At 44.6% G+C, this 288,358-nt stretch overlaps 13 protein-coding genes, 1 pseudogene and 1 gene segment (V, D, J or C); 9 read left to right on the top strand and 6 right to left on the bottom strand.

Moving 5' to 3' along the window:
* Nucleotides 1–64,461: 64,461 nt before the first annotated feature.
* Nucleotides 64,462–83,915, top strand: LOC144697591 (Ig heavy chain C region, membrane-bound form-like). The segment is given in 8 exon segments: nt 64,462–64,687; nt 65,804–65,894; nt 77,301–77,600; nt 77,815–78,129; nt 78,749–79,060; nt 79,776–80,105; nt 83,169–83,296; nt 83,435–83,915. Coding segments are annotated over 7 exon segments (1,437 nt in total).
* Nucleotides 83,916–91,113: 7,198 nt separating this feature from the next.
* On the bottom strand, nt 91,114–179,348 carry LOC144697739 (uncharacterized). Its single transcript, XM_078569746.1, has 8 exons — nt 179,129–179,348; nt 177,901–178,752; nt 172,914–173,653; nt 172,466–172,745; nt 161,344–161,496; nt 138,798–139,369; nt 115,653–115,659; nt 91,114–91,871 (listed from the first exon to the last, which is right to left on the bottom strand). Exons 2-8 carry the CDS (start codon nt 178,459–178,461, stop codon nt 91,356–91,358), a joined length of 2,829 nt encoding a protein of 942 aa, XP_078425872.1. The 5' UTR covers nt 178,462–178,752; nt 179,129–179,348; the 3' UTR covers nt 91,114–91,355.
* On the top strand, nt 94,718–96,837 carry LOC144698189 (uncharacterized). Its single transcript, XM_078570147.1, has 2 exons — nt 94,718–94,811; nt 95,738–96,837. Exon 2 carries the CDS (start codon nt 95,847–95,849, stop codon nt 96,711–96,713), a length of 867 nt encoding a protein of 288 aa, XP_078426273.1. The 5' UTR covers nt 94,718–94,811; nt 95,738–95,846; the 3' UTR covers nt 96,714–96,837.
* LOC144697590 (uncharacterized) lies at nt 103,629–108,799 on the top strand. Of its 2 annotated transcripts, none has more exons than XM_078569633.1 (2): nt 103,629–103,811; nt 107,799–108,799. In XM_078569633.1, the coding sequence occupies exon 2, from the start codon at nt 108,140–108,142 to the stop codon at nt 108,533–108,535; it is 396 nt and encodes a 131-aa protein (XP_078425759.1). In that variant the 5' UTR covers nt 103,629–103,811; nt 107,799–108,139; the 3' UTR covers nt 108,536–108,799. The 2 variants fall into 2 exon arrangements, with proteins under 2 accessions (XP_078425759.1, XP_078425760.1); XM_078569634.1 differs by lacking the exon at nt 103,629–103,811 and adding an exon at nt 106,448–106,581.
* LOC144698366 (uncharacterized) lies at nt 121,348–122,568 on the top strand (the record flags this gene model as incomplete). Its single annotated transcript, XM_078570322.1, has 2 exons — nt 121,348–122,003; nt 122,070–122,568. Coding segments are annotated over 2 exons (1,155 nt in total), but the record flags the coding sequence as incomplete, so codon positions are not given.
* LOC144698200 (uncharacterized) lies at nt 128,929–130,233 on the top strand. Its single transcript, XM_078570167.1, has one exon. It carries the CDS (start codon nt 129,139–129,141, stop codon nt 129,883–129,885), a length of 747 nt encoding a protein of 248 aa, XP_078426293.1. The 5' UTR covers nt 128,929–129,138; the 3' UTR covers nt 129,886–130,233.
* LOC144698208 (uncharacterized) lies at nt 143,843–144,966 on the top strand. The gene has a single exon (XM_078570175.1). It carries the CDS (start codon nt 144,087–144,089, stop codon nt 144,759–144,761), a length of 675 nt encoding a protein of 224 aa, XP_078426301.1. The 5' UTR covers nt 143,843–144,086; the 3' UTR covers nt 144,762–144,966.
* Nucleotides 152,905–157,142, top strand: LOC144698176 (uncharacterized). The gene is made up of 2 exons (XM_078570123.1): nt 152,905–152,953; nt 155,356–157,142. Exon 2 carries the CDS (start codon nt 155,459–155,461, stop codon nt 156,494–156,496), a length of 1,038 nt encoding a protein of 345 aa, XP_078426249.1. The 5' UTR covers nt 152,905–152,953; nt 155,356–155,458; the 3' UTR covers nt 156,497–157,142.
* A 3,766-nt stretch (nt 179,349–183,114) lies between the features above and the next one.
* Nucleotides 183,115–196,261, bottom strand: LOC144697738 (uncharacterized). The gene is made up of 3 exons (XM_078569745.1): nt 196,199–196,261; nt 185,499–185,630; nt 183,115–184,453 (listed from the first exon to the last, which is right to left on the bottom strand). Exons 1-3 carry the CDS (start codon nt 196,259–196,261, stop codon nt 184,019–184,021), a joined length of 630 nt encoding a protein of 209 aa, XP_078425871.1. The 3' UTR covers nt 183,115–184,018.
* On the bottom strand, nt 186,763–186,913 carry LOC144698582 (U1 spliceosomal RNA; annotated as a pseudogene).
* A 5,288-nt stretch (nt 196,262–201,549) lies between the features above and the next one.
* Nucleotides 201,550–204,770, top strand: LOC144697736 (uncharacterized). The gene is made up of 3 exons (XM_078569744.1): nt 201,550–201,765; nt 201,856–202,257; nt 204,723–204,770. The coding sequence occupies exons 1-3, from the start codon at nt 201,550–201,552 to the stop codon at nt 204,768–204,770; spliced, it is 666 nt and encodes a 221-aa protein (XP_078425870.1).
* Nucleotides 204,771–207,227: 2,457 nt separating this feature from the next.
* LOC144696879 (uncharacterized) lies at nt 207,228–262,800 on the bottom strand. The gene is made up of 5 exons (XM_078568590.1): nt 262,745–262,800; nt 261,876–261,981; nt 260,039–261,013; nt 252,684–252,687; nt 207,228–207,817 (listed from the first exon to the last, which is right to left on the bottom strand). Exons 3-5 carry the CDS (start codon nt 260,902–260,904, stop codon nt 207,230–207,232), a joined length of 1,458 nt encoding a protein of 485 aa, XP_078424716.1. The 5' UTR covers nt 260,905–261,013; nt 261,876–261,981; nt 262,745–262,800; the 3' UTR covers nt 207,228–207,229.
* An 808-nt stretch (nt 262,801–263,608) lies between these two features.
* On the bottom strand, nt 263,609–264,505 carry LOC144696872 (large ribosomal subunit protein eL37-like). The gene has a single exon (XM_078568584.1). The coding sequence runs from the start codon at nt 264,011–264,013 to the stop codon at nt 263,657–263,659; it is 357 nt and encodes a 118-aa protein (XP_078424710.1). The 5' UTR covers nt 264,014–264,505; the 3' UTR covers nt 263,609–263,656.
* Nucleotides 264,506–265,212: 707 nt separating this feature from the next.
* On the bottom strand, nt 265,213–271,394 carry LOC144696873 (uncharacterized). Its single transcript, XM_078568585.1, has 2 exons — nt 271,375–271,394; nt 265,213–265,738 (listed from the first exon to the last, which is right to left on the bottom strand). The coding sequence occupies exon 2, from the start codon at nt 265,667–265,669 to the stop codon at nt 265,367–265,369; it is 303 nt and encodes a 100-aa protein (XP_078424711.1). The 5' UTR covers nt 265,670–265,738; nt 271,375–271,394; the 3' UTR covers nt 265,213–265,366.
* An 11,640-nt stretch (nt 271,395–283,034) lies between these two features.
* Nucleotides 283,035–286,983, top strand: LOC144697589 (uncharacterized). The gene is made up of 2 exons (XM_078569632.1): nt 283,035–283,142; nt 285,537–286,983. The coding sequence occupies exon 2, from the start codon at nt 285,646–285,648 to the stop codon at nt 286,573–286,575; it is 930 nt and encodes a 309-aa protein (XP_078425758.1). The 5' UTR covers nt 283,035–283,142; nt 285,537–285,645; the 3' UTR covers nt 286,576–286,983.
* The last annotated feature ends 1,375 nt before the right edge of the window (nt 286,984–288,358 follow it).

The following is a 288,358-nucleotide window of genomic DNA, read 5'->3' as shown; positions in this document are numbered from 1 at the left end:
AAACTTGCATTTTAGACAAGTGAAGGAGTGGTTCGGATTTCAAAGGAATGGTCGGATGTTTACAACTGGCAAGATAACCAAGGCATGCAGTGTGATTATTTTTCCCAAAAGGAAAGAGGTCATTTTGGCAACATGAAATATTTTACATTAAGGGGAAAATAAATTTGCAAATGGATATGGAACAATAGAATTTACAGATCAAAGAGAGAGAGAAACATAAAGGGAAATGAAAGGCTCTGTTGGGGGACAGGGTGTATGTATGATCTAACAGGAGTGTGTGAAACAGCCTTGGGGAAGCCTCCAATCATGTTAGCAAAAGTATGCTGTGTACAGTAACTAAAGTTGGGTAAACGCCTTTGGAATTCTACTGGCGAGCGGGTGCTGTGGTAACCTTGCTGGCTTGTTTTCTATAAATTTAAAATCTATTTTGGACTGCTGCTCTAAAGGGGGCGTATAGTTGGAAGGCAAATTAATTAGGAAGTTTGACATTTGCTATCGTATTGAGCGACTCTGATCATATGCATGTGCTTGAAATGTTTTCTTTTGTAAATACATGCTTAAATATAGTTTTTTAAATCTCTAAAGGTGCTACTGGACTCATTACTTCAGAATTCAGTGCACAAAACGTCTTGTAATAAAAACAAATTGCAAAATCATTGTGGTAGCGTGGCCAAGTTTCCCTTGTGCATTTGGCCCGCCTGGCACACATCACCTGCCTCGTCATAACAAACACCTTTGGGACGCTTCTGTTGTATGCTACCTTACATAAAGCTGCAAGAACGGTCCGTTTAACCATTGACTAAGCGAAGTTGTCTGACAACGCTGTGTATAGCTATGTTCTAGGAAACACAACGTAACCTGACCACGAGAGGCCCGGACAATAAGCTCTCCCATCTTTCTAATGTGACAACCTGACTCCACACAACAGGCAATTGTTTGGAACCCCCAACCACCATCGCCCCCGCCCCTCCGCAAATGATGAACATTCTGTTACAGACACTCACTAGTTATCTATATCTGTTTCAGAATCTCGCCAATTAGTCTTCCTCCACCTCTCCAGGTTCTTTCTGCTCATTTCGTTCTGCATGCCTGTCTGTCATTCTCTCTCTCTCTCTCTCTCTCTGCAATAACAATTTAACGAGCCTCGCGACCCAGAAACTCCCCAATAATCGTGGAATTTGATTTCCTTCAGCTGCTCATGTAATTCGCTTTTGAAAGGCATGTTTAAATCTGCCTTTTCCACCCCCTTGTCTGATTGTGGCCTCAACGCCACGTTCCTGCCTGCCTCCTATAACCTTTGACCCCCTTGTAGATCAAAAACATTTCCAACTCAGCCTTGAATATGTGCAATAACACAGCCTCTACTCCTCGCTGCGTAGGAAATTATCAAAAAAACGCCTCTGAGAGAGGAGATTTCTGCTCAAATCTGTTAAATTGGAGACTTCTAATTTTGACGTTGTGCCCCCGGTTCTCGCTTCCCCGATCTCAACATTTATTCTCTGAATCCCGTTGAGAACCGCATATGCTTTCAAAATATCACCTCTCACTCTTCTAAACTCCAATGTGTATAGGCTCAACCAGGTCAACTTTTCGTCAGAAGTCAACCCTTTGATCCCAGGAACCACCCTATTGAATCTTACCTGAACAGCCTCCATGCACGTATAATCTTCCTTGAATAATGACACCAAAATGTACAATGTACCTTGAATGTGGTCTCATCAACTGCTTTGTACAGTTGCAACATTCTACAACAGCCTCTCCCTTGCTCACATTTTGTAACTCGTGTACGAGAACACCCAGATACCTCTGTACTCTGTCAGTCTGTAGTTTCTCGCCAGACATTCCGATTTTCTATTCATACCACCAATGTGGACAACCTCACTTTTACACATATTTGGCTAACGGTTAAGGTAGACAGTGGTGTTTTCCAACGTTCAGTACTAAGGCCACGGTCTTGTCATACGGAAATTCCATTGTATTGCATTACTGAGTAAAATTTCAAAATTGGCCGGTGCTAACAAATTTTGAAATGTGTCACAATTGAGAATGATACAATAGGTTAGGGTAGCAAGGGTTGACAGACAAGTGAGAGGTGGAATTAAATGTGAAGCATCTTAGCAGAAGGGTTGGGGAGAGGCAATATATACTAAATCGAAGAGTTCACAGGAACAGCGGATCCTCTGGGTTCATATGGATAGATATTTGAATGTGGCAGGACATATCCAGAGAGCAGTTAGAAAGGCACAGTCGATCTTGGGCTTCCTTAATAAAGGTATTGAATGCAAAAGTCAGAAAATATGCCGAACCTTTAAATAGATTTGCTTGGGCCACAACTAGAGCATTGCGCCCAGTTCAGTTCATCACACTTTAGGAAGAATGTGAGGCTCCTGGAGATAGTGCAGGGAAGAATTATCAGAATGGTTCCAGATTATGATTTCAAGCTCCACCATTCCTCTGATTTTAAAAGGAAATGTAATGGGGGACTGAGAAAAATAAACATACAGAGCTAATGGGATAGAGCAGGTATATGGTAATGATGGATTGAGGGATAGGCCAGGACATGAGGTTGCAGATTGCGCTGGAATACAACCCTGCTGCTCTTGAGGGCCCAAAGGGGCTTAAGGAGACCCGGTTGTTTTTGTACGAGGGGTTGAAGACGTCTTAATGAAACAAACCATCTTCCTCCCCAGGGCCAGGTTTCAGCAATGTCAGGGTTATATTTGAGGAATGATCAATGTTTACAAATCATGTTTGTTTAATTCGATGAGCAGAAATTCACAGTATCTAAAACCCCTTAGTATGTCTAAAAGAGGTGGCATGAAATAAATTGCGTGTCTTATTGCGTTTTCTGGCAAGATTTTAAGTCAAGGTTTACAGTCGTCAGTGTCGGTGAGACAGTGTCAAATCTTAATCAGGCGTTTCGGGAAACATGGCGAGAGCTTGGAATAGTCAGGCACTGTGCCAGTGGTGAAGTTCCTTCTTGAAGGCTTAACATTGGTGTGTAAATGATTCCTCACAGCTGTTAGCACATTCGTTTGAAATACTTTATTGACCCGTGTAAATATAAATCACCAAGTAAGGTACTGCACTTTTAAGAGTTCATTTGTGAACTTTACTGACCTGCAAATCTACTAGATTACTTTACACTATCCTTCGGTATCTGGAGGAAGGAACTGGGCCAGAGCTGCCTTGTACCAGGGAGGCAGGGTGAAGATTGAGTGGAATGGGCCTCTAGTCCCAGAGTTTCGGAGCATGAGAAGCGATCTCATTGAAATGTTTCAATTTCTTTGGGAAATTGACAAGCAGACATCGAGAAGCTGTTTCTCCATCCAGATAGTGTGAAACTAAGGGTCATAGTTTCACGATAAGGAATGCAGGACTTGGATGATGAGAAAGTTATGCATTCAAAGAGTTGCCAATTTTTGGAATTCTCTATGCTAGCGGACTGTGGGAATTCAGTTACTGAGCATATTCAGGGTTGAGGTTGATGGATTTTGGGGCGCTAATGGAATCAGTGGATGAAAGGACGGAGCAGAATCCTGTCTTTGATATAGAAGTTTGGTCACGATCGTATTAAATGAAGTGCAGGCTGGAGGAATTGCATGTCCCTCCCTACTCCTATTTCTTATGTTCTTAAGGAGAAATCTCTAAAGGAGGGCGGGACAGGATTGGAGGAACTGGTCACACAAGTCTGGCGATGACAAACCGGCTGTCGATTTTACATCTGCTACGATTTTCTTCACTTCACACATCAGTGAAACAGGATACAAACTGGTGACAGGTTGTAGAGCGCGTTATACACCGCTGTCCCAGGCCATTTTCACCCCACATGTCAGGGAGAAAAATGAAGAGATAAAAATATACATTTTGACTAGAAATCGAAGCTAAAACCTGTGACTTTCCGACTTTACTAACTTCACAATTAGGTTCCTAAGATATTTTGCTGCATTCTTCAGCTCCTCTCTGAATTTTCCCTGGGTCACTGAATAAATACACGTGTTGGTGCAGCAGCTCAGGAGCTGAAGCATGTTTCCACTTTCTTGGCGAATTAATTTGGAATCATTGAAATTGGAACCTGCGAAATAAGGTTCGTTTGTAATCTTCACGTGTAGGAAATTTACAACGTACGTCATCCACAACAGGATGAAGCTTCCCGAGATGGTAAAGAGTAAAACGATTGACTTTCTCCGGTTCTCCATCTCTGGATCACTCTGCTTCTCTCCGCTGCTGTGAGCCCGGATCTCCTGCGGGCTCGACTGGCCGCGAGGATGTGCCTGACGGTCAGAGCATTGAACAACAGAATCAGGAGGAATGGCAGACCCGGAATTAAAATACCTGCAAACAAATCATAGGCCGTCCATGCGAGTGAAGCTTGATTTTATCTTACAAAACCACGGCACATTGTTCATTATATAGAGTGGTTCATACATAAAGTAACAAGGAACACTTTTTAAACAGCTTAACGGGCAGACCGTTCCTATAATCACAGCCGTCACTCTCTCAGTGAAATCATTTGTTTTCAGCTTTTGGAAGCAAATGGCTATGTATCGATCAAAGGTGAAAGCGATGGTTAACCAGACAGAGTTCTCCGTGGCTGCGTAGATTAGCACGGTACTGCGAGTACAGGCTGGAGTCATGGACGTAAAGCTAACGGGAAAATAAATGCCAATGATCCGATTGAATATCACAGCGCTGACAACAACTAGGAGATCCGTCATTGCCATAGACACCAGGTACCGAGTGATACCTTTGGAGAGACCACACCTTCCTCGGGATAGGATTACAATCGCCACTACGTTAACTGAGAGAAACAACAAAATTAACATTGTAAATTTCAAGCAGGGACGTGAACTTTACAGGCTTTTGATATTTCATCCTCTTTTTTCGAAGACAACCAAATCAATGATTAATAGCTTTTCAATGTCACCTCTGTTTCAACATAAACGACACGGATAGGCTGCATTTATGTAGCGCCTTTAACGTAAAAAAGTGGCCCAAACGCGTCACAGGAGAGTGATACAGCAAAATGTGTTGTTTAAAATAATTAAACTGCGTTAGTCTGCGCCACTAGATGTAACCAGCATCATGTCCGTAGTTCTTCTCCCACTCTTCACCCCCATTGGCCAAAAGGCAATTCAATACCCCAAGGGAGTCAAACCAAATATTGGCGCTGAATTTCTTCTTTGGGACAGTGCGCAATGATTAAACTAAAAATCTGGCATGGTTTGAATTTTGCTTGGAATCTCTCTCACTGTGAGCTACAGGAAATAAACAGTTTCATCCCTGACATTTGTCTTCACTCCCAGGTGAATTCTGACGTTTGACCGACTGAAGTATGGAGCGTGCCGATTTGTGGCCTGTAACCGCAATGAATAGAAGATTACTGTAGTGGCTATTCTACTAAACTATTAATTCAGTGGCCTTGGGCGGATGTTTCAGGGACATACAAACAAACGAATCAGGAGCATAAGCAGGCCATTCGGCCCCTCTAGTCTTTTTCGCCATTCAATAAGATCATGGCTGATCTGATTGTGGCCTCAATTCCACATTCCCACCTGCCGCTGATATCCTTTGACTCCCATGGTGCAGAACCCGTTTTTGGGCTGGATCGAATGGCAGATCTCCAGGGCATCAAACGGATATCCCAATGCAGCTCCCCGATTTTATACCTCCCCAACATCGGGAATGTTTGGTTCTATGTGAATTTCCCATTCATCACGTGTTACCTCGCATTGACCAGAATGCAAATTTTGCAGCCTGTTGGTACACATCTAAACCTTTCCTATCACTAAAACCTTATCATGCTCATTTAGAGCTACAAGTAATGACAGAAATATGGAATTTGCCCATTGTTCATTTACAGGCAGGTAGCTGCTCGTGTGCTCAGCTGTATGTTTGTCCAATTGGTAGACGGCTCGGCACAATGCCTGACTCTCAAGTTAACAGCGGTTTCAACTTACCTTCCAGATTTCCGGATGTAGGGTTGGCACTCCAGTCCCTCCTACGCCAAGGTCCTTTTTATTTATTCATTCAAAGGGTTTAGGCGACATTGGAGCACCAGCAGTTATTGTCCATCACTAATTGCCTTTCAGAGGGGGTAGCGAGCTGTCACTTACCGGTTGAGTGGGTTTCTGGCTCATTTAAGAAGGCGATTAATGTTCAACCACATTGTTGTGGATCTGGATTCAGATCTGGGCCGGAGTAGATTTCCTTCCCTGAAGGACGTTAGTGAACCGGGTAGAGTTTATTGCGATGATCTGGTAGTTACCTGATCTCTATTTCTGGTACTACAACTTTATTCCAGAGTTATTTATTATCTCCATTGAAATTAATTAGTAGAATTAGAATTGGAACTCATGTCACTGGTTCAGGCCTCTGGATCATTAATCCAGTGACGTAAGCATGAGCTTCCGTTCGCGGAACGTCACAGGATTCCCATGAAAAGTCTATGTTAAATTGTCAATTCCTTTGCTCAGCCTCAACGATTTTTCTGCAAACACATCTGATCTCGGTTATCTAGCGGGGTTTTTGTCATGTATGAAACAAAACAACAGCATTTCCTTTCTCGCTCAACCAGCTCTGGCCAGAAAAAAATGTTTCAGAACACAGAGTAGCCAAACCATTAGAACAAAGCAGTGACACCTCAGCAAGAGACGCTTCAAGAAGTAAATATTCACCTGGTTTTCTCATGAAAGTGACAAAGGACTGAAATATAACTACTTATGTTAACTTACTCGGTAAGTATAATGATTAACTTTGTAATTTAAAAAATTGACACAAGCGATTCTTTTGATCAAATCTCCACATTGATTTTTAGACTGCATTTAGTTCACAACTTCACAGAACCATAGAACCATAGGGAAGTTACAGCACAGAATGAGGCCATTCGGCACATCTTGTCCATGCCAGCCCGAGGACACCTAGGTACCCTTTCTAATCCCACCTTCCTGCACCGGGCCCATAGCCCTGCAGTTTACTGCACTTAAGCTGTAGATCCAGGTACTTATTAAAAGAGTTTAAAGTTTCTGCCTCTACCACCAACTTGGGCAGCGAATTCCAGAGAGCCACTAGCCTCTGCGTAAAAAAGTTCTTCCTCATGCACCCCCTAAACCTTCTGCCACTTATCTTGAATCTATGTCCCCTGGTTCTTGAATTCTCCACCAAGGGAAACAATTTTATCCTGTCCACTCTATCTATTCCCCTCATAATTTTGTACACCTCAATCAAGTCACCTCTCAGCCTTCTTTATACTAAGGAAAATAACCCCAATATATCCAATCTCTCCTCGTAGCTACTCTTTCTAACCCTGGCAACATTCTTGTAAACCTCCTCTGCAATCTTTCCAGAGCTATTACGTCCTTCCTGTAATTTGGTGATCAGAACTGCACACAATACTCCAGTTCTGGCCTCGCCAGTGTTTTATACAATTACAACATTATATCCTTACTTTTATATTCTATTCCTCTGCCAGTGAAGGAGAGCGTTCCAAATGCCTTCTTTACAACCTTGTCTACTTGAACTGCTGCCTTCAGGGACCTGTGTACTTGTACGCCAAGATCTCTCGTTTCATCTACCCCTCTTACTATATTCCCATTTATGTTGTAATCTCTGTAACTGTTTGACCTCCCTAAATGTATGACCTCACACTTCTCTATGTTAAAATCCATCTGTTACTTTACCGCCCACTCCACCAACCCATCTATATCATTTTGGAGATTATGGCTATCCTCCACACTATCCACTACTCGGCCAATCTTTGTGTAATCTGCAAATTTCCCAATCGTGTGCCCCACGTTCACGTCCAAATCGTTAATATATAACACAAACAGCAAGGGTCCCAACACCGAACCCTGTGGAACACCACTTAAGACAACTTTCCATTCGCAAGGGCATCCATCGACTATTACCCTTTGCTTCCTGTTACAAAGCCAACCTTTTATCCAGTTTGCCACATTACCCTGAATCCCATGGGCTTTTACTTTCCTGACCAATCTGCCATGTGGGACCTTGTCAAATGCCTTGCTAAAATCCATGTACACAACTTCCACTGCACTACCTTCATCAACCCTTCTTGTCACTTCCTCAAAAAATTCATTCAAATGTGTGAGTCAAGACCTTCCGTTAACAAATCCATGCTGACCATCCCTGATTAGTCCATGCCTTTCCACATGGCAGTGAATCCTATCTCTCAGAATTGATTCAACTAATTTGCTCATCACTAAGACTAACTGGCCTATAATTGTTTGGCATTTCCTTTGATCCCCTTTTAAACAATGGAACTACATTTGCATTTCTCCAGTCCTCCGGTACCTCCCCTGTATCCACTGAAGATTGGAAAATCATCCTCAGAATATCTGCTATCTCCTCTCTGACATCCTTCAGCAGCCTCGGAAACAATCCATCTGGCCCTGGTTACTTATCAACTTTCAAGGATTTCAACCATGGCTTTCGTTATAACAGCAAAAACATAATGAGACAAATTAAATGGAAATTTTTAGCGCAGAATGGGGAATAGTGATTGATTGGCGTAATGTAAAGGAGCCCAAACTCAAAGGGAAGATTATTATAGTGGCGATGCCACTAAACTATTAATTCAGTAGCCTTGGATGAATGTTTCAAGGACATACAAACATACGAATTAGGAGCAGAGACAGGCCATTCGGCCCCTCTAGCGTGCTTCGTCATTCAATAAGATCACGACTAACCTGATCATGGCCACAACTCCACATTCCCACCTGCACCTGATATCCTTTTACTTCCATGGGGCAGGAACCGTTTTTAGGCTGGATCGAATGAGCTAACAGGTTTCCACTTGGTCCGATTTCTACTCCTCCTATGTCAATGGGACAGAGGACTGCATCGAGTGTAAAACTGGTAGCCAGCTTGCTTAACAGCTCAAGGCCAATTTCACCCCTCAACCATTTCAGGCAGGTGAATCTTAACTTCAGGCAGAAATGTGAAATGGCTGTTAATGAGCCTGCAGCTCATTCCACATCCCTCCAGAATTGTAATTCACCTGAAAACAATGGAACCATAATTCAAGGCAGATATAACATCGGCTATTGCTTTTTTAGACTAACACAAAATCAAAATCTACCCAAAGTTGGTATCGTTGGAAAGGTATTCTCAAGATCTTCACTTGTAGAAGAATAGCCGTAACTTTAGGTTTCGAAAAGGTTACCAGAATGTTACTTTTTAGAAATCAATCTAGCGACCTGAGCAGCCTCGGCATTGTGTAAAGGAATGGACACAAATATTTGGGTGTTTCAGAGACTTAATTATTAATGCTTGAGTTTAAAACAAAGAAATATTAAAACGATGGAAAGTTTGTATACCCCTGATCAAATGAGTTTAAAGAAATGCCTGAAGATGACTATATCACAATTTTTAATTGTCATTGACAGAACCAGCTTCATAAAACAGTGCTTTGTCCAATTGATGGTTCAGCCCAAAGACTTACCCGGAACTCCAATAGCAGCAAGAATTGGATAGTAAATGGCCTAAACTACATCAGATATTCGGCCGTGCATTTTCTATGAGAAGAGGTGTTCTCTGCCGGTGACAGTTGATGACAGAGATTCTCTGTGATAAGCTCAAACAGACCCTTATTTACACTGTTGGAATTCTACAGAGAGACAATTAGCTTCCATAATTATTTACAGTTACTTGAACAAATAGATTCAGCAATTATTGTCCATGTTATTTTTGGGAGGTTTTGGAACGTTGGGAGACACTTGGGAGACGATTATCGAGTCTTGGTACCTCATGCAGCCCATTGTAGTTTTGAATGTAACTTGTTAGTTCTTGCACAGATCTAAAGTACGCTTTGTCATGTGGAACGTTCATTTACGGGAGACACTGAAAGAAACATTGTTAGCCATCAGGCCGAAGCCAGCGTAGCTCAGTGACATGAGACCAGGTAAGAATCAGAATGACAGTGAGAGTCAAATGCTGCCGAATGTACTGATATGATAGAAGTTAGACTCACACACAACACATAAGGTCCCCAGAAATTGCAAGTTATACCCACACAATGCAAGTTATATCCACACAATGCAAGTTATGCCAGTAGTAGCCAACGAGTATCCACACAACAAAAAGCGTAATCTCACAACAACAACGTGCATTTACACACGTTTAACATGTATTATATCATTTTAAAACATTTAAAATGTTACAAAGAGTCTCACACGGGGACAATTATACAAAATTGGGATTAAGTCACATAAGGAAATATTAGGATATTTTTGTACCAGTCCTAGGCTCCTTGATGATAATGCTAGACTTTTTCTCTGTGAATGTTTTAATGGGTCCCCATTATTTTCCACTTCCTCTTTAGTATTACACTAGGCTCTGTCTCTGTTAGCATTCACCAGGCCCTAATTATTGTTGTATTCCCAAGTCCATATGCTATGCTTTAAGAGGCTTCAGCGATAAGCAAGATCCAGATTGTGTTTATTACAACAACATTGCTTTGAATTGATGGCATGTACTCCTCGAAAACTATTGTTTCTACGTTACGTGTTGACTGTATGAAATCGTTTTTAGTTATTAAAAATAAGCAATTGAAATTCAGCCACCTGACTGAATCAATGCATTAAAAAATGTCACTTTCTTCCGATCCATATTTCAATCCCTCCTAAATACTAAAACTTAGCCAAACAGCTCGAGCGGTGCAGAACCCCTTTAAGAACTGCGGTTTTACCCCTCTTCCAAGTTCCGGGTCAAAAGCTACACGATTTACAAGCTGGGTGTTTTAATGCTGGGCGGAGCCTGAAAATGAGCTCCTGACCCCGCATCAAAGGGAGAAAGAGCCAATCACCGTGCTGTTATCCTGCTGACAATATTTTGCCCTGAGCCATTGAAAACCGGAGGCCAGGTTTCTGTGACACACAGTCGGCCCTGTGTGTGTGTGTGTGTGTGTGTGATATAGCAGGCTGTACATATCTGACGTGTATGCGGGTAAAAAGGCTCGATTTATACGAAAAGTGACTTGAATATAAACATTCAGTCTTAGTGGACAAAAGCGATGGTTTGAACAGCCGCGAATTTGAGGACAATTCTCGCAGAGTGCCGCCCGCACTCCCTGTACCACAGATAGGGGCCCTTCCCAGCCGCAGTGAATTGCCGGAGCCGCTTCCTTCCACGGCCCATTCACCAAGGAAGAGAATCGAAAACCAACCTCTTGCTCTTCTTCTCTACTCTCCCACCTATAGAAACAGTTTATTTTGATCTAGAGCCCAAGGCCACATGGTTTTGAGGACCTCTATCAGATCTATCCTGAACCTTCCATTCTCCATGGAGAACAAGCCCAGTTTCCCCAATCTTTTCAATTAACTGAAGTTCTGCATCCCTGGGATGATTCTGGTAAACTTATCTGCGCCCTTTCTAAACCATTCACATCCCTCCTAAAGTGCGATGCCCGGAAGTGGACACAATGTTCCAGTTGAGGGGGAACCAGTGCTTTCCAGGGGAACAGTAGTATTCCCTTGCTTTTAGACTCTATGCCGCTGTTATGATGCCGATAATCCCGGATGTTTTAGCACCACTTTCTCAGGCTGTCAGGCCACCTTCAACCATATATGCCCAAAAAGTGCATATCGCTTGTTGAAGAATGGATAATTGAATGAATTATTTTGGCGGGAGTATTGTAGGCGGCTCGAAGCAAAACAATATTAAAGGCTCTGCGGAGCCAGAAAGAACGTGCGAACTTGATGTGTTTAAGGGTTTTATCCTGTGACACAAAATTGTAAGGTCAATTGAAAATACATTCGTAGAGTGATTCCCTCCCCTCCTCCCCCCCCCCCCCCCCACCCCCGCCCCCTCTCTGTGTGTGTGTATATATGTGTGTGTGTGTGTGTGTGTATGGTCCTTTCAACTTAAACCCGAAAATGGACAATTATTTGAACTCTTTCTGTGCCTTGTATCACTGTGTGTCTGTAATCCCACCATGTCCAGGTTTTTGTACAACTCTCTCCGTGCTCTGTATCACTGTTTGTCTGCGATCCCAGCATGTTAAGATTTTGTACAGCGCCCTCCGGTTTCTGTATCACTGTGCACCATGTTGAGGTTTTTGTACAGCTCTCTCCGTGCTCTATATCACTGTGCTGTGCGCCGACTCAGTGCACAGTAATAAACAGCGGAGTCGCTGAGTTGTAGTTTGGAGATCTTTAACCGGCTGATTTTCTCGGTAGAATCGATAGAAGCAGAAATTCTCCCCCCGGCAGCGTTTTCTTTATGCTCCTCTCCTGAAGTGTGTCTCTGAAGCAGATATTCCGGAGCCTGTCCTGGGGGCTGACGGTACCAGTGTACTGTGCAGAACCCTGAATATTCACAGTTTAAAGTAACCGTGTCACCGACAGCAGATGTTTGTAGAGGCGAAATCCGGGAAGTTATGGAACTGGAATCTGTAGGATAAGAAAATGAACACTATATTTTTGTTCAGCCACTGTTTGTCCAGGAGAATCTGTCAATCGCGTGAATAGCTCTGCTTTTTGCAGTAATTTTATTTGCTGGAAGCCTATTTGAACCGTGTTCACTGTTATGAAAATATGAACAAATGGGGAATGAGGTGATGATTTATTTTACATCGCGAGTTCTTCCGATCAGGACTGCACTGTCTGAATTGGTGTTGGTGATAGATTCAATAGTGACTTTCAAACGGGTAATGGGTCTGTGCTGGAAATGTAAATACAAATATAGAGCTATGGAGAAAATTCATGGGCAGTGGGAACATTTATATTGCACTTTTAAAGCGTCAGCGCCAACACGATTGGCCGAATGTCATCCTACCGTGCTGGATAATTCTATGAATTATATTACATTCCGGTTTCTATTTTCCTTGGTGAGAAACAAGCACGAGGGAGCGTTTTATGTTCAGCGAGGCAACCAGTTTCCAAAAAAACCAAATTTGTTGGAGAGGAGCACAGTTGTGTGGCATTACTGCGCACAGCAAGATCCAATACAAACTGATGGGGTTCATCAGCACCGATTGGGCCAAACCAAGAGTGAGCATCTCTCGTGGTAGAAGGTCAATCATTTACCGCGGTTTAAAACTGCTCGGAAATTTCTCTCTGCCTTTTGCTCTATTTCTTTATGTTCTATAAATAGGGTCCTATTTTCTCCAGTTCAGCTTAATTGCAAATAGGTGCAATTAATTTCATTTTATTTCTTTAATTTCACATACCCTTTATTTCACATTTATTTTGTGCTGTTTGCTCTTTTTGCAACCGTGGGAACTTGTCCCAATCTCTCTCAGTTGTCGGTTGGGTTTAGTCTGTTCAGTTTCCGCAGTGGTTTTACTGTTACTCACTGGGAACTGCCTCTTCCGGCTCTCTGACAATTTCAATTCTTTCCGCACGTTAACTGATTCTCTCCCGGGTTCTCTGGGCGGAGTTTTCTCTCAATTTTACATTATCGAGGAAGAAGAATGCGGAAGAGGAATGGGCCATTCAGACTGTGTATATAATCAATTCCAGCCGCACCCCACCAGAAATCTAATTGACCATTTACATCCAGCTCCCTGTGTTGGTCTGTTCCGTTCTCCCTCCTGTATTTTCAACTGTTCCAATAAATATATCAATACTCTCTCCAACCTCTTCCTGTGGCAGCAAGTTCCACATTCTGACCTGCCTTTGTTTAATTTCATTTGTCTTAAATGTTTTATTTGTTCTGTTATTTAGTTTCATATGTTGACGGCTATTGCTTTAGACTCAACTTGTCCAGATTAAACCCGTTCAATATTGAAAGATTTCTATGGATTCTCCTTGTGGTTCTGTTTTCCAGAAAAAAGAGACCCAGCCTGTTCCATCTTTCCAGAGAGATGTGGATTGTTGCTGATTGTTTCCTCCCTCAAGAGTGTAAGAAATCAAAGCAGAGAATCCAATCAATAGAAGCAGGAGCCGCCATATCACCTTTCAAACCTGCTCAGCCATTCAGCAATATTTAGCTGATTTACAACCTCAACGTCACATTCCCGCACTCTCCCCATATCCCTAATCCCTTTAGTGTCCGACAACCTATCGAATATTGTCTTGAATGCATACAGATTATAAACATCCACCGCTCTCTGAGTTACAGAATGCCACAGATTAACAACAGTGGTTCTATTGAAGATTTATTTTCCTTCTCAGTTCTAATGGATGACTCTTTATTCCGAAGCTGTGACCCCGAGCTATATACTCCTCAGTCTGGGGAGACACCGACCCAGAATCTGCCCTGTCAAGTCCCTTCGGAATATTATATGTTTTCATGAAAGCACCTCTCATTCTTCTAAACTCTAGGAAATAAAGGCCGAGACGACTAAATCTCTTCCCATGAGAAAATCCCTTCATCCCAGGAATCAGTCTGATGAACCTTTGTTGCACTCCTTTCAATGCAGATTGATCTCCCTTCTGTAAGGGGACCAAAACTTTACACAGCATTCCGGACTGGAGTCTATTTCAGTCCTTCTCTCCATAAACCTCACCCACCACCGAGTCGGATTTTACTTTGAAAATCGCCCAGAAATCATCCAATCCTTATCTCCTTTTCGATTAATTTTGTCTTGCTGGTTCTGAATGAGCCTTCTCCTAGTGTATAATTGTTTCCTTATGTTTCTGTTCCCCTTGATAAGATTAATGCATCATCCTCACTCTCTGAGGTGTCAGATGTGGCTCAGTTCATAGCACCCTCGCCTTTGAATCAGAGGGTTGTGGGTTCATGTCCCACTCCCGGAAACCAAGAACTGTGATTGTACTCAAAAGAATTGCAATCTGTGACTGTTGATAACTCGAAAGAGTATCCTCACTCTCTCACTGCACTGTGTTCTTTTAATTCACAGTAATCAGTGATACAGATAAATTACAGCAATCCCATCTCTCAAATATTTACATTCAATGTAGAGAAGTGTCTGCAGTTCCAAACTTTCACATTTCGGTCTGAGGACGGGAAAGGAGAAGAGTGATTGGTTCTACGAAGACAAAAGAAATGGCGGGGACAATGTCACTAATTCCAGTCACAGATTGTCCAATAATAAAATTCTACCTGGACCCATATCAGGGTCTCTTATATCTGAAGTCCCCTGTGTCACTTGCCCGTTTCTTTCCCGGGTCAGGTATTGAACGAGACGCTACAGGTATCCGAACTGGCCGCAGTTGTGTTGAGTTTATTCACCCGGTACCTCATTCACATTGCGCGGCTCGGACTGCAATCTGCTGCCCAGGAGAGAGCTCTGTGACCCCGCTCCCGGGCTCTAAGGGACAGACAGAGCTCCGTCGGCCACAGTTAACACCGGGAGTGGAGTCCGGATTGTCGACAATCTGCGCTCATTAAAAGCGATTCAGAGTGTGAGAGTCCGTGATGTTGATGTTGTCCCCGATGTGCCCGTTAAACCAATAATGGTCCAGATTCCGTCAACTCCCACATCCCCCAAACTCCACTGATACCAATAATAAACTGATGGTGAACATTACCCGGGACAGGCTGTAACCCGGCGGGGTTTGGAGTTACTTACCGGCTGTGACAGTCACCACTGTCCCGGATCCATCCACATATTTAGTAAACCACCACAGTGACTCCGCTCTCAGTCTCCCCGGTACAACAACCGCCGACACATCAACCTGCCGGGAAATCATCATCAGACAATAGAAACTGCCCAATTATTCAGCGGATTTAAATAAATAAACAATATTCAGTGTTTCAAAGTCTCTGTCCGTTCAAACTGTTCTTTGTGAGGCCCTGAGCTCTGAGTAAATGGTCCCGGGAACGAGAAATTCGCTTCATATAAACCGAGCAAAATAATAAAGAAAGATAACTGAATGGTGGAAATTACAATGAAATGTAACAAGATTCCACCGATAATAATATCAACCCAACAATTCACTATCCGGGCCAGGAGAATTCATATTGTGATTGGACAGAGGTATTTGTTAAGGTCTCTCCCACTGTGACTTCCCCATCCACACAGTGTTACAAGTCAGTACAAAATCCCCCGGGTACTTGCTGAGATTTGGCGACATCAGTTAAACAGCGGGGGCAGCGGTTCCTGGTTCCAGCTGTTAGACCAGGATCACATCTGGTGTTAGGGGTTTGTAACTGGGATCAGTCATTCCCAATTCCCATTCACTGACACTAATCCCGGGAAAGACATCACCGTCCGCGCACACTCGGCATTTATAAAACTCAAGATGTTAACGGCAATAATCTAATCTCATTATAAACTAGACTGTGGGGCAGACGGTGTGAGGCGGAACTGTGGGGGTTTAACTGCAGATTCACACGCATTTTCATTTGTTTCTGTGATAATCTGCAGTGAGAGTTTTTGTATCGCGGGAAGCCGAGGCCCATCACTGTGTGTAGTCCTGGTACTGAGCTTTACAGTAATAGGTGGCGGTGTCTTCAACTCTCACATCCCGAATTTCCAGCGAAAATGTCTTTTGTGCTTTATTCACCGACACAACAAATCTCCCCCCGCTGGAGATCCGCTCCCACTCTGTGCCGCTCTGGGTTTGTTTGAAGAAATGTCCCGTTTGGAAATCATGCCACGAAGCACCGGAGAAAACACAGATGATGGTGAGAGACTGACACTCCTTCCTGGTCATCGCTGCCGGGGTCTGTGTCACTGACTGACTGAAAGAGCCTGGAAAATAAACAGAGAGAGTTTAATGGACCATCAGAGCCGAAGCACATAACGGCTAAAACCCCGGACAGTGTCTGTAATTGGGATGGACTCGGGCAGCTTTATATTAAATCCACACAATGTCGGTTTGTTTGATCGGCACTCACGGGGTAAACAGACACACAGGGTGAATACAAGGAGGATTCCCATCGTTCTGCTGCCTGGAGCTGAGGGTTTATATGAAGGGGAGCTGGAGACTGCAGCCCTGGACTGCACTGGGAGACCGGACCTCAGAGCTGGACTGAAATACTTTCGCGGGGCTGAGTTGATTTGCACAGGGCAGTGTTTTTGAGATTATTGAAGGGCCGCACGGTTCCCGGGTTGCTGCCTAAGTGTTGTGTGAATAAGAGACAGGTTTATAAAAGGAGGCTGCAATTTTCTGACTCTACATTTGGATTGTGATCCGGATGTGAAAGCCCCTCCCACAATACTCTGGTGTACAGGGGTGGGGGAGGGGAGCTTTTCTTTCTGCCAGTTGTGCTGCCGCCTTCCTTTCCCCACAGCAATGAACTGGGAGGTTGGTGCATGTGTTTGTATTGGGTGGTGTTTGTTAAAGGTGGAATGTGGGCCCAGGACACCAGGAGAAACCCCCCTCCCCCCACCCCACCCCCCGCTCTTATTCTAATATTCCGGAGATTGTTTAACATCGCCCTGAACGGACTGGCGGGACCTCAATTAGACTTCTGATCTGAAGGTCAGCGCCTCAGACCCGGCATCTTTCCTGGCCGGCAACTGGGGGCCAGGTTACAATATGAGGAGTCCAGTGACATTACCAATATCCTGGCAGATGTACACAACATACACAAAGACTAAGTAGCAGCTCGTTACCTTACTTGGCTATGTGGCTAGTGTCTGCTTCGGAATAATGCCAATAGTGCGGGATCTGGAAGCATAGGAACATTCGAACAGGAGAAGGCCATTCAGCCCGTCGAGCCTGTTCCGCCATTCAATACAATCATGGCTGATCGAACACTTCAAAGCCTTTTTAAGCAGTAGTAATTCATGCATGCTCCAGCGTAATGCAAGCAGAGGCATGTGTAATGCCGCAATAAATGAGATTGGGTCTCATGTACCGTCAACAGAGACACAGGCTTTTGTAATATAAAGAGTGACATTATCTTGTGTAATACTGGGACAGGATGTTGCTTAACACTAATGGAGATGACCTCTTGCAATAAGAACTGAGATATGACCGAGAATCACATTGACAAAGATGCAATCTATTGCAAATAACTGAAAAAAGGAACGAATGCAATATAAAGTGAGATGTGGTCTCGTGTAGTTCGATTAGGGCAGTGTCTAGTGTAATATAAACATAAGTATTAAAATGTTGTAGTCAGTAATAACAAAAATAGGGTCTCGTCTAACATAAGTGGAGGCATATCTAATGCAGTAATAGCTGAGACATCATCTAGTGTAACAGTGCAGTGCAGTAATAAATGAGGTGACCTCTGGTTTAATATAAACAGAGGGATTGTACCGTGCACTAATAAATGAGTATTGCTTCATCCTTGAGTAACTGTGTACAACCAGGCACTGAGCTCATGCACTGAGGTGGCCGTCACTCAAGTCACAATAAAGGTGCTCAGATTCCTATACCACAAGTTTGTTTTATTTTAACTTGCTGTTTTTTTCTGTTAGCTGTGTGCTAATGTTTGCCTTTGTTTCCCATTGTTTCCTTTAGCGTCATCCCCATTTTCCTGATTAAAATCTCCAGGATTCTCCAATTTTCATGCTTTCTGGTGTCACTGAGGAGTCTACAGACTGTGTGTGCGTCCCAGAACTTCAGTCAGTGTTAGTCTCTCTTGTCCATTTGTATTATACAGGGCAGTGATGATCCCTTTCCCGCAGTTCACTGCACCAAATGTCATATCGGAGAATAGCCATTATCAACTGTTTACTTTCTGTACATTTATATTTATACATACATTTCTGCATCAATACCCTTCTGCTATTCTGTCCTCACCTCAGCATTATACATCTCTCTCTGTTAATATGTCTCTCTATCACTCAATGTAATCAATCTCACCTTCATTTATGCCCCTCTGTTAGTGTTTCTCTGCATTATCACCATACTGAGTCTCATTTTTATCAAACTCCCTATGCATCGCCCATCGTTCTTCGTCTCATCTTTATATTCGGCATTGTGTAGGTGTCTGAAAGCACACAGACAGACACAGGGCTAATCCGTAGACGAGGGACACATTCGCCTGTCACTGCTCAATCTTTCAAATCTTAAACTAGTGAGAGCAGACGGCACTGAAATAATTCACCATGGGGACCTCATTCGCTGATCTTCACAGGTAAATCTCTCAGGCCTTTAACCATTGAGGCCAGAGAGGCACTGAGCCGATATACGACGGTGATGGTGGAGGCGGCGGCGGAAGGAGGTGGTTTCACTCACTGACACCGGAATATTGTTCAGGTTTTAAACACTCGGTATCAAGTGTGGGACTGACCCAATGTGGAGCAGGCGGCACTCGCGTGCACAGGGACAATGTTCAGATCTTCCTTTCAATCACTGCCATCGCACGATTCAATAATTTTAACCCGCTCTGTCCTTTTCTACTTCCTGCTTGGATTTGTTAACTCGATTTATTTATATCATTTCTGGTTTTATTTATGCTCCTTTCTCTCCGTCTCCCTCTTCCGTTTACAATCCACAGGATCCCCCGCTGCCAGGCGGTGAGAAATTCTCCGTCTATTTACTGAATTCGCTGGACTTTCTTTATATAAGGAGCTGGGTTTGGGCGGCTGAGAGTAGTCGTGAGGTGCGGGGAGTCCCCTGGGGGTTCGGGGTGTCCCGTGGGGGGAGTTGGAATCTGAGAGGTGGGGGGACTCCCTGGGAGTTCGGGGGTGTGGAAGGAGACTCGTGGGAGTCAGTGTGGCTCTGTACAAAGTTACCCAGAAGCTAGAAGTGGTTTTAATTCTAACTTTTCCTGGGCAAGACTTGGTATAGGACAATCGGAACCATTCAAGGTTTGCAATGTAAATTGTATTTTCTGTTTGTTCCCAGTACAGAGCAATTGCCCATGGGAAGTTTCCACATCCCGGACAATTGCCGTGCAAACCTTGCCTGGGAACTCCGGGCGGGGTGTTCCCCGGCGCATCTTTGGTGTATCTTCCACTTACACGGCCTTGGAGCTCGGAGGTCATGGCCCAACAGAATGTTGCGGTTTCTTGCTCCTTTAAGGAAGCTCCGCCTGAATCTGACACTAAGGCTGAATATTTGCCCTTGTTTCCCGGTGTTCGAGCGCCCTCTGCTGAGCATTAACTGAGCCGCTCGTTCTGGCATTTTGACAGGGATCCGCCGTATCTCTGCCGTGGGGCTTGTGCACAGAAATGCTCGGCTGCGTCGCAGATCAGAGCCTTAGCTCCGTTATCTTGGTATATCTGTTAAATGTAGAAGAGAATTGACCAACAATGTCTGTCTTCTTGTTTTCATTCTCACCGATCAGATTATTCGGGAGCTGTGGATGTTGCCCGGGCTGCTGACTATACCAGAACAAATGGTTATGGAGCAAAAATAAAAATAGCTGGAAAAATTCAGTAGGTCTGACAGCATCTGCGGAGAGGAATACAGTTAACGTTTCGAGTGCGTATGACTCTTTGTATGGTTATGGAGATTTGTTTTGAAGATGCAGAACACGTGGTGTTACTGCCGTCTTCGGCATCATTTCAGCTTCGGCATCATTTCAGCAACCGACCCGATCACTGTGTCTGGATGGCTCCATCCTAACGTAAAGTAGTTGGGTAGATATCATCAATATCAGGATCATCATCACCATCATTTGAAGTAGCTTCATCATCAGCAGCATCACCTTACAATTAATAACATGTGGGTTACAACAGTCAGGGGGATAACGGATTTTTTCTGGGAAGGATGTACTTACTAAGAAGTGATAAAATGACGAGGACCGGGTGTGATGTAATTCCCCATGATGCTCCCTGAGTCTGTAACTTGACAGTCCGCCAAATTCTCTGTCAGGGCAGAAGTGCCGATCCCCGGCGCACTGTACTGTTGATCCAACCAACGTCAAACCAGGAACAGTGGAAAACAACTTTCCAAATCACAGGAAAGGCAAGGAAGGTCAGAGCGAGAGAAACAAACAGTACTATGGGGGAGGCGGCCGCGGGCACTGTTGTCACTCGTAAAATCTATCTATAGTGAGCTGAATTCAAGACTAATGCGCTCAACAGAAATTATATAATTCTGCCGGTCTGTAAGAACTGTGTTACGTTCATGCTCATTTCAAATCTGGGGAAAACAGTCTGGCGACAAGAATTAGGGAATTGTTGTATTCTGTAATTACAGATACCTTCATAGTTGAAATCAGTTTAAACAAGGGGCTGAATCTGTCGTGGGGAACAGAACAACTGGGCATCCCATCCCAATGTACTGGAGCTGGGCTGTTGAGTAACATTGAAATAAAGTTCCCAATTATGGGTCTCTAAGTAAACCTCATACTAATGGGCATAAATACGAGATCAAACGCAATTTCTCCTCAAGTATTTTTAAGAAAATATCTGTCAGGAGGTGGGAATCCACGGCCTGATGCGCCACCTGGTGGCCGAATTTAATGAATCTTATTTTCACTGATCTCACAAAACACGGGAACGGTGCGAGTTGTCCCGAGGCCTTTCTCACTGAGGGTCTCAGCACACAGTAATACACGGGGTTGTCAGCGACCTGAATCACAAACAAGGTGAAAGCAGCTATATTCTTGGGTATTTTTCGAATGACTGAAAAGCGACCTTTAATGTTCTTTCCACAAGAATGTGCCCGAATTACGAAAGCTGGAGCCGGATTCTGGTTTTGACGATGAAGCTGCAAAAAATAATTCACATCGGAAGTTGAATAGACGTAATTTATGCTCATCGAGATTCCTTCCAATTATTGGGCTTCTGTTGACCACTGTCCGGCTGAACCTCCAGAACTCACTCCTGCAGAAATGATTTCATGGTTAACCATGGAAACGTAATGAACAACAGATGACGAATAGATGAATTAATATATAGACGGACGGACGGACGGACGGACTGGTGCTTTCAGTCCTTCCCGATTTTCTGGATCATTCCAATTCCTTGGCTGTTGACAGCTGACGAACTGAATGTCACCAAGTGCAACCTGGAGATATCCCTGCGGCACTGATGATCCTTTTCTGGTGGTGCTGAATCTTCATCTCAAAGTTAGAAAGCGGTTTCATGACTGTGATGAGAATCGGGGATTATAACATGTGCAACATGCGGCCTTTTCATGTACAACACTCAGCATATCCTCAAACAAATTACTTCAATCGCAGCAGAAACATAGCAGATGGTTGAATACATACATTTTTTCACATTTCCCTGGTAATTTCTTGCTGCTCTGTGATTCTGGTGCAGTCACAACATTCTGAACACCACGTGAAAAACGTGCATGAACTATGACTTTCTTTACGGCAAAATATTGATTGAAAACCGACTGTCACAATGAAATATATCCGATGGTTATTACAGATTGTTGTCGCAAATTCAAAAGCCCTTAACCCCTTTAACCACACTCCCTAGAAGCTTTCCATTCAGTACATTCGTGCAGAGAATCAATTCTTCACGAGTTGGATGGGTGAGGTCATTACTCCGTTGAGATGTGCTCAGGATCGCCGCGATGGAGATTCTGGTTAGATCGGACATGGTGCATGAACTGGACAGAACTGAGTTGGTGAAGTGGCTGAAGTGATTTCAATCACAGTTTTGAACATGAATACAGGGTCAGTGCTCTCTGGGACAATATGAATCCAAGCTCATGTTTTTCATACGGTTGCAGTTGTATTGTGAGACGTTTTAGGATCGGAGGGAAATGGTGTTGTGATATGAAACCTCCAATGAGGAATCAATGTGGGAATGTTCAGTAATTACCTTTCCACACAAATTTCTGCTCTGAATTTATACCTTGAAACCCTGTGCGAATGTTCAAAACTGCGGCAAAATTAATTATTAATATTGTTATTAATAGTCATTAATATTGTATTGGGAAATGTTTTTGGGTAAACAGCACAGAGTTCCTTAATACACAATTGATCCTCCCGCATTGCAGAAGATTATCTCTACCTTTAACGAGGATAACTACCTGCTCTGTGCACATTGTCATTCATGTTCAATGTCCCACTATCAGGAGTAACTGTCGTTGTGCCAACTAACAGAAACAGTGACACTCGAATGGAGAGATAGTTCCAGATCCATGTGTTATGGCGTAGCAGATGATATGTGGCCAGGCCAACCAAATCCACAAAGGAAACGTGGTCACGCCATCACAAAGGTTTTCAATTTGTAATTATTATGAGAAGATGAGTGAACTGGCTTCAGATGTGAAGAGTCCACTAAGGCTTTTAGAGATTTTAAAAATTAAATTAAAATACATATATAATACTGCTATTACACAATACTGTAGCAAATCCTAAAATTCTGAATTTACCTGACTCTCAGTTACACACCCCCTTTAAGGCAGCAGTCCAAAATCATAGAATCACAGAATCACACAGTGCAGAAGAGGCCCTTCGGCCCATCGAGTCTGCACCCACAAGTGAGAAACACCTGACCTACCTACCTAATCCCATTTACCAGCACTTGGCCCATAGCCTTGAATGTTATGACGTGCCAAGTGCTCATCCAGGTACTTTTTAAAGGATGTGAGGTAACCCGCCTCCACCACCCACCCGGGCAGGGTGATTTTAGATTTCAAAGAAAACCAGCAAGTTAACCCAGTACTCACTTGGCAGTGGAATTGCAAATGGTTTGCTCCAGCTTCAGTTACTGGACATAGCTGGCTTATGCACAAAAAGTTGGAGGCTTCTCGAAGGCTGTTTCACACACTCCTGTTAGATCTTACATGGTCCTCGCCTCACATAGCCTTTCATTCTCCTTTATGTAATTTTATCTGTCTTTAATATGTAAATTCTATTGTTCCATATGACTTTGGAGCGGTACCTTTCCCATAATAAAGAAAAATTCATGTTCCAATATTATCAGTAACCTTTGGGAAAAATAAACACACTCCTTAGCCTTGCTTAGCTGGCTACTTGTGAACTTAAAATCCATACAATCCTTTCATTTATCTAAAAAGGCAAACTCCCTTCCCACCTTGCATGCTAAGCCAGCGCCCATATTTATTCATTCGCATTTCAAACATATTTCTACACCTAGCTTCTTTTGATAATTCCAAGCTTGCAGTCGATCTGACTCCAAATGCATTTAAATTACACAGGCAGAACCAACTATACTCACTCCCATAAACCTACTTTACGATAAACCAGAAAAATATTATTAAATTATTCTACTTTCGTAACAATAGGTGTTCCCAGGCTGTCATATTGCAAACCAATTTATATTTCTTGTTATTTTTGCCATTGATCGTGTTTAATAAACATCAGATGTGCCTCAATCTATGAATGGTTTGATCTATTGATAGTTCCAAACCTTCAACTTTCCCATGCAATCGATGGCTTGCAACTGAATGATGTTTCTCACTGTATCAATAATCCTCAACCCTTTCACCACTCCTTATCGATTGGTGTTTCACAATCTATTAATGGTCTCCAATTCTTAACGATTCAAGACCCAATGAATATTCTTTTGTTTAAGGAAATGAGCTAGTTGGTCGACAAATAATTTGAATTACTGTGAAGTTCCGGCTAACCTACAAACTGGTTGGATCTTAGAGCACAACTCACACAGTGAAGGAGCTATTCTGTTGTCAGGTTCAAGATCACACCTACAGTCAGTGCCTGTCCTACCAGTGGAACTCTATGATAGGGTTTATGGTACCATTGGGGCCAGTTTCAGTCTGATTTAACTATGTACCTATGTATATAGTTGAGCCATTGGATGGCTGGATTTATATTTATTTATGTCATATTCATTCACAAGGAACTTTGGTTTTCAGCTGTGGCTCAGTTGGCAGCACTTTCCCCTCTGACATTAAACTGGGGGCTATCTGCCCTCTCAGGTCGATGTGAAAGAGCCATGGTACTATTCCATCTGGAAGTGCAGGGAGTTATACCCGGTGCCTTAGCATTTATCAGTTAATAAACATTTTAAAATACGCAAAGGGGTAGATTACTTGGTCATTATCATATTTCGGTTTCTGGGAGCTTGCTGTGCTCAAACAGGCTGCGGTGTTTCCTACATTACAAATGTGAATACACATCAAAAGTGCATTTTTGGTTGTAAAACACTCGGAGACTTCCGGTGATCGTGAAAAGCGCTGTAATATATATATATATATATATATATATATTCTTTTTTTTTTTCCTTATCCTTTTTATGAAGTATAGCTGCAAAATGAAAAGTGTTGGATTGAGCCAATAAGTCATAGACTTCCAGAATGAACCCGTGTTCCCGGCTGGGAAGGAGGTCATTCAGTCCCTCAGGATTGTACCAGCATTTAAAAAAAACTATCGAATTTATCTCATGCACTCGCACCAGCCCCACCACACATCCCGCAGCACCCCCCACCCCGCCCTCGGAGGCTCTGTAGCACCTGAAGAATCGGAGAAAATCACCGCCACCACATTTCAGGTGGTTCCATGAAGAAAAAAATCTCTCCCCACTTCACACTGGTTGAGTTGGTCATTAAAGTTCCCATCCTTCCCACAATGTGCCCCTTGGTCAGCTGTGGCTCAGTTCATAGCACCCTCGCTTTTGAATCAGAGGGTTGTGGGTTCATGTCCCACTCCCGGAAACCAAGAACTGTGATTGTACTCGAAAGAGTTGCAATCTGTGACTGTTGATAACTCGAAAGAATTTATTCGGTTGAAACAAGATCGTCAAGAATTAATCAATATGAATTGAGACACTTTGCTCTTCTCGTGACCTTAAAGTGCGCTAATCTGCCACAGTTGCACCATAAGTATTAGGAGTTCTCACAGGAGGTCATGAGCCGATACATCAGTAGAAGTGGTTTCTTGATACATTAAGCCAGCGTGGATCTGTTAAGGGAAAATCATACTTAACTAACTTGTTTGAGTTTTTTGATGACAGAACAGCGATGGTTGATGAGGGTAATTTTTTTGACGTGGTTTACATGGTCTCCGAAAGACATTTGATGAAATGTCGCATAACAGACTTGTGAGCAAAGTTGGAGCTCACTGGAATAAAATGGACGGTAACATCATGGATTGGGAACTGGCTGAGTGCCAGGAAACAAAGAGTAGTTTTGAACGTTTGAGTTTCGGACCCGGGGAAGGGTTATAATGAAGTTCCCCAAGGGTCAGTGCTACAACGCCTACTTTTCATAATATTTATTCATAAACTGGGCCTTGGTGGACAGGGCACAATGTCAAAATATACGGACGATGCGAAATGTGGAAGCATTGCGGGCCATGAGGAGCATAGTTTAGAACTTCAAACAGACATCGAGAGGTTGGTGGAAAGGGCGGACAAATCACAGATGAAATTTAACGCAGAGAAGGCGAGAAGTGGTTCAGTTTGGTCGGAAGAACGCAGAGAGACAATATAAAAGAAAGGGTACGATTTCAAAGGGGCTGCAGGAGCCGAGTGACATGGATGTTTATGTGTATAAATTATTGAAGGTGTTGGGACAAGTCGAAGGAGCGCGGTTAATAAAGCATGCAACATCCTGAGCTTTATTAATAGAGGAAAAGCGTATAAAAGCAAAGAGGTTATGTTAAACGTGTGTGACACACTGGTTAGGCCTCAACTGGCGAATTGCATCCAATTGCGGGCACTACACTTTAGGAAGAATTTGAAGGCATGAGAGAGAGGACACAGGAAAGATTCGTGGAAATTCTTCCAGGGATGACGAACTCCAGTTATACATAAAGAGTGGAGCAGTTGGCTTTAATCTCGTTTGAGGAGAGAAAGTTTAGAGGAGATTTGATCGGGATATTAAAAACCATGAAGGGTCTGGGCAGAGTAAATAGGGAGAAATTGTTCTCATTGGTGGAAGGATTGAGAACCAGGCAGCTCATGTTTAAAGTAACCTGGAGAAGAAGCAATGGAGATAAGAGGAAAACTTTACACGAACTGAGTGGTTAGCATCTGGAATGCACTGCCTGACAGTGTGGTGGATTGAGGTACAATTGATGCTTTCAAAACGAAACTAGAACCTTATCTGAAAAGAAAAAAAGTGCTGGACTACGGAGAAAGCAGTGGCACTAGGTCAATTACTCCTTCAGAGGGTTAGCACGGACAGGAATGGCCGAATGGCATCCTCCTGCGCTGTAAGAATTCGATGATTCTATCGTTATAGTCGGAAGCAGCAACAAAAAGCGACATTTTCACAACATCTGCAATAGTAGAGTCTGTCCAGTAGATGGCAGTGAAACAGTGAATACTGACATTAGATGAAACAAGCACTGTCTCAATCATTTCTGCACTGAACCCTTTCCCTGTTCGTATTAAACTTGACCTTTGTCTGTATATATTACACTAAGTGATGTATCTGACCATATTACAACAGGTTGTGTCTCAGTTGTTTCTATAATAGCTGAATCTCAGTCAATGTACTAACAAAGGCCATATTACACTATACATTCAGTTATCACTGAACTAAACCATGTCTTGGCTAATATGATAATAGTCCATGTCTCAGTTGTTACTGCACTAGTGCTTGTCTCTGCTTATACGAAACCAGAATACGTTCCTGTTTACATGACACGACGCTCTCTTATTGCACGACTAGACTTTGTCACGTTTATACTAAACTAGGGGATGCCTTGGCTAATGCTGCACCAGCCTATGTCTCTGTTTATATCACACGATGCCCTGTCACTGTTATTATTGTATAATACCGTGCCTCTATTATTGCTGCACTTGCCCACATCTCTATTTATATTAATCCAGTCCCTGTGTTGGTAATTATTGCACTGGCTCTTTCTCAGGTTATTTTAGACAAGGCCCTGTATCAGGTGAAACTGCAGTAGACCCCGTGTCAGTTTCCTTTCACTAGATTCTGCCTCAGTTATTACTGAACTAGACCATGTCGGTGTTCATATGACACAAGACACTGTCTCAATCATTACTGCACTCGGCACTGCCTCACTTTTTACTCCACGACATCAGGCCCCTGTTTATCTTACACTAGATCACGTTTTTGATTATATTCTGTTAGACCCTATCTCAGTTTATATAAAACTACGCCCTGTCTCAGTTTATATTACATTAGACCCCGTCTCAGGTAATATTACACTGGGGCCCATCTCAGTTTATATTACACTAGAGCACGTCTATGTTTACATTACAATCGACCCTGTTTCAGTTTATATTACACTAGACCCTGCCTCGGTTTATATTAAATTAGACCCCGTCTCAGTTTATATCACACTAGACCCTGTCTCAGTTTATATTCAACGAGACTCTGTCTCAGTTTATATTACTCTGCCTCCGTTTATATTTCATTAGACATTGCCTTTGTTTATATTAAAATAGGTCCTGTCATTGTTATTTCTGTGTAGACCACGTCTCTGTTTATACTACACAAGGCCAAGTCTGTTATTACTGCACTAAATCCTGCTCAATAATTGCTGATACTAGGCACAGCCTTCGTTTGTATTACTGTAGATGCTGTATCAATAATTGGTGCACTCGGCCCTGTCTCAGCATTCCTGCACCAGACCTGACTTTATTTATATTGAAATGGATTATGCCTATGATAATATTACACCAGTTCCTGCCTCAGTTATTTCAGTGCTCGGCCTCTTCTCAGCTGTTCCTGAATTCGGCCGTATCTCTGGTTGTATTACATGCGGAAAAGTCTCAGTTATTACTGCTCTGGACCCAGTATCTGTATATACAACGCTAAATCCTGTCTTGGTTGCTGATGCACGAGTCCATACATCTCCTTCTATTACACTCGCCCTGTCCCTGTCTTTATTCCAATAGATAATGTTTCTGTTTATCTTACATTGTAGGCAATCTGAGTTATTTCTGCACCAGGCCCTGTCCAGGATGTTATTAATCCATGCGCTGGATCAATCATTACTGTTCTAGCCCCGAGAGAGGATTAATATCAATTGACCCAGTGCTTAGTGCGCTAACCCTGCCCCAGTTATTTCTACGCTAGGCCATGTCTCTACGATTACTGCAGTGGTCTATGTCTCCAACTGTCAGTTGGAGAGATACTATTTTCCGCAAAGATGTTGAGGTGGGAATTGTTCCCTGGCGTTGGCCTAAAACGGGCGGTATTGAATGGCCCGTTTTTTGCAGTACCTGATAGTTATTTTCATTTAGCTTTAGTCAAAGAAATTATAGATCAGATATGGCCAGTTGTGTGTGCCGTATGGAAAAAAATCATGCCTCTTGCTTATACCGCCGTTTCTCAAAGATAAATGATGATCTTCACCACAATGTTTCAGTGTTTAATTTACTTTTACTCAACCTGTCACTGCGGACGATGTAACATTGTAAGCATTTATTGTTAACATGTTTCGTTGTGTACTTTTGCTTAGAAAGTGATGTCATACTGACCATTTAGTTACTAAGGCGAGCATGTCTATCACCAAATTCACTGAATATCTCTTCTCTCTCTGTCTGAGGCAGCATCTAACTCACTGAACCTCTTCTCTCTTTCTCTCTCTCTCTCTCTCTCTCACCCTTTCTTCCTCTCTCTTTCTCTCTCTCGCTCTCTCTTCATCCACCATCTAACTCCCGCCCCCCACCGCCCCCGCTCTCTCTCTCTCTCTCTGAAACAGTCCTTTATTCATTTTGAATCTCCCATTGTCTAATAACACTCTTTGGAGAATTTTTTGTTAGTAATTTCCCTTCATTCCTCCCAGTGCTAACTTTCAGTCCTCTCCTGCCTTCAGTGATTGTGTTCAAATCCAAAACTATGCATTTATTTAAATTGTAGATTGTTTAATACTGTAAGTATTTATTGATAACCAGTCTGTTGTGCGCATTTGTTTATAGAGTGTCAGACTGACGATTTCGTTTCTAAGGTGCTTTATCTGTCTCCGGTGATCAGTTGGAAAGCGGAGTAAATCACATCCAGAATAACCTGCAATTTATTAACAAATGATCACCTCAATATCTCACAGAAGCTCCTGATAATCTCGAATGTCTGATGATGTGTGCAAGTGATGGCAAAAATAAAACTTTACCTGCACCTGACATGAGACTAATACACCTGTAATTCCCCGATGTATTATTCCGGTTGATGGGAAGGATTGAAACTCCTGTTGCTCTCCAGAGACTTTCACTATTTCTATTTCCACTTTTTCAACTGTTACCTTCACAAATTCCACCACAACCACTCGAATCATGTTTGGACGGATTGGTTTAACTGCAGGTTGTATAATCAATGTAATCTTAACGAAAATAAACCAGGGCCTAGTCGAGCAAAAACAGAGACCGAACTTGGTGTAACATAAGCAGAGATATGGGTTACTGCATTAATAACAGAGACAGTATCTGGTTTAATATAAAAGGAGATATCGACTAATGAAGTAATAACAGAGACAAAACCTGGTGTTATATAACCAGTGATATGGGCCCGTGCAGTAATATCAGAGACAGGACATGGTGTAATATAAACATAGGTATCAGCTAGTGTAAGTAATAACAGGCACAATACCTAGTATAGTACAGACAGAGGCATGTGCTAGTGCGGTGATAACACAAATTGGCCCAAGGAGTCAAATAAACAGAAATTGGCTAGTTCAGGAATAAGAGAGAGGGAGGACTTGGTATAACATTGAATGAACCGATATTTGTGTGATCATAATAACAAAAACACTTTGTAAAATAACAACTGAAAGAGGTCATGGCGAAACACTAGCAGAAACAGGGTCAACATTAACAATATGAGAATCAGATTATTATTGAAAACTGATCGGCACAAGGTTTTCAGAAATAATGAGAGAGGTTTGCATTAGAATTTTAATGACATGTAGGCTCTTCGTGCAACAATTACAGAGACAGCGTTTTATACAATGAGATTGGATATAGGGAACAGACTAAAAACGGTAAAGCTCTGTGTAATTAGTGCAATGTTTGATGATAAAAGAAGATTGCAGGTTGCAGTGAATCACTGAATACATTACTGGGTCCAGTGTGATAACGACACAGTCAGCACCAGATCCACCCAAATTGAAGTTGGGTCTGATATAATAGTGTGTGTGAGGCAGCGCCAATTGATACAATAGCAAATCTTTTGCCTAATGCCCAATAACAGAGTCAAGCACCACTGCAATATGAATGGGATGGAGTTGGTGCAATAACACTGACACAGTCTAGTGTAATAGCAAATAAAACATAACATTCTGGAATCACTCTGCAGGTCAGGCAGAATCTGTGGCGATAAACAGAGTGAACGTTTCATGGCGATGACCCTTCAGCAGAACCGGGGTCATCGATTAGAAACTTTAACTCTGCTTCTCTCCACAGCCACTGCACTCCCGAGTGGTACAGTTGGTGGTCCTTCTGCTTTTGAGCTGTAAGATCTGTGTTCAAATCCCACTCCCAGCTCCGTTGACCACGGGAAGTGTGTTTGTGTGTCTGAACGCCGGTTTTTAATTAGCCTCCAAAATCCTCCCGCCTCTCCAAACTTTCCCCAAGACTGATATATGACGATCCGGAAAACAAACAGACACGACACCTGCTGTCTGACCTGTTGAAGATTTCCAGCACAATCGGTTTTTATTTTAGATTTCTAGCATCTGTCATATGTTGCCGTTGTACCAATGCAATGGGAACTGGAGATATATCATGTCAGCATTGACGAATTAGCGTCACTTTTACCCCTGGGTCAAACGGTTGTGGGTTGAAGCCTCGATCCAGAGAGTTGACCATTTAATAACGCCCAGTGCTCACAGTGATAGTTTTTATGTCAGCCTTTCTGTTCTTTTATCCATTATTTTCTTACACTCAGGAGGAGGAATTAAAGACAGAGAAACTCTGGACAGTTTCTCCATCCAGCAAAGGGCAGGTTCCTGGGACATTGTTGCTGCTTTGACCTTGCCGCCCTCTCCAAAAATACAAACAACATCTCCCTCCTTGGATTTGCAAAGGGAGTTCTGACTGCCGGGCCAGACTGGGGCCTGTTCCAATAATAATCACAGAGGCCGGCTCCAGTGTGTCAATAACAGAGGCTGCTGGTAATCTTACATAAAGAGAGGCAGGGGTTCTAATAAACATCTGAATGTAATAGGGTGTGAAAGTTTGAGGAAGCAATGATGTTTAGGGCCTTAGCGCAGGCTTCTGTGTTATGGTGAGTGACCCAGGGATTTGTGTGGTAAAAGCGGAGCGGAAACATCATGACAGAGGCCCGTGTGACTGACTCCACCTGACTGAAAGCTGTTATACCCAAGGGGAGGACACTCATGGCGGACTCCAGAGATTTCTGATATCTGCAGGGTCAATGCTGCATCTGTCAGAGGAACAGAAAATAATCTGCTCCCTCTCATTCTTACCGACAGATTTCCATTTACACAGACACGCAAGGGCCGGACCCGGCAGCTTGTCGAAACCAATGTTTAAACCTTCAGCTTGAGGCACATGATGACTGAAAGGATTGAACACCAAAACCTCACCAGAGGAAAAATCAGAGCCGTAAATGTTAAAGATAATCGTGCTTTCTACTAAACGAGCACTATTCAGTGTTATTATTTTGTTCAAAGTAGTGGTTTGTAAACACTAGTGAACTTCTGAATGATCTCTGGCAATCATCGACACACACACACTCAAGCGCTGTCAAAAGACAGGATTAGCAGAAGACGAAAGCTGTGTAATTATTGCATTTTATTTGGGCTCAATGAAGGACAGAGATAGATATAGGAAAGGTGCTGGGACAATGATATAGATGAGCCGTTCAATTGGCCCCATTCCCTGTCATCTTTCAAATTTTAACCCCTTCAAGTATTTATCGAATTCATTTTACAAAGTTACTATGAATCTAATTCCTTCACCCTTTCAAGCTGTGTTTCCAGTTCAGAACAACTCGCCGTGTTAAAAAAATAAACAATTACCCTCCTGTCTTCCTGTTCAATAAAGTATAATTGCTTCCCCTGGTTACCGACCCTCCTACCATTTGAAATAGTCTCTCTTTATTCACACTATCAAAACTTTCATGATTTTGAACGCTTCTATTTAACAGACACACAGAGAGGTGGAGAGGGATACACTAGAGAGATAGACAGAGATACAACGAAGGGAAGGAGACTTAAAATGAAAAGGGGAGATGGAATGTTGCAGAGAAACAGAGGAAACAAATTTGGAGAGAAAGTGTATGTGCAGGGAGTGTGTGTGCGTGGCGGGTGGCGGTGGGGCGGGGGGGCGGGTGGTGTTGGGATGCGGTGTTGGTGGGGTGTGGAGGGGGAGTTAGAGTGGGGGCGGGTGGTGGAGCATGACAACGAAAAATGAAAGGTCGCAAGATCTCATTTCCCCGCTTCAGGGACTCGAGGGAGCTCAGTGGCTGACCATCCAGTTATGTCCTGGAAATGGAAGCTCTAAACGGATCACGCAGGCTCATTTGTAAATGTCACCGCAATGTGATCTGTGTGACTCTGCCCTGGCTCTGTGGCCAGATATAGGCCGCCTTGACACCAGATTGTGGCCCCTGGTTTTATTTTCTGCTCAGAAGTGAGATGTGCGGTTTGGAACCGGCAGCAGAGAAACAGGAAGTTGTGTTACCTGAGAATGAAACAGCAGGCGTCAGTTTCATGTTATCACCGTGAACAGTCTTCCTGCCTGTGAGGGTGAACTCACTCTGACAGCATCAAGTGCAACCACACAGATTGCTGCCGGTCTCAGCATTGCATTCACCTCCATTCCCAATTTAAACAATTAAATAAATGAGGTTATTTTGCTAATAGCATATTAACCGAAGGCGAGATGGACTGAAGTTTATCACTGGGAGAAAAGAGCGGAAATTAAAACAATAATACCGCTCACAGGGGGTTATTCTAAAATGGAAAGTTTTAAGAGGGTTTGGTGCTGCCTGAGAGAAAGAGAGGAGAGAGGTTAAGTGAGTGAGCTGGTGTCTTTATGGCACTGAATTTTCCTCTAATGAGGTTTTGGCGCTTAATCTTTTCAGTGATAATGTGCCTTAAGCAAAATATTTAAACATTGGTTCCTCATAGCTGCCAGATCCGGCCCTTGTGAGTCTTTGTAAGTGAGTTAAGTGAAGTCTGAGAGAGGGAATAGAGGTTAACTGATTTAGGTGTAGTCTGAGACAGAGGAAGAGAGGGAAGAAGTTCAGTGAGTCATTTGAAAGATGTATATTCCTTGACAACGGAATGTCCAGCTTGGCATTACTTTCCAGAGAACTCAAGAAAATGCATTACCGATAAATATTAACGACAGCATAGGCAGCATATAGATACATTCTCAATAAACTATCGTAACGTGCTAAAAATAATTATAATGTCTTTTGCAAGCAATGAAGCATGATATGATCTAGACGTACCCCCATCCACAACCACACATACGGCTGCACACATTCACACACACAGCCACAAACACAGACACACAAACAGTGACACAGGCACACACAGACACATACACAGTGACACACACATATGCACACATACACAAACACACCTTTCACACACAAGAACATTGGTTATTCGGAGCCTGTGGCCGCCCATTCGCCTGAGGTTGCGGCTTCAGACGCTGTCTATCACAATCAGTGGCCACGCCAAAACCAAACAGGAATTCCTATTGGAAAAGTGAAAAATATCTGGAAATTAAAGAAAACTGTGAGCAATTGCCACTGATCAACTCAAGTATGAATTATTCATCTCCAACACAATGCAGTTTGTGACTTAAGTTGTGTAATGTGGTTCACCTTTATTTCTATTCCTCAATCTCATTGATGAAGGGAATGTTACAAGATTCACCCCAACCTTTCAACACAAACATTACACACATCACACTAGAGTAATTAAAAATTGCACACAACGTCTCATAGTTAGTAACAAGACTAAATGTATTCTTCCAAAACCTTTTTAGCTACAGGATATTATAACATTTTAAAAATTAATACCCACCTATCCAACTGGCTCTCTCTCCAGCTCTATCCAGTTAGCTGAGATCTTTTATGGTGTAGTAATAACTGAGACTTGGTCTATTGCATTAATAAATGAGGTAGGAACTTTATAATATAAGTGAGACCATAGAAGAGTACAGTAATGAATGAAGCAGCCTAATACAGTAATATCACAGGATCATAGAATCACAGAACTTTAACGGCACAGAAGGAGGCCATTCGGCCCATCTTGTCCGCATCGACTCTCCAAATGAGCATTCTGACCTAGTGCCATTGCCCTGGCTTTTCTCTGCACCCTTGCACTTTGTTTCTATTCAAATAATCATTTAATGCCCTCTTGAATTCCTCAATTGAACCTGCCTCCTCACACTTCCAGGCAGTGTATTCCAGACCCGAACCACTCGTTGTGTGAAAAAGTTTTTTTCTCACGTCACATTTGCTTCTTTTGCAAATCACTTTAAACCTGTGTCCTCTCGTTCTTTATCCTTTTACGAATGGGAACAGCTTCTTCCTCTCTGCTCTGTCCAGCCCACTCATGATTTTGAAAACTTCAATCAAAACTCCTTTCAGCCTTCTCCCCTCGATGGAGCACAGTCCCAACTTCTCCAATCTATCCTCATAACTGAAATTTCTCATTCCTGGGAATATTATTGTAAACCTCTTCAGCACTCTCTTCAATATCTTCACATCCTTCCTATAATATGGTACCAAGGACGGTACACAATATTCCAGCTGAGGTCTAACGAGGGCCTTATATAAATTCAGCATAACCTCCCTGCTCTTGTACTTTATGCCCCTATTAATAGAGCCCAGGATACTATATGCTTTATTAACTGCTCTCTCCACCTGTCCTGCCACTTTCAATCATCTATGCATATATACACTCTAGTCTTTCTGCTCCTGCGCTCCTTTCAAAACTCCACCCCTTATTTTATATTGTCTGTCCATGTTCCTCCTCCCAAAATGCATCACCTCACACTTCCCCACATTGAACTTCATCTGCCACCTATCTGCCCACGCCACCAACTTGTCTGTGTCCTCTTGAAGTTCCACACCGTTCTCCTGGCAGTTTACAGCACTCCCAACAGTTCGTAACACACCCAAGCTTCGTATCAACCGCAATCTTTCAAATTGTCCCCTGCACACCAAGGTGTAGATCGTTAACATATATCAGGAAAATCAAGTGTCCCAATGCCGACCCCAGGGAAACTCGACTATAAACCTTCCTCCAGCCCGAAAAGCATCCATTGACCATTACTCCCTGCTTCCTTTTTTTCAGCTAATTTTGTGTCCACATTGCTTCTGTCCCTTTTATTCCATGAGCAATAACTTTTCTCACAAGTTGGTTATCAGGTGAATACTAATATAATACGAACAGAGACTTTGTGCAATGCAACAGCAGCTCAGAAATGGTCACTGGCAGTATATATAGGGGCACGGCTATGTGCATTAATAAATGAAGCATCATATAATGTAATAGAGATAGAGACATAGTCTAGTGCAGTAATAACTGAGAAAAGGTCAATTGTAGTGTATAAAGAAGCATGGTCCAGTGCATTAATAAGTTAAACTGCAGATAGCGTTATATACACAGATACAGTGCTGAGAGAAAGATAAAAGGAGAAATAGTAAGTAATTGGGAAAACTAATAGAATGTTATCATTTATTATGAGAGAAATTGAATACAAATGTATGGAAGTTATGTTTCAGTTATACAGGGCACCAGTGAGATTATGTTTGGTGTACTGTGTACAGTATTGGTCGCCTTATTTAAGGAAGGATGTAAATGTGTTGTAAGAGGTTCAGAGAAGGTTTAATAGATGAATACTTGGAATCGGTGGGTTGTCTCATGATGAATGGTTGGACAGATTAGGCTTATATCTTCTCGGGTTTAGAAGTGTAAGAGGCGATTTGACTGAAACATATGAGATCCTGAGGGGTCTTGACAGGGCGGATGTGGAGAGGATGTTTCCTCTTGTGGTAGAATCTAGAACTAGGGGTCACTGTTTAAAATAAGGGGTCGCCCATGTAAAACGGAGATGAGGCGAATTTTTTTTCATTCTCAGGGTCGTGAGTCTTTGGGAATCTCTTCCTAAAAAGGCAGTGGAGGCAGAGCCTTTCAATATTTTTAAGGCAGAGGTGGATAGATTCTTGGTAAGTAAGGAGGTGATAGGTTATCAGGGGTCGGCGGGATGCAGATTTCATGTTACTATCAGATCAGCCATGATATTATTAAATGGCGGAGCAGGCTCGAGGGCCTGAAAGGCCGACTCCTGTTCCTTGTTCGTATGCTCGTATGTTTGTATGGTCCAGTACAGTCATCTCTGAGACAAGGTCAGCAGGTCAAGGGCAGTGATCACTGAAGCATGGTTCAGTGTAATATAACGAAACACAAGGTGCAGTGAAATATAAATTAAAACATGGTTGTACTGCAGTGCAAACAGGAAAAGTGTTAAATGGAGTGTCCACAGAAGCACGGCCTAATGTAGTAATAACTGGTGCAAGACCTAATGATATAAACAGGAGCAGGGTCAGGTGCAGTGATAACTGGGAAAGGACCAATTGCAACACAAGTAGAGATATGGACGGCTGCAGTAATAAACAAGATAGGGCCCATTGTACTATTAACAGTTACGTTTACCTATACAACAATAACTAAAACGAAGTGTAATCTAGAGTTTACAGTTACACATGAGGGCGTGAAATAAATTGAGCAGGGAATGTATAGGAATTATTAAAACAGGGCCTTGATTGACATAAACTGAGGCAGGGTCTAGCGCAGTGATTCCTGATGCAGGGCCTGGATTATTATAGGCTGAGACAGGGCCTAGTGCAGTGATTACTGATACAGGGCTTAGATTGATGTAAACTGAGACAGGATCTAGTGAAGTGATTACTTATACAGGGCCGAGATTAATGTCAATGGAGGCAGGGTCCAATGCAGTAATTACTGATACAGGGTCTAGGCTGATACAAAAACAGAAAATACTGGAAAGACGCCATCCCATCCTCTCAGTTCCCTCTTCTCCTTCACATCTGTTCTGATGATGCCACTATCCAAAACGATGCTTCTGACATGCCTTCCTTTTTCCTTAACCAAGGTTTCCCACCCACTGTGGTTGACAGGGCCCTCAACCGTGTCCGACCCATCTCCCACGTCTCTGCTTTCACGCATTCCTCTCTCTCCCAGAATCATGATAGGGTCCCCCTTCTGATCACATTTCACCCCGCCATCCCCGCATCCAAAGGATCATCCTCCGCCACTTCCACTAACTCCAACATGATGCCACAACAAAACACATCTTCCCTTCAACACTCCATCCCCACCCACCCACCCCTGTCAGCATTCCACAGGGACAGTTCCCTCCGAGACACCCTAGTCCACTCCTCCATCACCCCCAGCACCTCATCCCTTCCCATGGCACCTTCCCAAGCAATCAGATAAGATACCACTCCTGTCCCTTTCCCTCCTCCCTCCTCACCATCCAAGGGCCCAAATACTCCTTTCAGGTGAATTCCCGCTTCATTGCACCTCCTTCAATTTCATCCACTGCATTCGCTGCTCCCAAAGCAATGTCCTCTAGATTGGGAACACCAAACACAGACTGGCAGACGGCTTTGTGGGACATCTTTGGTCTGTCTGCAAGCATGACCTAGGCCTTCCTGTCCCTTACAATTTCAACACACCACCCTGCTCTGATACTCACATGCCCCTCTTTGACCTGTTGCATTGTCCCAGTGTAGCCCAACGCAAACTGGAGGAACAGAAACTCATCTTCCGATTATGCACTTTACAGCCTTATTCATTTACTCATTGTTTTATCCTCTTTTTTATCCCCTTTTTTATTCCTTGTTATACTGTTTTTCCCCAACCACCGCCCCCTCCCCCTACCACACCCCCAAAAGTGCCATCAGTTACTTGTTTCATGTTGTTCTTTCACAGTGTGCTGATTCTGGCTCTGCTGTTAACACATTCTGCTTTATTACCTTTATGACTCTATTAGCACCTACTTTAGCCTTACCACTGCCATTAACACTCCCTTTTTCCTTTTACCTATGATGTGTTTGTCAGTGTCACCTTACCCCCACCTATTGCTTGCCCTCTATCCAGCCTGACCTGCTTCATCCTGCTTAAACAGCAAATGTCATCACATTTTGACTTCTCTTTAGCTCTGAGGAAGGTCATACAATCTCAGAAGGTTAGTTCTGCTTCTCTCACCACAGGTGCTGTCTGACCTGCTGTGATTTTCCAGTATTTTATGCTTTTCTTTCAGATTTCCAGCATCCGCACTATTTTGCTTTTATGCAGATTGATATAAATTGAGACAGTGCCTAGTGCAGTGCTTACTAATGGAGTCTAGATTATCATGAACTGAGACAGGTCCTAGTGTAATGCTTACTGATACAGGGTCTAGATTAATGTAAACTGAGACAGGCTAACGTGCAGTGATGACTGATACAGGATCTAGATTAATATGAACTGAGACATGCTCGAGTGCGGTGATTACAGACACAGGATCTCGATTAATATAAACTGAGACAGGGTCTAGTCCAGTGTTTACTGATACAGGGTGTCGATCAATATAAATTCAGACAATGTCCAGTGCAGTGATTACTCATACGGGGTCTAGGTTGATATACACTGAGGCAGGCCATAGTGCAGTGATTACTCATACAGGGCTGAGATAAAAATAAACTAGGACAGGGGCTAGTGCAATGATTACTGATACAGGGTGTAGATCAATATAAACAAAGACAGTGTCCTTTGCATGGATTATGATATAGGGTCTAGATCAATATAAACTGAGGCAGTGTCCAGTGCAGTAATTACTGATACAGGGTCTAGATTAATAAAACTTGAGATGGGGCCAAGTGCAGTGATTACTGTTGCTGGGTCTAGGTTGATATAAACTGATGCAGGGGCTAGTGCAGTGGTTACTCATCAAGGATCTAAATTAATATAAACTGAGACAGGACCAAGTGCAGTGATTAATGATACATGGTCTAGATCAATATAAACTGAGGCAGTGTCCAGTCGAGTGATTACTGATACAGGGTCTTGATAAATATGAACTGAGACAGGGTATAGTGCTGTGATTACTGATACAGGCTCCAGCTTGATATAAACTGAGACAGGGCATTGTGCAATGATTATTGATACAGGGTCTAGATAAACATAAACAGGGACAGGGGCTAGTGCAATGATTACTGTTACAGTGTCTGGACTCAAATAAACTGAGTCATTCTCTAGTTCTGTCATTACTGATACATGTTCTGGACTAGTATAAATTGAGTTAAGGCCTAGTGCAGTGATTACTGATACAAGATATAGATTGATATAAACAGGCATGGCATAGTGCAGTGATTACTGATACAGGGCCTAGATTAATAGAACTTGAGACAGGCCAAGTACAGTGATTACTGCAATTGGGTTTAGATTGATATAAACTGATGCTGGGTCTAGTGCAGTGATTACTGACACAGGATCTAGATCTATATAAACAGAGACAGTGGCGAGTGCAGTGATTACTTATCCAGGGTCTATATAAATATATACCGGGATGGGGGCCAGTGCAGTGATTACTGATACAGGGTCTGGACTCTTATAAACTGAGGCATTTTCTAGCTCTGTCATTATTCATACAGGGTGTGGATTAATATAAACTGAGACAGGGTCGAGCAAAGTGATTACTGATACAGGATCTGGATTGATATAAGCAGAGGCAGGCCATAGTGCAGTGATTACTGATATGGGGTCTAGATCAATATAAACTGAGGCAGAACATAGTGCAGAGATTACTGATACAGGGTCTAGATTAATGTAGACTGAGACAGAGCCTAGTGCAGTGATTACTGATACAGGGCCGAAGTGAATATAAAGTAGGACAGAGGCTAGTGCAGTGATTAATGATACAGAATCAGGATCAATATAAACTGAGGCAGTGCCCATTGCAGTAATTACTGATTTAGGGATCAGATTAATATGAACTGAGACAGGCCATAGTGCACTGATTACTGATACAGGGTGTAGATCAATATAAACTGAGACAGGGCCTAGTGCAGTGATTACTGATAGACGGTCTAGGTTGATATAAAGTGAGGCAGGGCCTAGTGCAGTGATTACCGACACAGGGACTAGAGTAATATAAACTAGGTCAGGGGCTAGTGCAGTGATTAATGATACAGGATGAGGATCAATATAAACTGAGACAGTGTCCATTGAAGTGATTACGGTTACAGGGTGTACATCATTATAAACTGAGATAAGGTCCAGTGCAGTGATTAATGATGCAGGGTCTGGATTAATATAACATGAGACAGTGTCTTGTGCAGTGATTACTGATCCAATGTCTTGAAACTTATAAAACTGAGATAGTGTCTAGTGCAGTGATTACTGATACATGGTCCAGATTAATATGAACTGAGGCACGGCCTAGTGCAGTGATTACTGATTTAGGGTCTAGATTGATATAAACTAAGACAGGGCATATCAAGTGATTACTGATACAGGGTCTAGGTTAATAGAAACTGAGAGAGGGCAAAGTGCAGTGATTATAGATTCAGGGTGCAGGTTATTATAACCAGAACAGGGACGAGTGCAGTGATTACTGAAAAAGGGCCTTGATTAATATAAACTGAATCAGGCTCTTGTACAGTAATCACTGACACACGGTCTGAACTAACATAAACTGAGACAGGGCCTGGTGCACTATTCACTGACACAGGGCCCAGATAAATATAACTGGGACAGGGGCTCGGGCAGTGATTACTGCTGCAGGGGCTGAATTAATATAAACTTTGATAGGGCCTAGTGCAGTGATTACTGAGGGTCTAGGCTGATTTTAAAAAAACCGAGGCAGGGCATAGTGCAGTGATCACTGATACAGGGTCCAGATTAATATAAACTGAGACAGGGCCTAGATAAATATAAACAAGGAGAAGGGCTAGTGCAATGATTAATGATACAGGATCATGATCAATATAAACTGAGACAGTGTCCTTTGCAGTGATTACTGATACAAGATCTAGATCAATATCAATGGAGATAGGGCCTAGTGCAGTGATTACTGATAGAGGCTCTGGACTAATATAAACTGAGACAGGGCCTAGTGCAGAGATTACTGATACAGGGTCTTGATTGATATAAACTGAGGCACGGTATTGTGCAGTGATGACAAACGCAGGCTCTATGTTAATATAAACTGTAACAGGGACTCGTTCAGTGATTTCTGATACAGGGTCTATTTGATATAAACTGAGGGAAGGCATATTGCAGTGATACAGAGCCTAGATCAATATATATGGAGACAGTGTTCATTGCAGTGATTACTGATGCAGGGTCTTGATTAATAAAAGCGGAGACACTGCCAAGTGCAGTGATTACAGATACAGGGTCTAGGTTGATATAAACTGAGGCAGACCATAATCAGTGATTACTGATATTGGGTCCAGGTAAATATAAACTGAGACAGGCTCTAGTGCAGAAAGAACTGATGCAAAGTCTAGATCAATAGAAACTGATGCAGGGTCTAATGCAGTGATGATTGATACAGGGTGTAGATTAATATAACCTGAGACCGGGCCTATTGCAGTGATTTCAGATACAGGGTCGAGATTGATAAAAACTGAGGCAGGGCATGGTGCAGGGATTATTGATACAGGGTCGAGATTAATCTAAATTGAGACATGGTCTGGTGCAGTGCTTACTGATACAGAATCAGGATCAATATAAACTGAGACAGGGCCCAGTGCAGTGATTACTGTCACAGGGTCTAGCTTAATATAAAATGTGGCAGGGCCGAGTGCAGTGATTACTGACACATGGTCTCAATCAATATTAACTCAGACAATGTCCAGTGCAGCGATTACTGATACAGGGCCTGGATTAATATAAACTGAGACAGGGTCCAGTGCAGTCATTACTGATACAGGATCTAAATTAATATAAACTGAGACAGGGTCTAGTCCAGTGTTTACTGATACAGGGTCTCAATCAATATAAACTCAGACAATGCCAAGTGCACTGATTACTGATACAGGATCTAGATTAATATAAACTGAGGTATGCTCTAGTGCAGTGATTACAGACACAGGACCTAACTTAATATAAACTGAGACAGGTTCTTGTGCAGTAATTACTGATACAGGGTCTCAATCAGTATAAACTCAGACAATGTCCAATGCAGTGATTACTGATACAGGGCCGAGATAAATATAAATTGAGGCAGGGCCTACTGCAGTGATTACTGATACAGGGTCTAGGTTAATAGAAACTGAGAGAGGGTCAAGTGCACTGATTATAGATTCAGGTTGCAGATTATTATAACCAGAACAGGGACGAGTGCAGTAATTACTGAAACAGGGCCTTGATTAATATAAAATGAGACAGGCTCTTGTACAGTAATTACTGATACATGCTCTGAACTAACATAAACTGAGACAGGCCCTGGTGCAGTGTTCATTGATATAGGGCCTAGATAAATATAACTGGGATAGGGGCTCGGGCAGTGATTACTGATACAGGGTCGAGGTTAATATATATTGAGACAGACCTAGTGCAGTGATAACTGAAACAGGGTCTAGATTCATAAAAAAAGCTGAGGCAGGGCATAGTGCAGTGATTACTGATACCGGGCCGAGATTAATATAAACTCAGAGAGGCTCAAGTGCTGTGATCACTGATATAGGGTCCAAATTGATATAAAATGACATAGGGTCTAGTGCAGTGATTACTGATACAGGACTTAGATTGATATAAACTGAGACAAAGCCCAGTGCCGTGATTTGTGTTACAGGGTTGGATGCATATAAAATGGGACAGGGTTTAGTGCAGTGATTACAGATACAGGGTCCAGATTAATATAAACTGAGAAACAGTCCAGTGCAGTGCTTTTAGGTGAAAATTATTATTACCAGAACAGGGTCAAGTGCAGTGATTACTGAAACAGTGTCTTCATTAATATAAACTTAGACAGGCTCTTGTGCAGTAATTACTGATACAGGGTCTGAACCAACATAAAATGTGACAGGCCCTGGTGAAGTGTTCACTGATACAGGGCCTAGATAAATATAACTGGGACAGGAGCTCTTGCAGTGATGACTGCTGCAGGGACTAAATTAATATAAACTGAGATTGGATCTAGTGCAGTGATTACTGATAAAGGGACTAGGCTAATATAAAGTGAGACAGAGTCTAGAGCAGAGATAACAGGTGTGGGACCAAGATCAATATAAACTGAGACAGGGTCTAGATCAATATCGACTGAGACATTTTCTACTGCAGTGAATACTGATACAGGGTCTTGATTAATAAAAACTGAGACAGGGCCTACTGCAGCGATTAATGTTACAGGGGCTAGATTAATATAAACTGAGAGAGCCTCAAGTACAGAGATTACAGATACAGGGTCTAGATTAATATAATCTGAGACTGGTCTAGTGTAGAGATGACTGATACATGGCCTAGCTCAGTATAAACTGAGGCAGTGTCCAGTGCAGTGCTTACTGACACGGGGTCTTGATTGATAGAAAATGCGGCAGAGAACAGTGCAGTGATTACTGATGCAGGCTCTAAATTAATGTAAACTGAGACAAGGTCTAGTATGGTAATTACTGATACAGGGTCTAGATTGATATAAACTGAGGCAGGGCAGAATATAATTCTAAAATTGGCTTTGTTGTAGGAAATAGAGGATGATGACAGAAGGATGCTTTAGTTGCTGGAAGCCAGTGTCCAGCGGCGTAGCACAGGGATCTGTGCTGGGTCCCCTATTATTTGTCATTTATATAAACGACATAGATGACTAGGTTAAGAGAAACTGAGACAGGTTCTAGTGCAGTGTTTACTGATAGATGGTCCTGATCAATATAAACTCAGACAATGTCCAATGCAGTCATTACTAATACAGGGTCTAGATTAATAGAATCTGAGACAGGGTCTAGTGCAGTGAAAACTGATGCAGGGTCAAGATTAATATAAACTCAGACAATGTCCAGTGCAGAGATTATTGATACAGGGCCGAGACAAATATAAACTGAGACTGGGCCTACTGCAGTGATTGCTGATACATGGTCTGGATCAATCTAAACTGAGACAATGTCCAGTGCAGTGATTACCGATACAGGGTCTAGAGTAATATAAACTGAGACAGAGCCTAGTGTGATGATTACTGATACAGGGTCTAGACGATAAAAACAGAGGCAGGGCATAGTGCAGTGATTACTGATACAGGATCTCGATTAATGTAAACTGAGACGGAGCCTAGTGCAGTGATTACTGATGCAGGGTCAAGGTAAATATAAAGCAGGACAGATGCTAGTGCATTGATTAATGATACAGGATCAGGGTCAATATAAACTGAGACAGTGTCCATTGAAGTAATTACTGATACATGGCCTAAATTAATATGAACTGAGGCAGGGCAAAGTGCAGCGATCACTGATTTAGGGCCTAGGTTAACATGAACTGAGGCAGACCATATTGCAGTGATTACTGGACAAGGCTCTAGGGCTAATGTAAACTGATACAGGGCCTAGTGCAGTGATTAATGATACATGGTCTAGATCAATATAAACTGAGGCAGTGTCCAGTAGAATGATTACTGATACAGGGTCTTGATTAATATAAACTGAGATGGGGTCTAGTGCAGTGATTACTGATACAGGCTCTAACTTGACAGACACTGAGGCAGGGCATTGGGCAATGATTACTGATACAGGGTCTAGATAAATATAAACTGGGACAGGGGCTAGTGCAGTGATTACTGTTACAGTGTCTGACTAAAATAAGTGGAGGCATTCTCTAGTTCTGTCATTACTGATACAGGTTCTGGACTCATTTAAACTGAGATAAGGTCTAGTGCAGTGATTATTGCCATAGGGTTTAGATTATATAAACTGATGCTGGGTATAGTGCAGTGATAACTGGCACAGCGTCCAGATCAATATAAACAGAGGCAGGGGCTAGTGTAGTGGTCTGGACTCATATAAATGGAGACAGGGTCCAGCGAAGTTATTACTGATATATGACCTAGATTGATATAAACTGAGGCAGGCCATAGTGCAGTGACTAGTGATGCAGGGCCGAGATAAATACAAGCGAGGACAACGGCTAGTGCAGTGATTAATGATACGGGATCTAGATCAATATAAAGTGAGGGTGTGCACTGATTATTATACAGGGTTTGATTTATATAAAATGAGACAGGCTCTAATGCCAGGATTATTGATACAGGGTCTGGATCAATATAAAATGAGACAGTGTCCAGTGCAGTGATTACTGATACAGGGTCTAGATTAATATAAACTGAGACAGAGCCTAGTGCGATGATTACTAATACAGGGTCTAGATGATAAAAACTGAGACAGACCCTAGTGCAGTGATTACTGATTCAGGGCCAAGGTAAATATAAAGTAGGACAGAGGCTAGTGCATTGATTAATGATACAGGATCAATATCAATATAAACTGAGACAGTGTCCATTGCACTGATTACTGATGCATGGCCTAAATTAATATGAACTGAGTCAGGGCCTAGTGCAGTGGTTACTGATTTAGGGTCTAGATTAATATGAACTGAGGCAGGCCATATTGCAGTGATTACTGATACAAGGACTAGATTAACATAAACTAGGACAGTGGATAGTGCAGTGATTAATGATACAGGACCAGGATCAATATCAACTGAGACAGTGTCCATTGAAGTGATTACAGTTACAGGGTGTACATCAATATAAAATGAGACAGTGTCTAGAGCAGTGATTACTGATCCTAGGTCTTGATTAATATGAACTGAGGCATGGCCTAGTGCAGCGATTACTGATTTAGGGTCTAGATTGATACAAACTAAAGTAGGGAAAATTGCAGTAATTGCTGATGCAGGGTCTAGATTGAAAAAACCTGAGGTAGTACATATTGCAGTGATTACTGATACAGGGTCTAGATTAATAGAAACTGAGAGAGGGCCAAGTGCAGTGATTACTGATACAGGGTCTAGGTTAATAGAACTGAGAGAGGGCCAAGTGCAGTGATTATAGATTCAGGGTGCAGATTATTATAACCAGAACAGGGACGAATGCAGTGATTACTGAAACAGGGCCTTGATTAATAGAAACTGAGACAGACTCTTGTACAGTAATTACTGATACACGGTCTGAACTAACATAACCTGAGACAGGGCCTGGTGCACTGTTCAATGACACAGGGCCCAGATAAATATAACTGGGACAGGGACTCGGGCAGTGATTACTGGGACTAAATTAATGTAAACTGAGATAGGGCCTAGTGCAGTGATTACTGATACAGGGCCTAGATTGATAAACAAAATGATGCCTGGCATATTGCACAGAATCTAGCTTAATATAAACTGTGGCAGGGCCGAGTGCAGTGATTACTGACACATGGTCTCAATCAATATGAACTTAGACAATGTCCAGTGCAGCGATTACTGTTGCAGAGCCTAGATTAATATAAACTGAGGCAGGGCCTCATGCAGTGATAATTGATATAGGGTCTAGATTAATAGAAACAGAGAGAGGGCCAAGTCCAGTGATTACTGATAGAGGGTCTAAATTGATATAAACTGAGGCAGGGCATATTGCAGTAGTTACTGATACAGTGTCCCAATCAATATAAACTGAGATAGGTCCAAGTGCAGCATTTTACTGATACAGGGTCTGGATTAATATAAAGTGAGACAGGGCCTCGTGCAGTCATTACTGGTACAGGATCTAGATTAATATAACCAGAGACGGGGCTTAATGCAATTATTACTGATAGATGGTCTGGACTAATATAAACTGAGGCAGGCCATAGTGCAGTGATGACTGATACAGGATCTAGATTAATATAAACTGAGACAGGGTCTAGCACAGTGTTTATTAATACAGTGTCTCAATCAACATAAACTCAGACAATGTTGAGTGCAGTGATTACTGATACAGGATCTAGATTAATGTAAACTGAGGTATGCTCTAGTGCAGTGATTCCAGGCACAGGATCTAGCTTAATATAAACTGAGACAGGTTCATGTGCAGTAATTACTAATACAGGGTCTCAATCAATATCAACTCAGACAATGTCCAATGCAGTGATTACTGATACAGGGCCGAGATAAATATGAACTGAGGCAGGGCCTACTGCAGTGATTACTGATACAGGGTCTAGGTTAATAGAAACTGAGAGAGGGCCAAGTGCAGTGATTATAGATTCAGGGTGCAGATTATTATAACCAGAACAGGGACGAGTGCAGTGATTACTGAAAAAGGGGCTTGATTAATATAAACTGAGACAGGCTCTTGTACAGTAATTACTGACACACGGTCTGAACTAACATAAACTGAGACAGGGCCTGGTGAAGTGTTCATTGATATAGGGCCTAGATAAATATAACTGGGACGAGGCTCGGGCAGTGATTACTGCTACAGGGTCTAGATTGACAAAAAAAAACCTGAGGCAGGACATAGTGCAGGGATTACTGATACCAGGTCGAGATTAATATAAATGGAGAGAGGCTCAAGTGCAGTGATTACTGATATAGGGTCCAAATTGATATAAAATGACATAGGGTCTAGTGCAGTGATTACTGATACAGGGTCTAGATTGATATAAACTGATAAAAGACCTGTGGCTGTGATTTGTGTTGCAAGGTTGGATGCATATAAAATGAGACAGGGCCTAGTGCAGTGATTACAGGTACAGGCTTTAGATTAATATAAACTGAGAAACAGTCCAGTGCAGTGCTTTTAGGTTCAGGGTGCAAATTATTATTACCAGAACAGGGTCGAATGCAGTGATTACTGAAACAGGGTCTTGATTAATTTAAACTGAGACAGGCTCTTGTGCGGTAATTACTGATACAGGGTCTGAACCAACATAAACTGAGACAGGGCCTGGTGAAATGTTCACTGGTACAGGGCCTAGATAAATACATCTGGGACCGGAGCTCTTGCAGTGATGACTGCTGCAGGGACTAAATTAGTATAAACTGAGACTGGATCTAGTGCAGTGATTACTGATAAAGGGACTAGGCTAATGGAAAGTGAGACAGAGTTTAGTGCAGAGATAACTGATGTGGGGTCAAGATCAATATAAACTGAGACAGGGTCTGTTTCAATGGTTACTGATACAGGGTCTAGATCAAAGTCAACTGAGACAATGTCCATTGCAGTGATTACTGATCCAGGGTCTTGATTGATAAAAACTGAGACAGGGCCTAGTGCAGTAATTGATGTTACAGGGTCTAGATTAATATAAACTGAGAGAGCCTCAAGTACAGGGTTACAGATACAGGGTCTAGATTATTATATTCTGAGACAGATCTAGTGCGGAGACTACTGATACATGGTCTAGCTCAATATAAACTGCGGCAGGGCACAGTGCAGTGATTACGGATGCAGGCTCTAAAGTAATGTAAGAAAGACAAGGTCTAGTACGATGATTACTTATACAGGGTCTAGATTGATAAAAACTGAGACAGGGCAGAATATAACTCTAAAATTGGCTTAGTTGTAGGAGACAGAGGGTGATGACAGAAGGACGCTTTAGTTACTGGAAGCCAGTGTCCAGTGGTGTACCAAAGGGATCTGTGCTGCGTCCCTCATTATTTATTATTTATATAAACGATATAGATGACTACATGTGGGGCAGGATTAGTAAGTTTGCGGATGACACAAAGATTGGCCGGTTGGTTAACAGTGATGTTGAGTGTTTTAGGCTACAGGAAGATATAGATGGAATGGTCAACTGGGCAGATAAGTGGCAGATGGAATTTAGCACTGAAAAGTGCGAGGTGATACACTTTGGAAGGAGTAATTTGACCAGGAAGTATTCAATGAATGGGATGACACGCGGAAGTTCTGAGGAACAAAGGGACCTTGGCGTGTGTGTCCATTGATCTCTGAAGGCGGAGGGGCATGTTAGTGGGGTGGTGAAAAAGGCATATGGGACACTTGCCTTTATCAATCGAGGCATAGATTACAAAAGTAGGGAGGCCATGTTGGACTTGTATAGAACCTTGGTGAGGCCACAGCTGGAGTACCGTGTGCAGTTCTGGTCGCGACATTATAGGAAGGATGTGATGCACTGGAGAGGGTGCAGAGGAGATTCACCAGGATGTTGCCTGGTATGAAACATTTAAGTTATGAAGAGAGGTTGGATAGACTTGGGTTGTTTTCATTGGAGCAGAGAAAACTGAGGGGAGACCTGATTGAGGTGTACAAGATTATGAGTGGCATGGACAGGGTGGATAGGGAGCAGCTGTTCCCTTTAGTTGAAGGGTCAGTCACGAGGGGACATAAGTTCATGGTGAGGGGCAGGAGGTTTAGGGGGCTTTTGAGGAAAAACTTGTTTACCCAGAGGGTGGTGACGGTCTGGAATGCGCTGCCTGGGAGGGTGGTCGAGGCAGGTTGCCTCACATCCTTTAAGAAGTACCTGGATGAGCACTTGGCACGTCATAACATTCAAGGCTATGGGCCTAGTGCTGGTAAATGGGATTAGGAAGGTAGATCAGGTGATTCTCACGTGTCGGTGCAGACTCGATGGGCCGAAGAGCCTCTTCTGCACTGTGTGATTCCGTGATAATATAAACTGATTACTGATACAGGTCTAGATCAATGTCAAGTGAGACAGCATCTAGTGGAGTGATTACTGGCACAGAATTTAGATTAATATAAACTGTGACAGGGCCTAGTGCAGTGATTACTGACACAGGGACTAGATTATTATAAACTAGGACAGGGGCTAGTGCAGTAATTAATGATACAGGATCAGGATCAATATAAACTGAGATAGTGTCCTTTCCAATGATTACTGATAGGGGGTCTGGACTAATATTAACTGAATCAGGGCCTAGAGCAGTCATTACTAATACAGGGTCAAGATTAATAGAAACTGAGACAGGGTTCAGTGAAGTGTTTACTGATACATGGTCCTGATCAATATAAACTCAGACAATGTCCAGTGCAGTCTTTACTAATACAGCGTCTATATTAATAGAAACTGAGATAGGGCCTAGTGCAGTGATTACTGATACAGGGTCTGGATTAATAAAAACTGAGACAGACCCAGTGCAGTGAACACTGATGCAGGGTGTAGATTAATATAAACTCAGACAATGTCCAGTGCAGAGATGACTGACACAGGATCTAGATTAATGTAAACTGAGACAGGGTCTACTGCACTGATTAATGATACAGGGTCTAAATTAATATAAACTGAGACAGTGTCTAGTGCAGTGATTCCTGATATATGGTCTGACTAGAATAAACTGAGACAGGGCCAAGTGCAAGAATTACTTCATCATTGACGCCCATATCCCAAGAGCGAATTAAAACGCTGCAAAATACTGCGGATTCGGTAAATCTAAAGCAGGGCAAAAAATAACCACTCGACAGGTCAGTGATCAATAGAGAGAGAAACAGGTCAAATGTTCAGGCCGATGACAGGTGCAAAATCTCCCGTGGCAGCAATCTATAGAGCAGGACTGTTCTCCCCACTATCCTACACCAATATTCATTCTTCAACTAAAATCACATATTATCTCCTCATTTTTCGCAGCTCCATTCGTGGGAGCTTGCTGTGCACAAATCACCAGATGGATTTCCAATGTTACAGCAGTGACTAAACTTCAACAAATGTACATCAATGAATATCAAGGGCTTTAGGACGTCCTGGCGTCATAAGCAGCGTTCTATAAATACAAATTCTTCCTAAATGTTAACATTTTAAAATGCTAGTTGTGATATGTTGAAAACTCTGAGATTAATATGATTATAGATCGCTCCTCTGGCTGCTGTTTGAAATTGTCCGTTTTAAATCGGTTAAATCTTCCAACAAATTGACATTCAGTGTAATCCCAGCCTGTTCAAATATTCATCATTGATTGTGACAGTAGAACTTTCAGAATTGAATTATTAATTTAAATGTATTTTTAATTATTTGAAATAAATAACATCTGTTCTAATGGATGTTGAAAAAGTTTCTATTAATTTTGGACCAACTGTCAATATTTTTAAAATAAACCCTTGTTTTGAGTTGAAACCAATCAATAAGTGTCTGTGTTTATCTGGTTTTGCTGCCATGAACACTTCATTGAAATCAGTGAGGCGTTTATGTAAATAAACACAGAAATAGAAGTCCCAGATTAGATTCTGGAGACACAAAAACACAACAAATATTTCCCCATCAACACAGCACAGAAATAGAGTCAAACATGCAAATACATCAACCGATTTCAGTAGCAATTGTTTTTTGGGCATTTTTAAAATCAGTTATATGAGAATTATGTCACGATGATATCCATGTTCAGAATTAAGTAAGATTCCCACTTATCATGAAATATAATGTCACGGCAAATGTGTTTGTAGAGATTTCCTGTATCCACTCTCTCTCTGTCTCTTTCTCCTCTCTGGTTCTTTGTCTTGTCTCTCCACCATGGGTCATTGTCTTCACTCCACAACATGAAGTCAATGTCTTGCCAATGTATTCTGTCAGCCCGATTCATACACTTCAAACTAAATGGATCTAATAAAATGGATTGGAATCTGTAGAGGGAACTTTACTCTAAATCAGTTTTGAGCATTCACTGACCTGAGAGTGCTTGATGGGAAAAGATGAAACTTTACTCTCTATCTAACTTGTGTTGCAGCCAGTAGCGAAGATTTGATGTGGCCTTGCCAAAGGATCTCTCCCTGTATCTAACCCGTGCTGTTCCTGCCTTTGGAGTGTCTGAAGGGACAGTGTAGAGGGAGCTTTACCTTGCACCTAACCTGCACTGTGACTGTCCTGGGAGTGTTTGATACGACTGTGTAGAGGAAGTTTTACTCTGTATCTAAACTGTGCTATACCTGACCTAGGAGTAATTGATAGGGCAGTTTAGAGGGAGCTTTATTCTGCATCTAAACCATGCTGTATTTGACATGGCTGTAGACACTGTAGAGGGGGATTTGCCCCGTATCTAAGCCCTGGGAATGCCTGATGTGACGGTGCAGATGCAGCTTTCCTCTTTACCTGCCCCCAGTGTCGAGCTTCCTGGGAAATGCCTGATGAAGAGTGCAGAGGAAACTTTACACTGCATAGAATCCTTATCCTACATGCCTCAACTGTGTTTGAGCAGACAATGTAGAGGAAGTTTTACCCTGTATCTGAACGGTGTTGTACCTGCCCTGGGAATGTTTGATGGCGACAGTGTAGAGGGTGATTCACTCTGAATCTAACCCGTGCTATACCTGCCTTGGGAGATTTTCATGTGGCAATGTAGAGGGAACTTTACATTATTAATGTAGCCCCATGCTACACCTGCCCTGAGGCTGTTTGATGGAGCCATGGGCCTTGTCTATGCATTACACTAGACTGTGTCTAACCGTATCTAACCCGTGCTGTATCTGCCCTGGGAGTGTTTCATGGTGACAGTGTTGAGGGAGTTTCCCTCTCTCTAACCCGTGCTGCATCTTCCCTGGGAGTGTTCAATGTGACAATGTAGAGGTAGCTTTAAATTATGTGCTTAGCCCCATGCTGCACCTGTCCTGGGAGTGTTTAATGGGACAGTAGACCCTGTCTTGATATTGCGTTCGACCGTGACCCTGTCCCTGTTTATATTACACAGACTAGACCCTGTCTCTGTTTATATTACAGTCGACTCTGCCTCTGTTTCTATTACACTAGGCCCTGTCCCTGTTTCTATTGCACTCGACATGTCCCTGTTTATATTGCACTAGATGGTGTCTCTGTATTGCACTAAGACCTGTCCCTGTTTATATGACACTCAACATGTCTCTTTATATTATATTTGACATGCCTCTGTTTATATTACATGAGATACTGTCTCTGTTCATATTGCACTTGGCCCTGCCCCAGTTTATATAACACTAGACTCTGTTTCTGTTTATGTTACACTGATCCCTGTCTTGGTTTACATTACATTAGACCTTGTCTCTGTTTATATTATACTAGGCTCTGCCCCTGTTTGTATTACACTTGATATGTCGCTGTTTATATTACACTCGGCATGTCTCTGTTAATATTATACTCGACGTGTCTCTGTTTATTTTGCACTAGATGCTGTCTCTGTTTATATTACATTAGATCCGGTCTCTGTTTATATTGCACTAGGCCCTGCCCCTGTTTATATTAAACTGGGCCCTGTATGTTTATAATACACTAGACCCTGTCTCTATTTATATTACACTGGACCCTGTTTCTGTTTATATTACTCTAGACCCTGGCTTTGCTTCTATTATACAAGGCCCTGTCTCTGTTTATATTATAATTGACCTGTCTCTGTGTATATTAATCTAGAACTGTCTCTGCATTTCAGTAAATGCTGTCTCAGTTCTGTGCTAGATCATATCTGTATTTAAATTACATTAGACCCTGCCTCAGTTATTACTGCACTGCACAAGTGCAATAATGTGGAAATTGGCTGGGGTGGAAATAGTGAAGATAAGGCAGCAAGATGGTGGGAACAATTATCATGGGTGCCTATTTAGAAGTTATGACTTGTCCTCCCTGCATCCCAGATTTGTGTTCATGATCCGCAGACCTCTCTTATCTTGCAGCTGTTTAAATTAAACCATTTAACTCCTATTTCCAGGGTCTAGTGCAATAAAGTAAGATAATAAACTAATGTAATATAAAAGATGACAATTACATAAATAACTGAGACAGGACCTAATGTTACAGAAACAGAAACATGGACTAGAACAGTCACAATGAGACAGGCCCAGTGTGGTATGAACAGAGGCATGGTGGAGAGCAGCAATAACTGAGACAGGGTCCCGTGTTACAGAAACTGAAACATGGACTAGAGCAGTGACAATGAGCCAAACTGAGTGTAATATGAACAGAGACATGGTGGAGAGCAGCAATAACTGAGACAGGGTCTAGTATTACGGAAACATGGACTAGAGCAGTAACAATGAGACAGGCCCAGTGTAGTATGAACAGAGGCATGGTGGAGAGCAGCAATACTGAGACAGGGTCTAGTATTACAGAAACATGGACTAGAGCAGTAACAATGAGACAGGCCCAGTGTAGTATGAAGAGAGGCATGGTGGAGAGCAGCAATATTGACACCAGATGCCCTGAAGTCCCACAGAACCAGATAAGATATGGGTGGAGATACCTCCTGGTGATTACCACCTATTGCCCTTCCTCAACTGATGAATCTATACTCCTTCATCTTTAGCACTGCGTGGAAGAAACACTGAGGGTAGCAAGGGCAACGGATGTGCTGTGAACTTTCAAAATCAATTACCATTTGACAAGACCACGAATGCTGGAGCTGGATGAGTCCTGAATGACGTATCTGCAAGAATGGACCTGCCACAGATGGTTAGAGAGCCAACACGAGGGAAAACCTTACCTGATCTCCGGCCCACCACACTATCGATATAGGTGAGATTGACCCCTGCACTGTCCTTGTGGAAACCAAGGCCGGTATTCACACTGAGCACATTCTCCATTGTGTTGTGCGGCACTGCTGCTGTACTAAACGGGATACATTCAGAACAGGTCTAGCAGCTCAAAACTTAGCATCAACGAGACACTGTTGGTCATTAACAGCAGGATAGTTGCAGTCAATCACACCCTGTAATCTCATGGACCAGAATATCTCTCACTCAAACCTTAGTGTGCCTATCCACAGATTCTTGAAGGTAGTAGAGCAGGTAGATGAGGTGGTTAAGAAGGCATATGGGTTACTTGCCTTTATTAGCTGAGGCATAAAACACAAGAGCAGGGAGGTTATGCTGGAACTGTGTAAAACGTTGGTTAGGCCACAACTGGAGCACTGCGTGCAGTTCTGGTCACCACATTTCTAGGAAGTATGTGACTGCACTGGAGAGAGTGCAGAGGAGATCTACCAGGATGCTGTCTGGGCTGGAGGGTCTGAGCTATGAGGAAAGATTGGTTATGCTGAGGCTGTTTTCCTTGGAGCAATGATGGTTGAGGGGGTGCTGAGGGGCATAGATAGGTTGGATAGTAAGGCACCTTTTCCATTAGTAGAGGGGTCAAAAACCAGAGAGCAGAGATTTTAGATAATAGGTAGAAGGCTAAGAGGGGAGTTGAGGAGAATCTTTTTCACCCAGAGGGTGGTAGGAATTTGGAACTCACTGCCCAAAAGGGTGGTTGAGTCAGAAACTCTAGTAACATTTAAGGAGGATTTAAATGTTCACTTAAGCTGCCATAGCCTCCAGGGCTATGGGCCAAGCGCGGGAAAATGGGATTAGTGTAGTCAGATCTTTGTGTTCTGGGGCGGAAACAATGGGCCGAATGGCCTCCATCTGTGCTGTAAACGCCTCTGAGTCTATGAGCCTAACATCCAGCCTGGGAACAATGAGGAATGTAGACCAGCAGGTCAGAAGCAAGACCAGGCACTCCTGAAAATGATGAACCATAGCATGAAGCTAGAACACTGTACATAATGGACAACAGATTAGGTCTGTCCCTTTGCAGCTCAATCAGTCTACTCTCAATCATCAGCAAAGTGACTGAAGGTGTCGCCGACCTGCTCACCAAAGCTCAGACTGGATCCACCAGGGTCAGCCAGCATCAAAGCTCATTGTAAACTTGGTCTGAACATGGACAAGAGAGCGAACTTCCAGACATGATGTATGAGGGCTTCAGTACTTGATGTCAAAGTAACTATTAACTGAGTGTGGCATCAGGAAGCCTTGGAAAGTGTCAGGTCAATGGGAAGCAGGGGCAAGTCTCTCCACTGGCTGGAGTCACACCTAGCGAATATGAAGATATTGTGTTGTTGAAGACCAATCACATCAGCTCCAGGACATCGTTCCAGGAGTCTCTCAGAGAAGTGTGCTTGGTCCAACCATCTTCAGCAGCTTAATCAATGACCTTCCCTTCATCACCGGGTCAGGAGTGGGGATGTTCACTCATATTTTCACAGAGTTCAGTTCCATTTATGACCTCTCAGACGATGAAACCATCCTTACTTGTTGCATCTCAAACTGGACAAGTTTGCGCTGATAAATTGCAAGTGATATAAGCGGCACGCAAGTGCCAGGCAATGACCAACTCCAACAATAAAGAAACCAAACATCTCCCCTTGACGTTCAGAGGATTTTACCGTCATTGAAACCCACCATCAACGTTGCGCAGGTGCCATTCAACAGAAACTTAACTGGACCAGCCATAGAAATACTGTGGCTACAAGAGTAGGTCAGAGGCTGGGAGTTCTGTGGCGAATAACTCACCTCCGGATTCCCCGAAGCCTTTCCACCATCTGCAAATCTGCAAGTCAGATGCCTGTTGGAAATTGTTTTCTTTCCTTGACCATTGTAACTGCAGCAACACTCAAGAACCTCCACACCAACCAGGGGAAATCAACCCCTTGATAGGCTCCTCATCCAGGAGTTAAACATTCACTCCCTTGGCCACCGATACACAGTGGCTTCAGTGTGTGTCATCCACAAGATGCACAGCAGCAACTCGCCAAGGCCTCTTCAACAATACCTTCCATACCTGTGACCTCCACCTCCCAGAATAACAAGGGCAACAAGCACATGGGAACACAATGCCCTGCATCCTCCTACACATACCACTCCATAGGTGGGAAATTGGCCTTCGGCGCCGGAAAAGAAGGGATATCTGAAATATAATTCTGCTGACTGCGCTGAAAATGAATATCAAGTGCTGCGTAGCATATACGACCGATCCGAGACCGTCCTTTCAGGCTACTGCCAGATACCGATTTCTAGCCTAACGTCTTTATTTATAATATTATCTCTCCATCTCACAGAAACATGGAGTAATGCAACTCTAATTTAAACAGAGGCATAGATAAAAGCAAAATGCTGCAAATGCTGGAAATCTGAAATAAAGACAGAAAATGCTGAACAAACTCAGCAGGTTGGACAGCATCTGTGGAGAGAGAAACAGAGTTAATGTTTCGAGTCCATATGCCTCTTCTTCAGAAACATAGCCTAGTGCCATAGTTACAATGACCACTGTAATGTAGACATAGTCAAGATTTAAGATAACATAAACAGAGACAGGGCCTAGTGTAATATAAACAGAGAAAGAATCCAGTGCAATACAAACTGAGATGGCTTCCAGTGGAACATTAATGAGTTAGAGTCTATTTTAATACAAACAGAGACCTGATCCAGCACAATAGAAATAATGTAGTTCCCGGGGAATTAATAATGGAACTAGGATCCTGTATAACATGGCAGGACGATCGTGCAGTGGGAACTTCACTGGATCAGTAACCCAGAGATCCAGGCCTTTTCCCTGGGGATAGGGATTTGAATCCCGTTATGGCAGCATGTGGAATCCAAATTCAATTAATAAATCTGGAATTGAAAGCTCATCTCAATAATGGTGACCATGAAACGATATTCGATTATATTAAATATCCATCTGGTTCACCGATGTCCTTTAGGGACGGAAACCTGCCGTCCTTACCCAGTCTGACCTACATTTCTGTTTGTTCGTTCATGAGAATGGGGGCGGCGCTGGCTAGGCCAGCATTTATTGCCCATCCCTAATTGCCCCCTTGAGAACAGTGTGGCTTGTTAGGCTGGGTTTTTACGACAATGGTTTCAAGGTCATCATTAGATTTTTCGATTCAGATTTCACCATCTGCCGCGGTGGGATTCAAACCCAGAACCCCAGCGATTTACTAGCCCAGTGAGAATACCAGCACATCACCACCTCCTATACACATAACTCCAGATCCACAGCTTTGTGGAGCCCCATTCTCCAGTTATTTGTTTACTTGTCTGCCACCATTTACGACTGGATGTGACAGGACTGCAGACGTATATCCGATCCGGTTTGAATTGGGAACTTCCAGACTGTGTGACACAAATATTGGTGTTGACTGGTGCAGTATTAATTGAAACAGTGTACTTTGAAATATAAAGAGAGACAGTGTGTGGTCTAACACAAAAATAGATGGAGTCCAATTTAAAAAGACAGAGACAGGGTCCAGTGCAGTATTAATTGAGACAATGTCTGCTTCATAGAATGTGTCCATCAAGATTTCACATCCATCTGCTGGCCAAACTTTGCAATTGCAGCTAGTGTGAAAATGTCGCTGTCAGGTTAGGTCTTTGACATTATTGTATCAAGAATCCACTTCCCCAGGTGTCACACCACATCGCCTTCTGTGGGAGGTGGTGTCAAAATTTAACAAAATTCAACTAATTGCAGGTGGACGTGCCCGATTAGCGCACGTTAAAGTCAGCACCAGAGTAAAGCGGCCCAATTCCTGGTGATGTAACTTTGTTCATCTTGATCAAAGGGAGGGATGTTGACCAGGGCACTGTACAGAGACCATGGGAGCATTAATACCCACCTCAACAAACATAGTGTTGGGAAGAGTTTATTGGTTCATGATACCACCTGAAAGACAGTTAGGGTCATTTAATTCAATAGTTAAGGGCTATGGAGCCTCCCAGGAAGCCAAGGTGCGATCTTAAGTTGAAGCACAAGATGCCATCTTGGTCTGTGTGTGTGTGTGTGTGAAGGAGATTGGGAGGGAGAGAAAGAGAAGGAGAAGTAAATCACATTGTTTGCAACTGAATTTCATGAAGGTCCTGGACAACCTTCCATCTATGAAAGGTCACAGACACACAATGGAAACAAAGCCATTTCCGATGTGCTGATTGCTAAGGAGGTCAATTATTGTGAGGCAGGTTCTTCCACAAGTGCTGCACGTGAAGCTAGAAAATGTCGTTGTGGCTTCTTTTTTTTCCCGGTGTTAGCCTGGATTACCAAGCCACTGTAGCCACTGGTCAATGTGGTGGTTCACGCCAAACCACAGGAGGTGTCGCCATTTTCCTCAGTCGTCAGTTAGGTACACTCAGTTGTGATAATCGGTATTTAGGGCCTTCACTTCAAGCAGCCTTGAAGCGGAGCTTTGGGCGTCCCACTGGTTGTCTGCCTCCGGCTCCCTCACCTTACAGAAAGTCCTTGTTTATGTGACCATCTTCCATCCTGTGAACGTTCCCAAGACACAAAACCCGCTTCTGTTTGATGAGTTCTGCAGTTTTGGGAGCTCTGCCTTTGACAGTACCACTGCATTCGTGACTTTATCCTGCCAGTACATACCCAAAATGCGCAGCAGGCAGTGAAGATGGAAATTGTGGAGCTTCATTTCTTGATAACTGTAATTCGTCCATGTTTCACAGCCATAGAGAAAGGTGCTGAGAACGCAGGCCTTATAAACCATCAGCTTGGTCCTAAGGGCCAGTTTGATGTTATTCCAGGGGCGTTTCATGAGTCAGTCAAAGGTGGCAGCTGCTTTCTCCATGTGGGTATCAAGTTCTGCAGCAAGGAACAGGCTGCCTGTCACGTTGGAACCCAGGGAGCGGAATTTACTTCCATCGGTTTGTTATTTAGTGTGATCAATGACGGAAATGCAACACCTTATCCCATGACCACGGTTTTCTCCATGCTTATAGTCAGGGAGAACAAGTTACAGGCGTGGGAGAGACAGTCCATCAGTCTTTGTGGATGAGTTTCCATTTTGATGACAGAGTTATCAGCGTGGAGGAATTCTCTGATCAAGATTCAATGTGTTTATGTCTTCGCTTTCAGTCTTATAGATTGTGGAACTTGTGGTCTGATCGAGTGTAAGTCGACTCCTTCCATATTTACAGGGAAGACAAAGATCAGCAGCATGGAGAAGGTGCCCAACAGAGTGGGGATTGGACACAGGCCTGTTTCACTCCATTCTTCACTCCGAATCTGTCGGAAGTGGACTCATCAATCTGTACAGTGCAGTGCATGTTGTCATGGAAGGAGTGATTGAGACTGAGGCGCTTTGGTGAACAGCCAATTTTCCCAAAAATCTTCTAGAGTGGTTCTCTGCTGACGGTGTCCAGCGTTTGGAGCAAATCATGTCCAGAGTATAGCTTCCGATAAAAACATCACATTGTGCTTCAGCCTGCAACCAGATGAAGTCTTTAAAGCATGACCCAGGCAAAGGCCTTCCCCGTAACTCCATGAGTGAGATATCCTTGTAGATGTTGCAGTCTCACCTGTCGGCTTTGTTTTCAGATAGTGTGTGATTTTTGCATCATTCACATCCTGTGGAATGGATCTCATCCTTCAGCAGAGAAGAAGAAGGTCGTAAAGGCTGAGAAAGATAAATAATTATCAACACCAATTATTATCAACTCACGAAGGTAAATAATTATCTTCAAGAATTATCATCAATTCACAAAGATAAATACGTATATTCACCAATTGGCATCAATTCACAAAGATAAATAATGATATTCACCAACTATCATCAATTCACAAAGATAAATAATTATATTCACCAATTATCATCAACCCACAAAGATAAATAATTATATTCACCAATTACCATCAATTCACGAGACAAATAATTATAATCAGCAATTATCATCCATTCACAAAGATTAAGAATTGCATGAGCCAAGCATTTTCATCATTTTCTTCCATACAAAGTGTATTTGCAATTCATTTATTATCATTAACATTGATTGAGATCACATTGACCATTCTGTCAGCAAGGAATCACATCTGTCCCAGAATTCAGTGGGAAATGGAATTAATTCAGACCGAGGATAATGAGCAGCTACCCAGCAGCCTCCGCGCTTTATTGACAAGTAATCACTCATCATCACACAGAAACTCCTGATATATAACTGGAGTGCGTGAGGATTTGTAAAGTGATGGTATAAATAAAACTACCCGGACCTGACTGTAAATTAATGCGGCTCTCCAGTGAGTAATGTCTGTTACCTTCGCTAATTTGGGTGAGGATATGTTGAATGCTTTGTTTTACATGAAAGGACCACATGTTCCAAATATTACAATCCTCCATCCTAAACCAAATTATGTACCCGCTTTCTGTCTGAAAGATGATGATTCCCCATCAGCAGGGAAGAATCATCAGTACCGCAGGGACATCTCCAGCCTTCTCTTGGTGACGTTCAGCTCGATACCCTGGGGATGGAATACATCCAGAAAATCTGGAGGGACTGAAGGTATTGGACTGACACAAATGAAATACTGGACCTGCTTCAAGGTTTGAAATAGTCAAGCACCAAGAAGAGAAGGTAAAACAGCATCATCCAGACGCGCCTATCGATACATCGATCAATTCATTCACTGATCCCTTCATCAAAATGTTCAGGCATCCAACTATCATTCATTCCTGCATCACTGCAGCCATCCCTCCATACTTTGGCAGACGGTGGTGTTGTATTAATGCCACTGGACAAGTAATCCAGAGACCCAAGCTATTCTACTGGGGACACGAATTCAAATCCCGCCATGGCAGCTGGTGGAATTTAAATTCAACAATAAACCTGGGATTGAAAACTGGTCTCAGTGAAGGGAACCGTGAAACTATCATCGATTGTGGAAAAAACTAATCTGGTTCACTAATGTCCTTTAGGAAAGGGAATCTGCCACTGGACCTAGTCTGGCCGACATGTGACTCCAGATCCACAGCAATAAGGTGGACTCTAACTGCCCTCTGAAATGGCCCAGCAAGGCACTCAGTTCAAAGGCAATTAGGGAGAAGCAACAAATGATGGCCTTGCCAGTGACTCCCACATCCCGTGAAAGAGTAAAGGGGCAAAGAAATCACACATGTTTGACTGTAACAAAATGTACCCTCTCTATGAGTCATCTCTGATAATCTGCCTGTAATTATTTCCATATATCCATCCATCACAATATTATGATGTGTTGGAGAGATCCTCCAATGAGCCATTGATGCTGACAGGGTGTCAGAGAAGCTGGATAACTTATCTTTCCTGAGAGCTGGGCACAGTCCACATAAGTTCACAATTTAAAAAATAAAGCTGACTCCAGTGTTGTTGCTGGGTAGATTTGTTATAAATAGGCCTTGTTGACAATGTTAAGGGTTTGAAGTTGGCTGGCAGCCAAGCGGTCAGTACTGAGGAAACAGATCTTTCATTTACTGCACAAACCCGCAGATGCTTCCTGTAAACAACATTGGACATTCGAGCGTCCCTGACTGCAGCCGGCTGGCTTGCTGCCAAATACTGTGTGGGGCAGATTAGCCTGGATATGAATGAAGAAAATGGGATTTAGCCATTCAAACAATAAATGTTTCTGTCGCACACGAAAGGCACATTTTAAATGGCATTTCATCTAAGGAAATACTTTAATGAATGCCGTGTTCGCTGAGGTTAAACACGATCAGGAAATTGGCCGTATACTATTTAATTTATATTATTTCTAAGTAAAGGACATTCCAGTTATTAAAGCCGGTTTATTAAGAACTTCATGAAGTGCGAGAGAGCGATGTTGATGGTACCAATCCCCCTGTCTAATGATTTGAGTAGAATGGCAAAAAAAAGTAAAAGAAATTAAATTAAAAGAAAATCATAGAATTGTCTTGAACCCGCAGGAATTCCTTGAATATTATCCGAGTTGTGCACCTCATTTAATCTGAGGGATCTCTTATACCTGATTAGCACCGTGAACTGTACAGTTTAATTTGTGCTGATTTCGATTATTGAACAGTCCCTCTCATAGCTGCCAATGAGTGGAGAAATGATCAGTTCATGACCCGCTTCAGTGGAAGATAAAACATTTATTCTTGTGATATTGTGTAATATGCCGCAAAGTCCTGATATCCTGTGTTCCCAATGCCAGTGAATGGTAGACAGCCGGTGGCCATTAAAATTAGCTGCAGTGATTTGGATGCTGAAGGATAACTGTGCTGATCTCCGTGTCCGTTCTGATTCATTAACTTCCCTTGTCAAAAGTCGATGTAAATTTTACGTTTCTGTGTAAACTTACTGTTTAATTATCAGGCAGGCGGGCTTCTTTTACCGCTAATTTTCAAAGGGCTGTCAGAGGGTCAGGGGCAGTTCGAGAAATGCAATGAGAGACATTATATAATGTGAAGAGATTTTTCTTATCTCCGGACCCATATTGTACAGCGATAGCCACCCACACTGTAAATAGAATCACTTTGTTCATCCCCCGCATTTAGTTACATAAATCAATAATAATTCCTGTGACTGATGACACTTTATTGTGGTAATGAGATAGAGACCCGGAGTTGCTGCAAAACAGACTGACAGTCCCTTTATTTCCTGATAATATAATTTAATTTTTTTGGTTCAACGCCTTGTGAAGTGGAGTAGAAATAAATGGGCTTAATTTTCAATGGATTTATATTTTTATTAACAGATGCTCAACTGTAATTTCACCATTAGAACCACTGGAGACATTACTATGAATCCATTCAGCCAAATATCCCGATACAGGTAAAATGTCCACTTTTAACAATAACCTATTGTAAATATCTGAGTCCATTCTGTTGGGGATGTGGAAGGTGGGGCGTGGATCCAGTCGCCGCCTCCACCAGGGAATCAACAGGCGGCGCCTGGAAACCCGCCCCCTTCTGCCGGGTATTTAAATGCCGCTCACTGGGACCGGAATCCAACAGTCCGGGAGCTGGTTTGTTCACTGAGTTCTGGACAGAACAGTTTTCCCCAAATGACCAGAAGGATGAGGTCGGCGATTTCTCTCAGTTTGTTGCTGACTTTCTTATCCCGTGAGTAGTTTTTACTGTCCAAGTCTCTCACTGTTACTGTCTCAGTGTTAGTCTCTCTCTGGAATGTTAGAGAGTCAGGAATCATTTCACCAGGATTAATCCTCTGGGTTTTTGATATATTTTTACAGGTGTCCAGTCGGAGGTTGTGTTGACTCAGCCAGAGGCAGAGACCGGGCGTCCCGGAGGCTCCCTGAGACTGACCTGTAAAACCAGCGGCTTCGATCTTGGCAGCTACTGGATGAGCTGGGTCCGACAGGTTCCCGGACAGGGGCTGGAGTGGCTGGTTAGCTACTATAGTTCATCGTACGAATACTACGCCGCAGGAATTAAGGGTCGATTTACTGCGTCCAAAGACACTTCAAGGAGCATCTTCTCCTTGGACATGACGAGCCTGAAGACTGAGGACACCGCCATCTATTACTGTGCAGGAGTCCACAGCGAGAGGAACCAGGGCTGGACCCGAACAAGAAACGATCTACAGGGACTCAACAACTTCCATCATAACCTGACGGTCAGTACTTGTTTTAAATGTAATATTAACTGTAATGATCAGGACCAGACAACAAGGCGCTCCTGACATAAGTAGCACAGCAAATTTAACAGTAAAACTAGCAAACCAGTCGATGTAATGAGCTGAGCTTTTGGTTGTGTTTATATTTACTGTTAACAGTTTCCGCAATTACAGACCTGGATATAATGTTCATTTTAATATATCTGATACTTGGAGGGAGTCTCTTTTCGTTCAATTTTGTAAACTGCTGCATGAATTCCACTTCTAGATCAGAAGTAAACGTCTATTTGAAGTGAATATTGAGAGCCAGCACTGAACAGAGAGTGGGTGCAGTTTTTGTGCGGGTGTATTTCACTGTGATACTACAGCAGTGGGTCACAGTGCTGTGCACAGCGACATCCTCATACAAAAACCTCAGAGAAGGAGTTTGTTCAAATTCGCGATCACTAACACAGCAGGAACGCCAAAGAAAATCAAATTTAAATAAAATAATGGGTAGAGGTAATATTGGTTTGTGAAAAGATATAAATCTTCCGTTTTGTGAGTGTTGACGGACACGCTAAATCTGCAAAGAGGTTTTGAAAGAATTCCATTCACATTGATAAGTATAATGACCAGTACAAGCTGAAATGTCTCACTGATTCACTTTTAGGCGTGTCGGAATCAGGTTTTTGAGAACGCAGTGAAATTAAATTTCTGTATTTACAGAGAACAGTCTGCCGCAGTATTTGACATGGTGTGTCTCACTGTGATAGCTGGGATGGCACAGCAGTTACTGTCAATACAAAAACCCCTCAGCACTAGTTGAGTCTGCCTGGGTCAGTGCTTGCTTTTACAATCCTGCTATATTTACAGTGAAGTATTATTTATGCCCAGAACTGCCCAAAAAAACGTGGTTTAAAATTGAAAAACTGTGATAATTATCCGTTCATCAGTTGGTGATTTCAGTAACATGTTCATGTGTTACTCTGAATTATAAAACATGAGGATCATTGATGAATAGCTAAAGATATCCACAAACGCAAATATAATTTCGTGAAGATTCATCGTGATCTTACTTTGCCTCTTACTTATGAATATTTAAAATAATGGTGGATTTCTGTCTTTTTCGTGCAGGGACAGTTATTGTATGGCACAGCCCAGGGAGTGTAACATTGTGACGCTATGGGCTACTGGGCACAAGGGACCATGGTGACGGTGACTGCAGGTAAGAACCACACATTTATTTAGTGATTGTTTTACTTGAGTCTTTGCTTTATATTCTTGTCTATTTTAATAATTCATTCGTTCATTGAAACGTGGGTTTGGTGAATTCTGTATGCAAATTCTTTTACAATGTTTCATGTGATTCTGCTTAAATTGAGTTATATAATTCCACTGTGTCTTGACAAATGGTGCTGCTGAGGGATTCGGTCCCTGGTTGTTGTGATTTGGTGTTTATCTGCTGAGGATAATGTGTGGCCGGGCGACTTGAAATATCTAACGTTTGTTAAAACAATTTGACGTTTCTGCAATGTTTAATCTCGGTGACATCGAACGCCTGCGGGTTTTACCGTCTGTTGCACAAGGGTTTAAATAGGTTTGAAATCAAACCCAATATTAACAAAATATGCTTAAGTTTCAATATTAATTTATTGAACATGTTCCGCCTACTCACAATGCTGTTGACATTATTCCATATTTCCGTTTAGTTTAATTATTCATTTATTTAGTGACGAGCGTGTTGCCTGGATTCGATATTGAGATTTTCTTGTAATGTTACATTGGATTCTGTTGGAAGTGTTTGTACAATTGAGCTGGTTCTCCATGAAACGGGTTTCAGCCCCTCAGTGATGTGATTTGGTGTTTTTCTCCCGAGAATATTGTGTGTCTGGGTGGCTTTGAATTAGTAGAATTTGTGAAACGGCTTGGCGGTTCTGCTTTGTTTCTGCATTGTTTAAACTCGGTGACATTGAGCGGTTACACGTTTTGTGATTGAATGAAAACAGCCTACGCGTTTGTATCTGCTTGAAGCGCGATTGTAGGCAGAAAACAGACAGGTTTCAGAAATGGGAAAAAAGCGTTTAAAGATGTGGTAGAACATTTTGTCTTTATTTTAAGTGATAATTGCAGATTAAACTAAACCATGGATTATGACGCTCATTCGGAACATAATTCGTTACTGCAATCAGAAACTATATAATTAACAAGTTTTCAAGTTGTAGAGTAAAATTATTACAATTCAAACAATTATAATGTGGTAATATTTCTCCATATTGGCTGAACAGCTTTCATATTATCATAATTGATCATTAATCGCCTTTCATAATTTTGTTGTGCACTGCGCACAATTAACATGATTGGGAAAGTTTTTAGGCTGGAAACATTTTGTGATTATGCATGAAATAATTTCAATAAGAATATACTGATTCTACAGATTTGGTCAATTTCACAAGGGATTTTGAATTATTTTTTATATCCCTGATAACGTTTGCATTGACTTAAAGAGGAGTTTGACATTTCAGCTTGGCAATATGTCTATCCGGTTATTACATTCTTTCTGTGCAGCCGTAATCATATTATTCCTTCAATGTTATTGGGATTTGGATAACGAGACAATTGTCACTAATCTAATCTTAAACAGTTTTCTGGGGGGGGCGTGGGGGGGGGGGGGTGGGGGGGTGGGGGGGTAGAATTCGTTGGCAGTAAATGAATTGTTCTTACATTTTTTTTGAACTGTAGGAAGGTGCAGGCTGCATATGAATAGAGATTGACAAGGAAAAGCTTGAAATTAGAACAGATTAATTTAATTACAAACATTAATGTTAGTTTTGAATTTAATAACAACATCCTGTCTACCATAGCTGTGCTGTACACAGGATAGGATTATAGGAGAAGAACAGATTATATCTGAGATTCATGCTTAATTCTTATTAAATATTAAATTGAAGAACAAAATCTCGATTCAATTTGCTGATTATATTTCAGTATCGCAGATGATCTGAATGAATTGTTCTCATCAAGTTTTATATTGATCAATTTGGATCTTCTTTCAATGAACAATATATGTAACAATTAAAGAATAGGGATTGTTATCTAGGGAACAATTTTATTGATAATAAGTAACTGCCAGGAACATTTTTTTACATATAGTTTGGAGTTAAGACAAGCTTCCTTTAGCAAACAGATGATGTTGCAGCTCATAGACACTTAATGCGATGTGACCCCGGCCAGATTTGAAAGTATTTCAAATATTCTACTGATAAATTCGCCATGTGAATTACTCGATGAGAATAGATGGAATTTATGATTTCTCAATGCGTTCAGAAACACGCATAGCTTACAATATTGTTGGTTAAAACAGTGCAGTAGAAGTAGAAGTAAAATAGTAAATCGTGCTTAGATTTAAGTAAAATTGATACACTTGCCTGAACGTTAACATCTAGCAATTTGAAATTTATTGTTTAACATTGTTTCAGTGTCAGGTTGATTTAAATAAACCCCAATTATTTCACAAAGTACCAGGGAGAAACAGGTTTTCAATTTTTGAAAACCATTTTTAATATTATAGAGTAAAAATCAGCTGACAAGAAAATGAATTGACAATAACAAGATAATTAGCTTACAATATAATATTAGTGATAATTAATTCAACATAAATGTGCTCCAACAATTAAATAGTATACTGGTCATTATGGTGAATGCAAAATCTCAGTGGAGAGAATTTTTAATTGTATCCAAAATTAATTTAGAAAAGAGTACTTTTCTTACTCAGCTGTGCTCAGCTCGATAAGGTGTTTCACCTCGATGTTTTTATTAGTTCTATTCATACCTAAAATCAAATCAAATCAGCGGGTAATCGGTTTTCAATGTGAGTGTTTCCTGATTTGTTTAATTCTTACACTGTCATTGAGTCTCCGTTACGGACACCAAATTATCTTGAACCTGTAATTTTTGCTATGCTCATTTTCAGGGTAACTTAAATCCTATATTATTTGGAGATTTGAGACAGATCAGGGAGAATTAGATGGACTTAAAATGGAATTTTGAAATGAAAATCAGATTAATTTCAAAGAAGTTGTGGAATAATTGTAGTAAATTGACCGTTCATCAATTGGAATCAAACAGCTTGAATGAAATGGACAGATTGAACAGATCTATCTGCGGGGAACTCGATTGTTGCACCATTTGTGTCTGTTCTGTTTCTGTGCGCGTGGTCACTGTGCTGGAACCAGGAATCTTCCTGACTGGTTGTTAACCTTCTGGTTCGCTCTCCTGGATTTCAAGAAGTGCAATTTGATTTATTTCTTCAAAAAACTTGTATTTGTGAGAAATGTGAAAGTTTGACTTTTTGACCAGGCGCCTCAGAAATGAGATACCCAACCCATTGTGACAGTCAGAAAGGACAATTCAGAAACGACAGACAGACTGTCGAAGGAGATTTGGTCGATTTTAAACCAGTGATGTATGTGTCTTGGGAGTGTTCGGTTAGGCAATGCAGAGAGAGTTTTATCCTATTTTAATCCGTGCTGTAGTAGTCCTTGACTTCTTTGGTTGGACAGTGTGGAGTAGGAAATTAGCCTGTATCTTATTTTTAATCCTGTCATAGGATGTTGAGGTCGCTGGCAAGGCCAGCATTTGTTGTCCATCCCTAATTACCCCTTGAGGAAGTGTTGAAATGCCACCTCCTTGAATACTACAGATACACTCACAGTGCTGTTAGGAAAGGATCTCCAGGATTTTGATGTATTCACAGTGAAGGCACGGCGATATCATTCCAAGTCAGGATGGTGGGTGCCTTGGAGGGGAGCGTATAGGTGGAGGTGTTCCCAAGCACCTGTTGCCCTTGTCCTTCTAGTTAGGAGAGGTTGCGGGTTTTGAAGGTGCTGCTGAAGGAGCCTTGGCGAGTTGCTGCAGTGCATCCTGTATATGGTACACATTGCAGTCACTGTGCGTCTGTGGGGGAGGGTGTGAATGTTTCAGGTAGTGGATGGGGTACCAATTCTGTGGGCTGCTTTGTCCCGGATAGTATCGAGTTTCTTGGGGTTTTTTGAAGTTTCACTCACTGAGGTAAGTGAAATCTATTCCATCCCAGTCCTGACTTGTGCCTTGTATATGGTGAGTTGTCTTTGGGCAATAGGAGTTGAATTACTCGCCAGAGAATTCCCAGCCTCTGACCGCCTCTTGCAGCCACAGCATTTATATCAAAACCGGATTGAACTCTCTCCTGGGCATATTTGATAGGACAATGTGGAGGGAGTTTTATTTTATATCAAACCAGTGCTGTACCTGACCCGGTGTGTTTGACAGTTGAGTGGAGAGTTGGCTTTCTGTTGAATCTCACCCTTGCAGCTGATGACAGGAGTGTACTGGGGGAGGAGTGGGGGCTTTAATCCATATCTTAACTTGTCCTGTTACTGACCTGAGAGTCTTCTCCCTGCAGAGGTCAAACAAACTGAATCAGCATCGAACTAACTGGCTGTGAGTTCTTGAGCCAGATCTGTGAAAATAAATTGTTCCATTGCTCGGTTGAAATGACGAACGTTAATTGTTTTTAACAATCTTTCTGGAGAGAACATGTATAAATTTTAATCAATTAATTATGTTTCAGCATTTTGAGTATCAGAAAATCATTGAACGTGAGTGAGCTGAACTTGAGCACAATTTCAGAACAAACAGAATCAGGGAGTGACAGTGAGGCTCCAGAGAGCAGCGCCTGTTCTGATCTGATCAGAGGCTGTGAGTTATTTAAACGATTGAAATGGACAATGACCAGGCTCCCGCTCCAAATAACCAGCCGCGGGGGATTTGGGGAAAAGGAGCCGCCATCAAAAATTGAGTCATTCGATTGCCGTCTGCAGGGCATGAATGACAGAAATGAGAGAATGAGAGGATATCGGCCCTTCGATCCTGCCCTCCATTCAGTAAGATCATGGCTGATCTACCTCGACACACTCAGTCTCTTAACCACACACCCTCACTCGCTCACTCTCTCTGTCATGCACACTCACTTTGTCACACTCACACACACTGTCACATTCTCCCTCTCACACTCAAATTCTCTTTAACATGCACACACTCTGTCTCTCACACATTTCCTCTCTCTTTCACACACACTCTCACACAGACACTCACATTCTCTCATACACATACTCTCTCAACTATACACACTCACACACGTGCACACTATCTCTCACACACACATGCACTCTTTCTTTCTCACACATGCACTCTCTCTCACACACACGCACACTCCTCTTTTACGCACAACCACTCTCTCACATACATGTACCCTCTCTCCCACACACATACACACTCACACACATGCACACACTCTCCATTCTCTCTGTCACGCACACAGAAACACAAACACATTCCCTCTCACACACACACTTGTTCACTCACACATGCACTCTCTCTTATTCTCTCTCTCTCTGACACAAACACTGGCTCTGTCTTTCACACACTCTTTCTCTCCCACACACACACACGTTCGCTCCCTCACGAACTTTCTCTCACACATTTATACTACCAATCACTCACACCCCTATACACTCTCTTTCTCTCTCTCTCTCTCTAACTCTTACACGCACACAGTCGCTCTCTCTCACACACACACACAGCAACTCTCTCTCACACACACATACTCTCTCTCTCACACACATTTCTCTATCTCAGACACTCTCACACTTATACTCCCTATGACACGCACAGAAAAACACACTCTCCCCCTCTCACACACTCTCTCTTTCTCTCTCTCTCTCTCTCCCACACTCACAAGCACACGCAGTCTTTCTCTCCCACACACAATTCTCCATTTCACACACTCTCACAATTAAACTCCCTATCTCACACACACACACACACACACACACACTCCGTCTCTGTCTCTCTCTCTCTCAAAAACACACATACACTTGCATGCACTCTCTCTCTCTCTTTCTCTCACACACACACATTATCACACACAGAAGTGGGCTGAAAATACTAATTGCAGAATGAAAATCCGTGAAGCTGCAGGCATGTTCATTGCTCCATTTCTGAGGACCTGTTGTGTAAAATGAAATTACACAGGTGACATCACTATATATGTGGAGAATTTCCAAGTGTTGAACCAAACATATAGAAACAAAAAAAAGGGAGGGATGTGGCGGATCCCCAATACTGGTGCACACTTGGTGCAAGAAGCCTGCATGGCCCATCCTGGTTTTGCTGTAACCGTCCCCTCCAGCCCCCTCAGTCTGCCTATTCGCACACTGACATGGGTTTCTCAAAGAAAGGCATCGGCATTAAAGCAGCTGGCCAGCGATCTACACTGCTGTCTGACTTTACACAGCCGGTGTTACTGAAAGCTGATCAATATGGAGAATCGGGACAGGATCGATGGAGAGGAAGAGGAGGAGGTGGAGGTGGTGGAGCCGAATGGAGGTGCCCCCAGCTCGGCTGTGGACGACAGGAAATGGAAAGCTGAGCCGGAGCAGAAAATCATCCGGAGAAACATCGCCTTGATGAGCCTCCTGCACCTGGGCCCCCTCACTACCCACAATCACTCACCCTCACTCACTCACTCACCCTCACTCCCTCACACTGACTCACTCACCCTCACTCACCATCGCTCACTCACTCACACTCGCTCACACTCACTCATTCAACCTCACTCACTCACTCACCCTCACTCACTCACCCTCACTCACACACCCTCGCTCCCTCACCATCATTTCTTCACCCTCACTCACTGGCCCTCACTCACTGACCCTCGCTCACCCACAGTCACTCACTCACCCTCACTCCCTCACCCTCACTCCCTCGCCCTTACTCACTCGCACTCCTCACTCACCCACCCTCACACACCCTCATTCATCCACCCTCGCCCACCTTCACACACCCTCATTGACTCACCATCAATTACTCACTCACCCACCATCACTCACCCTCACTGACCCTTATCCACCCAGCTTCATTCACACTCATCCACCCGCCCTCACATACCCACTCACCGTCACTCACACACCCACCCTCACAGACCCACCAACCCTCACTCACCCGCTCATCTACCCTCATTCAAATACCCACCCTCATTCACTTATCCATCCTCACTCACCCACCTTCAGACACCCACCCTCGCTCACTCACCACCCACCCTCATTCACTCCTTCACTCACCCACGCACCCTCATGCAATCAGCCACCCACCCTCACTCTGTCACTCAGCCACCCTCACTGTCAATCATGCACATGCTCACTTACTAGATCACTTTTCCTAAATCGGTGTGTGGGAGGGCGGGACCTGCAGGGAAGAGAGACTTGGAAGCGAGGCCTGAATCCTCACAGTGTCAGAAAGTGGAGCATGGCCGAATGGAGTGATGAGCGTCGGTGGAAAGGTCAGAGAGCCTGGTGAAAGTGCAGGGACCCGTGGAGTAAGTGCAGAGAGCTGGGGGGAAAGGGCAGAGAGGCGGGAGGGGGAAAGGGCAGAGAGGCGGGAGGGGGAAAGGGCAGAGAGGCGGGAGGAGGAAAGGGCAGAGAGGCGGGAGGGGGAAAGGGCAGAGAGGCGGGAGGGGGAAAGGGCAGAGAGGCGGGAGGGGGAAAGGGCAGAGAGGCGGGAGGGGGAAAGGGCAGAGAGGCGGGAGGGGGAAAGGGCAGAGGGGCGGGAGGGGGAAAGGGCAGAGAGGCGGGAGGGGGAAAGGACAGAGGGGCGGGAGGGGGAAAGGGCAGAGAGGCGTGAGGGGGAAAGGGCAGAGAGGCGTGAGGGGGAAAGGGCAGAGAGGCGGGAGGGGGAAAGGGCAGAGAGGCGGGAGGGGGAAAGGGCAGAGAGGCGGGAGGGGGAAAGGGCAGAGAGGCGGGAGGGAGAAAGGGCAGAGAGGCGGGAGGGAGAAAGGGCAGAGAGGCGGGAGGGGGAAAGGGCAGAGAGGCGGGAGGGGGAAAGGGCAGAGAGGCGGGAGGGGGAAAGGGCAGAGAGGCGGGAGGGGGAAAGGGCAGAGAGGCGGGAGGGGGAAGGGAAGGGAGGTAGAAGGGAGAAGGGAAAGGAGGTAGAAGGGAGAAGGGCAGAGAGGCGGGAGGGAGGAGGGCAGAGAGGCGGGAGGGAGGAGGGCAGAGGGGGAAAGGTTAGAGAGGCGGGAGGGGGAAAGGGCAGAGAGGCGGGAGGGGGAAAGGGCAGAGAGGCGGGAGGGGGAAAGGGCAGAGAGGCGGGAGGGGGAAAGAGCAGAGAGGCGGGAGGGGGAAAGGGCAGAGAGGCGGGAGGGGGAAAGGGCAGAGAGGCGGGAGGGGGAAAGGGCAGAGAGGCGGGAGGGGGAAGGGAAGGGAGGTAGAAGGGAGAAGGGAAAGGAGGTAGAAGGGAGAAGGGCAGAGAGGCGGGAGGGAGGAGGGCAGAGAGGCGGGAGGGAGGAGGGCAGAGAGGCGGGAGGGAGGAGGGCAGAGGGGGAAAGGTTAGAGAGGCGGGAGGGGGAAAGGGCAGAGAGGCGGGAGGGGGAAAGGGCAGAGAGGCGGGAGGGGGAAAGGGCAGAGAGACGGGAGGGGGAAAGGGCAGAGATGCGGGAGGGGGAAAGGGCAGAGAGGCGGGAGGGGGAAAGGGCAGAGAGGGTGGAGGGGGAAAGGGCAGAGAGGCGTGAGGGGGAAAGGGCAGAGAGGCGGGAGGGGGAAAGGGCAGAGAGGCGGGAGGGGGAAAGGGCAGAGAGGCGTGAGGGGGAAAGGGCAGAGAGGCGGGAGGGGGAAAGGGCAGAGAGGCGGGAGGGGGAAAGGGCAGAGAGGCGGGAGGGGGAAAGGGCAGAGAGGCGGGAGGGGGAAAGGGCAGAGAGGCGGGAGGGGGAAGGGAAGGGAGGTAGAAGGGAGAAGGGCAGAGAGGCGGGAGGGAGAAGCGGAGAGGGGGAAAGGTTAGAGAGGCGGGAGGGGGAAAGAGCAGAGAGGCGGGTGGGGGAAAGAGCAGAGAGGCGGGAGGGGGAAAGGGCAGAGAGGCGGGAGGGGGGACAGCAGAAGGGGAAAGGGCGAGGGGCAGAAGGGGAAAGGGCTAGGGGCAGAGGGGGAAAGGGCGGGGGGGGAAGGACAGAGAGGCGGGAGGTGGAAAGGGAAGAGAGGCTGAGGGGGGAAAGGCAGAGAGCCGTGGAATAAGTGCGGAGAGCTGGGGGAGAAATGGCAGAGAGGCGAGGGGGAAAGGGCAAAGTTGCGGGGGGGGGAAAGTGCAGAGATGCCGGGGCGGAAAGGGCAGAGAGACCCGAGGGGAAAGGGCAGAGAGCCAGGTGTTTAAGGGTGCAGAGAGGCGGAGGGTGGGGGAAGGGCTGAGAGCCGGGCTATAGCGGGGAGATCCGGGCGATAGCAGTTGCGAGCCGAGGCCCCAGGCGCCCTGGGCCCCACTCTCTCTTTCTCTCCCTCTCTCTCTCTCTCTCTCTCTCATTGTCTCTCCTCCTCCTGAAATCCTTTCCATTCCCGGGGAAAGGCACTCAGTACCTGGCATAAAAGGGAGACAATGTCTCTGTGCGCTTGCCCCTGGCTCCCTGCGCCTTTCTCCAGAGGGTGGTCGCTGCCCCTCCAAACACAACCTGTTTGTCTCCCACTTTTACTGCTGATAGGCTGACTAGCGGGCCTATCAGCAGCTAACGGGATAGAAGGCTCGCCTGTGATTGGAGGAGCAGCTCCTTCCAGAAATCTTGAACTCCACTTACCCGCCTTACCAGCATTTTGAACAACGGCTCCAGGGTCCATATAGAGGGGCTTCGGGGGCCACAATCCAGCCGCGGGACACGGATTGGACAATAAAGTAAAATAAGGAAATGGGCAGAGAAGTTGGCCAAATATCTTGGCCTGAACGAGGTGGTTGCTTAAATAGCAGAGGCATTGGTTTTAATTTTCCAAACTCCCCTAGATTGTGGAAAGGTCTCATCAGATTGGAAAATAGTGAATGAGGCTTTTATATCAAATAAAGGAGGTAAAGGGAAAGCAAGAATCGACAGGCCAGTTAGTTTAACATCTGTCCGAGCGAAAATGCTGGAATTTATTATTAAGGATCCTATCACGGGTCACTAAGAAAATCCAAATGCAATTATGTAGATCCATCATGGTTTTGTGACAAGTGCAGTGCCACAGGGATCAATGCTGCGGCCTCAACTATTTACAATTTATATCAATGACTTGAATGAAAGGACTGAATGAATTTGCGAAATTTGCTGATGACACAAAGATAGAGAGGAAAGTAAGTGGTGAAGAGGGGATAAAGGTCAGCAAAGGGATATAAATAGATTATAGGAGTTGGCAAAAAATGACAGATGCCGTATAATGTGGGAAAATATAAACTTGTCCACTTTGGCAAGAAGAATACAAAAGCAGCATATTATTGAAAAGGAGAGATATTGCAGAACCCTGAGGTACAGAAAGATATGGATCCCTTGGTGCATGAATCACAAAATGTTACAATGCAGGAACAACAAGTGATGAGGAAGGCAAAGGGAGTGTTGTCATTTATTACAAGGGGAATAGAATATAAAAGTAAAGATGTTTTGCTATAGTTTAACAGGGCGTCGATGAGACCTCGTCTGAATTACTGTGTCCAGATTTAGTCTCCTTTTAAGAAAGGATATAAAAGCATTAGAAGCTGTTCAGAGAATATTCATTCAAATGATACTGGGAGGTGTTGTCGGTTAACTTATGAGGAAAGTTTGGGTAGGCTGGGCCTGTATCTATTGGAGTTTAGAAGAATGAGAGCTGATTTTATTGAAACATATAAAATCCTGGGGAAAATTGACAGGGTGGATGCTGAAAGGATGTTTCCACTTGTGGGAGAGACTAACGATAGGGAACACAGTTGAAAAATAAGAGGTCTCCCATTCTGGCAGAAATGAGGAGATTTTATTTTTCTCTCAAAGGGTAGTGAAAGTTTGGAACTCTCTTCACCAGAGTGCGACGGAGGAGAAGTCATTAATATTTCAAGGCAGAGGTAGAGAGATTCTTCATTGACAAGGGAGTCAAAGGTTAGCGGAGAATAGGCGGGAATATGGAGTTAACGCCACAATCAATCAGCTATGATCGGAGTGAATGGTGGAGGAGGCTCGAGAGGCAGAATGGCCTACTCCTGCTACTGATCCGCATGTTCATATGTATATACGATTGGAAAATGTCGTACTTACTGTAACTGGTATTCAGTTTAGAGTTCTATGGTCATTATATAGGTACCATTACAAAGGTACTTTCGAAGGGTCTTTGCTATTCTTTGTTTTGGGGGGACGTGGAGAAGGGAGGGGGCATCAGCCAATTTGAGCAGAGCCAATTTCCAAACTGCAATGATATGAATGACAAGACAATTTCTCTATCACCAAGTGCTGTTGATTGAGAAATAAATGGTGGCGAAATAATGGGGGAAATCCTCTGCTCTTCCATCTTAATCCACTGAAGGGTACGTCATTCAGATGACATCAAAATGTTCTATTTTAGTCATGGGATAGGGGCGGAAAAAGAGGTGTGGGTTTCTAAAGAGGTTTCGACAGATGAGGATCACCAAATGATGGAAATAATAAATGATCAAATGTGGATGTGGGTTTTAGTTGGAATATATTAGGATATGTTTATAGTTATAGTCAAATTTTGAGTTGTTTGGTGACTTAATGATCACAAATCACAGAGTCTAACTTGCTCAATCGGCCATTCTTTCCCAGCGACACCGTCTTCGCCCACTCTCTACAGCCTGGTCTCCTCCTGTCAGCAACACAACACCGACGGCTCCGTCACCTACGGCTGTTTGGCGATGGACTACTCCCCAGAAATCACTAGCCTGACCTGGAAGAAAGATGGGCAGCCGATCACCACTGGATTTAAGACTTACCCGTCAGTGAGAAACCAGAAGGGAACCTTCACCCTGAGCAGCCAGTTAATCATCACCGAGTCAGAGGGGGAATGCAGCAAAATCAAGTGTGAGGTTCAATACAGCGGCTCAGCCAAGAGCATTCGAATGCAATGTAAGTGTTGGGGAACCTGTGAGAAACAGAAAGGCTGTAATTGACCTGTATAGGACCTTGGTTATAATACATTTATAGTACTCTGCACCGTTTTGATCCCTGGAAATTCCAGGTTAGTGTCCATTGACCGCAAAGAGCCTGTTAAAATATAAGAACTCATTGTATCTGTTATCAATTTCTTCTGCAAGAAATGGCTAACCTGTGTTTTTTGAAGGCCCTTCTTCTGGCTTACTTCCAACTGTTCTCCTCACCGTGAGTTCCCGGGAAGAAATCACAACCAACAAATTTGCCACCGCCGTCTGCTCAATCGTCGATTTCCGTCCAAAGTCAATGACCGTGAAGTGGCTGAAGAATGGACAACCCATGGATTCAGGAATTGTCACCTCTCCCGCCTTTGAAGTGAAGGGGACCTTCTCGGCGACCAGTCGGCTGAATGTCTCCGCTGGGGAATGGTTCACCGACGCGGTCTATACCTGTCAGGTCACTCATCAAGGGGTCACCCAAAGTCGAAACGCCACCAAGTGTGAGGGTAAGAAATACAAACCGAGGAAGCAATAGATCATTCTGCTCTCCGATGTTAATCAAATCAGGAATTTATTGGAGTTAGTAGACGGAACAACTTCTAATTTACTATCATGTAGTTATTGTTTAATTCCGATGTAAGGGCTGCATTCGGATTGTTCACCATTCAGGATTTTATCACGTCACGTCTCTGCATTGACGTCATAGAGTGAGTGAGGTGGACTTGACATTAGCTTTACCCTGAGTCAGCTGATCATATTTGGAGAGGCAGAAGGTGTCTGGAACCCTTCACTGGTAACAGCTTCGGGTTAGAGTGTTGGAAAGTGCATCCACCGTATTTATAAAACGGCTTTCAGTACTGCATTCCAGGGCCCAGGAATGGTACATTTGTAATGGGACTGGGGCAACATAGATTCATGAGAATGTTACCGGGGCTGAAGGACTTAAATTATGAGAACGATTTACACAGACCAAGCTGGTTTTCCATTGTGTAAAGAAGATTAAAGACGATAGTTAGAGGTTGATATGTCCAAGGTGATTTATTCTCCTTCAGGGAGTGAAGGCTGAATACTGCTGTCCTGCTTCTGAAGGTGAAACTTTGGTTGATTTTCATTTCTGTCTCACAGGTGATCACGACTGCCGCAATGATCCCACAATTACTCTACTGCCACCGCCAATAGAACAGGTCTTACTGGAGGCGACCGTGACATTAACCTGCATCGTTTCTAATGCTCCTTATGGAGTCCTCGTGTCCTGGACACAAGAGAAGAAGCCTTTGAAATCAGAGATCGCCGTCCAACCGGGAGCGGATCCTGACAGCGTGGTCAGCAACGTAAACATCTCGACACAAGCCTGGCTGAGTGGGGCTGAGTTCTACTGCAAGGTGAGCCATCAGGATCTGCCGACTCCTTTAAGAAATTCCATCCACAAGGAACAAGGTGAGTGGTGAAATTGAAGCAATAAGTTGTTCAATGTGTCTGTTTCCAGTGTCAGTGTAAGGATCAATATTTACTATTCAGTGTATTCATGGTCTACTCTGATTAGCAATTTCGCCAACTAAACGCTCTGGGTCTGTGGAATTTCAGGGGGAAATTGATAAGTAGATGAATGAACAATGAATTGAAGGCTGTGCCATTGGGTTTAGATGAAGCAAGATGGGAGGAGCCTGGTGCGAAGCTGAAACACCAACATAGACCAGTTGGGCAGAATGGCCTGTTTATGTGCTGTAACCTTTGAGAAACTTTCTCGTCCAACCCCATAAGTTCTCAGGGAAAAGGATTGTGTCCACCTCTGCTCCGAGCTGGAAAACCGGACAGATCCCAAAGTATGTTATTTATTAATTAATGGGATGTGTGCGTCGCTGGCTGGGCCAGAGTTTATTGCCAATCTCTAATTGCCCTTGACAAGGTGGTGGTGAGCTGCCTTCTTGAACCGCTGCAGCCCATGTGGTGTAGATACACCCACAGTGCTGTTAGGGAGGGAGTTCCAGGATTTTGATTCAGCTATAGTGAAGGATCGGTGATATATTTCCAAGAAGTGGATAATCAAACCCTTAATATTCATCACAAAACACGTTTCTCTTACATCTAACCAGCGGTTTCATTGTCTACGAAAGTATCCAGTTTATTGACATTTATTGTACATTTTCTGCAGATAAAGACCTGCGGGAACCGTCCGTGTCTGTCCTCCTGCCCTCGGCAGAAGATGTCTCTGCTCAGAGATTCGTCTCCCTCAGCTGCTTAGTGAGAGGTTTCTCACCCCGAGAGATCTTCGTCAAGTGGACCGTTAATGACAAGCCGGTGAATCCCGGGAACTACAAGAACACCGAGGTGGTGGCGGAGAAGGACAATCGCTCCTTCTTCATGTACAGCCTGTTATCCATTGCAGCGGAGGAGTGGGCCAGCGGCGCTTCTTACTCCTGTGTGGTGGGACATGAAGCGATTCCCTTGAAGATCATCAACAGAACGGTTGATAAATCCAGCGGTAAACCGAGTTTTGTGAACATTTCCCTTGCACTGATGGACACCGTTAATTCATGTCAATGAGAATCTCTCGGTTACATTTCAAACTTCAATAAAAAAATAATAAAGTCCTTTTCTCCAATCATGATTTAAATACACAATTGTTTAATCAATGTTGTTTTCCACTTTTGCTAATGTTAGACCTGTTTAGTTAAAATCGGATATTTACAGGGCTCACACCCAAGTCTTGTACACCCAGTGCTCGCAGCTCAGATACACCCTGGGTTAGAGACAGAGTAAAGCTCATTCATTACGGGATTCTGCAAAATAACATCACCAGCTCTCCTCCCGCTAAGGAGAAATCTGACAATTCCCATTTCCGACAAACAAACACAGTGCATTTAGATCTTGGTGTTCCTGCTTCTCTTGTTGCCCATCCCTTTAAAATGGATGTCAGCTTTAAGCTGCTGCACCACACCCACTGGGAACTGAAGTGGAGTCACACAGAAACATGTCCCAACAATCCCCCATCAGGGAGAGGGGGGAGGGAAATTGTTAACCCACTGTACCCCCTCTTCCCCAACAGAGAGAGGGGGAAGGGAAATTGTTAACCCACTGTGCCCCCACTTCCCCAACAGAGGGAGGGGAAGGGAAATTGTTAACCCACTTTACCCCCACTTACCCAACAGAGAGAGGGGAAGGGGACATTGTTAACCCACTGCACCCCCACTTCCACAACAGCGGGTGGGGGGGAATTGTTTAGCCACTGTACCCCATTTTCTCAACAGAGAGTGGGGAAGGGAAATTGTTAACCCGCTGTACCTCCACTTCCCCAACAGAGAAAACTGAAAAGAAAATTTTAAGCCAATTTTACCTCCACTTGCTAAACAAAAAAGACGAGGAAGGACATTGGTTAACCCGGTGTGTCTCCACCTTCTCAGCAGAGAGAACCGAAAGGGAAATTGCCTAGACAACCAGACAGAGCAAAACTATTAGCTCACTGGACCCTCACTCACCGAGCAGTGAATCTGGAAGGGAACGGGTCTCTACTCAGTTACCAACAGTCCAAGTCGGCTTCCAGCTTACTGGCCACAGATTTTAAACTCCCATCATGCTGAGGATGTTGTAAAAACATATATTTATGCAACATAATTTGAAGATGTTTTAACACTCTTGTTCCTGTTAAGATTATGCTAAGATTGATTTCCCATAATCCGAATCTAAACTGGTGATTGAATCCTCCCTGGGTTGTTCAAGGTTGTGTCCCTGAATTTTATGAGACACATGGTTGATTGTTTGCATTCGTTCACCTGATATCACCTTGCATCTCACAGAAAACACGTTTATACACAGAACATTGAAAATATTCACCAAACTTTTCACCATCAAGGTCAGACTCGATCATTTGCACTGGTGAAATTCGGAAAAATAGTAAAAATACACACAGCTGACAAAAATGGACAGACACAAACACGCGTACACACACACATAGGCACAGACACACAGACACAAACACACACAGGTACAGGCAGACACATTTACACCCACACATGCGCAGCCACACAAACACAGGCAGACACACATAGACAAATACAGACACACGTGCACACACATGCACACACGCGCGCACAATCACAAACACTTGGGTGCAGATGCACAAACATACACAGACACACACGTACACGCAATCACACACATAAACAAATACACACGCACACAATCACACACATACAGAAATACACACACAGACACACTCGCTCACACACATATCCACAATCACACACACAAACAGATAAAACCAGACAAGCAGACTCATACAAGGACACAAAGCACAAATGTAACGATTAGCATATGCATTATCACACGTTCACAATGACATAAATACAGACATAAAGATACACACTATCGTACACATTAAAACAAATGCATGGACACACATTAACACATGCACACATATGAGCAGACGACACCCAGGCACAAAAACACAGAGGAACAGACTAACACATTCACAGACACACATGTAGACACAAACATGAATATACTCATACACACTAGAAAACAAAAAACATACGTCAGTACCAATGAAAACATAAACACACATTGATACATAGTTCTAAATATCGATCAACACACAAATGCACATATTAAAAACTCTCTCTCTCTCGCTGTGTCACACACACACACACACACACACACACACATACACACACAGACGCTGTGACGCAGACATTAATATGCTGACATACACGTGGAACACAAAAAGAAACATTAACACTCATATTAGCAGGCACACATTAAACAGGTAAACACAGATAGTAATAAGTAAATATAGAAATCAAAACATAAACACACACAATAACACACTCATACATCCACATTGGCAGAAAAACAAAATATACGTAAAGAAGCAGACACAAAAATACACAAATCAGCACACATTGGCACATGAACACACACATTAACACACATGTACACCTATGGACACTCAAACAAACTAATGCAAAGCGCGACATACTCATGCAGACACACACAAAAGCTAAAGCACAACACAAACGCCAGGCGATTGAAGAAAGTATAATTCAAATGCACTTTTTAACGGGCATATCCTCCGGCAATTGTCTCTATTACCCGATAAACACACTGAAAAAATGCTCTTACTGAGAAACTGATTTAAGTTAATGACGCACCAAACATTCCCATCACAAATAAACAAACAAGATGGGAACTCACATCCGAGCTTTTAAAAAGCAACGTTCACAGTTTCCAAATAAGTAGCTCAGTGAATCTCTCCCGATACCCATCATAATATTCTCCAATAATAGATCGTACGAACTGTTCGAAAATGAATTGATACTGGAGAAAAGTTGCCATATTTTCCGACACGGACTGTACAAAGATTGTAAAGGAAGAACAGCTGTGGAGATAGTTACAGAAATGGGTTACTGAGTGTCACGAACTTAATAGTAGATATACATTGAACATTGAATACACTAATAACTTAGGAAAGAGTAAAGGAAATGTTTAAAAAATGATATCCTAGATTAATAAACAATCTAATAATATCTCCTCGGATATATCCCTGTAGATTCCACAGACCGCATCTGGACTGAAGACTCTGAGGATGATAACGGCAATATCTGGACAACCGCTTCTACATTCATCATCCTGTTCTTCCTGAGCATTTTCTACAGCGCTGCCGTCACTCTGGCGAAGGTGAGAAGATTCAATCCACTCACACTTCAAACTGACAGAAGCGGTTTGAAAAATCTCTCAATGTTTCATTAATTAAAACTCTAACATAATTGTCCTAGATCATAAAGATCTGCTTCATTATTTCATCCTCTTTTACAGATCAAGTGACCCGTTGAATTTTGGACACCGTAGATTTTCCTCAGCTCTTTACTGAGATCTCTGTACTCCGAATTTAAAATATGTCCTCTCGGTGATTCTAAAACTGAAATACCTTCAGCTTATGTTTCCGAATTTGTAACTGAGACAATGATAGACGATATTTCCATTTCTCTGTTTCAAATGTGCGAGATAATTATGATTGCATTGCAATAGCAGCTTATAATTTCCCAGTCGTTTGAATTCCCTGTGTAAATAAGTAACTTTTTTCATTCCTCGTCCACAATTACTCCCTTCCCTTTATATTGAGCTCCTGTTTTCTCTTTCTGGTGTCTGTTACAGTTGTACACACAGGTGGCAGCTCAGAGCAAATGTGCTCTGTTCTCAATGTGACTCTCAGTCATTATATTCACTTCAGTTAACTTTAAAATAAACTTCCCTGTAAAATGTTCTCTGAAATTGTTAATAAATCATGAATGTGAAACGAACTGACTTTGCTGAACTCCTTTCTCTCAGGCCCATCGTCACCGCTCCATTTTCCCTATTATACTGTTTTCCCCCCTTTCCCAGGCAGGTATTTTTAACCAGTCCTGTCTGGGATGTGAAACAAAAACTGCAAATGCTGGAAAAATTCAGCAGGTCTCACAGCATCTGTGGAGTCAAAAAACAGGGTTAACGTTTCCAGTCCTTATGATTCTTCTTCAGAGCCCAAGGTCCTTCAGTGAAAGAGTCACTGCGACACCCAGCGACCCATCGGTGTTACTACACCTTTACTTCTGCCTTTTTTCTGGCAAACCCCAGAGGCAGAATGATTGCACAGCGAGGAGAACCTCGGTGATTTCACTCATACTCAGGCCTGTCACAGTCACATGTCAGGTAATAGTAAACAGCAGGTGTCTGCTTCATCAGAGGCCCATACAGGACAGTATATGGTGGACGAAAGTTTCCTTTACACTGTCCCATTAAACACTCCCAGGGTCGGTGCAGCAGGGGTTAGATAGGGAGTAAAAGTTTTTTTTTATCTCTTTACCCTTTCATGAGGTGTGGGTGTCGCTGGCAAGGCCGCCCAGAACAGCCCGGCTTCCGAGGCCATTTCAGAGGGCAGTTAAGTGTCAGTCAGGTTGCTGTCGACCTGGAATCACATGAAGACCAGGCCGGGTAAGGATGGCAGATTCGCTTCACTAAAGGACATTAGTGCAGCAGATGGATTTTTACGACAATCGGTGATAGTTGTCATGGTCACCATTACTGAGGCTAGTTTTCAATCCCAGGTTTTAATAATTGAATTCACATTCCAGCAGCTGCCATGTTGGGATTTGAACCCATGCGCCCAGAGCATTCGCCTGGACTCTCTCCACCTTGTCCAATTAAACACTCACAAGGCAGAGACGTCACAATCCACCTTCTCAATGCAATTAGGGATGTGCAATAAATGCTGGCCCAGAAAGCCACGCCCACATCGCATAAATGAATAAGAAAAAATACACAAATACCGCAGACTGAACCGTTGACACAAACCATGGGAGATTCCTAGAGACTAGGGCCGATCTGACACAGTCACATTATCGAGCAGTAATCCTGCAAATTATTACCACAGTTTGGGGCTTATTAGGAACACCAGGGAGCAAAAATAGTGGAAATTCCCAGGCTGCCAGGCGCAACAAACAACTGAATTCACGGAACATCACCCCAGGGATCCTCTCTCCCTGCTCCATTCCCTCTCATACCTTTCTTCTGAACTCACTGAACATCACCCCAAGGATACTCTCTCCCTTCTCCATTCATCCTGATACCATTCTCCTGAACTCACTGCAGATCATCCCAGGGATCCTCTCTCTCTGCTCCATTTCCAGGCCTGCTGTTATCCAGTAACCTCCCACACAAATAGTTTTCGAATATTTATTTTTGTAAATGGGATAACTTAGATCAAACATGTGCATAACATCCAGCCCATTAGAAATATTGGGTTCAAAACAACAAATATAAATTGTTTCTATGATTGCACATATAGAACTGGAACACACCATCGCACCGAGTGAATCCACTGTCAGTTTACATGTTGCTCAGTGAAAATTTCAATCATCCTTGACTTTTTGGCATTTGCGCACTGAGCCGGGAAGCAGTCTGGACTCAAAGAACATGTGAACATATGAACTCAGAGCAGGAGTAGGCCACTCGGCCCTTCAAGCCTTCTCCGCCATTCAATAAGATCATGGCTGATCTGATTGAAACCTGCTGCTTACCCCGATCACCTTTCACCCCCTTGTTGATCAAGAATCAATCTAGCTCTGCCTTCAAAATATTCAAAGACTCTGCTTCCACTGCCTTTTGAAGGAGAGAGTTACAAGTACTCACGACCCTCTGAGAAAAAAACTTCTCTCATCTCTGTCTTAAATGAGCGATCCCTTATTTTTAAACAGTGACCCCTAGTTCTAAATTCTCCCACAAGACGAAAGATCCTCACCACATCCACCCTGTCAAGACCCCTCAGGATCTGAAAGATTTCAATCAAGTCGCCTCTTAACCTTCTAAACTCCAGCGGATGTAGGCCTAGCCTGCCACCTTTCCTCATAAGACAAGCCGCCCATTCTTGGTATTAGTTCAGTAAGCCTTCTCTGAACTGCTTCTAACGCATTTACATTTTCCTTAAATAAGGAGGCCAATACTCTACACTGTACTCCTGATATCACTGTCCTGTACAACTGAAGTATAACCTTCTTATTTCAATTCCCCCTCACAGCAAATGATAACATTCTATTAGCTTTCCTAATTACTTGTGCCTAAACAGTTCAGCATTTTTCAATTTCTGTCAGACCTTCTTAATAGCTTTGCACATCTGGAAAGTATTCTCCCATGTTCTATCTTTGTTACCCTGACGTGTCTAAATCTCTTCACAGCCGAGATACTCCTCCCCACAGTTTACATTTCCACCGCTTCCATCAGCTAATCTTTATCCACAGGCACCAGCAGGGATCGAACTCACAGCATCTGGTTTGATAAGTCCACTATTTTAACCACGGGTTACGCCAACCGCGCCAGAAAGGTTAAGGTCCTCTTCCAACTCTTAAACCTACTGGTATTCTCTGTGCCATTTACTATGAAGATGCATAACGAAAGTGAGTAAAGTTTATGATGGTAAAAATGCATTCATCTCCCTCAGGGAACTGAATCATATTGACACACGCAGAGGAACACACACAGACATAGACACCGATAGTGACAGCGGCCTAAGGAGAGACAAACATCCAGAAATCAAGGATGTCACCAAATTGGCTCCGTTTTTGTTCCATTTCCAACTGCAAATTTGGTGAATGCCGACAGATGAACGGAAATGAAAAATACAGGGAAGCGTTTGAAAGGTTTTTTTAGTCCATTTAATGGATAATCATTTACTGTAACTCATTCTTAAAACCAGAACTGTGAGAAATGTAAACTAATAAATGTAGATTGCAGGTTCAAAATGTTGGATTTTCACCTGTACCAGGAAACTCTAAAGGGTTTCAAACCCATTACATAAGCAAGTCAGTTCCGTACATCGTCGCCATGTACCTTTTAATGTTCTGTACATAAAAGGACAGAGTGGTTACAGAAGGGAATGAAGAAATGCAGCCCCATCTATTCCTCGCTGTCCTACAATTTCTGCTGCCTCTCCTCGATCTTTCCGCCAGAATGGAGCACTGCACACGGAGCGCACACAGTGGGGACATGATTGAGGTGCATAAAATTATGAGGGGCATAATAGGGCACACAGGAACGAACTTTTCCCCTTGGTGGACGGATTTTAAGGTAAAGGGTAAGTTTAGAGGGGATGCGAGGAAGAATTTTCTCACCCAGAGGGTGGTGGGAATCTGGAACTCACTGCCTGAAAGGGTGGTAGAGGCAGAAACCCTCATAACATTTAAGAAGTATTTGGATGTGCACTTGCGATGCCATGGTATACAAGGCTATGGGCCTAGTGCTGGAAAATGGGATTAGAATAGTTAGGTATTTGTTTGACCGGCGCAGACTCGATGGGCCGAATGGCCTTTCTCTGTGCTGCAGCCCTCTCCAACTCAATGACTGAAGGGTGTGGCAAAATTGATTCGAAATACGGACAGTCTGAAACTCTGGCAGCGATGGGATTTCAAGCCACGCCTCCATAGAGTCTGAAACTTAAATCCAGCGCCTTAGACCGCTCGGCCACTGCGACGTCTAAAATTGTCATTGCCTTGACTGGAAATTTCAAACGCCATCCACTTTGTAACGCTCAGTAACTGAACGGCCTCCAATGTAAAAACATACGGAAAGAAACAATCTCTTCTTGCATCTTCCCAACCTGCTTTTTCTCCCTGAACCTTTTTATTATGAAGCTACACAACTAATGTGAATGAAGTTTGCGATGGTAAAATGCGTCCACCCCCTCGTGGAACTGAACCGAATTGATATCTTCCAGATCCGAACCATTGGCTGTGCAACATAGAAGCCCCTTTAAAATTGTAACCTTAATTTTCTGTTTCCTCTCCTCTCCGACGAAAATGAATCACTTCACACTTCCAGACATGAAATTTCAGCTGCCACTTGTCCGTCGAAATGGATTTGTTGAAGAACCCGAAAGGAGAACCGACTCAAACTTGACAATCAGACACATAGACACAAGAACAAAGAAGAAAAGTACAGCACAGGAACAGGCCCTTCGGCCCTCCAAGCCTGCGCCAATCATATTGCCTGTCAAACTAAGACATTTTGCACTTCCAGGGTCCATATCCCTCTATTCCCATCCTATTCATGTATTTGTCAAGTTGCCTCTTAAACACCACTATCGTACCTGCTTCCACCACCTCCTCTGGCAGCGAATTCCAGACACTCACTACCCTCTGCGTAAAAAACTTGCCCCGCACATCTCCTCTAAAGTTTTCTCCTCTCACCTTAAATCTATGCCCCTAGTAATTGACTCTTCCACCCTGGGGAAAAAGCTTCTGACTATCTACTCTGTCCATGCCACTCATAATTTTGTAAACTTCTATCAAGTCATCCCTCAATCTCCGTCACTCTAGTGAGAACAATCCGAGTTTCTCCAACCTCTGCTCATAGGTAATAACCTCCAGACCAGGCAGCATCCTGGTAAACCTCCAAGTGTGGCCCAACCAAGGTTCTACACAGCTGCAGCATGACTTCCCAGCTTTTATACCCAATACCCCTGCTGATGAAGGAAAGCATGCCATGTGCCTTCCTAACTACCTTATCCACCTGCGTTGCCACTTTCAGTGACCTGTGGACCTGTACACCAAGATCACTCTGCCCGTCAATGCACTTAAGGGTTCTGCCATTTACTGTATAATTCCTATCTGTATTAGACCTACCAAAATGCATTACCTCGCATTTGTCCGGATTAAACTCCATCTGCCAAGTCTCCAACCGATCTATATCCCATTGTATCCTTTGACAATCCTCTTCACTATCTGCAACTCCTCCAACCTTAGTGTCGTCTGCAAACTTACTAATTAGCCCAGTTACATTTTCCTCCAAATCATTTACGCATGCTACAAACAGCAAAGGTCCCAGCACTGATCACTGCAGAACTCCACTAGTCACAGCTCTCCATTCAGAAAAGCATCCTTCCACTGCTACCCTCGAGTGTGTGCGCGCAAACATTCACACACACCATTTTGTGTTGAGCTGGTTTCAGTTGTGCCTGTTAACCAGAAGATAGATTTTTAATTGGATACCATTAGGATCCTGCAGCAGTCAATTCGACTGAGGAGACAGTTCTAGATTCTGTCTGACACCATCAGTGGGTCAGGTGGAAGCTAAATAGAAAATCCTGCAGGGAAAATAATCCTTAACATTAGAAATCTATCTGAGCAATTGTCTCAGTGCTACACCAGTGTGAATTAGTAAACTTTTAACACAACAGGGTTTGTCACTAAGTAGTGTGCAGTGCAGTACAGTGCACTAATGCTCACCTTTAGTCTTGCCCCTCAATCCCAGTTAATCTGGGAGATTGTTACAAGATTCACCCCATCCTTTCGACACAAATATTACCCACATAACACTGGAGTCATTAGAAATTGATGTGTGCTTCCCACACACTGTCCTTTTAAATATACTTCACTCCTACCAGCCTTTAATGATCAAAAACATAACAGGGTTAATAGCTGCTGATAGCTGTCAATGAGATTAAATTAATGCTTGAAATGATTAAATCTTCACATGCAAAATATATTTTGTTTTATTCTTTGATGGGATGTTGGTGTCACTGGCAAGGCCAACATTTGTTGCCCAACCTTAACTGCCCTTGAACAGAGTGGCTTCCTCAGTAATTTCAGAGGGCAGTTAAGGGTTAATCACATTGCTGTGGGTCTGGCCTCACATGTAGGCCAGACCAGGTGAGGATAGCAGATTTCCCTCCATAAAGGACATTAGTGAAGCAGATGGGTTTTTACAACAATCAATGATAGTTTCATGGACACCATCACTGAGACCAGATTTCAATTGCAGATTTTGAATATCATCATGAGGTTAGAAGCCTGGTCAATATGCTCAGGTTCTGAAGGTGAAATCCACAATCTAGAGATCCTGAAATCAGTGTTGTCACTGTAACCAAGCTGCTACTGAAATGTTTAAGGAGCTAAGGTGACATTTTGCATCTACAGTTTGACCATAACATTGGTTAATACCGTTACTGTTAAACTTCCAGATAAAATCACAAACAGCAACTTCAAGCAGAAGGAGCAGAATAAACGAACTGGAGAGAAACACGAGAGCCCACAGGCGAGTACCACATAGAGCAGGTTCACACACCCGGGGACAGGGTGGGTTGCCGCGTCTGGGGGTGGGGCGGGTTCACACACCCAAGGCTCACCGGGAATGATCAGAATAAGGAAACCGTCCAGAAAACTACCAACAGGAATCTTCAGCTGAACACATCACTCATTCTTAAAGGGACCAAAGGGGTCCTGACACTGTGAAGTTAAAGGGGCAGAAACAGCTTCAGCCTTCTCTCTGTTACCTTTCTGATAGTTAAAGGCTGGTAGGAGTGAGGTATATTTAAAAGGACAGTGTGTGGGAAGCACACATCAATAAAACTGGGAATTCTTGGACATACGCTGCAGGTCGTTCTTTTTCTGGGAATCAACCTGTTGTATTATTGTCCCAGCAGTTAACAGTCTCCTGTGAACTCCTCCAGCTTCTAGTTTAATGCAGATTTTAACCCAATAAATTTCAGCATGTTTCGATTCAGCGACTCGGGACTGACACACAAACACGTTGAACCATTTTAGACTTATTAAGAACCATTTTCCGTCTGGAAACTTAAACCTGCTGTTTCACTTTCAGTCAGGAACAGATCACAATTTTACACCAACCTTTCATTTGGCAGCACGTTTCCAGCATTCACCGTTGTTCTTCCTGACTCTAAACCCAGTTGTAAAAGAGCCTTCTGTTCAGTGTCTAGGAGCTCTGAACCATGGAAGAGAGCAGCTGAGACACATTTCTTACACACCTCAGGATTCACCCACATGGGGATTGTGCAGTCAGTGAAGAAAGATGAGAAAAACCAAAGTGTTGTTTGGGGGTCCCTCACTGTGAACCTAATGGACTGTGTCCAGGCTGAAGTTTTGTTCCTACTGTAAGATCCTCCCCCAGATTGTCCTTTCTGACTCCAGTCAGGCGATGTTAAACACTCAAGTGGGGAAAAACAAAAATCTACAAACAAAGCTGATTTATGTCACATTTATTCAGAATATTGAACCTCATCAACAGGTCAGGACAGTCAGAATGAACATGGTTCAGTCCTGGTATGATTAACAGCATCAACAGGAGTAGAATCCAAACCTTGCAGTCGCTTGTGAACCCACTGGTGTGTTCGCAGGTGTGATGACTGAGTGAATGCCTTTCCGCAGGCATTACAGGCGAACGGCCTCTCCCCACTGTGAACTCGCTGGTGTTACAGCAGATAGGATGAATGAGAAAATCTCTTCCCACACACAGAGCAGGTAAATGGCCTCTCCCCACTGTGAATGCTCTGGTGTGTCAGCAGGTTGGATAACTGAGTGAATCCCTTCCCACACACAGAGCAGGTGAACGGCCTCTCTCCAGTGTGTATTCGTTGGTGATTCAATAGGTTGGATGACCGAGTGAATCCCTTCCCACACACGGAGCAAGTGAATGGTCTCTCCTCAGTGTGAACCTGTTGGTGTGTCAGAAGGTTAGATGAACGGGTGAATCCCTTCCCACAGTCAGAGCAGGTGAACGGTCTATCCCCCGTGTGAAGTTGCTGGTGTATCAGAAGGTTGGATGAATTAATGAATCCCTTCCCACAGTCAGAGCAGGTGAACGGCCTCTCCCCAGTGTGAATTCGCTGGTGATTCAGTAGGGCAGACGGACGGCTGAATCCCTTCCCACAGTTGGTACAGGTGAATGGCCTCTCTCCAGTGTGAGTATATTGATGTGTTAGCAGATCCTTTTTGCTTTTAAAGCTCTTGTCACAGTCAGAACAATTAAAAAATTTGTTATCAGAGTGAACAAGTTGATGTGTTAGAAGGTGGGATGACTGAATGAATCCCTTCCCACACACGGAGCAGGTGAACGGCCTCTCCCCAGTGTGAATACGTTGATGTATCAGCAGATCTTTTCTGCATTTAAAACTCTTCTCACAGTTAGAACATGTAAACGGTCTCTTATCAGTGTGAACAAGTTGGTGTGTCACAATGTGGGATGACCGAGTGAAGTCCTTCCCACACACAGGGCAGGTGAATGGCCTCTCCTCAGTGTGAACTCGCTGGTGTGTCCGAAGGTTGTACAAATGGGTGAATCCCTTCCCACAGATAGAGCAGGTGAACGGTCTCTCCCCAGTATGACTGCGCCGATGAACTTCCAGTTGGGATGGGAAACTGAATCCCTTCCCACAGTCCATACATTTCCATGGTTTCTCCATGGTGTGGGGGTCCTTGTCTCTCTCCAGGTTGGACGCTTAGCTGAAGCCTTGTCCACACACAACATGTGAACAGTTTCTCCCCACTGTGAATGGTGCGATATTTTTGCAGACTGTGTAACTGCTTAAAGTTTTTTCCAAAGTCAATTCACTGGAACACTCTTACTCGGGTGTGTGTGTGTGGAGGCTTTTCCAGTCACACCGATGTTTGAAATCCTTTCCCAAAGACAGAATAGACAAACATTTCTCCTTCCACATTCAAAAGTTGATGATACTCAGGTCCTGATGAATTCAGTGCCTCTGACAGATCTTGATGTGATGTTTGCTTTGCGTTTTCTGTCTGCCAGTCACCTCCGTTTAATACCCTGTAAAACGAGTTTACAAAAGTCATCACTATAAATCCAGGACTGAAATTCAGAACAGAGTTTCTATGGAACATTTATTCCTCTCTTGTTCCCCCAAAGCTGTAAATCTCCGTCCCACACACTCTCCCTCCTCCCTGGGCTGAAATCCAAACCCATCTCACCATCTCCACCATTTCTTTCCTCCACTCCCAGTTTTCTCCCTCCCTCTCCTCTGCCTGGGTTCAGTTCTCCAGCTCCTGTGTCTCTGATTCAGGGTCTCAGGCGGGACCCCAGCTGCCGTCGGGCGGGACACAGGAGGGGGGACCCTCCCGGGTGTGTCTTACCCGGACCCTGAGTCCGTCCCCCCAGTTTCTGAGCCCCCGGGCGGCCCGCGGTCTCCCCGCAGTTTCTGAATCTCCCGCTCCGGAGCCTCTTCCCCTGAAGCCGGCTCTGTCACCGGGAAGAAGCCCCGGAGCTGCAAACACGGGTCATGGAGGCTGTGATCCGGGATTGCGGCCTACACCGGGTGTTTCTGGATCCACCCCACCCCGGCTCCCAGAACCGCTGCTCCCTCCGCCTCAGCGAATCTCACCCGCGTCTCCCGCACTCCCAGGGCTCTGAGCAAACTGACACTGCGCATGCTCCAGGTATCATCAGCATTGCGCCTGCGCGTTGGGCTCCTGCACAGTGACTAGGGCACTTTCACACACGCAGGAGATTGTGGGTATCGGCAGTGCCATTGAAACACAAAATAGAGAACGAAAACAATTTTCTGATACCCAATTGTGAACAAATAAAAAGAAAAATCACACGCAAATCCTAGTAAATGGGTGCTCTGCCATGTTCCATTTCTAGAAGTGATTTAAACATATTTCAAGCCAGCTCAAACGTGTTAAGGGCAAGTCATGTTCAACTAACTTGCTGTAAATTCTTTACAAATGCCCATTCCCTTTCCTTCTGCTGTATAATGGAAGTTCCGTGCATTGGTGTTTCTTTATCATTTGGTTCTGATCTTTATTGATTGGTCTACGGTCAAAGTTTCAATCCCATAACCACAAAGTAATCACAAAAAAAACATTTTCCACTCACAATTACACAGCACCCCAGCAGCTGGGATTCTGCATTGCGACTGGATGAGCTCCTGCTCACAGATTCTGCCTCCGACAAAGGTTGTTCTTGTAGTGGCTGTCCCTGTGATTGATTTTTTGCGGGTTTTTCTGGGATAAAATTGCCCGTTGCCCCCGTACAGTTGGAACCCTGGTTCTGAAATACTGTCCGTATGATTTTAAGGCTTCCTGGAATAATGCACCGATGGAAATCTGCAATAATCCATGGTCCCATCTGAGTTGCAGATTTTAATGTGATTGTCCAATCTACAAAAAATATCATTTCACCCCTTTAAACCTGATTCAGCTGATCCCCTCCACACATACTGCAAAAGATTATCTTTGAGATCAGCTGTTCCTTTATAGTCTGTAAGAAATACAAAAAATTCTGGAAAGATTCAGCAGGTCTGACAGCATCTGTGGAAAGAAACACAGAGTTAATGTTTCGAGTCCGTATGACTCTTCTTCAGAGTCTGTGTTATTCTGAATTATGACATTCTCCTGAACCTGTCCTAACCCTTCTGCCAGTTCACTTATTGGAAACAGGGACTCTCCTTGTTTTAATGTTAACACTCCATGTCTCCCCAGTTATTCATTTAAGTCAGCCCATGAATTGTTTGAGCATTGTTTCATCATGTTCCCACATTTCATTAACAAATGTTGAAACGTATGCTTCACACCCACAGGGTTTCATCTGTTTAAAGCCACAAACAGAAAGGTCCAGTTTTCTCCTGGAGGTTGAGACAAATCAGCTTTCAAAATGATGCAGAGTTTCAGCCAATGAGGGACATCCGGATTCAGCCCCGCCCCTCATTCACTCCGATTGGTTGGAGGATCACACGCTCACGATCGGACCTCCAGCTCCGCCCCCTTTTCCTATTGGACCGGAGTTTCCGTCAATCCACAGGGCACTGTGATCTGGAGCATGCGCAGTGTGTGTAATGGCGGTGAACAGAGGCTTGTTTGTCGGATCCACAGGAGATAAGATAAAGGGCGGAGTGCAGGGAGAAATAAAGCCGGTAGGTGGACGGGGAGGGTTTGTAAGCACTCGATGCGGCTCTGAACCCAAAATAAGAAACTATCTGCAGGGCGAAGGCTGCGGGATCGGGTCTCCAGCAAAAGGCGCGGGTTAACAGCCGCCATCTTGAGCGGGGTTAATGTGCAGCAGGGCGCATGCGCAGTCGTCCCTGTCAGCAGGAGGAGAGAAGGTTGTGAATTTCTATCCTGGACTGACGGGGATGGGTTTTGGAAACTCCTTTTACAGGGGATTGGAAGGGGAGGATTTACACACAGAGCAACTCAAAGCAAAGATCACATTAAGATCTGACTCGAGTCACTCGATTCATCAGGACCTGGATATTATCGGTCTTTGAGTTTAAGCATTGAGTTCCAGGTCATTAACACTCAATGTGTGAAATTTCTTCCTCACATTCCTGCTGTAGATCTTACCCTAAATCTTAAATCTGTGTCTGTGATACTTTTATGATTAGCTAATACCTTATGTTTTTTTCATTCATTCACAGGATGTGGGCTTTGCTGGATGGGCCAGCATTTATTGCCCATCCCTAGTTTCCTTTGAGAAGGTGGTGGTAAGCTGGCCCTTCTAGGTGGTGGAGGTTCAGGGTTTTGAGTTTCTGTCAAAATTCTGGTTGAGTTGTAATCCCTCTTTCTCAAACGTTCCCTCTCCCACCCCAACCCTTCTCTCTCTTCCTGTCTTCTCCCATCTAGGCCTGTGCCTTGTGTAGGCCCAGACTGGGTGGCAGATTCCCTTCCCTGAAGGACATCAGTGAACCAGTTGAGTTTTTATGACAATCCAGCAGTTTTCATGGTCACTTTTCCCTGGTGCCGGCCCCACAAATTACCAGATTCATTCAGCTCAATTTCACAACCTGTTTTTGTGGATTCTCTCTCACTCCCTTTTCTCTGTTTTAAATCAATTTCACAGGGTATTAGAAGGGGAGGATTTGCAGTTGGGAAACTGAAACCAAACATCACATCAGGATCTGACAGAGTTGCCCAGTTTATCGTCACCCAGATATCATCGGAAGTTGAACATGGAAGGAAAAAGCACCGTTCACAGTGGGGAGAAACCGTACACGTGTTCTGTGTGTGGACGAGGCTTCAACCGATCATCTAATCTGTCGAAACATAAATGCAGTCACAACAGGGAGAAACCGTGGAAATGTGGGGACTGTGGGAAGGGATTTAATTACCCATCAGAGCTGGAAAATCATCAACGAATTCACACTGGGGAGAGGCCGTTCACCTGCCCTGAGTGTAGGAAGGGATTTACTTGTTCGTCCAGCCTGCTGAAACATCGGCGAGTTCACACTGGGGAGAGCCCATTCACCTGCTCCAAGTGTGGGAAGGGATTTGCTAACACATCCACCCTGCTGAATCACCAAAGTGTTCACACTGATGAGAGACCTTTCAAATGTCCAGACTGTGGGAAGTGCTTTAAAAGTTCCGGGGACCTGATGATCCATCAACGTGTTCACACCGATGAAAGACCGTTCAGGTGCTCTCACTGTGGGACTGGGTTCAGACAATCATCTCAACTCATTGTACACCAGCGAGTTCACAATGGGGAGAGACCATTCACCTGCTCAGAGTGTGGGATGGGATTCACTCGCTTATCCATCCTGTTGACACACCGCACTCACACTGGGGAGAGGCCATTCACCTGCTCTGAGTGTGGGAGGGGATTCACAACCACATCCTCCCTGCTGAGACACCAGCGAGTTCACACTGGGGAGAGGCCATTCAGCTGCCCCGAGTGTGGGAGGGGATTCACAACCACATCCTCCCTGCTGAGACACCGGCGAGTTCACACTGGGGAGAGGCCATTCACCTGCCCCGAGTGTGGGAGGGGATTCATAACCTCATCCAAACTGCTGAAACATCAGCAAGTTCACAAGTGATTGGGTTTTTCTGTTAATCACATCCAGGACTGAACTGTGTCCATTTGGTCTGTTTCTGCTGATGTTAATAAACTCCAGTCCAATTAATATTCTGGATAAAGTCAAATAAATCAGCTTAAACTTGCACTGTGTTGAGTCTTTTTAATATCTCTAACACAAATTAGTTCCTTTTGAAGTGCTCTCCCTCTCCTCTGTCTCCTTCATCCACACCTCCAACAACAAGTGTGAGGAGCTCATGGATCTTTTGTGTCACTACGATTGAGACAATCCGATCAGCTGCTTTCCTCCTTCCACTGGCCCACTGGGCCAAACTCTTTCTAAAGCTCCCCCTTGCCCCTTGCCCTGAACCTGTGTTTTTCTCCAGTTTCGCCCCTCTCTCCCCTCTTGCCCTCTCAGAGGTCATCTTGTCAATGTCTGATGCCTTGGCACTATTCTCACGAAACTGCTGACCATCCATTTTCTCCATGTTAGCTGATATTGTTAATGGTTCTTTCTCTTATCTGTCCCTCTTGCCTTAAAATCCACCACCATCACCCTCCTGAGAAGAAACAAACCTTTATCCCACCATCTTTACAACCTACCACCCCATCTCCAAACTCCTTTTTCTCTACAAAGTCCTTGAACTTGGTGTCCCCCAAGGATCTATCTTTGGCCCCTCCTATTTCTCATCTACAAGCTGCCACTAGGCAACATCATCCAGAAGCACCGTGTTAGTTTTCACATGTACACTGACAATGCCCAGCTCTACCTCACCACCATCCCTCTCCATTCCTCCACTGTTACTAAATTATCAAACTGCTTATCTGACACCAAGTACTGAATGAGCAGGAATTTTCTCCAATCAAAATTTGGGAAGACCAAAACTATTGTCTTCAGTCACCACTTCGAATTGTCAAGGAACTATCAGATTTTTTTCAGATATTATTGTGGCATATTGTAAAGCAAGCTTATGGTTCAGTGTGTGTGGCTAATTTAATTAACTAAAGACAATTAGACTGCAAGGTTTAAATTATCAAAGGAGTGAGGTGTAAAAGAAGCATTTGAAATGGGGATGAGTGAGCTAGAATGAGGTCTCAGTGGATAAGGTGTGAAGGTAATTTACATGTTTAGATAAAGAAGGAGTTGTTTGATTTTCAAAGGGATTGAGTAATGTCTACAACTGCCAAGATAAGTGAGGCAAAGTGATTGCATTTGTTTTTCCCAAAAGCGCTGGCCACGATAACAACGTGAAAGATTTTTGTATTCTGGGAAAAGTAACTTCGAAAGACAAAGAGAAACAATGGGATTTACAAATCAAAAGGTATAAAATATATTTAAAGAAGGATGGGAGGTTGTGTGGGGTATGGCCATGTGAGATCTTGAAAGGTGCAACGTGTGAAACAGACTTGTGGGGGTGGGGGGTGGTGGGGGGGGGGGGGGGGGGGGTGGTGGGGGGGTGGGGGAAGCCTCTAGCTACCCTCCAGACGTTTGCTGTTCCAGTAACCAAGGTTGTGTTAAAGGCCTTTGGAATTTCACTGTCGAGTGGGTGCTTGTGGTAATAGTATTGAATGTCTTTATAAATTGGGAATCTATTTGGGCTGTTGCCTTAAAGGAAGTGTGTAGTTGGTAGTCTGGTTAAGTATGAATTTTGCGAAATGCTATAAGATTAAGTAACTGTGTAACCATGATTTTGTGTGTGTGTGTTTAAGTTTTTTCTTCTTTTGTTAATAAATACTTTAAATTAATCTTTAAAATCTCTGAAGGTGGCCGTGAACTCATTACTTCTGACTTCAGTGCACAAGCCTCCTTGTAATAAATGCAAATAGAAAAATCATTGTGATAGTTTGGCCAAGTCTCCCTTGTGGATTTGATCAGCCTGGAAATTTCTGTTCCATAACGGCCGTGTGCATTCCTCTCCCTGGGACTGTCTGAGGCTCAACCACACTGTTCACAATCCTGGTGTCAGATTTAACCCCAAGATAAGTTTCTGACCACATATCCACACCATCACTAACACCAGATATTTCAATCTCCATAATGTCGCCTGTCTCCACCCCACCCCAGCTCATATGGGACACTTGCCTTTATTAACCGAGGCATAGAATATAAAAGCAGGGAGATTATGTTGGAGCTGTATAAAATGCGAGTTAGGCCACAGCTGGAGTGCTGTGTGCAATTCTGGTCACCAAACTATAGGAAGGATGTGATTGCACTGGAGAGGGTGCAGAGGAGATTCACCAGGATGTTGCCTGGGCTGGAGCGTTTCAGCTATGAAGAGAGACTGGATAGGCGAGGGTTGTTTTCCTTGGAGCAGCGAAGGCTGAGGGGGGACCTGATAGGGGTGTACAAAATTATGAGGGGCATAGATCGGGTAGATAGGAAGAAACATTTCCCCTTAGAGGTGGTGTCAATAACCATGGGACATAGATTGAAAATAAAGGGCAGGGGATTTGAGGAACCAGCAAGATCCCACAACTAATCTGATAATGAGCAGATAATCTGTATTTGTGATGTTGATTTGAGTGTGGAAGGGGATGTGTAAAGAGCTGGTCATTGTATAGAGATGTGAACCAAGGAAATGGTACCTGTGTGTAATAGTGACACAGCCTTGTGTTCACACTCAGAACAATACACAGATATCCTTGTGGTTATGGTTTGAACAGGGCCAGATGACGAATGTGGTGAACAAGTTAAATATAAATATCTCCAGTGTAGCTGCAGCTTCTTAGATCAGAGCTGGGGGGAAGAGAGCTCCGAATCCACTGCATTATCTTCCCATGGAGAGGTTGTGCAGTCAGTAGTTTAGTGGGAATAGTGTCAATGGAGCAGGAGGTGTGTCTCATGGACAAGATGAGCTCTGAGAGGGCATGAGGGGAGGTGGGAGAGAAACTAGAAGAAGATGTGAGTTCAGATCTCGGTATAAGGGGAACGTTAGGGGAGGTTTGGCCCAGTAGGTTAGGGGAAGGGAGGGAAACAACAGAGGCAGCTGGTTGGATTGTCTCAATTTTAGTGACAAAGAAGACCATGAGCTGCTCCTCCATGAGCACTTGTTGGGGGTGAGGATGGAGGAGACAGAGGAGAGGGAGAGCAATTCAAAAGGAGCTAACGTGTTAGAGATATTAAAATGACTCAACATATTGTGTATTTAAAACAAAGCTGATTTATTTAACTTTTATCCAGAATATTAATCCCTATAACTGGGCTGGAGTTCATTTACATCCGCAGAAATAAACTAGGAACGTAGTTCAGTTCCAAGTGTGATTAACAGCAAAATTCAAGCACTATAAGTTTTTTTACTTATTCGTTCATGGGATGTGGGTGTCGCTGGTGTCACTGGCCAGGCCAGCATTTATTGCCTATCCCTAATTGCCCTTGAGAAGGTGCTGGTGAGCTGCCTTCTTGAATCACTGCAGTCCGTGTGGGATAGGTACACCCACAGTGCTGTTAGGAAAGGGGTTCCTGGATTTTCTTCTAGTGACAGTGAAGGAACGGCGATATAGTTCCAAGTCAGGATGGCGTGGGGCTTGGTGGGAAACATGAAGATGGTGGCGTTCTCATGCATCTTTGTGAACTCGCTGGTGTCTCAGCAGGGTGGATGAGTGAGCAAATCCCTTCTGACATACGGTGCATGTGAATGGCCTCTCCCCAGTGTGAACTCGCTGGTGCTCCAGCTGGTTGGATAATGTAGTGAATCCCTTTCCACACAAGGAGCAGGTGAACGGCCTCTCACCAGTATGAATGCGCTGGTGTGTCAGCAGGTTGGCTAACTGAGTGAATCCCTTCCCACACTCGGAGCAGGTGAATGGCCTCTCTCCAGTGTGAACTCGCTGGTGTACAGTGAGGTCAGATAATTGCCTGAACCCAGTATGGCACCGAGAGCACCTGAATGGCCTCTCATCAGTGTGAATACGTTGATGGCGCATCAGTTCACCAGAACTTTTATAGCACTTCCCACAGTCTGGGCATTTAAAAGGTTTCTCGTCAGAGTGAACTCGCTGGTGAGCCAATAGGTTGCATGACAGAGTGAATCCCTTCCCACACTCGGAACAGGTGAACGGCTTCTCCCCGGTGTGACTGCGCCGATGAGATTCCAGCTGAACTGGAAAATTGAATCCTTTCCCACAGTCCTCACATTTACAGGGTTTCTCCTCAGTGTGACTGCGCTTGTGTCTCGACAGGTCAGATGATCGGTTGAAGCCTCGTCCACACACACAACACGTGTATGGTTTCTCCCAACTGTGAATGGTGTTTTTTCCTTCCATGTTCAAAATCCGACAATATTCAGGTTACGATAAATTCTGCAACTCTGTTAGATCCTGAAGTGATTTTAGGTTTGAATTTCCTGACTGTAAATTCTTCCCCTCCAATACCCTGTGAAATTGACTTAAAACAGAGAAAAGGGAGTGAGCGAGAGAACCCACAAAGACAGATTGTGAAATTGAGCTGAATGAATCTGGTAATTTGTGGGGCCGGCACTAGGGAAAAGTGACCATGAAAACTGCTGGATTGTCGTAAAAACCCAACTGGTTCACTAATGTCCTTCAGGGAAAGGGATCCACCATCTCATCTGGATCTGGACTCTGGCTTCTAAGGGAGAACAGGCAGACTTTGAGATGTGGGAGCATTAGGGGGCAAAAGAGAGGGATTTTATATATCCACAACTCAACCTAAACTTTGACAGAAACTTCCAAACCCTCAACTTCTACCATCTGGAAGAACCAGAGAAGCAGGTGTATATGAAAACCATCACTTCCAAGTTCCCCTCCAAGTTGAAACTGTCCTGACTTGTCTGACTCCTAGTACTGGATGAACAGAAATTTCCTCCAGTTAAATATCGTGAAGACCAAAGACATTGTCTTCAGTCCCCGCTCTAAACTATTCCATAGCCACTGACTTCATTCCTCTCCCTGGAAACTGTCCCAGGCTGGACAAGACTGGGCACAATCTCAGTGTCATGTTTCCCCCCAGCTGATCGCCTGACCACAGAACACCGCCTATTTCCACCTCAGCAATCTCACCTGCTTTTCCCCTGAGTCAGCTAATCTGCTTCTGCAACTCTCATCCATTCCACTCCCTAAATTTGAATATTCTAATTCATCCCACATTCAACCTCTCTGTAAAGCTGAGATCATCCAAAACTCTGCTTCCCTTCACTACTCTACTCACTGAGCTACTTAGGCTTCAGGTTGAGCAGTGCTTCAAATCTTAAAACTTTCATCTGTTTCCAAATCTCTCCAAAGCTTTGCCCACACCTGTTTCTGTCATCTCCTCCAGCCCCACAGCCCTCTGAGATCTCTGTGCTCATCTAATTCCGGTCTCTTAAGCAACCCCATTTTCAGTTCCTTCAGTGTTTGTGGCTGGGCCAAAGGCAAAAACTCACAATATCCCTCATGAAATCTCTCTACCTCTGTAACTTACTTTCCTCATTAAGACACTCCTTCAAACCTACCTCTTTGACCAAACTTTTGACTTTCTTCCCTGATATCGCTGTGTGTCTCGGTGTCAGATGTTGCTTTGTAAAACTCCCATAAAACACCCTGGAATGTTTGATTACATCAAAGGTGCTATATAAATGAAAGTCAATGTTACAGACTTGGACACATATCACCATTATAAATGTAAGTCAATGTTACAGACTAGGACACATATCACTGTTATAAATGTAAGTCAATGTTACAGACTGGGACATACATCACCATTATAAATGTAAGTCAATGTTACAGACTGGGACACACATCACTGTTATAAATGTAAGTCAGTGTAACAGACTTGGACACATATCACCATTGGAAATGTAAGTCAGTGTTACAGACTAGGACACATATCACCGTTGTAAATGTAAGTCAATGTTACAGACTGGGACACACATCACCGTTATAAATGTAAGTCAATGTTACAGACTAGGACACACATCACCGTTATAAATGTAAGTCAGTGTTACAGACTTGGACACACATCACCGTTATAAATGTAAGTCAATGTTACCGACTTGGACACATATCACCGTTATAAATGTAAGTCAGTGTTACAGACTTGGACACACATCACCGTTATAAATGTAAGTCAGTGTTACAGACTGGGACACACATCACCGTTATAAATGTAAGGCAGTGTTACAGACTTGGACACACATCACCGTTATAAATGTAAGTCAATGTTACCGACTTGGACACACATCACCGTTATAAATGTAAGTCAGTGTTACAGACTGGGACACACATCACCGTTATAAATGTAAGTCAATGTTACAGACTGGGACACACGTCACTGTTGCTTCATCACTGGATGAAGATCCTCTCAGTCTTTACCTAACAGTTTTGCGGAAGCCCCTTCACCACACGGGCTGCAGCGGTTCAAGAACAAAACCCACCATCAATTTCTCAACAGGTAACTGGGGATTGGCAATATGAGCTGCCTTGCTACTGACTCCTATAAACCCATCATAAATTAAAAGTATCTGCCTGTGTGAAATGGATTAACAGCTCCTACAGGAATCCTTCTTCCTCCCGCTCCCGGCCGCTCCCATTCAGACTCCAGGAGCCGCGCTCACTCTCTCTGAGGCTGCGCTCAGCCTGGAGCCACACTGCGCATGCTCCGCTCAGACAGGCGGCTTCCGGGGGCGGAGCCGTCCTGCGCCTGCGCGTTACTGCCCTTCTGGTGGAGATAGGGCGTATTCATTCGCGCGGAGCATTCTGGGTCTCCTTATCCGCCATCATTCAAAAAGCGTCCGGAGGGTGAGAAGTCTGTTCCAGTACTTTTGATACAATCCGTTATTTACACCGAGAGGCTCAACACTGTTGATGTTTCTGCTAGTGACAGGTCCGAGTTAGCAGCCGCCATCTTTATAGGGATAATGTGCAGCCTGGCGCATGCGCAGCCGCCGTCTTTATAGCGACAGGGCGCAGGCGCAGGCGCGGCCATCCTCGGACCGGATGCAGGAAGAAAATATGTTGTGAATTTCGATCCTGGATTCACCGTGAAACTTCCCTGGAAACTCCTTTTACAGGAGTTAGAACAGGAGGATTCCCAAGCGGGAACCTCAAACCAAATATCATGTCATGATCTGACAGTTACCTGATTCATCAGGACCTGAATATCATCGCCCTCTGAATGTGGAAGGTGAAATGTCTGTGGGCAAAGATTTCAGATATTAGAGAGACTGGGAAACTTTTAATGATCTTTTCATCTTTTAATGATTACATCGATCTCATTGGGAATGTTGAAGAATTTGTTCTATGCAGGCAAATTACCTCGTGTGCTTATATAAACATACTTGGCAGCTAAAATGGGCAAACCATTGAGCTGTGTTATTAGTGAGAGTTACAGTCCCAGTTTTGGGTAAAGTTTGTTGTCCATGTTGCAATTCATTCAGTCCGCTGTGTCCGTAATGACCAACTAGTAGTCATCCAGCCAGATCCCAATTTCCAGTTCTTGGTCCGTAGCCTTGCAGGTTACATCACTTCAAGTGTACATCCAAATACCTAGAGCCGTAGAGCTATACAGCACAGAAACAGGCCCTTTGGCCTATCATGTCTGGCCCGGTCATCAAGCCCCTATCTGCTCTAATCTAATTTTCCAACACTTGACCTGTAGCCCTGTATGCTATGACATTTCAAATGTTCATCTAAATACTTCTTAAATGTTTTGAGGGTTCCCACCCTTTCAGGCAGTGAGCTCCATATACCCCCCACCCTCTGGATGAAAAGATTTTTCCTCAAATCCCTCTAAAGCTCCTGCCCCTTACCTTAAATCTATGCCCCCTGGTTATTGACCCTCCACTAAGGGGAAAAGTTTCTTCCTATCTACCCTATCTATGGCCCACATAATTTTGTACACCCCAATCAGGTCCCTCCTCAGCCTTCTCTGTTCTAATAAAAATAACCCCAGCCTATCCAGTCTCCCTTCATAGCTGAAACATCCAGCCTAGGCAACATCCTGGTGAATTTCCTCTGCACCCTCTCCAGTGCAATCATATCCTTCCTACAGTGTGGCGACCAGAACTGCATACACTACTCCAGATGTGGCCTAACTAATGCTTCATACAGCTCCATCATAATGTCCCTGCTCTTGTATTCAATGCCTTGACTAATAAAGACAAATATCCAATATGCCTTCTTAACCACGTTATACACCTGTCCTGCTGCCTTCAAAGATCTATGGACATGCACACAAAGGTCCCTCTGATCCTTTCTACTTCCTAAAGTCCTATCATTCTCATGTACTCCCTTGCCTTGTTAGTCCTCCCAAAATGCATCACCTCACATTTTCAGGATTAAATTCCACTTGCCACTGTTCTGCCCATCTGACAGCCCATCTATATTGTCCTGTGGTCTAAAGCTTTCCTCCTTGCTATTTCCCACACCACAGATTTTCATTTCATCTGCGAACTTACTGATCATAGCTCCTAGATTCATGTCTAGATCATTAATGTACACTTTTTAAATGTTATGAGGGTTTCTGCATCTACCATCCTTTCAGGCAGCGGGTTACAGCTCCCCACCACCTTCTGGGTGAAAAAGAATTCCCTCATATCCCCTCTATACCTCCTACTTCTTTCCCTCATCATGGACCCCTCAACCAAAGGGAATAGTGCCTTCCTATCCAATCTATCTAAACCCCTCATAATTTTATACATTTCCTTTAAGTCTCCCCTCAGCCTCCTCTGCTCCAAAGAAAACCACCCCAGCCTATCCAATCTTACCTCAGAGCTAAAATTCTCCATTCCTGGCACATCTTCTTATATCCCCCCTGTACTCTCTCTGGTGCGATCACATCCTTCCTGTACTGTACACAGTACTCTAGCTCTGGCCTAACTAGTGTTTTATGCAGTTCAAGTAGAACCTTACTGCTCTTATATTCTATGCCTTGGCTAATAGGGGTAAATATCCTGTAGGCTTTCTTAATCACCACATCTACCTGTCCTGCTACCTTCAGGGATCCGTGGACATGAACTCCAAGATCTCTCTGTTCCTCTACAATTCTCAGTATCCTTCCATTTATCATGTAATCCTTTGCCTTGTTTTCCCTACAGCTTTCTTCCTCATTATAAAACACACAACCATTTTTGTATCATCAGCAAACTTCCTGTTCATGTCCATTAGATTGGAAAATAGCAAATATAACTCCTTTATTCAAAAAGGGAGGGAGACAGAAAGCAGGAGGCTATAGATCAGTTAGCCTAACATCTGTCATAGGGAAGATATTAGACGCTATTATTAACAATGTTATAGCAGGGCACTTAGAATAATTCAAGGCAATCAGGAAGAGTCAACATGGTTTTGTGGAAAGGAAATCATGTTTAACCAATTTATTGGAGTCCTTTGAAGGACTCACATGTGCTGCAGATAAAGGGGACGCAGTGGATGTACTGTACTTAGATTTCCAGATGGCATTTGGTAAAGTGCTACATTAAAGTTTATTACAGAAAATAAAAGATCTTGGTGTAGGGGGTAACATATTGGCATGGATAGAAGATTGGCTAGCTAACAAGAAGCAGAGAGTTGGCATAAATGGGTCTTTTTCTGGTTGGCAGAATGTAATGAGTGCTGTGCCATAGGGATCAGTGCTGGGGCCACGCCTATTTACAATTTATATAAATGACATGGATGAAGGAACCAAAGCAATGGTTTCTAAATTTGCTGACAACACAAAGATAGGTAGGAAAGTAAATTGTGAAGTGGACATAAGTGAAATAGATAGGTTAAGTGAGTGGGCAAAGATCTGGAAAATGGAGTATAATGTGGGTAAATGTGAAATTGTTCATTTTGACAGGAAGAATAAAAAAGAAGCTTATTATCTAAATGGTGAGAGATTGCAGAACTCTGAGATTCAGAGGGATCTGGGTGTCCAAGTGCATGAACCAGAAAAGGCTGGTGTGCAGGTACAACAGGTAATTAGGAAAGCTAATAGAATGTTAGAATTTATTGTGAGGGGAATTGATTACAAAAGTAGTGAGGTTATGCTTCAGTTGTACAGGGCATTGGTGAGACCACATCTGTAGTATTGTGTACAGTACTGATCTCCTTATTTAAAGAAAGATGTAAAAGAAAGATGGAAGCAGTTCAGTGAAGGTTTACTAGACTAATACCAGGAATGTCTTATGAGGAAATGCTGGACAGGTTAGGCTTGTATCCACTGGAATTTAGAAGAGTAAGAGGTGACTTAATTGAAACGTTTATGATCCTGAGGTGTCTTGACAGGGTGAATGTGGAGAGGATGTTTCTTCTTGTTGGAGAATCTAGTCACCGTTTAAAAATAAGGGGTCGCTCATTTAAGACGGAGATGAGGAGAAATTTTTTCTCTCAGAGGGTTGTGAGTCTTTGGAGCTCTCTTCCTCAAAAGGCAGTGGAAGCACAGTCTTTGAATATTTTTAAGGCAGAGCTCGATAGGTCCTTGATTAACAGGGGTGTGAAAGGTTATCGGGGGTAGGCAGGAATATGGGGTTGAGGTTACAATCAGATCAGCCATGATCTTATTGAATGGCAGAGCAGGCTTGAGGGGCTGAGTGGCTTACTCCTGCTCCTAATTTGTATGTTCGTATTTAGGTCTGACTCAATTATATAAACCACGAATGAAGGAGCCAATACTGAGCCCTGTGAAACCCCACTGGAAACAGCCGTCCATTCACAAAATACCACCCATCGACCATCATAATCACTTCCTGCCATTGAGCCAATTTTGGATTCAACTTGTATTCAACTTGTAACTTTCTCTGGGATCCCATGAGTTTTTATTTTTCTGCCCAGTCTGCCATTTGGGACCTTGTAGATGTGGAGAGAATGTTTCCATTTGTCGGAGAATCCACAACTAGGAGCCAGAAATACAAGATAGTTACTGATAAATCCAAGAGGGAAATAAGGAGAAATATGTTTACTCAGAGTGGTTAGAAAGTGGAACTCACGACCACAGGAAGTGGTTATGGCAAAAAGCTAAGATAATTTCAAAAGGAAACTAGATGAGTACATGAGAGAAAAAGGAATAGAAAGATGAACTGAAAGACTGAGCTGAGTTAGATGGAATGGAAGGGGAAGCGTGTGGAATGTAAACACCAGCACACACTAGTTGGTCCAATGGCCTCTTTCTATTCTATATTTTCTCTTTTTACAGGCTTGGAGTGTCAAAGGGAAACTAAAACCAATTATCAAGATCTGTCAAAGCCACTCAATTCATCAGGACCTGAATATCATCGGCCCTTGAATGTAGAAGCAGAAATGTTTGTCTGTTCTGTCTGAGGAAAAAATTTCAAGCATCAGCGTGACTGGAAAAGACACCCACACACTCGAGTGAAAGTGTTCCAGTGTACTGACTGTGGAAAGAGCTTTGACCAGTTACACAGCCTGAAAAAGCATCATACCATTCACAGTGAGGAGAAATTGTACACGTGTACTGTTTGTGGACAAGGCTTTAATTGATCACCTAACCTGGAGAGACACAAGGATGACCGCACCATGGGGAAACCATGGAAATGTGGGGACTGTGGGAAGGGATTCAAATACTCATCCCGGCTGGAAACTCATCGACACACTCACACTGCGAGGAGACCGTTCCCCTGTTCCATGTGCCCAAAGGGATTCGCTCGGTCATCCGACCTTCTAAGGCACCAAATCACTCACACTGAGGAGAGGCCATTCACCTGCTCCATGTGTTGGAAGGGATTCATTAATTCATCCGACCTTCGGATACACCAGCGAGTTCACACGGGGGAGAGGCCGTTCACCTGCTCTGCCTGTGGGAAGGGATTCAGTCAGCCCACCTGCTGGCCCACCAGAGAGTTCACACTGGGGAGAGACCATTCTCCTGCTACGACTGTGGGAAAGCATTCATCCATTCATCCCATCTGCTGAGACACCAGCGAGTTCACACTGGGGAGAGGTTGTTTACCTGCTCTGAGTGTGGGAAAGGGTTCACTCAGTCATCCCACCTGGTGAGGCACCAGCGAGTACACAAGTGACTGCAGGGGTTGGATTCTGCTGTGATTGCAGCTGTTAATCACATCCAGGACTGGACCATGTTCATTCTGAGAGTTGGTGTTCCTTTCTGCCGATAATAATTGCACTGAAGTTTAATATTCTGGTTATATATCAAATAAATCAGCTGTGTTAAACTCATTGTTGTAGATTTTTGTTTTTCCCACCTGAGTGTTTAACATCACCTGGCTGGAGCTCAGAAAGAACAAACTGGGGGAGGATCATACGGCCGGAACAGAACTTCAACCTGGACACAGTCCAGGAGCACGATGACCATCCACACGTTGTTCCTGTTGGATAAAATCAAACACTGCATTTATTCTCCGTCTAGTTATCTGACTTTCCATTTTATACAGTTTACACTGATCTCCATGGTAACACACATATTGCGTTTCCTTCTCTCGTTACTGAATACTCAATCTAAGACTTGTTTCTCCCAATTTATGTAGAACGCCATATGGACCTTCCCAAGTAGCCCCCCCATTTAACAATATTTTTAACGTCACTTCATCTCCCATTGAACAGTTTATGTAACAGGTGGGGTGTTTCTCCCTGGAGGCGTTGAGATGGGCAGCACCATCTTCTCCATTGCCTGTAGCAGGGAGAATGCTGAGGTTTGTTGGAGGTTCTGGAGAAACTGGTCCTGAGTCTGTTGAGTAGCCATGGGGTGTGGGACCCGGTGGGAAGCACGATCTGGATTGGACAATGAGCTGTGACCGGGGAGTGAACAGGAGTGGAGTGAATGGTCATTAAGACACCAGGTGGGGCAGTGACCCAGTCATTGGGCTTGATCAGATCATCAGCTCCGTTCATGACAGCTTTTTCAGTGTCGTTTCTCCAGAGTGATTAAACATCTTGACCATCCCACTAGAGTCTGGGCGGTAGGGGATGCAGAAATGTTGTTCCACACCCACAAGATGACACAGCTGCTGTATTGCCTCTGCTGTGAAATGAGAACCATTATCACTCTCTATCTTTTTCAGAAAGCTCCATCTGGTAAAGATCTGTTCCCACAAAGTATTAGCTGTAGGTGACTGCATCATTTATACAGACAGGGAAAGCTTCAATCCACCATGTAAACATACCTATAACTACCAGGATATACCGGTCCCCTCCTTTTACTGTGTGTAATAGGCCTGTATAATCAAACTGCAATATTTTCCACGGAACATCATTCAGATGGGATATGTCCATTGGGACCTTTCACTTCACAGGTCTAGATTAATTTGGACACAGATGAGACACAGGTTCAGGTGGTGATGGATGTCCTGGTGCATTGAGAACTCAAGGAAAGAGAAACGTGCCCCAATTTGATCCATAAACAAAATTAATTATTTTCTAAGACATTAAGGTGTGACCCAATTCAAATTAGAGCCATTCTTGTGATAGGAATGTTGAGGCCATGATCAGATCACCAATCATCTTATTGAATGGCCGAGCTGGCTCGAGTGGCCTAACCCTAATTCATATGTTCGTATCATGTATAATGGGGGAGACCTTACTTGCTGTGAGTGATGAGGGAAAGTCTTTCCTATGGTGCCTAGCCTCTTTGGCCATAATCACAATGATTGCATTTTGGGTGGATCGCAAGGAATCCCCTCTGGAGCAGCTTTCCTAGTGAGTCAGTCTGTCTGGTTATTACCATCACCCTCTTCACTAACCCCTGCCGCTAATGCACCTTCACCCTACAAATAGCAACTTGTCCTGGTCACTTACCAGCAATATCTCAAATCATTCGGAGTTTGAAATGGTGGGTGAGAGTTTTCCTTTTTGCTGTGGAGAGGCTGTGTTTTTGTTGCCGGAGAAGTAGGTTTACACTAAGGGAGTTACAAATAAAGGAGCTTTCAGAATAGTTGGTGATTCTCTCAGTAAGAGCTTGAAGGGCTGTGATCATAATAACCTCAGCTTTCTGGGCTAAATATTGTGGTGGGTGTTTAATAGGATACTATGGCAGTCATGGGGAAGTAAAGACACAGCAGGAGTCTGATACGGTCCTTGTATTTTTTTCTTCATTCATGGGATGTGGGCTTCGCTGGCTGGGTCAGCGTTTTTGCCAATCCCTAGTTGCCCTTGAGAAGGTGGTGGTGAGCTGCCTTCTTGAACCGCTGCAGTCCATGTGGTGTAGGTACACTCACAGTGCTGTTAGGAAGTGAGTTCCAGGATTTTGACGCAGCGACAGTGAAGGAATGGTGATATATTTCCAAGTCAGTGACGTGGAGGGGAATTTCTAGGGGGAGGTGTTCCCATCTATCTGTTGCCCTTGTCCTTCTAGATGGTAGTTGTCGTGCGTTTGGAAGGTGCTGTCTAAGGAGCTTTGGTGAATTACCGCAGTGCATCTTGTAGATGGTACACACTGCTGCTACTGTGAGTCGATGGTGGAGGGAGTGAATGTTTGTGGATGGGATGCCAATCAAGCAGGCTGCTTTGTCCTGGATGGTGTAAAGCTTCTTGAGTGTTGTGGGACCTGCACATCCAGGCAAGTGGGGAATATTCCATCACACTCCTGATTTGTGCCTTGTAGATGCTGGACAGGTTTTGGGGAGTCAGGAAGTGAGTTGTTCATCACAGAGTTCCTAGCTGCTGACCTGCTCTTGTAGCCACAGTAGTTATATGGCTAGTCCAGTTCAGTTACTGGCCAATGGTAACCCACAGTATGTTGATAGCGGGAGATTCAGTGATGGTAATGCCATTGAACATCCAGGAGCGATGGTTGGGTTCATCCTTGTTGGAGATGGTCATTGCCTGGCACTTTTATGGTGCGAATGTTATTTGCCACTTGTCAGCCCAAGCCTAGATATTGTCCAGGTCTTGCTGCATTTGGACATGTATTGCTTGAGTATCTGAAGAGTTGCAAATGGTGCTGAACATTGTGCAATCATCAGCAAATATCCTCAATTCTGACCTTATGATGGAAGGAAGGTCATTGATGAAGCAGCTGAAAATAGTTGGGCCGAGGACAGTACCCTTAGGAATTCCCACAGTGAAGTCCTGGAACTGAGTTGATTGACCTCCAACCACCAAAACCATCTTCCTTTGTGCTAGGTATGACTCCAACCATAAGACCATAAGACGTAGGAGAAAAAGTAGGCCGTTCGGCCCATCGAGTCTGCTCCGCCATTCAATGAGATCATGGCTGATCTGACAATCCTCAATTCCACTTTCCTGCCTTTTCCCCATTACCCTTGTTCCCTTACTGCTAAAAATGTGTCTACCACAGCCTTGAATATACTTAGTTATCCAGCCTCTACAGCTCTCTGCGGTAAAGAATTCCATAGATTCATTACCCTCTTATAGAAGATAATTCCTCCTCATCTTTGTCTTAAATAGGTGACCACTTGCTCTGAGATTATGCCCTCTGGTCCTAGCCTCCCCCACAAGGGGAAACAACCTCTCAGTATCTACCCTGTCAAGCCCCCTAAAAATCTTATACGTTCCAATAAGTTCACCTCTCATTCTTCTAAACCCCAATGAATACAGGCCCACCTACTCAACCTCTCCTCATGAGAAAATCGCTCCATACCCGGGATCAACCTTGTGAACCTTCTCTGGACTGCCTCCAATGCCAGTATATATTTCCTGAGATAAGGGGACCAAACTGTTCACAGTATTCTAGGTATGGTCTAACTCGTGCCTTGTATAATTTTAGCAAGCCTTCCCTATTCTTACTCTTCATTCCTTTTGAAATAAAGGCCAACATTCAATTTGCCTTCCCTATTACCTGCTGAACTGATATGTTAGCTTTGTGGGACTCATGCATGAGCACTCCCAAATCCCTGTGTGTGGTAGCTTTCTGCAGTCTTTCTCCATCTAAATAATATTCAGCTCCTCTAATCTTCCTGCCAAAATGCATAATCTCACACTTTCCCACATTATATTCCACGTACCAAGTTTTTTTCCCACTCACTTAACCTGTCTATATCCCACTGTGGACCCTTTGTATCATCCTCACCATTTGCTTTCCCACCTATTTTTCTGTCATTTGCAAAGTTGGCGATAGTACATTCACTTCCCACATCTAAGTCATTAATATATATTGTAAAAAATTGTGACCCCAGCACTGAAAGGAAGTGGCTGCAGAGATAGTGGAGGCATTGGTCGAAATATTCCAGCACTCACTGGATTCTGGGAGGGTCCCAGCGGATTGGAAAACGTCTAACCTGATGCCCCTGTTCAAGAAGGGAGGGACTATAGGCTATAGGCCAGTCAGCCTAACATCTGTAGCTGGGAAAAAGGTAGATTCCATTATTAAGGAAGAAATAGCAGGACATTTAGAAAAGCTGAACGCAATCAAACAGAGTCAACATGGTTTTGTGACAGGGAAATCATGTTTGACAAATTTGCTAGAGTTCTTTGACGATATAATAAGCATAGTTGATAAAGGGTAACTTTAGTGTATTTAGATTTCCAGAAGGCATTCGACAAGGTGTCACATAAAAGATTATTGCTCATGATGGGAGCTCACGATATTTGGGGGTATTGATTGAGGATTGGTTAACACACAAAAGACAGGGAGTCATGATTAATGGGTCTTTTTTCAGGTTGGAAAGACGTAACTAGTGGAGTGCCACAAGGATCAGTCCGAGGACCTCAATTATTTATGATCTATATTAATGACTTGGTGGAGAGGGCAGAGTGTAATGTGTCCAAACTTGCTGAAGATACAAAAATAGGTGGGAGGGCACATTATGATGAGGACATGAGGAATCTTCAAGCGGATATAGATAGGCTGAGTGAGTAGGCAAAAGCTTGGCAGTTAGAGTTTAATGTAGGAAAGTGTGAGGTTATGCACTTTGGTAGCGAGAGTCAAAAGGCAAACTATTATTTAAATGGAGACACTCCAAAAAAGTGCAGCACAGAAGGATTTGGGTGTTCTTGTGCATGAAACACAAAAAGTTAGCATGCAGGTGCAGCAAGCGATTAGGGAGGCAAATTGAATTTTGGCCTGTGTTGCTAGGGTGTTGGAGTTTAAGAATAGGGAAGTCTTGTTTCAACTGTACAGGGTGTTGGTGAGGCTGCACCTGGAGTACTGTGTACAGTTTTGGTCCCTGTATTTAAGAAAGGATATACTGGCATTGGAGGCAGTTCAGAAAGATTCACTCGGCTGATGCCTGACATGAAGGGGTTAACTTATCAAGAACGGCCAAACAGGTTAGACCTTTATTCATTAGAGTTTAGAAGAATGAGGGGTGATCTGATTGAAACATAAAAAATTCTGAGGGGGCTTGACAGGGTAGATGTTGAGAAGATGTTTCCACTAGAGAGGGAATCTTGAACTAGGGGACACAGTTACAGAATAAGGGGTCTTTAAAACCGAGATGTGTAGGAATTTCTTCTCTCAGAGGGTAGTGAATGTCTGGAATTCTGTACCCCAGAAAGTTGTAGAGGGTAGATCACTGAAAGTATTTAAAGATTTTTGAAATACTGGGGAGTTGAGGGCTATGTGGAGCTGGCGTGAAAGAGGAGTTGGGGCCTGGAGCAGATCAGCTATGATCTTATTGAATGGCCTATTCCTGCTCGTATTTCTTATGTTCTTAGGATCCATGTGTCACTCTACTAGTTGCAGGTCGCCATCCTGAAAATGCAGCCCTTATCCCAGCTCTCTGTCTTCTATTAGTTAGCCAATCCTCTATCTATGCTAAAATACTACCCCCAACACCATGGCCTCTTATCTTAATAAGTGGCCTTATGTGTGGTGCCTTATCAAACATCTTTTGGAAATCCAAATATATTACATCCATTGGTTCCCCTTTATCTATCGTGCTTGTTACCTCCTCAAAGAATTGTAATAAATTCGTCAGGCATGATTTCCCCTTCATGAAGCCTTTCTGACTCTGCTTGATTATATTATGCATTTTTAAATGCTCTACTATTACATCCTTTATAATATACTTTAACATTATCCCAGTGAGGGAGGTTAAGCTAACTGGCCTTTTTTTTGTCTCCTCCCTTTGTGAATACAGTGGAGAGTTTTCCCCCGATTCCCATTGACTCCAATGTTACTAGAGCTCCTTGATGCCACACTCGGTCAAATGCGGCCTTGATGTCAAGGGCAGTCACTCTCACCTCATACTGCAACATCACAGGCAACTGGTAGTTGTGAGGCTGCAATCTTTTAATGCCTTTGCTTTGTACTTCAATAATTCATCTACTCCATCCCACTCGGGATACTCCCTTAACTTGGGCTTTATTCATAATGTCACTGTGATATGTGGGGTGTGCAGAATTATTGTAGTAAACTCTACCAGGTACTCTATGGGCTTAACTAACCAGTGAACGCTTGATATTGGCTCAGTACACTGGGCCAGTGACCTTTCCACGGAGGTGAATGTGCCTGAGAAGCACCCAACTGAAAAATCTTTTCCATTCAGCTCCTGCATCACTGCAGCGGATATATATTGTTCTGACAGTGCCAGCAGAGCTGTGGAATTAATTGGATAGATCTTCCGAAGAGCCAGCACAAGCATGATGGGCGAAGTGATTTTCATCTGTTCTTTTGGAACAGTGTATATTCCTCATCCCGTGATCGAGAGAGGAACCAGTGACTATGGGATTGAACGTAGCTAGAATCAGCACCTTCAGGGCAGGAGAGAGGCATGGGAACAAGTGGCAAAAGCTTTAAAATCTCAGTGTATTCCTACAAGAGAGAAGCGGTTTAAGTCACTTTGAGCAATTCGAGTATGGAAGAGCATTTATTCACGAGGATTCATGTGTGTCTTTTTATTAATTGATCTCAATTATTTTCTTTCCCCTCTGGGGGGTTCAATGGTGCTGCTGTTACCCAACATTCCGTTCGGATGTGAATGTGATCTATTAACACTCCAAGAGCCCAGTACGCAGGCGCAGTACTGGACTGTATCTGGAGCATGCGCAGTGTCACTTTGATCAGAGTCCTGCAAGTGCGGGAGAGGATTTTTTCAGCGGGTGAGATTTGATGAGGCGGAGGGAGGAATGGAGCCGGGAGTCGGTGTCGGGAGGGAGTGGCGGCTTCACAAACACCTGAAGTAGGCCGCAAATCCAGAATAAGCCTCTGCAGGTCCCGCGTTTTCAGCTCTGGAACTTTTTCCCGGAAATAGGCCCAATTTAATGGTCGCCATCTTGGTTCAGTGGCCGTCTTGGTGACGGTACAGAGCATGGGCGGGGCTTCATGGCACCGGTGACCAGGAGAGAAAATCATTGGCTCATTGATTTTATTCTCGCGCTGCACACAGGAGATGGTGACTGTCCCGGGTTAATTACCGCCATCGTTTGAAGGGCAATGTGCTGCTGGGCGCACGCGCTGCCATCCTAACAACATAAGAATAAGAACATCAGAACTAGGAGCAGGAGTTGGCCTGTCGGCCCATTGAGCATGATACACCATTCAATGAGATCATGGCTGATCTGATTGTGGTCTTAACTGCACTGCCCGCCCCTTATTTTGATGCTTAAATGAAAAATTTGTCTAACTCGGTCTCAATTAGTCTTTTGGTAGTAAAGAACTTGAGTGTTGCTGAAAAAAGAGACGTGGAAGCTTTTCGTCTTGTACTCATCGGGGCACTTCGCAAGAATACCAATGTAAGGAAAAACAACTCTATATACTGTATGTAAAGAGAATGCTGATTGGTTGGCAAGTGGACTCTGATTGGTAGAGGCGTTGCTATGCAAAATGCACTAGTGATGGTGACTGACAGTTAACTGCAAAGCATTGTTTGAAATTTGAACCAGTTTGACCCTGATTGGTCAAGGCATTGTCCTGAGGAATGAGTCAGCAAATGGCTGTCACTTATTTTGTTTAGCTGAAACAGGCGCAATGTGTGTATATGTTTTTTCTTTCTGCAAAGAACAGAGCCCTATAATATATGTAGCTTCCAGTACATGCAAATGCACCACACTGCAAGCCCAACTAAGAATCTTAAATTGGTTATCAATGTAATTTTTAGCACACTGACGATTATTTAGCAAATGTTGTCCAATCACGGAATCACATCTAATATTGGACACTGTTTTGAGCTTTGCAAACACAGGCTGGTTGGGTATGGTCTGTTTGCAATGCTTGGCAGTTAACTGTCAGTCACTATCACTGGTGCATTCTCCATGGCAATGCCTCTACCAGTCAGAGCCCACTTGCCAACCAATCAGCACTCGCTTTGCATACAGTATATATAGTTGTTTTCCCCTTATATTGGTATTCTTGCCAGCTGTCCTGTTCAGTGCAAGATGAAAAGCTTCAACATGTCCCTTTTTTTTAATAGCAATACTCAACTTTGCATCTATTCAATAACCAGACCTCCAGCCCTTGCTGGGGAAGAGAGTTCCACAGACTAATGGATGCCTGAGAGAAGAAATTTCTCCTCACCTCAGTCTTCCGCATCTCAGTCAAGTTTATTGAAAACCTCTATTTTTAATTTGTGCCTCCTTGTTCCATATTCTCCCACAAGGGGAAAAAGCCCTCTCAGGATCCACCCTGTTAAGTGCCCTCAGAATCTTACAGGTTTCAATAATATCACCTCATTCTTTGAAACTCCAATGAATACAGACCCACCTTGCTCAACCTTTCCTCATGAGGCAAAGCCTCTCATTCCAGGAATCAGCCTAGTGAACCTTTTCTGAACTGCTTCCAATGCAAATATGTCCTTGCTTAAGTTATCTTGGACCAGAAGCAGGAGGAGAGAATATTGTGAATTCTATCCTGGACTGACAGTGATGGATTCTGGAAACCCTTTTACAGGGGTTAGAAGGGGCGGATTTACACACAGCAAACTCAAATCAAGAGAAATGTTTGTCTCTTCTGAATTTATACCTGCATCTGACACTTATGACTTTTGTAATCTTCTTTTACAGAGAGCTAGAAGATTTGAAGCCTGTGAGATTTTTCTCTGACTCCAGTTCTTCTGATATCTTTCCAGCTGCAGGCTCCAGCAGGAGATTTTAAATTTGAAAACAGTGAAATTGTTTCAGGGGTGAGTATTACTGAACATTCATGTACATTTTAGTGCTTTTACTGCTGCGCTCTGGTCCCATGTCTCTGAGGCTGGTGTGGCTCCTTTACTGTGGATCTGAATCCATGTCCATCCATTGCTCTGTTTCACCCCTACCCTTCACAATCACCTTTCTACCATTGTATGGCTCCATCTGCCTCTAATGATGGGTGTATTTTAACCATGTTTGGTATTTTACTGTTATTTTCACCAACTGTGTCTAAATGAGGTTCCACTGCTGCCCATCCCCCCAGCTATTCACTGCTGATTTACCAGCTTTATCTTCCCATGGCCAGGAATTGTTTTTCCTGCACTAGAGATCATTTCTCTCCCACTTCTGAGCTTATATTGACTGTCAAATTCTGCTTCATTTGTATTCCCCATAATTCATTCTGTACACCCTGAAATGTTAACTCTTTCTCTTTCCACAGTTACTGCCTGACCTGCTGAGTATTTCCAGCACTTGCTCTTTTTATTTCAGATTTCCAGTGGCTGCAGTATTTTGTTTTGGTTTTATTGCAGGCATTTCTCACAGAACCGAGTCTGGGAACAGAGATGAACCAATTAAGAATGGATTTGTATTTGGGTGGGTGTTGATTGGAGAGGTTGGTCCCTGGCCTCCAGTGTTAGTCTTTTTCATGCAGCCATAGAATGATTACAATACAGGAGGCCATTTATCCTGTCATTCCTGTGCTGGCTCTGTGCAACTGCAAATCAGTTAGTCCCACTCCCTGCCCTTTCCTCATAGCCCAGCTTTTTCTCTTCAGGTACTTATCCAATTTTATTTTCAAAGCCTTTGCTGTATCAGTTTGAGTTGGAGTGAGATGGAGGAGAAGCTGCTGGGTTTAACCACAAGGACTCAGCAATTTCCAACGTGAAATTGTCAAAGGGAAGTAGGTTCTGGGGAAGATGAGGTTGCTGAGCAGACACTGGACATGAAACGTAAAAGATCATTGTTTTAGGAACAAATATTTCTGTAGATGCTTTTAATCTGTTCTACAAATGCATACTTATAAAATTTATTCTGGGGATTTGGGCATCACTAACAAGACCAGCAGCAGATATTTCCCATCCCCAGTTACCTGTGGAGAAGATGATGTTTGACCTTCTTGAACTGCTGCAGTCCGTGTGGTGAAGGTGCTCCCACAATGATGTTAGATAAGGAGTTACAGGTTATTCACCCGTGATGAAGAAGAAACAATGATATATGTCCAAATCAATAACAACAATCTGTATTTATATTGCAACTTTAATGTAACAAAATGTTCCAAGGCATTTCCCAGAAATATTACAAAGCAACATTTGACACTGAGCCACATAAGGAGATATTAGGGCAGGTGACCAGAAGCTTTGTCAAAGAGGTAGGCTTTAAGGAGTATCTTAAAGGGGGAAATTGAGGTAGAGAGGCAGAGAGGTTTAGGGAGGAAATTCCAGAGCTTACGGCCTAGGCAACTGAAGGCACAGCCACCAAAGGTGGAACAGTTAAAATAGGAATGCTCAGGAGGTTGGAATTAGATGAGCACAGATATCTCAGAGGGTCATGAGACTGATGGAGATTACAGAGACAGGGAGGGGCCATGGAGGAATTTGAAAATAAGGATGAGAAATTAAAAATTTAGATTCTTCTTAACCAAGAACCTTTGTCGGTCAGCGGGCACAGGAGTGATGGGCGAGGAAGACTTGGTGTGAGTAAACACAAGGGCAGCAGAGTTTTGGATAGCCTCAAGATTACAGAGAGGTTGAATGTGGGAGGCTGGCACGGAGTGCCTTAGGATAGTTAAGTCTAGAGGTAACAAAGGAATGGATGAGAGTTTCAGCAACAGGTGAGCTGAGACTAGGGCAGAGTTGGGCGATGTTACTAAGGTGGAAACAGGCTGTCTGGGTGATGACGAGGATGTGTGGTTGTAAGCTTTTTTCATTATTTATTCATGGAATGTGGGGTTGCTGGCTAGGCCAGCATTTATTGCCCATCCCTGATTGCCCTTGTTCAGAGGGCAATTAAGAGCCAGCCACATTGCTGTGGGTCTGGAGTCACACGTAGGCCAGACCAGGTAAGGACAGCAGATTTCCTTCCCTAAAGGACATTAGTGAACCAGATAGGTTTTTTTTGTAGTAAAAACCCATCTGGTTCACTAATGTCCTCTAGGGATGGAAATCTGCCATCCTTGTACTGGTCTGGCCTACATGTGACTCCAGACCCACAGCAATGTGGTTGACTCTTAACTTAGGGATGGGCAATAAATGCTGGTCTAGCTAGCGATGCTCACATCCCATGAACGAATAATTTTTAAAAAGAGCTCATCTTGGGGTGAAGTATTACACTAAAGTTTTGAACAGTCTGGTTCAGCCTCAGACAGTTGCCAGTGAGAGAGATGAAGTCAGTTGTTAGGGAATGGAGTTTGTAGTAGGGACTGAAGACAACGCTTTCAGTCTTCCCAGTATTTATATGAAAGAATTTCCTGTTCATTCAGTACTGGATGTCAGACCAGTCAGGAGAGTGTGTGACTTCAAGGGGAACTTGGAGAGTTGGTGTTCACATACACCGGCTACCCTGGTCCTTCTAGGTGCTGGAGGCTAGTGGTTCAGGAGATTTGTCAAAGTTATGGTCGAGTAGTAGGTATATAAAATCCCTCTTCTTCAGCTGCTGCCTCTCCTACTTCTCTCTCTCTCTCTCCTTTCATAGAGACCAGAGTCTTGCATTGGCCCGGTCTGGGTGGAAGGTTCCATTAATAAGAACTAGGAGCAGGAGTAGGTTATTCAGCCCCTCGAGCCTGCCCCGCCATTCAATACGATCATGGCTGATCTCATTTCGGCCTCAACTCCAATTTCCCGCCCACTCCCCATAACTATTCAACCTGTTACTAATTTAAAATCTGTATGTCCTCCTTAAATTTATTCAGCGCCCCGGCATCCACTGCACTCTGAGGTAGTGAATTCCACAGATTCACGACTTTGAGAAAAGTAATTCCTCCTCATCTCTGATTTAAATCTACCACCCCTTAGCTTAAAACTATGGCCTCTTGTTCTAGAATGCCCCAGAAGAGGAAACATCCGCTCCACGTCTACTTTGTCTCTCCCCTTTAGCATCTTATATACCTCAATTAGATCTCCTCTCCTCCTTCTAAACTCTAGCGAGATAGGCCTAAACTGCTCAATCTCTCCTCATAAGACAAGCCCCGCATCTCTGGAATCAATCTCGTGAACCTCCTCTGAACTGCCTCCAATGCAACTACATCCTTCCTCAAGTAAGGGGACCAAAACTGTGTACAGTGCTCCAGGTGCAGTCTCACCAATGCCTTGTACAGTTGCAGCAATAATTCCCTATTTTTATACTCTATTCCCTTAGCAATAAATGCCAAAGTTCCATTTGCCTTCCTTATTACCTGCTGTACCTGCATACTAGCTTTCAGCAATTCATGCACGAGGACACCCAGACCCCTCTGCACTGAAGCATTCTGAAGTTTCTCTCCATTTAAATAATAATAATAAATAATAATAATTCCCTGAAGGACATTAGTGAGCCAGTTGGGTTTTTACGACAATCCAGCAGTTTTTATGGTCACTTTTCCCTGGTGCCGGCCCCACAAATTACCAGATTCATTCAGCTCCATTTCACAACCTGCCTTTGTGTTTCTGTGGGTTCTCCCTCACTCCCTTTTTTCTGTTTTACATCGATTTCACAGGATATTAGAAGGGGAGGATTTGCAGCCCAATTTATCATAATGTGAATGTCACCGGATTTTGAACACGGAAGGAGAAAGCACTGTTCACAGTGGAGAGAAACCGTACACGTGTTCTGTGTGTGGTCGAGGCTTCAGCCAATTATCTGACCGATCAGAACATAAATGCAGTCACAACAGGGAGAAGCCGTGGAAATGTGGGGACTGTGGGAAAGGATTTAATTACCCATCTGACCTGAAAACTCATCGGCGCAGTCACACTGGGGAGAGGCCATTCACCTGCTCCGAGTGTGGGAAGGGATTCACTCAGTCCTCCCACCTGCTGATACATCAACGTGTTCACACTGATGAGAGGCCATTCAGATGCTCTCACTGTGGGATGCGTTTCAGGCGATCATCTGACCTCACTGTACACCAACGAGTTCACACTGGAGAGAGGCCGTTCATCTGCTCCAAGTGCGGGAAGGGATTCACTCGATCATCCAACTTGCTGATACACCAGCAAATTCACACTGGGGAGAGACCATTCACCTGCTCCGAGTGTGGGAAGGGATTCAATCATTCATCTGACCTGCTGCAACACCAGTGCGTTCACACTGGAGAGAGGCCATTCACCTGCTCTGAATGTGGGAAGGGGTTTACTTGTTCATCAGACCTGCTGACACACCAGCGAGTTCACACTGGGGAGAGACTATTCATATGCTCCAAGTGTGGGACAGGATTTGCTCGCTCATCCACATTACTGAGGCACCAGCGAATTCACACTGACGCGAGACCTTTTAAATGCCCAGTCTGTGGGAAGTGTTATAAAAGCTCCAAGGAACTGTTGTCTCATCAACGTGTTCACATGGATGAAAGACCATTCAGGTGCTCTCTCTGCGGGACTGGATTCAATCAATCATCTGACCTCACTGTACACCAGCGAATTCACACTGGGGAGAGGCCATTCACCTGCACGGAGTGTGGGAAGGGATTCACTCAGTCATCCAATCTGCTCAGACACCAGCAAGTTCACACTGTGGAGCGACCGTTTAAATGCTCAGACTGTGGGAAGCGTTATAAAGGTTCCCAGGAACTGATGTCCCATCAACGTGTTCACGCTGACGAGAGACCATTCAGGTGCTCTCAATGCGGGATTGGATTTAAGCGATCATCTCAACTCACTGTACACCAGCGAATTCACACTGGGGAGAGACCGTTCAGCTGCACAGACTGTGGGAAGGGATTCACTCAGTCTTCCGCTCTTCTGAGACACCAGCGAGTTCACAAGTAATTACCGTGATTGGATTTTACAGCTGGTCACACCAGGACTGGGCCATGTTCTTTGGGGTCTGTTTTTGCTGATGTTCACAGAATCACAGAATTTTAACGGCACAAAAGGAGGCCATTCGGCCTATTGTGTCTGCACCAGCTCTGCAAATGAGCATCATGGCCTAGTGCCATTGCCCTGCCTTTTCCCTGTACCCTTGCACATTGTTTTGATCCAAATAACCATCTAATGCCTTCTTGAATGCCTCAGTTGAACCTGGCTCCACCGCACTTCCAGACAGTGCATTCCAGACCCGAACCACTCGTTGTGTGAAAAAGATTTTTCTCCTGTCCCACTCGCTTCTTTTGTAAATCACTTTAAATCTGTGCCCTCTCGTTCTTGATCCTTTTACGAGTGGGAACAGCTTCTCCCCGTCTACTCTGTCCAGACCCTTCATGATTTTGAACATCTCTATCAAATCTTCTCTTAGCCTTCTTCTCTCCAAGGAGAACAGCCTTAATCTCTCCAATTTATCCCCATTGCTGAAGTTTCTCATCCCTGGGACTATTCTTGTAAACTCCTTCTGCACTCTCTCCAATGTGTTCGCATCCTCCCTATAACATGGTGCCCAGAACTGTACACAATATTCCAGCTGAGGTCTAGTGAGTGTCTTATATAAATCCAGCATAACTTCCCTGCCCTTGTACTCTATGTCCCTATTAATAAAGCCCAGGGCACTATAAGCTTTACTAATTGCTCTCTCCACCTGTCCTGCCACTTTCAATGATCTATGCACATATACACCCAGGTCTTTCTGCTTCTACATCCCCATGTTCTTCCTACCAAAATGCATCACCTCAAACTTCTCTGCATTGAACTTCATCTGCCATCTATCTGCCCACTCTACCAACTTGTCTGTCCTCTTGAAGTTCCACACCGTCCTCCTTGCAGTCCACAACACTCCCAACTTGCATATCGTCTGCAAACTTTGAAATTGTCCCCTGCACACCAAGATCTAGATCGTTAATATATATCAGGAAAAGCAAGGGTCCCAATACCAGCACCTGGGGAACTCCACTACAAACCTTCCTACAGCCTGAAAAATATCCATTGACCATTACTCTCTGCTTCCCAGTTTTCAGCCAATTTTGTATCCACATTGCTGCTGTCCCTTTTATTCCATGAGCAATAACTTTTCTCAGAAGTCTGTTGTGTGACACTGTGTCAAATGCGTTTTGAAGGTCCATATACACTACATCAACTGCATTACCCTCATTCACCTTTTTTGTTACCTCTTCAAAAACCTCCAGCAAGTTAGTTAAACTTTAGTAATCCATGCTGGCTCTCCCTTATCAACACATATTTTTCCATGTGACTACTAATTCTATCCCGAATAATTGTTTCTAGAATCTTGCCCACTACTGAAGTTAAACTGACTGGTCTGTAATTGCTGGGCTTATCCTTGCAACCTTTTTGAACAAGGGCATAATGTTTACAATTTTGCAGTCCTCTAGCACCACCCCTGAGTTTAGGGAAGACTGAAAGACTATGGCCAGTGCCCCTGGAATTTCTACTCTCACTTCTTTCAATATCCTTGGATGCATCTCATTTGGTCCCAGTACCTTGTCAAGTTTTAGTACCGATAGTCTATTCAACACTTCCTCCCTATCAATTTTGAACCCTTCAGAGTCTGTCACCATGGCTTGGGTAGCATCTACCTCCTTAGTAAAGACGGATGCAAAGTGTTCATTTAATACCTCAGCCATGGCCCCTTCGTCCATGTGTAAATTCCCTTTTCGGTCCCCAATCAGCCATACTCCTCTTTTTATCAACTTTTTACTATTTATATGCCTGTAGAAAACTTTGGGATTCCCCTTTATGTTGGCTGCCAGTCTCTTCTCATAATCCCTCTTCGCTTCTCTCATGTGCTTTTTCACCTCCCCTCTGAACCTTTTGTATTCCACTTGGTTCTCAATTGTATTTTCTACCTGACACCTGTCATAAGTGCACTTTTTCTTTTTATCTGAATTTCAATCTCCTTTTTCATCCAGAGAGCTCTGGATTTGTTAGCCCCACCTTTCCCTTTAGATGGAATATAGACTCATGGACGTTTACAGCACAGAAGGAGGCCATTCAGCCCATCGTGTCTGAGCTGGTCAACAAAGATCTAACTACACTAATCCCATTTTCCAGCACTTGACCCATAGCCCTGGAGGCTATGGCAACTCAGGTGAATGTCTAAATACTTGACTGTGCCCGAACCAATTCATTTTTTGAAGGTAGCCCATTGTTCAGCTACAGTTTTTCCTGCCAATCTTTTGTTCCAGTCTATCTGGCCCAGCTCCATTTTTGTTCCATTGAAGTCGGCTCTTGTCCCATTAATTATTCTTACTCTGGATTGCCTATCGTGCTTTTCTCATCATCATCCTAAAACATGCAATACAATAATCACTATCTCCTAAATGTTCCCCCACTGACACTTGATCTACTTGGCCAACCTAATTTCCAAGAACCAGGTCCAACAGTGGATTAGACACATACTTCTGGAGAATATTCTCCTGAACACAATTTAGGAACTTTTGTCCCTCTCCGCCCTTTACACTACCACTGTCCCTATCTATATTCGGGTAATTAAAGTCTCCCATTATAACTACTCTATAATGCCTGCATTTCTCTGTATTTTCCGTGCAGATTTGTTCCTCTACACCCTTCCCGCTAGTTGGCGGTCTATAGGCTACACCAAGCAATGTAATTGCACCCTTTTTGCTCCTTAACCCTAGCCAAATTGATTCTGTCCTTGAACCCTCTGGGACATCCTCTTTCTCCAGCACTGCAATGCTCTCCTTAACCAATACCGCCACCCCTCATCCTTTCCTTCCTTTCCTGTCTCTTCTGAACACCTTGTACTCGGGAATATTGAACACCCAGTTCTGCCCTTCCTTGAGCCAGGTCTGTTATTGCCACAACATCACATTTCCACATGGCAGTCTGCACCTGTAACTCCCCAAACTTATTTACTATACTCTGTGCATTTACATGCATGCACAATAACCCTGATTTGGCTTTTGTTACTTTCTCCCTTGCCCCGACTTTACCTATTAACTTACTCTTCTCTAAACTAGTACTCTCTGTCCCTCCCAGTATTTTGTGCACCCTGGTCTTCCTCTCTAATATTTTCTCTTGGTTCCTGCACTCCTGCTGAGCTAGTTTAAAGCCCTCCCAACAGCACTAGCAAAACGCCCTGCAAGGAGCTCAGTCCCGGCTCTGTTCAGGTGCAATCCATCTGGCTTCTACAGGTGCCATCTCTCCCAGAGCCTGTCCCAGGAATCTAAAGCCCTCCCTCCGGCACCACTTTTCCAGCCATGCATTCATCTGCCTTATCCTCCTACTTCTGTAATCACTAGCACATGGCACTAGGAGTAATCTGGAGGTTACTACTGCTGAGGTCCTGCTTGTTAATTTTCTACTTAGCTCCCTAAATTCTGATTGCAGGGCTAAATCCTTCCTCCCTAAGTCATTGGTACCAATGTGGACCACGACCTCTGGCTGATCACCCTCCCCCAGAAGAATGTCCTTCAGCCGCTCTGTGACATCCTTGACCCTGGCACCAGGGAGGCAACATACCATCCTGGAGTCACTTCTACGGCCACACAAACACCTGCCTGTTCCCCTAACTTGCATCTTTCTCCAGTTTCTCTCCTATCTTCTATCTCACTCAGAGCTCATCTTGCCTTCTGCTTCCTTGACACTATTCTCACTAAACTGCTGACCATCCAACTTCCACATTTTAGACGATATCCTTAACGGTTCTCTCTCTCTTTTGGTACTGTCCCTCTCACGTTTAAATCCACTGTTGTCTCCCATCATTAAAAAAACCTTCGACCCCACCGTCCTCTCCCTCTCTTTTTGCTGACTTTGCACTTGCTGGTAAACTGTTAGATCTTTAATTTTTTTCAAGTTTGGATAAAAGGTTACTGACCTGAAGCATTCACTCTGTTTCCTTCTCCGTAGATATTTGACCTGCTGAGGTTTTCCAATAGTTTGTTTTGAGGTCGTGCGAACATACGAATTAGGAGCAGGAATAGGCCACTCGGCCCCTCGAGCCTGCTCTGCCATTCAATGAGATCATGGCTCATCTGATTGTAACCTCATTCCCGTCTACTCCCGATAACCTTTCGCCCCCCTTGCTTATCAAGAACCTATCCAGCTCTGCCTTAAAAAGATTCAAAGACTCCCCACCGCCTTTTGAGGAAGAGAGTTGCAAAGACTCATGACCTTCTGCGAGAAAAAAAATCCCCTCATCTCTGTCTTAAATGGGCCACCATTATTTTTAAACAGTGACCCCCCCCTAGTTCTAGGTCGGGTTTCCACCTGGAGTATTACAGTATTTTGTTTTTGGGTCAGAGTGGATCCGTTTTCTCTGGAATGAGACAACAGGAACTGTCACCCTGTTCGACATGAAACTAAACTCACTGTTAATTCCTCATCAGTAACAATGTTAAACACAAAGTTTCCAGCCAGGATTGAACCGGGGACTTTCTCATATAAAGTAAAGGTGATAATCACTGCACTGGGGAAATGAGTGTGAATCCCCCCGGACAGAGGGGAACTGACCATCCATCTCTAGCTCTAATTCCCAAACAGAAAATGCTGCCAAGAATCAGCAAGTCAGGCTGAGTCTGTGGCCGCTCACAGCGTTTGAAACTGTCACAGTGCCCGGGTGATTGACGGCAGCTCCGGACCAATAGGGAAAGGGAAGGGGAACTGGAGGAACCTACAGGAGTGGCTGGTCCTCCAACCAATCGAAATGAATGAGGGGCGGGGCCGGGCAGTGACTGGAGCATCCGCAGTGCGGGTAATGGCGATGGGCAGACGGGTCCACAATGGGTAAAGGGGGGGACGGCGGGGCGGAGGGAGCGATGGATCCGGCGGGTGGACGGAGAGGCTCCGGAAACATGTTGTGTAAACCGCAAACCCCGGAAATAAACTGACCGGTTCCCCCCTCCCCGTTTGCACCGAGCGGGGCCGCAGCTCCCAGATCAATGAAGAGCCGGTTTGTATCAGGCTGGACATTGGTTCTTTTATTCATTCACGGGATGTGGGCTTCACTGGCTGGGGCAGCATTTACTGCCCATCCCGAGTTGCCGTTGAGAAGGTGGTGGTGAGCTGCCTTCTTGAACCGCTGCAGTCCATGTGGTGTAGGTACACCCACAGTGCTGTTAGGGAGCGATGTTGACCCAGTGACAGTGAAGGAACGGGATATATTTCCAAGTCAGGAAGGTGAGTGATTTGGAGGGGAACTTCCAGGTGGCGGTGTTCCCATCTATCTGCTGCCCTTGTCTTTCTAGATGGGTAGTAGTCGTGGGTTTGGAAAATGCTATCGAAGGAGCCTAGGTGGATTCCTGCAGTGCATCTTATAGATGGTACACACAGCTGCTACTGTTCGTCGGTGGTGGAGGGAGTGAAGGTTTGTGGATGGGGTGCCAATCAAGAGGGCTGCTTTGTCCTGGATGGTGTCAAGCTTCTTGAGTTTTATTGGAGCTGCACTCATCCAGGCATCCTTTGCTCCCTCGGCTTGACACATTTATTTGTCTGGCTAAAAGGATGGCCTCTTTCCTCATGTTCACAATTAAAGTGGTGGATTCCCCAGGAGATGGCTGACATTTAAGGGGACAGTAAAGTAATGTAGGACAGAGATATGCCTGGTGTTATTATATGGTATATATTAGATATGTTATTTATGATTCTGTAATAAAGTTAATTTATTATTATTTCTAGTCTTGTAACATAGCACTGTGCTATGTCATATATTTTGAGTCAGTCATAATGGCACAGAAGGAGTCCATTCAGTAATTCAAATCCATGCTGATTCTCTGTAGAGCAACCCAGTCAGTCCTATTCTTCTTCTATATCCCCGTTCCCCAGCAAGTTTATTTTCTTCAAGTGCACACCCAGTTTCATTTTCATATCATTGACCATCTCCACTTCCACCACACAGTGAGTTCCATGTCTAGCAGCCTGCCTGAACATTTTCAGGTCTCTGTGTCCTGGACAGGAAGCGATGAGCATGGATTTGTTAGGTCAGCGGATTGAGATTGGATGGAGAATATGTGGGATCGAGATTGACTGTCTTTGGGGAATGAAAGAGGAAAGAAGGTTCCATAGAAAGTAGACTTGTGTGTTCTGAATTTCTATCCTGTACTGACAGTGATGACTTTTGTAAACTAACTCCATTTACAGGATATTAGAAATGGAGGATTTACAGACAGAAATCGCAAACCAAACATTACATCGAGACCTGACTTGATTTATGGGAGCTCAATATCATCAGCCTTTGAACTAGAAAGAGAAATGTTTGTTTTGTCTGCTTCAACAGATTTTAAACGTCACTGTGTCTGGAAAATCACCAAGAAGCTCGCGTACACACATGTGAGAGAGTTCCAATGCACTGACTGTGGAGAAAACTTTAACCAGATACACAGACTGAAGAAACATTGCATCATTCACAGCCGGGAGAGACCGAACACGTGTACTGTTTGTGGATGAGGCTTCAGTTAAACATCTTACCTCAAGGAATGCAAGGACACCTGAACCATGGAGAAACCATGCAAATGTGGGGAATGTGGGAAGGGATTCCGGTCCCCATCTGCACTGGAATCTCATCGCCGCATTCACACTGGGGAGAGGCCGTTCACCTGCTCTGATTGTGGAAAGGGATTCACTCAGTTATCCCACCTGCAGATACACCAGCGACTTCACACCGGGGAGAGGCCATTCACCTGCTCTGATTGTGGGAAGGGATTCACTAACTCTTCCAATCTGCGGACACACCAGCGAGTTCACACGGGGGAGAGACCGTTCACCTGCTCCAAATGTGGGAAAGGTTTCAGTGATTCATCCAGCCTGCTGATACACCAGCGAGTTCATACTGGGGACAAATTATTCAACTGCTCTGTATGTGGGAAGCAATTCAGTCGATTATGCAACCTTCTGCGACACCAGCGAGCTCACACTAGGGAGAGGCCGTTCACCTGCTCTGAGTGTGGGAAGGGATTTGCTGATCCATCCATCTTGCGGAAGCACCGGCGAGTTCACACTGGGGAGAGGCCTTTCAGCTGCTCCATGTGTGGGAAGGGTTTCACTCAGTTAACCAACCTGCTGACACACCAGCGAGTTCACACTGGGGAGAGGCCTTTCATCTGCTGTGAGTGTGGGAAGGGATTCAGTGATTCATCCACCCTTCTGCGACACCAGGGTGTTCACACTGGGGAGAGGCCGTTCACCTGCTCCGTGTGTGGGAAACGATTCACTCGGAAATCTCACCTGCTGAGACACCAGTGAGTTCACCAGTGATTACAGGGGTTGGATTCTGCTGTGATTGCTGCTGTCAATCACATTCTAGACTGAACCATGTTCATTCTGACAGTTGGTGAAGTGGGAAGGTCAAAGGGTTTCTTTCTGCTGTACTGGCCAGTCTTACAACTTTGTTTCCAGTGGTCTGGGAGTGCACATTTCCACTGAAATGTTCCACAGAAGCTGATGAAGGTCATTTATTGCTGCAAAAAGAGACATGCTCTCGAAGTTTTCATATTGCACTGATCAGGACAGACACAAGAACACCAAATTTCAAAGGGAGCAACTATTTATACTGCGTGAGAAAAGGGTGCTCATCAGTTGGCAAGTCAGCTGTGATTGGTCAAGTCGTTGCCATGGAGAATTCACCAGAATCCTCACGTGACCTCAGCATTTAGTTGAATTCAAAAATGTTGCAATGCCTGGACATGTCCATTTTGGCTTCAGAGTATCAGAGCTTTATGATGGTTCAATGTCACTTCCCTGCTTCTTTACTCAATAACCTGGATTTTCAGAGTCAGAAAGACTCACCTACCTTCAAAAATCGTGGGTGGGACCCGGATGCGGAAGTCCCACTCCCATTTTTCACAGATCCAATTTTTGCCAGTAGGGGACAGGGGCAGGGCTTGATTCACACCCAAGTTGAACCTGAACTCAGCAGAGCCATCTGAACTCAGCACTGAGTTCAAACAGGCACCATTTTGCCTTCTGCAAGGGAGTTAATTCATAGTGTGAAAGTCACGACTTTATGGAGTAGACGCAAAGACTCTTGTTGGGTGGATAGGGTCTGTTTAACTGTCATGATCGAAAGTCTTTTTTAAATTCCTTGCTCTCCATGCCAGGGCAAGAATTGGCATGAGCTGGCATGGAGTGTATAAGGGCCTTGGGGTGGGATGGGGGCTTACAATTGGCTTACTTGCATTTAGTGAGGAGCAATTGTGTTGGACTGCTGCCCCTGGTGGGTGGGCAATTATTCCAAATAATCATGTCTATTAATTTATTTTTAAAACATTCTCTTGGCATGTGGGTGCCACTGGCGAAGACCAGAGATTCCAAAAGGTTACAATACAACTGGGATCAAGTCCCAGAGAATGGAGGCGGGCCTTTTAACCAGCACACCTCAGTGCTCGGGCATCCTGTTACCCGCCTAAGCTCCGATTCCGGTGGCACAGCAACCAACTCGATCCATAACCGCCCACCTCAAAGCACCACCCCCTCCCCCCGCCCCCGAGTGAAGATCACAACATTTGGGAACTTTTAAACCGAGGCAGGTCCGGCAATTGGAAAATTTCCAGATCCAAGCTACCCACCTCGGTACCGAAGATCCAACCCAAGCTCTCTATTTCTGAAGCTCAAGATCCCACATGCTTTGCTAATTCCTCTCTCACTGTGTCCTGCCACCTTCAAAGATCTCTGCACATGAACCCCCATGTCCCTCTGTCCCTGCTCACTCTTTGAAACTGTGCCATTACATCTGTGTTGCCTCTACCTGTCCCTTCTGCCAAATTACATCACCTCAACTTTCCCTGTATTAAACTCCATCTGCCACTTCAGAGAATGTGAAGGGGAGATTTAAGTGTTAAACTAAACATACAGAGAAGAGGAGGCACTGATTGCTTTAATATGTCACCCACAATTGAAGATCCTTTAAATGCACATGAGGCTCATAGAGCACAGTAGGAGGCAATTGGAGGCTCTTTGAAAGAGTTTTCCCATTAATCCCATTGCCCTGCAATTTTCTTTTTCTTTCAAGAATCTGTCCAGTTCCCTTTTGAACGATACAGTTGAATTTACTTCCAGTCGGTTTTGAGGCAGTGGATTCCAAATTGTAACAATTCGCTGTGTTTTTAAAACAAATAATTCCTCATCTTGTGTGTGGTGTATTTGGACTTTCAAAAAGCATTCGGAAAGGTGTCAACCAGGAGCTTCATACACAAAATGAGGTCTCAATCCTTATGAATGATCGAGATGAGGGACTGAGTGTAATGCATCCAAATTTGCTGACAATTAAACAAGGATTTGCATTTCTATAGCGCCTTTCACAACCACAGGATGTTTCAAAGCGTTTTACAGCCACTTTTGAAATGTAGTCACTGTTGTAATTTTGGAAACTCGGCAGGCAATTTGCACACGGCAAGATCCCACAAACAGAAATGTGATAATGACCCAAATGATATGTTTGTGGTTATGTTGATTGAAGGATAAATATTGGCCCAAGACACCAGGGATCAAGGCCCGGGAGAGTGGGGTTCAGACAGTGCCAAACAGCAGGCCCTGGGATGTTGTGGGTGGGGGAGGTGAGTAGGTGTGGGCTGGGCTCGTTGTTTCAAACAGTTTTGCATCATCCTCACTGAGCAGCCAGAGCTACAGACCTGACAGACCAGCTTAAAAAAAACAGATCTGTCAGGCTGAGAGTTCTGATATTTTCGAAGCCAGTCTGTCAGTGTCAGGTCAATTTCACGAGTCGCTGCTGCTGCCTCCGACCTTCAGGCAGCTTTGCAATTCCAATTTTTTTGAAAAGCCCGCCAGGAAACCACAAAGCTGCCCAAAGGTGAGAAGCAGCAGCAGCAGAAACTGAGAGTTTTCCTGCTTGAGAAATAGTCAGTCAAATCCCTGTAATTTTACAACCAATTGGATGCAGTTGTGGGTAGGGGGTGGGGGGGAGGTGTGGGGGGGGGAGTTTGGGGGCATGTTTAGAGGCGGTTGGGGGAAGTTTGGAGGGGGTTGGGGGATGTGGGAGGGGGTTTGGGGGATGTGGGGGTAGGTTGGAGGGGTGGTTGGGGGTAGGTTTTGAGAGGGGTTGTGGGGAAGTTAGGGGGTTGGCGAAAGTTTGGAGGGTTGGGGGAACTTTAGATGGGCTGTTGGGGAGAATTTAGCAGGAGGTTGGGGGAATTTGGAGGGGGTTGGGGAAAGCTTGGAGGGGGGTTGAGGGGTAGGTCAAGGTTTTGAGGGAAGTTGGAGGGATTTGGGGAAGTTTGGAAGGGTTTGGGGGAAATTTGGAGGGAGGTCGGGGAAGTTTGGTGGAGTAGGGGGGATGGTTGGAGGGACGTTCAGGGGAGCTAGAGGGGTTTTGGGGGTAGATTAGGTACAGATTTGAATTGTTTTTGTAAATGTAGTGATTCCTTTGTAGCCACTTTGCTAACATCAGTTGATTGCTCGGTGATTAATTATCTTTAAATAATCAGCAATGGGCCTCCACTTTCACCATTGCTACTGTCACTCTTCCCACTGCATGCAGGTATAATGAAAGAAAGACAAAACCTACATTTATACAGCACCTTTCACAATGCCCCAAATCACTTTCCAGCCAATTCAGCACTTTTGAGTTGTAGCCATTGGTGAAATGTAGGGAATGTTATCTAATGGTGGAGCAGGCTCATGGGGGCGAATGACCTATTCCTGCTCCTAATTCATATGTGTGTACGGAGACAGGTGAGATGAACAGGACTCGATGGCCTTTGTCATCTATAATTATCGTGCGAAGAGGGTGGAATCCTGGCTGGAGTTCTGTTTATTTTGTTGCTGGTGAAAGTTTACTGTGAGCAGGATTTGTGCGATGAGATCACCAGGACAGGAGTGCAGATTGAGCTCAGTGTGAATCAGTAACCTGTTTTACTGCACATGATTCATAAGAGTCTTTTCCATATACTTCAATATTGTCCTTTTGTCCAGTTACCTGTTATCCCGCTTCATCTTGCTGTTTTTTGAGGTTAGAAATATCGTGATAAAATTATGTTGCGTTGCAGATATTGAAAATATATTGTGGTGACAAGCAGCAATCAGCAGAGTCTTCAGACTTGCTGATGACCAAACAGATACAACTGTGAGCCATTCAGTCTTCGTTCTCTGGCCCCTTAAAAGTTCTGTTGCACGGAGAAGCCTGGAAACAGGAAAAGCACCGGGGCCCAGGATTTCTCTCCCAGTCCCTGCTGGAGATAACTGTCCTGCTCTTCTTCGAAATAGTGGCTGTGGGTTCTTCTACGCCCACCTGAGAGGGCAGACAGGGCCTTGGTGTATTGCTCGTCTGAAGGACAGCAGCTCTGACAGTGCAGCACTCTCTCAGTGCTGGCACCAGGAATGTCAATTTTGATTGTTGTTCTTGGGCCCCTGGATTGGGACTGGAACCAACAACCTTCTGACTCAGAAGTAAGAGTGAGATCCACTGAGCCACTGCTGACACGATAGACAATACAAACTTAGAAAGGGAAAGTTACCCTTTAAAAGCCCCCACCCTTTGCCTCCAGCACCTAAATCTAATAATAAAAACCCTAGTATAAAAAACACATACAGGACTGACAAATGTTACAGTGTTGGTTTAGAGCCAAAGTTTTGAGTTCCCATTTGAGTTCCTACGCTTTTCTGTCTCTCTATTGTGCATGTGAATGACAGCCAGGCGATGGAGCTGAAGGCTCAATGTAGCTGAGAATAACAGGGCTTGTGGCCCAGTTGGGAAACTGCCACGGACGTCGCACTAATAGAGAGAGACAGGAAGGTGCTGGAGGACTGACTGGGAAATGGGTCTCCAGCCAATCAGGGAGGGAGAGATGGTGATGTGACCTCCCCGGGGTTCAGTGCTCCTGTGTCCAAAGTGGGGAGTCATGAGGACAGGGTACAGAGGAGCCAAAAAGAAACCATTTGGATCCAGAACATTGTGCACATCCTTTTATTCTGGTTGTCTTTGATCCTCAAGTAATTTGCTGTTTTTTTTAAACCGTGTTCTGTTACATTAATAAATTTTATCAGTAAAAATATTTGATTTTGCTGGACTTTTGATTTGATTTATGCACTTTAGGGAAAGTGGGTGAAAGGAATTGGCAGGCTGTTTAACAGAAAGTGAGTCCCTCTAAGATAATTGGCAAAGGATCCAGAGGGTGAGATGATGGTGGGGGAGTCAAGAACCAGAGGTCACAGTCTGAGGATATGGGGTAGACCATTTAGGACTGAGATGAGGAGAAATTTGTTCACCCAAAGAGTGGTAAGCCTGTGGAATTCGTTACCACGGCAAGTAGTTGAGACCAAAGCATTGTATGTTTTCAAGGAGTTAGATACAGCTCTTGGGGCGAAAGGGATCAAAGGGTATGGGGAGAAAGTGGGAGCAGGCTATTGAGTTGGATGATCAGCCATGATCATAATGAATGGTGGAGCAGGCTCGAAGGGCCGAATGGCCTGCTCCTGCTCTTAGTTTCTATGTAAATTTTATTTTTTTCACATAGCGAGTAGTTCTGATCTGCCTGAAAGCAGATTCGATTATTTATTTCCAAGGTGTAAATATTTGAAAGGGAAGAATTTGCAGGGCTGTAGGGAAAGAGGAGAGCAGTTGGATGAATCAGAAATTCCTTTCAAAGAGATGGTACGGGCATGATGGGCCAAATGAACTCCTGCAGCCTGTGAATCTGAGCTTCCTGTCTTTGTGCAGGTTAAAAGGGTCAAATTTCATTTCAGCCTCTTCCTGGCATATATATTTAAAGAGACAAGTTTCTCTTTAGTTCTGAGGGACCGACATAACAATGTCTCTAGTCCTCTGTATATTTAAACATTGAATATTCCATGGCCAATTGTAGTCAACAGCCTTCCTATAGCTCTCTCAGGAGGCAGCAACAAAGCATTTTGACTGCTTAACAATAGCAACCTCCGCTGAACATGATTAAACCACAACAACAAAAACAACCTGCATTTGTATAGCACCTTTAATCATGTGCTTCACAGGTGCCATTACTAAACAAAATTTTACACCGAGCCACATAAAGAGATGACCAGTAGCTTGGTTTTAAGGAGTTTGCGAAAGAAGCACAAGAGATCAAGGGGCAGAGAGGTTTAAGGAGGGAATTCCAGAGCGTGGGACCCAGGCAGCTGAAGACAAAGCCCCCAGTTGTTGTGCAATTGAAATTGGGGATATTGAAGAGGCCAGAATTAGTGGAGCACAGATATCTCAGAGGGTTTTAGGGATGGAGAAGATTACAGAGATGGCAAGAGGGGGACGTGAGACCATGTGGTGATTTGAAAAAAAGGATGCTGGTGAGGGATTTGAAAAAAAAGAGAATTTTAAAATCGAGGTGTTGCTTGAGTGGGAGCCAGTGTTGGTCAGTGAGCACAGCGGGTGATAGGTGAACGGGACTGAGTGTGAGTTGGGAGACGGGCAGCAGAGTTTGTCGACTGAAGAAAACTGGTCCAGTTCTGTACATTTCCCATGACACTACTTATGTCTAAGATTGAGCTGAAATCAAACCTTTCCATTGGGATTGCATAATCTGCTGATGTCATCACATTCTATTGTGATGATGTCATAAGATTACATCAGCATTTTTCTGATTATATAATCAGCTGACACCAGACTATATACTTTATTGGGAGTGTGGGATTAGCTGATGCCTGTACAATCCTTTACCTTTGCGCAGTAAGCAGAAACGATCGTTTGTGTGATTTCATAAATAGAATTTTTAACTACATGTACATAACTTATTTTTGAATCCAGAAATGGTCCAGATCGTGAACATTTACCACTAAAATTAACCAATTTGCTAGCGCAAGCGTATGTGACTTTTCAGCCAATTTGTTGTTCTTGTTTACAATAAATTGTTGGGGAGAAAAAAATGTTATTTCAACCAATCTCCCAATGTTATCAAATCCTTTTAAACATTTGAATATTGCTGAAAAAACAGACATGCTGTCAAAGCTTTTCGTCTTGCACTCATCAGGATAGATGCAAGAATACCAAATGTCAAGGGGAACAACTGAGTTTAAACTGTCTGAGAAACAAGGTGCTAATTGGTTGTCAAGTGGACTCTGACTGGTTGAGGCATTGCCATGGAGAATGCACCAGGGAACAGTTACCCCAAGCTTTTGCTCAAATTCAGAAATGGCAAGTCGATTCTGATTGGTTGAGATGTTGCCATGGGGAATGCATCAGGGAACAATTGTCCCCCAAGTGCCTGTTTAATTAAAAAGGCAAAATGCTTGGACAAATTCCTTTTGTGTGCAGAAAACAGGGCCCAGTATTTGAATATGAAAAATCCAGTGCCTGGATCCAGTCTGCATGTTCACTACATCTAATCATTTCTTCCTATGGCCATAGCCTATTTGTGTGCCACGTTTTGTTCAAATCCATCCATTAGTTTTTAAGATATATTGTTACAGACAGACAAACAAATAGGGATGAAAACATTCTCTGTAAGGACAAAGCTGAAAAAAAAAATGTTTTTATTAAGACCAAGGAAGCCTTAGGATAATCCACAGCCAACAACCTGCTCTGAAAACTCTGCTGATATTTTGACAGCTGTGATAAATTCCACCCCAGCAGCGGAGACAATCCACAACATTCCAGAAAGCAATCGCCATTCGAAATAAAACAAACCACAACAATTGAAAAGAAAAAGTCAATTCTCCTGATCTCCCAATGTGAACGGATCCTTCAAAAAAATTCCAGGATCCGCAACTGCACCGGACATAGGACAGTTCTTGCATGGTCGGTGTACCAAGTTTCGGTAAATCCATCCATTGCTTTGTGAGATCAATTGTTTACAGACAAACATCTTCAATGGCAGAGGTACTCTCAGTACATTGACCAGCCCCAAAATCTATTCTCAGCCAGCATTTCACAGGGGGAAAGGGGTGGATTCTCAGACAAGCAAGATAAGGCAACCCCTTTAAATAGCCAGTTCCCACAATGTATTCAGTGGCCTTTGGACGGAAGCAGATTGGTCCACACTGGGAGTTCTTGCACTGCCTCTCCCCCCCACCCTCAGGTCAGCTGGCTCCTGCTCCTGCTGGACAATCTGCCGGTAAGAATAGGAGCGTGTTGATTTAAAAATAAACTTGCATTTATAAAGCATCTTCCACCACCTCAGGGAGTCTCAAAGTGTTCCACTGCCAATGAAACACTTTCTGAAATGTGGTCACACTGTAGGAAACGTGGCAACCAATTTGTGCATAGCAAGCTGCCACAGACGGCAATGGCCAGAGTGTCTGTTTTCACTGATGTTGACTGAGGGATAAATATCAGGCACCAGGACACCAGGGGAGATCTCCTCCCCCTCCTGCTCTCCTTCCAATTGTGGCCATTGAATCTTTTACATACACCTGAGAGGGCAGACGGGGCTCTCGGGTTAATGTCTCACTGGAAAGACGGTCCCTCCGTCAGGACTGCTCTCCCTCATAACTGGCACCGGAGGTGTCAGCCGTGGATTCTGGGGGCTTGAGTCTCTGGGTTGGGGATTTGAACGCAGCACCTCCTGACTCAGAGGTAAGAGTACTACCCACTGTCATGCTGTGTTGAATAAAATTATCTAGCTGGTGTTCTAGAATGATGGAATGGTTACAACACGGAAGGGAGGCCATTCAGCCCATTGTGTCTGAGCCAGCCCTCTGCAAGAGCAGCGAACATGATGTCATTCCGCTACCTTTTCCACATAACCCTGTCAATTTTTCCCCTTCAGATAATGATCCAATTTTCTGTTCAAAACCATGACTGAATCTTCCTCTAAGCCCCTTCATCCCTGGCACCATTCTAGTACATCTCCAATCCTCCCACTTCACCAACTGTCAGAATGAACATGGTTCAGTCTTGGATATGATTAACAGCAGCAATAACGGCAAAATCCAACCCCTGTAATTACTTGTGAACTCGCTGGTGTCTCAGCAGACTGGATAACTGACTGAAACCCTTCCCACACATAGAGCAGGTGAATGGCCTCTCACCAGTATGAATTCGCTGGTGTCTCAGCAGGGTGGATGAATCTCTGAATCCCTTCCCACATTCAGAGCAGATGGACGGTCTCTCCCTGGTGTGAACTCGCTGATGCATCACCAGGTTGCATAACTGAATGAATCCTTTCCCACATCCAGAGCAAGTGAATGGCCTCTTCCCATTGTGAACACGTTGGTGTGTCTGCAGGTGGGATAATTGAGTGAATCCTTTCCCACACTCGGAACAGATGAAAGGCCTCTCCCCGGTGTGAACTCGCTGGTGTGTCAGCAGGTTGGATGACTGAGGGAATCCCTTCCCACATGTAGAGCAGATGAAAGGCTTCTCCCCGGTGTGAACCCGCTGGTGTGTCAGGAGGGCAGATGAATCGCTGAATCCCTTCCCACACTCAGGGCAGGTGAATGGCCTCTCCCTGGTGTGAACTCGCTGGTGCATCAGCAGGTTGGATGACTGAGTGAATGCCTTCCCACACTCAGAGCAGATAAATGGCCTCTCCCCAGTGTGAACTCGCTTGTGTGTCAGCAGGTGAGATGAATTACTGAATCCCTTCCCACATTCAGAGCAGACGAAAGGCCTCTCCCCGGAGTGAACTCGCTGGTGTTTCAGCAGGGTGGATGACTGAGCGAATGCTTTCCCACACTCAGAGCAGGTGAAAGGCCTCTCCCCAGTGTGAATGCGTTGATGAGTTTCCAGCGCAGATGGGGTGCAGAATCCCTTCCCACAGTCCCCACATTTGTACGGTTTCTCCATGGTGCAGGTGTCCTTGTGTCCCTCCAGGTTAACCGCTCAGTTGAAACCTCGTCTTCACACAGAACATGTGTACAATCTCTCCCCGCTGTGAATGGCGTAATGTTGTTTCGGACTGTGTAACTGTTTAAAGCTCTTTTCACAGTCAGTGCACTGGAGCACTGTCACTCAGTTGTCTGTGTCTCATTGCTTTTCCAGTCACACTGATGCTTGAAATGTTTTCCCACAGACAGAACAGGGGAACATTTCTCCTTCCACATTCAAAGGGCTGATGATATTCAGGTCCTGATGAATCCAATAAATCTTGATGCGATATTTGGTTTGAGTTTCCCAGATACAAGTCCTCTCCTAATATCCTGTAAAAGGAGTTTACAAAAGTCATCATTGTCAGTGCAGGATAAAAATTCACAACACATAATTCTAGTTTCTACGGAACATTCTTTCTCTCATATTCCCCAGAAGCAGTAACTCTCTGTCCCACACACTGTCCCTCCATTCTCACTCTGCTGTACCTCCCAAATCTCCTGAAGGTGCCATTTCATGCTGATCAGCAGATCCATGTGCACTGCTTCCTGTCCAGGGCACAGGGGCCTTTGAAATCATTATGCAGGCTATTTATATATATATATATATATATATATATGGAAACATTACTGGATTTAAAATGTGCATAATATACACTGCATTACTTGATTAAAGGTACAGAGAGGATGCAAGGAAGAGCTTTATTTAGGAGCGAGTGTGCATGACCTGGAACTCACTGCCTACAAGGGTGGAGGAACTCGTGATGATCAGTGATTTCAAAATGAAATTGGTGGACACTTGAAGGAAATAAACTTGTAGGAGAACGGGGTATAGAGGGAGAATGGGATGGATAGCTCTACAGAGGGTTGGCATGGACTTGAGTTGCTGAATGCATTCCTGTGCTGTAATGACTCGATGACTGGAAATATATAACGGTAGCTAGAGTACTATATTACAAACAAAAACAGAATTACCTGGAAAAACTCAGCAGGTCTGGCAGCATCGGTGGAGAAGAAAAGAGTTGACGTTTTGAGTCCACATGACCCTTCAACAGAACTGAAGTATAGTTAGGAGAGGGGTGAAATATAAGCTGGTTTAAGGTGGGGGGCGGGGGGAGAGAAGTTGAGGGTGGGGTGGTTGTGGGGACAAGCAAGCAGTGATAGGAGCAGATAATCAAAAGATGTCACAGACAAAAGGATCAAAGAGGTGTTGAAGGTGGTGATATTATCTAAGAAAAGTGCTAATTAAGAATGGATGGCAGGACACTCAAGGTACAGATCTAGTGGGGGTGGGGTGGAAAGACTGACAAGGTATTAGTTGTAGATTTAAAAATAATGTAAATAGGTGGGAAAAGAAGAATCTATATAAATTATTGAAAAAAAAACAAAAGGGAGGGGGAAGAAACGGGGTGGGGATGGGGGGAGGGGGAGTTTAAGATCTAAAGTTGTTGAATTCAATATTCAGCCCGGAAGGCTGTAAAGTGCCTAGTCGGAAGATGAGGTGCTGTTCCTCCAGTTTGCCCTAACTATACTTCAGTTCTGTTGAAGGGTCATGTTGGACTCGAAATGTCAACTCTTTTCTTCTCCACCGATGCTGCCAGACCTGCTGAGTTTTTCCAGGTAATTCTGTTTTTGTTTTGGATTTCCAGCATCCGCAGTAACTTTTTGTTTTTATCACTATATTACAAGACTAGACATATTTATAAATGAAAGTTATTATCGGTCAACAAAAAATATATCAAATATTTACCATATAAAAACATTGGACATATCTCTGCCCTATATTAGTTTACTGCCACCTTAAATGTCAGGCATCTCCTGGGGAATCCGCCTATTTTATTGGAAATACTAGGAAAGAGGCTATCCTTTTAGCCAGACAAATAAATGTGTCAAGCTGAGGGAGTAAAGGATGTCAATGTCTTTAAGAGAGAGCGAGAGAGAAAGAGAGACCTGGGCCAACCTTTCCAGAGTCTGCACCCTCACTGGATTCACTTACTTTCCCTTCAGTACTTGCAGGTCAACAATTTAAACCCAGAATTAGAAAAGAAATGGAAAGGGGGAGAAAAAGAAAGTGTTTTACTCACAGGTATTTGACACGAGACTGGGGAGAAAGTTTTCGTGTGTGTGAAGCTAAATCCTCATTCAGAGAGAGAAACAGCATCAGCAGCTTTGCTGGGCAGTAATGGACAGGTTTAAAAGCTCATTGTCCAACATCCGCATTCAAACAATGGGGGAAGCTCCGTGTCGGCAATGCGACAGTGCCCGCGCTCTGATTGGTTGGAGGACCATCCACCTTCCGGTCGTCCAGCTCCTCCCATTGGCTAACCTCGGTCCGACCACAATGAGGTAAAGTAACCCGAGCGCGTGTTCGGGGGAGAGACTTTGACCATCAAGTCCATTGCTCTCAATGTGAACTGGGTACGTTCCTCTGAATCATTGTGACGCCTGAGTCAGCCAATAGGTCTGACTGTGCTCCGCGGTGACGTCCTCGGGTTCCAGTTTGCGGACCAGGCGCGCGGACACGGGAGTCCCTCCCCCACCCCCACCCATTGTTCCCCCTCCCCCACCCATTGTTCCCCCTCCCCCACCCATCGTTCCCCCTCCCCCACCCATTGTTCCCCCTCCCCCACCCCCACCCATTGTTCCCCCTCCCCCACCCATTGTTCCCCCTCCCCCACCCATTGTTCCCCCTCTCCCACCCCCACCTCCACCCATTGTTCCCCCACCCCCACCCATTGTTCCCCCACCCATTGTTCCCCCTCCCCCTCCCTCACCCATTGTTCCCCCTCCCCGACCCCCACCCATTGTTCCCCCTCCCCCACCCCCACCCCCACCCATTGTTCCCCCTCCCCCACCCATTGTTCCCCCTCCCCCACCCATTGTTCCCCCTCCCCCACCCATTGTTCCCCCACCCATTGTTCCCCCTCCCCCACCCATTGTACCCCCTCCCCCTCCCCCACCCATTGTTCCCCCTCCCCCTCCCATTGTTCCCCCTCCCCCTCCCATTGTTCCCCCTCCCCCTAACCTCCTCGAGCCAAAGTTTCCAGGCAACCGGCTGACGGCTCCGGCCAGAGCGAGAAGCCGCTCGGCGAATTCCCCCTCCCCCCCTCTGTCTACGGCGACCGGCTGGTCCAAAAAGAGATCGAGAGCGACCGCTGACGGCAGCCGCACTGCGCCTGCTTCGGACAGAAAACGCTTTCTGCGCCTGCGTGCTGGGCTGCCGGCTATGGGGGTGCGGGAGGGGACTGTGTAAAATGTCTTCTCCTCATTTTCTTCCAATGCAATTTGACTTTAAACGGCACAGCATTTGTTTTTAGCTTCATAAACATTAAAACTTCTTCCTCGGTCCAACATCTGTGAGTAAATCACTTTCTTTCCTTCCCCTGGGAAATACAGAGAGTTGCGGGACTCTGTAACTGGAATTAGTGCCAAATATGCTGAGGGGGGAAATGCTGGTGATTTTGTGGACCAGGCTGATGCTCCAGCTGTTTAAAGTCATATTTATCCGGTCTATTGAAATGCTAGTTGTCTGTTAATGCAGGCTTCATTTATGTTGAATTTAGTTTGATTGTTACCGGAATCGTTTTTAAAAAATAAAACCTTGTCCTTCTGTTTATTCCGTTGGGGTTGTCTGGGAATTTGTTTATTTTAAGGTTATTGGTTTCCACAGGGATCGTAACAACAGAGAAATGTCTAGTTATTTATTATTCTGTATTAAAGTTCATTTATTATTATTTCTAGTCCTGTAATAATACTGTAGCTGCATTATATATTTCCAGTCATAAACTCATTACAGCACAGATGGTGTCCAATTGGAAACTCAGATCCATGCTGACATTCTGTAGAGTAATCCAGTCGATCCCATTCTCCATCTGTATCCTCGTTCCCCTGAAAGTTTTTCTTTCAACTCCCTATCCAATTTCATTTTGAAACCATTGATCATCTCCGGTTCTGCCATCCTCATAGGCATCGAATTCCAGGCCATGACTACTTGCTGCCTAAATAAAGTTCTTCCTCATATTCCCTCTGTATCGCTATTCAAGTATTACAATCTTTTTGGCTCCTTCAGGAGAATTGGGAGTGTATAAATGAGATATAACAGAGTGAGAATGAAGGGAGTAAAAACAGAAAATGGTGCAAAAAAACTCAGCAGGTCTGGCAGCATATGTCGAGCGAGAAACAGAGCTAACATTTTGAATCTGTCTGAACATTCCTGAGAGCTCAAAATGCAGGGAGCATGTTGGGGATGGAGATTTACAGCTTTTGGGGAATGAGAGGGGAATGAATGTTCCATAGAAACTAGAATTGTCTGTTCTGAATTTCTATCGCAGACTTTCTGTGATGACTTTTGTAAACTCCTTTTACAGGACATTAGAAGTGGATGATTTGCAGTCAGAAAGCTCAAACCAAAGGTCACGTCAAGATCCACTCGATTCATCGGGATCGGAATATCAGCAGCCTTTGAATCTAGAAGAAATATTTGTCTGTTATGTCTGCTTCAAAATATTTGAAACATCAGTGTGACTGGAAAAGCACCGATTCTCACACACCCGAGTGAGTGTATTCCAATGCACTGGCTTTGGAAAGAGCTATGAACTGTTATACAGTCTGAAGAAACATTTCAGCTTTCACAGCCAGGGAGATCGTACACAGGTTCTGTGTGTGAACGAGGCTTCAACTGATTGTCAAACCTGGAGAGACACAAGGGCACTCGCACCATGGAGAAACGATGGAAATGTAGAGATTGTGGGAAGGGATTCCGATGCCCGTCTGCAATGGAAATTCATCAACGCAGTCACACTGGGGAGAGGCCATTCACCTGCTGTGAGTGTGGGAAGGCATTCAGTGGTTCATGGCAGCTGCACGCACACCAGCGAGTTCATGCAGTGGAGAGGCTATTCACCTGCTCTCAGTGTGGCAAGGGATTCAGTGATTCATCAACCCTGCTGAGACACCAGCGAGTTCACACTGGAGAGAGGCCGTTCACCTGCTCTGAGTGTGGGAAGGGATTCACCCAGTTATCCAACCTGCTAACACACCAGGAAGTTCACACCGGGGAGAGGCCATTCACCTGCTCTCATTGTGGGAAAGGATTCACTCGGTTATTCAACTTGCAGACACATCAGCGAGTCCACACCGGGGAGAGGCCGTTCACCTGCTCTGTGTGTGGGAAGGATTTCACCCAGTCATCCAACCTGCTGCTACACCAGCAACTTCACACTGGGGAGAGGTCATTCCCCTGCTCTCAGTGTGGGAAGGGATTCACGCGATTATCCAGCTTACAGAGGCACCAGCGAGTTCACACCGGGGAGAGGCCATTCATCTGCTCTGTATGTGGGAAGGGATTCACTCAGTCATCCCACCTGCAGACACACCAGCGTGTTCACAAGTGATCACAGAGATTGGATTCTGCTCTTATTGCTGCTGTTAATCACATCCAGGACTGAACCATGTTCATCCTGACGGTGAAGTGGGAGGACCCCTTTCTGCTGGACTGGCCGGTCTCATACCTTTGTTTCCAGTGGGCTGATGCTCTTTGAGGCTTGTTGCGAGTATCCATTGCACATTACATATGGATCATGAAATAAAATGCTGTATGGATGGAAAAAGATATTCATGCATTTCTGTTTGGAATCTCCTAAAGCATGCCATGTTGCCATGGAGATGGGCTGTTGGAGTTAGAAGGTTCTTTTGTTTAATTTATCTGGGTGTTTCCCACAGAAGGCAGTTGCACATCTGGGCTTGTGTAGTTTGCAGCTCACTTGGAGTTGGTGAGGGAAAAGAAGCTGGAAGATTTGCCTGGCTTGAAGCTAGAGGATGAAATCTACAGTGGCCCTCCCAGTGAAAGGCCTTGTGGTAGAAAGCAGTTAATCATATGAATTAGGAGCAGGTGTAGGCCATTCAGGCCTGTGAGCCTGCTCGGCCATGTGATAAGATCATAGCTGATGTAATTGAGGCCCCAACTCTACTTTCCTGTCTACCCCCATAATCTTTGACTCCCTGTCAATCAAGAATTAACTCAACCTCAAAATTATTCAATAGCCTCCACTGCTTTCTGGTGAAGAGAATTCCACAATTGACGACCCTGTGAGAGGACAAATTTCTCATCTCTGTCATAAATGGGAGACCCCTTATTTTTAAACAGCGGCCCCTAGTTGTCGTCTCTCCCATAAGGAGAAACATCCTCAGCCTCTGAAGTGGCCAGGAGCACAGATTTGTTTCAGCGCAAAAGGAGGCCATTCAGCCCATCATGACTGCACCGGCTCTTTGGATGGTCATTTGATTTAGAGCCGTTCTCCCGCCTTCTACCTGCACGTTCTTCCTTTTCCAGTAACTGTCTAATTCCTTCTTGAATGCTTCAATTGAACCTGCCTCCACCACACTCCCAGGCAGTGCATTCCAGACCTTAACTACTTGCTGCGTGAAGAAGGTTTTCCTCGTATCACTTTTGCTTCTTTTACCAACTACTTTAAATCTGTGCCCTCTCGTTTTAGATCCTGTCAGAAGGGGAACTCATCACATTCTCCCCATCAACCCTGCCAGACCCCTCATGATTTTGAATACACTTCCAGCCCACTGAAACACCAGTTCTTCACACTGAGGAGAGGCCATTCACCTGCTCTGAGTGTGGGAAGGGATTCACTCGTCATCCCACCTACTGGCACACCAGGTAGTTCACAAGTAACTATCGTGATTGGATTTTGCTGTTAATCACAAACAGAACTGAACTATGTTCATTGGGGTCTGTTTCTGCTAATGTTAATAAACTCCAGCCCAGTTATAGGGCATAGTATTGTGGATAAAATTCAAATCAGCAGCTTTGTGTTAAATACAGTGTATTGAGTCTTTTTAGTATCTCTGAGACAAGTTAGTTCCTTTTGAAGGGTTCTCCCTCTCCCCTGTCTCCTCCATCCTCATCGCCAACAAGTGTGAGAAGCTCATGGAGTTTCTTTGTCACTAAGATTGAAACAATTTGATCAGCTGCCTCTGCTGCCTCCCTCCCTTCCACTAGATCACCAGTCCAATTAACCTTGAATGTTCCCCCCTCGCCCTGAACGTGCATCTTTCTGTAGTTTCTCTCTCATGTCCCCTCGTTCCTTCTCAGCACTTAGCTTTGCCATGAGATCCATCTCCTGCTACCCCAGCCCTATTTTCACTCATCTGTTGATCTCCAACCTTCCCATGTTCATTAACATTGTTAACAGTTCTCTCTCTTCAGGCACTGCTCCTCTCTCCTTCAAATCTGACATTATCACCCCCTCCTCAATAAAATCAACCATTTATCCCACCATCCTTGCAAACCACTTTAAGCTCCCTTTCCCCTTCTAAGTCCTGAAATGTGTTGACACCTCCCAAATCCTGCCCATCTTTTTGGAATTCCATTTTTGAATCTGAACATATGAAATAGGAGCAGAAGTAGGCCATTTGGCCCCTCGACACATAAGATTTCTGCCTCTGCCACATTATCGAAGTAGCTCTTCTCATTGTCCCAAACTGCATCCAATGTAACCAAGGTAAACTCTCCCTCATTGTCCTTTGTCCTTCTTGGCCCATCTACAGTCTTTGACACCATTGACCAAACCATCCTTAGGGATGGTGAATAAATGCTGGCCTAGCCACATCCCATGAATGAATTAAAACAAAAATTCCTTCAATGCCTCTTCACTGTTGTCCAGCTGGGTGGGACTGATCCCTGATTCCTTTCTTATCAAATTGTAGCAAGAGGATCAGCTGCAGTAGCTGTGATTATTTGAGGTTTTTTTTAACAAACTGACTAACTGGGAAAATGATCATGTGTCACTAGACATTAACATAAAAATGTTCCATTATCGGTCTCACATTGACTGTCTCTTACAGACCAAGTCCTTCTAAATATATCACCGCTCCTGGATTAGATCAACAGGGATAAGTGAAGACGGTATAGTCCACAACCCAATCTAATAGCAGTAAAAATATCTGAAAATTCCCATTAAAATGCAAGGCATTGCATAGCAACTGTGTCTTCTGTGACTTATTGAAACAGTCATTACACAGATTGGCCAAAAGCTCCATTATTGCAGGATGCGGATGGTAGAATATGGAGCTTGTTCTTTCTTATTTTTCAACACCGACATTAGCGGAATCTCACCCCCACTTCCCTAGAATCAAACGAAGATTAAGTGAGTTCGATCTCTAATGGCGGACGCAGTACCCACAATACCATATGGCTCAGAAACCGCTCTATCTGCCGCGGTTTGGCCGGGTGGGTGCGCATGTTCGGACGGTCCTGGTCTCTTTGTTTGAGGTTGTTCCCGGAGAGAAGCCGGAAGCGGCGGATAGTGAGAGTGGAGAATGTTCATTGTTTAATATTCGGCTCTGGGGCCGCACTCGGGATTTGTAAACCCCGCCCCCCTGCCCGGGGTTTATTCACCTGACCGTTCACAATGCCCGGTTGATTGACGGCGGAGCTAGACCAATAGGAAGAGGGGGCGGGGTTGGAGGCATGAGGATCGACGGCTGATCCTCCAACCAATTGGAGTGAATGAGGGGCGGGGCTGAGTCCAGATCAGCTCATTGGCTGAAACTCTGCATCATTTTGAAATGGGCAATGGGAGATGTCACAGAGCTGGAAGCAGGCAGCCTGGAGTATTGTGTGCAGTTTTCGTCTCCTTACCGAAGAAAGGATATACTTGCCACAGAGGAAGTGTCTGCAAAGCTTCACCAGCCTGATTCCTGGGATGGCAGGATTGTTGTATGAGGAGAGTTTTGGGTCGACTAGGGCTGTATTCACTAGAGTTCAGAAGAATGAGAGGGGACGTCATTGAAACGTATAAAATTCGGACAGAAGTGTACAGACTGGATGCAGGGATGATGTTTCCCCTAGCTGGGTTTGGAGGGATGGGTGGTGGGGGGCGTTTGGAACAAGGGGTCAGTCTCAGGATATGGTGCAGGCTATTTAGGACTGAGTTGAGGAGAAATTTCTTTGCTCAGTGCATGGTGAACCTGCGGAATTGTCTACCACAAAAGGCTGTGGAGGCCAAACCGCTGAATAGATTTCTAGACATGAAAGGCATCAAGGGATTTGGGGAAAGAGGGGGAGTATGATGTTGAGGTAGAGGGTCAGCCATGATCATTTGAATGGAAGAGCAGGCTTGAGGGGCCAAATGGCCTACTCCTGCTCCTATTTTCTATGTTTCTATGTGTCTTCAGGTCATGAACTCTCTCCTCCATCCTCACCCCTCTTTTATCCTCCTTTTTAAATTTAATTTTATTTATATATATATATATTTCTTTTCTCACTGATTTCTATTATTATTTTTGAAATTTGTTTCTATTCATTGTTTATTTTCCACCTTTAAGCCTATTTCGATCCCCTCCCCCATACCTCACCCCCACTAGGGCCATCTGTCACTGCTCATCCTGCTTTCCACCCTTAATGTCACCATTAGCACATCCTTTAGCTCATATCACCATCGTCAACACCCCTTTGACCGTTTATTTATGACATCTTTTGCAGTCTCTCCTTTGCCTCCACCGATCACTGGCCCTCTATCCAGTTTCACCTGTCCCACCCCCTTTAACAGCTTATATTTCACTACATTTCTACTTCTCTTTAGTTCTGATGAAGAGTCATATGGACTCGAAATGTTAACTAGTCTTTCTCTCCACAGATGCTGTCAGACCTGCTGAGTTTTTCCAGCAATTTTTGCTTTTGTTCCTGGGTAACCACCCCTTCAATTGTCTGTCTCTGGACACCACTCGCAATGCGCATGCGCACCGATATAGATGGAGCAGCCATATTGAACATGCTCCAGCTCACAATGCCTGTGTGATTGATGGCAGCTCCAGGCCAGTGGGAGGAAGGAGCGGGATGGAGAACCGATCGGGAACAGCAGGCCCCCCATCCAATCGGAGTGAGTGAGGGGCGTGGCTGAGCACGGATCTCCCTCATTTGTTGAACAGAGTCACATAGAGTTATACAGTACAGAAACAGGCCCTTTGGCCTATTGGGACTGTGCCGGCCATCAAGCACCTGTCTATTCTAAACCCATATTCCACCACCTGGCCCGTAGCCCTGTATGCTATGGCTTTTCAAGTGCTCATCTAAATACTTCTTAAATGTTGTGAGGGTTCCTGCCTCTACCAACCCCTCAGGCAGCGTGTTCCAGATTCCTACCACCCTCTGGGTGAAATTATTTTCCTCAAATCCCCTCTAAACTTCCTGCCCCTAACCTTAATTCCATGCCCCCTATTATTGACACTTCCGCTAATTATGCCCATCATAATTTTGTAAGCCTCTAATATGTTACCCCTCAGCCTTCTCTGCTCTAAGGGAAACAACCCTAGCCTATCCAATCTCTCTTCATAGTTGAAACGGTCCAGCCCAGGCAACATCCTGGTGAATCTGCCCTGCACCCTCTCCAGTGCAATCACATCCTTCCTGTAGTGTGGCAACCAGAACTGCACTCAGTACTCCAGCTGTGGCCTAACTAGTGTTTTATACAGCTCCAACATAACCTCTCTGCTCTTATATTCTACGCCTCAGCTAATAAAGGCAAATATCCCATATACCTTCTTAACCACTTTATCTACCTGTGCTGCTGCTTTCAGGGGTCTATGGACATGTACACCAAGGTCACTCTGATCCTCTGTACTTCCTAGGGTCCTACCATTCATTATGTATTCCCTAGCCATGTTAGTCCTCTCAACATGCATCACCTCACATTTCTTAGGGTTAAATTCCATTTTCCACTGCTCTGCCCATCTTACCAGCCCATCTATATCATCCTGTAATCTAAGGCTTTCCTCCTCACTGTTTACAACACCACCAATTTTTATGTCATCTGTGAACTTACTGGCCACTGAAACTCTGCATCATTTTGAAAGCTGATTTTGTCTCAAACTCCACGAGAAAACTTGATGAAACCCTTTGGGTGTGGAGCAAACATTTCAGCAATTGTTACTGAAATGGATTTATTCACAAGGAATGAAATAAATCTACTTAATTAGAAAACCATATGTACCATTTAACAACACTAGATATACCTCTGCCCTATATTAATTTATTGGCCCCTGGGTAACCGCCCCTTTAATTGTGAATATTAAGAAAGAGGCCATCCTTTGTCAGACAAATAAATGTGTCAAGCTGGGAAAGCAAAAGATGTCAATGTTTTTAAGAGGGAGAGAGACCTGGGCCAAACTTTCCATGGAGCTTATTTGTCACTAAGATTGAGACAATCCGATCAGCTGCCTCTGCTGCTTCCCTCCCTTCCACTGACTCACTGGGCCAAACTGCCTCTAAAGAGCCCCCTTGCTGCAGGCCTGAATCTGCTTTTTTCTTTAGCTTCTCTCCAATCTTCCCTCATGCTTCTCAGAACTTATCTTTTCCATAAAACCCACCTCCTCAATTCCTATTCCAATTGATCACCCAACCTTCCCATGTTCGCTGATATTGTTAACAGCTCTCTCTCTCTTCAGGTACTGTCCTTTCCTTTAAATCTGCCATAACTACTTATCCTCAAGAAAACAAGCCCTTGACCCCAATGTTCTTGCCAACTACCACTCTAATCAAAAACAAAATTACCTGGAAAAACTCAGCAGGTCTGGCAGCATCGGCGGAGAAGAAAAGAGTTGACGTTTCGAGTCCTCATGACCCTTCAGCAGAACTGAGTGAAGTTAGGAGAGGGGTGAAATATAAGCTGGTTTAAGGTCGGTTGGTGGGGGGGGGAGAAGTTGGGGGGGTTGTAGGGACAAGCAAGCAGTGATACAGATGATCAAAAGATGTTACAGACAAAGGAACAGGGAGGTGATAAAGGTGGTGATATTATCTAAGAGAATGTGATAATTAAGGATGGATGGCAGGACACTCAAAGTACAGCTCTAGTGGGGGTGGGATGGAAAGACTGACAGGGTATTATAGTTATAGATTTAAAAATAATGAAAATAGGTGGGAAAAGAAAAATCTATATAAATTATTGGAAAAAACAAAAGGGAGGGGGAAGAAACGGAAATGGAGGTGGGGATGGGGGAGGGAGTTTAAGATCTAAAGTTGTTGAATTCAATATTCAGCCCGGAAGGCTGTAAAGTGCCTAGTCGGAAGATGAGGTGCTGTTCCTCCAGTTTGCATTGGGCTTCACTGGAACAATGCAGCAAGCCAAGGACAGACATGTGGGCAAGAGAGCAGGGTGGAGTGTTAAAATGGCAAGCGACAGGGAGGTTTGGGTCTTTCTTGCGGACAGACCGCAGGTGTTCTGCAAAGCGGTCGCCCAGTTTGCGTTTGGTCTCTCCAATGTAGAGGAGACCGCATTGGGAGTAACTAATGCAGTAGACTAAGTTAGAGGAAATGCAAGTGAAATGCTGCTTCACTTGAAAGGAGTGTTTGGGCCCTTGGACGGTGAGGAAAGAGGAAGTGAAGGGGCAGGTGTTGCATCTTCTGCGTGGGCATGGGGAGGTGCCATAGGTGGGGGTTGAGGAGTAGGGGGTAATGGAGGAGTGGACCAGGGTGTCTCTCTCCAATGAAGAGTCATAGTGGGTTTGAAACATTATCTCTTGTTTCTCTCTCCACAGATGCTGCCAGAGTTGCTGAGTTTTTCCAGTATTTTCTGTTTTTATTTCAGATTTCCAACATCTGCAATATTTTGCTTTTATTTTAATGATCAATGGACTCTGGGTCTCTAATGGCATCCATATTACCCACAGTCCCAAACATCTCAGAAACCGCTCTATCTGCCGCGGGTTGGCCAGGTGAATTGTGCATGCTCGGAGGGTCCTGGTCTCTTTGAGGTTGTTCATAGAATCACACAGTGCAGAAGAGGCCCTTCGGCTCTTCAAGTCTGCACCAACACGTGAGAAACACCTGACCTACCTACCTAATCCCATTTACCCACACTTGGCCCATAGCCTTGAATGTTATGATCTGCCAAGTGCTCATCCAGGTACTTTTTAAAGGATGTGAGGCAACCCTCCTTCAACGCCCTCTCCCAGGCAGCGTATTCTCCACCCTCTGGGTAAAAAAGTTTTTCTTCACATCCTCCCTAAACCTCCTGCCCCTCACCTTGAACTTGTGTCCCCTTGTGACTGACCCTTCAACTAAGGGGAACAGCTGCTCCCTATCCACCCTGTCCGTGCCCCTCATCATCTTGTACACCTCGATCAGGTCGCCCCTCAGTCTTCTCTGCTCCAACGAAAACAACCCAAGTCTATCCAACCTCTCTTCATAACTTAAATGTTAATAAAGGCAAGTATCCCATATGCCTTCTTAACCACCTTATCTACCTATCCGGCGGATAGTGAGAGTGGAGAATGTTCATTGTTTAATATTCGGATCTGGGGCCGCATTCGGAATTTGTAAACCCCGCCCCCCTGCCCGGGGTTTATTAACCCGCTCCCGACAGTGAACTCTCACCTGACAGCTCACAATGCCCGGCTGATTGACAGCAGTTCCGGGCCAATAGGAAGAGAGAGGCGGGACTAGAGGACCGAGCGGGTGCGGTTTGCCCTCCAACCAATTGGAGTGATAGAGGGGCGGGGCTAGGCTGCGACTGAAGCATGCGCAGTACTAGAACCGGAGCTGGAAGAAGGAGCGGTCGAGTTGAGATCACGAAGGGTGAGAAATGAAGCCGGCGGCTGGAGATTGTGAACCGGGGGGGAGCCTGGAAACTGGAAACCACGCACGAGCTCGGAGGCCTGGTAGAGATTGTGAACCGGGGGGGGGAGCCTGGAAACCACTCGCGAGCTCGGAGGGCGGGTGGAGATTGTGAACCGGGGGTGAGCCTGGAAACCACGCGCGAGCTCGGAGGGCGGGTGGAGATTGTGAACCGGGGGGGAGCCTGGACACCGCGCGCGAGCTCGGAGGGCGGGTGGAGATTGTGAATCGGGGGAGCCTGGAAACCGCGCGCGAGCTCGGAGGGCGGGTGCAGATTGTGAACCGGGGGGAGCCTGGAAACCGCGCGCGAGCTTGGAGGGCGGGGAGACGGTACCCCAGTGGTAATGCCACTGGGCTCGGGACATGGGTTCAAGTCCCAACATCGGACTATGGGTTATTGTCCTTGTGAGTGCAGCACAGTTTTACCTGAATGATACCTGGACTCCAAGAGTCAGTTAATAATTTATAAAACTATCAAATTATCGTAAAACCCATCTGGTTCACTAATGTCCCTTTAGGGAAGGAAATCTGCCGTCCTTACCAAGTCCGGCCTACATGTGACTCCAGACCCACAGTGATGTGGTTCACTCTGAAACGGCCCAGCAAGCCACACAGCTCCAGGGCTATTTAGGGATGGGCAATGCCCACATCCCATCATAGAATAAAAAAACACATGGTGCGTGCAGGACTGGAAACCCTGGTAAGAGGCCTGCCTTATGCAGGCAACTGCCTATTGTCATCTTGAGAGGGGAAGGTGGAGTGAATGGGTAGTGATGTTGGTGAGGGAATTGTCATTTGTGGCAGAAAACTCCAAACTTGTCAAGCTTTGTGTCAACGATTGTTTCCTCATTTCACTGTGAAAGACATGGCTACAATTTTTAGACCATGCTCGACCTCACTTCCCCAGATTCAGACAAAGATTCAGTCAGTTCCAAAGAAGAGTCATAGTCCTAGACTCTGGGGGCATAGTGTAAACATGAGAGCCAGACCTTCCAGGAGTGAAGTCAGCAAATACTTCTACACACAAAGGGAGGTAGAAGTTAGGAACTCTGTTCCACAAACAGCAGTTGATGCGAGATTAAATTTAAATCTGACAGGGACGAGGGACTAAACGGCCAACTTCTAGAATTATAGAAACTTGCAGCACAGAAAGAGCCCATTCAACCCTTTATGCTTGTGCTGTTTCTTTGAAAGAGCAATCATGTTTAGCCCCAGACACCCACTTTCTGTTTGTAATCCATATGTTCCTCATTCTCAAATCCCTGTCAACTTCCTTTTAAAATTCCTTCTAGAGTCAGGTCCCAGCACCTTTTCAGGTAGAGAGTTCCAGATCCTGACAACTCTCTGTTGGTGCAGAAACTGCTGAACTTGATGTTGAGTCTGGAAGTTTGTAAAATGCCAGATCGAAAGATGAGCTGCTGTTCCTAGAGCTCCCATTGAGCTTCATTGGAACAGTTCAGGAGGCCAAGGACAGAGATGTCAGAGTAGGAGTGGGGCGGAGAATTAAAATGACAAGTGACTGGAAGCTCAGGGTCAAGCTCACAGGCTGAACAGAGGTTATTCCCCAAAGTGATCACACAATCTGTGTTTGATCTTCCCCATGTCGAGCAGACCACATGATGAGCACTGAATACAGTAACTAAATTGAAAACAATTACAAGTAAATGACTTTGTTGTAGGCCGAAGAAATATACTTTATTTGAAGAGTAAAGGTTACAAAGTAATTTCCAGAATATTAAACCTTCAGTCCAGTTACAGTGATTTTTAACATCAGCAGAAACAAACCCAAACTATCAGAATGAACAAGGTTCAGTACTGAGTGTGATCAACGGCAACAATAACAGCAGAATCCAACCCCTGGAGTCAATGCTGAACTCGCTGGTGTATCAGACAGTTGGATGATGGATTAAATCCCTTCTCACACATGGAGCAGGTTTCCGGCCTGTCCCCAGTGTGAACTCGCTGCTGTGTGTCTTGGAGCTGGTGGCTTCCCCATGCTCCAGCTGCTCTTGTCTTTTCAGGTGGTGGGGGTCATGGGTTTGGGAGATTCTGTCAAAATTCTGGTTGAGCTGCAGATCTATGAAATCCATCTCCTTTTCCCCTCCTCCACCTCTCACTCTCTCTTCTCCCATAGAGGCCAGAATCTCGTGTAGGCCCAGACCGGGAGGCAGATTCCCTTCCCTGAAGGACGTTAGTGAACCAGTTGGGTTTTTATGACAATCTGACAGTTTTCATGGTCACATTTTCCTCGTGTCAGCCCCACAAATTACCGGATTCGTTCAGCTCAATTTCACAATCTGTCTTTCTGTTTTTGTGGGTTCTCTTTCATATTTCTTTGTTTCTGTTTTAAATTCACGTTACAGAGTATGAGAAGGATTTGCAGTCAGGAAGGTCAAACCAAAATCAGATCAAAATCTGCCAGAGTCTATCGATTCATCAGGACCTGAAGATCATCAGCCTTTGAACATGGAAGCAAAAAGCACCGTTTACACCAGGGAGAAACCGTGGAAATGTGGGGACTGTGGGAAGGGATTCAGATCCCCGTCTAATCTGGAAACTCATCGACGCAGTCACACTGGGGAGAGGCCGTTCATCTGCTCCGTGTGTGGGAAGGGATTCACTCAGTTAATCTGCCTTCAGAGACACCAGCGACTTCACACTGGGGAGAGGCCTTTCACCTGCTCCACGTGTGGAAAAGGATTCACTCGCTCATCCCACCTGCTGGAACACCAGCAAGTTCACACTGACAAGAGAGAGTTTAAATGCCCCGACTGTGAAAAGAGCTTTAAAAACCCACATGGACTGAGGGAGCACCAGCGCATTCACACTGCGTATGCACCATTCAGCTGCTCACAGTGTGGGAAGAAGCTCAGGACATCATCCCGCCTTCTGAAACACCTGCGAGTTCACACTGACGAGAGGCCGTTTAAATGTCCAGACTGTGGGAAGTGCTTCAAAAGTTCTGGGCATCAACAATGTCATCAACGTATTCACACTGATGAGAGACCGTTCAGGTGCTTTCACTGCGGGACTGGGTTCAGGCAACCATCTCATCTCACTGCACACCAGCGCACCCACACTGGGGAGAGGCCGTTCACCTGCTCTGAGTGTGGGAAGAAATTCACTCAGAAACCCCACCTGCTGAGACACCAGCGAGTTCACACTGACGAGAGACCATTTAAATGTCCAGACTGTGGAAAGTGCTTTAAAAGTTCTGGGGATCTGCAATACCACCAACGTATTCACACTGATGAGAAACCATTCAGATGCTCTCACTGTGGGACTGGGTTCAGGCAATCATTTCATCTCACTGCACACCAGCGAATTCACACTGGGGAGAGGCCGTTCACCTGCTCTGAGTGTGGGAAGGGATTCACTCAGTCATCCAACCTGCTGATACACCAGCAAGTTCACACTGGGTTGAAGTCGTTCACCTGCTCCAAGTGTGGGAAGGGATTCACTCGCTTATCCTACCTAGTGACACACCAGCGAGTTCACAAGTGATTACAGGGGTTGGATTCTGCTGTTATTGCTGCTGTTAATCACATCCTGGACTGAATCATGTTCATTCTGAAAGTTGGGGTTGATCTTGAATGTCAGTTGCCCAGTTTAGACTTAGCGTGTACCCACGCCATCTCTCAATCATGTGACTAGATCATCATGTCTGCAAACCTCGTTTTCAATGTACATCACTCAAATTGTATTGAACTAAAGATGAACAATGAGCAGATCATAGTGCAACCCTGCAGCTCTATATTGACTGGAGAAAGTCTGTTCTGTAACTCGAGGATGAAGCTTGGTAAGCTCTGAATGTTTGTAATTACAAGTAGGCTCAAGCTATTTGAGAGATGGGCTGTTCAAAACTGTTAACTTGTCAGATATTGAAGGAATTACTCTGAAAATAAACTCACCAATTGATAACCTCAGACTCTGCTCCCTGCTGTAATTAATACTCAGCATCCATTCGTGCTGATTTACGGTGAATTACTGAATATCCTGTGGAGTCTTTGTTCCTTGTTTTGTGAAATAGCTCTCCCCATTAGTGCTGAACTGCTGGATAACTCTGATTACATTTAGACACGTCTAGAAAGGGTCTGTGTGCCCACATTTCACTGTGATTTGTAAACAATAAACAATGTTCATGGCCTGACTTGTCGTCTGGTATCCGGGTGATTTGTGAAGAAAGATTTAATTCACTCACTCAGCACCTTGAGGGGAACCAGACTGAGGTTTAATGAACATAAAAAATAGGAGTAGGAAGAGGCCATTTGGCCCATTAAGTCTGCTCTGCTATTCGATATGATCATGGTTGATCTTCTACCTTAGATCCACACTCCCCATAAACCTTAATTCCCCTTGTACCCAAAACTCTGTCGACCTCAGTCTTAAATATAACTGGGAGCCAAGGATGCCTGGGATAGAAAGTTCCAAAGATTTACAACTGAGTGAAGAAATTCCTCCTCATCTCAGTCCTAAATGGTCGACCCCTTATTCTGAGACTGATCCCCGTGTTCTAAATTCACCAGATGGGAAACATTTTCTCAGCATCTACCCTGTCAGGCCATTTAAGAATGTTTCAGTTAGATCGCTCAATCTTCCAAACTCCATTCAATATAGGCCGAGTCTGCTCTATCTCTCCTCATGGGACAATCTCCTCATCCCAGGAACTAGCCTGGTGAACATTGGTTTCACTCCCTCTAGGGCAAGTGTGTCCTTCCTTAGGTAAGGAGACTAAACCCGCACACAGTACTCCAGGTGATGCCTCACCAATGCTCTGAGTAATTGTAGTAAGACATCTTTACTCTTATACTCCAATCCCTTTGTAATAAAAGCTGACAGACCATTTACCATTTGCTTGCTGTACCTGCATGTTAATTTTCTGTGATTCACGTACAAGAACAGCCAGGTCCCTCGGAATGTAAATATTTCCCAGTCTCTCACCATTCGAAAAATATTCTTTCTTATATTTTTCCTACCAAAGTGGATAACTTCACACTTCACCATGTTGTATTCCATCTGCCACGTTCTTACCCAACCTGTCTATATCCCTCTGCAGCCTCTTTGTGTCCTCCTCAACACTTACTTTCCCACCCAACATTGCATCGTTAGAAAACCTGGATACATTACACTCAGTCTCCTTATCTAAGTCATTGGTATCGATTGTAAATGGCTGAGGCACAACAACTGATCCTTGTGGTACCTGCTAGTCACAGCCTGCCAACCTAAAAATGTCCTGTTTATTCCCACTCTCTATTTTCTGACCATTAACCATTCCTCAGTCCATGCTCAGATACCCCCCAAACACCAGACCGAATTTTGTGTAATGACCTCTTGTGTGGCCCCTTATCAAATGCTTTTTGAAAATCCAAATACACAACATCTACTGATACCCTCATTATCCTCCTTACTTATTACATTTTCAAAAAGCTCTGAACAGATTTGTCAAACATGATCTCCCTTTCATAAATCCATATTGGCTCTGCTCAATCAGTTAATGATTTTCTAAATGCCCTGTTACCACATCCCTCACGATAGATTCCTACATTTTGTCAATTACTGATGTTAGACTGACTGATCTCTAGTTCCCCATTTTCTCTCTTCCTCCTTTTCAGAAAAGTGAGATTATGTTTGCTACCAAGGCTGGGAGAGACACTTTGGAAGGTATGGGGAGCTGGGACTTGTCCATGAGAGTAACCAAAGGTCTAGGTCCTGAAATAATTCAGAGTGACGATGTGTTAGTCATGGCTCAGTGGTTGCATTTTCATGTCTGAGTCAGGAGGTTGTGGGTTCAAATCCACATCCAGAAAGATGAGCATAAAATTCAGGCTGACATTCCACTGAGGGAGCACTGCACTGTCAGAAACAGACTGTCATAGATGGCACTGAGACAGAATGGACGGGTGTAAGAGATCCATTGACACTATTTCAAAGAGCCGGGGTTTCTCCCAGGAGTCTTGGTCAATATTAATCCCTCAATCAACATCTCTGAAACAGATTATCTGGGTATTATTAATTTGTTGTCTATGGGATCTTGCTGTGCATAAATTAGCTGCTGTATTTCCTACATTCCAACATTGTCTACACTTCAAAGGAATTTCATTGGCTGTAAAATGCTTTGGACATCCTGATGTCATGAAAGGCTCTGCAGAAATAAAAAATTTTCTTTAACAGAAGAGAAAAGGCCCAGAAATGGAACAGTCGAGAACAGGATTTCAATTAGTCTCCTCTTATCCTGGAGTAAACAAATACTCCACACACTGTGTGTTTGACGCCAAAGTGATTTATTTGACATTTAACCAGAATATTAAACTCCAGCCCTGTTACAGGGATTATTAACACCAGGAGGAATAAAACCCCCAAGAGCTGGATTTTCAAAGAGGGTTGGGAACCTGACACTGGATCAATTCCGGGTCCGCACTCTGCACCTGAACTGCATCGCTCTTGCAGCACTATTTTTAAATGTAAATAAGCTGTTTTGGCAGGAGGTGAGCTCAGCATCCAAACCGAGGCACCGGGGGCAAGGAGCTTCCTGTCTGATGCCAGCAGCAAAGGCAGAAGGCAGCCATTTTGGGGTTTGCTGCTGCTTTGCCGAGGGGAGCTAGCAGCTCATGAAATGACCAGGACAATAAAGACAATACAAGTGCGCACGGACATCAAGTCGAGGTACAGCGCTCAAACCGGAACAAGTCTATCCCTCAAATTCTACAAACAAAAACCAGATGAAAATTAACTTCCTTTTGACCTATGGTAACTCCAACAGCTGTGCACTAACATGCAGCAGACTATCTGACTTCATCCTGTAAGTAAGCCTGGGTACTTGATTTTAGTGTAGCCCAACCATTTTCTGGTTCATTTCATGTCATATTCATTGTAATAAGCTAACAATGTCAAAACACAATTTTCTGCTAACACTGAGATGAGAAGCCATTTTGATGATTTTAACCTTTTACAACAAACTTTCCCAAAACAGTATTACGAAGCAGTGACTGACGGGCAACAGATGATTGGTAGTTGCTTAGAAGTAGCTTCATGTTATCTCAATATTTGTCCATTAGCATTTATGAGAGAATTAAAGTGCTGTAACAGCTGGGAAAGAAATAGGATAAGCCTTGGACTTGCTCCCTATCAGGAACACACACTGTCCTTGATTGTTGAGTCTGTCTTAATGAATGTGCTCCTGAAAAAACATCAAGATGAGAGACACAGCTTAAAGGAAGGCAGTGTCCTAAGTTTAAGACAATGTGGCAAATTAGCTAAAACCAATGGAATTAACTCTTGTCACATTATTGACAAATCATAGACCAATTAGCCATTTCCAATAACTTGGCTAAGGTGGGCTTACAGCATCTTTTAAGTGTAAAAATGAAGATTTCGAGAAGCCACTTTGTTAGCATGTTATCTGTGTATCGAATGACGGAGGGTTATCCTCACTTCATGTCTTCAGCCTGATCAACCGAGGAAGGTTGTGAGAAGTCTGTTTAATTGTTAAAGTTAAACATTCTCCTCTTACTGTTAATTGAAACTTGATTTTTATTTTTCTAACTTGTGACCTTTCCACATTTTAATGGTTAATAAATCTTTTTAAAATGACCGTTTAAAGTGTTCATTCCTGCCCGATGTTCAGTCCTGTAGAACCTGATGATTTCATTCACAATTGGGGATTTATTGCAAACAACCTGTACATAAATCAATTTAGAATCCAGAAGAAAAGACTGAAAATCCCATTCTGTTCCAGACAGGCTCCTTAACAAGTTCTTTAATGAGATTAAGGTGCCGTTAATTGGTGGTGAGTGGGTTTCCTGTTTCCTCCCCTCCACTGGCACTTTGAAAATTACAAACTGTCTCAGAGGCAGCGGATCCAGTGCCTCCGACCGGGAAAGTAATTTTCAAATCGCACAAGTCCCGGTTCCCACCCCCATCAGAAAGTGAAAATCCAACCACAGTTATCAGAATGAACCTAGTTGAAACCTGGATGTGATTCATAACAGCAGAATCCAACCCCTGTTGTCATATGTGAAATTTCTGGTGTCTCTTCAAGTTAGATGAAAAAGTGAATCCCTTCCCACAGATGGGGCAGTTGAAAGGCCTCTCCCCAGTGTAAACTCGCTGGTGTCTGTGCAGGTTATGCGACCGAGTGAATCTCTTCCCACACACAGCAGGTGAACAGCCTCTTCCCAGTGTGAACTCGCTGGTGTTTCAGCAGATTTATTGGTCCTTTGAAACTCTTCTCACAGTCAGAGCATTTAAACAATCTCTGATCACTGTGAACAAGTTGATGTGTCAGCAGAGCAGATGACTGAGTGAAGCCTTTCCCACACAGAGCAGGTGAATGGCCTCTCCCCAGTGTGAACTCGCTGGTGGGTCCCCAGGTTAGATGAGCTCATGAATCCCTTCCCGCACACGGAACAGCTGAACGGCCTCAAGCCACTGTGAACACGCTGGTGTGTCAGAAGATTTGATAACTGCGTGAAACCCTTCCCACAATCGGTGCTGGTGAACGGCCTCTCCCCAGTGTGAATGCGCCAATGAATTTCCAGCTGGGATGGGGAAATGAATCCAGTTCCACAGTCCCCACATTTCCACGATTTCTCCGTGGTGCCGGTGCCCTTGTATCTCTCCAGATTGGATGATCAGTTGAATGCTTGTCCACACACACACACACACACACACAGAGAAAACACGTGTACGTGGAATTCACAACATCCCACGGTAAATGCTGTAATTTTTTTTTCAGGTTGTGTAACTAGGTAAAGCTCTTTGCACAGTCAGTGCACTGGAACACTCTCACCGGTGAGTGTGTCTCAGTGCTTTTCCAGTCATATAGATGAGTGATTTTTTTTTTTCTACAGTCAGAACAGGCAAACATTTCTCCTTCCACATTCAAAGGCCGGTGATATTCTGCTCCTGATGAATCAAGTGACTCTGTTAGATCTTGATGTGATGTTTTGTTTGAGTTACCAGTGTATAAATTCTCCCTTCTAATGCCCCTGTAAGCAGAGATTTCAAAAGTCCTCATTGTAAGCACGGCATAGAAATGAAGAACAGTTAATTTTAGTTCCTATGGAACATTTTTTCTCTCTTGTTCCCCCAAAGCTGCAAATCCCCGTCCCACACACTCTCCCCCCTCCCTGGGCTGAAATCTAAATAAAGTGTTGGATAATTCTCTGTATCCTTTTAATAAATTCTACAAATGGAGATCATGTTTTACAAGGGGCCATTTGTTAACAGTTTCCCAAACACAGATCAGATCCTCATTGATTTGAGCCCAAATTTATTTATTTTTTATAAATTAAGTCTTATTTCTTGTCCCTCCTCCCCCATCCTCTGATGTGAACCATCCTCCACTCGCTGACCCAGGATGGCGGCCGTTAACCTGGGCCTGTTCCCGGGAGGGAGAAGCCCCGCAGCTGCAAACCAGGAGCTGACAATTATTCCTCAGGGTTTGCGGATCCACAAAGTGTTTCCAAATCCTCCCCGTCCAGCCGCCAGCTCCATCGCTCCCTCCCCCCCCGGGCCTGTCACCGCGGGGTAAACACGGGGCCTGGGGCCTACCCCAGAAGTTGCTCCAGTTCCCAGTCCAGCCGCGGTTTCCAATCCTACCCTGTGCTCACAATCTCCTCCCGCCTCCCGAACCGCCCGCTCCTCCTCTCTGTCACCATGACTGTCACTGAGCATGCTCAGAGCGCACACCCACACTGCACCTGCGCACTGGACTCCTATAGTCATTGATAGGGGACTTTCTGCAACGCGGTTTGTTCTGGGTAAATAATCCGCCATTGATAGCTTGACTTGGGAACACAAAATTCAATGCATCGGCTTCCCAATCGAGATCGGGACCCTGGGCGCTGTTATGGCACGGCGGATGGTAAATGCCGAGCTGCTCAAATCACAGAGCGAAACCTGAAACAGCTGCCACTACCGTTTTGCAATTTGTATTTTATCTCGAGATGCGTGCCTTGAATTCAGTAGTAATAAGTCCACCCACAATTAGAGTTTTTTTAAAACTAAAATAAACATTCATTAACAGAATAAAAGATTTTAAGCACATTCATAGGTCTACAAATTACGATTATAATAACTCCTAACTCCCCTAATTAATCTAGCTCCCAGTTACACCTCTGTTAAGGCAACAGTGAAACAAAACATAAGTTTAACAGACCTTGGTAAAGCACACAAAACCTTGGGCAGTGATATTCAAAGTGAATTTTCTTAGCTTCGGTTCCTGTAGACAGCAAATGCATACAGGCTGGAGGCTTTTCACACTTGTGTTAGATCTTAGAATGCCTTCCCTCTTACATATAACCTCATCTCCTTTATACATGCTTCTCTCTTAATGTAAATTCCAATTCCCAATATTTCTTTGAAACTTTACTTTTAACTTTATTATAAATTTTTCATAGTACTCATATTATCAGTAACCTTTGGGAAAAATAAACACTGTATGACTTAGCTTCTTATGGCTAGGTGTAACATCTTACCATCTGTTTGAAGTTCAAACTAACCTAATTTATATAAAAATGCAAATGTTCCTCGCACCTCACATTCTAAAACTTCAGCCAGGTTTGTGTATTTAGCATTTCAAACCTAGCTTCCCTTTTGATCATTCAAAAGCTGCAGACCAGCTGTCTCCAATTCCATTAAATTCTCCCGCCCCCCCTCCCACCCCCCCACCACCACACACATCAACACAGAGAAACTAATCTAAACTCCACTATTAACCAACCTTTACAATATATCAAAATAATATTATGAAAAGTATTATATTTTCATGACAGCGCAATACACACAATAGGTACTTAAAGTATGTAGAAACCCGAATGTCTGGACCTTCCTCCATGATGCAATCTGTGCAATTCACCCCCACCTCCACCTGCAATGGCAGATTGGAAAAAGGTCGAAGTTGAAATTCACAAAGATCAATGCTGGTACAAACTGGTGGAAACAACCTGCTGAGTTATTTCATCACTTTCCGTTTTTATTTCAGATTTCCAGTATCCACAGTATTTTGCTTTTAATTCAGTGCTGGTACCTGTGTCAAGAAAGATATGCTGAAAAACTGACTTGAGGTAGATGAAATTGAATGTGTCTATGCAAAACATAAACTCCAGCACAGGTCAGTTGAACAGAAAGCTCTGTTTCTGGACTCGATATTCTCTGTAATTCAGTGTCATCTCCTACTGGTTGAACAGAATGCTCTGTTTCTGGATTTGATATTTTCTGTAATTCAGTGACATCTCCTACTGGCTCTTGATCAGCATGTTCCACATCCACCACTTGTACTGCACATGCTCAGAGTGCAACCGAGTGCTGAGTAATCGCACTGGGCTCCTGTGGTCACTGATGGGGCACATTCTGATTCATGGAAAATTATGGATTGTAACAGTGTCACTCAAAGCTTAATTTGTGAACAAAAATTTTCATCACCACATCGAGATTGGGCCTGTTTCTGTATCAAGTGGCACTTGCTTAGAAATAACACCTTCTCACTAATGCCAGGGTCACTCGGCTCCTGACCTCATTACAGCTGTGGTTCAAAATGGACAAAAGAGCTGAACTCCCGAGGTGAGGTGAGAGTGACTGCCAGGCAACATTTGACCAAGTGTGGCATCAAAGAGCTTTCGCAACACTGGAGTCAGTGGGAATCAGGGGGGAAACTCTATAATGGTTGGATTCATACCTAGCACAACGGAAGATGGTTGTGGTTGTTGGAGGTCAATCACCTCATTTCCACGACATTACTGCAGGAGTTCCTCAGGGTATTGTCCTAGGCCCAACCATCTTCAGCTGTTTCAGCAATGACCTTCCTCCCATCATAAGGTCAGAAGTGGGGATGTTCACTGGTGATTGCACAATGTTCAGCACCATTCACGACTCCTCAGCTACTGAAGCGATGCATGTCTAAATGCAGCAAGACCTGGACAATATCCAGGCTTGTACTGACAGGTGCCAAGTAACATTCGCAACACACAAGTGCCAGTCAATTACTATCTCCAGCAAGGGAGAATCTACCCATCACCCCTTGACATTCAGTGGCATTACCTTCACTAAATCCCCCACTATCAACATCCTGGGGGTTACCATTGAGCAGAAACAGAACTGGACCAGCCATATAAATACTGTGGCTCCAAGAGCAGGTCAGAGGCTGGGAATTCTGCCGCAAATAACTCACCTCCTGACTCTCCAAAGCCTGTCCACCATCTACAAGGCACAAGTCAAGAGTGTGATGGAATATTCTCCACTTGCCTGGATGGGTGCAGCTCCAACAACACTCAGGAAAGTTGACACCATCCAGGACAAATTAGCCCACTTGATTGGCACCCCATTCACAAACATTCACTCCCTCCACCAGCAACAAACAGAGGCAGCTGTGTGTACCATCTACAAGATGCACTGCAGGAACTCACCAAGGCTCCTTCGACAGCACCTTCTGAACCCACGACATCTCGATGGACAAGGGCAGCAGATAGATGGGAACACGACCCCCTGGAAGTTTGCCTCCAAACCACTCACCATCCTGACTTGGAAATATATCGCCATTCCTTCAGTTGCTGGATCAAAATCCTGGAGCTCCCTTCCTAACAGCACTGTGGGTGTACCTACACCACATGGACTGCTGCAGTTCCACCTTCTCAAGGGCAACTAGGTATGGGGAATCCAGCACCATGTGCGAGCGAGATCAGGAATAGGAGAATAGACTGGATGAATGCATGGCTGGAGAGATGATGTAGGAGGGAGGGATTTAGATTCCTGAGGCATGGAGATTGATTCTGGGAACGATGGGACATGTAAAAGCTGATTGGGTTGCACCCCAGCAGGACCAGGACCAGTATCCTCACAGGGGTATTTGCTAGTACTGTGGGGGAGGGTTTAAACTAGACTGGCAGGGGAATGGGAAACTGAGTGAGGAGACACAAGAAAGGGAAACAAAGATAGGAATGAAAGATAGAAAAGTAGAAAGCAAAAGTGGAAGGCAGAGGAAACAAGGGCTAGCAGCAAATAGGACCATAGTACAAAAAGAGATGTATAAAAAATGTTAAAAAGACAAGTCTAAAAGCACTGTATCTGAATGCATGGAGCATTCGCAATAAGGTAGATGGATTAACAGTGCAAATAAATGTAAACGGGTACGACATGACTGTGATTACAGAGACATGGCTGCAGGGTGACCGAGGCTGGGAACTGAATATCCAAGGGTACTCGATATTTAGGACAGACAAGCAAAAAGCATTGTTAGTTAAGGATGAAATCGGTGCAGTAGTGAGAGAGGATATTGGCTCAGAAAATCTAGATCTAGAATCAGTCGGGTGGAGCTAAGAAACAACAAAGGGCAGAAAACATTAGTGGGAGTTGTCTATAAGCCTCCAAACGGTAGTGATAAGGTAGGGGGCAGCGTTAAACAGGAAATTAGAGATGTATGTAAAAAGGGTGCTACGATAATCATGGGTGACTTTAAGCTGCATATAGACTGGGCAAACCAAATTAGCAATAATACTGTGGTGGATGAATTCCTGGAGTATACAAGATGTCTTTTAGACCAGAATGTCGAGGAACCGACTAGGGAACAGGCTATCCTATATTTGGTATTGTGCAATGAAGGAGAGTCATACGGAATCGAATTGTTAACTCTGTCTCTCTCCACAGGTGGTGTCAGACCTGCTGAGTTTGATCAGCATTTTCTGTTTTTATTTCAGATATCCAGCATCCGCAATATTTTGCTTTTACACTAGCATCATGAGGAAATCTTTTCAGTAACAAGTGTTAAGAATTTGGAATTCACTATCTGATGGATACAGGTTCGAGAGTAACCTTCAAACAGGAATTGGATAAATATTTGAAGGAGAAATGATGCAGGGATGAGTAAAGAATGGGGGAGTGGGACTAACTGGATAGCTCGTCGAATTTGTCAGCACAGATTCAATAGGCCAACCAGCCTCCTTCTCTGCTGTACTGTTAGGAGATCCTGTCATCTATAATAATATAATGATTCATAATAAACATGATGATAGAATCATGGAGCAGGGATGGTGGCCATTCAGCCCATTGTGCCTGTACCGTCCCTGAAAATGTTACCATTCTGTCCCACTCCCCTGCTCTTTTCCAATCGCCCTCTAAATCTTTCCTTATTAAATTAAAATCTAAATCACTTTTGAAAGTTATAACTAAATCTGCTTCTACCAGCCATTCAAACAATGACTTGCCAGTATTTAATTGGTGGAAATTTCTACACATCCACCAAACAGTCTGATAATTTACGAAGAGTGGAGAAGTCGAGAGACGTGGTGGTGAGGCAGAGCTGGGAGCTGTTAGTGTAAATGTGATAAGTGGCAGTGTTTTCAGATGATGTCATTGATTGGAACAGGTTAATGAGAAATAAGAGGAGGCCTTTGGGGACACGAGAGGTAACTGTGTGAGTTGAGAGGAAAGACATTGTGAGTGATACTCTGGCTATGATTAGAAAGAGAAAAATGGAACCAGGAGAGAGCAGCCCCACCCAGGGGACAGGGGAGAGGTGAAGGTGCAGAATGATGTGGTCAACATCAAATGCTGCAGACAGGTCGAGGACGAGAAGGGAGAGTTTATCTTTGTCACAGTCACATAGGATGTCATTTGTCACTTTGATAAGAGCTGTTTCAGTCCTGTGGCAGGGGCAGAAACATGATTGGAGGGATTCAGACATGGCGTTCTGGGAAAGATGGGCAGGAATTTGGGAGGTGGCAACACGTTCAAGGACTTTGGAGAGGACAGAGAGGCTGTAGATGGGGCAGTAGATGGAAGGAGAGTGGGGCCAAGGATTTGCTTTTTGAGACTCCTGCAGGATGTGGGAAATGAGGGACGCTTCCAGCGTCCATGGCGACCATGTGTGAGGAAGGTGTGTCCAAATGCAGCTTCTAGCGAATCGGGTTTCAGAGCTGGAGCTGCGGGTGGACTCATTGTGGAGCATCCGCGATGCTGAGCAAGTCATGGATGGCACGTTTAGCGAGGTGGTCACACCGCAGGTGAAGATTACACAGGCAGAATGACCATCAGGAACAGTAAAAGACTCAGGAAGGTAGTGCAGGAGTCCCCTGTGGTCATCCCCCTCTCTAACAGATATACCGCTTTGGATACTGTTGGGGGGGATGGCCTCTCGGGGGAAAGCAGCAACAGCCAAGTTCATGGCACCGTGGGTGGCTCTGCTGCTCAGAGGGGCAGGAGGAAAACAAGTGGCAGGGCTATTGTGATAGGGGATTCAATAGTTAGGGGCACAGACAGACGTTTCTGTGACCGCAAACGTGAATCAAGAATGGTATGTTGCCTCCCTGGTGCCAGGGTCCAGGATGTTACAGAGCGGCTGCGGGACATTCTGGGGAGGGAAGGTAAACAGCCAGTGGTCGTGGTACACATTGGTACCAACAACATAGGTAATAAGAGGGATGAGGGCCTGAAAGCAGAATCTAGGGAGCTCGGAAATAAATTTAAAAATAAGACCTCAAATGTAGTAATCTCAGGATAACTCCCTGTTCCACCTGCTAGCAAGAGCAGGAATAAGAGGATAGGCCAAATGAATACGTGGCTGGAGAGATGGTGTAGTTGGGAGGGATTCAGATTCTTGAGGCACTGGGACTGGTTCTGGGGAAGGTGGGACGTGTATAAACCGGACAGGCTGCACCCAGGCAGAGCTGGGACCAGTGTCCTTGTGGGAGCTTTTGCTAGTTCTGTTGGGGAGTATTTAAACTAGTGTGGCAGGGGGATGGGATCCCAGGAGTAGGATCAGATAGGTCAGATTCAGATCAGAAAAGTGGAGGTAGAACATTAGCTAGGGACGTTGTGATAGACATGGAGTTACAGGAGAAGCAAAGTTTACAAAGTGTCCAGCAAGGGAAATTGACTGGGTTAAACTGTTTAAACTTCAATGCAAGGAGTATTACAAACAAGGTAGATGAGTTAAGGGCACAGGTAGACACATGGCAGCAGGATGTCATTGCTATAACGGAGACCTGGCTAAAGGAGGGACAAAGCTGGCAGCTTAATATCCCTGGTTATAGAGTCTTCAGACACGATAGAGTAGGAGATTAAAAAAGGATGGGGGAGGGGTGCAGGTAGCACTAATGGTTAAAGAATCAATTCCAATTGTGAGAAGGGATGAAACACTTAATGGATCAACAAACGAGGCTTTATGGATTGAGCTTAGAAATAAAAAAGGGGCAGTCACACTACTGGGAGTATACTACAGACCCCCAAATAGTGAAAGGGAGATAGAAGAACAAATATGTAGGCAAATTTCTGCTTGTAAGAACAAGAGGGCAATAATAGTCGGAGACTTCAATTATCCTAATATCAACTGGGATTCAAACAATATAATGGGAACTGAGGGAGAAAACTTCATGCAATGTGTCCAAGAAAATTTTTTTAACCAATTAGTGATAAACCCAATGAGAGGAGATGCAATTCTAGACTTAGTCTTGGGGAATGAAGAAGGGCAAGTGGGTGAAGTGACAGTTGGTGACCATATCAGGGACAGTGATCACAATTCAGTTAGATTTAGCATTACCATGGAAAAGAACAGAGATACAGAGATAAGGCAGGAGCAAAAGTCTTGAACTGGGGGAAGGCAAATTTTGCAGAAATGAAAAGGGACTTGGTTGAGGTGGACTGAACAGCACTGCTGGAGGATAAAACAGTGGAAAACCAGTGGGAAGCACTAAAAAGCGAGATCCTAATTGTACAAAGTAGACATGTCCCCTACAAAAATAAGAGTGGTACTGCCAAATCTAGACCACCCTGGTTGTCTAGGGGAATACAGGGGAAGATCAAACAGAAAAAGGAAGTGTACGATAGGCACAAAGAAGTAAGCACTGCAGATAGCCTAGACGAAGTAAAAAAGGAAATAAGGAAATCAAAGAGAAGGCATGAAAAAAGATTAGCAAGTAAAGTTAAAGATAACCCAAAGATGTTTTACCAATACATTAATGCTAAAAGGTTAGTTAAGGAAAAAGTGGGACCTATCAGAGATGAAGATGGAAACTTGTGTGTGGATGCAGAGGCTGTGGGAAGGGTTTTGAATGAATATTTTGTCTCCGTGTTTACAAAGGAAAGGGAGGATGTAGATAGAGTAGTCCAGGACGAACACTGCGAGATATTGGACGGGATAGTCATAGAGAGGAAGTACTCGAAGGGTTGAAATCCTTGAAAGCTGATAAGTCACGAGGGCCAGATGGATTGTTTCCGAGTCTGCTGAAGGAAGTCAGGGAGAAGATAGCAGATGCTCTGAGGTTGATTTTCCAATCTTCACTAGATGCAGGGGAGGTACTGGAGAAATGCAAATGTAGTTCCATTGTTTAAAAAGGGATCAAAGGAAATGCCAAACAATTATAGGCCAGTTAGTCTTACATCAGCAGTGAGCAAATTAGTAGAATCAATCCTGAGAGATTGGATTAACTGTCAGGTGGAAAGGTATGGACCAGTCAGGGATGGTCAGCATAGATTTGTTAAAGGAAGGTCTTGCCTCACAAATTTGATTGAATTTTTTGAGGAAGTGACAAGAAGGGTTGATGAAGGTAGTGCAGTGGATGTTGTGTACATGGATTTTAGCAAGGCATTTGACAAGGTCCCACATGGCAGACTGGTCAGGAAAGTAAAAGCCCGTGGGATTCAGGGTAATGTGGCAAACTGGATAAAAGGTTGGCTTTGTAACAGGAAACAAAGGGTAATGGTCAATGGATGCCCTTGCGAATGGAAAGTTGTCTCATGTGGTGTTCCACAGGGCTCAGTGTTGGGACCCTTGCTGTTTGTGTTATATATTAACGATTTGGATGTGAACGTTGGGGGAAAGATTGGGAAATTTGCCGATGACATAAAGATTGGCCAAGCAGTGCATAGTGTAGAGGATAGCCATAATCTCCAAAACGATATAGATGGGTTGGTGCAGTGGGCGGTAAAGTGGCAGATGGATTTTAACATAGAGAAGTGTGAGGTCATACATTTAGGGAGGTCAAACAGTTACAGGGATTACACAATAAATGGGAATATACTAAGAGGGGTAGATGAAGTGAGAGATCTTGGCCTACAAGTACACAGGTCCCTGAAGGCAGCAGTTCAGGTAGACAAGGTTGTAAAGAAGGCATATGGAATGCTCTCCTTCATTGGCAGAGGTATAGAATATAAAAGTAAGGATATAATGTTGGAATTGTATAAAACACTGGTGAGGCCACAACTGGAGTATTGTGTGCAGTTCTGGTCACCACATTACAGGAAGGACATAATAACTCTGGAGAGAGTGCAGAGGAGGTTTACAAGAATGTTGCCAGGGTTAGAAAAGTGTAGCTACGAGGAGAGATTGGATAGGTTGGGGTTATTTTCCTTAAACAAAGAAGGCTGAGAGGTGACTTGATTGAGGTGTACAAAATGATGAGGGGAATAGATAGAGTGGACAGGATAAAATTGTTTCCCTTGGTGGAGAATTCTAAAACCAGGGGACATAGATTCAAGATAAGTGGCAGAAGGTATAGGGGGGACATGAGGAAGAACTTTTTTACGCAGAGGGCAGTGGGTGTCTGGAATTCGCTGACCACGTTGGTGGTAGAGGCAGGAACTCTAAGCTCTTTTAAAAAGTACTTGGATCTGCACCTTAAGTGCTGTAAGCTACAGAGCTATGGGCCAGGTGCAGGAAGGTGGGATTAGAAAGAGCACCTGGGTGTCCTCGGGCTGGCATGGACAAGATGGGCCGAATGGCCTCCGGTGCTGTAACTTTTCTATGGTTCTATGGGTATAATGATGGCAGATTTGAAGGAGAGATGGACAGTACTTGAGAGAGAAAACTGTTGACATATTCAGTGAAAATGGGGAAGTTGATTGATCAGTAGTTTAGTGGGTGTAGGGTCAATAGAGCAAGAGGTGAATTTCATGGACAAGATGAACTCTGAGAGGGCATGAGGGGAGATGGAAGGGAAAAAACAGAAAGATGAGAGTTCAGAGCTCGGGTAATGGGGAACTTTAGGGAGGGCGAGTGGAAAGGAGGGAAGCAACAGAGGCAGCTGATCCGATTGTCTCAATCTTAGTGATAAAGAAGCTCCATGAGATCCTCACACCAGTTGTTGGGGGTGAGGATGGAGGGAGAGCATTTCAAAAGGAATGAACTTGTGTTAGAGATATTAAAAAGGTTCAACACATTGTGTCTTTTAACACAAAACTAATTTATTTGATATTTATCCAGAATACTAGCCCCCCTAAGTGGTCTGTAGTTTATTAACATCAGCAGAAACAGATCCCAATGAACATGGTTCGGTCCTGGATGTGATTACCAGCAAAATCCCACCACTTTAGTTACTTGTGAACTCGCTGGTGTGTCAGCAGGTTGGATGAGGTAGTGAATCCTTTCCCACAATGGGGGCAGATGAATGGCCTCTCCCCAGTGTGAACTCGTTGGTGTGTCAGCAGCTTGGATGAGGTAGTGAATCCCTTCCCACAACGGGGGCAGGTGAATGGCTTCTCCCCAGTGTGAATTCGTTGGTGTGTCAGCAGGTGGGATGAATTAATAAATGCCTTCCCACACTGGAGGCAAGTGAATGGCCTCTCCCCAGTGTGAATTCGTTGGTGTGTCAGCAGGTTGGATGAGGTAGTGAATCTCTTCCCACACTGAGGGCAGGTGAATGGCCTCTCCCCAGTGTGAACTCGCTGGTGTGTCAGCAGGTGAGATGACTGAGTGAACCCCTTCCCACACTGAGGGCAGGTGAATGGCTTCTCCCCAGTGTGAATTCGTTGGTGTGTCAGCAGGCTAGATAACTGAGTGAATCCCTTCCCACACTGAGGGCAGATGAATGGCTTCTCCCCAGTGTGAATTCGTTGGTGTGCCAGCAGGTTGGATGAGGTAGTGAATCTCTTCCCACACTGAGGGCAGATGAATGGCTTCTCCCCAGTGTGAATTTGCTGGTGTGTCAGCAGCTTGGATGAGGTAGTGAATCTCTTCCCACACTGAGGGCAGGTGAATGGCCTCTCCCCAGTGTGAAATCGTTGGTGTGTCAGCAGGCTAGATAACTGAGTGAATCCCTTCTCACACTGGGGGCAGGTGAATGGCCTCTCCCCAGTGTGAACTCGCTGGTGTGTCAGCAGGTGAGATGACTGAGTGAATCCCTTCCCACACTGAGGGCAGGTGAATGGCCTCTCCCCAGTGTGAACTCGCTGGTGTGTCAGCAGGTGAGATGACTGAGTGAACCCCTTCCCACACTGAGGGCAGGTGAATGGCTTCTCCCCAGTGTGAATTCGTTGGTGTGTCAGCAGGCTAGATAACTGAGTGAATCCCTTCCCACACTGAGGGCAGATGAATGGCTTCTCCCCAGTGTGAATTCGTTGGTGTGCCAGCAGGTTGGATGAGGTAGTGAATCTCTTCCCACACTGAGGGCAGATGAATGGCTTCTCCCCAGTGTGAATTTGCTGGTGTGTCAGCAGCTTGGATGAGGTAGTGAATCTCTTCCCACACTGAGGGCAGGTGAATGGCCTCTCCCCAGTGTGAAATCGTTGGTGTGTCAGCAGGCTAGATAACTGAGTGAATCCCTTCTCACACTGGGGGCAGGTGAATGGCCTCTCCCCAGTGTGAACTCGCTGGTGTGTCAGCAGGTGAGATGACTGAGTGAATCCCTTCCCACACTGAGGGCAGGTGAATGGCCTCTCCCCAGTGTGAATTCGCTGGTGTACAGTGAGTTGAAATGATCGCCAGAACCCAGTCCTGCATTGAGAGCACCTGAACGGTCTCTCGTCAGTGTGAACACGTTGATGGGACATCAGCTCGCAGGAACTTTTAAAGCACTTCCCACAGTCTGGGCATTTAAAAGGTCTCTCTTCACTGTGAACTCGCTGGTGGCTCAGCAGGTAGCTTGAAAGAGTAAACCCCTTCCCACACGTTGAGCAGGTGAACGGCCTCTCCCCAGTGTGACTCCGCCGATGCTCTTCCAGCTCTGACGGGAATCTGAATCCCTTCCCCCAGTCCCCACATTTCCATGGTTTCTCCCCGATGTGGCTGCGCTGGTGTCTTGACAGGCCAGATGATCGGTTGAAGCCTCGTCTACACACAGAACACATGTACGATTTCTCTCCACTGTGAATGGTACTTTTTCCTTCCATGTTCAAAATCAAATGATATTCAGGTTATGATAAATCGAGCGAATGTCAGATTCTGCTGTGATGTTTTGTTTCTGTTTCCCGACTGCAAATCATCCCCTTCTAATACCCTGTGAAATTGATTTAAAACAGAAAAAAAGGTGTGAGAGAGAATCCACAAAAACACAAATGCAGGTTGTGAAATTGAGCTGAATGAATCTGGTAATTTGTGGGGCCGGCACGAGGGAAAAGTGACCACGAAAACTGCCGGATTGTCATAAAAACCCAACTGGTTCACTAATGTCCTTCAGGGAATGGAACCTGTCACCTGGTCTGGGTCTACACAAGACTCTGGCCTCCATGGGATGAAAGAGAGAGGTGGGAGGTGCAGGGGGTGAAGATGTGTTTAATACATCTTCAGCTCAACCAGAACTTTGGCAGAATATCCCAAACCCTCAACATCCACTACCTAGAAGTATGAAGGTAACAGGTGTCAATGAACACCATCACCTCCAACTCACACACTGTCCTAACTTGTCTGACATCCAGTACTGGATGAGCAGAAATTTCCTCCATTTAAATGTTGGGAAGATGAAAGCCATTGTCTCCACTCCCTAACCACCGACTCCATCCCTCTTGCAGTCTCTGAGGCTGAACCAGACTGTTCACAATCTTGTTGTCATGTTTCAGCCCAAGCTGAGCTTCTGACTACAAATCACTAAAACCACCCATTTCCACCTCAGTAACATCGCCCAGCTGTGCCCCTGCCTCAGAGCACAGCCCGGTCCCCACGCTGGCGCTCTGGGTTCCTGTTCTCATTGATAGGGGACCTTCTGACCCACAGGGCATTCTGGATAAACCAGCCGCCATCGAGACCAATCAGTGAACGGGCATTTTGTTTCCCCCAGTTGGTAAAACAGAAAGTCCATGGATGAGGGGGATACTGGACAGGAAGCACAATGAGAGGTTCAGACACTTTATTGAATACTCACAGCAGAAGCACGTTAATCTGATTGGAGATCACTTCCACACGAGCAGTCAGCGGTTTGGAGCCTCCTGAGATTCCAGTCCCTTTCCCGTCAGTATTTACAGGAGCTGCGACACGGAAAAGAGTCTCAGTAAAATCAGGGATTTATTTGTTCACTGCTTTACAATGGGTCTGGGGTCACACTTGAGGTTCGTGCAGCCTGTGATTCCCTGAGTTTATTAACTCTCCCCCCTCCAGACCCTTTGGGCTCTCTATTGTTGGACTCTCTATTGCTTTTCAATGTCCTCCTGGCCTTGTTGTATCTGATCCAATAAAAACCCTCCTTACATCACACAGGGAACAGCTTTAGACATGTTCTGACTTTTCACCTCAATCTTATTCTGCTGAATGATCTCACTGACCGTTCCTTTTCTCTCGATCCGTCCGTCCACCATCTCTTTTCTGGATTTCACTCCTTCTTGTTGTTCCAGGATTTCATCTCTCTGCCTTTTATTTCTTTTACTGAAGATTCCTGTCCATTGCTGCCTCACAGCCTCGTCCTGTTCCCAAATATTCTCCATGTCTAAGTGCTTCCCAGCGGCCGTGCCAGCCGTGGCCCCTATTCCAGCCCAGTCACTGATCCCTCTCTTCCCTCCACCCTTTTTACTGGTGTCACTATCACAGGGACGATCGCGGTGTTTTCCCAAAACTGCCTTAACACCGGGGTCTTGGCTACTGGGTGGTCATAGTCCACCCATCTCTCTCCCTGCATTCTGACTTATGAAATTCCTGGATAATTCCCTTATCATCCGAACATCAAGGTCCTTGTAGATGGGATGACATAACCTTAGGGACGGGTGTGTGGTGTTCAGGGCACATATTACAGGAACTATTTTAAATCTTGTATCATTATGTAGGTTCTGTGAGTACGAGTGATGATTAAACCATTTGTGGAACCAATTTCGTGTGGCAGGACAGATTGAGGGGGTATCAGTGAAGCATATGGGGGTCTTGGGCTTCATAAATAGAGGTACTGAGTACAAAAACAGGGAAGTGCACCAACAGAGAATTGTTCTGATCTGGAACCCTTTCCCTGAAAAGGTGCTAGAACCTGATTCTATGTTTAGCCTCTGCCCACTGGTCCTAGATTCCCCAACCAGTGGAAATAGTTCCTCTCTATCTATCCTGTCAGTTCCAATATCCCAAAAACTTTGATCAAATCAGCTTTTAATCTTATAAATTCCAGGGATTACAACCCTCACAGTGAGGTGATGTATTTTATCAGGAGGAATAGGGAGAGGGAAAATATTATTCATGGCACAGCTCTAAAGAGTGAGCAGGGACAGAGGGACCTGGGGCTTCATGGCTTTGATCTCTGAAGGTGACAGAATGTATTACGAGAGTGGTTAGCAAAGCCGATTAGATCTTGAGCTTCATAAATAGTGATATTGAGAACAAAAACAGGAAAGTTATGTTGAATTCTTTATAAAGCTCTGGTTAGGCCACAATTTGAGAATTGCATCCAGTTCTGGTCACCTCACTTTAGGGAGGATGTGAAGGTCATTGAGAAGGTGCAGAGGAGATTTACCAGAATGGTTCCTGCAAAGGAGGTTGAGGGGAGATTTGGAGAGGTGTACGAGATTATGACAGGTTTAGATATGGTGGACAAAGAAAAGCTATTCCCATCAGCTGATCATACAAGGACTCAAGGACAGAGGTTTAAAATTTTGGGTAAAAGCTGCGGGAGATGTGAGGAAGAATATCTTTACACAGTGAGTGGTGATGACCTGGAGGTTACTGCCTATGAGGGGGGTGGAAATGGACATGGTAGTGATTTCAAAAGGAAATTGGACAGAAGCATGAGGGAAATAAACTTGCAAGGATATTAGAGCAGGGGAACGGGACTGATTGGATTGCTCTACATAGCTGGCATGGACTCAATGAGTCTAATGGCCTCCTCTGTGCCATAATGACTCTGTGACTCTTATGTGTAATCTCATTCTGTAACTTAACCCTTGGAGCTCAGATCACTCAGGTAAATATGTGCTACACTCCCTCCTAGGCCATTCTATCTTTCCTGATGTTTGTTGCCCAGAACTGAACACAGTTCTTCAGGAATGCTCTAACCTGGGTTTGTGTGTCTCTGCATTTTTCCCGTCACACCTGAAATCGTCTCAGAATCACAGAGTGCAGAAGAGGCCCTTTGGCCCATCGATTCTGCATCAACATGTGAGAAACACCTGACCTACCTACCTAATCCCATTTACCAGCACTTGGCCCATAGCCTTGAATGTTGGTCAAGATGTCAAGGCCCATTGGTCCCTAATGGGCCCTACTCTTTCCCTGGTTATCCTCTTCCCATTGGCATTGAAAAAAAAATTTAGATCCCTGCAGTTGAATCTTTCAGACACTGAATTGTAGATTTTTCACCAAATATCAATTTACGATTGTAGTAAAAGTTCATAATTTTGTCAAGGGGGTCCTGCTGAAAGTTTTTCAAATTAAGGGGAAGGATCACAGATGGTGCTTTTAAAAAGGGACATTGCAGCCCTGAAAATCAGTGACACCTTCAGAATATTAGACTCCGGCCAGTTATAGGGTTGTTAACATCAGCAGAAACAAAATATTGCCAGACTATCAATATTAAACAAGCTTACAAGCAGCAAGAACAGCAGGATCCAACCCCTGCAGTCACTTATGAACTTGCTGATGTCTCAGGAGGCATCGTGACTGAGTGAATCCCTTCCCACACACCGAGAGTTGAATAACCTCTTCTCAATGTGAGTGCGTTGGTGGTCAGCAGGTTGAAAGACTTTGCAAATCCCTTCCCACACAGCGAGCAAGTGAACAGCCTCTCCCTAGTGTGAACTCGCTGGTGTGCAGTGAGGTTGGATGACCGACTGAATCCTTTCCCACAAACGGAGCATGTGAACGGTCTCTCCGCAGTGTGAACTCGCTGGTGTAAAATGAGGGAGGATGCCTGTCTGAAACTCTTTCCACAGGAAGTGCAAGTGAACAGCCTCTCTCCAGTGTGAACTCGCTGGTGTGTCAGAAGATGGAATGACTGAGTGAATCCCTTCCCACACTCGGAGCAGGTGAACGGCCTCTCCCCAATTTGGGTGCATTGTTGTACAGTGAGTGCTGAAGAGTGCCTGAACCTCTTTCCACAGGAAGTGCAGCTGAATAGCTTCTCCTCAGTGTGAATTCGCTGGTGTGACCAAAGGCCAGATGACTGAGTAAATCCCTCCCCACACACAGAGCAGGTGAATGGCCTTTCCCCTGTGTGACTGCGTCGATGGTTTTCCAGCAGGGATGGGTAACTGAATCCTTTCCCACAGTCCTCACATTTCCACAGTTCTCCATAGTGTGGGTGTCCTTGTGTCTCTCCAGGTTGAATGATTAGTTGAAACCTTGTCCAGACACAGAACATGTGTATGGTTTTCCAAACTGTGAACGATGTGATGCTTTTTCAGGCTGTTTAACTGGTTAAAGCTCTTTCCACAGTCAGTTCACTGAACACTCTCACTTGGGTGTGTGTGTGTGTGCCTCGGTGTTTATCCAGTGACACTGAAGTTCAGTATCTTTCCCCACTGACAGAACAGACAAACATTTCTCCTTCCACATTCAAAGTCTGAGAATATTCAGGTCCTGGTGAATCAAGTGACTCTGTCAGAAGATGTTTGGTTTGAGTTTCACATCTGCAAATCCTTCCCTTCTAATACTCTGGGAAACGAGTTTATAAAAATCATCACTGTCAGTCCGGGATGGAAATTCAGAACAGACAATTCTAGTTTTAATGGAATATTGTTTTCTCTCTTGTTCCCCCAAAGCTGTAAATTCCCGTCCCACACACTCTCCCTCCTCCCTGGGCTGAAATCCAAACCCATCTCCACCATTTCTTTCCTCCACTCCCAGTTTTCTCCCTCCCTCTCCTCTGCCTGGGTTCAGTTCTCCGGCTCCTGTCTGCAGACTGACAATAAAATCAATGAATTAATCATTTTCCAAACTCCATCCCTGTCAGTCCAGGATAGAAATGCACAATATTCTCTCCTCCTGCTGACAGGGGCAGGGATGACCGCGCATGCGCCCTGCTGCACAAGATGGCGGTCGTTAATCCGGGCCTCTCACCGAGGAACGCGGATCGGGGCAACTGCCGCCCACAGATACCAGCGAGGAACCGGTAGCTTGTTATTCTGGCTTCAGAACGGCTCAAAGTGTTTACGAAACCTGCCCGTCCACCCGCCGGCTGCATCTCTCCTGCAATTCCGCCCTTTATCTTACCGGCTGCGGACCTGACAAACAAGCAGCTTTCCTTCGCCCTCATACACTGCCCATGCTCCAAACTCGAGGCGGGATTGCACCTGCGCACTGATGTCCAGCAACCACACTGCGCATGCTCCCATCACAATGCCTGGGTGATTGACGGCAGCTCTGAACCAATAGCAAGAGGTTGCAGGACCAAAGGGGTGCGGCTGGCCCTCCAGCCAATTGGAGTGAATGAGGGGCGGGGCCTAACCAGGATCTCCCTCATTGGCTGAAACTCTGCATCATTTTGGAAGATGATTTGCCTCAAACTTCAGGAGAAAACTGGACCTTTCTTGCTTGTGGCTTTAAACAGATGAAACCCTGTGGGTGTGGAACAAATATTTCAATATTTGTTACTGAAATGTGGGAACATGGTGAAACAAGGCACAAACTTAAAGAAATAACTGGGCAGACAGGGAATTCACCATTTGAACAAGGGGAGTCCTTGGTTTCAATAAATGAACCGGCAGGAGGGTTAGGACAGGTCAGGGATAAAGTTAATATTCAGAACAATACAGAATGTAAAGGAAAAACTGATCTCAAAGACAATTTGTTGTAATGTGTGTGGAGGGGATGTGCTGAACCAGGTTTAAAGAGGTTAAACATGTTTTCCATATTGCACAATCACAATGCTTCAAAGATGAGACATGAAAGCCCTCAACATTAATCATGACAAGTGGGAAGCTAATTGATGATTGATGCAACTGGAAACACCAGCTGTGGGCAGGAGTTCACCACCACAGCAACATGTCGTTTCAGAAACTTCAACACAGACAAACAAGGTGTCAGCAGAAATCATCTCGCAACACGAGTAAGGAAAACCTTCATACGAGGCACTTTTGCCTTTACAGAATCGGCTTGTTCAGCCATCAGATGAAGTGCAGCAGATCGTCTCATCTGATCTCACCAAAGTTCTGAGGCTGCATTCCCATCATCTCTCACAGATGGACAGATGCTAAACATATGGGACAATCACATTAAAATCTGGAACTCAGATGCGGATAAGGATTGGTGTTAGGTGAGAAGGTCTGGATCAATGTCTTACTCCAGGAAGCTTTAAAATCAGAATGGCAGCAGTTCAGAAATTATTCCTGTGATATCAGTGATCCCATTCCTATCTGTTAGTAAGACCGATGGAAGTATTTAGTGGAGACAGTAGCATGCTGGAGGATGATGTACACAAGGGTTTTCTGAACTGAGGATAATAGTGAGGGGAAAGGAAGGGATCTTGAAAAAAAAACAGACTCTTCATGTTGTTACAAAGGACATGGGACCTTCCACTTGGTTTGACACAACACACACACAAACCCACATGGATTCACTTCCTATCGATCAGGTGGACCAGGTTTTGCCTCACACCGCCAACTAACTAAGTTACTGACTAAGACTGGCGATAAAGTATCAGTGTCTGCAAGGACCAAAAAGTTATAGAAATTCAAGTAAACATCACCCTCCAGGGACTCAAAGCAGTTTTGACTATCTAATTCCAGCACTTTCTCTGAACCTTAATCTATAATGGACAACATCTTGAACAGACATAATGACAAAAAGCTAAGCCACCAATAGATATTAGGCGGTTTATGTCTCCTCTGGTGATCAGCCCTGGTGGGAGATTTTAGACAATACAAAACATCTTTGCATAATTGCAGCCTCTACTTTCCTATTGGTATTCCGGATAATTCCCCTTATATTGATGGTCTCGGTGAAGGTCAGGCCACAAGGCAGAATGGATGAAAAGATGGCTCCAAACTCCCTCTAAATCTAACCCTCTGATTTCGGTTTTGTAGCCATTTCCATCCATCTGCTGCCTGGCCCTTCACTCCACAGAGCCTGATCTTGGTCACCTTGTGCACACTGTTATGGATAACAAGCGGGTTACAAAACAGAAAGCAGAGAGAAGAGGTTAAGAGTAGCAACTCAGACTGGTAAAAGGTGGGAATTGATGTTCCACAGGGAGCAATGCTGGAACCACTGTTATTCAAATTTATATAAACGATTTGGACTCAGAAATCAGAAAACCAATTTTAAAATTTGGGAGCAGAATTACAGTAAATCACAGATAAGAATTCCCAGTTAACAAAACTTTGTTGTACAGTTCATTAAATCTTTAATTCAGTAGCACAGTGTACAATGACATGAGGAAGTGATTAACTGATTTATTTATGAATTAATTGATTACCAAATTGGGAAGTACAGTTAATACTGAGGAAGACTGCAACAAAATCCTGGAATCTAACACACACACACCAATATAGCAGGGAATTCTTGGAAACATGGTGCAGGTCCTTCTTTATCTGGAGATCAAATGTCTGTTGTATAATTATCCCGGGAGTTAAAAGGATCCTGTGAATTCCTCCTTGTGTTATTTTAATACAGACTTTACACTATTTACGTTTAGCTACATTTTACTATGTTAAAGGTGCTATGTCAATACAAGTTGTTGCTGACATTGGCTTAAAGTAGTAGACTCAGGACTGTCACCAATAAACCTTAAAAACTTCACAGAATAATCACCACAGTCATTTTTAAACTGGAGACTTATTCCTGCCATTTCAGTTTCAGTCAGGAACAGAGCACACTTTTACACCAATCTCTGATTTAACAGCACATTTCCAGACTGCCTGACTCAGGTTGTACAACCACAGTTGTAAAGGAGCCTTCTACTCGGGAACTTTGAAACCCAATGATTCCAAACAGAAATCAGAGGGATAGATTTACAGGGAGTTTGTATTTTTCCATCCATTTTTCTATGTGGCCTTGGATTCCACAGCCTGACCTTGGTCATCTTTAGGCTGTATATACTGCACAGAAGTGGCTGTGACACATTTCTCACACACCTCAGGATTAATCCACATGTGGGTTTTGCTGTCAGTGAAGAAATATGAGAAAGACCAAAATGCCATTTGTCCCTCTCAGTGTGACCCTAAAGGACTGCGTCCAGGCTGAAGTTCTGTTCCTGGTGTATGATCCTCCCCCAGATTGTCCTTCCTGAGCTCCAGCCAGGTGATGTTAAACACTCAGGTACGAAAGACAAAATTGTACAACAATGTGTGAAAAACAAAGTTTGACATGCTATGTCCAACAAGCCTAGTCTGTCCAACCTTTCCTCATAAGACAACCCCCCCATTCCTGGTAATGATCAACTAAACCTTCGCTGAACTGCTTCCAATGCATTTACATCTTTCCTTAAATAATGAGACCAATATTACACATAGTACTCCAGATGTGGGCTCACCAAATGCCCTGTATAACTGAAGCATAACCTCCCTACTTTTGTATTCAATTTCCCTTGCAATGAACGATAATATTCTTTCAGCTTTGCTAATTTCTTGTGGTACCTGCACACTAACCTTTTGCGATTCATGCACTGGGACACCCAGATCCCTCTGAATCTGAGAGCTCTGCAGTCTCTCACCATTTAAATATGATTTTTTATTCGTCCTGCCAACATGGACAATGTCACATCTTCCCACATTATACTCCACTTGCCAGATCTTTGCCCACTCACCTAACCTATTTGTATCCTTTTGTAGCCTCCTTATGTCCTCTTCATAATTTATTTTCCTACCTGTGTGTCATAAGCAAATTTAGCAACCATACCATTGGTTCCTTCATCCAAATCATTTATATAAATTATAAAGAGTTGAGGTCCCAGCACTGATCCTTGTGGCACACTAACCATCACATTCTGCTAATCAGAAATATATCCATTTATGCCCACTCTCTGTTTCCTGTTAGCTAGCTAATCTTCCATTCATGTCAATATGTTACCCCCTACACCATGAGATTTTATTTTCCACAATAACCTTTAATGTGACATCTTATCAAAAGCCCTCTGGAAATATAGGTACAGTACATCCACCAGTTCCCCTTTATCCACAGCACCTATTACTTCTTCAAAGAACCCCAATAAATTGGTTAAGCATGATTTCCCTCTCACAAAACTTTATTGACTTTGCCTGATTACCTTGAATTTATCTAAGTGCCCTGTTATAACACTTGTAACATTTTTCCTATGATAGATATTAAGCTAACTGGCCTATACTTTCCTGCTCTCTGTCTCCCTCCCTTTTCTATTTTCCTATCTGATGAGACCTTCCCCGAATCTAGCGAATTTTGGAAAATTAAAACCAACGCATCAACTATCTCACTAGCCACTTCTTTTAAGACCCGAGGATGAAATCCATCAGGACAGGGGGACTTGTCAGCCCGCAGCTCCAACAATTTGCTCGGTACCACTTCCCTGGTGATTGTAATTTTCTTGAGCTCCTCCCCCTTTCCAAATCCTGATTTACAGCCATTCTTGGCATATTACTTGTATCCTCTATAGTGAAGACAATGCAAAATCCCTCTTCAATTCATCTGCCATTATTAACTCCCCAGACTCACTTTCTATAGGAGCAACCCTCACTTTGTTAACTCTTTTCATTTTAAAATATCGAAATTTACTCTTACTATCTGTCTTTATATTTCTAACTAGCTTTCTCTCGTTCTCGACCTTTTCCCTCTTTATTAATCTTTCAGTCATTCTTTTCTTTTTTTAAATTCTGTCCAGTCTTCTGAGCTGCCACCCATATTTGCACAATTATATTTCAGCAGAAACAAACTCCAGCTGTCAGAATGAAAGAATTCAATCCTGAACAGGATTAACAGCAACAGTAACCAGATTTCAATCCCCATAGTCACTCGTGAACTCGCTGGTGTGTAATCAGATCCTTTTCACTTTTAAAGGTCTTCTCACAGTCAGAACATTTAAAAGGTCTCTGATCAGTATGAACAAGTTGATGTGTCAGAAGGTGGGATGACCGAATGAATCCTTTTCCACACATGGAACATGTGAATGGCCTCTCGCCAGTGTGAACTCGCTGATGTGTCAACAGGTCAGATGAATTGGTGTATCCCTTTCCACACATGGAGCAGGTGAATGGCCTCTCCCCAGTGTGAATTCGTTGGTGTGTCAGTAGTTTGGATGGCCGATTAAATTCCTTCCCACAGATAAAGCAGGTGTATGGACTTTCCCCAGTGTGAATGCTCTGGTGAGTCAGAAGCCTGGATAATCGGTTAAATCCCTCTCCACACAAGGAACAGATGAATGGACTCTCCCTTGTGTGAATGCGCTGGTGTGTCAGCAGGTAGGATGACTGAGTGAATCCCTTCCCGCGCACAGAGAATGTGAACTGCCTCTCTAAACTGTGAGTTTGCTGGTGCCTCAGAAAGTTTGATGAATGACCGATTGCCTTCCCACACACGGAGCAGATGACTGAACTCTGCTCAGTGTGAATGTGCTAGTGTCTCAGAAAGCTGGATGAATGAGTGAATCCCTTCCCACACACGGAGCAGGTGAATGGCCTCTCCCCAGTGTGGCTGCGTTGATGAATTTCCAGCTTTGATGGGGAACCAAATCCCTTCCCACAGTTCCCACATTTCCACGGTTTCACCATGGTGCTGGTGTCCTTGTGGCTGTCCATGTTGGATGGTCAGTTCAAACCTCATCCACACAATTTGTCCTCGCTGTGAATGGTGCAATGGTTTTTCAGGCTGTGCAATTGGTAAAACATTTCTCCTTCTATATTAAAGATTCAATGATATCCAGCTCCTGATGTATTGAGTGAATCTGTCAGATTTTGACGTGATGTTTTCTTTGAGTTTCCTGTCAGCAAATCTTCCTGTTCAAGTATCCTGTAAAAGGAGTTTACAAAAGTCAGTAAAGGATAGAAATTCAGAACAGACAATTCCAGTTTCTTTCCTTTTTCTAATTTGTTCATGTGATGTGGGTGTCACTGGCAAGACCAGTATTTGATGCCCAGCTGGAATTGCCTTGAGAAGATGGTGGTGAGCCACTTCCTTGAACTGCTGCAGTCCATGTGGTGTCGGTGCTGTTAGGAAGGGAGGCCCATGATTTCAACTCGGCGACAGTGAAGGAACAGCGATACATTCCCAAGTCTGACTTATGATGGATGAAAGGTGATTGGTAAAGCAGCTGAAGATGGTTGGGCCTCGGACACTGACCTGAGGAACTCCAACAGAGATGTCCTGGGATTGAGATAACAAAGAATAAAAAAAATACTGAGAAATGTTAACTTGTGTTGTTGATAAAAGAGATACTCATTTAATTTTTCAGAGATGACTGATTCCCCAGGGGTTCACTCTGACTCCCCTGACTGACTGACTCAGGGTCCAGTCCTCAATGCCCCCGATTGGTGACTGAACTCGCTGCTCCTTTGCTCCTCCGGCCTCTGAGCTCCTCTTGCTGTTGTTTCCCAGGACAGTCAATGTCCGCTCTCCAACATGACCCTGTCAGGTGGAGTTCAGGGGCTCAGAGGAAGAAAAGAAAATGAGGCGGTGAATCTGAGTTGGGAGAAACAAGGAGAGAAACAGGATTCAATGGAGAAACTGAGCGGGGGGCAAGCGCAGCCTCAGGAACAGCGAGTGCGGCTCTCAGAGGCCGAATGAGAGCGGCCGGGCCCGGCGGCCGTGCGGTGATCTCCCCGGGCTGGGGGTCGGGGCTGCCCATTAAAGCGATGCTGCAGCGCCTCCCCCATCCTCGCCGCGGCTTCCCGGTTTCTTCTCCATTTCCACCGAGTCCGACTCACAACAAAGGAGCCGCCCAGAAACGGGATTCCTGTTGGTCATTTTCTATTCATTTTACGGAGGCTTTGGGTTTAGATTTCTTTCTGTCTCTCTCCAGCTTTCTTTCTCCGTTTATTTCTTCGCTTTGCGCTATTGAAGTCTTGAAGAAATAATGGCAAGTGAATGGAAAGCCTGTTTATGAGATAAACACACAGCAGGGGAAGTGAGCTGCAGAAGGGGCAGGGAAAGACTTTACACATGGGGAGAGGGGGGCAGGAGTTTGAGAAGGTAGAAATCACAGAGGGAGCTGTTGAAGTGGGAGATTATACAGAGGGGGTGGGAGGCTGCTGTTGATTTCGGAGGGGGGTAATTAGAATGTACATGGGGACAGGGTACTTGCACATGTTTGAAATAGTGAGGGTTCGCAGTTGCATGTTTTAAATGGTGAATGTATATGAATGATGATATTATAACGAAGTCCAGAGAGATACGGGGTGGGTTGGGAGGTGGAGGGTGGTGCTGGAAGGAGTGCAGGGACTGTTTTGATGGTGGGTTGGGTATTATATGGGGGTTTGAGAGAGAATATTGGAGTGGGCAAATACGGGGTTAAAAATGGCGCGTGGAATTTGGCGGCCGCAAAAGAAATGGCAGCGATAAAATGATGCGGAGATGGAATAATCGCCTGTTGATAATCGCAGGGGGGAAAAGAATGGGGGTTGGATAGTTGCGGGAGGGAAAACAAAAGAGTCTAGATTTCGAAAGAGTATTTTGTGGCCCAAATTGTTTACATTGGATAAGATATAACAAAGAACCTCATTAAACAAATAAGTTGAAGTCTATTTTTTGAATTAAAAACCAGGGGAGAGCGCGAACGCAGTCCCCCACTACCACAAATTTTGCAGTCGAGTATCCCGCATTTGGGGACATCGCAGGCATCAGCACACCCGAAGTGCAATGGGATAGCCTCGTCCTGGGAGAACAATCTTTTTTTTTTTTTGTAAAAATATACTTTATTCATAAAAATCTTCAATCACATTCAAAACCATTTCAAAGACAACATTACAAGGGTACAATCCAGGTTAAACTTTTACAAAATGTATCACCAGGTGCATCAGTACAAACAATATTACAGTCATTTACAGCCTTTCATTTTGATCTGTACAGCCCGAGGGGCTCTAAACAGTTCCCAGTCTCTCGGTGCGCTGTGGTAGAAAGGTCTTAGACAGCGACCCTTCCCCATTGCGCCTTTGCGGCAGCTGCCCCAAGCTTTAGTGCGTCCCTCAGCACGTAGTCCTGGACTTTGGATTGTGCCAGTCCGCAACAATCGGTCGGGGACAAATCTTTGTGCTGGAAGACCAACAAGTTTCGGGCAGACCAAAGCGCGTCTTTCACCGAGTTGATGATCCTCCAGCTGCAGTTGATGTTTGTCTCGGTGTGTGTCCCTGGGAACAGCCCGTAGAGCACAGAGTCCTGTGTCACAGAACTGCTCGGGATGAACCTCGACAGCAACCACTGCATCTCTCTCCAGACTTTCTTTGCAAAGGCACAATCCACAAGGAGGTGAACAACGGTCTCTTCCCCACCACAGCCACCTCGAGGGCATCGTGCAGAGGGGGTGAGACTCCTGGCGTGTAGGAAGGATCTGACGGGGACTGGGAGAACAATCTGCATGATCATTGTTTGCTCCCCTGCCAGGTAAGTATGCCCTAAACTCTCACACGCTGCCAGCCGGCATCAAGCACTACCTCTCATAGTCACATACACTAATTTTTAAAAATCATAACGTCACCCTGTTCATATTTTTCCATTAAACAGCTCAGTTTTTCTCATGTATTGTAGAACATGCTTAACTATCCCTCTAGATGGAGAAAAGGTAGCTGATATACTGTCCTCCATTTATATTTGCATAATGCCTTAAAAGGAGACAAACCGCCTTCCTGGGCCACTGGCTGCAATACAGGTATTCGCCAATTAGTGGCGCTGTTCCCTCAATATAAGACACTCGTTAGGCCTCAGTTGGAATATTGTATATAGTTCTGGGCGCCACGCTGTACCTTGCGTGTCCTGCCATCCAGTCATAATTAGCAGATTCTTTCAGATAATATCACCACCTTCAACACCTCTTTGTTCTTTTGTCTGTGACATCTTTTGATTATCTGCTCCTATCGCTGCTTGCTTGTCTCTACAACCACCTCCCCCCCCCAACCACTTCTCTCTCCCCCTCCCCCCCACAACTTAAACCAGCTTATATTTCACCCCTCTCCTATTTTTACTTAGTTCTGTTGAAGGGTCATGAGGACTCGAAACGTCAACTTTGTTCTTCTCCGCTGATGCTGCCAGACCTGCTGAGTTTTTCCAGGTAATTCTGTTTTTTGTTTTGAGTTATGAAGATAGTTTGGAGAGGTTGGGACTGTTCTTCTGGAGAGGAGAAGGTGAAGAGGAGATTTGACTGAGGTGTTCAAAATCACGTGGGGGTTCGATAGAGTAAATAGGGAGAAACTCATCGAGGGAACGAGAGGGCACAGATTTAAAGTGATTTGCAAAAGAAGTTACGGGGAGAAGGCGGGAGAATGGGGTTGAGAAACTTATCAGCCATGATTGAATGGCGGAGCAGACTCGATGGGCCGAACGGCCTAATTTCTGCTCCTATGTCTTATGGTCTAAGTAAATGTGATGTGAAAAAAAACTTTCTCACACAGCGACTGGTTCGAGTTGGGAATGCACTGCCTGGAGGTGTGGTGGAGGCAGGTTCAACTGAGGCATTCATGAGGGCAATAGATGATTATTTATATAGAAACAATGTGCAGGGTTACAGGGAAAAGGCAGGAGAGTGGCACCAAGTTACAATGCTCAGAGAGCCGGTGCAGACACGATGGGCCAAATGGCCTCCTTCTGCACCGTAACAATTCTGTGAACTGAGGCAGAGTAACGTGTAATATAAAGAGAGACATGGTCGAGTTTGGTAATAATCAGATAGGGTCTAGTGCAGTAATATCTTGAATATAGCCGATTGTAATATAAGGAGAGATATGGTGCAATGCAGTAATAACTGAGGTAGATCCTAGTATGTTATAAATAGAGGCATTGGCTTAGTGCAGGAATCTGAGACAGTGTTTTCAGTAATGTAATCAGAGATACATTCTACTTTAACATAAATACCGATACAGTCTATTTTAATATAAACAGTAACTCAATCTGTACTTTTGGGAGGTTTTAATTCCTCATTTATCAACAGAAACAGACATAGTAACAAAGTTTCAATTGTGAAACAACTTTATGGAGACAGAGTCAGGACAAGTTTATCAAGTTTCATGTAAACTACAGCAACAAGCTCTGGCAATGATTTACAGTTTAATGTGGGTTATTCTACCTGTGTCAAATCTGTTTCTTCTCTGTTTCTCCTTCTCTTGGCTGCTGGTCTCGGCTTCTTCTCCTCCACATGGCCTTGCTCAGGAGGATCTCTTTCTTGTTGCCTCTTATCCAATTAACCTCTGCCCCATCCCAATCAATATTCATCCCTGTGGTGATCATGCCCTGAGAATGTTTCTCTTAACCAGTCAGGTATAGTTCATGTCAGCAATGTTAGCCTTAGTTAATCACCTAAATTTTCGTATTCACAGTTCATGTCAGGAATGTTAGCCTTGGTTAATCATGTAATGTTCCGTGTATTCACCATGGTTCTATTTCCTCGTACCTGCAGGCTGCTACATCCTGTTGCCATTTATCTCAGAGAGGCCCCTACATTCCTGCCTTTGGCTCACACAACCAATCTTCAAGAACTTTAGTTTTTAGCTGCAGTAAGTGTTTTAAAGATTGTCATTATTTCCCAGAATCTTTCTCCCGTGGAATTAATTTATATTATGCCCTATTTCTCCATTTTCCTTCCTCACTATAACACAAAAGGGGTTTTAACAGAGTTCAGTGTTAATAATTTTACACCATCTTCTATTGAAGACCTCTGGTTATTCTCTTTCCCACGAGAGAAAACGTTCTCTCTGTTTCCTCTCTATCGAAATCTTTCACAATTTTAAAGACCTCTATTAGGTCACCCTTCAGCCTGCTATTTTTCAGGGGGAAGGGACTCAGTCTGTCAATCCTTTCCTCATATGTATTTCTGGTATCATCCTTGTAAATCTTCTCTGCTCCCTCTCCAGTGTCTCTCTATTTGTTTTATAAAATGGTGACCAGAGCTGTACTCATTACTCTCAGTGTGGTCTGACCAGGGTTCCAGGCAGCTTTAGCAGAACTTCCCCACATTCCAATTCCATTCCTCAAGAAATAAAACCTAGTGCTCGATTTGCTCATTTTATGGCCTTGCTCTGAATGATACAATTATACTCAGAGATCTCTTAGTTCCTTTTTTCCACCCAGGCTCACACCTTCCAAGTAATAAATGACCTCCTCATTCTTCTGACCAAAATCTACTACCTCACATTTAACTGTGTTCAACTTCATTTTGTGTGCTCCTGAAATCAAGGGGCTGAGGGCAGTGGTGTGGTGTGGTGCTAATATCACTGCATCAGTAATCCCGAGATTCAGGCTAATCCTCTGGGGGCATGGGTTCAAATCCCATCACAGCAGTTGATGGAGTTTAAATTCAATTAATGAATCTGGAATTGAAAGCTAGTCTCAGTAATCGATAGTTGTAAAAATCCATCTGGTTCACTGATGCCCTTTAGGGAAGGAAATCTACCATCCTTACCTGGTCTGGCCTACATGTGACTCCAAACTCCCACAACAATGTAGTTGACTCTTGTGCTGAGCAACCCATCAGTTCAAGGGCAACAAGGAATGGGCAACAAATACTGGCCTTTCCAGTGACCCCCCACATCCCATGAAAGAACAAAAATAAAATTCTGACCCCTTCAGCTCCCCACACCTACTTCACTCCACTATTGGCAGAGGCGCTTTCACCCTGCTGAGGTCCTCGGGGCTTGAATTCCCTCACTAAACCTGTCTCCTTCGTACCTTTTCGACCCAGCTTTTGATTCTCTGTGAAGGGTCTCGGGACATTTTAATCTGTTCAAGGGTAAATCCAAGTTGTTGTTGTCACTGCCTTACATTGGGAGACTCCAGAATGTTACACAAACGCTTGGAAATTTTCAGACTGGAAACATCACTTTCAGTCAGGAACAGGTCGCAGTTTCACACCAATCTCTGATTTAACAGTTTGTTTGGTAAAATATCACCATCTAATAATCTTCATGAGATGTTAAGAAATTCATTGAATATTAATAGAAACAGCTCTCGTACTCTCTGTTACGAAGAAAGCTTCCACAGCGGCTTGCTGGGTGACAAACACAGGACAGGCCTGTTATCTCTACCAAGGACATCTCTCTATCAATGTCCCTGAAACAAGAGATCTCTAACCCTGATCAGGTTGGATCTGATGACCCACATGTAAACCAACTGTCTGAGTGAAGTTTAAACAGGCTCGAGAGGGAACATCATTTTGGACAGTAAAGGTTTTTTCAAACTGATCCATAATGATCTGGCTTCAGATTAACACCAAACACTTGGACTAGATCCAGAAGAATGAGAACAGAAGAGGCTGCCACATCAAGCTGCAGAGATCAGCTTCATCTGTCCGATCATCCAATCCAGGACCAGTAAACCATCCAGAGGAGACTGTCACCTCCAGCCATGGAGATCAGCATCTCCCTGATCCGGGACCAGTAAACCATTCCGAGGAGACTGTCACCTCCAGCCACAGAGATCAGGATTGGTAAACCATTCTCAGCTGTTACAGGTTGTGTATCTTTCCTGAATATTTAACTGATGTATCGTATCTAAATGTTGCCTCTTAATAAAACGCTGAAAAATCACCAATGACTTCAACAGCTCCCTTTTTGGGTAATCTGTGACTTCTGGACTAAAATCTTACACTTTCCAGCATTCACACTTGCTCTTCTTGACTCCAAATACAGTTATAAAGGAGCCTTCTGTTCCATGCCTGGAGCTCTGAACTATGGAAGAGAGTGGCTGGGACACATTTCTTACACACCTCAGGATTAATACAGAGGTTAATACAGTGATTAATACTGGATGTGGCTAACAGTAGCAAAAACAGCAGAATCCAACTCCTGCAGACACTCGTGAATTCTCCGGTGTCTCAGTAGACGTTTTAAGTCAGTGAATCCATTTCCACACTCGGAGCAGGTGAACGGTCTCTCCACAGTGTGAATTTGCTGGTGTCTCAGCAGATCATTGCTGCTTTTGAAGCTCTCCTCACAGTCAGAACATTTAAAGGGTTTCATAGCAGAGTGAATACGCTGGTGTTTCAGCAGGTTGTATGACTGAGTAAATCCCTTCCCACATGCAGAGCAGGTGAACGGCCTCTCCCCAGTGTGAACTCGCTGGTGTACAGTGAGTTCAGATGATCGCCTGAACCCAGTCCCACAGTGAGAGCATCTGAACGGTCTCTCGTCTGTGTGAACACGTTGATGGCATATCACTTCCCCAGAACTTTTAAAGCACTTCCCACAGTCTGGGCATTTAAAAGGTCTTTCATTCGTGAGGACTCGCTGGTGTTTCTGCAGGTTAGATGTAGCAGTGAATCCCTTCCCACATGGAGCAGGTGAATGACTTCTCCCCACTGTGAATGTGTTGGTGTCTGAGAAGATATTTTTTGCTTTTAAATTTCTTCTGACAGTCAGAACATTCAAAAGGTCTCTGATCAGTGTGAACATACTGGTGTGTCAGCAGGCTGGACGACTGAGTGAATCCCTTCCCACAATTGGAGCAGGTAAATGGTCTCTCCCCAGTGTGAGCGCGTCGATGAATTTCCAGTTCAGAAGGGTAACTGAAACCCTCCCCACAGTCCCCACATTTCCATGGTTTCTCCATAGTGTGGGTGCCTTTGTGTCTCTCCAGATTGGATGATCAGTTGAAGCCTCATCCACATACAGAATATGTGTGTGGTTTCTCTCCACTGTGAATGGGGTAATGTTTTACAGGTTGTTTAACTGGTTAAGACTCTTTCCACAGTCAATTCACTGGAACATGCTTACATGGGTGTGTGTGTCTTGGTGCTTTTCCAGTCACACTGATGCTTGAAATCTTTTCCCACGGGTAAACAGACAAACATTTCTCCTGCTACACTCAAAGGCGGATAATATTCAGGTCCCGATGAAACAAGTGGCTCTGTCAGATCTTGCTGTGATGTTTGGTTTGAGCTTTCCATTTTCAAATCCTCCCTTTCTGATATGCTGTAAAAGGAGTTTACAAAAGTTAGCGCTGTCAGGAAAGACCAGAAATTCAGAGTGAAAAATTATAGTTTCTATGAAGCATTTTTTTCTCTCTTGGTTCCCCGAAGGTTTAACACCCTGTTTCACATACGTTCCCCTCTTATCTCCTGATGACTGGGATGCTGAAGTTCCACCAATTCTCTGTTCCCCAACAAGATGGCCAAACATGCACTCCGCTCGCTGAAGCAGCCCACCTTCATAAGATTGTGAGAAATAACAGCAGCAGAGGCCATTCGGCCCATCAAGCCTGCTCAGTGAGATCATGGCTGATTTGATTCTGGCCTTCACGCCACATTTCTCCTCGCACCCATAACCCATGACTGCCTTGTGGATCAAAAATTAATGCAGCTAACTCAGCCTTGAAAATGTGCAATGACCCAGCCTTCACTGATCTCTGGGGAAGTGAAATAAAAACAAAAAACTACTGCGGATGCTGGAAATCCAAAACAAAAACAGAATTACCTGGAAAAACTCAGCAGATCTGGCAGCCTTGGCGGAGAAGAAAAGAGTTGACGTTTCGAGTTCTGTTGAAGGGTCATGAGGACTCGAAACGTCAACTCTTTTCTTCTCCGCCGATGCTGCCAGACCTGCTGAGTTTTTCCAGGTAATTCTGTTTTTGTTCTGGGGAAGTGAATTCCATCTGCACAGGCCAATGGGTCCCTGAGTCCCCGCCCACTGCCTCTTACCTCACCAAGATGGCCGCCCAAGAGCCCCCTCATTGAACAAGCCCCGCCTTCCTCTCCCAAGATGGCGGCGGCCTGTTGCCCGGGTAATCGGATTCTCCTTTGCCTTCACCTATCACTGGCCTCCTATCCAGCTTCACCAGTCCCACGCCGCACCCCCCCCCCACCGCCCCGCCCTTTAACATATATATTTCACCACATTTCTACTTCTCTTCAATTCTGAAGAAGAGTCATACGGACTCGAAATGTCAACTCTGTCTTTCTCTTCCCAGATGATGTCAGACCTGCCGAGTTTTTCCTGCAATTTTTGTTTTAATAACCCGGGTCTGTCACTGGGGAGGAAGCCCCGCCTCCCGGATCCGCCCCGCCCCGACTCGCAAGATGGCGGCCAGTGAGCCCGCTGTCCCCGGGCCTGTCACCGCGGGGTAAACGCGGGGCTTCGGGCCTCTTATTCGGGGTCTCAGGCCTACCCCAGAAGTTGATCCAGTTCCCAGTCCAGCCGCGGTTTCCATTCCTACCCTGTGCCCACAATCTCCTCCCGCCTCCCAAACCGTCCGCTCCTCCTCACTCTGTCACCATGACTGACACTGAGCATGCTCAGAGCGCACACCCACAATGCACCTGCGCACTGGACTCCAATAGTCATTGATAGGGGACCTTCTGGAGCGCGGGCTGTTCTGGGTAAATAAGCAGTCATTGATAGCTTGAATGCGGGCAGAGAATGTAATGTTTCGGCATCCCAATTAAGGTCAGTTCGAGAGGCACAATACATAAAATAAACACTTTATTATGTGGAAACCCGAATGTCTGGACCCTCCTCCCTGATGTAATCTATGCAATCACCACCACATCCACCCGCAATTTCAGATTGGAAGAAGGTTCAAAGTGATGATCCAACACCGTTATTCATCATTTACACTACGGACCGGGACTTGGGAACAATGAAAATATTGGCAGCTGATGCCAAACAGCATTTCTAACACTGAGGAAGAATGTAACATAATACAAGAAGACATTAGAACACCTGCAGACTGGTCGTTAAGTGGCAAATGAACTTCAACAACGAGGGGATGAATGGCCGACTCCTGCTCATTGCCCATATGTTCGTGCAATATGCAATGATATACCGTGGGAGCAAAAATACAAATATTGCCTAGACCTTAGAGAATAAAAAACTGAATGGAGAAGAAGAGAAATGCAATCTCTAGAAAGAGATGAATAATGAAAAACGTTATTGCAAGTCAGCAAATCAAATAAAAATGTTCACAAAAGGCCCAGATTTATTTCCAGGGGTACCAAATTAAGAAATAATTAAATATTGTTCAAACTGGTTAGGACCATGTAGGTATTTCTGGTCTCCATACAATTAAAAAGTCAAATAAGCATTGGAGCTTGTGCACAAAGGATTTTTAAGGATGATATCCTCACTGAGCGGTTACAGTTATTGGGAAAATTAAAAGGATAGGGCTTTGTTCTTTAGAAAAGTGAAGGCTTAGATGTGACCTGCCAGAGGATTCTTTAAACTATGAATATGTTGTACGGGGTAGAAGTGGAGCCAATGTTTCCATGTGGTGGGCAGGGGCGGGGTGGGGGGGGGGGGGGGGGGGGAAATCAAAAACCAGGCCATATGTACAAGATAGTTCCTAATAAGACCAACAGGAAAATAAGGAGAAATGTCTTTAGTCAGAGAGTAGTTAGAATGTGAAATTCACTACCACAGGAAGCAGTTGAGGTGAAGTAACTTAGTTGCTTTCAAAGGAAACTAGATGAGTACACGAGAGAAAGGAGATTAGAATGAAAAGCTGAAAGGCTGAAGTGAGGGAGATGCAGTGGAGTGAGATTCTTTGAAGATAACCATGAAAACAAATGAGTTGCATCAAATAGTCTGTTTCCAGACTCGACGTTCTCTGTAATTCAATGTCATCTCCTATCAAATCCTGATCATCATGTTCCACATCCATCACTTGTACTGCACATGCTCAGAGTACAACCCAGTGCTGAGTAATTACACTGGGCTCTGCAGTCATTGATGGAACATATTCGGCCACGTGGAAAATTATGGATTGTAACAGTGTCATTGAAAGCCCAATTGGTGAACAGACATTTTTTTTTATAGATCGAGGTTGGGCTGAAAGGCCTGTTACTGTAATGGAATCATACGTGGCAGAGGTTGGTTAATGCTCAGGTCTGTACAGCTGCGACACATGAGGTGGATTAATACTCAGGCCTATAAAAACCCACCATCCTAAGTTCAGTTACCCTCACTACCAATTCCATCCCTCTTCCTGTCACATTCTGAGGCTGGACCAGATCCATTGCAACCTTAGTTTCCGATCTGACTCTGAGCTGAGGGCTGAGCTACCGATGACATATCCTCTCCATCATGAAGATCGCCTCCTTCCAACTCTATATCTGTTGTCTCCATCCCACGCCAACCCATTTGCTGCTCATCCACATCATTGTTACCTCCAGACTCGACTATTCCATTGCCCTCCTGGCTGGTCTCCCAACTTCCACCCTGCATAAGCTTACGCTCCTCCAAAACTCTCCTGGGTGGACAGCAGTCCAGTGGGGATAGGGTAAATAGAGATGAAGCTGGGTCTCATGAACAAGATGAGCTTGTGAGAAGATAAGAGGATATAAGAGAGAAACTAAAGAAAGATGTGGGTTCAGGGCTGGGGCTGGTCAGATCTTTAGAGGAAGTTTAGACCAGTGAACTAATGGAGTGGAGGGAAGCAGCAGAGGCAGCTGATCAGATTGTCCCAATCTTAGAGACAAAGAAGTCCATAAGCTCTTCTGTTGTCAGAGGTGAGGATGGAGAAAACAGGGGAGAGAGAGAACATTTCAAAAGGAACAAACTTGTATTAGGGATATTTAAATGACTCATCACTCTGTTAACATCAAGTTGATTTATTTGACTTTTATCCAGAATATTAACGTATATAACTGGGCTAGAGCTTCTTAACATCAGTAGAAAGATATCCCAATGCTATTTTTGTTTTAAGACAAGGGATGGAGAAATATCTGGAAGGTCAATGCAACATGAGGACTGTATTCATTGATCTACAGAAGACTTATGACCGGGTGCCCAGGGAGGAAGTCTTGAGATGTGTTAGAATTCATGGAGTCCCTGAGGAGCATGTACGACTATTACAGGACATGTCCAAGGAGTGCCAAGCCAAGAGTAAGAAGCAGTATGGGGGGAGAGAGAGTTTCAACGTCAAAGTTGAATTGCATCAAGGATGGACACTGAACCTCTTCCTCTTCCTGATGGCCGTGGATGTTCTAACTGAGCAAGTATAACAGGAAATGCCATGGTCAATTATATTTGCAGATGACATTGAGCAATGTGGTGAGGATGATGAGAACATGACTGAGTACGTAGGAAAATAAGTTGTGAAGAGGACATAAGGAGGTTACAAAGGGATTTAGTTAGGTTAAGTGAGTGGGAAACGATCTGGCAATATAATGTGGGAAAATGTGAAATTGTCCCTTTTGGCAGGAAGAGTAAAACAGCATATTATCTAAATGATGAGAGATAGCAGAGCTCTGAGATGCAGAGAGATCTGGGTGTCCCAGTGCATGAATCTCAAAAGGTTAATAAGCAGGTACAGCAAGCAATTAAGAAAGCTAATAGAATGTTATTGTTTATTGCGTGGGGAATTGAATACAAAAGTAGGGAGGTTATTGTCGAATTATACAGGGCACTGGTGATACTACATCTTGAGTACTGTGTGTAGTATTGGTCTCCTTTTTAAGGAAAGATGTAAATGGAAGCAGTGCAGAGGAGGTTTACTGGACTAATACCAGGAATGGGCAGGTCATCTTATAAGGAAAGATTGGACAGAGTGACCTTGTATCCGATGGAGTTTAAAAGAGTAAGAGGTGCCTTGATTGAAACATCCTGAGGGGTGTTGACACGATGGATGTGGAAGCATGTTTTCTCTTATGGGAGAATTAAAACTAGGGGTCACTGTCTAAAAATAAGGGGTCGCTCATTTAAGTCAGAGATGAGGAGAATTTTTTTTTCTTAGAGGGTAGTGAATCTTTGGAACTCTCTTCCTCTAAATGCAGTGGAAGCAGAGTCTTTGAATATGTTTAAGGTAGAGTTAGATAGATTCTTGATTAACAAGTGGGTGACAGGTTATCTTGGGGGGCGGTGAGTTGTAGGTGGGAATGTGGAGGTAAGGTTACATTCAGATCAGCTATAATCTTATTGAATGGCGGAGCAGGCTCGATGGGCTAAGTGGCCTATTCCTGCCCCTAATTCATATGTTTGTATCAATATCTGGGAAACTGGAGAAATGCACTGGAAGACACAGGTATAAAGATTAGTTTTGTTTTTATTCTTTCATGGGATGTGGGAGTCGCTGACAAGACCAGCATTTGTTGCCCATCTCTAATTGCCTTTGAACTGACTGACTTGCTCGGTCATTGCAGAGGGCAGTTAAGAGTCAACCACATTGCTGTGGGACTGGAGTCACATGTAGGCCAAACTGGGTAAGGACAGCAGATTTTCTTTCCTAAAGGACATTAGTGAACCAAAGACCCAATCTATGGTCTGTCAGAAGAGCTCTGAAGAAGGGTCATTCGGATTTGAAACATTAACTCTGATTCTCTCTCCACAGATGCTGCTAGACTTGCTGAGTTTTTCCAGCATTTTCTGTTTTTGTTTCAGATTTCCAACATCTGCAGTATTTTGCTTTTATCTATGGACTGTCAGTTCGAGTCCAGGGAAGAGAATCAGAGTGATGGTGTAAGATTAGAGGCAAAGGCTTGGAGAATGTGAATAGCTTCAAGTACCTGGGGTCAGTGATGACAGGAGATGGAAGTATGGAAACTAGGAAATGGATTAGCTCTGGTTGGAGTAATTGGAAGAAGTGCAGTGCAGTGTGATTTGATAGAAAATTGTCACTGAAATTGAAAAAGAAGAATCTACAGGGCAGTTGTGAGACCGGCCTTGTTATACAGAGCAGAAACTTGGGCAATCTCAAGAAGAGAAGAACAATGCCTGGATACTAATGTGATAGAGATACTGAGATGGATGTGTGGAGTGACAAGAAAGGATACAATCAGGAACCAGTACATCAGGGGGTCAGTGAAGATTGTGGAAACATCAAAGGAAGTAGCTGAGAAGAGATTGAAATGGTCTGGTCTTCATTTGTGGAGAAAGAGAGGAAATGTGGTGAGGTGAGTGATGGACATGGGACTGTCAGGAAGAAGGGGAAGGTCTAAGACCAGATGGAAAGATGCGGTGGCCAGAGACAGAAATGCAGTAGGATTTGATCCGAATGTTATTCATTGCGATACCCTGCCCCAATCTCGACATCACAACGAAAAATGACTATTCGCTTATTTGATTTTTGATGGCGGGTTCTATACCCAGCATTACGAGCGGTAGTGAATGTTCCCTATCCACGCCTCAGGAGAGTAGTGCGCAGGCGTAGTGTCGGGTGCATGCGCAACACGAGGAATGGCGGTTGGGCAAGATGCTTCTTTGTCTCATTTGCAGCCGGTAAGAAAAGGGAAATGCAGAGGCAGCGGTGGAGTCGGTGGGTGGACAGGGAAGGTTTTTAAACGCCTGGTGAAGCCCTCAAATCTGGAATACGGACCTGCAGCTCCCGCGTTTGCAGCTTTTAGTCTATTTCCAGAGAAAAAGCCCAGGTTAACGGCTGCCATCTTGATTCAAGGGGGCAGAGTGAATGTGCGGCCATATTGGTGATGTAACAAAGTGGGCGGGGTTTCAGGATTTGTGTTCCCAACCGGGTCCTAGTGCTGGTGGAGTTTAAAGGGGCACGTATATAGTGTGAGAGGCTGCAGTCCCCGTATTGTTACTGGAATAAGTTACACAACTTTTGGTTACACTTCAGCCCCAGGCTCCTAATCTTTGACTGCCCAGTGTGGAGGGGTGCGGGTGGGTAAGTCAGAGGATCTTCTCATTGTTACAGACAGAATTTAGGTGGTCCCTTCCAGTCCATAATCAGGATGTTTGTGTGTCATTTCCTTTCCTTCTGAGTGATTTTTCTTAATTTAAAATAAATTCCAGCAGCAGGCTTTCTGGTGATTTTTAAAAGTAAACAGGTTATTTATTGTCACACTCTTGCCCTGGATGTTTAAATGCAACATCTCAATCACTCTTCTCACTCAGTATCTCACACACAGAGATACAGATGAAGTTAAAGCCGTAATTATAAAAATGGAATTTATAACTCAGTCTTTATATCAATACGGGCCTGTTGTCTTCTTGGCTGAGCTGATCCTTTAGTTGGAGTGAAGGGCTTTTAGAAGCAAATAATTCTCATCAAACTGTGCATCCTCTTGTTGATGAACAGCCAGGAGATTAGTTCTCAGGTAGAGTTGGAAGCTGGAACAAGTACAGTACTTTGGCTGCATTGGTAGACTTTCAGCTATGATGGTTCAGTTGTTTCAGATGTTTCATGGTGCTTCAGATGTCTTTCAGACACAGATTTGCTTTGTTGAGGTTGTATTATACTCCAGTCACTGACAGTTAATTCCAGTCACAAGACTGCAGGGTTAACACTTCTAGGGTCCAGACCACCATGAAACAAAAGAAGTCGATAATGGTCATTCATTCTTATCTCTGCCCATCCTTGAGCTCAAATATCCTCCTTTGTTAGATATGGCACTCTGAGACCGACAGTATAGAGACTTCATATTCCCCACATGCCTGTTCATCCTTACACAGTGAGATGTTTAAACTTCACAGGTGCCTGTGAAGTTCCCTTATTCAGGTCCATGTTTAACTAAATATTGGCCACGGAATCGAACGCTGTCCACAGTTTAATGTCCGTTGTCACATGTTAAATTGCAGCCATCTTAACAGAGTTTTTTGGCCAGTTTCACAAAGTATGATCTTACAGTCTCTAATATCCAGTATCTCATGCTTGTACTGAGTGTGACGCCCTGGACCTGCTCCTGGACCTGGTTGAAACAGCCATTTGTAGATCCAGGATGGGTGAGTCCCATGGGGAGGGTGGTGGGGGGAATCACCCTGGCCACCAACCTCTTTTCCGTGGTCTTGTCTGTGCCCAGGTGGCCCTGGAGAGGTAACAGTGTCCACTGGTATGCTTGGTACATTCCACAACTGGTGGGCACCTCAGGGTACTGAGTGTCTCAGACACTGGAAACAGCATTCTGGTTTAGCTGGGAAAGTTCCCTTTGCTTTTGTTGGGACTTTGTTGCTGATTTTGGTTTCTTTTAGTTTGATTGGGCAACATGCTTGGAGGAAACAAGGAAGAGGAAAAAATGTTCCATAGAAACTAGAATAATCTGTTCTGAATTTCTATCCTGCACTGACAGTGATGACTTTTGTAAACTCCTTTTACAGGATATTAGAATGGGAGGATTTGCAGAGGGAAATATCAAATCAAACATCATGTCAAGATCTGACAGTCACTCGGTTCATCAGGACCTGAATATCATTGGCCATTGAATGTGGAAGGAGAAACGTTTGTCTGTTCTGTCTTTTGGAAAAGATTTCAACCATCAGCGTGACTGGAAAAGTACCGAGACACACACACATCCGCGGGAGAGTGTCCAAGTGCACGGACTGTGGAAAGAGCTTTAACCAGCTACACAGCCTGAAAAAAAAATCACACCATTCACAGCAGGAAGAAAACGTGCACGTGTTCTGTGTGTGGACGAGGCTTCCATTGATCATTCAACCTGGAGAGACACGAGGACACTGGCACCATGGAGAAACCGTGGAAATGTGGCGACTGTGGGAAGGGCATCAGATCCCCGTCCGTGCTGGAAATTCATCGACGCAGTCACACCAGGGAGAGACTGTTCACCTCCTCCGTTTGTGGGAAGGGATTCACTCAGTCATCCAGCTTACAAAAACACCAGAGAACTCACACTGGGGAGAAACCATTCACCTGCTCCGAGTGTGGGCAGGGATTCAGTCAAGTAACCGACCTCACGTCACACCATCTTATTCATTCTGACATGAGACCTTTCAAATGTGCTGATTGTGAGAAGAGCTTTAAAAGCAAAAAGGTTTTGCTGATGCACCAACAAATTCACACTGAGGAGAGGCCGTTCACCTGCTCCGTGTGTGGGAAGGGATTCACTCAATCATCCAGCCTGCTGAAACACCAGAGAACTCACACTGGGGAGAGACCATTCACCTGCTCTGAGTGTGGGAAAGGATTCACCATTTCAGCCCACCTGCTGAGACACCAACAAGTTCACTCTGACACGAGACCTTTTAAATGTTCCGACTGTGGGAAGAGCTTTAAAGGCAAACTGGATCTGCAGATTCACCAGCGCACTTACACTGGAGAGAGGCCATTCACCTGCTCCGCCTGTGGGAAGGGATTCACTCAGTCAACTATCCTGCTGAATCACCAGCGAGTTCACACTGGGGAGAGGCAATTCACCTGTTCCGTGTGTGCAAAGGTATTCACTCAGTTATCTCACTTGCAGAGACACCGACACACACACTGGGGAGAGACCGTTCACCTGCTCCGTCTGTGGGAAGGGATTCACTTGTTCATCGTACCTGCTGAGACACCAGCAAGTTCATAAGTGACTGCAGGAGTTGGATTCTGCTGTTATTATGTGTTATGCTGTTACCATGTTCATTCTGACAGCTGGAGTTTGTTTCAGTTGATGTTAATAATCTCTGTAACTAGGTTGGAGTTTAATATTCTGGATATAGGTTAAATAAATCAGCTTTGTGTCAAACACAGTGTTCGAGTCCTTGATTTCTCTAAGATAAGAGACTGATTGATATCCTGTTACCGACTGTTCCACTTTTGGGCTTTTTCTCCTTTGTTAATGAAGACTTGTATTTATATAGCACCTTTCACAACTTCAGGATGTCCCAAAGTGCTTTACAGCCAATTAAGTTCTTTTGAAGCATAGTCACTGCTGTAATGGAGAAAGTGCAGTCGCCAAATTATGCACACCAAGATCCCACTAATCGAAATGTGACTTTGACCAGATAATCTTGTTCAGTGATGTTTGTTGAGGGATAAATATGAAGCAGTACACCAGGGAGAACTCCCCTGCTCTTTGGAATAACACTATTGGAACTTTTACACCAACTGAGAGGGCAGATGGGGCTGTAGTTGAATGTCTCATCTGGAAGATGGGACCTCTGACAATGCAGTGCTCCCTCAGTACTGCATCAAAATATCAACCTGGATTTTATGCTCATGTTTCTGGATGTGGATTTGAACTCACAACCCCCTGACTCAGATATAAGAATACAATCACTGAGCCACAACTAACACCTCATCATTACTCCAGGTTATTTCAGTCCTCATACCTTCGGTTACTCTCATGGACGAGTGTAAGATTTTACTCTGGGAGTCACAGATTACCCAAAAAGTGGGTCGAAGTCCTAGGTGATCTTAAAGCATTTTATTAAGAAGCAACAGTTTAGATATGATACATCAGTTAAATAGGCAGAAAGAACATACAACCCATAACAGGTGAGAATGGTTTACTGGTCCCGGTGTGGACAAATGGATGGGGATATGCGGTGGGGGAACCTGATCTCCATGGCTGGAGGTGGCAGTCTCCTCAGGATGGTTTAGCGGTCCTGGATCAGGGGGATGCTGATCTCTGTGGCTGGAGGTGACAGTCTCCTCGGAATGGTTTACTGGTCCCGGATCAGGGGGATGCTGATCTCCGTGGCTGGAGGTGGCAGTCTCCTCGGAATGGTTTACTGGTCCCGGATCAGGGGGATGCTGATCTCCGTGGCTGGAGGTGACAGTCTCCTCGGAATGGTTTACTGGTCCCGGATCAGGGGGATGCTGATCTCCATGGCTGGAGGTGGCAGTCTCCTCGGGATGGTTTACCGGTCCCGGATCAGGGGGATGCTGATCTCCGTGGCTGGAGGTGACAGTCTCCTCGGAATGGTTTTCTGGTCCTGGATCAGGGGGATGCTGATCTCCGAGGCTGGAGGTGGCAGTCTCCTCGGGATGGTTTACTGGTCCCGGATCAGGGGGATGCTGATTTCCGTGGCTGGAGGTTGCAGTCTCCTCAGAATGGTTTACTAGTCCTGGATCAGGGGGATGCTGATCTCCATGGCTGGAGGTCACAGTCTCCTCGGAATTTTTTCAAACGTTACAAATCACACCTGCACACTCACATCGGTATGTTAGTATCATGCCACATATGCTCCACCTGATACAAACCACTCCTGAACTTTCAGGTGATCTTATTGAAAGATCAAACGGGGCATCTGACTGAAGATCTTTGCTTATGGTTCTGATGCCTTGGGTAGTGGCCAGACTATAAAATGCAGTTTTCTTAAGAGTTCAGAGGCAAGGATACAAACAAAGAAAGCTATCAATTTACTCATCCCATCTAAACTTCTCTGAGTTTCACTAGAATGTTCATGGCTACCAGATTGATCTATTCTATTGAAGTATACCCAAGGTAGGGACAGGGGGTTATTCCAATTCCCATTTGGTGGTATAATTTACTCTATCTTTTATTCCCAGTGGGGCATCGCATTAATTACCATTCTATCTCACTCATGAGCCATGGAGGAACATTGCCATCCAATTTAATGTTCTCATAATATGGTGTAATTGGATCAGAGAAAGAAGTCTAGGTACTTGTAATCAGTTTGGAGATAACTCCCATTCTCAAGTACTTTGTCTTTAAAGATAACAAATGGGATAAAGCCAAATTTTTAGTTCAAAACATCACATCATTGGAAAGGGTTAATTTTTCTGCATGTTTGCAAAAGCACAGAGCAAACATTCTCAAATGTGCACAATTGTGGAAACGTTACATAACTTCTTCAGATCAAAGATAAATGAAACTACCATTTTAAACTTATTTTTCTAATCATTTTTTTTTTATCTTTGCCCAAATTTTATTCTTTTGTTTGATTCTCTCTTCAGGTATTTTTCCAAATGACTGTGTTAAAACTGAGGAAAAATAAAATTTAAAAAGTTAGCTTTTACTGTTAAACAAAAGATTCAACCTTCTTAGACCAACAAGAGTTAAAGGAGGTGGAACTTCCCACTGGTTATGTTTCAACTCTGAAACATGACTTGAAACCTAAAGTGTTTCTTCCATGAAGCAAACCTTTCAATGCCTGTTACAATTGTACAAGTGCATTGTAATTCGTACTTAAAGATTTACTTTCACTGAGTAATTATAACGTTTCACTTCTCTCAGCACCTAAGTTGGTGGCATTTTCGCTTAAATGCCAATTGGTTCCAAATTTTTTAGCTTCTTCCTTGAAAGAATTTTTGAATCTTTGAGATTTGCGAGCAATGCCCTGCATTAACAATGACTGGACGGTGTTTCGAATGTATGGTATACTCTCAGCAGGGTAAGGACACTTCTTCATGGGAGGATGTATCAGTCTGCTAATATCTTCCGGTTTGGTCTTGTCTCCACAACCATGTGAATGCACCTGGCACAGATTCGAGAACTGCCTGGACCTCAGGATCATCAGAGGTGACGGGTTCGTACTCCTCTGCAAAGCCTGATAAAACTTGGGGCACACCTTTCATGGGGTCAGGAGGAAGATCGTGGATTATTGATGGCCTTCATTATCAATAGTGCAGAATACCGGTCTCCCACTATCTGTCAGAGAGGGGAAACAACTCTGTGGGAGCCCTGCTGAAGTCACTGGGAGTCTGGAGATATGTGCCTGGGGTACCTGATACACTGTGACAGCCAGCAAAACTCTATTACTAATTCACCTAGTCTCTATCGCTGCCTCCGTTCTTTCCAGCCACTGATCAACAGGATCAGGACTCACCTGTGCAGGGGGAGGGGGAAAGCAGGACTCACTGTTAATGTCAGTCTCCTTACTGCACCTATCGTGACAGTGACGGGCATAGTGGCCCAGGCGGTTACAATTAGGACAATGCACCGGGTCATCCCTTTCTGGCATGAAGTTCCTGGATGGTCCAGATTTCTGGCCAGGCAAGGGTCTTCCTCTTCGTGGGTGCTAGTGGAGTTATCACGGGTCTGTTCGTGGACCTATGGGAATGTTGAAACAACTTGTCCCAGGTCATTGCCATAGTGTCATAAACACCCCACATGCTACAGACTCATGGCTGGAGCCCTTTCAGAAAGAGACCCTTGAAGCTGAAGGAGTGAGAACAGTTTACTGTCCCGGAGAACAAACAGATGGATGATGCAGAGTAAGTGCTGGGCTCTGTGGCTGATGGCAGCGGTCTCTTCTCAACAGTTTGCTGGTGTGTGCCAAAGTGTGGGTGTTGTACTGGAGCCAATATGGATCAGTATGGAATTTTCTTCCTAGTCAAAGAGATTTTTTTTTCCTCTCAAGAGCCTGTGTTAACCTTTACACAGTCATTGGGGAGGTGGTGGAGTAGTGGTATTGTCACTGGACTGGTATTCCAGAGAGCCAGATTAATGCACTGGGGACCTGGGTTTGAATCCCACCATGGCAGATGATGAAATTTGAATTCATTAAAAAAAAACTGATGCCCATGAAATCATTGTCATAAAAAACTCATCTAGTTTACTAATGTTCTTTAGGGAAGGAAATCTGCTGTCCTTATCTGGTCTGGCCTACATGTGACCCCAGACCCACAGTGATGTGGTTGATTCTTAAAATGCCCTCTGAACAAGGGCAATAAATGCTGGCTGAGCCAGCGACGTCTCCATCCTATGAATGAATTGAATTTAAAAAAACCACAGACAGCTGCTTTACATCTGGGTCATGGGATCCAGTTGTATCAGGGTTAGAAATGTCTTGGTTCAGGGCCTGCGCTAGAGACATGTCCTCAGACAACAGCCCTATCCATGCTTGTCAGCACCAAGCTGCTATGGAGTCTTTTTTCATAAGAAAGAGAGTTATTTTTACAATAGTCAACAACTTACTTAAGATTTCTTACGGTTAATAGATGGTGATTTCCTACAGCCCGTGGCATGGATTGGACTTGTCTCCATTCCCACTCGAGGGATTTCTGTACCAGACGGGAGGGGTAATATTTGGGGACTCTTGATTCTCCACCAATTCTCATTCCCCTTCTTTCTGGTGGATAATGGAGTTGTCACTGTGTGTAATATGTATGTCAGTAAGAATTGTCAGCAAGGATTAATCAGCACTTTCTAAATGGAGATGTTAATCAGTGAAACCTTTCAGTCACTGAATTGTAGAGTTCGTACCAAAGATCAATTTAGGATTGAAGAAAAAGTTCATAATATTGTTCTGAACTAACGACTAATGCAAGTTCCTGAACTACAGGGAAGGTCACAGACAGCAGTTCTTAAAAATTGCAGCCCCTAGAACACAATTAGCTACAGTTACAAATACTAAGATCAAGCCCAGTTACCGGGGGTATTAACATCAGCAGAACCAAAGCTGAACTGTCAGAATGATTCAGTCCTGGATGTGATTAACAGAATAATCCAGTCCCTGCAGTCATTTGTGAACTCGCTGGTGTGCCAAAAGTTTGGATGAATTAATGAATCCCTTCCCACACTTGGAGCAGGTGAACGGCCTCTCCCCAGTGTGAACTCGCTGGTGTGTCAGTAGGTTTGATGACTTAGTGAATCCCTTCCCACACTCGGAGCAGGTGAACGGCCTCTCCCCAGTGTGAACTCGTTGGTGTGCAATGAGGTGTGATGAACTCCTGAACCTCTTTCCGCAGTAAGTGCAGCTGAACGGTCTCTCCTCAGTGTGAGTTTGTTGATGTGACAGGAGGCAGGATGAATCAGTAAATCCTTTTCCACACACGGAGCAGATGAACGGTCTCTCCCCAGTGTGAACTCGCTGGTGTATCAGCAGGTGGGATGACCGTGTGAATCCCTCGCTACACACAGTGCAGGTGAATGGCCTCTCCCCAGTGTGAATTCGCTGGTGTGTCAGCAGGTTGGATGACTTAGTGAATCCCTTCCCACACACAGAGCAGGTGAATGGCCTTTCCCCTGTGTGAACTCGCTGGTGTGTAATGAGAGTGCCTGACTGCCTGAAGCTCTTTCCACAGAAAGTGCAGCTGAATGGCTTCTCCTGAGTGTGAATGAGTTGGTGTGACAAATGGAAGGCCCCTTCCTCCATCGAGGCATCCGGGGACCCCGAGTGCGATGGGCCAGCAAGGTTCTTCAGGCGGAGCGCTTTTGAAGTGCAGAGGGTGTCGGACGAGAAACAGGTGCCAGTGGCCAAATCAGCAGTGACAGAAAACTGTCCCACCAGAAGGAGAAGAAAGCAACACGGTTGGCGGTTGTCTTAGGTGAGTCTAGAACAAACTAGAACAATAGACTATGTTCCACCGAGACACAATGATTTAGAACAATAGCCCAAGATCCACAGCCTCGGTGGTCGCGAACAATGTTTTAGGTGCCATTGTGACAACATGATCTAGAACAGGCCAATTCTATCGGTTATTATAATGATCTAGAACAACAGACCGAGTTCTATGTAGTTACAACCATCTAGAACAATAGACGAGATTCCATTGTGTCTCAATGATTTATAAGAACAGGATAGATCCTGAAATGATCTAGGGCTGTAGGATAAATTACATGCTCTATAAATGTGGACTAACTTCCATAGTCTGGAAATGATCTAGCAAAATAGTCAAAGTTTCGTTGTGGCACAATGATCTAGAACCATAGGTTAAGTTGCATTGTAGCACAATGACTTAGATCAACAGTCCAAGTTCATGGGTTTTGCTGTGATCTAGAACAATAGGCTGCATTCCACTAGACCGCAAAGTTCTAGAGCAATAGGCCAAGCTGCACGGAAATGTAATGATCTAGACTAATTGGCTGTGTATAGTGTTACCATACTCTCAGTAGATTAGTCAGAGTCCTATAGTGTTACAATGATCTAGAATAATAGGTTAAGTTGTATGAAATCGCTATGTTCTAGGATCGGATTCTATACCGATGATACCAAATTTGTAAGCTTGTGTGCCAGAGATGTAATGTGAATTTTAGCAAAGAACTAGCAACTATAAGTAATTAATGGATGCCCTGTTGCCATATGGTTGAGGAGCTGAGTGGGGTAGGAACCCTTTCGCGAGTCACTGTGTTGCGATGACAAATGGCCCACACGTGCATTGACGACTCTTTTCCTCTCTCTCTCTCTCTGTCGGATTGGCAGGCATCTTCATCATCTGCTGGCTGCTGTTTTTCATCACTCACATCCTGAACGTCCACTGCCAGATGTGCTACATCCCGCCAGCGCTCTACAGCGCCTGCGCCTGGCTGGGTTACGTCATCAACCCCATCATCTACACGACCTTCAATGTGGAGTTCCGCAAAGCCATCATGAAGATCTTGCATTGCTAAAGCTGGAACAGGGACTGACCCTGGAACAGGGACTGAGAGCCAAGCGAACCAGACCATGAAACTTGCAACTGATGTCTCCACACGAGAGACACGGGCTTTTAAGGATCCCAGACTATAAACACCTTGTCTCTGCTGTCTTCACCACACCATAACAGGAAGCCAGAATGATCCCTTCCTGCCAAAGATGGAGGAACATGAGTGTACCACACACTGGCACCTTCTGAACACGAAAATAAAAGGATGAGTGCTCACACCACAATGTTATGTAGTTTAAATACAATCTCTCTACACCTTACATCGCCATCTACTCTGCGTTTAGTTGTTGCTTTCCTTACTGAAGTTCCCACTTCCTGGCACCCAAGCTAGTATCCTCAGAATTAAATGCAACCCTTGATCATTGTGCCACCAGGAAACGTAACGTATGGGTCATGTGGAGATGAGCAGAGAGGCATTAGGCCAAACCTAAGGGAGGCAGGTCCCTTATTTTGTTCATTCATGGCTGGCATTTATTGCCTCTCCCTCATTTCCCCTTGAGAAGATGATGGGGATTTGTCTTCTTGAATTCCACTGAGTGGCTTGCTGGGCCATTGCAGAGGGCAGCTAGGAGTCAACCACATTGCTGTGGTTCTGGAATCATATGCAGGCCAGACCGGGTCAGGATGACAGATTTCCTTCCCTAAAGGACATTAATGAACCAGATGGTTTTTTACAACAATAATTATGGTATCATGATCACTGTTACTCACTTTTAATTCCAGATTCATTTAATGAGCCTAATTTAAATTCCTTCTGGCCATGGTGGGATTTGAACTCACGTTTCGAGATTATTAGTCCAGTAACATGACCACAAGGCTACTGTTCAACTCAACAGAGTTGATAAGGTGGTAATAAAAGCAAATGGGTTCCTTGAGTTTATAAATGGAGGCACAGAATATAAAAGCAATGTGATTGTACCAGAACTTGTATGACTTCTTTCAGAGAGCCAGCAGTCACAATGGGCCAAATAGCCATCTTCTGTGCTGTAACTTAATGGCAACGCAAGCCTTTTCTTCTCCTTAATCCACTCTTGGACAGAGATAATGCCTCGAAGCAGTGAATATACTGAGAAATATACGCAATTATCCTGATTCCCGTTTGGGTAGAGATGTGACCTCTGTCCTTGTCTCACTTTACAGATTGTGATGGAAAGCTAAAATCTTTATTGATCTCTAGCCATGCACACTGTGCTAGATGATTCAGCAAAGCTGTCTCAGAAACCAGATGGTGCCTGAAAAAAATACCGTATGCCAATCTGTCCACCATCAAGTTAGAATTTGAGACAATAAGCGATCACTTTTTTTAAAAAAACCGTTCATAGGATGTGGACTTCGTTGGCTGGGCCAGCATTTATTGTCCATCCCTAATCGCCCCTTCAGAAGGTGGTGTTGAGCTGCCTTCTTGAACCGCTGCAGTCCATGTGGTGTCGGTACACCCACGGTGCTGTTAGGGAGGGAGTTCCAGGAGTTTGACCCAGCGACAGTGAAGGAACGGCGATATATTTCCAAGTCTGGATTTCCACCTTGGCTGGAGAGGCAGAACGGGGGCGTGGGCGGGTGGGCGGGGTGGCGGGTGGGCGGGCCGGCGCAGCCTCAGGATAAAGGGTTGGCAATTTTGGACTGAGATGAGGAGAAACTTCTTCGCTCAGAGCATTGTGAACCTTTGGAATTCCCTTCCCTAAAAAATTGTGGATGCTCAGTCGTTGAGTATATTCAAGACTGAGATTGATACGTTTTTGGATATTAAGGGATATGGAGATATGTCGGGTGAGGAAGTGGAGTAAGGTAGAAGATCAGCTACGATCTTATTGAATGGTGGAGCAGGCCCGAGGGGCTGAGTATTCTCCTTCTGCTCCATGCTGGCCCCTTCTTGCCTAATAATCTATTGTCTGACTGATTAAACTTCGCCATTCAATAAAACCTTAGCAGTGCACTCAGCTGAATTGTACAGTGACACACTAAACTCAGGAGCATCTCGGGGGATGAACAATTTGAACCATTTCTTTAAGTAACATTCGTGAATTGTTAAGTGCCAGGCAATGTCAATTGCCAACAAGAGAGAATCTAACCATCTCCACTTGATGTTCAATGAAATTACCATCACTGAAACCCCCACTATCAACACCCTGGGAGGTTACCTTTGGCCAGAAACTGAACTGGACGAGCCATATAAAATACTATAGCTACAAGAGCTACAGACTGGGAATTCTGAGGTGAGTAACCCACCTCCTGACTTCCCAAAGCCTGTCCACCATCTACAAGGCACAAGTCAGGAGTGTGATGAAATACTCTTCACTTGCCTGTATGAGTGTAGCTCCCACAACACACAAGAAGCTCGACACAATCCAGGACAAAGCAGCCCGCTTGATTGGCACCACATCCACAAACATTCACTCCCTCCACCACCGATGCACAGTGGCAGCAGTGTGCCCCATCTACAAGATGCACTGCAGCAACTCACCAAGGATCCTTTGACAGCACGTCCCAAACCTGCAACCTGCACCGCCACGAAGGACAAGGGCAGCAGATAAATGGGAACACCACCGGAAGTTCTCCTCCACGTCACATACTATCCTGACTTGGAAGTATATCGCCGTTCCTTCACTATCACTGGAACTCCCTCCCTAACAGCACTGTGGGTGTACCTACGCCACAGGGACTGCAGCTGTTCAAGAAGACAGCTCACCGCCACCTTCTCAAGGGGCAATTAGGAATGGGCAATAAATGAAAGAATGAAAAAACAATTTTACAACAGGACAAACTATCTTTAAGTTTTAAAAAAAAGTTTTAAATTTTAACCATACCAATTCCTAGCCCTGTGTAAGCATGTCTAGAGGATGGGGGTATTAAATGTCATACATTGATAGAGACAACTAGAAACTCTTTCGAGTCATCAACAGTCACAGATTGCAACCCTTTCGAGTACAATCACAGTTCTTGGTTTCCGGGAGTGGGTCATGAACCCACAACCCTCTGATTCAAAGGCGAGGGTGCTATGGACTGAGCCACAGCTGACACCTCCTAGAGACAACAAGAAGATGGCCAGTAATCATTGATCCATCCCAATAATTTCTTAGTTCCACAGGAAGGTGGGTTGCATGGAGCACATCAAAGGTAACAAGCAATTCAGTCGAAGAGAATTAGCTGTTAAATGCCAACTGGAGAAGACAGGGCCTCAGTTTAATGTGTCATCCGAATGTCATCCCTCTGACAGGGCGGCGCTCCCTCAGCACTGACCCTCCGACAGGGCGGCGCTCCCTCACCACTGACCCTCCGACAGGGCGGCGCTCCCTCACCACTGACCCTCCGACAGGGCGGCGCTCCCTCACTACTGACCCTCAGACAGGGCGGCGCTCCCTCACCACTGACCCTCCGACAGGGCGGCGCTCCCTCACCACTGACCCTCCGACAGGGCGGCGCTCCCTCACCACTGACCCTCCGACAGGGCGGCGCTCCCTCACCACTGACCCTCCGACAGGGCCGCGCTCCCTCAGCACTGACCCTCCGACAGGGCCGCGCTCCCTCAGCACTGACCCTCCGACAGGGCCGCGCTCCCTCAGCACAGACCCTCCGACAGGGCCGCGCTCCCTCAGCACTGACCCTCCGACAGGGCCGCGCTCCCTCAGCACTGACCCTCCGACAGGGCCGCGCTCCCTCAGCACTGACCCTCTGACCGGGCCGCGCTCCCTCAGCACTGACCCTCCGACAGGGCCGCGCTCCCTCAGTACTCACCCTCCCCACCCCTAACTGTGCACCACACCCTCAGTACATCTTGCCTTCAGTGCTGACCCTCTAAGAGGCATTACTCCCTCTGTACTGACCTCCACTCCAAAACTGCAGCACTCTCTCAGTACTGACCCTCCAACAATGCAGCGCTCCTCATTTCTGACCCTCTGACAGTGCAGCGCTCCTCAGTACTGACCCTCTGACAGTGCAGATCATCATCAGTGCTGACTCTCTGACAGTGCAGATCATCATCAGTGCTGACTCTCTGACAGTGCAGATCATCCTCAGTACTGACTCTCTGACAGTGCAGATCATCCTCAGTACTGACTCTCTGACAGAGCAGCACTCAGTACTGGCCCTCTGACAGGGCAGCCCACTCTCAATACTGCCACTGAGGAGTGTGAGACTTGATGTTGTGCTCATGTCTTTGGAATGGGACTACAAATTTACAACCTTTTGATTCGGGGGCGAGATTGATACCCCTTGCACCCTGACTACTATTTAACTGTCGTGTCCCAAGGGGGTGGCCATTTTAATTGACCATGATCATGTCTAAGTGGATGCAACATTTCACAGCTGGTTTCTGAGTCAAGTTAGTCACTTTGGATGCCACTTTGCTTCCATTAACCAATAATTGGCTTAATGAGATGGTGGAGATGTTACATAATAAATATTCTGAGAGGTGACAATGAGTCAATGGAAACTGGGCTGCACCTTTTTCAAATTGACATAGGTGCTTCAGTTAAGTAGTCAGAAGAGATCAATTAGCATTATATAAAAGCTGTGGGAGCATTTGGCAGAGTTGTATGATTGGGTGGTTAGTGGAGGATATTCATCCATGTAAGTGGATGATGGACCGTCAGTTGAAGACAAACAGGAAATGTTGGGAGCAATCAGCAGGCTGGGCACTATCTATGGTGAGAAAGGAGAAACACAAGTAGAGCTAATGTTTCAGGTTGATGACCTTTTATCAGAACTGAGTAAAGATAGAAATGGAATAGATTTTCAGCAAGTGGAGATGATTGTTTTCAAAATTGAAATGTAAGTGATTGAAGGATGAGCGGTTTTATGATGTGGTGTCAAGGCAATTAGTTTTGGGATAAGTAAAGAAACAAAATATGTCTATAGGTGTGAATGGCAGAATTTTTAAGAGCAGCTGTTGTCTGAGTGCTTAAAAAAAAAAGTAAAAGTGAAACTGGCAAAGGAAACAAAATGGGGGCAGAGATTAGTCTGAAATTTTTGAACTTTAAAGGCTGTAGGCAGTGTCTGATTTGACAGATGAAGTGCTGTTCCTTGGGCTTCACTGGAATAGTGGAGCAGGCTGAGGACAGGTTGGAGTGAGAACAAGGTAGAGAGTTAAAATGGCTGGTAACAGTTTTTGTGAACTAGTGAGGGGAACAATAGGTTTTTTCCTCATCTCTTGGTCATAGCACTGTTTTTCGCATGCTTGTTACTTCTGTGGTGAAGGAGGAACCCAAAGCTCTTGAAGCAACGTTCCCTTTGCGTTTTTGGCAATTTGAATTGCTGAGCAGCTCCTTGTCTGTCCTTCCACTAAACAAATTAGGGAGGCTTTGATTGTTTCCAGTGAGCTCAGCCAGACTTGTCCAAAACCATTAAAGTTTCTTAGTGAATGATCCATGGAATAACATGTCCGAGAGGAAGACGGCTATTTGTGTTGGTTTATTTGAAAGTGCTACCTTTTTTGTCCTGTAATTGTGACTGGTAGCGCAGAGCCGATCCTCCTTTTAATATGGCTAATGTTCGTTGGAGCTGTTGGCCTCCAGCGTAAACCAGGAAAACTGATTTGAAATTGAGATAGAAATGGTTATTGGGAGAGGGAAAGTGAATGTTTGGTGTCTGTAATTAATTTCCAGTCCCTTTTTAGCACGATGTAATCTCTCAGTTGAATAATGCTGTCTTGGTGGAGATATATGTTAAATCTAAATGTGCTAAGCACTGCAGTGATAGATTTAATCAGGCCATTGAGCAGCTTTGCACAATTAATTTGATTTGAAATGCTATTGATTTTCCTGACAAATAATGATGCTCATTAATTTGAGTTTCTAGTCTAGAGTTCTGACTGAGTTGTAATGTTACATTATTTTACAACGAAAAATCTGACTTTGTTCTAAATTGGATATTCCGGCTTGTTTTTGACAATCACCCAATCATGTTCCCTAGTACTTAGCTTTTAGATGCTGACTGGGATCTTTAAACATATGAATGTGATTATAATAGGTTTCCACTTGTGGGGGAGACCAGATTTAGGGATCATCAATATAAGATTGTCACTAATAAATCCAGTGGGGAATTCATGAGGAACTTCTTCTCCCAGAGAGTGCGGGAGAATGTGGAACTCACTCCCACAGGGAGTGGTTGAGGTGAATAGTGTAGATGTATTTATCCATCTTCCCCCTTTAAATACATTAGGGAAATGGGAATAGAGAGGTATACTGAGTTAGGAGGAGGCTTGACTGGAGCATTACCACTGGCGTGGGCAGCAGGGGTTGTATTAGGTTTCCCTATGTTCCAAAGTAAATATTGATTGATATATTCTCTCTAGATTCTCAGTGATAACTGGGATGAAGAGCTGTAGCTATAAGGATAAGCTGGGACTCTCTTGGAGAAAATAAGGCTGAGAAGAGACTAGATAAGAGAGATTCAAGATCCTGAGGGCTGTGGACAGGGTAAATAGTGAGAAACTGTTCCCACTCAAGAGAACATCAAGAACGAGAGGGCACAGATTCAAAATTTTTGTGGGAAAAGCAGTAAATGTGATTTGAGGAAAACTTTTTCACCCAGAGGGTGGTTGGAGTCTGGAACGAACTTCCTGAAGGGGTGGTGGAGGCAGGTTCAACCGAGGTATTCAAAGGGAAATTGGATTGCTCCCTGAAAAGTGTGCGAGGTTACAGGGAGAAGGCAGAGGAGTGGGGCTACGCAGAATGCTCTTTCAGAGAGCCAGTGCAGACACAACGGGCCAAGTGTTGTCCTCTTGCACTGTAAAGATACTTTTGGCATTGTATCATAGTATTTCTTGGATTGATGTGCAAATCAAAAGGTTGAATTTGAGTGGTTTGTTTATTCTACGCTGTCAGAATTGACTTCCCCTGGTCAGTGACCCTGATAGCCTGCTTGAGATCTTTTGAAGAAATGATTTACCCGCACACTAACATAGACAACTGGTCATAGAGGGCCCTGTGCCTTGAGATTGTCCTCTCTACATCCGAGTAGAAATGGGTTTGGTTGACTTCTTCCATATGGGACTTGCCTCCATTAGATGTAATTAATCCTGCATTTATTTACACTGCCATCCAGCTGAATGCTAGACCATGACGGTTGACCATCTGCAGGCTAAACAGGTTCTGCATTTGTACAGCACAGGGAGGCCATTCTTCCCACCCTGCATGTACTGACTCTTATCTGGTTAGTTCCGCTCTTGCGGTGTTCCCTGTAGCCTTAAAGTTCCACAAATAGGAATATTCATTTTAGAATCTGCTGCTGCCATCATTTCACAACGGTTTTTAAAAAAAAAACTTTCTCGTGTTGCTACGGTTTTTTCAGCAGCCCCCGTTTAAAATCAAACTCTGCTGCCATTGAACGGTTTGTGATTTTTTTTGAGAACCTCAATGTCCGCTTAAGCTTCTCCATTCTCAGAACAATCCCAGCTTCTCCACGTTTTACCTGTACGAGGAAAAGCTGATGATACCATGGACTAGGAACACAGATTTTAGTTAAGAGACGGGGTGTGGGGCGGGGAGAGGGTGGAGGAGAAGTGTGAAGAACATTTTTATTTTTTAACACTGCGCGTGTGATGCTCGCGAGGGGTGGTGGAAGTAGGGGGGATGAATGATTTCAAAAGTAGTGGCATTTTTTTCCCCAAGCCTCAGTTTTGATGTGATCCAATTTTTATTAACCACTCCACAGCAAACTCGAGGGTAGAATCGGAGGAGTAGTTTATTTTACACATACAAAGCAAACACGTACCACACCTGCCACCCACTTTTACGTTCATACAAAAGAGGGATAAAGGAACAAGTACAGGGCAAAGACCACAGAAAATAAAAATTATTTCACTGGAATCCAGAATCAAAGGTCCAATGATGTTTTCCTTTCAGAGTCAGCAGCTTGAAGACGAATCCTGGATAATTCACTTTTCCAGTGCGCAGAACTTCTATGATGAGATGAATTAGTCTTGTAGATTCTGGTAGAAACAGTGCAGATGGGGGCTAGGGCCATTTAAACTTGGACAGAATCCTGGCTCTGCTGCCACTTGCTCTATGGAAGATCGCAATCTGCTTCGCAGCTCCACAAGGCAGGGTAACTGGTTCTCCCAGCTAGGATGGTGGGGAAATCGTGTGATATGACTCCCACTTCTCCACTTTGGTTCGGACAAAGGATTTATTTATATTCCTTAGTCTGGATTCTTGCTGGTTAATGTTTCAATCATTAATCATTTCCAAGAGGTTTTGGGGTCCTTTGAACTATCAGACTGGTCGTCTCTGTTGGCCAAGCCTTGGCCTTAGAAGTGTAATTGGTCTTTGTACAATTTCCTTGGATTTGATCTTTGCAGAATATGCAGGACTACAGGGGAATGGCACTAGCTGAATTGCTCAGTTGACAGATCGAATGGCCTCCTTGTGTGACAAATCTTGTTGTGTTTAGCAGACTAGCACGCAATAGATTAAAATCAGGCATCCATCTATACAAAGTGACCTGTCTGTTTCCTCAAGGCCTGAGAAAAAGGTGACTTCCCTCAGTTGGCCTTGAGTTAAATTTTTTAATTCATTCATGGGGCGTGGGTGTCAGAATTAACCGCATGTAGGCCAGACCAGGTAAGGACAACGGCAGATTTCCTTCCCGGAAGGGCATTAGTGAACCACTTGGATTCGTGGCCGTCACTAGATTTTTAGTTCCAGATTTTTATGGCATTCTAATTCCACCATTTGCCATGACAGGATTTGAACCCGGGCCCTGTGATTTGAAGCATTGCCCTGTGTCTCCGGATTACTAGTGCCATCCATTATGTGGCACCTCCACTCCCTCTCTCCTCCCACGTGTTGTTTGTGGTTCTTAGAAACGGAAGGAGGACTCTTGGAGCTCATCGGTGTGTTCATTCTTTGTTCTACGCTGTAGATTAGATTCTAACTATGTTTCATTTTTCTCTCAGCTTACGAGCATGGATTTTGAAATTGCATGGATAATAGGAAGATTTTCAGATGCCATGAGCCGTGGCGGGATATCCGAAGTGGCATCTTTGGTGAAAGCTGAGAGGAGCAGATTGGAAAGCGTGACGGTTCATGTGGCGGTCACCGGGACCCCGAGAGTGGGGAAGTCTGCTTTCATTAATTCAGTCATGGGTTTCAAGGATGGCGAAGATGGCGCGGCACCCACCGGCCCCGCCCAACAGGTGACAAAGCCGGCGCCTTACTGCCGGCCGGGAAACCCCAGCTCCGTGTTCTGGGAGCTGCCTAGCGTTCCGGGACCCGGCCTCTCGTCGGGCAACTACCTGAAGACGGTGGAGGTCGACAAGTACGTCGGCTTCTTCATCCTGTCATCGACGTGGTTCACGTGGGAGGTCGCAACCCTTGCCAGCGAGCTCAGGCGGGTTGGCAAGCAGTTCTACCTCATCCGCACCAAGATTGACTTGGGCCCTCCTGGCTACAGGGACAAGGAGTTCGTTGATGACGTCCTGAATGTTTTCACCGCCGACCACTTTGCAAACCTGAACATTGAATACGCGATTGCTCACTTCTTCTGTGTCTCCTGCCACCAGGTTGATAGGTTCGACTTTCTGGAGTGCGTCCAGGCTCTGCAGAGAAATTCCTCTCCTCCACTCCAGAAACACGCCCTGCTGCTCTCCCTGCACTACCTGGCCAACAAGATGGAGCTGAAGGACTCTCTGAGGGAGTTCATTCCGGTGTCGGCGGTCTACAGCTGCCTCATCGACCCCATCCCGGTCGAGCAGCTACCTTACCAGGCCAATGTCCACTTTCTGTACAACGAGATCCGGCTTTACCGCGTCCTGTTAGGGCTGGACTACACGGCCTTGAGCAAAAGGGCCAAGCTGATTCGCCGGCCGACCTTTGTCCTCTCGGATGAGATCCAGACCACGATGGCGAAGATGCTGACGGAGAAGGGCGTCTCGGAGGAGCTGCTGAAGTGGACGAAGATAAACGTGTCGGTCCCCCACAGCTACGTGAAGTGGATTCCCTTCCTCGAGACCCTGCCTGGAGGGAAGCTGTCTGGGGCTTCCACCATCCGCTTGTTGGATACCATGCTGCAGAAGTTTACGGACGATGCCTGCCGTGTTCAGAGGAAAATGGAGGATGTACTGAAGGGTGAATAACATTGTTTGAGGCCCAACAATCTAATGGTGTTTGGTACACATGAAGGGAGAGGAAAGCTCAACTTCAGTATCAAAGGCCAACATTGGCATCCTCTGGTGGGTGAAGTGGCTTAATTCCCTATTTTCCTCCATAGTCTGCAATGTAATCTTGTTGCAGAGGCATTCCATGCTCTGCCAGTCCAAGATTGTTAATGCACAATGCCTTCTCTTCAATTACAAAACATAGCCATTTCATCCCAAGACCTTCCACAACTAACTAAACGAGATTGGCTTGCAGATGAAATTCTAATTGGCAGTCCACATGGGCATGGGCCAAAATTGAAGGCTAGGCATTACAAGACTCGTATTTCACTGCAGCTGGTAGCTACCATGCTAGCTGGGTGTGAGGTTTCGCCTAAGCACATTACTGCAACTCCAGCTGATGTCAATGCAACATATTGACTGACCCTCTTTGTCTGAATGAGCAACATAACCCAGATGTGTTTTCTTTTGTAAGTTTAACCTGTATTGTACATCCAAGTGTTGATGCAATATTGGGGATCATTTCTTCTATCCTTCCCATGTTAAAAGTAGCAATAGCTCTTGTAGATGTTGTAATAGTAAACACCATCATTAAACAGCCAATGACCGTCTTTGGAAGCCCGAGTGTAGATTGAATTGCTGACTCTCCACTTTTAAAGGTGATGGGCGTGATATTTTTGACTTCAACCTGAGTCCAGTGTGGTTGTCGAGCAACACTTCAATTTTTAAAAAAAATTTAACCTTTGTTTCAAGCACATCAACACTAATTGAGCCCAATATTTTGGCAGAATGGCTGACTATTGACGGCACAGCTTTGTTTTCCTCTCCTCCCAATAGGAGGAGATTTTAGAGAATTGTCACTGCAGGGGGAATTGGTGGGTGAAAGGCCAGGATTCAAAGGAAATGCCAAGTGTGTGCAAAAGAAATGGAAGATGTGATTTCTGAGCAATGCAAGTAAACTCACTTTTTTTGCTGAAAATGTAAACAAAGCTGTTTCTTGTACAGATTACAGCTGAGTGAGTCTCATTTTATTTCACGAAAGGAATGCTATTGGGAGTGTCAAAATTCGCACAACTTAACGTTTCAGTCTATTTCCAATTGATAACTGAACTCACTACGGTTATTTGAGAAACTTCAGAATTTAAATAAAATTATTAATGTGTACAGTGACTGTTATCTGACTTTTCAAAGTAGCTTTAGTGAAGGGTTTAACTGCAGTTGACTTAAAATTTTTTTTTTAAAAAAACTTCAACATTTTGTTAACTGCTGCATGTAACCTGTTGGTCATCCACTTTTTCATTTTCCAGTTCTGTTCAAAAATTTCCTGTAAATACTGTTTTCATAAATGCATGTTTGTATGTGGGTCATCAAAGACTTTTGTATTGGAGCTGTCTGTCACCCGTGAGGAATTGATTTATTAAAATGAATAACTTATGCAATTTATCCTGGAGTCAGCTACCTTGTAATTTGTTTCTCTATGCTAACTGTGTATTTCTGTTTCTGTAAAACTGGATTAGGTATACACACATTCCCAAACCCTGGATAACTTTAAAAGCAATTTTTGTTTTGATTTGCAGCATAGTGAAGCTATTTGGCCCATGTCTGTGCCAACTGGGATTGGTCCCTAGCCTTGTGGGTTACAGCATGACACGCAGATTTCCAAGTGCACTTTTTGGAGAAGTGGTGCCGTAGTGGTATTGTCACCAGGCTGGTATTCCAGAGACCCAGGATAATGCTCTGGGGCCCTAAGTTCAAATCCAAATGGTGAAATTTGAAGTCAATTTATAAAATAAAATAGACCCCATGTCTGACCATTTTTCTTGTTGTAAAATCCCATCCGGTTCACTGACCTTCAGATGTCCTTATCTGGCCTACATGTGACTCCAGATCCACAGCAACGTGGTTGACTCTTAATGTCTGAACAAGGTCAGTTAGGGATGGGCAATAAATGCTGACCAGGCCAGCGATGTCCACATCCAATAAATGTGTATTAGGTTGCTGCCTGTACCCCATCACATGAATTTCTAAAAATTCATTCATGGGATGTGGGCTATGCGGGCTGGGCCAGCATTTATTACCCATCCCTAGTCGCCCTTGAGGGTGGTAGTGAGCTGCCTCAAACAGCTGCAGTACATGTGGTACAGATACACTCGCAGCGCTGTTAGGGAGGGAGTTCCAGGAGTTTGACCCAATGACAGTGAAGGAATGGCTGATATATTTCCAACTCGGGATGGTGAGTGACAATGATGGGCACTTCCAGGTGGTAGTATTCCCATGTGTCTGCTGCCCTTGTCCTTCTAGGTGGTGGTGGTTGTGGGTTTGGAAGGTGCTTTGAAGGGGATTTGGTGAATTCCTGCAGTGCGTCTTGTAGATGGTACATATTGCTGCTACTGTCAGTGGTGGAGGGAGTGAATGTTTGTGGATGGGGTGCCAATCAAGCGGGGCTGCTTTGTCCTGGATGGTGTCGAGCTTCTTGAGTGTTGTGGGAGCTGCACTCATCCAGACAAGTGGAGTATTCCATCACACTCCTGATTGTGCTTTGCAGATGGTGGACAAGCTTTGGAGTCAGGATATGAGTTACTTGTCACATGGTTCCTGGCCTCTGACCTCTCGTAGCCACAATATTTATATGGATAGTTCCGTTTCTATGCCCATCTAATCCTTCTGCCAATGACATTATATTTGTCTCCTGGTTGTTGAAGGACACCAACATTCCCCTTGGTGAGGTCAATCTGTGGGCAATGGTGGGCAGGTAGCAAATGATCCATTCAGAGGGGTGTCTTCACTTGGTGTACCTTTCTCTTTGAAGGCCAAGTGACAGGTTCTGTCTCAGGCATTGCACCATGAAGCTGCCAAGTGACATTGGGGATTGTTGCCACTGGCCATTTGTGGCATAGCATGCCAACCTAAAAGAATTGACTTCCAGGTGCAATTGTCGATGGTTAGGGCCTTCATGTCATGGCTACAATTATCCCTGAACCATTGCTTTTGTTGTCCACTAGTAATTTGGGTCCATGTACCTTGCTACATGGAAGGTCCTTGGGAGTGTGGCCATCTTCCATTGTTATAACCACAACCGGTGTTAATTGCTGAGCAAACCAAATCTCAGGGAAACTTGTCTTATGGACTATACCCTTTGTTTTGTATTCTGAAAACAAGGCGATGTACCGATCTTAGTAAGAAGTCCAGTAATGCTTTTACTTTTATTTCTTAAAATCCCAAAAGTTTTATTAGCAACAATAAAAGGAAACGTAAACACACACGATTAGTTACACCATTAATGTTAGTTTTTAAAAAACATGCCCCAAAAAAAGGAAAATTCTACTTGGTCAATCCTACATGTAAACACCTCCCAGGCAACACCTCCCGGGCAACAGTCCCTTTATAGATGGTTAACTATAAAATCCAGTAATATTACACAAGGTGAAGTGTTGTAGCTTTAATAAAGGCATAGCACATGACCTCTAACCTCTTCCACTCTACGTTGGAATCCACTTCAGAATAAAACTGCTTGTTGCAGCCCAGGACTTACTAATGGCCGGTTCAAATGGCAAGCTCTCCGGGCCCAGAGCTCCAGCTATCTCTAATCCTAAACTCTTTCCCCTTCCATCCCAGTTCCACTGTTCTCACACCTTTGAAACTCAAATCCTTCCACATATAAAATCTTCTTCTGTTTCTGTCTTGTCTTTGCTTTTTGGGTCAATAAAATATCGTCACCCCACTACTCTACCTATGGAACTCCCTGCGAAATGTAAAGATGTTTTTTGGTACCTCTGACTCCCCTTTGATATTCAAACAAACTCTCAACTTCTCTAAAAATGCAAATTTTAGATCTAACCTAGTTACTTGTACCTCAAGCTTAACACCCCTATCCTTTACATCTTTCAAAACCTAAAGACAACCTGACTCCAATTAATCTCCTGCACGCGCACGTATCAACACAATTAGGCAGTCCTCTCAAATACAGAGCTCCTTGAGGAAATGGGTACTTCATATCCACTCTGCATCATGGCCCTCTCCATTATAGATAAAATGCCTAACTTTGTACACCACTTACATTCTATTCCTTGGTCTCCTCTGTTCCAAAGAAAGCGAAATAGAGAACATTTCCTTCGGGGAAGCCCCTTTGGCAGGGCCAGATTTAAGGTGAGATCGCAGCCAATAAATTGCGTTCCGTTTTAGAAGGGAAGCCTGCGAGTTTGAAGTGGGCCTGGAGGATTCTGACGACTAAACCTCAAATTTTTGCATATTGGCGAACAAAGAATATCATTACCAAGTTGATGAGTCCCTCTGGGTCGCGTCTATGCTAGCAGAATGATTTAATATGCTACAGCATCAGCACATTTGGCATCTTGACTTCCCAAAGTATGTTGTGTTTGGGGGGAAAAAATCTGAAAAATGAGTCTCCAATGTCCAACCACCTCTATGCAGAATCCCTCAAAAGCATAATTATGTGTAATCATTCCTGCCGTTTATTTTTTAAACTAGAAAAGCCATCCAACACCAGCTTCCTCTTCCCAAGCCAATATGCCCAGTGGTGAGGCGCAAATCACTCCAAACCCACTCTGGTGCGCAGGACAGTTCTTTCATATGCCTGATACCAGACTCTGGAAGCAACTGCTGTACTCAGAACTCAGTGGAGGCAGGAGACGCTTCAGTGACGCTTCTCCTCACCGCCCCCCTCCCCCGCATCCCCCGCCCCAAGTAACACCGACTCATGGGAGTCCCTGGCTTGTGACCGACCAAAATGGATGGAGGAGTTTCTTTTGTGAAGGTGAAGCCCAGGCGTCCGAAAGAGCGCGCAAACCCGCAGAGGAGCCATCTGCCCCACCCTTCAATCTCCAGCTGCCGCTGCATGTGGCACAGTCTGAGATCGTACGCTGGGCTTCTCAGCCACCATAGAACCCACTGGACTGGAGTGGAAGTAAGTCATTCTCGACCCTGAAGGGCTGCCCAAGTAGGAGATGTTAAATCACTGCACAAATAATCACCTTTCAAAATATTAAACAGGAATTTTATCCAAATAAACTTATTAAAATGTTCCCCTCCAGCATTTCATTTAATAGTTTTGAAAAGTAATGCACACACTGATAAGGGTTGAAACTCTTTCGAGTCTGATAAGGGTTGAACCAGAACATTCAGTGACTCGTCTATCTCAGTGCCATTATATTCCAGCTACCAAGGAGCCTTTGATATATATTTAGACAGTGAAAATACAGCTGTAAGTGTATGGATATTGAGTCTTAAACTCAAAGTGCTGGAAGAGGTTGAGACCTTTTGAATGGAAACTCCGATGGGGAATTCGGGAGAAACTTCATTTCCCAGCGAGTGGTGAGAATGTGGAAATCGCTACCACAGGGAGGGGTTGAGGTGGATAGCATAGATATGTTTAAAGGGAAGTTGGAGCGACATTAGAGAGAAAGGAACAGAAGGATGTGGTAAGGGGGTGGGAGAAGGCTCATGTGGATCAGAAATACTGGCATGCAGCAGATGGGCCGAATGGTCTGTTTCTGTGCTGCTGTCGTGTAGAAAAGTCGGCCCTTTCAAATAAAAACCCTATGGATAAATTTAATCATGTGAAATGCGTAATTTTTTTAAAGCCTCAATTTGTATGCTAGAAGTTTTAATGAGTTGAAAAAGCAAATGGAAATTTGTGTAGAAAGTTTTTGGATATATGTAGGAAAAGAGACTTTAACATTTTGTTCAATAGTAGGGTATAAGGCCACAGATGATGGTCAATGAGCCATTACCACTTAGAAGGGAGGCCATTTGGCCCATTGGGTCCATGCTGGTCCTCTGTAGAGCAATCCAGTCAGTCCCATTCCCTCCACTCTATCCCCGTACCCCTGCAAGTTTATTTCCATCAGGTTTCCACCCAATTTCCTTTTGAAATCATTCATCATCTCTGCTTCCACCACCCTCGTGGGCAGCGAGTTCATTACCACTCGCTATGTAAAAAAGTTCTTCCTCACATCTCCCTCGCATCCCCTGTGCAAAACCTCAAATCTGTGTCTCCTGTACCTCGCTAATGGGAACAGCTTTACTTTGTCTACTTTATCTAAACCTGCCCTAATCTTATTCACCTCTAACAGTGGAGATGTTAACATTTTCCCCCATAGGAAATATTGACATGATTGGAACATTAGAACATAAGAAATAGGAACAGGAGTTGACCGTTCAGCCCCTCGAGCCTGCTCCGCCATTCAATAAGATCATGACTGATCCTCTTGTGTTTCGATTTCCACATCCCCATATAACCCCGGCAACCTTTGATTCCCTTGCCTCACAAGAATCTGTCCACCTCTTCCTTAAAAATATTCAATTACTCCGGCTCCACCATCTTCTGAGGAAGAGAATTCGAAAGTCGCACTACCCTCTGAGAGAGAAAAAATTCTCCTCATCTCTGTCCTAAAAGGGCGACCTCTAATTTTAAAACAGTGCCCCCTAGTTCTGGACTCACCCATAAGAGGAAACATCCTTTCGACATTCACCTTGTCAAGGCCGTTCGGGATCTTCTATACACTTCAATCAAATCACCCTGATTTTTGAATACAAAGCCTGACTGTATACCCAGCATGGCTTGTTGGCTAGCAGCCTGGCCGCAGGGTCAGAGGTTGTGGATTCAAGGCCCAGTCCAGTGACTCGAGCCCACAAGCAGAGCTGACACTCCTGATGCAGTACTGAGGGAATGTTGCACTGTCGCATGAGGCTTTCAACTGAGGGACCCCCATCTGCCCTCTCGGGTGGATGTAAAGGATCGCAAGGGTACTATTCCGAAGAAGTGCAGGGGAATTCTCCTTACTGTGCCATGAGCATTTATCTCTTGTTCAATCACATTCAAAAAAGCAAGCAATCGCGTTGGTAACCCTACAATGCCACAGTGCTTACACTTCAAAAGTACTTCAATGACTTGTAAAGTACTTTGGCATGTCATGAAAGGTGCTTTATAAAGGCATCATATCTACCAAATTGTTTAGAATAGATGAGTTGTGTATTGCTGAGGAGACATGCTGCGAAGATTTTTGTCTTGCACTTAGCAGATTGGTCAAGGTGTTACTTTGGACAATGCACCAAGGGAACTGTTTCGCCCCCAGGCTTTTGTTTAATTCAAAAAAAGGCGCAATGCCTGGACATGTTCCTTTTGCCTACAGAGGACAGGTTCCTGTTTCTGAATATATGTTGCTTCTGCTAAATCTTCTTGATCGGAACCCGTGTCCCCTGAGCGTTAGCCTGGACCGCTGGATTACTAGCCCAGTGACAGTACCACTACACCGTCATCTCCCCCGAAACTCTTTGGGCTACATTTAAGTTTTTAGTGGGTGGTTGCACTTCAAGAAAGTTTAGTGACTCTTGATGGCCTGTGTTGACAACTCTTGTTTGGACATGGAGGTAATGATTTGGCCTTGATCAACCATTCTGACGTTGACCGTTGATTAACTTGCCTTCGATATTTCCTCCCAATTTTTCAGCAATTAGATGAGGTTATGTTCTTTTTTAGCCATCTTAATGCCTTTTAAGGAAATATGTCCTCTTTTTCAATCCTCTTAATGCTTCTTAAGAAGATATTTTCCCTTTTTCCGTATCTTAATGCCTTTTAAAGAAGATATTTTCCTTTGTTCAATTATCTTAATGCCTTTTGAGAAATGCTCTCTTTTTCAGTCATCTTAATGCCTTATAATATGCCGCCTCCATGCATTTGAGGAGATATTTGATCATCTTAATGCCTTTTAAGAAGCTTTTCAAAATTCTCCAGATTTTGGGAAGGTTCCATTAGATAGGCATATAGCAAATGTGATTCCTTTATTCAAAAAGGGAGGGAGACAGGAAACAGAAAACTACAGGCTCGTTAGCTTAACATCTGTCATAGGGAAAATGTTAGAAGCTATTATTAAAGATGTTATAGCAAGGCATTTAGAAAAACTCAAAGCAATCAGGCCGAGTCAACATGGTGTTTTGAAAGGGGAATCATGTTTAACCAATTTATTGGCGTTCTTTGAAGGAGCCACATGTGCTATGGATAAAGGGGAACCAGTAGATGTACTGTACTTAGATTTTCAGATGGCATTTGATAAAGTGCCACACAAACGGTATTGTGGAAAATAAAAGCTCATAGGTGTAGGGGTGTATTGGCATGGATAGAAGATTGGCTGGCTAACAGGAAACAGAGGGTAGCCATAAATGGATCTTTCTCTGGTTGGCAGGATGTGACGAGTGGTGTACCGCAAGGATCAATGCTGGGACCTCAACTATTTACAATTTATGTAAATGACTTGGATGAAGGGGCAGATGGTTTGGTGGCTATATTTGCTGCCGACACAAAGATAGGTAGGAAAGTAAGCTGTGAAGAGGACATAAAGAGGTAGACATAGATAGGTTAAGTGAGTGGACAAAGACCAGGCAAATGGAGTACAATGTGGGCAAATGTGAAATTGTCCATTTTGGCAGGAAGAATAAAAAAGAAGCATATTATCTAAATGGTGAGAGATTGAAGAGATCTAAGATTCTGGATGATCTGGGTGTCCTAGTGCATGAATCACAAAAGGTTAGTATGCAGTAATTAGGAAAGCTAATAGAATGTAATAGTTTATGCGAGGTGAATTGAATACAAAAGTAGGGAGGTTATGCTTCAGTTGTACAAGGCACTGGTGAGACCACACCTGGAGAACTGTGTACAGTATTGGTCACCTTATTTAGGGAAGGTTGTAAGTGCGTTGGAAGCAGCTCAGTGAAGGTTTACTAGACTAATACCAGGAATGGGTGGGTGTCTTATGAGGAAACATTGGATAGGTTAGGTTTGTATCCGCTGGAGTTTAGAAGAGTAATAGGTGACTTGATCGAAACATTTATGATCCTGAGGGGTGAGTGGATGTGGAGAGGCTGTTTTCTCTTGTGGGAGAATCTAGACTAGGGGTCACTATTTAAAAATAAGGGGTCACTCATTTAAGACAGAGATGAGGAGAAAATTTTTCTCTCGGAGGGTGGTGGGTCATGAAACTCTCTTACTTGAAAGGCGGTGGAAGCAAGGTCTTTTAATCTTTTTAAGGCAGAGCTACATAGATTCTTGATTGACAAGGGGGTGACAGGTTATCAGGGGTAGGAGGAGGTTGCAATCAGATCAGCCATGATTTTATTGAATGGCGGAGCAGACTCGAAGGGTCTTTTGGCCTACTCCTTCTCCTAGTTCATATGTTTGTTTATGTCCTCATTTTGGTTATCTTAATGCATTTAAGAAGTTATGTTCTCTTTTTCAGTCATCTTAATGCCTTCTGAGAAGACATGTTCTGTATCTTAATGCATTTTAGAACATTTGTCCTCTTTTCCAGTCATTTGGGAAGATGTGTTCTATTTATCAATCATCTTAATGCCGTTTGAGAAAATATGTCCTTTTTAGTCATCTCATGGCCTTTTAAGAAGATGTGCTCTCCTTTTGCGAATGCCTTTTAAGATGTTCTCTTTTTCAGTCATCTTAATGTCTTCATCTTCATGTCTTTTGAGAAGATAGGTCCCCATATCCTTCAACATGTTAATGCCTTTTTGCGACGCATTTTTGGGGAAAGGGGCTTGTAATGGCTGGAGGGGCCGAATAACCACCCCAACCACGTGGTCCTCATTTTGAATTCCGACCGTTGGCGGGAAAGCTCGAGCCGCCCGCCGCCCGCCGCCCGCCGCCCGCCACCCGCGCGGGGTCTGGAGGTGGTGGGGAGCTGATTGGACGGCGGGCCGCCGCCGCGCGATGGGCGATGCAGAAGCGCCCGCCGTGATTGGACGCGGGGGCGTGGCGATGGCTGTCCCTGCCCCCTCCCTGCGGCCGCCCCGATATTTAAGCCGTTGGATGGAGGGGGAAGCGACACCATTTGAGGATGTGAGGTGGAGGGGCTGGTCATGGAATAAAGTAGAAATAAAACATTATAAGAGGGAACACTGTTTTTGAAATAAGGTTACTCTAAACAGGAGAGGCTCCCCTTTGTTTTAAAAAGTGAAATAAAAGGCAGCCAGGACCTCATTGGGATGCCAGTTTAGGCAGGGTCAAAGGTCGCCCAAACATTGGCCAACTAATGTGGCTCTGACTGCATGTCAGAACTGTTGGACTTAAATGAAAAGTTTCCCTCTTAAGAGGGAAGATAGGCTTTAAGAGATAGGAGAGGTTGCGACATAGTCGTAGAGTAAGTCAGTGAAGCGTATCAGGTTGGAGGTAGGCAAGTGACCAGTGGCAGGCTGAAGAGTTGAAATAAGGCAGTAAAGGGTCTCAGAGCACCAAAGGTCCAGGTAAGACGAAATGGCAGGAATTACGTGCACACACACACCATCATTATCATCATCACACCATCATCATTGCATGTGGGCAAAAGGGAGAACGGCGCCAATTTCACTTGGGATTCGCCCGAGTGCCCCTCGCTCAAACGGAGCCAGGGCGACGCCCCGGAGCGAATTGCTTTGGCGTTGCACCCTTCAGCCACCTTGCGGAGCCCTGGCCAATGTTGACGCGTGGGAGGATTTGGGTGCCCCACACCCGAAACGCTGCAAGCTGCCCCGCTGGCGGCAGCAAGCAATAAAGGGCGGCGAATGGCATGTCGGCTCTCCCCTTGCGAGGGAGGTGCTGTTTTAAGAGTAAGGAAGTTTTGCCCCCATTATACAAGGCCTTGGCGAGACCACGCCTGGAGCACATGTGCACAAGTTTCAGTCTCCTTAGCTAAGGAGACTTGCCTTTGGTGGGGATGCAGTGAGGGTTCACGAGACTGATCCCTGGGATGCTGGCATGGGGGTGAAGCGCAGAATGGCCTCCTTACTCATTCCGTGAATCCCTACGAGAGGGCCGACCTACGAGGTGAGATTGAAGTAGGGGAGCCTGTTGGAAGAATGGGAGGTGATCTGATTGAAACTTTGAACATTCTTCGAGGGTTTGACGGGGTCGGTGCCGACAGACTATTTCCCTCCTGCGGCTGTAAAGTCTAGAATGGGGGAGCGTCACATTCTCAGGGTGAGGGGTCGTCGATTTTGGACTGAGATGAGGGGAAATTCCTTCACTCGGAGGGTTGTGAATCTTTGGAATTCTAACCCCCCCCCCCCCCCCCCCCAACCCCTCCCCGAGAGCTGTGGATGCTCCGTCACTAAGTCTATTCAAGTCTGAGACTGATAGGATTTTGGGCGCGAAGGGATAGGGCAGGAAGGTGGAGTCGAGGCAGAAGATCAGCCGCCATCCTAATGAATGGGGAATGGGGGAGGGGGGCAGGCCCGAGGAGCTGAATGGCCTCTCCCTGTGCTGCCGAATGGCCTGTTTCTGTGCCCTATATCCTGTGTGGTTTCCGACAAGTGCCCCAGTTCCTTCTGCTAACACCCCTCATGCGAAAAACCGACAGATTTGTAATAGCAGGCAGACCTTTAAACAGTGAATAAAAACGGGGCTCATGAAATAATTCATTATTTAGGAAGTAAATAGGAAGGGAATCCCCCGTTTAAAAATCGTACCATTGTAACTTATATTGACTTTCATCATTCTCTCAACCAAAATACAGCCGCTGACTCCCTCCCAAACCGGAGCTCAAATTCAGTGGTATTGTGGTCACCCTTTGCAATGCAGTCATTGACTGTTGGATGATTAACAAACACCCCCCCACCCCCAACGCCCCGGTTGTCCCTCCTCTCTAACTCTCGCCTGGCCTGTTCCCGAGCCAGTTTGAAAATATACTGTTCTAGAAAAACTGTTCTGGCTGTGTTCTAGAAATTTGAGACCGCGAGTAGAGTGCTGGTGTAGTGTTGTGGGTTTAAACTGCCCACCCGTGTATGTGACGGTGATGAGGAAAGCTCGCAGGTGGCTCCTGAATTATTTCATGAGCCCCACTTTTATTCACTACTGTTTAAATCTCTGCCTACTCTTACAAATGTGTTGGCTTTTGGCATGAAGGATGTTAGCAGAAGGAACTGAGACACTGATCGGAAACTACACAGGATTATACAGCACAGAAACAGACCAGTCGGCCCAACCAGCCCATGCTGCTGTTTATGCTCGACTCGAACCTCCTCCGATATTCCTCATCCAAATCTCTCATTGTAACCCCTCTATTCCGTTCTCCCTCATGTGTTCATCCAGCTTCCCCCTTAAATACATCTACACTATTCACCTCAACCACTCCCTGTGGGAATGAGTTCCACATTCTCTCCCACTCTCTGGGTAAAGGAGTTTCTCCTGAATTTCCCATTGGATTTCTTGGTGACTGTCTTATATTGACAGCCTCTGGTTCTGCACTTCCCCACAAGAGGAAACGTTCTCTCTGTATCCACTCTTATCGAAACCTTTCATCATTTTAAAGACTTCTACTAGGTCACCCCTCAGCCTTCCAATTTTTCCAAAAGAGACCCAGCCTGCCAACCCCTGCCTGATATATATACCCACGCATTTCTGGGATCACCCTTGTAAATCTTCCCTGCGCCCTCTCCAGTGCCCCTGTATCCTTTTTATAATATGGTGAACAGTTCTGCACACAGTACCGTAAGTCTGGTCTAATCTCGGTTTGGTGCTGGTTGAGCAGAACTTCCCTACTTTTCAATTCTAGCCCTCTAGAGATAAAGCCTGGTGTTTGTTTGCTTATTTCTACGGCCTCGCTAACCTGTGGCACGGTTTTCAATGATTGACGTATTCGTAACCGAGACCCCTTTGTTCCTCTACTACACCTAGACTACCATCTTCCAAGTAATTCGTGACCTCTCTGTTCTTCCCACTGAAATGAATTACCTCACATTTATCTGTGCTGAACTTTATTTGCCAATTATTTTCCCATCCTGCAAGTTTGTTGCTGTCCTCCTGTAATTTGTTGCAGACCTCCTCACTCTTTCCCCCAGCACCCCCTGCCAATTTGGCGTCAGAGGCAAATTTAGAGAATGCATTGTGAAACTATTCCGATACTCCCGAGACTGATACAGTGCCGGATATAGCAGAATATATATATTTCTGCTATTCCCCAAGACCTGCCCCAGTTTCAGTAGTATAATGCAGTCTTCCCTAGTTGAATATCTGATGAGAGATTGATCGCCTCCAAGCTTTTATTCTCATTCAAGGGACTTGGGCACCGCTGGCAAAGTTAGGATTTAATGCCCTTCCCTAAATTGCTCCTTGAGAAAGTGGTGGCGAGCTGCTGCCTTGAGTATAACTGAAAGGCTTGCTAGGCCATTTCAGAGGGCAGTTAGGAGTCAACCATATTGTTGGGGCCTGGAGTCACACGTGGGCCAGACCAGGTAAGGTTGGCAGATTTCCTTCCCTAAAGGACATTAGTGACCCAGATGGGTTTTTACAACAATCAGATAGTCTCATGGTCACTGTCACTGAGACTAGCTTTCAATTCCAGATTTATTTAATGAACTGAATTTAAATTCCCTCATGCCATTTAAAGATCCAAACACACATCCAGGCCTCTGGATTGCTAGCCTAATAACATAACCGCCCAGGCAATCCAGTTTTATAAAAGTCTGAAGGAGTTCTTCCAAATGACCCTTGTGACACCAGATGTTGAACCACACATTCAACATTTTGATCTTGTCTACTCTATGCCAATTTACTGATGTATGAGTGAGTAATCTAGAGGTTATTACTTTTGTTTTTGCTTTTTAATTTAGGCCCTAGCTGCTCATGCTCCCTGAGCAGAACCTCTTACACGATAATACATATGTAGCTGGTACCTACATGAACCACGATAACTGGGCCCTCTTCCTCCCTCTCCACGTTATTCTCCAGCCCAAGGTGATGTCCTTAAATCCATTACTGAGCAGGCTGCACAGCTTTCGGGACTCACACACTTGGCTACTGTCCCCGACTATTCCTACATTTTGTTCTCCCCGCCACCCCCCACCCCCAACTTGAATGGTCCCCTGTAACTCGGTACCATGGTCACTTTGCTCATACATCAAGCTGCTGTCCTCATGGCTCCAAGAACTTTGAATTTATTGGACAAGTGCAAAGGCTAATGCGCTTCCGTTGCTACCTTCTTGATACCCATACCTGTATCACCAGTAGTCACACCCTCCCACGCCTGACCACAGACTAAATCTGATATTATGTAACTTAAGGCGAGTGGCTGCTTGCTGAATCAAATTGTCCAGGCAACTTTCTCCCCATTGTCCAAAGTTCAGGCTCCAGCTTAACAACTCTGAACTGAAGTTCCATGAACTGCACTTACTGCAGCTGTGGTTGCTGTGGATCACATTCGTGCCTACCAATTTCCAAATGCTACGGCTGCAACACATCATATCAAGTCAATTCTGATCTGGAAGTTGCTCAATATCAGAGTATTTCCAATATTTTCTATTTTTATTGCATATTTTCAGCATCCACAGTATTTTTGCTTTTCTTTGACCAGGGGAATGTAAGAATATGGAAATCGTTATATTAAGAGTTTGCGAAGCATGTCTGAGCTGGGAACTCATCGGTACAATCACACCACAAAAACACCGTCCACCAGCTGTATGTAGACAGGTATTCACTTGGTCATCCCATTTACTGACACAAGAACACAGTCACGTCAGAGGGAGACCATTCAGATACTTTATATGCGCAGAGGGATCTATTCAGTATTTCCACTAGTTAACACTTCAGCTTTAAAAGTTCAAAGCAATTGATATACAATCAATTTGTGATGAGGAGCTGTTTAAATGTTCTGTTTGCGAGAAAAGACACATTCGTTCACACCGCCTGCTAAGAATCCAGTGAGTTCACATTTGACATTGAGGGTTTTTTCCTGCTGTTAATCAAATCCAGTATAGAACCATAGATGCTGTGTCAACTGACTTAACCATTTTATATCCAGGGTTCAAATCGTAATCGGACCACAAAAGATGATGTTGTATTCGATGAAACAGGTTGTCAATGGCGGTGCGGGTTACCCAGCATTCACGGAGAGGCAGAATGTGCCCTATCTGCACAACAGGTGATTGTTGCGCAGGCGCAGTGCCGTTCTGACTGGAGCATGCGCAGTGCGGGTGTTGGGTCAGGTCGGTCGGGCTGGTGTCGGAGCCGCAGGGAGACAGAAACTGACTGGAGGCGGCGGGTGAATCGAGCCGGCGGGTCGTGGGAGAGGCTTCAGAAACACCCGGTGTAGGCCGCAATCCCGGATCATGGCCTCCATGTCCCGTGTTTGCAGCTCCGGGACTTCTTCCCGGTAACAGAGCCGGGTTCAGGGGAAGAGGCTCCGGAGCGGGAGATTCAGTAACTGCGGGGAGACCGCGGGCCGCCCGGGGGCTCAGAAACTGGGGGGACGGACTCAGGGTCCGGGTAAGACCCACCCGGGGGGGTCCCCCCTCCTGTGTCCCGCCCGGCGGCAGCTGGGGTCCCGCCTGAGACCCTGAATCAAGGACTCAGGAGCTGGAGAACTGAACCCAGGCAGAGGAGAGGGAGGGAGAAAACTGGGAGTGGAGGAAAGAAATGGTGGAGATGGTGAGATGGGTTTGGATTTCAGCCCAGGGCGGAGGGAGAGTGTGTGGGACGGGGATTTACAGCTTTGGGGGAACAAGAGAAAAAAGGATGTTCCATAGAAACTAGAATTGTCTGTTCAGAATTTCTGTCCAGGATTTAAAGTGATGACTTTTGTAAACTCGCTTTACAGGGTATTAAACGGGGATGACTGGCAGACAGAAAACGCAAAGCAAACATCACATCAAGATCTGTCAGAGGCACTGAATTCATCAGGACCTGAATATCATCAACTTTTGAATGTGGAAGGAGAAATATTTGTCTATTCTGTCTTTGGGAAAGGATTTCAAACATCGGTGTGACTGGAAAAGCCTCAACACACACACACACCCGAGTGAGAGTGTTCCAGTGAACTGACTTTGGAAAAAACTTTAAGCAGTTACACAGTCTGCAAAAAATATCACACCATTCACAGTGGGGAGAAATTGTACATGTGTTGTGGACAAGGCTTCAACTAATCGTCCAACCTGGAGAGAGACAAGGACCCCCACACCATGGAGAAACCATGGAAATGTATGGACTGTGGGAAGGGATTCAATTTCCCATCCCAACTAGAAGTTCATCGGTGCAGTCATACTGGGGAGTGACCGTTCACCTGCTCCATCTGTGGGAAGGGATTCACCCATTTGTACAACCTTCGGACACACCAGCGAGTTCACACTGAGGAGAGGCCATTCACCTGCCCTGTGTGTGGGAAGGACTTCACTCGGTCATCCCACATTGTGACACACCAACTTGTTCACACTGATAAGAGACCGTTTACATGTTCTAACTGTGAGAAGAGTTTTAAATGCAGAAAAGATCTGCTGATACATCAACGTATTCACACTGGGGAGAGGCCGTTCACCTGCTCCGTGTGTGGGAAGGGATTCATTCAGTCATCCCATCTTCTGACACATCAACTTGTTCACTCTGATAACAAATTTTTTAATTGTTCTGACTGTGACAAGAGCTTTAAAAGCAAAAAGGATCTGCTAACACATCAATATACTCACACTGGAGAGAGGCCATTCACCTGTACCAACTGTGGGAAGGGATTCAGCCGTCCGTCTGCCCTACTGAATCACCAGCGAATTCACACTGGGGAGAGACCGTTCACCTGCTCTGACTGTGGGAAGGGATTCATTAATTCGTCCAACCTTCTGATACACCAGCAACTTCACACGGGGGATAGACCGTTCACCTGCTCTGACTGTGGGAAGGGATTCACCCGTTCATCTAACCTTCTGACACATCAGCAGGTTCACACTGAGGAGAGACCATTCACTTGCTCCGTATGTGGGAAGTGATTCACTCGGTCATCCAACCTATTGAATCACCAGCGAGTGCACACTGGAGAGAGGCCGTTCACCTGCTCTGTGTGTGGGAAGGGATTCACTCAGTTATCCAACCTGCTGACACACCAGCGAGTTCACAGTGGGGAGAGGCCGTTCACCTGTAATGCCTGTGGAAAGGCATTCACTCAGTCATCACACCTACGAACACACCAGTGGGTTCACAAGCGACTGCAAGGTTTGGATTCTACTCCTGTTGATGCTGTTAATCATACCAGGACTGAACCATGTTCATTCTGACTGTCCTGACCTGTTGATGAGGTTCAATATTCTGAATAAATGTGAAATAAATCAGCTTTGTTTGTAGATTTTTGTTTTTCCCCACCTGAGTGTTTAACATCGCCTGGCTGGAGACAGAAAGGACAATCTGGAGGAGGATCTTACGGTAGGAACAGAACTTCAGCCTGGACACAGTCCATCAGGTTCACACTGAGGGACCCCCAATCAACACTTTGGTCTTTCTCATCTTTCTTCACTGACGGCACAATCCCAATGTGGGTGAATCCTGAGGTGTGTAAGAAATGTGTCTCAGCTGTTCTCTTCCATGGTTCAGAGCTCCTTGACACAGAACAGAAGGCTCTTTTACAACTGGGTTTAGAGTCAGGAAGAACAACGGTGAATGCTGGAAACGTGCTGCCAAATCAAAGGTTGGTGTAAAATTGTGATATGTTCCTGACTGAAAGTGAAACAGCAGGTTTAAGTTTCCAGATGGAAAATGGTTCTTAATAAGTCTAAAATGTTTCAACGTGTTTGTGTGTCGGTCCCGAGTCGCTGAATCGAAACATGCTGAAATTTATTGGGTTAAAATCTGCATTAAACTAGAAGCTGGAGGAGTTCACAGGAGGCTGTTAACTGCTGGGACAATAATACAACAGTTTGATTCCCAGATAAAGAATGACCTGCAGCGTATGTCCAAGAATTCTCAGTTTTATTGTTGTGTGCTTCCCACACACTGTCCTTTTAAATATACCTCACTCCTACCAGTCTTTAACTATCAGAAAGGTAACAGAGAGAAGGCTGAAGCTGTGTCTGCCCCTTTAACTTCACAGTGTCAGGACCCCTTCTCTCCCTTTAAGAATGAGTGATGTGTTCAGCTGAAGATTCCTATTGGTAGTTTTCTGGGCGGTTTCATTATTCTGATCATTCAGAGCCTTGGGTGTATGAACCCGCCCTGTCCCTGGGCGCGCCACCCCGCGCCAAGCCACCCCACCCCCAGACCCACAAGCCCGCCCCGTCCATGGGTGCGCCAACCCACCCTGTCCCCAGGTGTGTGAACCTGCTCTATGTGGTACTCGCCTGTGGGCTCTCGTGTTTCTCTCCATCTCGTTTATTCTGCTCCTTCCGTTTGAAGTTGCTGTTTGTGATTTTATTATCTGGAAGTTTAACAGTAACGGTATTAACCAATGTTATGGTCAAACTGTTGATGTAAAATGTCACCTTAGCTCCTTAAACATTTTAGTAGCAGCTTGGTTACAGTGACAACACTGATTTCAGGATCTCTAAATTGTGGATTTCACCTTCAGAACCTGAGCATATTGACCAGGCTTCTAACCTCATGATGATATTCAAAATTTGCAATTGAGAGCTGGTCTCAGTGATAGTGTCCATGAAATTATCATTACTTGTTGTAAAAACCTATCTGCTTCACTAATGTCCTTTATGGAAGGAAATTTGCCATCCTCACCTGGTCCGGCCCACATGTGAGGCCAGACCCACAGCAATGTGGTTAACTCTTAACTGCCCTCTGAAATAACCGAGGAAGCCACTCTGTTCAAGGACAGTTAAGGTTGGGCAACAAATGTTGGCCTTGCCAGTGACACCCACGTCCCATCGAAGAATAAAACAAAATATATTTTGCATGTGAAGATTTAATCATTTCAAGCATAAATTTAATCTCATTGACAGCTATTAGCAGCTATTAACCCTGTTATGTTTTTGATCATTAAAGGCTGGTAGGAGTGAAGTATATTTAAAAGGACAGTGTGTGGGAAGCACACATCAATTTCTAATGACTCCAGTGTTATGTGGGTAATATTTGTGTCGAAAGGATGGGGTGAATCTAGTAACAATCTCCCAGAGATTGGGATAGAGGGGCAAGACTAAAGGTGAGCATTAGTGCACTGTACTTTACACTACTTAGTGACAAACTCTGTTGTGTTAAAGTTTACTAATTCACACTGGTGTAGTATTGAGTCAATTGCTCAGATTGATTTTTAATGTTAAGGATTATTTTTCCTGCAGGATTTTCTATTTAGCTTCCCCCTGACCTACTGATGGTGTCAGACAGAATCTAGAACTGTCTCCTCAGTCGAATGGACTGCTGCAGGATACTAATGGTATCCAATTAAAAATCTATCTTCTGGTTAACAGGCACAACTGAAACCAGCTCAACACAAAATGGTGTGTGTGAGTGTTTGCGCGCACACACTCGAGGGTAGCAGTGGAAGGATGCTTTTCTGAATGGAGAGCTGTGACGAGTGGAGTTCCACAGCGATCAGTGCTGGGACCTTTGCTGTTTGTAGTATACGTAAATGATTTGGAGGAAAATGTAACTGGGCTAATTAGTAAGTTTGCAGACGACACTAAGGTTGGAGGAGTTGCAGATAGTGAAGAGGATTGTCAAAGGATACAACGGGATATAGATCGGTTGGAGACTTGGGCGGAGAAATGGCAGATGGAGTTATATCCGGACAAATGCGAGGTAATGCATTTTGGAAGGTCTAATACAGATAGGAATTATACAGTAAATGGCAGTTAAGTGCATCGACGGGCAGAGTGATCTTGGTGTACAGGTCCACAGGTCACTGAAAGTGGCAACGCAGGTGGATAAGGTAGTTAGGAAGGCACATGGCATGCTTGCCTTCATCAGCAGGGGTATTGAGTATAAAAGCTGGGAAGTCATGCTGCAGCTGTGTAGAACCTTGGTTAGGCCACACTTGGCAGTTTACCAGGATGCTGCCTGCTCTAGAGGTTATTAGCTATGAGGAGAGGTTGGAGAAACTCAGATTGTTCTCACTAGAGCGACGGAGATGGAGGGGCGACTTGATAGAAGTTTACAAAATTATGAATGGCATGGACAGAGTAGATAGTCAGAAGCTTTTTCCCAGGGTGGAAGAGTCAATTACTAGGGGCATAGATTTAAGGTGAGAGGAGAAAACTATAAAGGAGATGTGCAGGGCAAGTTTTTTACGCAGAGGGTAGTGAGTGTCTGGAATTCGCTGCCAGAGGAGGTGGTGGAAGCAGGTAAAATAATGGTGTTTAAGAGGCAGCTTGACAAATACATGAATAGGATGGGAATAGAGGGATACGGACCCCGGAAGTGCAAAATGTTTTAGTTTGACAGGCAATATGATCGGCGCAGGCTTGGAGGGCCGAAGGGCCTGTTCCTGTGCTGTACTTATCTTCTTTGTTCTTGTGTCTATGTATCTGATTGGGAATGCATCATTCTTCATGTTTGCAATGTATTTCCTGAAGTAATTATTCCCAGCAAGTATTTTAGTCCTTTATTTCCATTTATTCCAAATGTAATATCTTTGCAAATCTTTTAATAGCACTGACAATTATCTGGAACCCATTCTCTGGGGTGCTGCTGTTTAGAAAACAATCTCACACTGACCATTCAATTACTAAAATGAGCACATCTGTCCCCAAACTCACTTCACCTCTCGAGTCCGTATGACTCTTCTTCAGAGTGTATGGTCGTCTACAGTCATACGGACTCGAAACGTTAATTCTGCTTCCCTCTCCACAGATGCTGTTAGACCTGCTGAGTTTTTCCAACATTTTCTGTTTTTATTTCAGATTTTCAGCATCCACAATATTTTGCTTTTATTTCACTTAACCTCTCTCCTCTCTCTCTCAGACACTAAGTCACATAATCTCTCTGTTTCAGAGAGCGCCTAAACTCACTTAATTTTTTTCTCTCTCTCTGAGAAAGAATCTAACACACTTAACCTCATTTAGCCTCTCTTCTCTGTCTGAGGCAACGCTCAATGTACAGAGAGTCATTCCCCTCTCTGTTTCTCTCTCTCACTCTCAGACAGGCTTCGATTCACTTTAACTCTCCTATTTTCTGATAACTGTTTTTGGGCAAAATTATTTATTTTATATAATTTCCCCTTATTTCTCCCAAGGATAACCATCAGCTCATTTCCCCCTTCAGTGAATATGTTTAAACCCCAAATAAGCTCATATGTTTAAATCTTTAAATTGGGAATGGAGGTGAATGTAATGCTGAGACTGGCAGCAATCTGTGTGGTTCTTTTTGATGCTGTCAGAGTGAGTTCACCCTCACAGGCAGGAAGACTGTTCTCGGAGATAACATGAAACTAACACCTGCTGTTTCATTCTCAGGAAACACAACTTCCTGTTTCTCTGCTGCTGGTTCCTAACCACACATCTCACTTCTGAGCAGAAAATAAATCCAGGGGCTACAGTCGGCTGAGAACATCTGTCAAGACAGCCTATATCTGGCCACAGAGTCAGGGCAGAGTCACACAGATCACATTGCGGTGACATTTACAAATAAGCCTGTTGTTTCTGTTCAGAGTCTCCATTCCCGGACATATGTGGCCGTGTCTGTGGATCAGTCACAGAGTTCCCTCTGCTCTCCATAGCCAGGGACTGAAAGCCTGCTCCTTTCCATTTTATATCATTCTCTCACATTCTGTATTCCTTGCTTCCTCTATTTCTCAGCTTTATCTCTCACCACCTCATCTTTCTGTTTTTCTAAGTGTCTCAGTTTTTCTCTCAGTTTTTGTCTCTCCTTTCCCCTATATCTCTCTCGATGTCAGTGTGTTCCTGTTTAATTGAGATGTTCAATATCATGAAGGGTTTTTGATTGATTAAAGAAGGAAAAATGGTGAAAGGCAGAAAATGCTGGAAAAATTCAGTAGGTCTGTTTCTGGACAGAGAAACAGATTTAAGGTTTCCAGTCCAACATCACTCTTCTTTTGAGCAGGAAAAACAGGGGTTGTCCTTCTTAGATCAGAAAGGTTTAGGGGGAAATTTAATGGAGGTGTTCAAAATGAGGAAGGATTTGTGATAGTGTTGATAGGGAGAAACTGTTTCCAGGAGCAGGAGGGTTTGTAACCAGAGGACTCAGAGATTTAAGATATTTGACAACAGAACCAGAGCGAGTGATAAAGAGAACATTTTTATGCAGTGATTTGATGTGACCTGGAATGCACATACTGACAGGGGGTTGGAAGCAGATATAATAGCAACTTTCAAAGTGAATTGGATCAGCACTTGAAGAGGGAATAATTGGCAGAGTTATAGTGAATGGGACTAATTGGATGGTTCACTCATCTTTGTGACATTCTGAATTTTCCTCTCCTGAGGTTTTAACATTTGATCTTTTCAATCATAATGTGTCTCAAACAGAAGATTTATAACATTAGTTTCTACGAGCTGTCAGATCTGTTTCCTGTGTGTCTGTGTAACTCGGGAACTGCAGGCAAGGGTGAGAAGGAACCGATGCTTTTCAGTTCCTCTAACAGATGCACCATTGTCACCTCAGATACCAGAAATCTCTGGAGTTCCCCATGTCGTCATTGCCCTCCCCTTGGGTATAACAGCTCTCAGTCAGGTGGAGTCAGTCACACGTGTCTCTGTCATGATATTTCCACTCCTATTTTATTACACACCTCCCTGTGACACTCACCATAACACAGACACCCAAATATCATTGCTTCCTTACACCTTGTCCTCCTATTACAATCGAATCTTTACTCGGCCTCTTGTCTCCCTTAATGTAAGATTACCTGTAGTTAAAGCCACCTCTGTTATTAAGAACTGGAATTGGCCTTTGTGATTATTTTTACACCAGACTCTAGTCGGCCTCGCGTGCTGCAGTCATAACTCCCTTCACAAACCCAAAGAGGAAGAGGTTGTATTTTAATGAGTGGGCAGACACCTCAAACCTGCAATCATGTCCCAGAAATCCCTGCCTTGCTGGATGGAGCAACTGCCCAGAATTGTCCCGTCTGTCATTCACTTCACTCCTTCTGAGTCTAAGAAAATAGCCAGCAAAAGAACAGAGACTCCCATTTATAATGACACCAGGCGCATCAGTTTAGATGATGTGGTTGGGTCCCTGGAGAGGGCTTGAACCCACATCCTTCTGACTCGGGGTGAGAGTGCCACCAATTAGTCAATGTTGACGTCAGTTCATATTCCACTAGACCGTGTCTGTGTTATTACACTCAACCCATCCCATTCACATTGCATTGATCCTTGGCTCTGTTATTAGGGATTAGGCAACACATTGATATCATATTATATTAATAGACCATGACTCGCTCGCACTGCTAGATGAGACCTAATCTTTGGTTTTGGTGCACTAGATATTGACTGTATTATCATCACATTGGATCCAATGATGAATTCACTAACACACTGCAACCTGACTCTTATTATTGGAACAAACACTGTGTTTGTTACACTCAAAGTTAGCCAAACCTTTGCTGTTCTTCCTTCGGGCCCCATTTGCACTCTTACTGTATCAGACCGTGTGTGTCATTGTTACACTTATACTCTTCCACTGTTATTATTAGAAAATAACCTGCCTTTTATTTCAGTTCTGGTGTCCGACTTTATTATTATCATTGGAAACATTTTCCCTGCCAGTTTTCAATTGGAACCTGTTTCTGGTATTTGATTGTCACATTTCCATGTTTTTAACTTTATTATTTAGTCTCTATGTGAATTTCTTCATGTAAGTCACACTGCAATTCAGCCTTCGGTCTGAAAACTTGTTTCTTGAATAAAATACCATTATTATAGCTCACAGTATAGGATCATAAGCTCAGAATTACCACTTGGCAGGGTACAGGAGGGTAAACAGTGACTGGGATTGAACCCCACCATCACACAGCACCTTCACAAAAGAAAGGGAGAAAAATCTGAGAGTTGCATCCCTGTTGATGGGCCATATTCTACCACCTGAAGCATTCTGGGTAGCATCATCTGCCATTGTCTTCAGATGGTACAGGGGCTAAAGGAAGGTGTTCAGCTCATCATGTTTGTATCAGCTCATTAGTGTAGTTATCGAATTAGTCCCACTCCCCTGCTCTTTACTCCTAGACTTGGATATTTCTTCTCTTCAAGTATTTATTCAATTCTCCCAAGAATGTTGCTATTGAATCTGCTTGCAGCACCATTTCAGACAGTGCATTCCAGATCACAAAAACACAGCATAAAAAAGATGTTCTGAAATCTGTGTCCTCTGATTAGCTATTTTTCTGCTACTGGAGACCCTTCCTGTTTCTTTAGTTTGTCAAAGCCGTTCATGATTTTGAAAACTGCTATTGCATCTTTTTACTTTCAGACTGCTGCAGTCCATGTGGTATCAGTTCTGGGCATTTTAAGAGTCAACCATATTGCTGTGGGTCTGGAGTCATATGCAGGCCAGACCAGGTGAGGATGGCAGATTTTCTTCTCTAAAGGACATTAGTGAACCAGATGGGTTTCTATGACATTTGATAAGGACTTCATGGTCATCATGAGATTTGGTGGGTTTCGAACCCAGTCTCCACAGCATTTCCCTGGGTCTTTGGATTACTAGTCCAGTGATAATACCACGATGCCACCACCTCCATTTTTGACCCTTTGCTCCAAGGAAAACAATCCCAGTTTCTCCAGTCTCTCCATATAACTGAAGCCTCTTATCCTTGGTACCATTCTAGTAAATCACCTTCTCTAAGGCTTTGAAATCCTGTTTAAAGTGTGATGCCCAGAAATGAATATAGCACTCTAACTGAGGCCTAACAATTGGTTTATAAAATCAGTATTAACTCATTTAACATAAGCACACTCAAAATAAATTGTTGAAAATCTGCACTAAGATATCGCATGGAGGAGTTCACAGGAGGCTGTTAACTGCTGCTGCAATTGTGTAACCAACATTCGATCCGCAGATAAAGAAGATAACATTGTGGTTATCCATTGATAATCCCTCGTGTCAGGGATGATTCTTTCTTGTCGATGACTGGGTGGAAGTGAGATGTCAGTGTTAGCTGTGGGTTCACAAATGACTAATGAGCCCTATTTTAGCCTTGCAGGCTCTGCCAACAGTGAGGACATGGGGCTTGTCAGCCAGTGGAGTTGGTGGTGGATTGTTGACACGAGCAGCTGTCCTCTCTCTTTGTCTCTCTCAGTGGCTGCTCTTGTTGATTGAAACGTTTTTGGATGATGAATCACCATTTTGGAGGCAATTGGGAATCTGCTTTCCAAGTGTTTATGTTGATAGAGCAGAATGTCATGGAGGCCTTGAGATTGTCTTTGAAAAGTTTCCTTTGGCCCCATGTGAAGGGTCTCCCTGGTGTAACTCTGAGTACAGCTCCTGTTTGTCAATCTGAATTCAAGCATTCTGATGACATGCCCAGACATAGTGGTTACATTACTGGATTAGTAATTGAGAGGGAATAATGATCTGGAGATGTGAGTTCAAATCCCATCACAACAGTTAGAGATTTTAAATTCAGTTAATTCAATAAATCTGGAATAAAAATCCACTATAAAAGCTGTTATCAGTGATTATGAAACGAATGCATTGTTACAAAAGTCCAACTGGTCCCCTGACATCCTCGAGGAGTGGAAATCTGCCATCCCAGCCTCATCTGGTCTTCAGGTGACTCCAGACCAACAGCAATGTGCTTGACCCTTTGAAATGGTGCATAAGCCACTTGGTCATATCAAAACTGCTCAGAGAAAGTAAAATTCAATTGAATTGCAGTGGTTTGGGAAGGCAGGTCACCATCACATTCTCAAGGGCAATTAAGGATGGTAATAAATGCCTGCATTTCCAGTGACACCCACATCCTATGATGAATGAAAAAAAAGGAGCTGCAGCCTGTTTCTAGGTTTCTCTGTGTTATTGGTGTGTGACAGCATAACTAAAAATACACTACCAGGAATATCCACGAGACAACAATCCTGACAGTTACTCACTGAAAGGATTCACTCAGTCACCCCATCTGCTGACTTCGCATTTGACTGGAGGGATTGGATTCCGCGTTATTGCTGCTGTTTCAGTAAAACTTTGGGGGATTTGCAATTCACCATCAATTCCCTTTTTGGTGGATAATGGAGTTTCTGTGCACTTGGACTTCTGTATAATTTTGTTGCTAATTTTATTTACTGCCCAACACTCGCCGCAATCCCCACATCGTTGCAAAAAAAGATTCACGATTCATCAATTAGGCCACCCGATGGCGAGGACTTTACCCAGCATCCCCCGCTGTTGGGAATGTCCCCTATCACCACCACAGGAGAGCACTGCGCAAGTGCAGTCCCGCCCAGTGTTTGGAGCATGCGCCGTAATTGCGATGCCGAGACTTTTGTCTGTCTTATCTTCAAACTGGTAAGGAAATGAAAACACGGAGGGAGCGATGGAAGCGGCGGGAGGACGGGGAGGGTTTCTAAACACATCGTAAAGGTTCCAAACCTCGAATAAGACCCTGAGATACTCCCGTTTGCAGCCCGGTTCTTTTTTCCAAACAAGCTCAAGTTAACGGTCGTCATTTTGGTTGAGCGGGGAGCAGAGCGCATGCACGGACGTCCTGGTGACACAATAGGGAGTGGGCGGGGCTGCAAGGGGAATCTGTTCCCAACTGGGTCCCAGTGCCCTGGATTTTCTGTTAACAGGGCGACACGTTTTTAAACAGCTTCACCCACTCCCAGGCTGCAGGTGATGTTTGCAACCTACAGGAGTCCATGGGCCTTGTAAATATTCATTGTGAGAGGTTGCAGCCCCTGTATAATTACCTGAAGGTCTGCTCCTCAATGTCTGGACACACTTCAGACCCAGGCACCTAATCGTTGTCTGCCCAGTGTGGAGGGGACTGGGTACATCAGAGGATCTTGTCCTGGAGCTGCTCTTCAGCGTGGTTACAACTTGTAGATCTAGGGTGGGTGGGACCCTCTGGCTGCGGGTCAGTCTTCTATGGTCTTGCCTGTGCTCTGGTGGCCAGGGCCAGAGAGGATGCAGTGTCCATCCATATGGTTGATGCCTTTCACAAACAGTGGGCACCTCGGAGTGCAGAGTGTCTCATAGTCACTGGAATTAACATTGTGGTTTAATTGTGAAAATTCCAATTGCTTTTTTTGCTTTTTGCGGCTTCTTTTAGTTTGATTTAGATCACATGTTTGGAAGAACAGTGAGAGAGAAAAGTTGCATAGAAACTAGAATTGTCTGTTTTGAATTTCTAACATGGACTGATAGCGATACTGACACTGTCAACTCTTTCTGCAGAATATTAGAAGGAGATGATTTGCACAGGAAACTAAACAAACATCACATCAAGTCCTCTCAGAGTCAGTCGATTCATCAGGACCTGAATATCATCAGCCTTTGAATGTGGAAGGAGAAATGTTTCTCTAATCTGTCTGTGGGAAAAGATTACAAACATCAGTGTGACCAGAAAAGCACCGAGACACACACACACCCGAGTAACAGTGTTCTAATGCACTGACTGTGGAAAGAGCTTTAACCAGTTACACAGCCTGAAAAAACATCACACCATTCACAGCGGGGAGAAACTGTCCATGTGTTCTGTGTGTGGACAAGTTTGCAACAGATCTTAAAACCTGGAGAGACACATGGACACCCACACCATTGAGAAACCGTGGAAATGTGGGGATTGTGGGAAGGGATTCAGTTTCCCATCCCAGCTGGAAACTCACCGACGCAGTCACACTGGGGAGAGACCGTTCACCTGCTCTGTGTGTGGAAAGGAATTCACTAAGTCATCCAGCCTGGGGTCACACCAGAGAGTTCACAGTGACGAGAGGCCTTTTAAATGCTTTTACTGTGGAGATTGCTTTAAAACCTCTCCTGATCTAATTAAACACCAGCTTGTTCACACTGACAAGAGACCATTCAGTTGCTCTCTCTGTGAGAAGAGATTCAGACAATCATCTCACCTTATTCAACATCAGCGAGTTCACACTGGGGAAAGGATATTCACCTGCTCCGTGTGTGGGAAGCGATTCACTCAGTCATCCAATCTCCAGACACACCAACGCACTCACAGTGGGGAGAGGCTATTCACCTGCTCCGAATGTGGGAAGGGATTCAATCGACCATCCAACTTGTTGAGACACCAGCGGGTTCATGTGTGACTGCAGGGGTTGGGTGCTGCTGTTAATCACATGCTTTATTTATTTCGGCTGAAGTTAATAACTCCTATCACTGGAGTTTAAAGTTCTTTGCAGGGCAGGTGCTGTGCCGGGACTGCAGCAAGTAGGAGTTTCTGGAGAATATTGTGATCCTGGACCATCATACCTGTGGTGAGTGTCTGCAGCTCAGGAAACCTGGGCTCAGGGTTATTGAGCTGGAGTCTGAGCTGCAGACATCAGGGGCTTCAGGGAGGGGGAGAGTCAGCTGGACACTTTCTTCCAGGAAGCAGTCACAGCCCCAAGGTTCAGTGGTTTAGTCAATGGTCAGGAAAAATCAGAATATGTCAAGGAAATCAGTTTTAGCATCTGTGGTCTTAATTTCTCCAGGGTAAGAGGAGAGAAATTGACATCTGGACTTAGTGTGTGTCAATCAAGGCACCTTTCCCTTCTTTATGACGCTGGAACATTGATTCTGATGTTATCAGTGAAATTAACTGATCTGAGACATTGAAAGGATTCTCATTACAGCACATCAGGGATTTCAACCTAATTTCGACTTTGGGACAATCAGAACACTTGGTAACAGGCAAGACACTGAAAGGCTTGAAGGGATGACTCTGAAGAAGAATCATATGGACTCGAAATGTTAACTTTTTTTTTACTCTCCACGGATGCTGTTAGACCTGCTGAGTTTTTCCAACATTTTATGGTTTTGTTGCCCTTGAACTGAGTCGTTTGTCACACCATTTCATAAGAAGTTAAGAGTCAACCACATTGCTGTGGGTCTGGAATCACATGTAGGCCAGATCAGGTAAGGACAGCAGGTTTCCTTCCCTAAAGGGCACTGGTGAACCAGATGGGTTTTTACAACAATGGTATCATGGTCATCTTTATTGAGATGAGCTTTTCAATTCCAGATTATTACTTGAATTCAAATTCCACGTGGGATTTGAACCTTGTTCCCCAGATCATTAGCTTGGATTCTGGATTACTAGTTTGGTGATATTTCCACTATGCCACCATATCCCCCTCCCTGCCCCATGCCACACACAAATGGATTATTGATTAATTTATTTCAAGTTTAATGAGAAAATGATTAGACCTACCCTGTACCTATATCTAACCCATTGGAAATCTGTGAAGTTATTGGATTCAAACAAACCCATTCGCTCCTCCTCAGCTCCACAGTGAGTGAGACAGGGAAAAGCAGAAAAGCAGCAATATTCCGGCCCCGCACTCTCCAATCGCCCGCTGCCAGCAGAAAGCGGCGACTGCAGCTTCAATCAGTGGGTTAGTGCCCATCCCTGGGACGAAAGATACTCCAACCCAGGTCAAACCTCCCAATACACCGAGCACCAGCTCAGGAAAATACAGGTAGATTATATCCCGGTCACTGAACCTCCAAGCAGCATTTACAGAATACCCGAGTGAGTGTGTCACAAATAAAAACAACTTTCTAAATATTTTCCCTGCAAAATTCCTTCCTTTTATTTAAAAGTTGACTGTTGTGAATCTGTAAATGAGCACCATGGGATTTGTGTTACCGACTGACTTGTTTTCCATTGTTTGTCCGACAGGTTTGCAACTCAATTTGTGTTGGAGATTGAAGAGAATCTGATCTCAAAATGAGGTCACAAAGCAGGTAAATATTAAATCCAGGAACAAATTCTGAGGAAAATGGATCACAGTGTTTGGAAGGAGGTGCAACTAAGAAAGGGAAGCTGTGAGTGATTGAATGGAAAGCATCAGTCCCTTGAGCTTCTGGCTAGCACAGTCAGTAGTGCATGAGGCCTGTAACCTCAGGTTTGTGGGTTCAAGCCCCACTTTGGGTGCCGTTGCTTTTTTAAAAAACTTTGCTGCTTTCATGGGTGAACCTCAGCTCTCCATTCCTCCACTGTGTCACTGTGCTCCAACTGAGTCTTTCTCCATCCTGCTTTATCTTTATCGCAGTTGCTGGTTTATGAAAGCAAACTTCCTCCACTTCACTGGATATGTGAGAGACCAGTTTGTAGGTGCGGCCTAATGTACAATGAATGATGACACTTTAAAAGTGGCAAGTTTCACTCAAGCCCCTGGACTAACAAAACTGCTCAGAGTCACCGAATTAGAATGGTCACTCCCTGGGTGACCAATAGCAGTGGACCCATGTCAAGAATGATCTGATTCATAAGATTAAGGGAGAGAAATTAGCGAACTCCAACTCAACCTTATTCACATCAAAAACAGTTGGGAAGAGGAAGCATTTCATAGGCTGGGTTTTATTTTCTTTGGAAAGCTGCTGGAATGGTTTGGCTGGGTGTGTCACTAGTTCTGGAACACAAGTCTTCAGAGCTTTGATCTGATACGTTGGTTGTGAGATCGCTTAGCTCTGGCTATCATAGGCTGCTTCCACTGTTTGGCAAGCAGTCCTGTATTGTAGGTTCACCAGGTTGACATTCCGATACGGCTTGTGCTGCTCCTGACCTGCTCTCCTGCACTCTTCATTGAACCAGGCTTGATCGCCTGGTTTGATGTAATTGTGGAGTGAGGGATATGCTGGGCCATGAGTTTACAGACTGTGGTTGAATACAATTCTGCTGCTGCTGATGGCTCGCACTGCCTCATGGGTTCCCAGTCTTGAGTTGCTTGATGTCTTCTGAATCTATCCCATTTAGCACAGTGGCAGTGCCACACAACACGATGGAGGGAATCGTCAGTGTGAAGGTGGGACGCTGACTCCACAAGGGCCTTGTGGGGTCACTCCTATCAATACTATCATGGACAGATGCATCTGTGACAGGTAGAATGGTGAGAATGAGTTCAAGGATTTTCCCTCTTGTTGGTTCCCTCACCAGTTGCCACAGCCCCAGTCTGACAGAGCTGGAGGCAGCAGGCTATTAAACCCTGGAGGAACTGCCAGACCCAGGTATAAATTGGTGTTCTTCCACTGCATGGCGTGTTGCTGTTTCGAAACACCTTCAAATCACAGTTGTATTCTGAGGACGAGGAAAGGTTATCATAGAGGAATCCACACACTGACATTCCTCTTTCCTCCCCCTCCAATTTCACACTGACACATCTTACTCCTCCTTCCCTCTAACGTCATGCTATCACTTTCCTGCTCTCACCACGGTTCCATCTCCTGCCATTTCAGTGCCTCCACCATTACTTATTGCCTTGTTGATGTGTTTGAAGTGACTGAGTGCTTTTGCACATTATGGGAAGGAATTCCTGGACACAGTGTGGAGCTGTGTTTAATCACTTGATACAACAACAACAGGTTGCAAATGTGAGGAGCATCAAATGGTACGGAGAGGCCAGGAGCTGTGCTGAGGGTTCTGGGGGATGATGGGGAGTGGGAGTTCTTGTTGCTGGTGAGGACCAACCGGTAATTGTGCTTCATCTATGTGGACTCAACACCCATGCTCATGGCCATGAACTTTGGGACAATTTTTGCGCTTCCTTAGTTTCGATTAAAAAAAACATTTTCCCATATAAACCTAATGTGATGGTTAATGTTTCAGATGGGACTCCCTAAGAAGGAATACATCTTGCATGAATTGTACTCAATAATCAATCCCCACCCCCCAAAAAAGTGTTAAATATCAGGCTGCATGACATATTTCACATCGTTACCAGCTTTTGTAACAAAATCTGAATAGTTGGGTGGACACAGATGGGAAGTGGATTATGAAAAAGGATATTGAAGAGAACAGTGATTGAAAACAGAAGTGAGAAATAACAATGGGGTCAGATGAATGCTGGAGCTGTAGAAAAAAATTGAGAAACAAGAAACACTGGTTATTAAGGCTTTTGAATAAATTAGCCTGGGAGACAATCAGCTTCAAGACATTTGATTAAAGTAAATGTATGTGATAGAACAAATATGAAATGCGCAGCTATTCCCTATGTGTTATATTCACAGCAGATCTACCAAAGCACAGATCATACTGAGCCAGATTATCTGCTGTTTTACAACCATAGGAATGTTATACAATGTGATGAACCATTTAACAGAGCCATGGATTTATGTTGCTAAAATGTGTGCGTTTCCATTTTTATTGTATGGAAATTGTGTTTTTGTCTTTAATTTGGTCCCAAAAACACTGCTACAATTTCACCCATGTTAAGCATCTTGGGATGTTTTATTAAAGTAAAGGTGTTCTATAAATGCAGATTTTTGTTGTTGTTGACTGTGAGGAGTGATTCCTTTGCCATTTGAGATGGAAACTCTTGCGTAGTCGCACCAGGGGGAGGATTTTCAGAGCTGACAGGATATGGCAGCATAGCCACATTGTGACAGACCATTTGGATAATTTACACGTGTGAAAGGATTGACTGAATTTTCCCACCTGGTAGAGAGAGGCTTTTTAAATGTTGTGTTTGTGGGCTGCGATTCAGTTGTTCTTCCCGCCTGCTGGGGCACTAGTAAGTTCATATGTGACTGTAGGAGTTGGATTCTGCTGTTATTGCTGCTCTTTGGAGATTCTCTATTTTCCACTAAATCACATTCTCCTTCTTTCTGCTGGATAATGGAGGGTCCGCGCAATTGGGTTTCAGAATCACAGAATCACACAGTGCAGAAGAGGCCCTTCGGCCCATCGAGTCTGCACCGACACATGAGAAACACCTGACCTACCTACCTAATCCCATTTACCAGCACTTGGCCCATAGCCTTGAATGTTATGATGTGCCAAGTGCTCATCCAGGTACTTTTTAAAGGATGTGAGGCAACCTCCACCACCCTCCCAGGCAGCGCATTCCAGCGTCACCACTCTCTGGGAAAAAATATTCTTCCTCATATCCCCCCTAAACCTCCTGCCCCTCACCTTGAACTCATGCCCCCTTGTGACTGACCCTTCAACTAAGGGGAACAGCTGCTCCCTATCCACCCTGTCCATGTCCCTCATAATCTTGTACACCTTGATCAGGTCACCCCTCAGTCTTCTCTGCTCCAACAAAAACAACTCAAGTCTATCCAACCTCTCTTCATAACTTAAATGTTTCATCCCAGGGCAATATCCTGGTGAATCTCCTCTGCACCCCCTCCAGTGCAATTACATCCTTCCTATAATGTGGCAACCAAAACTGCACACAGTACTCCAGCTGCGGCCTGACCAAGGTTCTCTACAACTCCAACATGATCTCCCTACTTTTGTAACCTATGCCTCGATTGATAAAGGCAAGTGTCCCAAATGCCTTTTTCACCACCCCACTAACATGCCCCGTCGCCTTCAGAAATCTATGGACACACACGCCAAGGTCCCTTTGTTCTTCAGAACTTCCAATGTCATGCTGTTCATTGAATACTTCCTTGTCAAATTACTCCTTCTAAAGTGTATCACCTCACACTTTTCAGGGTTAAATTCCATCTGCCACTTATCTGCCCATTTGACCATCCCGTCTATTTCTTCCTGTAGCCCAAGACACTCAACCTCACTGTTAACCACCCGGCCAATCTTTGTGTCATCCGCAAACTTACTAATCCTACCCCCTACATAGTCATCCATGTCGTTTATATAAATGACGAATAATAGTGGACCAAGCACAGATCCCTGTGGTACGCCACTGGACACTGGCTTCCAGTCACTAAAGCATCCTTCTGTCATCACCCTCTGCCTTCTACAAGCCAAAACCATGTCAAAGGCTTTGCTGAAATCCATATAAACTACATCAACTGCACTACCCTGATCTGCACACCTGGTCACCTCTTCAAAAAATTCAATTAAATTTGTTAGGTATGACCTCCCTCTGACAAAGCTATGCTGACTATCCCTGATCAAACCTTGCCTCTCCAAGTGGAGTTAGATTCTCTCCTTCAGAGTTTTCTCCAAAAATTTCAATATAATATAACGATTTAATTTGTTTCCTAAGTTTATTATTTGATCCTCCTGCCCCAGTCTCCGTACCACACCAGGAAAACAAATCGCGATACAATAATTTGTACTTTCAATGGCGAGGCCTTCACCCATCATCCCCCACGGTGGGGAATATCCCCGATCCACATCACAGGAAAGCAGTGCGCAGGCGCAGTGGGGAAAAACATTGGAGCATGCGCGGAGCGGGTAATGGCGATGGAAAGAGGTTGTTTGTTGGATCCGGATCGGTAAGGGTGAAAGTAAGGGGACGGAGGAATCGATGGATCCGGTGGGTAGGCGTAAAGGTTTCGTAAACATGTTGCGTAATCCGAAAAAGAATTTAGCGTTCTCACTTTTGCACGGAGCCAGGTCGGCAGTTTTCTTCCGATTGCAGCCCCGGGGTAACGGTCGCCATCTTTATTGTGGGCAATGCGCAGCAGGGCGCATGCGCGAACGCCATCTTTATTGTGGGCATTTTTTGAAATGTTCCCAATGACTGAATGAGGACAAATGTCTATCAAGCTGCTTCACACTTTGAGTTACAACGTGTAATTGATGAGGGAAATCAACGATATATGTCCAAGGCAGTGACAATAATAAAATTTTCCAAGGCATTTCACAGAAATATTACAAAGTAACGTTTGACACTGAGCCAGATGAGCCATATTAGGGCAGGTGACCAAAGGTTTGTCAAAGAGGTAGGTTTTAAGGAGTATTTTAAAGATGAAGAGTGAGGCATAAAGCTGTGGCCTAGGCAACTGAAGGAACAGTCACTGATGGTGGAGCGATTAAAATCGGGAATGCTCAAGTGGCTGGAATTAGATCAGTGTAGAGATCCTGGCGAGGGGGCGGCAAGGGCTGTGGCTGGAGGAGAATACAGAGATTGGGATCATCACAACCATGGAGGAAAACATGAGAATTTTAAAGTTTTGGTGCTTTTAAAATGAGAGCCTTTGTCAGTCAGTGAGCACAGGGGTGATGTGTGAACAAGACTGAGTGTGAGTAAGCACACGAGTAGCAGAGTTTTGGATGACCTCAAGATTCTGGGGGTGGGAGGATGGAGTTGAATGTTGTAGGCCAGTTGGGTATGCATTAGGATAATTTAGACTACAGGTAACAAATGAATGGATGACGTTTTCAACAGCAGATAAACTGAGACTAGGGCGGAGTCGGGTGATGTTACTGAGGCGGAAATAGGTGGTCTTGGTGTTGATGCGGATATGTGGCTGTAAGCTCATCTCGCAATTGTAAACAGTGTGATTCAGCCTCAGGCAGTTGCCAAGTAGAGGGGGAGAGTCAGTGGTTAGGGAGTGGAATTTGTAGTATGCACTGAAGGTAAATAATGTGAGCATTGGTGGCTCAGCCAGCATTTATTGCCTATCCCTAATTGCCCTTGAGAAGGTGGTGGTGAGCTGCCTTCTTGAACCACTGCAGTCCATGTGGTGTAGGTACACCCACAGTGCTGTTAAGAAGGGAGTTCCAGGATTTTGACCCAGTGGCAGGGAAGGAATATTTAAATGGAGGAGATTTCTGCTCATCCAGTGCTGGATGTCAGACAAATCTGCACGGTGTGTGACTCGGACTTTTTAAAATTCATTTATGGAAGTTGCAGGCTGGGCCAGCATTTATTACCCATCCCTAATTGCCCTTGAGAAAGTGGGAGTGAGCCACCTTCTTGAACCACTGCAGTACCTGGAGGGAAGCTTGGAGGTGATGGTGTTCACATACACCTGCTCCCCTCGTCCTTTTAGTTCGTGGAGGTTGAGGATTTGGGAGATTCTGTCAAAGTTCTAGTTGAGCTGTAGATATATAAAATCCCTCCCTTTCACCCTCTGCCTCCTCTTTTTCTTGCTACCCCTCTCACCCTTTCTCTTTCTCCCTCTTCCCCCCCATAGAGGCCAGAGACTTGTGTAGGCCCAGTGTTGATGGCAGGTTCCCTTCCCTGAAAGACATCAGTGAAAAAGTTGGGTTGTTATGACAATCCAGCAGATTTCATGGTCACTTTTGTTACTGTCAGCTCCACAAATGACCAGATTCATTTAGCTCAATTTCACAACCTGCCTTTGTGTTTTTGTGGGTTCTCTCTCACTCCCATTTTTTCTGTTTTAAATCAACTTCACAGAGTATTAGAGGGGGAGGATTTGCACTTTGGGAAACTCAAAGCAAATATCACATCAGGATCTGATGGAGTCGCTCAATTTATCGTAACCTGAATGTCATCAGATTTTGAACATGGAAGGAAAAAGCACCGTTTACAGTGGGGAGAAACTGTGGAAATGTGGGGAATGTGAGGAGAGGTTCAGTTACCCGTCTGAGCTGGAAGCTCATCGACGCATTCACACTGGGGAGAGGCCGTTCACCTGCTTCGAATGTGGAAAGGGATTCACTCGGCTATCCGACCTGTTAACACACCAGCGAATTCACACTGGGGAGAGGCCATTCACCTGCTCTGAGTGTGGGAAGGGATTCATTCAGTCATCCAACCTGCTGACATACCAGCGGGTTCACACTGGGGAGAGAGCTTTCAAATGTCCAGACTGTGGGAAATGCTATAGAAGTTCTGGGGACCTGATGTACCATCAACGTGTTCACACTGATGAGAGACCGTTCAGGTGCTCTCACTGTGGGACTGGGTTCAGGGGATCGTTTCAACTCACTGTACACCAGCGAATTCACACTGGTGAGAGGCCATTCACCTGCTATGTGTGTGGGAAGAGATTCACTCAATTGTCCCATGTGCTGAGACATGAGAGAGTTCATACCGGGGAGAGACCTTTTAAATGTCCAGACTGTGAGAAGTGCTATAAAAGCTCCGGGGAACTGATGTCCCATCAACGTGTTCACACTGATGAGAGACCATTCAGGTGCTCTCACTGCGGGACCGGGTTCATTCGATCGTCTGAACTAACCGCACACCAGCGAATTCACACTGGTGAGAGACCGTTCAAGTGCTCCTCCTGTGGGACTGGGTTCAAGCACTCATCACAACTCACTGTACACCGGCGGATTCACACTGGACAGAGACCGTTCACCTGCTCTGAGTGTGGGAAGGGATTTGCTCAGTCAACCACCCTGCTGAATCACCAGCGAGTTCATACTGGGGAGAGGCCGTTCACCTGTTCCGAGTGTGGGAAGAAATTCACCCGGTCATCCCACCTGCTGAATCACCAGCGAGTTCACATGGGGAGAGGCTGTTCACCTGCTCCGAGTGTGGGAACGGATTCACTTGGTGATCCACCCTGCTGAGATGCTAGCGAGTTCATGAGTAACTACAATGATTGGATTTTTCTGTTAATCACATTCAAGACTGAACTCTGTTAATTTGAATCTGTTTCTGTGGATGTTAATAAATTCCAGCCCAGTAATGGGCATTAACATTGTGGATAAATGTCAAATAAATCAGCTTTGTGTTAAACACACAGTGTGTTGAGTCTTTTTAATATCTCCAACACAAGTTAGTTCCTTCTGAATTACTCTCCCTCTCCCCACCTCTAATACCCTCAGCTCCAACAAGTGTGAGGAGCTCGTGGAGCTTCATTGTCACTAAGATTGAGACAATCTGATCAGCTGCCTCTGCTACTTCCCTGCCTTCCACTAACACACTGGACAAAACTGTCTCTGAAGTTCCCCCTTGTCTGAGCCCTGAACTCTCATCTTTTTTTAATTTCTCTCCAATCTCCTCTCATGCCCTCTCAGGTCTAATCTTGTCCATGAGACCTATTTCCTCTTCCCCGAACCTTATTCCCACTGAACTACTGACTGCCCAAACACCCCACCTTACCAGATATTGTTGCTGGTTCTCTCTCATCAGGTGATTTCCTACTTTCCTTTAAATCTGCTGTCATCACCCCCATCCTCAAAGAACACAACTCCATTGTCCTTGCAAACTACTGCCCCATCTCTCACCTCCCCGAAGTCTGAGAACATTTTGTCGCCTCCCAAATCCGTTCCCATCTTTCCTGGAATTCCATGTTTCAATCCCTCCCAGCAGAGTCCTGCCCTTCGATCACAGTAACCAACCAGCTCTTATCAAAGTCACAAAACAAATCCCATATAACTGACAGAGATGAGCTATTCCTCCTTGTCCTTCTTGGTCTGTTTGCAGCCTTTGACATGGTTTACCACACAATCCTCCTTTGCCAAATCCCATTCACCTATCACCTCTGGTCTCACTGACCTACATTGGCTCCTGATCAAGCAGCATCTCTTCACTGTTGTCCAGCTGGTGGGACTGCTCTCTCCTGGCTCGTTGCTTATCTATTGGCAGCCAGAGTACTGCCCACAATGTTTCTCTTCTCTCTCCCACACAGTTACCTCTGGTATTCCTGAGGATCTATCCTTGGCCTGTCCTATTTCAATCTACATGCTGCCCCTGAAGGATGTCATCTGAAAAAAGTGTTTGATTTCACATTATGCAGATTACTCCACCATCTCTCTTGACTCCTCCACTGTTACTAAATGATCAGACTGCTTATCCATCATCCTGTACTGGACCTTCAGAAATTTCCTACAATTGAATGTTGAAAAGGCTGATGACATTGTTTATGGTCCCCTGCTCCAAATTCCATTCCCAACCTACTGACCAACCTCCATTCCCAACCTTCTCCCTGGCAACTGTCTGAGAATAAACCAGACTTTTCACAGCTTTGATTCAGATCTGACCCTGAGATTAGCAACTGACCACAGATTTGCTCCATCACTAATACCACCTCCTTCCACCTCTGTAACATCACCCGGCTCCACCCCTGCCACAGCTCATTTAGAACCTCACCCCATCCTTTTGTTACCTCGAGACTGAACTATTCCAACATACTCCTGGCCGGCCCCCCACACTTTTTTTTATCCTTTAATAGGATGTGACGTCGCTGGTTAGGCCAGCATTTATTGGTGAGCTGTGTTCCTGAACCGCTGCAGCCCATGTGGTGTAGGTACACCCACAGTGCTGTTAGGTTGGGAGTTCCAGGATCTTGACCCAGCGACAGTGAAGGAACGGCAATATATTTCCAAGTCAGGATGGCGAGTGGCTTAGAGGGGAACTTCTAGGTGGTGGTGTTCCCATCTGTCTGCTGCCCTTGTCCTTCTAAATGGTAATGGATCAGAAAACTCAAGGTCATCCAAAACTTTGTTATCTATGTCCTAACAGACCAAATCCCATTCACCTATCACCCCATTCTCACTGCACGCATTAGCTCCTGGTGTAGCAACACATCAAATTTAAAATGATCATCCTTGTTTTCAATCAGTGCATCACCTCGTCGGTCCCTCCCTTTGTAACCTCCCTCACCCACCTCCCTCCTTAAGCTGCTTAAAATTGAACTTTTTAATCATTCTTTTGGCCGCCTGTCCTAATTTCTCTGTATGTGGCTCTGCCAAATTTCATTTGATAGTTCTCCTTGGGAGAATTCTCCTCTGGTAAATGTGTTAAATGAAGGCAAGTTGTTGGGTGTGATTAACAACAGTAATAACACCAGAATCCAACTCCTGCAGTCACATGTGAGCTCACTGTGTCTCAGCATTAGGGTGACTGACTGAATCCCTTCCAGCGCATAGAGCGGGGAAACAGTCTCTCCGTGCTGTGACTGCACTGATGACTTTCAAGGCTCAGATGGGTAATTGAATCCTTTCCACAGTCCAGATATTTCCATGGTTTCACCATGGTGTAGGTATCCTTTTGTCCCTCCAGGTTAATGGTCAGTTGAAGCCTCGTTCACGCACGAAACTTGTACGGTTTCTCCCATTGTGAATCTGCAAATCCTGCCTTTCTCATACCCTGTAAAAGGAGGTTAGAAACGTAATCACTGTATGTATAGGATAGAAATTATAGTTTCTATGGAACAATTTTTCCTCTTTTGTTTCCCCAAAGCTGTAAATCCCTATCCCAAACTCTCCCTCCTCCCTGGGCTGAAATCCAAACTCGGTTCCACATGTTCCCTGTGTAAAAGTCAGATGGACATTTTGATCGGACGTACTTTGTACAATTTTGGTCTCAATACTTAAGGAAGGACTTACTTGCACTGGAAGCAGTTCAGAGAATGTTGACTAGGCTGATTCCTGGGATGAAAGGGTTTGTCTTCTGAGGAAGGCATTAATAGGTTGGATCTGATTCCATTGGAGTTGAGAAGAATGAGAGATGATCTTAATGAAACATAGAAGATACTGCTGGTGGCTTGATAGGGAGGATGCTGAGAGGATGTTTCCGCTCTTGGGTGAATCTAGAACTAGGGGGCACAGTTTCAGAATAAGGGGTCTCACATTGAAGGCTGAGATGAGGTGGAATTTCTTCCCTCACAGGATAATGAATCATTGGAATTCTCTTCCCCAGAGAGCAGTGGAGGCTGGGTCATTGAATATATTCACTGCTGTATTAGACAAGATGTTTGATCTACCAAGGAGTCCAGGGTTATGGGGGGATAGGCAGGAAAGTGGAGTTGAGGCGACAGTCAGATCAGCCCTGATCTTATTGACTGGCAGAGCAGGCTCTGTGGGGCCAAATGGCCCACTCCTATGTTCTTTTAATCCCGGTATCCAAGGACAGAGAATCACGAACAATATCAGTGAACATGGGCAAGTTAGGTGATCAGCAGTTTAGTGGTGCTAGGATCGAGAGAGGAGGCTGGTCTCAGGGGCAAGATGAGCTCTGAAAGCATGAGGTGACATAGGGGAAAAATAGAGAAAAATGTGATTTTAGGGCTCAGACAAGGGGCAACTTTACAGGCATTTTGGTCCGATGAGCGAGTGGAAGGGAGGGAAGCGGCGGTGGGAGCTGATTGGATTGTCTCAATCTTAGTGACAAAGAAGCTCCATGACCTCCACCCACTTGTTGCTGGAGATGATGATGAAGGAGACAGGGGAGAGGGAGAGCACTTCAAAAAGAACCAACTTATGTTAGTTATTAAAAAGAGCTGAAACACTATATTTAACACAAAGCTGATTTATTTGACTTTTATCCTGAATATTCACCACCATAACTGGGCTAGAGTTTGACATCAGCAAAAACAGACCCCATGAACATGGCTCTGTCTGGGATGTGATTAACAGCAAAATCCAATAACTGTGGTTACTTGTGAACTTGCTGGTGTCTCAGCAGAGTGGATGACCTACCAAACCTCTTCCCACACATGGAACAGGTGAACGGCCTCTCCCCAGTGTGAACTTGCTGGTGTCTCAGAAGGGTGCATGCATGATTGAATCTCCTCCCACACTCGGAGCATGAGAACCGCCTCTCTCCAGTATGAGTGCGCTGGTGTACAATGAGATGAGATGATTCCCTGAACCCAGTCCCGCAGTGAGAACACCTGAATGGTCTCTCCCCAGTGTGAACACGTTGATGGCACATCAGTTCCCCGGAACCCTTATAGTACTTCCCACAGTCTGGGCATTTAAAAGGTCTCTCCTCGGTGTGAACTCGCTCATGTCTCAGCACATGGGATGACTGGGCAAATCCCTTCCCACACTTGGAGCAGGTGAAAGGTCTCTCCCCAGTGTGAAATCGCTGATGTATCAACAGGTTGGATGAATCACTGAATCCCTTCCCACATACAGAGCAGGTGAATGGCCTCTCCCCAGTGTGAGTACGCTTGTGTGTCAGCAGATGGGTTGACTGAGTGAATCCCTTCCCACACACGGAGCAGCTGAACGGCCTCTCTCCAGTGTGAACTCGCTGGTGAGTCAGCAGGTGGGATGAGGTGGTGAATCCCTTCCCACATTCAGAGCAGGTGAACGGCCTCTCCCCAGTATGAATACGCCGATGTGTTTCCAGGTCAGATGGGCAATTGAATCCCTTCCCACAGTCCCCACATTTCCACGGCTTCTCCCTATTGTAACTGCATTTATGTTTTGACAGGTCAGATGATCGATTGAAGCCTCGTCCACAAACAGAACATGTGTACAGTTTCTCTCCACTATGAACAGTGCTTTTTCCTTCCATGTCCAAATTCTGATGATATTCAGGTTACGATTAATTGGGTGACTCCATCAGATTCTGATGTGATGTTTGGTTTGAGTTTCCTGACTGCAAATCCTCCCCTTCTAATACCCTGTGAAATTGATTTAAATCAGAAAAAAAAGAGCGAGAGAGAATCCACAAAAACACAAAGGTAGTTTGTGAAAGTAAAGTCTGCAGAAGTGCCAGTAAAATGTTAAACAAGGTCAAAATACACCCATTATTAGAGGGAGAGGAAGTTAGCCAATAGCAGAGAGATTATCAGAGAGAACAGTGGTGAAACAGAGCAATGGATGGACATGGGTTCTGATCCACAGCAAAGGAGCCACACCAGCCCCAGAGCCATGGACCCTCTCACAGATAACAGAGCATAGAACTAAAAGCTCTAAGTTGTAGATAAATGCTCAAAAATACTCACCTCTGAAACAATTTTAGCTTTTAATGTTAATGTCTTCTGCTGGAGCCGGCAGCTGGAAAGATATCAGAAGCACTGGAGTCAGAGAAAAATCTCCCAGTGGAGGAAATACCCGGGGTACGGGGTAATGTCACCGAGCAATTGTCGGTGTGTGATGACATCACAGATACGAACACAGAACATCTGGGTCTGTGCAAACCAGTGGTCACCACACATTATGAAGGATGTGAGGGTCCTTGAGAGGGTGCAGAGGAGATTTACCAGAATGATTCCAGGGATGAGGGATTTTATTTGCAATGTTGGGTTGGAGAAACTGGGGTTGTTCTCCTTGGAGCAAAGGAGATTGAGAGGAGATTTGATAGAGGTGTACAAGTTTATGATTGTTTAGATAAGGTAGATAAAGAAAAGCTGTTCCCATTATTTGAATGGGGGTAAAAGGATTACAGGAAATAGATTTAAGATTCATGGGCAAGATCTACAGGAAGATGTGACAAAGAAAGTTTATACAGCGAGTGGTAATGATCTGGAATTAAATGCTTACACTCAAAGGCCGATAACATCCAGGTCCTGATGAATCAAGTGATGCTGTCAGATTTTGATGTGGTGTTTGATTTGAGTTTCCTTTCTGCAAATCCTCTTTTAGTACCCTGTAAAAGATGTTTACAAAAACCATCAGTGTCTGTCAAGGATAGCAATTGAAAAGAGACAAACATTTCTCTTGATTTGAGTTTGCTGCATGTAAATCCTCCCCTTCTAACCCCCTGTTAAAGAGGTTTCCAAAAGCCATCACTGTCAGGCCAGGATAGAAATTCACAACATTCTCTCCCCCTACCACACATGCGCCCTGCTGCACATTGCCCCTTGTCGTCATCAGTGCTCCCTCGATTCGAGGATCATGTCTACTCAGGGTTGTGAGTTTCTGCCGTGGGTCTTCATGTGACTGCATAGACCCACAGATCTTTGGGCACATGGGGCAGGATGTCCATGAGGAAGTGGGAATCAGAGAGCAGGATTTGCATCCTTTTCTTTCCTGCTCTGCTTCGTCATTAAGACTCAAAGCGTAAAGGTCAGAGCTTGATGGACAAGTTGTTTCAATTCTGTCGTTAAAAACATCTTCCCAATAAAAAATTGCAGCCGCGCATGCTCCCTGCTGCACATTGCCCCAAATAAAGATGGGGGCCGCGCATGCGCCCTGCTGCGCATTGCCCGCTCTGAAGATGACGGCCATGATCTGGGGCCTGTAACTGGGAGAAATCGCACCTACAGCTCTTGTCCCTCTCTGTGCAAAAGGAGGAACGGCGGGTTGTTTTTCGGCGTTTGCCGCTTACACAACAGATTTACAAAGCCTCCCCGAACACCCGCCTGATCCACCGCTTCCTCCGCCCGACCGTTCCCCACCCCCCACTTTACCGAATGCGGATCCAAAAAAGAAGCTTCTCTCCTCCGCCAGCGCTCCCACTGCGCATGCTCTAATCACTGGGCACCGCGCCTGCGCACTGGTCCCTTCTGATGTGAATAGAGGACATTCTCCACCGTATGGAATGCTGGGTAACGGCCCCGCCATTGACAGTTCAACTTATTCTAGCCTGATTTGTTTTGCTGTTATTGGGTGGAAACTGGGGCCGTACGGTTCAATATTAAAGTTGTGAAACAAGCTGTACTTAAACCCATCTGCATGGACCCTTCATTATCCATCAGAAAGAAGGGGAATGGGAATTGGTGGAGAATTGAGAGTCCCCAAAACAACAGCAATAACGGCAGAATCCAACCCCTACAGTCACACGTGAACTCACTGGTATCCCAGCTGCTGGAAAAAGGAAGTGAATTACTGCTCACACACTGAACTCTCTCTGGCTTGAATGTGCTGATCATGCATCAAATTCTGTTTGAACTTTCAAAGTTGGTGGGAAAGCTGAGTAAATCCTTTTTCAAACATGAATTATCTGAATGGTCTCTCTCCAGAGTGACTGTGCTGCTGTGTCAGTAAATAGGATGACCAAGTGACTCAATTTCCACAATCAGCTGGAGAATATCGTACTGCTGGTGTGATGGTATCCATGAGTTTCCAGCTCAGACGGCCAACCGACTCATTCTTCACAGTCAACAACAACAATGTGCATTTCTATAACACATTTATTGTAATAAAACGTCCTGAATTTCCTCACATGAGCATTAACAGTACCCATCTTAAGTTTGTGCTTGTGTCTCCAATTTGTTTCCAAACACACTGTTATAATTTCCATACAATAAAAATGGGAATGCAGACATTTTTTTAAACTTTCCGAACCATAGCTTTATTTGTTGCGTAGATACACTGATAGTTTATACAGTGCTGGAGGAAGCCATTGTGGAACGTCTGGGCTTCCAGGTGGTCCCTTCGCGGAATCCATTCCTGAATCGGTGATACACCACCTTCAGGCACCTCATGTGGCCTGTACCAGTTCTTTTGGCCTCAGCACTCCAGTTATACTTCCTCTTTCTCTTCGCAGGGTAGGCACGTTTACCGCAGGTCGATTTCTGCAGGTGAAATGCTTTAGCCCCAAAGTGCCGGCAAAGAGTGTGGGTCTTGTTCCGCCGTTTACCAAATGACAATGTTCCCTTCGTCATTTTCACTGCGCGCTGGAGAGCCATTGCAGACATTTTACCAACATCAATCAGTGGCTCTGCTAAATGGTTCATTACATTGTAATGTAATATTATAACATCCCTACGGTTATGAAAGCAGATCCTCTGGCTCAGTTTGATCTCTACCTTGGTAGATCTGCTAATGGGAATTGCTATTTTTTCTTATTTGTTATGACACACATTTATTGAATCAGATGTCTTAATGCTGATTGTCTCCCAGACAGATTTACTCCACCAATCTTAATAACCAGTGTTTCTTGTTTCCCAGTTTTATTTCCACAGTATTCAGCCAATCCCATAGTTATTTCTCCCTTCTGGTTTAGCTCGTACTTTTCTTCAATATCCTGTTTCATAATCCTTTTCCCATCTGCGTCCACCCAACTATTCAGATTTTATTACCAACATTGGTAAGGATGTAAGATGTGTCATACAGCCTAATGTATATCACTATTTCTGGTGGTGGGTATTGATTCTTGAGAGCAATGCATGCAGGAGATAGTCCTTCTTAAGGAGTCCCTTCTGAAACATTATTAACATCAGCCCATATGTCAGAATGAACCTGATTTAGTCCTGGAGGTGCTTAACAGCAACAATAACAGCAGAATACAACCCCTCCATTCAATTGTGAACTCGCTGGTGTCTCATTAAGTGAGATGAATGAGTGAATCCTTTCCCACACACAGAGCAGGTGAACAGCCTCTCCTCAGTGTGAACTCGCTGGTGTCTCAGCAGAACACCTGTGGCTTTAAAAGTCTTCTCACATTCAGAACATTTGAAAGGTCTGTTATCAGTGTGAACAAGTTGATGTGAATTGAGGTGAGCTAGACAAGTGAATCCCTTCCCACACACGGAGCAGGTGAATGGCCGCTCCCCAGTGTGAACCTGCTGGTGTGTCAGTAGGTGGGATGAACGGGTGAATCCCTTCCCACATATGGAACAGGTGAATGGCCTCTCCCCTGTGTGAATGCGCTGGTGCATCAGAAGATCCCTTATAGTTTTAAAGCTCTTCTCACAGTCAGAACATTGGAAAGGTGTCCAATCAGAGTGAACTCGCTGGTGCAACTTGAGGTTGGTCAAACAAATAAATCCCTTTGCACACACAGAGCAGGGGAATGGCCTCTCCTCAGTGTGAATTCGCTGGTGTCTCAGAAGATCACCTGCAGTTTTAAAGGTCTTCTCATATTCTGAACATTGGAAAGGTCTGTTATCAGTGTGAACAAGTTGATGTGAGCTGAGGTGAGAGAGTTGAGTGAATCCCTTCCCACACACGGAGCAGGTGAGTGCCCTCTCCCTGGTGTGAACTTGTTGGTGTTTTATGAGGTTCACTGATTGTCTGAACACTTTCCCGCAGTGAGAGCAACTGAACCGTCTCTCAGTGTGAACAAACTGGTGCTTGACCAGGTCCTCTCATCTTTTAAAGCTCTTCTCACAATCAGAGCAGTTAAACAGCCTCTCATCAATGTGAAGGAGCTGGTGTCTCAGCAGCTGGGACAGAAAATTGAATCTCTTCCCACACACGGAGCAGGTTAACGGCTTCTCCCCGGTGTGAGTTCTCTGGTATATATGTAAGCTGGATGATAATGTAAATTCCTCCCCACACACCGAGCAGGTGAATGGCCTCTCCCTGGTGTGACTGGGTCGATGAATCTCCAGCTGGGATGGGTAATTGAATCCCTTCCCGCAGTCCCCACATTTCCATGGTTTCTCCATGGTGTCTGTGTCCTTAAGTCTTTCCAGGTTGGTCAATCAGTTGAAGCCTCGTTCACACACAGAACATATGTATGGTTTCTCCACACTGCAAATGGTTCTGTTTGTTTTCAGGCTGTGTAACTGGTTAAAGCTCATTCCACAATCAGTGCACTGGAACGCTCTCATTCAGGTCTGTGTGTGTCTCGGTGCTTTTTCTTGTTGTTTGAAATCTTTCCCCACAGTCAGAACAGACAAACATTTCTCCTTCCACATTCAAAAGCCAATAATATTCAGGTCTGGATGAACTGAGTCATTCTGTCAGATCTTGATGTGATTTTTGGTTTGAGTTACCGATCTGCAAATCTTCCCCTTCTAAAGCCCTATAAAAAGAGATTACAATAAACATCACTGATAGTCCAGGACAGAAATTCAAAACAGACAATTCTAGTTCCTATGGAACATTTTTCTTCTCATTCCCCCAAAGCTGTAAATCCCCATCCCACACACACTCCCTCCTCCCTGGGCTAAAATCCAAATAAAGTGTTGGATAATTAATTCTTTCTGTATCCTTTCAACAAATCCTACAGAGATAGCAAAATGTTCGATAATTCACTTCAGTCATGACTCGTGACAAAACATTACACAATCAAACGTCTGAATGTGTGTTCCCTTGCTGAAATGTGGGAAAAACTCTGTCTGGACTTCAGCAGAAAACTCCAGAATCCCACCTCTCAAAGGCACTGCCCAACCACACGGAAGTAAATGTATAATGGAGTTCAGGAGAAAAGATACCATCTGCAAATAAGCTATGGGACAAATACACTACAAGACAGCCCGATCTCCCACTGTATAAAACTCATAAATAGGATGTAAATGATTGAGAGCCTAATGAACTCAAGCTGACAACATATGATCGAAGGACTTTAATAGAAAACGCAGAGTGCAGTGGACCTTTCATTTATATTCTATAAATTAAGGAGTCCTGCATTTTGTAACATATTGTAATGACTTTATGCTGAAATGATCATAATTGTGCAATCCTTTAACTGATTAATATTTTCACTTTATTTTAATATCGCCTATAATTACGTCATGAATGATGATTACTTGTTTTATTTGTATCATCATTGGATAGATACATGGATGGGAGAGGTCTGGAGGGTTATGGACTGGGTGCAGGTCAATGGGACTAGCGGAATAATATTTCGGCACAGACTAGAAGGGCCGAATGGCCTGTTTTTCTGTACTGTAGTGTTCAATGGTTCTATCATCACAATTCAGTACCTGCCACCGTGATGACTTTTCCATAAACCAATTATCTATCGAACCAAACCAATTATCTATTAATCTGAATCACCCTGACCGACCACGTTAACCTTGTGTCTAGAAATTAGTGTGTGGAGATTTAATAAGCAATCGTGAAGGTGGTTTCTCCACACCTCCCAGGCTTTCCTTCCTTCTTTCTCTCCCTCTTTAACTAAGTTAAACTCAGTCTCTTGTCTCATTTTGGTTTCTGGTTCTCTTCCTGCCCAATGTAACCCTGAGCTTTTACAAGAAGCCATTTGTTCAGTTTCCCAAAGAGAGATCAGAGTCCCATCAATTTGAGCCCAAAGTGTAACCTCTTATTTATTGTCCCCCCTCCCCCATCCTCTGACGTGAACCATCCTCCACTCGCTGACCCAGGATGGCAGCCGTTAACCCGGGCCTGTTCCCGGGAGGGAGAAGCCCCGCAGCTGCAAACCAGGAGCTGATAATTATTCCTCAGGGTTTGCGGATCCACAAACTAATTGCAAATCCTCCCCGTCCAGCCGCCGACTTCATCGCTCCCTCGACCAGCTGCAGAAGCAACAAACAAGTGGCTCTCCATGGTCACGACTGACACTGCGCATGCTCCAAACACTGGAGGGCGGGGCAATGCACATGCGCACTGGTCTCCTGTGGTGTGGATAGAGGACATTCTCTACCGCGGGCGATGCTGGGTAAAGGCCCCACCATTGTGATTCACAATTCAGGTTCCCGTGATTATTTTGCAGGAATGAGGTGGAGACTGACCGTAGCGCCAATCAATAAAGTTAGGAACTTGACGTGCTGTAACCTGCAAGGTTACAGACAAAGAACTGAATAGTGGGATTGGGCTGGCGCAGACATGATGGGCCATATGGACTCCTTCTGTCCTGTAAAGTTTTATTTTCAGTTTCCATCGTTGAAGATGTTGAAGACTGAGATTTAGACTGAGACAGAACTTTGGTCTCTCAGGGAATTGAGGATCATGGGGAACAGGCAGGAAATTGGAATTGAGGCTGAAATCAGCCATGATCGTGTTGAATGGCGGAGCAGGCGTGACAGGTCAACTGGTCTAATTCTGCTCCTAGCCCTTATCTTCTTATAGCAGTGCTGTCTGCTTTCATGTAAACTCATTGACAGATATCCAGAATATTAAACTCCAGCCCAGTTACAAGGGTTACCAACAGCAACAGAAACAAAGGATGTGATTAACAGCATAATCCAACCTCTGCAGTCACTTGTGAACTCGCTGGTGTGTCAGCAAGTGAGACGATCGAGCAAATCTCTTCCCACACACAGAGCAGGTGAACGTCCTCTCCCCAGTGTGAACTTGCTGGTGTGTCAGCAGGTTCAATGACTGAGAAAACCCCTTCCCACACACAGAGCCCCTGTGTGAACCCGTTGATGTGTCACCAAGTTGGATGATGAAGTGAATCCCTTCCCACACACGAAGCAGGTGTACGGCCTCTCCCCAGTGTGAATTTGCTGGTGTTGAATGAGGTGAGATGACTGTTGAATCTCTTCTCACATTGAGAACAACTGAACGGTCTCTCATCAGTGTGAACAAGCTGGTGTTTAATTAGATCCGGTGAGTTTTTAAAGCCTTTCTCACAATCAGAGCATTTAAAAGGCCTCTCGTCAGTGTGAACTCGCTGGTATAAATGAAGGCTGGACATCAGAATGAATCCCTTCCCACACATGGAGCAGGTGAACGGTCTCTCCCCAGTGTGAGTGCATCGCTGAGCTTCCAGCTGGGATGGGCAAGTGAATCCCTTCCCACACTCCTCACATTTCCACGGTTTCTTTGTGGTCTCAGTGTCTTTGTGTCTCTCCAGGTTGGACGATCAGTTGAAGCCTCATCCACAAACAGAACATATGTATTGTTTCTCCTCACTGTGAATGGTTTGATGTTTCTCAGGCTGTGTAACTTGGTAAAGCTCTTTCCACAGTCAGTTCACTGGAACACTCTCACTCGGGTGTGTGTGTCTCGGTGCTTTTCCAGCCACATTGATGCTTGAAATCTTTTCCCACAGTCAGAAAAAACATTTCTCCTTCCATGTTCCTGATGAATCAAGTGACTCTGTCAGCTCTTGATGAGATGTTTGGTTTGAATTTCCCATCTTCAAATCATCTTCTTCTAATATCCTGTAAACAGAGTTTACAAAAGTTATCACTGTCAGTCCAGGATAGAAATTCAGAACAGAAAATTCTAGTTTCTACGAGACAGACTTTCTTCTCTTGTTCTCTCAAACATGTTGTCCAATTGAAATAAAAGAGCCCAAAATCAGCATCAAAGCCCCAACTAGAGTGAAGAGAACCTTCCTAACTAAACCAGAATGTTGTTTCAAGTGTCTCTGAGACACTGTGTACCCTGAGGTACCCATCGGTGGTGGATGGTATCAATCGTCCGGATGGACACCACATGCTCCCTCTCCAGGGCCACCCAGACACGGACAAGACCATGGAATGGAGGCCAGAAGCCTCTTTTGGGGTAGAAACAGAAAATTCTGGAAAAACCCAGCTGGTCTGATAGCATCTGTGGAGAGAGAAACAGAGTTAATGTTTCAAGTCCGTACGACTCTTCTTCAGAGCCAGTGAAGTCACCTCTGCTTGATGAGAGCCAACGTATTTGGGAGATTTGTCTTTGAGAGGACTGCCACATTCCTGATTCTGTCCCTGAGACGCCCAAAATGTGCTGCAAACAGTGAAGGTGAAAGTTGTTGAGCTTCCTTTCCTGATCGCTATAAATCATCCAGGTTTCACAGCCAGACAACAAGATACTGAGGACATAGGCCTCATAAACCAGCATCTTGGTGCTGAGAGACAGCTTGATGTGAGTCGGCCAAACGTGGAGCTACTTTCCCTATGCATGTATCGAGTTCTGCATCAAGAAACAGATTGTCTGTCATTGTGGACCCAAAGTCACAGATTTCACTGGCCACTTCCAGCTGGGTGTTATTTAGTGTGATCAAGGATGGACACCGAGTCCCCAAAACAGTTTTCTTGATGTTTACGGTAAGGGAGAACAAGTTACAGACATGGGAGAGACAGTCCATGAGTCTTTGTAGCTGAGTTTCTGTGTGAGTCACAAGCATGACATCATCAGTGTAGAGGAGGTCTCTGATCGAGACAGGCTGTACTTTGTCTTCACTTTCAGTCTGGACAGATTGTGGAGTTTGCCGTCTGACCGAGTATTCAGGGAAACTCCTTCCATATCTGCAGGGAAGGCCAAGGTCAGGAACATGGAAAAGAAAATGCCAAACAAACTGGGGACTCGGACACAGCCCTGTTTCACTCCATTCTTCACACTGAAACTGTCAGAAGTGGAGCCGTCAAACTGTATAGTACAGGGTATGTTGTCATAAAAGGAGTGGATGAGATGGAGGAGCTTTCGTGGACAAAGTTTTTGTTGCAATCTCCTCTGTCCCCTTTGTTTTTGTAAATTGTGATTATTTTTGTGTCATGCACGTCCTGTGGAACGGATCCGACCTTCCAGCAGAGTTCATGAATTAAGGGGAATGATCACACATGGTGCTTTTAAAAAGGGACACTGCAGCCCCGAGTATCAGTGACATCTCCAGAATATTAAACTCCAGCCAGTTATAAGGGTTGTTAACATCAGCAGAAACAAACTTGACATTGTCAGACTATCAATCCTGAACATGCTTAACAGCAGTGATAACAGCAGAATCCAACCCCTGCAGTCACTTATGAACTCGCTCATGTGTCACTAGGTTGAAGGACCGAGTGAATCTCTTCCCACACACGGAGCAGGTGAATGGTTTCTCTCCAGTGTGAACTCGCTGGTGTGCAATGAGGGTGGATGACTGCCTGAAACTCTTTCCACAAGAAGTGCAGCTAAACGGCTTCTCCCCAGTATGAACTCGCTGGTGTCTCAGCAGACTGGATGACTGAGTAAATCCCTGCCCACAAACAGAGCAGGTGAATGGCCTCTCCCCAGTGTGAACTCGCTGGTGTTCAGCGAGGGCCGATGAATGCCTGAAACTCTTTCCACAGGAAGTACAGCTGAATGGCTTCTCCTCAGAGTGAACTCGGTGGTGTGACCTAAGGCCGGATGAATGAGTGAACTCCCTTTCCACCCACAGAGCAAGTGAATGGCTTCTGCCCAGTGTGAAGTCGCTGGTGTAACATAAGACAGGATGTCTGAGTAAATCCCTTCCCACATACAGGGCAGGTGAACGGCCTCGCCTCAGTGTGAATTCGCTGGTGTGACATGAGTTTGGTTGTCTGAGTGAATCCCTTCCCACACACGGAACAGGTGAATGGCTTCTCCCCAATGTGAATGCGTCGATGGATTTCCAGCTGAGATGGATAATTGAATCCTTTACCACAATCCTCACATTTCCATGGTTTTTCCATGGTGCCGGAGTCCTTATGTCTCTCCAGGTTGGATAATCAGTTAAAGCCTTGTCCACACACAGACCACGTGTATGGTTTCTCCCCACTGTGAATGGTGTGATGTTTTTTCAGGCTATGTAGCTGGTGAAAGCCCTTTCCACCATCAGTGCACTGAACACTCTCACTCGATTGTGTGTGTGCCTCAGTGTTTTACCGGTCACACTGATGTTTGAAATCTTTTCCCACAGACAAAACAGACATGTATTTCTCCTTCCACATTCAATTGCCGATGATATTCAGGTCCTGATGAATCGAGTGACGGTTTTAAATCTTGATATGAAGTTTGATTTGAGCTTCCCTCTGTAAATCTTCCCCTTCTAATATCCTGCAAAAGGAGTTTACAAAACTCTTAACTGTCAGCACAGCATAGAAATTCAGAACAGGCAATTCTAGTTTCTATGGACTATTTCTTCCTCTTGTTTCCCCAAAGCTGTAAATCCCCGTCCCACACACTCTCCCTCCTCCCTGGGCTGAAATCCAAACCCATCTCACCATCTCCACCATTTCTTTCCTCCACTCCCAGTTTTCTCCCTCCCTCTCCTCTGCCTGGGTTCAGTTCTCCAGCTCCTGTCTGCAGACTGACAATAAAATCAATGAGTCTTATTGGGGATTTGCGGCGTCCAGCGGGTGTTTCTGAATCCTCCCCGCCCACCTCCCAGTGTTTCCTTCCTTCCCACAGATCAGATCCTCATTGATTTGAGCCCAAAGTGTAACCTCTTATTTATTGTCCCCCTCCCCCATCCTCTGATGTGAACCATCCTCCACTCGCTGACCCAGGATGGCGGCCGTTAACCTGGGCCTGTTCCCGGGAGGGAGAAGCCCCGCAACTGCAAACCAGGAGCTGACAATTATTCCTCAGGGTTTGCGGATCCACAAAGTGTTTCTCCCACCCACCGCCTCGCTCTGACTCCGCTTCTCCAGGACAAAAAGGCGCCTCTCCCGGAAAGGCCATCAATCGCACTGCGCATGCTCCACGCTTCTCGACATTGCGCCTGCGCGCTGTTGGCCAGCTTCGTCTGCCACACTGCGCATGCTCCAGCTCACTCTGCCCGGCTGATTGACGGCAGTTCCGGACCAATAGGAAGAGGGGCAGATTTGGATGTCCGAGAGGGCGCAGCTGCTGCTCCAACCAATCGGAGTGAATGAAGGGCGGGGCTGAGCCCGGATCTCCCTCATTGGCTGAAACTCTGCATCATTTTGAAAGCTGATTTGTCTCAAACTCCAGGAGAACCGGACCTTTCTGTTTGTGGCGTAAAACAGATGAAACCCTGTGGGTGTGCAGCAAACATTTCAACATATTTAAGTGACATGTGCAACATGTTGAAACAATGCACAAACAATTTAAGGCCTGACTTCAAGGCATCGCAGGGCAGACAGTGAATGTCGCCATTAGAACAAGGCGAGTCCTTGGTTTCAATAAATGAACCGCCAGAAGGGTTAGGACAGGTTAGAGAGAAGTTTAATACTGTTATCATTCGGAACAACACAGACTATAAAGAAAATACTGATCTCAAAGACAATGTCTTGTAGTATATTGTGCTGAATCAGGTTTAAAGGGCTAAATGATGTACGTTTTCTATCTTGAAATGTTATTTTAAAATCTGGAACTTGGATAGTGATTAGGTGGGCAGGTTTGGATCAGTGATGAAGTGCCACATCAAAGGTTAATGCAGTAAATAAAAGCTCATGGTTCAGGGGGTAACATATTGGTATGGATAGAAGATTGGCTAGCTAACTGGAAGCAGAGAGTTGGCATAAATGGGTCTTTTTCCGGTTGGCAGGATGTGACAACTGGTGTGCCACAGGGATCAGTGCTGGGGCCTCAACTTTTTACAAGTTATATAAATGACTTGGATGAAGGGACCATAGGAACGGTTGCTAAATTTGCTGGTGACACAAAGATAGGTAGGAAAGGAAATTGTGAAGAGGATGTAAGAAGGCAACAATGGACATTGATGGGTTAAGTGAGTGGGCAAAGATCTGGCAAATGGAGTATGACATGGGCAAATGTGAAATCGTTCGTTTTGGCAGGAAGAATAAAAAAAGCATATTATCTAAATGGTGAGAGATTGAGCAGCTCTAAAATTCAGCGGGATCTGATTTCCCAGTGCATGAATCACAAAAGCTTAGTATGCAGCTACAGCAGTTAATTAGGAAAGCTAATAGAATGTTAAAACAGAGATGAGGAGAATTTTTTTTCCTCAGAGGGTTGTGGGTCTTTGGAACCTATCTAAGAATTATCTCCATCAAGCAGAACATCAATATAAGGAAAATTAACATCATCTGTAATATCAGGAGGAAAGTAGTGGCTGCAATTATCCAAGGATATTGTCCTGCATTGTATACTATCTCTCACTGGAGCTGTTCACAAGGGTGGCAATAGAGCTCTCAATGTTTTTCATTTTTGCTGGTGTTTGGTTAAGTCTATGGGTTGCTGTTGCCTTAATTGGGACTAGTTTTGGAATTTGTTAAAAACTATAACAGTAGTAATTTGTAGCCATGTGTATATGTTTTAACCTGTATAAATTAATAAATGTTTCAATTAGTTTAATACAAAACCTCGAGAACTGATGGTCTGATTCCTGAATTTAAGGCCGCACCTCAAACATAACACTCAAAATTATAGGTTATGACAGTTGTTTAAAGTTTCCCTCTGGGATTTTTAAATAACTATACTTCACCAACTGCATTAGTCATAACAGCAAATAAACACTGGATCGACCTGCGTCAAGAAATTCAACCAACCTGCGACGAAGGAAATCTATGTGCATTGTGTAATTGGATGAACAGGGCACTTGGTTCAACCATCACCAAAGTTGACTCCCACTGAAATCTTATGGTGAAGTGCTCACCAACAGAAGTAATCAGATGTCCCGCTGGGTTGAACATTACTGTGATCTGTACACCCATGAGATGGACATCTCCCAGACTCTGTTTGACTCTCCAGTAACTTCCTGTCATGGTTAGTTGGACAAGGAACCCTCATCACTCGAGCTTGAAAAGACCATTGATTGTTCAGCAAACAGAAAGTCACCCGGCTTAATGGAATTCCAACTGAACTGCTCAAGCACGGAAAGTCCCATCTATTGTTTGCACCTCCTTCTCTGTTGGGAGGTAGGAACCATTCCACATGCGTGACACAAAAATCATACCAATAACCAAAAACAAAGGTGACAGAAGAGATTGTGACTACAGGGCCATCTCACTCCTTAGCGTCACTAGGAAGACCTTCACTGGGTCATGTTTTAAAGACTTTATCTTTTTGCAGACCGAGTCTATGGTGTTTCTTGCTGATAGTTCTACAGTGGACATGATCTTCTCCATCTACCAGCTACAAGAGAAGTGGAAGAAGAAGAAAGGAAGAGCAATAGTGATAGGGGATTCGTTAGTTAAGGGAACAGAGAGGTGTTTCTGCGGCCGTCGACATGACTCCAGGATGGTATGTTACCTTCCTGGTGCCAAGGTCAAGGATGTCACCTAGTGGGTGCAGGCTAATCTCCTGGGGGAGGGTGAACAGCTAGAGGTCGTGGTCCGCGTTGGTACCAATGACTTAAGTAGGAAGAGGGATTTTGTCCTGCGGACAGAATTTAGGGAGCTAGGTAGAAAATTAGCAAGCAGGACCTCAAATGTATTATTCTCCATATTACTTCCAGTGCCATGTGCAAGTGAGTATAGAAATAGGAGGATAAGGCAGATGAATGTGTGGCTGGAAAGATGTTGCAGGAGGGAGGGCTTTAGATTCCTGGGACACTGGGACTGGCTCTGAGGGAAGATGGCACCTGTCCAAGCCGGAAGGTTTGCAGCTGGACAGAGCCAGGACTGAGCTCCTTGAGGTGTGTTTGCTTGTCCTGTTTTGGGGGGGGGGGGGGGGGGGGGGAGGGAGGCGCTTCAAACTAATTCAGCAGGGGCGTGGGAACCAGGAGAGAATATTAGAGAGTAATACCAAGGTGCACAAAATACTGGGAGAGACAGATAACACTAGAATAGCAAATAGGGAGTGAGGGAGAAAGTAATGCACTCAAAATCAGGATTACACTATATGTATGTGAATGCACAGAGTATAGTAGATAAGATTGCTGAGTTACAGGCGCAGATTGCAATGTTTCATTGTGGCGATGACAGACAGCTGGCTCAGGAAAGGGCAGGACTGGGTGTTAAATATTCCTGGGTACAACGTGTTCAGGAAAGATAGGGCAGGAAGAAAAGCAGGAGGGTGGCTGTATTGATTAAGGGAAGCATTGCAGTGCTGGCGAAAGAGGATGTCCCAGAGGGTTCAAGGACAGAATCAATTTGGCTAGAGCTAAGTAACAAATTGGGTGCAATTACATTTCTCAGTGTAGTCTATAGACCACCAACTAGTGGGAAGGATGTAGAGGAACAAATCTGCAGGGAAATAGCAGATAAGGGCAAACATTATAGAGTAGTTATAATGGCGGACTTTAATTTCCTGAATATAGACTGAGGTAGTGGTAGTGTAAAGAGTAGAGAGGGGCAAGAGTTCCTAGGGTTTGTTCAAGCAAATTTTCTACAGCATGTGTCCAGTCCAACAAGAAAGGAAGCACTGCTAGTCCTGGTTCTTGGAAAAGATGTGAGCCAAGTATATCAGGTGTCAGTGGGGGAATATTCAGGAGACAATGATCATTCTATCATAAGGTTTAGGATGATGGTAGAAAAGGACAATGTGCAATCAAGAGTAAGAATAGTTAACTGGGGGAGGGCCGACTTCAATAGAGCAAGAACAGAACTGGGCCCGATAGGCTGGAACCAAAAGTTGGTGGGAAGAGGTAGCTGAACAATGGGCTACCTTCAAAGAAGAAATGGTTCGAGGTATATTCCCTCAAAAAGGAAAGGTCGGGCAAATAAATCCAGAGCTCCCTGGATGAAAAATGAGATAGAAGTTAAGATAAAGGAGAAAAAGTGTGCCAATGACAGGTGTCAGATAGAAAATACAATTGGGAACCAATCAGACTACAGAAGGTTCAGAAGGGAGGTGAAAATGCAAATAAGAGAAGCAAAGAGGGGTCATGAGAAAAAAGCTGGAGGCAACATAAAGGGGAATGCCAAAGTTTTCTATAGGTACATAAAAGGATACAAAATTGATAAGGGGGAAGTGTTGGTTGAACTGCTGGTACTTAAAGTTGACAAGGCACGGGGACTGGATGAGATGCATCCAAGGATATTGGAAGAAGTGAGAGTGGAAATCACAAGGGCACTGGCCATAATCGTTCAGTCTTCCTTTGACTCGGGGAGGTGCCAGAGGACTGGAGAATTGCAAACATTACGCCCTTGCTCAAAAAGGGTAAGGATAAGCCCAACATTTACAGACCAATCAGTTTAACTTCGTTGGTGGGGAAGCTTCCAGAGAAAATTACTCAGGATAGAATTAGTTGTCACATGGAAGAATGTGGGTTGATTAGGAAGAGCCAGCAAGTATTTCTAAAGGGGAAATCCTGTTTAACAAACTTGCTGGAGTTCTTTGAAGAGGTAACAATAAGGTTGATGAGGGCAATGCTCTTGATATGTTTATGGACTTTCAAAAGGCATTCAAGATAGTGCTGCACAACAGACTTGTGAGAAAAGTTATAGTTCATGGAATAAAAAGGACAATAGTAACGTGAATACAGAATTGGCTGAGTAATAGGAAACAGAGAGTAATGGTCAATTGATACTTTTCTGGCTGGAGGAAGGTTTCTATTGGAGATCCCCACAGGTCGATATTGGGACCCTTGCTTTTTGTGACCAATATTAATGATCTAGATCTTGGTGTGCAGGGGACAATTTCAAAGTTTGCGGATGATAATAAACTTGGAAGCACTGTAAACTGTGAGGCAGACAGCAAAGAACTTCAAAAGGACATAGGCAAGTTGGTGGAGCGGGCAGATAGATAGCAGATGAAGTTCAATGTGGAGAAGTGTGAGATGATATATTTTGGTAGAAAGAACATGGAGAGGCAATATAAAATAAGGGGTACAATTCTAAAGAGGATGCAGGAGCAGTTGGGCCTGCGTGTATACGTGCATAGGTCATTGAAGGTGGCAGGACAGATGAAGAGAGCCATTAATAAAGCATACAGTATTTTGGGCTTTTAATGGGGCATAGAGTACAAGAGCAAGGAGATTATGCTGAATTTAGATAAGGCACCAGCTAGACCTCACCTGGAGTATTGTGTACAGTTCTGGGTGCCACAGTATAGGAAGGATGTGATGCATTGGAGAGAGTGAAGACGAGGTTTACAAGAATGGTTTCAGGGATGAGAATCTTCAGTTATGAAGATAGATTGGAGAGGCTGGAACTATTCTCCTTGGAGAGGAGAAGGTTAGAGGAGATTTGATAGAGATGTTCAAAATCACGAGGGGGCTGGATAGAGTATAATGTGGGTGGGGGGAACTGTTCCTGCTCATAAAAGGATCGAGACCAAGAGGGCACTGATTTAAAGTAGTTTACAAAAGAAGCAAATGTGATGTGATAAAAAAAAAATTCACTGAGCGAGTGGTTCGAGTCTGGAATGTACTGCCTGGAAGTATGGTGGAGGCAGGCTCAATCCAGGCATTCGAAGGCATTGGGCGATTATCTGAATAGAAACAATGTGCAAGGCTACAGGGAAAAGGCGGAGAATGGCACTAAGTCATAATGCTCATTTGGAGAGCCCGTACAGACACGTTGGGCCAAATGGCCTCCTTTTGTGCCATTACAATTCTGTGTTTCTGTGATTATCAGAAGGATTTGAGATCCCAGTTTGAGCTGGAAAATCATGGGTAAAATCACGAAAAGGTCATTCACCAGCTCAATATGGAAATGACTCATATAAAAGCCACATACTGTGCATGCTGGAAATCTGAAATAAAAACATAAAATGCTGGAAAAAACTCAGTGGGTCTAGCAGCAGCTGTGGAGAGAGAAACAGAGTTAATGTTTCGAATCTGTATGACTCTTCTTCAGCAGAAGTGATTCACTCGGTCACCCCATTCGCTGACACAGCAACACAGTTACACCTGAGAGAGACCATTCAGATACTGCATTTGTGCAAAGGGGTTTACTCACTGTGCCCACTTGTTAACACACCAGTTTTAAACCTTCAGAGGCTTTGATCCAAAATTGCTACATTTCTACTGACAACACAGAGTTTGAATGTTCTGAGTATGGGAACAAAAGTCACATGTTCAAACAGTCTACAATTAACCATAGGTGTATGTTCTGCTGTTAACTTTTCCGGGACAGTTCTGGGTGCCACAGTATAGCAAGGATGTGATGCATTGGAGAGAGTGAATACGAGGTTTACAAGAATGGTTCCAGGGATGAGAATCTTCAGTTATGAAGATAGATTGGAGTACCAGTGCACTTTGGTTGCCGTATCAATGGACTTAATAATTTTATGTAACACAAACACAGAAAGTGCTGGAAAAACTCAGCAGGTCTGACAGCATCTGTGGAGAAACAGACTTGACGTTTCAAGTCCGTAAGATTTGTCAGAGCTGAACAAGAGTCAGCTCTGAAGAAGTGTCATACGGACTCGAAACATCAAGTCTGTTTCTCTATCCACAGTTGCTGTCAGAACTGCTGAGTTTTTCCAGCGTTTTCTGTTTTGTTTCAGATTTTCGGCATCCGCATAATTTTGCTTTTATAATAATTTTATATCCTGGCCCTGTGGCTCCAATCAGCATCGGATCACAAAACGTAATTTTCTGTTGAACACAATAACGTTTCAATGGCAGCCTGTTTACCCAGCATTCGCCGCGGGGCGGAATGGACCCTATTCTTTTTATTCATTCACGGGATGTGGGCGGTGCTCTACATGGGTTAGCGGAGCTCCTTGCGCAGGCGCAGTACCGGGCAACGACAGGAACAAACTCAGTGAGCTCAAACCGGAGCATGCGCAGTCCAGAGAGTCCGGAGCTGACTGATGGACTGAGAAATATGGAAGACAGGCGAGTGAAGGGAGCCGGTGAGTGGGGAGGAATGGAAGCGGCGGAGATGGCGGGGATCTTCATAAACACCCAGTAGAGGTCTGAAACCGTGAATAAGAAGCTACCGGTTCTGCGGTTACATCAAACGAAGCGGCGGCAAGTGGGGCCCGCTTTACCTTCGGAGAGAGGCCCGAGTAAACCGCCGCCATTTGTATAGGGGACAATGTGCAGCAGGGCGCATGCGCCGCCGCCGCCATCTTTCTAGTGGGAAACGTGCAGCTGGACTTAGAATCACACAAAGTAGAAGAGGCCAAAAACAAAAATACCTGGGAAAACTCAGCAGGTCTGGCAGCATCTGCGGAGAGGAACACAGTTAACGTTTCGAGTCCGCATGACTCTTCAACAGAACTAAGGAAAAATAGAAAAGGGGTGAAATATAAGCTGGTGTAAGGGGGGAGGGGGTTGGGACAAGAGATCTGGATAGAGGGCCAGTGATAGGTGGAGATAACCAAAAGATGTCACAGACAAAAGGACAAAGAGGTGTTGAAGGTGATGATATTATCTAAAGGAATGTGCTAATTAAGGGTAGAAAGCAGGGCAAGCAAGGTACAGGTAGCCCTGGTGGGGGTGGGATGGGGTGAAGGAATCGAAAAAGGCTAAAAGGTAGAGATAAAATAGTGGATGGAAATACATTTAAAAATAATGGAAATAGGTGGGAAAAGAAAAATCTATATAAATTATTGGAAAAAACAAAAAGGAGGGGGGAAAATCATAAAGGGGCTGGGGATGGAGGAGAGGGTTCATGATCTAAAATTGTTGAACTCAATATTCAGTCCGAAAGGCTGTAAAGTGCTGAGTCGGAAGATGAGGTGCTGTTCCTCCAGTTTGCGTTGAGCTTCACTGGAACAATGCAGCAAGCCAAGGACGGACATGTGGGCATGAGAGCAGGGTGGAGTGTTGAAATGGCAAGCGATAGGGAAGTCTGGGTAATACTTGCGGACAGAACGAAGGTGTTCTGCAAAGCGGTCACCCAGTCTGCGTTTGGTCTCTCCAATGTAAAGGAAACCGCATTGGGAGCAACGAATGCAGTAGACTAAGTTAAGGGAAGTACAGGTGAAATGCTGCTTTACTTGAAATGAGTGTTTGGGCCCTTGGACGGTGAGGAGAGGGGAAGTAAAGGGGCAGGTGTTGCATCTTTTGCGGTTGCATGTGAGGTGCCATGGGAGGGGATTGAGGTGTAGAGGGTGATGGAGGAGTGGACCAGGGTGTCCCGGAGGGAACGAACCCTGCGGAATGCCGCCGGGGGCGTGAAGGGAAGATTTGTTTGGTGGTGTCATCATTCTGGAGTTGGCGGAAATGGCGGAGGATGATCCTTTGAATGCAGAGGCTGGTGGGGTGATAAGTGAGGACAAGGGGGACCCTATCATGTTTCTGGGAGGGAGAAGAAGGTGTGAGGGCGGATGTGCGGGAGATGGGCCAGACACGGTTGAGGGCCCTGTCAACCGTGGGTAGAAAACCTCAGTTAAGGAAGAAGGAGGACATGTCAGAGGAACTGTTTTTGAAAGTGGCATCATCAGAACGGAGGCGAAGGAACTGAAAGAATGGGATGGAGTCCTTACAGGAAGCCGGGTGTGAGGTAGCTGTGGGAGTCAGTAGGCTTGTAATGGATATTGGTGGACAGTCTATCAGAAGAGGCCCTTCGGCCCATCGAGTCTGCACCGACACGTGAGAAACACCTGACCTACTTACCTACATAATCCCATTTACCAGCACTCGGCCCATAGCCTTGAATGTTATGATGCGCCAAGTGCTCACCCAGGTACTTTTTAAAGGATAAAAGCAAAATACTGCGGAGGCTGGAAATCTAGAACAAAAACAAAAATACCTGGAAAAACTCAGCAGGTCTGACAGCATCTGTGGAGAGGGATACAGTTGACATTTCGAGTCCGTATGACCCTTCATCAGAATTAAAACATATAGAAATGAGATGAAATATAAGCTGGTAGAAGGGGGTGGGGCAGGAAAGCTCGACAGGGGGCCAGTGATAGGTGGAGGCCCAAGAAGAGATTTCCAGCTTTTAAAGGATTTGAGGCAACCCGCCTCCACTACCCTCTCAGGCAGCACATTCCAGACCGTCACCACCCTCTGGGTAAAAACGTTTTTCCTCACATCCCCCCTAAACCTCCTGCCCCTCACCTTGAACTTGTGTCCCTTCGTGACTGATCCTTCAACTAAGGGGAACAGTTGCTCCCGATCCACCCTGTCCATGCCCCTCATAATCTTGTACACCTCGATCAGGTCGCCCCTCAGTCTTCTCTGCTCCAACGAAAACAACCCAAGTCTATCCAACCTCTCTTCATAACTTAAATGTTTCATCCCAGGCAACATCCTGGTGAATCTCCTCGGCATCCCCTCCAGTGCAATCACATCCTTCCTATAATGTGGCTACCAGAACTGCACACAGTACTCCAGCTGTGGCCTCACCAAGGTTCTATACAACTCCAACATGACCTCCCTACTTTTGTAATCTATGCCTCAATTGAAAAAAGCAAATGCACCATCTGCCTTTTTTACCACCCCACTGACATGCCCCTCCGCCTTCAGAGATCTATGAACATACATGCCAAGGCTCCTTTGTTCCTCAAGACTCCTGGTGTCATGTCGTTTATTGAATACTTCCTTGTCAAATTACTCCTTCCATAGTGTATCACCTCACATTTCTCAGGGTTAAATTCCATCTGCCACTTATCTGCCCATTTGACCATCCCGTCTATATCTTCTTGTAGCCCAAGACACTCCCAAAGCAATTAGGAGAGCAAACAGGGGGTATGAGAAAGTTCTAGCTGGAAAGGCAGGGAAAATCCCAAGATATTCCATAAGTAAATCAATAGGAAGAGGATAACCAGGAAAAGGGTCAGGCCCATTATGGACCAAGGGGGAAATCTATGAGTGGAGCCAGAGTGACAGTCTGGAATGTACTGCCTGGGAGGGTGGTGGAGACGAGTTACCTCACATCCTTTAAAAAGTACCTGGATGAGCAAATTGGCACATCGTAACATTCAAGGCTATGGGACAAGTGCTGGTAAATGGGATTAGGTACGTCAGGTATTTCTCACGTGTGGGCGCTGACTCAATGGGCCGAAGGGCCTCTTCTGCACTTTGTGATTCTGTGCTTAAGATCCACCCTGCACTTTTTCTATTCTACTAATGCCTCCGCTGATTTGCTCCCCTTGTACCTGCTAAAAGCCTCTCTTTTCCTTCTCATCGTATCCTGAATATTTCTGGTCATCCATGGTTCTCTGGGCTTGTTACTCCTTCCTATCACCCTAGAGGGAACCTGTTGAGCCTGTACCCTTCCCATTTGCTTTTCGAATGCCCCCCACTGCTCTTCTGTAGATTTCCCCACAAGTAGCTGTTCCTAGTCTACCTTGGCCAGATCCTGCCTTATTTTACTAAAATCTGCTCTCCCCCAGTCCAAAACATTTTTTTTGCAACTTATCTATTTCTTTGTCCAAAACAAGCTTAAATTGTACCATGTTGTGGTCGCTATCACTAAAATGCTCCCCACATGCGCGTTCATCCCTTTCCCTGTCAGCAGGAGGAGAGAATATTGTGAATGTCTATCCTGGACTGACAGGGATGGATTTTGGAAACTCTTTTTACAGGGGGTTAAAAGGGGAGGATTTACACACACCAAACGCAAACCAAGAGAAATGTATTTTTCCTCTGAATGTCTATCCTGGACTGACAGTCATGGATTTTGGAAATTTCTTTTCCAGGATATCAGAGGCAGAGGATTGATGGACGGGAAACTCCATCACATCAAGATCTGACAGAGTCATGTGATTCGTCAGGACCTGAATATCATCAAACTTTTAATGTGGAAGGTAAACAACTTATCTGTTTCAAGTAAGGGTAAGAATAATTAACTGGGGGAAAGCCAACTTCAATGGGGTAAGAATGGATCTGACCCAGGTAAGTTGGAATTTCAAAGGGAATGGAGTTTAAAAATCGGGAAGTCTTGCTCAAACTATATAAGGCACTAGTTGGACGACACCTAGAATACTGTGAACAGTTTTGGTCCCCTTCTCTAAGCAAAGATATGCTGGCATTGGAGGCAGTCCAGAGAAGGCTCTCGAGGTTGATCCCGGGTATGGAGGGATTTTCTTATGAGGAGAGGTTGAGTAGGCTGGGCCTGTACTCATTGGAGTTTAGAAGTGTGAGAGGTGACCTTATTGAAACAGACAAGATTTTTAGGGGTCTTGACAGGGTAGATGCTGAATGGGAGAGTCTAGGAACAGGGGACATAATCTCAGAGTAAAGGGTCGCCCATTTAAGACAGAGACAATAAAGAATTTCTTCTCTCAGTGGGTAGTGAATCTGGAATTCTTTAACGCAGAGGGCTGTAGAGATTGGGTCGTTAAGTATATTCAAGGCTGAGATAGACAGATTTTTAACCTGTAAGAGAATCAAGGGCTATGCAGGAAAGTGGAGTTGAGGATTATCAGATCAGGTATGACCTCATTGAATGGCGGAGCAGATTCGATGGGCCAAATGGCCTACTTCCGCTCCTACATCTTATGGTCTTATGAATCAAAAGTTGGCAGGTGAAACTGTAACTGAACAATGCACTGCCTTCAAAGAAGAGAGTTCTGACACAGTAAAGATATATTGCCATGAAGGGGAAAGGTAGAGTAAACAAATCCACAGCCCCCTCGATGAGAAAAGAGATAGAGATTGAGATAAAGGAGAAAAAGTGTGCTTATGACACATGTTAGCTGGATAATAAAACCAAGAACCAGGCTGAATAGAGAAGGTTCAGAGAGATTTGGAAAACCAAATAAGAAAAGCAAAGAGAGCATGAAAAGAGACTGAAAGCAAACATGGAAATAAATCAAGAAGTCTTCCATGGGCATGTAAATAGTAAGAGGGTGGTAAAAGGAGGAGTGGAGGCAATTAGAGACCAAAGAGGTGATTTATGCATGGAGACAGGGGTCATGGATGAGGTATTAAATGAATATTTTGCATCTGCCTTTACCAAGGGAAAATATGCTGCACAGGTGATTCTGAAAGAGGAGATAGTTCAGACCCTTGTGGGGTTTAAAATTGATAAGGAGGAGATATTGGATAGTCTGTCTGACAAAGTTGACAAAACCCCAGGACTGGATGAGATGCATCCAAGGATACTGAGGGGAAATGAGAGTGGAAATTGTGGAAGCGCTGGCCATAATTTTCCAGTCTTCCTGAGATTTAGAGTTGCTGACACAGGGACTGGAGAATTGCAAATGTTACACCTTTGTTCAAAAAAGGTGTAAAGAGAAGCCCAGCAACTACAGACCAGTCAGTTTAATCTCGGTGCTGGGGAAACTTCCAGAAATGGTAATTCAGGACATATTTAATAGTCACTTGAGAAAATGTGGGTTAATTAAGGAAAGCCAGCATGGATTTGTTAAGGGAAAATCACGTTTAACTAAATTGCTTTAGGTTTTTGATGAGGTAACAGAAAGTGTTGTTCAGGGTAATGCTGTTAATGTTGTGTTACATGGACTTCCAAATGGCATTAGATAAAGTACCATGCAACAAACTTGTGAGCAAAGATTATAGCTCATGGGATAAAAGGGACAGCAGCAACATGGATACGAAATTGGCTGAGTGACAGGAAACAGAGAGTCATGGTTAATGGATGTTTTTCAGACTGGAGGAAGGTTAAGAGCGGAGTTCCCCAGGAGTCAGTGTTCGGACCCGCGCTGTTCCTGATACATATAAATAACCCAGACTTCAGTGTTCAGGCACAATTTTGAAATTTGTGGACAGAGTCTTGAGTGGGCATAGACCACGTAGCAGGTTCCCTTCCCTGAGATGAGGATAAATTTCTTCACTCGGAGGGTGGTCAACCTGTGGAATTCTCTACCACAGAAACCTGTGGAGGCCGGGTCACTGAGTATAGCCAAAGAAGAAATTGATCATTTTTTGGATATTAGGGGCATCAGGGGGATTAGAGAGAAAGCAAGAATATGGCGTTGAGATAGAGGAACAGCCATGATCATATTGAATGGTGGAGCAGGCTCAAAGGGCTGAATAGCCTTCTCCTGCTCCTAATTTCTATGTTTCTGAAGGATATTAGTGAACCAGTTGGGTTTTTAGGACAATCCAGCAGTTTTCATGGTCTCTTTTTCCTGGTGCCGGCCCCACAAATTACCAGATTCGTTCAGCTCAATTTCACAACCTGTTTTTGTGGGTTCTCTCTCACTCCCTTTTTCTGTTTTAAATCAATTTCACAGGGTATTAGAAGGAGAGGATTTGCAGTCGGGAAACACAAACCAAACATCACATCAGAACCTGACAGAGTCGCCCAATTTGTCATAACCTAAATATCATTGGATTTTGAACATGGAAGGAAAAAGCACCGTTCACAGTGAGGAGAAACCGTACACGTGTTCTGTGTGTGGACGAGGCTTCAGCCAATCATCTGACCTGTCAGAACATAAATGCCGTCACAACGGGATGAAACCATGGAAATGTGGGGAATGTGGGAAGGGATTCAAATCCCCGTCTGACCTGGAAAGTCATTGGCGCACTCACACTGGGGAGAAACCGTTCACCTGCTCCGAGTGTGGGAAGGGATTCACTCGTTCGTTCTATCTGCTGATACACCAGCAAGTTCACACTGGGGAGAGGCCATTCACCTGCTCTAAGTGTGGGAAGGGATTCATTCAGTCATCCAACCTGCGGACACACCAGCGAGTTCACACTGAGGAGAGACCTTTTAAATGTCCGGACTGCGGGAAGTGCTATAAAGGTTCCATGGAACTGATGCGCCATCAACGTGTTCACACTGACGAGAGACCATTCAGGTGCTCTCACTGCGGGACTGGGTTCAGGTGGTTGTCTCAACTCACTGCGCACAAGCACAGTCACACTGGGGAGAGGCCGTTCACCTGCTCTGTGTGTGGGAAGGGATTCACTCAGTCATCCAAACTGCTGAGACACCAGCATGGGCACAGTGATGAGAGTCCATTCACCTGCTCCATGTGTGGGAAGGGATTCACTCAGCAATCCCATCTGCTGACACACCAGCGAGTTCATACAGACGAGAGACCTTTTAAATGCCCAGACTGTGGGAAGTGTTTTAAAAGCTCCCAGGACCTGATGTCTCATCAAAGTGTTCACACTGGGGAGAGGCCGTTCAGGTGCTCTCACTGCGGGACTGGTTCAAGCGATCATCTCAACTCATTGTACACCAGCGAATTCACATTGGGGAGTGGCAGTTCACCTGCCCTGAGTGTGGGAAGGGATTCACTCAGTTATCTACCCAGCTAACACACCACCGGGTTCACACTGGGGGGCAACCATTCATCTGCCTTGAATGTGGGAAGGGATTCACCCACCCATCCAACTCTTCTGAGACACCAGCGAGTTCATACTGGGGAGAGGCCGTTCACATGCTCTGAATGTGGGAAGGGTTTTACCCAGTCATCCAACCTGCTGACACACCAGCGAGTTCACACTGGGGAGAGACCATTTACATGCTCTGAATGTGGGAAGGGGTTTGCTTATTTATCTACACTGCAGAGACACCAGCAAGCTCACAAGTAATGACAATGGTTGGATTTTGCTGTTAATCACATTCAGGACTGAATTATGTGTATTGGGGTCTGTTTCTGATGATATTAATAAACTCCAGCCCAGTTATTCTGGCTGATATTGTAAATAAAGGTCAATTAGATTAGCTTTGTGTTAAACACACAGTGTCTTGAGTCTTTTCAATATTTCTAACCCAAGTTAGTTCCTTCTGAAGTGCTCTCTCTCACCCCTGTCCCCTCCATCCTCACCTCCAACAACAAGTGTGAGGAGCTCATGGAGCTTCTTTGTCACTAAGATTGAGACAATCTGATCAGCTGCCTCTGCCGCTTCCTTCCCTCCCTCATCGGCAGTGGCTGTGATTATTTGAATTAGATTTTTACATAATCACTCGGTAAGTGATCGGGTGTCACTGAACATTTGACAGAAAATTGTTCCATTATCATTCTCACAGTGACTATATTGCAGACCAAGTGATTCTATCTACACCAGCCTTTCTGGAGAAGATCACCAGAGAAGAGTGAAGATATTACAGTCCACAACCCAGCTCATAGTGGTGCACACATCTGATAAATCCAATTAAAATGCAGAGTATATAGGTCTGCTACAGGTTTATCGATATACATTGATTATCAATCATAAGAAATAGGAACTAGAGTTCCTGGGTCCCCTGTTTGAAACTAGGCAGAAGCATTATCAAAACATATTTTAAGTGTGAGCAATAATTCATCTTTATTGTTAAATATTAACTGTATGTAATACCTTACAGCCATGAGACATTAGCTCTTCCCCTGTACAGTCTGTACACACTGAAACTAGACAGAATCTTTCACTTGTTTCCATTTCCAGTCCTGATGGTTCAGAAAGCTTCCCTCAAACCTGCATTTGCCAGCTGATTTGTGTAAGATTATTAAAGGCTCCTGCAGCATGATCTCCATCACGAACAGTCGGTCAAAGCTACGTTTCAGACAGGGCAACAAACCCATCAACAATTCTGTCTTCCCTGCTCCATCGTGAGTGAGACAGGGAAAAGCAGTAGGATTTTGCCCCACCCTCTCCAATTACCCACTGCAAACAGAAAACAGTGACAGCAACTTCAATCAGCGGGTTACTGCCCATCCCTGGGATGCAAGATACTCCAATACGGGTCAAACCTCCTAATACACCAAGCACAGATTCAGATTATTAACTTTAAACATTGATGCTGTTTTCTGGAGTGAACCCCAGCTCTCCATTCCTCCAGTAGTGATACCGCATTTAAACGGAGTCTATCTCCATCCCGCTTTGTTAACATCACAGTTGTTGGGTTAGGAGTGAAAACTGCTCTTTTCTTCACCGGAAGAGTGGGAGAGCAGTTTGTAGGTGCGGGTCTGATATGCAATGAATGATGATTGAATATTTTTAAGGCAGAGGTGGATAGATTCTTGTTAGGCAAGGGAATCAAAGGCTATCGGGGTTAGATGGGAATGTGGAAATCGAAACACAAGATCTGCCATGACCTTATTGAGTGGCGGAGCAGGCT

This window comes from Cetorhinus maximus, chromosome 23, assembly GCF_964194155.1.
Source record: "Cetorhinus maximus chromosome 23, sCetMax3.hap1.1, whole genome shotgun sequence".
NCBI classification, from domain to species: Eukaryota; Metazoa; Chordata; class Chondrichthyes; order Lamniformes; family Cetorhinidae; genus Cetorhinus; species Cetorhinus maximus.
The sequence above is the reverse complement of the archived record's forward strand: the minus strand, read 5'-3'. Positions and strand labels throughout refer to the sequence as shown.

Bases quoted from the DNA above. Each gene is read 5' to 3' on its own strand.
- LOC144698189 (XM_078570147.1), top strand. From the start codon at position 95,847: ATGGAAGGAAAAAGCACCGTTCACAGTGGGGAGAAACCGTACACGTGT.
- LOC144697590 (XM_078569633.1), top strand. From the start codon at position 108,140: ATGGGGAAACCATGGAAATGTGGGGACTGTGGGAAGGGATTCAAATAC.
- LOC144698200 (XM_078570167.1), top strand. From the start codon at position 129,139: ATGGAGAAACCATGCAAATGTGGGGAATGTGGGAAGGGATTCCGGTCC.
- LOC144698208 (XM_078570175.1), top strand. From the start codon at position 144,087: ATGGAGAAACGATGGAAATGTAGAGATTGTGGGAAGGGATTCCGATGC.
- LOC144698176 (XM_078570123.1), top strand. From the start codon at position 155,459: ATGGAAGCAAAAAGCACCGTTTACACCAGGGAGAAACCGTGGAAATGT.
- LOC144697739 (XM_078569746.1), bottom strand. From the start codon at position 178,461: ATGTTCTGTGTCTGGACAAGGTTTCAACTAATCATTCAACCTGGAGAG. The intron at 172,746-172,913 runs GCTGCTGACACA...TCAGTTATCTAG, and splicing joins AGATTCACTACCTCATCCAA to CCTGCTGACACACCAACGAA. The intron at 161,497-172,465 runs GGGGAGAAGCCA...CACACTGGGGAG, and splicing joins CACACCAACGAATTCACACT to AGGCCGTTCACCAGCACCGA.
- LOC144697738 (XM_078569745.1), bottom strand. From the start codon at position 196,261: ATGGAGACAACAGATATAGAGTTGGAAGGAGGCGATCTTCATGATGGA. The intron at 185,631-196,198 runs GTAGCTCAGCCC...TCCACCTGACAG, and splicing joins ATGGAGAGGATATGTCATCG to GGTCATGTTGGAGAGCGGAC. The intron at 184,454-185,498 runs GTCAGGGGAGTC...CTGACACACCAG, and splicing joins ACTGGACCCTGAGTCAGTCA to CGCATTCACACAAGGGAGAG.
- LOC144697736 (XM_078569744.1), top strand. From the start codon at position 201,550: ATGGAGAAACCGTGGAAATGTGGCGACTGTGGGAAGGGCATCAGATCC. The intron at 201,766-201,855 runs GTAACCGACCTC...AAAAGCAAAAAG, and splicing joins GTGGGCAGGGATTCAGTCAA to GTTTTGCTGATGCACCAACA. The intron at 202,258-204,722 runs GTATTCACTCAG...TTCTCTCTTCAG, and splicing joins CCTGTTCCGTGTGTGCAAAG to GTATTTTTCCAAATGACTGT.
- LOC144696879 (XM_078568590.1), bottom strand. From the start codon at position 260,904: ATGGAAGGAAAAAGCACTGTTCATAGTGGAGAGAAACTGTACACATGT.
- LOC144696872 (XM_078568584.1), bottom strand. From the start codon at position 264,013: ATGAACCATTTAGCAGAGCCACTGATTGATGTTGGTAAAATGTCTGCA.
- LOC144696873 (XM_078568585.1), bottom strand. From the start codon at position 265,669: ATGGAGAAACCATGGAAATGTGGGGACTGCGGGAAGGGATTCAATTAC.
- LOC144697589 (XM_078569632.1), top strand. From the start codon at position 285,646: ATGGAAGGAAAAAGCACCGTTCACAGTGAGGAGAAACCGTACACGTGT.